Source organism: Haliotis cracherodii, unplaced genomic scaffold (genome assembly GCF_022045235.1).
Source record: "Haliotis cracherodii isolate W230 unplaced genomic scaffold, xgHalCrac1.p SCAF_12, whole genome shotgun sequence".
NCBI classification, from domain to species: domain Eukaryota; kingdom Metazoa; phylum Mollusca; class Gastropoda; order Lepetellida; family Haliotidae; genus Haliotis; species Haliotis cracherodii.
Window position 1 is genome coordinate 41,484,947 of NW_027266267.1, and position 254,014 is coordinate 41,738,960.

The 254,014-nt window shown below is 42.3% G+C and overlaps 6 protein-coding genes across 21 annotated transcripts; 3 read left to right on the plus strand and 3 right to left on the minus strand.

The window, feature by feature from the left end:
• Positions 1–21,658: 21,658 nt before the first annotated feature.
• LOC139458422 (coatomer subunit delta-like) lies at positions 21,659–36,703 on the minus strand. Its single transcript, XM_071239847.1, has 12 exons — positions 36,592–36,703; positions 35,840–35,879; positions 33,357–33,580; positions 32,114–32,293; positions 30,436–30,632; positions 29,482–29,573; positions 28,519–28,591; positions 26,871–27,036; positions 26,165–26,312; positions 25,505–25,613; positions 24,447–24,651; positions 21,659–23,815 (listed from the first exon to the last, which is right to left on the minus strand). The coding sequence occupies exons 1-12, from the start codon at positions 36,592–36,594 to the stop codon at positions 23,726–23,728; spliced, it is 1,527 nt and encodes a 508-aa protein (XP_071095948.1). The 5' UTR covers positions 36,595–36,703; the 3' UTR covers positions 21,659–23,725.
• A 399-nt stretch (positions 36,704–37,102) lies between these two features.
• Positions 37,103–215,637, plus strand: LOC139458423 (rho GTPase-activating protein 32-like). Of its 16 annotated transcripts, none has more exons than XM_071239848.1 (24): positions 37,103–37,227; positions 41,475–41,525; positions 57,895–57,959; positions 128,747–129,059; positions 132,140–132,783; positions 158,527–158,620; positions 179,184–179,272; positions 181,331–181,418; positions 181,933–182,160; positions 190,545–190,637; positions 190,905–191,027; positions 191,364–191,441; positions 191,998–192,097; positions 196,717–196,875; positions 197,722–197,824; positions 198,259–198,403; positions 199,059–199,135; positions 199,284–199,391; positions 200,589–200,731; positions 201,640–201,829; positions 202,331–202,479; positions 204,079–204,273; positions 205,619–205,765; positions 207,437–215,637. In XM_071239848.1, the coding sequence occupies exons 5-24, from the start codon at positions 132,668–132,670 to the stop codon at positions 212,299–212,301; spliced, it is 7,290 nt and encodes a 2,429-aa protein (XP_071095949.1). In that variant the 5' UTR covers positions 37,103–37,227; positions 41,475–41,525; positions 57,895–57,959; positions 128,747–129,059; positions 132,140–132,667; the 3' UTR covers positions 212,302–215,637. The 16 variants fall into 16 exon arrangements, with proteins under 16 accessions (XP_071095949.1, XP_071095957.1, XP_071095959.1 ...); XM_071239856.1 differs by having other exon boundaries at positions 205,622–205,765; XM_071239858.1 differs by having other exon boundaries at positions 196,777–196,875.
• LOC139457387 (protein PBMUCL2-like) lies at positions 40,292–45,544 on the minus strand. Its single transcript, XM_071238791.1, has 3 exons — positions 45,351–45,544; positions 44,916–45,198; positions 40,292–40,459 (listed from the first exon to the last, which is right to left on the minus strand). The coding sequence occupies exons 1-3, from the start codon at positions 45,542–45,544 to the stop codon at positions 40,292–40,294; spliced, it is 645 nt and encodes a 214-aa protein (XP_071094892.1).
• Positions 55,564–56,493, plus strand: LOC139457389 (putative per-hexamer repeat protein 5). The gene has a single exon (XM_071238792.1). The coding sequence runs from the start codon at positions 55,564–55,566 to the stop codon at positions 56,491–56,493; it is 930 nt and encodes a 309-aa protein (XP_071094893.1).
• Positions 215,638–222,184: 6,547 nt separating the features above from the next.
• Positions 222,185–237,620, minus strand: LOC139457899 (nonsense-mediated mRNA decay factor SMG9-like). The gene is made up of 13 exons (XM_071239242.1): positions 237,458–237,620; positions 235,960–236,043; positions 234,846–235,077; positions 233,841–233,935; positions 231,858–231,970; positions 230,649–230,760; positions 229,776–229,871; positions 227,397–227,482; positions 226,859–226,956; positions 226,321–226,428; positions 225,503–225,616; positions 225,201–225,333; positions 222,185–223,136 (listed from the first exon to the last, which is right to left on the minus strand). The coding sequence occupies exons 1-13, from the start codon at positions 237,524–237,526 to the stop codon at positions 223,058–223,060; spliced, it is 1,419 nt and encodes a 472-aa protein (XP_071095343.1). The 5' UTR covers positions 237,527–237,620; the 3' UTR covers positions 222,185–223,057.
• An 8,069-nt stretch (positions 237,621–245,689) lies between these two features.
• LOC139457900 (out at first protein-like) lies at positions 245,690–253,387 on the plus strand. Its single transcript, XM_071239243.1, has 4 exons — positions 245,690–245,953; positions 250,819–250,953; positions 251,963–252,140; positions 252,923–253,387. Exons 1-4 carry the CDS (start codon positions 245,750–245,752, stop codon positions 253,198–253,200), a joined length of 795 nt encoding a protein of 264 aa, XP_071095344.1. The 5' UTR covers positions 245,690–245,749; the 3' UTR covers positions 253,201–253,387.
• The last annotated feature ends 627 nt before the right edge of the window (positions 253,388–254,014 follow it).

Here is a 254,014-nt window from a genome sequence, read left to right on the forward strand (position 1 = left end):
TACAGTTAAATAACGCAGTTACTGTAGAACCATGCATTACAGGTATATAACGCAGTTACTGTAGAACCATGCACTACAGTTAAATAACGCAGTTACTGTAGAACCATGCATTACAGGTATATAACGCAGTTACTGTAGAACCATGCATTACAGGTAAATAACGCAGTTACTGTAGAACCATGCATTACAGGTAAATAACGCAGCTACTGTAGAACCATGCATTACAGGTAAATAACGCAGTTACTGTAGAACCATGCATTACAGGTAAATAACGCAGTTACTGTAGAACCATGCATTACAGGTATATAACGCAGTTACTGTAGAACCATGCATTACAGGTATATAACGCAGTTACTGTAGAACCATGCATTACATGTATATAACGCAGTTACTGTAGAACCATGCATTACAGGTATATAACGCAGCTACTGTAGAACCATGCATTACAGGTAAATAACGCAGTTACTGTAGAACCATGCATTACAGGTATATAACGCAGTTACTGTAGAACCATGCATTACATGTATATAACGCAGTTACTGTAGAACCATGTAGTTTACTGTAGGTCCTTGTTACTACCATCTTTGAAATGTGTCCCCAGAGTTTAGACGTCACATACCCATTGTTGTGTATCACATTGTTGTGTATCACATTGTTGTGTATCACATTGTTGTGTATCACAAATTTAAATGTGCTGGCATATAACTTGTAATATCGACATCCCATCTGTGTATGTCCTCTTTTAAAAGATTAATATAAGTCACATATGTGACCTGTTCAATGGTCTTGCACGTGATGAGACCGAGGGTAAGTCCCGTACATTCCGTTGATGTCATTTTAGGTATCTGACTGTCAATATCAAATGTTGAGGTTTTGAGTCATGATAATGAAATCAACGTGGTTTATACCCGACTGCGTATCAAAAGAAATTTTATGAAACTGGGAATCAACAAAAACCTGAGTATTTTCCTGGTTGCTGTCATCTTTTTGTTTCCGTGACAGTCAATTTCCTAAGGAAACATGATATCATGTCGTGACTTAAACATGAATAAATAAATAGATAAATAAATAAATGAAATAAACCCAAGCAGAACATATGGCGGTGATGCGAGGTATTTAATTTGATGAAGGGGCAAGAAATCGCTCTGAAATGTCATGACAAAGAATAAAAAAAAATGTTATTCATAAAAAGTGTCATTTCAAAAGTGTATTCATGTTCTTCCAACTTCTAAATGCCTACCAAAGACTGGTATATTCAGGTTGACACACATGACTGTCCCTGATCAATTTTACCAGCTTCCGGTTCGGATTCTGTCATTTCCACTTCCGTAAACAATACGTGGCTGATGCCATTTCAAGTTTAGCAATGACTTCAAATATGAGTGAGTGAGTGAGTGAGTGAGTATGGTTTTATGGCGCATTTAGCAATAGTTAAGCAATATCACGGCGGGGGACACCAGAAATGGGCTTCACACATTGTAACCATGTTGGGAATCGAACACGGATCTTCCGCGTGACGAGCGAACGCTTTAACTATTAGCCTACCCCATCGTCCCCAAATATCCTTGAAATATAAGTATTAATTTCATAGGGATATCTACAAAATACATAATATGATTGGTCAAATATGTCCATGATTGTACAAGAATGTGCGGAATTAATAGGACTTTTGTTAGGGCATCCCTGTACCGGGAATCTATCCGTCATGATGTACATGTATCTCACTACAGGCTGATGTATTGTTTCTGTAACTTAATTACGCCTGAACAAATATGTGAACAACTCGATTTCTGATGATACCCTTGACCCTACCCTAGTCATGTATAGAAATGATGCAGTTTGTAAAGCTTTCTTATACCAATGGAACCTGAAATAAAAGATCCCTGAAATTGATACACCGATACATTTCCATACTATAGCTATGTAAACGATGTCAACTATTCATGACTTCAAATAGGATAATGTCACATAGCTTTCTTGTTCTATGTCTGAGATAATACATCCTTGTATGCATTGTCAAGCTTCAAGTTCTCACTGAACTCACACCCTCCCGAAACGATGTGAGGTGAAATGGAGTTTTAACGTCACGTCCAAGAGTATTGCATTTATATAGCGACGTGCATACACGTGTGTGTGTGTGTGTGTGTGCGTGTGCGTGTGCGTGCGTGCGTGCGTGCGTGCGTGCGTGCGTGTCTGGACTAATGACAATGGTATTGTGGTACCCCACTGAGATACCATGCCGCAGTTTAACTTGAAGACCGCTCATACACAGTTTACCGACTCTGAGTCGACCAGTCCTTGTTTTAGGCCCTTAATGCCGAGCGCCAGGCAGAGTACCAAGAAGTACCATCTTTTAACGTTTTTTTGTATGACATCCGGTAAAAGAACAAACCAGACTGACACAGAACTCAAGACAATGTCGACGCATAACCAAGTGAATAAGGATATACTTATACTCACTTAACAATAATAACTAGACAGAATGCTTATTCACACACACGATAGCTGGACAGAAATAAGAAATCCTCATATCGGTGGTATTTCTAAAAAAAGACTATTCACCAATTTGCATTTTTGTACACAAGAAAGTCATTTCCCTCGATTTTATGTACAAATGCAAACATATTGTCCACGTAACGATGTCTCATAGATACCCTACCTCTACCTCAAGTACAATGTAGTTATGACAAACACATTGTCTACGTAACGATGTCGCATGGATACCCTACCGCTACCTCAAGTACAATGTAGTTATGACAAACACATTGTCTACGTAACGATGTCTCATAGATGCCCTACCGCTACCTCAAGTACAATGTAGTTATGACAAACACATTGTCTACGTAACGATGTCTCCTGGATACCCTACCTCTACCTCAAGTACAATGTAATTATGACAACATATTGTCTACGTAACGATGTCTCCTGGATACCCTACCGCTACCTCAAGTACAATGTAGTTATGACAAACATATTGTCCACGTAACGATGTCGCATGGATACCCTACCGCTACCTCAAGTACAATGTAGTTATGACAAACATATTGTCTACGTAACGATGTCTCATAGATACCCTACCTCTACCTCAAGTACAATGTAGTTATGACAAACATATTGTCTACGTAACGATGTCTCCTGGATACCCTACCGCTACCTCAAGTACAATGTAATTATGACAAACAAATTATTATATATGCATTATTTATAATCTTGTCATAATGTTTTCGCGAGTGGGTGCGCCTTCGAAATTTCAAAATAGTCTTAAAAGCCAAAGTGGTCATAAAACGGAATTTGTTAGATCATCCTCCATGTGAGACAGGTAAAAACCTCCGAGTGCTTTAATAATTAAATTGTGTTGAAATAGAAGCCAGGCAGCATTCAGTGAGTTAGGTTGGGAGCTTTGAGCAATATCTCAGTTATATCACAACGTGTTCTAACTATACTCAACAACAAAAGTTCCTGTGACACTAATATTTCAGTGTATTTTTCAAACAAGTAAAGTTTGGTTTTCAATATTGTAGTACATGTATGTAATCAAGTCACAAAAACGCAACTGCTACGGAAAAGCATACATTCCATGCAAAAGTTGACCTTTGTGCAAGCACCATGCATTTCACTACCCAGTAATTGGTATAAAAACATGTGCGTTAACGGGATTCCATATGCATTGTTTAGCATCGTGCTGACAACAACCACTCAGAAAAAACTAAATTACGCAATTATTCAACATTACGAAATGCCACGCCTGTCCGAAAATGAGCGTCTGCGAGCCATTGGTATGCTTGAAGACAGGATCGAGTCAACGTGATGTTGCAAGACAATTTAACGTCCACAGAAACACCATTTGGTGTTTATGGCAACGTTGGCAACAGACGAATGCAGTCACAGACCATCCTCGGAGTGGGGGGCACGCGTCACCAATAATCGACAGGACAACACACCTACGAAATCGATTCCAGTCAGCAACTGTGACTGCAAGAAGCATCCCTGGCCTTCGACGAATATCTTCACAAACCGTTGGTCGCCGCCTCAGATGTGCCGGGATTGTCGCCAGAAAACCCGCCAGACGTCCCATTTTGACAGGAAACCACCGTCAAGCACGTCTACAGTGGTGCAGACAGCGTCTACGCTGGACGGCCATGCAGTGGGGACAAGTTCTATTCACTGACGAGTCTCGTTTTCACCTCAGCCACAGCGATGGACGGATTCGAGTGTACCGACGTCGAGGTGAGCGTTACGTCAATCATTGTAATATGGAAGAAGATCGGTTCGGGGGCGGCAGCGTTATGGTATGGGGTGGGACTACAGCAAGACAGAGGACCCGTTTGATAGTGGTAGAGGGAAATCTCAATGGACAGCGCTACCGCGACGAGATCATCGGCCATGTTGTTCTACCGTTTTTGCGTCGTCATGGCCCAGGCATTACCTTTCAACATGACAACGCCCGGCCTCATATTGCTCGACTTATTCAGGATTCTCTTCAACAAAACAACGTGAATGTCATCCCCTGGCCGGCTCGCTCCCCTGATCTCTCCCGAAACGAGCACATGTGGGATGAGATAGATCGGCGCCTTCGACGTCAACCACGTGTTTCACAGACACTCCAGGAACTTCGAAACATGCTCCAGCAGATAGGGACAGATATCCCACAGGACTTTGTGCGACGCCTGGTCCTTTCCATGAGACGAAGATGTGTTGCTTGCATCGCAACCAGAGGTGGACACACACGCTATTGATTTGTAAATTGATATTTTGGCATGTTCATGTTGTTGTTTTTTAATGAAATCACGCATTTTCTGAAGTCAGTATGGCAAATTAAACCATTTTAACACTTACAGGAGTCTTTTATCTCTTGCAAACCGATATTGTTTCAGATTTGGTAAAAAAACATAACTTTGCATTAAATCTTATTCAATGTCACAGGAACTTTTGTTGTTCAGTATATATTGCTATGGAAGGAAAGGCCGAAATGATGCATGTCTTTGGAGGAACCCACGTTCATTCATTCATTTATTCATTCATTCATTTGTTTTTGTTTGTTTATTTAACAAAATGACAACATTCTTAATCCAACATCAGCATTGAAAAAGTTGTCTTTACATTTGTAGATATATTACTACATTGTGAGATAATTTAAAGGCCCTGGCCAAAGGTAAAACGACACATTTTTAAATTCTATTTCTCTGCGTCAAGCTCAAACAAAGCATACGACTATGTTGTCGCCAAAAAGCTGATTTAAGGCTAATGGAATGAATCATTTAGAGTAATCCATTGCCATCCATTACTCTTGAGCTTGTGGGGAAGGAAAGTGATACAGCAGTCATGGTATAGCATACACCACAGTCTTTTGCTAAAACCTCTCAGTCTGCGAGTTAGCAGGACTTGGGTATTTGCATTGTGTTGCAGCCCGGACATAGCCTGGACCACAGTCATTTGTTAAAACCTTCAAGTGTGCAGGAATGATGTCTGTGTGGGTGCTTGTGTTTCTGCTAACACCGGCCCCCACGGTGGGGGATTGTCCCTGGCGATTCAAGTCTCTGTACTCGGCTCATGGCAATTTAAACGCTTTTCACAAATCTGTTAGTGTCCGCAGTCTAATGCACTGTGTTCATCTGTGTCTGTCCATCAGTCGCTGTGATGATGTGCATTTTTCGAGGTTCAAATGTGTTATGTTCACCAATCAGCCGGTGGAATCACTCAAACGATGTTTTGGGGTTTTCATTACGAGGAAGATTGTTTGGCCACAGGTAGGTACAGCCGTCACACGGTGGTGAGTAGACCATTGTACGATTCCAACTATATCTTCACTTCACTTTAGACCGCCTCCGTGGTCTAGTGGTAGAGCATCCGCCCGGAGAACGGAAGGCCCGGGGTTCGATCCCCGGCCGCGTCATACCAAAAGACGTTTAAAGATGTACTTGTTGTTACCCTGTCTGGCGCTCGGCATTAAGGGGCTAAAACAGGGACTGGTCGGCTCGGAGTCAGTATGCTGTGTCTGAGTCGGATATCCATGTTAAACTGCGGCATGGTATCTCAGTGTGCTAGCACTATAAATCGGCATCAGTCCGGACTACTACAAGCAGCCACACACACACGTGCATGCACGTCGCTATATAAGTGCAATAATCTTGGACGCCATTCACCTCACCTCAGTTCACTTTATTGTGATATCAAAGTTGTAGTATTTGTGTTCTTACAGCATTGGCATAAAACAAATACTGGGAGTTGCTAGAATGTTGTAACCTGGTGAAACAACTTGATCAGCGGAGTTGCTGGAATGTTGTAACCTGGTGAAACAACTTGATCAGCGGGAGTTGCTGGAATGTTGTAACCTGGTGAAACAACTTGATCAGCGGGAGTTGCTGGAATGTTGCTAGAATGGGGATGTGTGTGTCATGAAATATAAATGTAAATATCAAGTATTAGAACAAAGGTTAGTGTTTGAGGACAGACATCCTATGCAAGAACGTTTATGTCTGCATAAATTAACGCCAAACACATCTGATAGTGTGCAGTCGCTCCACACACGCGCGTAAAGCGTCATTACCGAGTTTGACACTTGGCAGTACCCAATACATTAAAAGTTTCACAGTCTGTCATTCTAAGACTGACCTGTGAAGTTCCGGGGTAGAATAGGTCTTCAGCAACCCATGATTGCCGTAAAAGGCGACTAGGCTTGTCGCAGGAGGCGACTAACGGGATCGGGTGGTCAGGCTCGCTGACTTGGTTGATGCACGTCATCGTATCCCAATCGCGTGGATCAGTGCTCAAGATGTCAATCATTGGATTGTCTGGTCCAAACTCAATTATTTACAGACCACCGTCATATAGCTTGAATATTGCCGAGTGCGGCGTTAAACAACAAACAAACAAACAAACATTATCACACTATAAAAGAGGTATCAACAAACCTTAAATGTCGACAACCGGACCTCGTTCAGGGAGTCCCAGGTAAATGACAAGAGTTGAGGATCGACTGATCAGAAACAAGGCTCAACAATACCGAGCTTAAATGGTGAACCAAATTGCTGTAAAATGTCACCTGGCTATTGGAGTGCGAGTTACGGTTCAGACGACTGGAAATAGTCTACATGCATCTCATCGCCATGCCCGACAGCCACGTGTTGTCCCGCCTTTACAAATACATATTTCCAACAGGTGTGTACACAACGTGGAAACTTGGGTAATCATCCCAGTTCACGTGTCATGTTTTCAGATGAGTCCCCATTCACTTTGCACTTAATAAGCGTGGTCATACCTGGCGACGTCGAGATGAACGTCAAGCCAATGCAACCTGAGACTCATGACAGATCTGGCGTTGGATAGGTAATGATGTGGGGTAACATCACTATGACACTCCAAATTGGGCAAGTGAGAGTACAGCGCTATCAGGATAATATACTAACACCCTTTGTTGTCCCGTTTGCGAGGCGTGTGGGTCGACGTTTTGTCTTTCAGGACGACAACGTCGATGCTCACTGTGCACTTTCCCAATTTGTTCATTATGGTCATACTAGAAGCTATAACTAGAAGAAACTAATATATCCAACAACTTTCAGTTGTATCCGGTATCCTCTACTTTTTTGTAAGAGTATATATAATATCACCAACATGTGACAGCTTGCACTGGTTTACATAATCAATCAGTCTGGATTTTTTCCAGCAATTTCTCTTGCAAAGGAGCACAAAGACACGTCATCTCACCACCGGCAGATTTGGAACAAAGAGAAGTATGATAAATCCAAGAAAATCACTGAAGAAGCAGGTGCTTGTAGCTGGCAGTGCTGATAAAGCAACTAAAACCTTTCTGGAAACATATCGCAGTGGTCACGCAATCCAACCAGCCATGGCCCCCGGAGAAACCATCAACAAAGACACCAGTCTGATACCAACATCAAACCAGGCGGGTAATACGCCAACCTTGAAACACATTGGTGGCTATATAAATGACAACGATGTACAGGACAGGGGATACACACAAGATATAATAAAACCAACAACCGGTGATGGTCAGTTCGTGCATAGCCAACAAGAAAGGTTTTTTGAAACAAAACAGGCAAAAGGTCCAATGCCCAAGGGGGATCGAGCCAACGAAATTCCTTCTTCTGGACACCATGGCAACGTTAATGAAAAGTCAACCCTGAAGGAAAAAGAACCATTAGGAAACTTGGGTTCAAATAGTTATGGAAGCCACGATGAGGAAATGAAAACAAAAGCCATGGAAATTACACAAAACAAGAAACAGATAAATGGACAACTGCCAATGTTTGCCACCCATCATAACAAGATTGGCAAAATACCCACAAATTCCTTGAAAACAACACAGTCGGCATCACGGCGGACTGTCAGCAATGCTTTAACTGTGCATAATGGACACCACATTAATGGCAGGACACTACCGAGTGTGAAGAACAGAGATCACCTCGATTCTCAAATGGAAGAAGTATCTGACGAGGAAGTCGGGCACCGAGGGCGTCCAAATATCAGAAGTGACACAGTTAATGTAACTGATCAAATGTCTATGCCACGCCACCATATTAGTACAGGAGTAGAGGCCAATGACACCCCCAATTCTATTTCTCCATCTCCCACCATCAACAAGGTAGAGAAAACGAATCGAATGCCTTCTTCAAATACAAATCCCAGCATGGGAAGGGAAATGGGTAAGACTCCTATTTCAAGTTCTCGCCTCAGAGGCAAAAGAGGAAAGGGGGATAATCACGGGACCTCTTCAAATGTCAGTCCCCATAATCCCTTGGGAGCAGACATCAGCCAGACACTCACATCAAGCACTCTTCCCGCAGGCGATTCAGAACATACATTAGGTCTAGGGTCTTCTTCAAATACAAATCCTAATTTTAGAAAAGGGCCTGAAGTGGATAAGACAACCTATACAAATTCTCCTCTCAGAGGGAAGACAGGAAAAGAAAATGATCAGATCTCTTCCAATCTGAATCGCAATAATCACATGGGAACAGGGGCCAGTCAGAAACCCACTTCAAGTTCTCTTCTCAAAGACCAAGCAGGGGAGGATGTTGGTCAACAATCCTCTTCAGATCTACACCCAACACTTCACACGCGAACTAAAGCCAGTCAGAAACCCACTTCAAGTTCTCTTCTCAAAGACCTAACACTAGACGTTGATGTAACTCCAAGTCAGGATAAGTCTGCTGTGAACAGGAAATCGAAGCAGGGAAAGGCAGCGATACCTGCTATCTCTAATAATGCATACGCAACTACCAGAAGAACCAATCAGATTTCGACAACAAAGCCCTTCCTTGACAGAGCAACTCTTCAACAGACGACAACAATGACCGCCAGTACTGCGCCAACATCTACAGAAGTGGCATGTCCCCTGTGGCCAGACAACAAGTTACGCCCACCGACAACACGACGCATGACAAAAGGTTAACTAGTGACAAGTTTTGAAATTTTGAATTAATTAATTGTTAATTATTGGCCAAAGCATAAACTTTTCAGTTAATCAAGACAGTTTGGTCACTCTAAACCTTGACATCAAAGGTATATATACACCTTGAAATTGCTTAAGCACCCACTGTTCTTTCGACCATGTATGGTGTGTTAATGTTTCTATTTGTCATATTGTCTCATCACTACATTATCTCCTCTTCCAGACCTATGTGAACAACAGGATGGCTTCACCTTTCTAACAAACACAAGCATGTGCATCAAGTATATAGAACAGAAGTATACATGGCTTCAGGCACGCCGTCGATGCTGGGAGGAAACTGGGGACTTGGTTTTGATAGATACAGAAGAAAAGAAGGCAGAATGCCATGACTTCTTATTAAAACGCGGTGTGTAAAATCACCTTATGAATTTTGCGCCTTTTAATGAGGAAGGGTAACAGTGAGGGACTTCCACAGGTGGAGTGAAACAGTGGGTGATCCGTAAGGAAACTGACGATATATTGTACGTGTTTCCCGGTAGATGGGTGAGGTGGAGGGTGTGGCGAAGGAAAAGGAGGTGTGTGTGGGTGTGTGGGCGTGGTGATCTGGAAGGAAGACGTTATGATATATTGTATGTGTTACCAGGGGGGGGGGGGGGGGGGGTAGTGAACAGGAAGGAATGTGATGTTATATAGCATGTTTTGAATGGTAGCTGCGGGGGGGTAGTGAACAGGAAGGAATGTGATGTTATATAGCATGTTTTGAATGGTAGCTGCGGGGGGGGGTAGTGAACAGGAAGGAATGTGATGTTATATAGCATGTTTTGTATGGTAGCTGCGGGGGTTAGTGAACAGGAAGGAATGGGATGTTATATAGCATGTTTTGTATGGTAGCTGCGGGGGGTAGTGAACAGGAAGGAATGTGATGTTATATAGTATGTTTTGTATGGTAGCTGCGGGGCGTAGTGAACAGGAAGGAATGTGATGTTATATAGTATGTTTTGTATGGTAGCTGCGGGGCGTAGTGAACAGGAAGGAATGTGATGTTATATAGTATGTTTTGTATGGTAGCTGCGGGGCGTAGTGAACAGGAAGGAATGTGATGTTATATAGCATGTTTTGAATGGTAGCTGCGGGGGGTTGTGAACAGGAAGGAATGTGATGTTATATAGTATGTTTTGTATGGTAGCTGCGGGGGGTAGTGGACAGGAAGGAATGTGATGTTATATAGTATCTTATGTATGGTAGCTGCGGGGGGTAGTGAACAGGAAGGAATGTGATGTTATATAGCATGTTTTGTATGGTAGCTGCGGGGGTAGTGAACAGGAAGGAATGTGATGTTATATAGCATGTTTGTATGGTAGCTGCGGGGGGTAGTGGACAGGAAGGAATGTGATGTTATATAGCATGTTTTGAATGGTAGCTGCGGGGCGTAGTGAACAGGAAGGAATGTGATGTTATATAGTATGTTTTGTATGGTAGCTGCGGGGCGTAGTGAACAGGAAGGAATGTGATGTTATATAGTATGTTTTGTATGGTAGCTGCGGGGCGTAGTGAACAGGAAGGAATGTGATGTTATATAGCATGTTTTGAATGGTAGCTGCGGGGGGTTGTGAACAGGAAGGAATGTGATGTTATATAGTATGTTTTGTATGGTAGCTGCGGGGGGTAGTGGACAGGAAGGAATGTGATGTTATATAGTATCTTATGTATGGTAGCTGCGGGGGGTAGTGAACAGGAAGGAATGTGATGTTATATAGCATGTTTTGTATGGTAGCTGCGGGGGTAGTGAACAGGAAGGAATGTGATGTTATATAGCATGTTTGTATGGTAGCTGCGGGGGGTAGTGGACAGGAAGGAATGTGATGTTATATAGCATGTTTTGAATGGTAGCTGCGGGGGGTAGTGAACAGGAAGGAATGTGATGTTATATAGCATGTTTTGTATGGTAGCTGCGGGGGTAGTGAACAGGAAGGAATGTGACGTTATATAGCATGTTTTGTATGGTAGCTGCGGGGGTAGTGAACAGGAAGGAATGTGATGTTATATAGTATGTTTTGTATGGTAGCTGCGGGGGCAGTGAACAGGAAGGAATGTGATGTTATATAGCATGTTTTGTATGGTAGCTGCGGGGGTTAGTGGACAGGAAGGAATGTGATGTTATATAGCATGTTTTGTATGGTAGCTGCGGGGGGTAGTGAACAGGAAGGAATGTGATGTTATATAGCATGTTTTGTATGGTAGCTGCGGGGCGTAGTGAACAGGAAGGAATGTGATGTTATATAGTATGTTTTGTATGGTAGCTGCGGGGGGCAGTGAACAGGAAGGAATGTGATGTTATATAGTATGTTTTGTATGGTAGCTGCGGGGGGTAGTGAACAGGAAGGAATGTGATGTTATATAGTATGTTTTGTATGGTAGCTGCGGGGGTTAGTGAACAGGAAGGAATGTGATGTTATATAGTATGTTTTGTATGGTAGCTGCGGGGGGTAGTGAACAGGAAGGAATGTGATGTTATATAGCATGTTTTGTATGGTAGCTGCGGGGGTTAGTGAACAGGAAGGAATGGGATGTTATATAGCATGTTTTGTATGGTAGCTCCGGGGGTAGTGGGTTTGATAAAGTAGGACGCATGGAGAGGGTTGCATAGTGAACAGTTAGCAACGTGATGATATATTGTGAGTGGTACACTGTAGCTGAGGGTGGGTAGAGGGGTTGATGTGGTGGAAGAGGAGGAGGAAGATGTGATGAGATATCAGGCGTGTATCTATCATGTTTCACCTTACCTTTGCCAATGGCATGAAGTATAGACAAAGTTAGGATTGAGTATGTAGTAAAACCAGAGAAATGATAATAGCGGCAGGTGATCCACACCTCTAAGGCACGGTTGTGTCCCTTAGGTTTGACAGAATCCTATGATCTAAGGTCAAACTCCCCCATTCGACCTGATTATGAATCCTAATTTGTCCTCACCCATGCTCGTGGCTTCAACCAAAGTGAGTGAGTATGATTTTACGCCGCTTTTAGCAGTATTCCAGCAATATCGCCTTCACACATTGAACCCATGTGGGGGAATCGAACCCAGGTCTTCGACGTGACGAACGAACGCTTTACCCACTAGGCTACCCCACCGCCCGGCATTAACCAAAGAGATGCACGTCTGCATCTAACGACAGCAAGCCCCATGATGTGATTATAATAAAGTGCAAATCCTCAAATCCCAGTTTCTGTTCATTTAGGGAAGGTACCGATGTTCAACATCAAACGCTATTGGATTGGCCTGCAGGTGGCTCCGTGTGGGATCAAGTGGGTAGATGGGAGCCCATTCCCCCTGGACTGGGTCAAGAAGCATCCAACCAGAATCCTCTGCGTGTGTGCAATAGCTGAACCTTTCCGGCGTGTGATCAGGAGAAATTGTAAGACTCCTGCTGAAACTGTCATGTGCGAGATAGTGTGAGGAGACATCATGGTTTTGTTTGTTTGTTTGTTGTTTAACACCGCGCAATATTCCAGCTATATGATGCCGGTCTGTAATATGATCGAGTCTGGACCAGACAATCCAGTGATTGACATCATGATCATCGATCCACGCAATTGAGATCGATGACATGCATCAACCAAGTCAGCGAGCCTGACCACCCGATCCCGTTAGTCGCCTCTTACGACAAGCCTAGTCGCCTTTTACGGCAAGCATGGGTTGCTGAAGATCTATTCTATCCCGGATCTTCACGGGTCGACATCATGATGAAGAGTCCATGCATTTCCTCAACGTGTATGCCTGATGTCCATGCTAGTCCGTGAATCTTCTTCATTGAATAAAATATGCATATTAATGGAGATTTTTGTTATTAATGACAACACGGGGCCTGAGGTTATGTGAAATAGAGTCGCTTCTATACAATATTTCAACAATGTATAACCGATTTAGCTGAAGATGGTTACAAGGTGCATTTTCACAGGGATTGAGAAGTATTAATTAGAGTTTTGTCCAACGCTAATTGTTTCGCATCATTACTTTTTGAATGACAAAACCCATTTGTGGTGACACCCTTAAAATGGGAGATGTAACATCTCAATTAACAATGTCAGTATCGGTACGTGCAAATTTGGATGTTCACGATATTAAAGTCGAGGAGATGTCTTCATGAATATGTATTGAATGATGCATTATTTAAATTCAGCATAAATCTGTTAATTGAACTTTACATGAAGCACATTTACTCTTGTGCGTTTGTATATACATGAGGGGCGGTCGGGTAGCCTAGTGGTTAAAGCGTTCGCTCGTCACGCCGAAGACCCGGGTTCGATTCCCGACATGGGTACAATGTGTGAAGCCCATTTCTGGTGTCCCCCGCCGTGATATTGCTGGAATATTGCTAAAAGCGGCGTAAAACCATACTCAATCACTCAATCAATTCTATATACATGAAGCTTAAGTTAAACTTCTGGGACAATAAGGAAACACGTCACGAAGGAGAGGAGCACATTTGTTGCCCAAAGAGATGCCTATTTCATGCCGAAATGCCCTATGCCCAAAGTTCAGCATTTCACATCTTGTTTTCTCAGATGTCATTTGCTTTCATTTTTAACAAATTGCGAACGGAGTCCAGCTATATGACAGCGGTCTGTAAATAATCGAATCTGGACCAGACAACCCAGTATTTGACATAAGAAGCTATAAGCATCGATCTAAGTAAATCGGATATGATGACATGCATCAACCAAGACAGCGAGTCTGAACACCCAATCCCTTTAGTCGCCTCTTACGACAAGCCTAGTTGTGGCAAGCATGGGTTGCTGAATGCTTATTCTAACCCAGATCTTCAAGTGTTGAGGCTTTAATGCAAGTTATGAACCTCTAACGATGTCACTCTGTTATTAATACAGGTTCGACTTGGGTAACGGCGTAAAGGATTTGTTCCCTCGGAGTGCCAAAGTTATGGGCTTTCCGTGAAAAGAATTCACGGGTCAGCTGCCTCCCTTCTTGGTCGGATAAACTAAATTTAAAAAAAGAGAAACAACTCGGGTATTCAAATCTGTAGTGTACGAACAGGACAATTTAATGGAAATTGAAATTAATGACATATTGGCGAGGCAACGACGGTGATTCTTGTAAGGATTCTCCGCATTCTTCAGGTCTTGTTTGTCCGACATCGGATGTAGGTGGGTCAAGCAGTACTTCCAGTGTATCGGACTTGCTCGTGCTGGTGTGGGAGGTTTCAGTTTCTGCCTTCGGTCGTTTCGTCAGAGAGGTGTTTCTGTTCGTCAGACGTTCGCTTGTAGTAGCTCCGCACGGCATCTCTTCTGTGACCTGTTATAAACAAAATACCGCAATAAGAAGTTTTAAGAATCTAGACATTTCTTAATGACGTTTCATCCCGACCTCTTCGACATATGAGTAAGTGAGTTAAAATTTAACGTCGCATCGGCATCATTTCAACCATATAGCGACGACTTCGACAAATGAGGATACACACTTTTGCAAATTTACACTCAGAGGATATATTGCTCAAATCGTGCATATATAATTATAACACGTCCCATTTTACTTCTGGAAACCCGTTTTTTTCCAGAAACACTCTATGCTGCGGCATTTACAAAATTGAACATGCTGTTCTCAGGGGTACATAAAGAAATAATGTAAATGTTGTTGTTTTTTAATTTCGAAAATCAAAATTTAAACAATGTCGCTAACGGGCCTTGTCCATGTGCGAAGAGTGACCCATAGGCAATAATATTTTCCTTGGCTCAAAACTGTTTTTCTTTTGCAAATACATAAAGATGTGTCTACACGCATCATGACACATGATCCAACTCATTTTACTTTAATTCAACTAATTTGTGGCGTTATTAAAATATTTGGCCCATGGGCACTCCGAAGTTTTAAATGCCTATCAGAAGTAATTACCATACTCTTACTTGTACGTTTATCATACGAATCTATGCGAGAGTACTCCAATTCATTCGCGTTAGCATCCACAACATTAAAGTTTAGTTGGTTTCTTTCTCGTTTCCCATGTTATGTCTCGTTGTTACATGTCTATTCGTTACATTGTTTATGATGAATCACAAAGATGAGGCCACAAAGCGGAAGAACCCGGCCTGTCGCATCTTTGGTCTTGTGTATTGTAGTAAAATGTTAACGGCCAACGCTTTTTAGTGGATTTTGCGATTGATCACACTGGGCAATTAAATGACACTAGTTGTGCGATATACAGGTACACGTGCGTGTATTTTAATGACCGATTCGTCTTTCATTGCATAACGTCTGGCTGAATATCTCAGATTCTAACGAAATCTGGAAATAATTATTTTATTATGAGGTGTCTAACTGACCAATGGGAATTGTTTGAAGCCGAATGAGGAAAACTTGAGTGTATAGTGACGCGAAAGCAACTTTTAAATGCATTGCCACTTTTGGTATGAAAAACGATAATGATAATTATGATAAGTACCATATTCTCACTAGTACGTTGTATATAATTACAGTGTCGGCCTAATTTACAAGTGAGTCTACAATACCTGCTCTCGATCAATTACAATCTGCCACACCACGCGTGAATAAACAGTTTTGTAGGTGTTGCTGTAGGCAAATACCTAGCCTGTATATATTTTTTGTAAATATGTATTACATATGTTCGTTAATTGTGGATATATCAAGCACAAAGACACAAAAAGTTTATGAAAGATGAATTGGCACCTCGATGTATTCAACAAGAACGAATCTTGTATTTTCTATGGCGATCCTGATGTGTATTATCGTTTAATGGGTCATTCAATAAAAGTATGTTTGTAGGCGATATCAAAAGCGCCGCCCAATAGACAGAGTGTCGTCCGTTTCGCGTTAACTACCACCCCACCCTGTCAATAAGAGTTAGTCCAGCCAATATTAGTCCAGGCAAAATAAGGTTTCACTTGGAACAAATTGCAACATAATTTATTTCACCACAATGCATTTCTACAAGGTCCCGAAAACAACATACTAAAAGTCAAAAGCAATCCTAGTTTGGGAAATATATCTAATTTGCAAAATCCAATATGGCCAATATCCCAAGACAGAGTGCTTTAATTGTAATAATCATCTTGAAGATGAAAAACATGTTATATTCAAATGTCCACTATACGATGATCTAAGATCTACATTATTTACGGGTATAACGGCTAAAATGTCCAATTTTTTAAACCTGTCAAACAATGAGAAATTGTGGGTCCTTTTTCAACATGAGGTAAATGTCACTGCCCAAACCTGCTTTTTAATATTACAACGCAAAATACTATTGCTATATGGGTAAAACGTTTTTTATCTGTATATATCATCGAGTTCTGTGTATCGTCTCTCATAACTTTATATGAGTGGCGCTGTATTATCATTTTCATGTATAACGTCTATTCTATGCATGTTTTTTTATGATGTACAGCGGTGAGACGAAAATAACATATCTGTCTGAGTGTCTGACTATGTAATCGGTACACAAATAACGTTGATGCGGTGTTGATGCGGTGTTGATGCGGTGTTAGTGTGTAAGGAGTTTGAATGACGTTCGCCGCTGTCCACAAAAATCCTCAAAATATTGTAATAATAAGCAAGGCCAATTCCGTGCAAATAACCTAGTGACGCACGTAACAACGGCTTTCAATCAGTCTGCTACAGCTACGATACCATCATCCCTGTCACAACTGGCGTTCAACTGGCTTTTTCAAAATATTATTTTACAAACTTAGTTAACAGAGTGTATGTCGTATATAGTCCTTTTATTTGATAAAAAAAACACCAGTAAGTCAACAGGAAAATCAACTGGATGTTACATTCCTTATATCAGTTAGCGGCCATGTATGTGAATATATGCACTTGAAATAAGATTTAAAGACTAATAAAATTAATTTTAAGACCGCCTAGACAATAAAACCGAATAAAATATGTCTTGGTATCATCTCTTGTGTATTAGATGATGGTAATGATCTGAAATTTTATAAGGTTAGATTAGGAAGGCGAAACATTAAAGTGTTTTATAATCCTTGGGAACATGAGCATTGAGATGAAGCAACATAAACATGCATAAAATGGTATAGGGAAAATGATGAATGCAAATTGAAATAGATTTGAATAAAACATTACTGAACAACTTGCCTGTGCACAAGCGGTGCCAAAACATGCCGAACAGTTTGTAGTGTGTTGTAGACTGACGAACTGAAGTACAGCGGAATATCTGCGAAACTAATTGATCCTTTCAGGGGACTTTTTCACTATTCATATTCTAAATTCATTCATAATACCACACCATTACAGTAGTCAATTCAATTCGGTCTATTTCGTAAGTGTAGGCCATCGGCCCATAGTTACATTTGTATTACAATGGACGTGATGTACATTACAGTAGTCCTTGACATTTTAAAATGACTTCAAATGTACAATCGATTGAACGAGAAAGAATATCATATTACCTATGGATTATCCAATCATTGTCTCATTTATCAGCCGCTACGTTTGTGTCGTTTGCATTGAACAAAGAAAGACTTGACTGTCCTTTTGCAGATTTAGCCTCAAAATGTGCTCATTCGAGTTAGGAACGAAAATAATTATCATGAATACAAATTATACAGTTAAAAGTTATACATGTTTGTTTGTTTTGTTTGTTGTTTAACGCCGCACTCAGCAATATCCAGCTATATGACGGCGGTCTGTAAAATAATCGAGTCTGGACAAGACAATCCAGTGATTGACATCATGATCATCAATCTAAACAATTGGGATCGATGACATGTATCAACCAAGTCAGCGAGCCTGACCACCCGATTCCGTTAGTCGCCTTTTACGACACGTATAGTCGCCTTCTGCGGCAAGTATGGGTTGCTGAAAACCTATTCTACCCCGGAATCTTCACGGGTCAGTTATACATGTACAAGTACACTGTAAATGTATTCACTTTAAAGTCGAGTTGAATGATCAAGGTCAAATGGAACAAAATGAAGAACGAGTGTATAAGTGTATAAGGTAATATACATGTAGGTTTGTTATATAGGATTATAAAACGAATTTCTCTTATATTCCTTTCATTTGGATGTCAAAAATTAAATTATGCTTGTGAAGTAGAGCTGACTTGATGGGAGATGTGACCTTAGCCAGCTGAGACTGTACCTGTGAACACGGTTTAACCTTACGGTACCCGTACCTTCACCCTGGGTGTTGTTATAAGGGATAACAGCTCACTGCATTTCTGGTTATAGTCTGTCTGACAGGTGAACTCTTCACCGAGTGAACACTGCTCACTTAGTGTCTGAAATGCCCAAAGATGTAGACTCCAGAAAACAATGACCCAAGAATTAATCCACGTGCGTTTGCCTTTCCCCTCGTTCACCCCCTAATCCTTGATGTCATAGTTCTGAAATTCAGTGACAATGTTGCTGAACAGTAGAAAGAATCTGATAGACGTTTTCTGTTTGACATCCTGGGTTCCAGGACTACTTCCACCGGGAAGAGTGACACTCTAAGCTGAAAACGTTTGGTAGAAAAAAATAACAATCACATCGTAAGACCTTTCTGGAAATTCAGGTCGATGGCAGGCTGCCAACAAAGAAAATATCACAACCCGACAAAAAGTATGCCCAGTTAAACAATAAACTTTCGACCGGCAAAAAAGTGATTGACATCACGAGCATCGATCCACGCAATTGGGATCGATGACATGCATCAACCATGTCAGAGAGCCTGACCACCCGATCCCGTTAGTCGACTCCTACGACAAGCATAGTCGCCTTTTACGGCAAACATGGGTTGCTGAAGACCTATTCTACCCCGCATCCTCACGGGTCTGCCAAAATTGACTCGGATGGCTATTTCTGTCATTATCGAAGTGACTGTGCCATCTGTTGATGTGAATATGGGAAGCAGACCAAAATTCCATGTGAAACCTAGAACCTGTTTCGTCTTGATGGAAAAGTGAACGAGTAAAACTGGTTTTAGAAGAAGAATGGGGGGAAATAGCAGAGCGCCTTGGCAGGTGTCAAGCAACTACTCGTTAAGGGTTGTTGGGGGAAGCAGAAGAGATCTGGAATGAGTGAGTATAGTTTTACCCCGCTTTTAGCAATATTCCAGCAATATGACGGCGGGGGACACCAGAAATAGGCTTTACATGTTGCACCCATGTTGGGAATCGAACTCGGGTCTTCGGCGTGACGATCGAACGCTTTAACCACTATGCTACCCGACTGCTCCATTAGAGATTTGAATCCAGAAGGTGATTGCGCTCAGTTCAACAAAAGACAGGGGGCTGTCAAGACGCCGTGTCAACGGTATGCCTTAACATGCCTGCGAATGCTCCAAATCACCAGTGGACGTCTTCTCCGTCCCCTAGAAAAACAGGGGGTTCGTAACAGTCCTCTTGTGGCGCCCTGGGTAACTGATCCCCTTCAAGTTATCATATCCAACCCTGTCTGTCCCGAAGTGAAGAAACAGATGAAACATGCTAGTGACCATGGTGTGAACGTGTCGACAGTGAACAAGGTGTTGCATTCCCTCTTTCGTGAAGCTGTATTTGTTAGTTTGTTCGCTTATTGTTTAAACCCGCACACAGCAATATTCCAGCTATATGACGGTGGTCTGTTAGGTTTCTGGCTTTCCCAAAGGACGCAACTCTGCACAGCGAATCGCAGTGGCTTAGACGACCGGCCCACCGTGTCCCATGCACAATTGGAATGACATGACCTGGGGATCTATCAGACCCTCTGCTCTATCCACTATTGGTATAAGAGACTTGAGGATCTCCACTCTCAAAGCAGAACCTCTACCCACTATTGGCACGACCTGACCTGGGGTTCAAGCCACCGACCTTCTGCTGTCAAGGCAGACACTATCCACTATTGGCATGACCTGACCTGGGGTTCTAGCCACCGACCCTCTGCTGTCAGGGCAGACACTATCCACTATTGGCACGACCTGACCTGGGGTCAAGCCACCGACCCTCTGCTGTCAGGGCAGACACTATCCACTATTGGCACGACCTGACCTGGGGTTCAAGCCACATACCCTCTGCTGTCAAGGCAGACACTATCCACTATTGGCATGACCTGACCTGGGGTTCTAGCCACCGACCCTCTGCTGTCAGGGCAGACACTATCCACTATTGGCACGACCTGACCTGGGGTTCAAGCCACCGACCCTCTGCTGTCAAGGCAGACACTATCCACTATTGGCACGACCTGATATGGGGTTCTAGCCACTGACCCTCTGCTGTCAAGGCAGACACTATCCACTACACCACAAAGGTGGAGACTTGTAGTTTATTGTACCATCAGTTTGCGGTAAACTATAGGAAACGTTTAAAAGAATATTTACACTTAATGCAGCAAAATGTATTAAATGTCAACAGCTGTTTGTAATGCCTTGTTTTATGTTGGACAAGTCATCTTAAACTTGATTTAAAATTTTTGTACAATGGAATATTTACAAAAAAATTGTAACAAACCACATTGCTGTTTGAAGTACCGTATTCGACGTAATAAGCGCCCAGGGCGCTCTCAAAATACGAAATAGGGGGCTCTTATTAGAATATTATTTTGGTGAAAAAAAACAGAGTTGAAAGATAAATTTCGTTGATTATGCTGTCAGCCTGAAATGTTTATGTACGACAGATATATTTTTCAAAATTAAATGCCAATAATTAAGGGTGCATATAGCACACAAGTGCGTATTATACGCAAATAAATAAGTCTTGTGTACATAAATCGGAAGGGGTGCTAATTGGGATTGTTCACTAGCCAATATTTAGCAAATGTCGCCGTGGGCGCTTATTAGAGCGGGGCGCTTATTACGTCGAATACGGTATGTGAACATGTAACTTAAGTCATCTCGTGTATTCTAGTGCTTGCTTTGAAGTTATGACATGTGCTGTCCACATTCCTCACACCCCCAGGTGAACCATGAAGATCCGGGGTAGAATAGGTCTTCAGCAACCCATACTTGCCATAAAAGGCAACTATGCTTGTCGTTAGAGGCGACTAATGGGATCAGGTGGTCAGACTCGCTGACTTGGTCGATGCATGTCATCGTTCCTAATTGCGTGGATTGATGCTCATGATGTCAATCACTGGATTGTCTGGTCCCGACTCGATTATTTACAGACCGCCATCATATAGCTGGAGTATTGCCGAGTGCTGTGTTAAACAACAAACAAACAAAACATGCCCCAGGTACTGTATTGCTGGCAGTAACTCCCAAGGAATCTGCTGACTCGACAAACACTATCCAAGAACTAAGCATATAGAGCAGTTTATTCGAGTCCACTCACAGTGCATACAATTACATAAGAAACAGATTTCTCTCTTATGTACAATATTTCAACAACAGCGCACGGAGTGACAGACTTCCAGGAGTATTTACAAAAAGACTGACATATACAAGACAAATTGATACTTTTTATTTCCCTACAATCATCGTTAACCATAAATAAGCACTTTGGCGATTAAATGCATTCCCATGTTAACTATCAATTCAATTAACAGATAAAACAGATTATCCAACTTGTAGACTTATTCTGACAAAAAGTCTTGCACATATTGTATACCTTAAAAGAAAAATGGAATCAAACCCGGGTCTTCAGCGTGACGAGCTAACGCTTTAACCACTAGGCTACCCTTTCTCACAATGTAAACTCATGTTGAACACTTCTGACACCATACTTACTCCTAGACACGAATTTCTGGCCGAGTCCTAGCCAAGTCCAAGTTGACATCCCTGTTTACAACAGAGCAGTGTTCTTGTGTAACGGACACTACAAAAATGGGCTGTAACTGTACCTACATGTAGACTCAACCCAGTTCTATACGTTGGGTCAATGCAGGGACAATTTGGCCCACTTTGTCTCTCCCAGGAAAACATTAGTAGTGTTCGAAGTTAAGGGGAGTTGCTGGGTTTGCTGTTATAGTAACTGAATCTTGGATCCCCAACCATCTTCAATATTTAACATTAGCATTATGAAAAGGACGCCACAATATTCAGTCTTTGTTTCGAACAATGTTAGTACAGACACTTAATGACATGTGGGATACAACTAGCTCAGATGCTGGGTAATTTCTTGTTTCTCCCCCTCATCAATGACAGTTAAATGGTCCTGCTTACCAGGCAAACATGGCTTCACAAATAGGCCTACCATCATACAAGCATTACTATTACACATGCTTCTTGATGAAAGTCACTTAATTATAATGCATTTTAAACATCAAATCATGTAGGTTGCTTTAGTTTTATGAATCATTAAAATAAGTGACAGATGTGGCATGGTTATTCCTACTTCAGATCCAAGCATGGACACATCTAAATACCCAGACTTTTACCAGCTGTACATGTTTCCGTCAACAGGCAGCCAAAGAGAGAGTCTATGCTGGATGCTGTTTCTGAATATATGCTTGTCTGTCTTTGACTTAACCTCCATCAGATCCACAAACTGCCCATTGTGGTCAGCTGATGCAGTTCCCGATTGCTGTCTTACGTCTATTAATGTGAGTGCATGTTAAGTTAGACTGTTTCTTCACTAGTTTCCTGGGATGACGATCATCTTCAGCTGTTTCCCCAGTAAACTCTCATGACAGATATTCAACATGCATGATGACATTTTTTTCTCATGTTAACATTTACACAAATATGTGTGAAGAGTGGACAGATATGAGATACTTTATGTTCTATGTACAAAGAGGCTGAAAATATGGCCCACGTTCCCCACACAGAGTATATATACAAGAACATTCATCGCTTTCTCTCTCCCACAAATGATAGAAGAAAACTTGGCTGCTGACCACCTGACACCATGGAAACAAGACCTCCTTCACTTTATCCACATCCCGTACCTCTCCAAGAATATTCTTCTGTTCTCTTCTCATGGGATGTGACGCCAGCTTAACACCATGTTACATGGATGTTTCACGGAGATACACCCTGATGTTACGTGGATGTTATACAAGTTATTTTAGCAGAGTAATACGGATGTAACAACCATTCGACCTGATGATAGATGGAGTAGCATACTGATAATACATCCAATGTTTGCTTGGGATGGTATACTAGCCGTATTCCACCGCAACATTACATCGGGCACTTGTTTAACATCCAGGTGACAGACAGGGTGGTATAGCTTAAATATGATGTTGTGGCATCTGATGCTGGATGGGTGTTACATTGGCTGTAACATCCTGCTGCTACCTCGGTGTCGTTATTCCTGGCACGGCTTCCAAGCTATTATATTTTTCTCACAAGTCCACAGCCTTAATATGTCTTCATAACAGAGTTTAAGTTAACAAATGTCATATTCTATTGGTACGTTCCTATTACACTATCTCATACTTGTCCACGTAGAAGAGAACCTCGTCGGAGAACTTGACTGGTTGATCATCCTCCACAAACCTCACATCCTTGATCTGAAGTAAAAGAAAAACATTATCAGTGAGTCAGTCTGTCAGTCACCAAGATAGTTGGGTTTAATGCTAGAGTGAGTGAGTGAGTGAGTGAGTGAGTGAGAGTGAGTTGGGTTTAACGCCGCTTTTAACAGTATTCCAGTTATATCACAGCGTGTCAGCTTAATGTGGGTGGAAAACCCGAAGTGATGCAGGTCTCAGACGTTTACTACTTCGGTGAAACCCACGAGCACAGGTATGGTATGACAAACCTAGAAACATCAGGACGAACCGGGATTCAAACCCACAATCATAGGTTTCTGGCCTGCCCATGGGACACAACTCTGCATAGCTAAATGCGGCACCTTGGACGCTAAAGGAAAGTCACAGTATGCAAATATTTATCACTTTAGTGGAACCTTGAGCATTTGTATAATGCTGACCTCAATACTAAGAGAATTGGGATGTTGGGTGTAGCTTCTTTCTACAAGTATGTCCACTTATTAAAAGATAAGTATACAAAATATACTGGTATCTCCGATACATAGGCAATTTGTTTATCCTGTTAAATGTGGAGCAAACCTGTTGTTCATGATGGAACTATTTTGTTCCGACTAAACTTTCAATGAGAAGTGGAAATGGGAAAGTTCCTCACCTGAATATCACAATAAGATTTCTTGGAGACAAAGGAAACATTGACAGGGAAAAAGTCGTCTGGATGGCCCGCTATGGAGAACTCGAGGCTGCCGGACTTGTTGGAGGCGTCGATGACGGGCATGGTCCACTTCAGCATGTGGGCGCGGGAATCATACTGGTAGTCGCCGTCACAGTCGCCCACCACAGGGGAACCCACACCAGATCTGCAACAATACACCGTCACTTGTAACTGGGGCATTTTATCTGATTGTCTCTGTTTTGAGAGGTGAAGGTCAGGGACAAGCCATCTTGAAACTGGAATATATTTTTACTCCCATTGTTTGTTTTAGTTCATGTTTTCACTGTAAATGTGTTTGCAAGTCCGAAAAACAATACAAGCAAATACTAGCCTGGAAAGATAATGGTTTCAAGCAGAATTATTCATTAACTGCAGTTTGGGCAGGAAACAAATGCTACTTATTGAGACTTAGTCCAAATCTGTAAGTATGAAAAGGCAATCGTTGAGCATGTGGTCATTACACATGTATAGTTTTATGCAAATATATTCATCAGTTTGTGAGTGATTGAGACTAAGTCCTAATACTTTCCATGGAAATGTAACAAAAGTTGGAAAAATTCAAAATATCTATAGGCACGAGTAAACCTGATGAGCAATGCATATCCCAATTTTCGTTGAAATATGTTGAACGTTTTTTAAGTTCTGGCCTGGAAATGAAATAAAGTCTCGCTTGAGACTAAGTAGAAATTGTTTCCATAGAAACCTAAAGATAAATGTTTGAAATATTTCAAAAGAGCAGAAGGCACTAGTTAAGTTGATTGACCAATGCCTATGTGAAGATTCATGGAAAAATATTGAACTCTTTTCAAGTTATGGCCTGGAAAAGAACCCTACCCTCGCTTGAGACCAAGAATCACGCACAGTCACTACATGTCCTGCATTACTCATGATAAACACATGGTCAAAATGTCAAAGTCAGTTTTCACGACGAGCATGTGTGTATGTGCAATACTTGTTGAACATTCCAAAAGGAGAGGCTATCAATCACAGCTACTCACGGACAAGGTATAGATATAAGAACATCTTCAAGTTCAAGTTCTGTTCTCTCCAACTCAAACTCTATATTCACATCACAGCCACTGCCCGTCTCTGATGGCCAGCAGTTGACTGAAACACAAACACAGCCTGTCAGCAAACACATAAGTTGACGGTACACATGCTTTGCAAATCCTGTAATTGACATAAATCTGCATGGCACTTCGCCAACCGGATGTTGACTTCATTAAACGATTTTGATTTGAGTCATTAGTCTGGCCAAAATGTTACTCGATAATTGCAGCCTAGTTCAGCAAGGTGGAAACTGGACTTTTATAGTCAGTTAACTCCCTTGCCTCGGGAAGATGTATCAATCATAATATGACAGTGCCGTTTTTGTTAAACACCACACTATTTCAGCTATATGACGGCGGTTTGTTAATAATCAAATCTGGACCAGACAATCCAGTGATTGACATCATGAACATCAATCCACGCAATTGGGAAATGATGACATGCATCAACCAGTCAGCGAGCCTGCGCACCCGATCCCATTAGTCACCTTTTTTTAAAAGCCTAGTCACCTTTTATGACAAGCATATGTTGCTGAGGACCTATTCTTTGGCATGACAAGCCAACGCTTTAACCACAAGGCAACCCACAACCCCACTGGTGTCACTCACTTGACAAGGGCATGAGAGACTCGTCCTGGGTCTGCAGCCGCCACTTCAGCACCCCGATGTCTGTGTTGAGTGGGAACGGTTTGTCCGGGTTCTTCAGCCCAATATTGGAGGATGCCAGAAACATCTTCTTGTCTATGTTCGGGTGGGTCTGTGAACAAATAATACAGGTTAAAAAAATGAGCAAGTTTGCCTTTGAAAAGGATTTCAGTTGTATCTGTGCATGTCGATGTCTGAGAAAGATCAAAGGGAGGCAATCTGAGTTTTCTATTTCAATGAAGTCATGATCATGAGTCACGGGTAATTATCAGCAGAAATCTTGGATTTTGACATGCAATTATCAGAGGTTAGGGACAAAACTCTGTACTTTCAGTGCAATGGCGCGGCTGTGTCGCCTGACAATTAAATGACAGATGCACAGATTCTGTTGCTCAGACAGGTACGTTTCATAAAGGGAAATACTTGTAACCAAAGCCTATACACAAGTGATACTTGTACACTATTTGAAAACATGTTGCAATATAATGTCCTACTACGTAGCTTTCTGCAAATGTTGTCACTAGTTGTACACTCCTCTCTCTCTCTAAATGTCTAAATGTCTTCCCATAACTGTCTTGTCCATCTAATCACCTTTCAGGCTGCTTTAAACTACACGCAAGGACTGCGCAGAAACTGTCTTCAGTGTCCCTTGGCTTACAACAATACACACCTGCATCTGAACACCTTTGTCGTCATTGTTTGCCAAAAAGATTTTGACACGCCCATTCTTTTCATCAGTAATCTTGAGTTTGATCATGCCTAGAACTTCCATGTTCTGCAAGCCTCCATCGCGACCGGCAGTCACAGAGATCTTCTCCTCAACCACTATGTGGACACTGAAACGGAGATGGTTGGTTGGTTGGATGGTTTGTTGTTTAACGCCCATGATGTCAATCACTGGATTGTCTGGTCCCAACTCGATTATTTACAGACCGCCGTCATATAGCTGGAATATTGCTGAGTGCGGCATAAAACAATAAACAAATACAAACTCATGATGAGTGAGTGAGTGAGTTTGATTTTATGCCGCTTTTGGCAATATTCCAGCTATATCACGGCGGGGGACACCAGAAATGGGCTTCACACATTGTACCCATGTCAGGAATCGAACCCGGGTCTTCGGCGTGATGAACGAACGCTTTAACCACTAGGCTATCCGACCTCCCCAAACTCATCATGAAGCATAGAATGGTTGATAATTTGGTGAAAGAAGATCCACACTTTCAGGGTAATATGATATGATGTCCTTACTAACAGCTATCAGAATTAACCATGTAAGCCAATGGTTCCTTGTCGTAACTATTAATTCTTAATGTTTGGGACATAGGGACCCTAGATACAAATACCAAAGGAGCAAACTTCAAAGACCCCAGGACCTTAAATGATCAGACATTATAACATCCCATTCTTATAATAGCCGGGATCATCTGATACTGGATGCATATTCTCCATTGGAATCCATCAATACGAATGTTTTCGCCACAAATAACTATATTTGTTGCCCATGGGACAATAAAACTACTGACCTGTGGATCGACTTCAACCCTTAAAATGACATAATTAGAGTGTCAAAGTTCAGGTGTCTGAGATTCTGTATAGGAAACACCAAATGACAAGTGCTTCTTAATAATCATCACCTCTTTTCATCTCCCTCTCTTTCTTACGAGTAGGCCCATTGGAGGGCAAAACCCGCCTTATAAAGAGGATTCATTGGAGGGCAAAACCTGCCTTATAAAGAACCCATTGGAGGGCAAAACCTGCCTTATAAAGAACCCATTGGAGGGCAAACCCTGCCTTATAAAGAACCCATTGGAGGGCAAAACCTGCCTTATAAAGAGGACTCAATGGAGGACAAAACCCGCCTTATAAAGAGGACTCATTGGAGGACAAAACCCGCCTTATTAAGAGGACTCATTGGAGGACCAAACCCGCCTTATAAAGAGGACTCATTGGAGGGCAAAACCCACCTTATAAAGAGGACTCATTGGAGGGCAAAACCAGTCTTACAAATAGGTATTGTACCCATGTGGGAGATCATTTTTACTAAATAAACAATGTCTGTTAGAAAGGGCACTAGTCCTATACTCCTTACCAAACTTTCCAATAGTTAAGGTATCCGAAGGACAAGAAGACATTTGCCCTTTTCAAGGATTTGCTGTATGTTATAATCATAAGGACTGGTTTCTATTGCTGAAAGTACTAGGTATCCTATTGGAAAGATGATCTCAGGAACTCCTCTCAACTCAAAATTATACCCTAGATCAACAACTATAACAATAACTATATTGATCTTATCGGCTACAAGATATCCTCATTACCTCTCTTGATTGGCTGCTGGCGTGGACATCTTGGCAACAGTTGTGGACATTGACTTGTTGGAATCAACCACCTCTGCAAAATGAAACAACAATTCTTGACTAAGTGATTGAATATCGTTTTGTGCATCCTTAGCAGGGACACCAGAAATGGCCTTCACATATTGTACTGATGTGAAGAATTGAACCTGGGCCTTCAGAAAACAAGGAATAATATTTTAGACAATCAGATTAAACATCCTTATACATGTACTCCATGCTTGTCTTAAGAGACGACTAACAGGATCGGGGGTGGTCAGACTGGCTGACGTGGTTGATGCATGCTCATGATGTCAAGCACTGGATTGTCTGGTCTAGAGGCGATTATTAACAGACCACAGTCATATAGCTGGAATATTGCTGAGTGCTGTGTTAACCAACAAAAAAACAGTAAAGCAACTTCTATAGTGATTTCAGATATAGGGGAGAAACCCATGACCACAGACTATCTGCTGACAAAACAAAGGATCATAATCAAGAAGACATCTGAATCCCCATTAATAAGCTACTCAGTAGAGTGCATCTTATTTCAGTCTGGTTGTGTGACTTTGTTTGTTTGCTGTTTAATGCAGCATTCAGCAATATTCCAGCCATATGACATCAGTCTGGAAATAATCAAATCTGGATGCGACAATATAGTGATTGACATCACGAACATTGATATGTACGCATATTGTGACATGCATCAACTCAGTTAGTGGGTCTGACCACCTAATCCTGGTAATAGCCTATGCGAAAAACATGGGTTGCTGAAGACCTTTGCTAACTTGGATATTCACAGGACGCCTTGTATGAGAAAAATATAGGTACTTAGAGCTCTTTCCGATACCCATAGATGTTAACACATGAAAAGATGACAAATAAAAAACTCAGATTTGCATAAAAACTAAACTAGATATCAACTGAGGTTGACAAAGCAGGGCTTACTTTCTCCCTCTGACTCGAGCTGCCCCACAAATGTGTCCACATCCTTCTTCTTGGTGCTCAGCTTGAGAGCCTTGCTTGGACCGGATGGTTTGCTGGAGGATAGAACAGGGACAAGTTATTACCACTACATGACAAAAATCAATGGCATATCACCAATAGGAACTGACATAGCTTTCTAATTAAGCTCTACTACCCTACAGAGACAAAATTGAAAAATTGAGATAGTTTAGAAATCATCCTACCTATGGATATGGAAATCAGTGTAAAAAACACCTTGTCTCGGGCAAATAACAGCCCCTTCATGTGTGTCTAATGATGCTTGTCCAGAAATATTTCATTCTTAGGACTTACATCTTGAAATCTATGTGACTTGTAGCTTCGAGTCAAATTTAAATTCATCCAATTCTCATCAAGTTTTAGACCATAAACATTGTTTAAACAGACTTGACAACATCATAACAATTAAAATGTTAATTTGTTGTTTAATGCCACACTCAGCAATATTTCAGCTATGTGACGGCGGTCTGTAAATAATCCCATCTGGACCAGACAATCCAATAATTGACATCATGAGCATCGATCCACGCAATTGGGATACGATTACACACATCAACCAAGTCAGCGAGTCTGACCACCTGATCCCATTTGTCGTCTCTTACAACAAGCATAGTTGCCCTTTTATGGCAAGCATGGGTTGCTGAAGACCAATTCTTCCACAGATCTTTATGGGTCAGTTAAAACTAGTGAATGGTCAATCAACATGTCGAATCACAATTTATTCTAAGAAAACACCCATTTTAGTTTATTTAACTATAAACTTCAAACAACCCTGGCATTGTCTTTCCACGCCCTATCAATCACCACCTATTATGAGGGAGTTGACCAGATTATCTCCCCTTTAACATAATTACTGTTTCTGATTTGCTGGACAAAGACACTGAGTTACAGACTGACCTTGGCTGGGAGTATGACGATTTGACAGGTTCTACAGGCGTCGGATCAAATACTGTGTTGTCTGATCTGTACGAACTGCTGCCGAATCCTCCGGAGCTACCGAAGCCTGAACGAGAGCCCTTGGCCATGTCTCGCTGCCTCTGTTGTATCTCCTTGGCCTTCTTCCTCATCTGGTCCCTAGCTTCACGCTCTTGGGTCTGAAACATAAGTTGGTCAGATCTTAGGAATAACCCACCTTCGGACAAAAGTTCAATTTGTCAAAAATTTAAGGAGATAGTGAGTGAGTGAGTGTGGTTTAACGCCGCTTTTAGCAATATTCCAGCAGTATCACAGCGGGGGACACCAGAAACGGGCTTCACATAATTGTACCCATGTTGGGAATCAAACTAGGCTACCCGACAGCTGCGAGATAGTTAGTGAGTGTTATGTTATTCCTGCAATATTTTAGCCTTCCCTAACCAATTGAGTCTGGACTATGCATACAGATGATCAATAGAATAAGCAACAATCTGAGTCAGTGGGGCACCGAGACACTATCACCATACCACATTTTAACCACCATACTTCTCATTTTAATCAACTAACGGGATCGTGTGGCCAGGCTTGCTGACTTGGTTGATGCATATCATCGATCCCAATTGCGTGGATTGATGCTCATGATATCAATCACTGGATTGTCTGGTCCTGACTCGATTATTTACAGACCGGAGTCATATGGCTGGAATATTGCTGAGTGTGGTGTTAAACAACAAACCAACCAACCATTTTAGTCAGTTCAATGTGTCTAACCTTAAATCCAATTCCCTTAATTCAATATTTGCAAAAAAAAACTGTCATCTGCTTTACAAGTATCAAACAAATTAACAACAATAGGCATTGTAATGTGTATGATTTTACGTTGAATTTAGCAATATTCCAGCAATATCACGTCAGGGGACACCAGAAATTGAACCCAGGCCTTCGACGTAACGAACAAAAGCTTTACACATTGACATCATCATAATCATGAGCATCGATCTCCACAACTGGGATACGATGACATGCCTCCAAGTTAGCGCGCCCGACCACCCGAGCCTGTTAGTCACCTCTCAGACAAGCATGGTCACCTCTTTTGGCAAGCATGGATTGCTGAAGACCTATTCTAACCCGGATCTTCAAAGGTATATTGCTCTGTTGTTTGTTTGTTTCTTTTTTAACGCTGCACTCAGCAACATTTCAGCTATATGACAGTGGTCTGTAAGAATACAAGTCTGGACCAGGCAATCCAGTGATTGACATCATGAGCATCGATCAACGCAATTGGGATCGATGACATGTATCAACCAAGTCAGCAAGCCTGACCACCCGATCCCTTTAGTCGCCTCTTACGACAAGCATAGTCGCCTTTTACGGCAAGCATGGATTGCTGACGACCTATTCTAACCCGGATCTTCAGAGGTATATTGCTCTGTAGCTACTCCAGGGTTAGAAACTAACAGTTATTGTCCAATACTCCTTATAATGATAACATATAGCAAAACCCTTAAAATGGGCTAATTTCTACTAGTCCTTAGGATACCTTTACTATTGGGCAGTTTGGTAAGGACTACAGGACTAGTGCCAATTTCTAACGCTGTACTCTAGTTCTTGGGAGGATTCAGTCCTCGTCAAGTGAAGGTGATCAGGGGAGACAACTCACCTGTCTGACAGCCTGGAACACCTTCTCCTCATGGGAGTCCATCTCTGTGAATGTGCGTATTTGAGCAAGGTTGACATTCTCTCTGTAGCCCAGGGCAACAATCTCGTCAAAGGCAAAAATAAGTGAGAATGACTGGTCCACTATTTCTGACTCCTCCATGTTGCGACAGTACTCTGGTATCTAAAGGAAAAGAACGTAACTTTAACAGTGGGTGACACAGGACATGGAACTGGGGACATTTGGATCGGAGCAACTGATATTTTACATGAAGTGAGTGAGTGTGTTTGGCTTTACATCACTTGAAACATCAATTCAGTCAGATCATAGCATTTCAGTTGTTGTCATGGCATGTCAGCTTCATGTTGGAGGAAAGCCTGAAGTGATGCAGGTCTTAGTGGTTTACCACTCTGGTAAACAGTGAACACAAAGGTGCTGACAAACATAGAAACATAATCAGGTCAAATCTGTGATTTGAAAACTTGAAAATAAATTTATTTTTTAAAAATCATCACTGTTTATAATAGGGGTGTCACAATACAGGTACCTCATGATACAATATGTATCTCAATACAGCAATATCGACCTTTTAAGCGTAAATTTAGAAGAAAACGTTTTAATTACATATCACATTCTCAAATATGTGTTCTAATCACTATCAATAAATGCAGTAGATTATTTTGTAAAATAATAATACTTAGAAAAGGTTGATTCTGTTTATTCAAACAAGTGTCAGACACTAACAAGTTTTCGTGGGTGTCAAATTGAGAAAATATGATGACATTTTAACTTGAAAAGAAAAATCAATCGACACGCGAACAAATGGATACCACTTTCAATAAAATTTTGTATCGATATAAATTTACATGTATCTCGTATCGTGAGTGAGTGAGTTGTGTTTAACGCCGCTTTTAACAGTATTCCAGTTATATCACGGCGTGTCAGCTTAATGTGGGAGGAAAGCCCGAAGTGATGCAGGTCTCAGACGTTTACCACTTCGGTGAAACCCACGAGCATGGGTATGGTGCTGACAAACCTAGAAACATAATCGTGGCGAACCGGGATTCGAACCCACAATCATAGGTTTCTGGCGTGCCCAAGGGACGCAGCTCTGCACAGCGAATTGTGGTGCCTTAGACGACTGGGCCACCCGTGCCCCCTCGTATCGTGAGAATTATCTAAGGATGCATTGTTACCATCGGTGAATCGTGACATCCCTAGTTTATAATGACACTTATGATCCTACCACTTTAGCAAAGAGACGAAGAGTCTCCAGGTCCTCCAGGATGTTGCTGGCCTTGGTGGTGATGAGCAGCATGTACAGCTTCTCTAGTGGCTGGTACACGTATCTCACGCTCTCCGTCTCCACAAATGTGTGCTGCTTGCCGGTGTTCATCAACTTGGGGAAAGCAGCCAGTAAACCCTCAATCCTTGATCGAGTCATCTCCACAAACTGTCGGGATATTATGGCTGTTGGGGGGAAAAGAGCAAATGGAATGAGGTCAATACCTCAAAAGAAACAGAAAATGACAACGCTACAGATATTATTCTGGTGAAACGTAACTGCAGCCCTAATCATGCTAATGCACATATTGGTTTGTCTGGATATTTAACTTGACAGATCACAAGAGTGATCGATGGGGTTCAAACATTCCTTCACACTCTTCACTGTGGTCAATCTATTATGTGGTATGGACATATCAATGCACTGCGGTATTTTAATTTAAAACAAGACAAAAAATGAGCAGGACTTACTGATACCCCCAGCTTTGACTCCAACATATTTTTAAGTTCAAAACATGAAGAAGCATTTCTCAGAAAATCTGCTTATCGTAATCAAACTTTGAACTGCACCTCTCCAATTGGTGTAGAAACTGTACCCCCAATTGGAAAAGAATCCATGAAGCAAGTTTTAAAGTTGCACAAAAGAAAAAGAGAAAGAAAAATATTAAAAGTATAAAAATTTCAAGAATGAAAGAATTTTTTCCAGAAATTACACATCATAATTAAACTTTACACTGCTCCTCCTCTATCAGTATTGAAACTTCCCTAAAAGTATCTGTCACATTGTTTTCTAGTTATAGGTCGACAATTGTGTAAGTATAAAGATTCTAAGGGAAAACAGCTGTATTTTTACGGAAAATCCAAATATTGAAATCAAAGACTATATAAAAGGTATGAAAAGTGTTCACAAAGTTTGAATAGAATCTATGAAGTAGTTTTCAAGTAATAGGTCCTTGGAAGGACGGATGGACAGAATTTCTTAGGATGACTATCTAAATCAAGTTTTAGAAACTCCCTAAATTCAAAAAGCCTCAAAGATCCACAAGTATAGGTTCCCAAATGCGCTCAAAAAGAATCTTCCTATGCCCCATTGATGTAAACCCCAGTCGTGCAGGCCCCGTCTTCCCGAGGCAAGGGAGTTAACCGACTGTAAAAGTCAAGTTTCCACCCTTGCTGAACGAGGCTGGAATTTCTGGGCTTGATCGTAGTGTCACAAGTGGCTCTTACGAATAATGTCCCTTCTATGTCCCTCATATTGAACAATCAGATTCCACTTCTCATACCACTTGCATTTGCTTCAAGCAAAATGGTGGCACCAAGTGAAAACGATCTGATCATGCTGATAGATAATCAAGATCTCTATTGTAATAAAACGGGTCTTACTTTGTGAAGTGCATCAAACCATGTGAGCCAAAATATATCTCCATAGTTCCAGGGTGGTTCAAGAAGGGTGGAAACCGGACTTTTATAATCAATTAACTTCCTTGCCTTGGGAATGGGAAGATGTGCCACTCTGAGCAGTGCTGCATCACTTGGGTGAGTGGGTGAGTTGGGTTTAAAAACCTTGAAACATAATCGGGGCGAACCATGATTCAAACCCACAATAATAGGTTTCTGGCGTGCCCAAGGGATGCAACTCTGCACATCGAATTGCGGCGCCTTAGACGACTGGGCCTCCCAATGCCCCCTGCATCACTTGAACATCATGAGACATCACCAAAGATTTCGGAGAAAGCAGTCTCTTATTCTTTACTGTTTGTATTTTCACTGCCACACTGAATAATGTTAGTTTTTTACTGAAACAAATCCAATCTCCGAGCAGAGCCAAAACATTATGTAGTATCAAGGTGCCAGTAATTATGTTACCATAATCATGACAATGATCCGTATTACGCCATAACTTAAAATTTTAAAATAAAACCATTCTGTCTATGCAGTATTTGAGTGGAATCAACACCAATAAGGCTACAATCTGTTGAAAAATGGTAAGTAAAAAGGGACAAAAATATTCGCATTTTCTTAATAGTCATTCTCAATTCAAGTACATCTCACTGTATTTCGGTGAGTGAGTGAGTATAGTTTTACGCTGCTTTTAGGAATATTCCAGCAATATTATGGCGGGTAACACCAGAAATTGGCTTCACATATTGTACCCATGTAGGGAATCAAACCCAGGTCATCGGCAGGACAAGCGAACGCTTTAACCACTAGGCTACCCACCACCCCTCATTGCCTTTTAAATAAATGTGTGTAGTAAGGGCTACTAGTGGTTGATGCATATAATCATTGTATCCCATTCCCAATTGCATAGGTCGTTGCCCATGATTTCAATCACTGGATTGTCTGATCCAGACTTGATTATTTACAACCTGCCATCATGTAGCCCGAATACTGCTGAATTACAAACCAAATCAAACCAAATAAATGTGACATGGAAATACATACCTTTCCCTGCCTTATTGCACACAGCGGCAGCCAACAGAACCTGAAAAAAGCGATGAAACATATATCCATGGTCATGTGGTGAAGTGTTTACCTAGCTTAGGTTCAAATGTGTGAGTTGGGTTTAACGCCGCTTTGAACAGTATTCCATATTTATCCTGATGTCAGCTTAATGTGGGAGGAAAGCCCAAAGTGATGCTGGGCTCATAAGTTTACCACTTCGATCAAATTCCTGATCACCAGCACAGCTTAGGTTCAAACTAGCAATGGTAGTTTGATCCTCAGAGCAGTGCTAATTGAAATCCGAAACATTGTACCCAATTAAGTCCAGTTGTCAGTTTTGATTGTTATCTAATGATACATATATTCTATAACAAAATTACCACAGTTAACATGGTAAACTCAAAAACTCTTCAATCATCTCCATCATGAATCTTAGAAGCAAATCGAAAATGTCAATATGTCAGTTGGATACATGTCTTCCTGTTTTGATGGCAAAGAATATGAAGAAACAGAGAGTCTGTTGTAGTGTATCAAATAAATGATCAAATAAATGAACTCAATTAAACAATTTTCCTACTTAGCATATATTATTTACTAGCATGTGGCAATCGTCCTGCTATTTTGATGACATGTCAAGAACAATTGCAAGATAACTGGTAAATAATAATTCTAATTGTCATCAGAAAACAACCCATAATGTGTGACATATACCCATGTCATTAGACACAAAAGCTTCCTGAACGCATACTTACCATGGTTGTGATGCACAAAATATATACTCCTCTATGTAAAGTTGTCTTAACAATCTACCATGTACACGAAGTTGTGGTCTATGTTCCACAGGGGCACTTCCAAGATGGTGGTGGCCACGTCGTTAGAGATGTATTATTACGCTACCCATAAACAACCACTGCATATATTTCGTAATTCATGAAAAATTAATAAATGCAAGAGTTAATATATTACATTAATTTACCAAGCCTTGTATCAATAAAAGATAAATCTAATTTGGACATTCTGTGGAACTATTTTTGTTTGCGTTACGATAGCCACGTCACATAGCCGGAAGTACACGGCGGTGCTATTATTACATGTCAGAATAATGCCTGAGCGAAATAACAGAATGTGAAAGTGACAATATATATTATGTATATTTTGAATTAACAGAAATATAAAATTACTACAATACAAGTCATTCTGAAACTTTTTATTTTAGACCAATCAAATACTATTGTATCTTTTGTGCACATCTGTGAATGGCGGTCTCTGTTGATCTGCTACAAAGAAATCGTCAGGAGTAAAGACGTTATCGTAGATTGCTCTGATCAGCTTAGAAGTCACTTTAATTCCCCAATAATCAACATATCGTCAGTTTGGGAAATAGTTCGGTAAGATGAACGATTTATATCCTCTTTATGAATTACGCATATGATTTTAATAAATTTGACACTGACAGGTGTTTGTCTGACAGTGTTGAATCGGTTAAAGGAGTGTTCAATGAGTGTTGACATTAGACACCATCGCCCCGACTGCCTTTCTAACAAAAGATTAAACAATGCCAATGAGATCATTGTGAAAGAAGTATAATAATTGTACAAAGGTGAATTTTTTAATCAATTATTTGTTAGTGAACAGCTGATTTGAACCGTCAACGTTACGATACGAGAAGTTCAGCAAGATAATTATGTGTACGACTTCATTGGGACTGCTTGATTGTATTCTAAGATTTTTTTATTTCCCTTCGAATGTTAATTTGACAATCAATAGATCACCAAAGGGCCACACTGCTGTTTTGAACTGGTATGCAGCGTTTGAAATTGGTACTAGTCCCGTAGCCCTTGCCAAACTGCCCAATAGTTAAGGTATCTTAAGGACTAGTAGAAACTTTCCCTATGTTATCATAATAAGGACTAGTGGACTAAAACTGGTAGTTTCTGTCACTGGTATGTTACTCATATATGACAGAGCAACCTTGAAGCACTAGTGCTTAGCTGGCAGGGTTGTTGTGAAATTGAACCCTAGCACAGTATGGGCTACAAGAGGTGACTCCTGCAGCGACATGGCGCTCTGGTCACACCCACTTGTGTGTGGTTATGGTACATTGAATGTGAAAGGTTGATTACATTAGATATTAAAATGTTTGGTCCAAAAGAAACAAATAAAATTGCAGTTTCAACCCTTCAAAAAGAAAAGGTTTTATTTTTTGAGCTTGTATTCATTCATCATATGTATATCGTTGTAATACTTCCAAATAAGACACATAGTTGCATAATCATCAATCTGATTTAAAGTAAGTATGTGCAAAACAGGATATTAATGCCATGAATATCATTCAGGAATTCTGTTTTTAATGGAAATGGTTATATAGATAGGAATCGGTAAGACATGTAAGGGTTTATAAAATCAATCCGTGAATCCTTAGTGTTATTCACTGTATTAATGTGATCCTTGGGGAATTAGCATAACACAGATAGTGATCACATGAGAATTAATTGATGCCCTAATTAAAGCTTCGCTCGCTAATGAGGATGGTGAAAGTTCTCTTGTGTGGGGGAATAGGATCAGTGAGTGAATATCTTGTGTTTAATTTGATATCTGCAAATATATTCATATTACTGAAGGTCATTTTGATGAAATGTTAATGCCATGTGATAGGAATAAGGCATACACTTACATTATTTTAATCACAATTTTGTAATCCTGTGATGGGACCAACAATTAGTGTTCAGTTGTTTAGTTTTCTGATGATAGAAAACGATCTTCTACAGTTTGAGCCTCCTGTCATGAGCATCAGCTGGTATCAAGCCTGTACATGTTTCAGTTTCTGCATCTTTCAGCTTTGCTTTTTGGCCCAGAACATAAGACAGAAAGTCAGCCTGGCCCAATTATCAGATATTGCCAAACATTTCATAGAAAGGCACTTACACCTGCTGATGACACAACACCATTGTCTCTTTCAGTTATATGTTGCATTGTCATGAATGTCAGTTAGGGGGTTGGGGGATGGCTGGTGGTGGGAATGTCAGTTAGGGGGTAGGGGATGGCTGGTGGTAGGAATGTCAGTGGGTTGGGGGATGGCTGGTGGTGGGAGGGTCAGTTAGGGGGTTGGGGATGGCTGGTGGTTGGAATGTCAGTTAGGGGGTTGGGGGATGGCTGGTGGTGGGAATGTCAGTTAGAGGGTTGGGGGATGGCTGGTGGTGGGAATGTCAGTTAGGGGGTTGGGGGATGGCTGGTGGTGGGAATGTCAGTTAGGGGATGGCTTGTGGTGGGAATGTCATTTAGGGGATGGCTTGTGGTGGGAATGTCATTAAGTGGATGGCTGGTGGTTGGAATGTCAGTTAGAGGGTTGGGGGATGGCTGGCTGGTGGTGGGAATGTCAGTAAGGGGGTTGGGGGATGGCTGGCTGGTGGTGGGAATGTCAGTTAGAGGGTTGGGGGATGGCTTGTGGTGGGAATGTCATTTAGGGGATGGCTGGTGGTGGGAATGTCAGTTAGAGGGTTGAGGGATGGCTGGTGGTGGGAATGTCAGTTAGGGGGTTGGGGGATGGCTGGTGGTGGGAATGTCAGTTAGGGGGTTGGGGGATGGCTGGTGGTGAGAATGTCAGTTAGGGGGTAGGGGATGGCTGGTGGTAGGAATGTCAGTAGGTTGGGGGATGGCTGGTGGTGGGAGGGTCAGTTAGGGGGTTGGGGATGGCTGGTGGTTGGAATGTCAGTTAGGGGGTTGGGGGATGGCTGGTGGTTGGAATGTCAGTTAGAAGGTTGGGGGATGGCTGGTGGTTGGAATGTCAGTTAGGGGGTTGGGGATGGCTGGTGGTTGGAATGTCAGTTAGGAGGTTGGGGGATGGCTGGTGGTGGGAATGTCAGTTAGGGGGTTGGGGGATGGCTGGTGGTGGAAATGTCAGTTAGGGGGTTGAGGGATGGCTGGTGGTTGGAATGTCAGTTAGGGGGTTGGGGATGGCTGGTGGTTGGAATGTCAGTTAGGGGGTTGGGGATGGCTGGTGGTTGGAATGTCAGTTAGGGGGTTGGGGGATGGCTGGTGGTGGGAATGTCAGTTAGGGGGTTGGGGGATGGCTGGTGGTGGGAATGTCAGTTAGGGGGTTGGGGATGGCTGGTGGTTGGAATGTCAGTTAGGGGGTAGGGGATGGCTGGTGGTAGGAATGTCAGTGGGTTGGGGGATGGCTGGTGGTTGGAATGTCAGTTAGGGGGTTGGGGATGGCTGTGGTTGGAATGTCAGTTAGGGGGTTGGGAGATGGCTGGTGGTGGGAATGTCAGTTAGGAGGTTGGGGGATGGCTGGTGGTGGGAATGTCAGTTAGGGGGTTGGGGGATGGCTGGTGTTTGGAATGTCAGTTAGGGGGTTGAGGGATGGCTGGTGGTGGGAATGTCAGTTAGGGGGTTGGGGATGGCTGGTGGTGGGAATGTCAGGGTGTTGAGGGATGGCTGGTGGTTGGAATGTCAGTTAGGGGGTTGGAGATGGCTGGTGGTGGGAATGTCGGGGGGTTGAGGGATGGCTGGTGGTTGGAATGTCAGTATGTCAGTTAGGGGGTTGGAGATGGCTGGTGGTGGGAATGTCAGGGGGTTGGGGATGGCTGGTGGTGGGAATGTCAGGGGGTTGAGGGATGGCTGGTGGTGGGAATGTCAATTAGGGGGTTGGCAGATCTTAGATTCAATCTATGGCAGCAAACCCAAATGACCACCATAATTGTATTTATTTTCATGACTATGTAGGATTTTTATCCACTGAAAGCACCCGACATCCACAGAGTACATTACTGTAATGTAGGTCACAAGGGTTGAAGTCAGGGATTATCTAGTATTTCTAACCCAGTGCCCTTGTCTGGCAAATTGGTAAAAGACCGTTATTTTGTTTAAAATAGGGATTTCTTATTTTCTTAACATGAGTAAATTCAAATGTTTCAAGATTTCTTTCTGTGAAAATACTATACAAAGACTTAAGCCTTGTCCTCTGGTTGGGGACCTGGGGTAGCCTCATGGCTAAAGTGTTGGCTTATCATGCCAGAGGCTTGGGATGGCCTTCCAACATACACGGCGGTACAATGTGTGACCACCACCTTGGTACTGATGGAATATTGCTAAACTCCAACTCCCTCCCTCAACTGGGTTATCAGTGAAGTACATGTCACAACTACCGTTATGATCTGGGGTAGAATAGGTCTTCAGCAACCCTGCTTGCCCTAAAAGGCGACTCTGCTTGTCATAAGAAGTGACTAACAGGATCAGGTGGTCGGGCTTGCAGACTTGGTTGATGCTTGTCATTGTATCCCATTTGTGCAGAGCAATGCTCATGATATCAATCACTGGATTGTCTGGTCCAGACTCAGTTATTTACAGACTGCCGTTATGTGGCTGGAATATTGCTGAGTGCAGCATTAAACAACAAACAAGCTAGCACAACTTCAAAGCCACAGCATTCTTATAACATGAATTGGGAAGTTTATAATTTCAACTTGTTCATTTGTACTGACATTTGCTGAAGACTTGCTCCTGATTGTAGGCCTCTGAGCAGGTGTAATCCTTGTGTAAGTCATTGCAAGGAACATACTTTCATTTATTTGTACTGTATAAATCATTATGTTTCATGCACCAAGTTAAGTATGCTGTTTTCTTGTCTTCACAGATGTTGACTACTGCTGGAGAGATGCCCATGTAAGGTGGCTGCTCTGTCCAGGTAGGCCTCACATGTCACCATGGGTTATCTCCCTTGTATTGGTTGCTTTAAGTTCATTCCATGGCAGTATGGCTGCTGTGGTCTATTTGTAATAGTTCTGTGAAAAGTCTTAGGGACATGGGTAATTGTATTAAAAAATTCATGCATTTCTGATTTTGTCTACAATTGTCTGTGACAATTCGTTTTTGGTATTTTACACATTCCCAATCTGTTCAGTTTTGTTTTTAAAAAAACCCCTGAATTCATCAAATGTGTTAGAAAATGTCACAATAATGACAGAGAGGCCCTGAGTAGTCAACTGTGCTTATTCCATGGGGGTCCAGCAGTGTTTATAAAGTCAGTAGGGGAGGTAACTGCATATGAGGCAAAATAATAGTGAAAAACGTAAAAGTGGAACTAGTGAGCGAATAATGCAATCGAATAAGTACTTCTTTTTCTTTCTAAATGTGTGTGTGTTCATATAACATTCAGAATCACTTTTTTTCTACTTAATAATAGTAACAGTATTCTGAAATGTTTGTGAGACTTACAGGAAATTGAAATATGGCCTTATGGGTAACTGAATAGAAAGTACATGCATAACATGTTACATTTGGTCTAGTACTTCTTACAATTCTTGATATTTTGTGAGTTGACAGACATGCATGACATTTGTCAGAAAGCTTACTGCAATAATGAGAGGGAGACAGTGAGGCTGCCAATCCCCTTTTGGTATGTGGGATTTGGGGGAACATATAGATGGTATTCGGGACTCAGCAGCGTGGTACTCAGACTGATCGTTCAAAAAATGCAATGGTGTATATTTAACACATTCCTTTATTTATTTTCTATATTTTTTTTCAGTAATTTAAGTTCAAATCACACTTGTGACCTTGGAATGTGTGCAATAGGTTTTTGTCTGTAAGTGTAAGCCAGAATATATGTAGGTCACCCATTTAAGTTGTTTATTTATTACCTTAATTTTCCATTAACAATTTCTGTAAGTATATAATGCTGATATGTATATGGCATTGTCCTTTTAATGTACTGTATATGAGAGCAAGGAGTTTATTTGTAAATTTCAAGATATTTCATTTGAATATCTTAATTAAATATTTTGGGGAAATTGTTTTATTGTAAATATACATTGACTGACAAATTTGTTTCCGCCGTGTTGATGCATTGCATCAAAAGTTTTCTTGTTTCCACCTGTGCCAGAACACATGTGGACCCTCTGCCAACAGAGTTATCTCCCTTGGTTCTTGAGTGGGTGCTTCAGGGGTGTTCATCCCAGAGCCTGGCATTGCTGGAACTATTTCCGTTACGATGCAAGAACGTTTACCAACATGTGACAGTTGGGTACATGGTTTCAAACAGGGGTCCGGAAACCGTCATATGCGCCGGACATGTCCGATTGGGAATCTCAAATGTCCGGTCTAAAATATTGCTTACCGGACATTTAAATTTTTCTGTCCGGACATTTTAAAAAGTATTGTCCGGACATTCTTAAATTTTGACCGGACATGATCAACCGTTAGGACTGAGCAATTTCTGTCTGCAGTTGTAACACAATGAAGATTATCTACACTGACAAGCTTTGTTTGTTTTGATTGCTGTAAATACATCGTACCTAGAATGATAGTCCAATCGGTCAATCACTGTAATAGGCAATAAACTGAGTTGACACTGATTAATCGAGGATTTATTACTGAGAACATCTTGTTAATTTGAGTAAAACGTATTTACAACTGTACATAAATACCTTGCATCATCGATGTACCTCATTATCCTCACAATGCTACGATACGTAACCTCAGTCAAGAAGCGAAAGCGTGACGACAGCCAGTCGACCGATGCAGATCAGTCGAGCGGATCTGCCAAACCCTCAAAGTCTGAATGATCATTTTGTAAGTCGTGGCTAACGACTTTCACTTGGTTGACATACAACGAGGATTTGCAGATTTTATTGTTTTCAGTAGCTAGTCGTATATTGAATCTTGATTGACCGCCATTTTGCTTTCTGTGACGATCGATAACAAATTTTTTTATGGTCAATAATTAAGTACAGATGAAAAAGTATTCAAATAACTACTGCTATCAACGATAGTTTAGGATTTATGATTATATTATCTGTCTTGTTTTAAATAATCTTTAGTTTAAAAAAAACACTTTTCCTGTGAGGTCACGTGATAACCAAATATGGGATAATAGTCTCGATCCAAATGTTACAACGCGTACACTCTAGCAGACTCATGAATATTAATTAGACCGTTCACAACGTTGACAGATCGTTATTATAACAGAAACAAACGAATGTTTTCCATATATATCTAAAATGATATTATTTGTTATTAATTGTCCGGTGAATTAAACAATTTAAATTGAAACAATTCATAATTCATCATATTATGAATACGTAACAACTTGTAATTTGTGTGTAAAAAGTCGTACTAAAACACGCTGTTTGAAGGGGGCGTGGCATAAATGTAAATGTCCGATTGGGATTTTAAATTTTCCGGACCCCTGGTTTCAAATACAAATTAGTTTCAGATGATATGTAACACAGGGGTAGATTTATCAACCAAATTTGTATGTAGCGAGTAGTGCTTGCTCCTTTTGAAAGTTACTGGCCCTTCTCCAAACTAACTGCCCTACAACTAAATGTTGCGGAGTCCGAACCTGAGGTCCCATAACCACCTCATTTTCACCAGCCAGACAGGCCTTCTGCTTTACGTTTCAGGAGGCCCTTGATAATTTTAACTGGCCATGTGCCAGTTAAATTGGATTAGCAGGACACTGAAATTATTATTTTTCCTGCATTCTAAGATTATGTCTGGGTTCCATTTGCCTCATTTGATAGCAATTTATGAGGAAATAAAGAAGTTGTTGTACACAACATTACAAAATGGCGGTCGGTTGTCATTCTACCAAGATGATCCAATTAAAACAATTAAACATACATGGAGAAGGGGAGAAATTTTGACTAGCCAGACAGGCCTCCTACTTTATGTTTCAGGCCCTTGATAATTTTAACTGGTCACAGGCCAATGGGCAAGCAGTTAAATCTACCCCTGTAATGTGCACTTTTGACAAAAAACATCCTTCAACCTGTGATTCTCCGAAAGTGAAATCTATCTTAACTAGACTCTGACTATTCCAGATCTCTGTCAATACCGGACCAAAGATACTGTTGAAATTTGTTGAGTTCATTTATCATCAACTAAAAACTGTCTAATCCGTACTTTCTTCACTCCGGATTCTAAACTGGAATTATGGGAAAAATAGAACAATAAAAGGACCAGTCTATTATGTAATTGAGGCGCCAGATAAACTTTTCACACTTAAGTGTGATTACAACATTAGTCGTGTGATTATCACACTTCCATGTGTGGACAGCCAGTCATATCTCACACTTCCATTTGTGGACAGCAAGTCATATCTCACGCTTCCATTTGTGGACGGCCAATCATATGTCACACTTCCATTTGTGGACAGCCAGTCATATCTCACGCTTCCATTTGTGGACGGCCAGTCATATCTCACGCTTCCATTTGTGGACAGCCAATCATATCTCACGCTTCCATTTGTTGCCGGCCAGTCATATCTCACACTTCCATTTGTTGCCAGCCAGTCATATCTCACACTTCCATTTGTTGCCAGCCAGTCATATCTCACACTTCCATTTGTGGAGTACCTGAGTCATATCTCACATTTCCATTTGTGGAGTACCTGAGTCATATCTCACACTTCCATTTGTGGTGTACCAGTCATATCTCACACTTCCATTTGTGGAATACCTGAGTCATATCTCACACTTCCATTTGTGGAGTACCAGTCATATCTCACATTTCCATTTGTGGAGTACCTGAGTCATATCTCACACTTCCATTTGTGGTGTACCAGTCATATCTCACACTTCCATTTGTGGTGTACCAGTCATATCTCACACTTCCATTGGTGGAGTACCAGTCATATCTCACACTTCCATTGGTGGAGTACCAGTCATATCTCTTATTTTTCATTTGTGGTGTACCAGTCATATCTCACACTTCCATTTGTGGTGTACCAGTCATATCTCACACTTCCATTTGTGGTGTACCAGTCATATCTCACTCACACTCACTCACACATCCTTTAAATTTTTTGTAAAATTCTTCGAAAGAACCATTCCTCTTCTGCCGTTTTCATATGTGGAATCAAGCAAACTAGACTTGCCTAGGCTTTTAGTAAAAAATAAATACAAAAAAATGTCAATTCCACAGTCATTACCAAGTGCAGGACTAGGCTTGTTGGTGTGGGGTTGATAACGTTTGTCCTTGGATGTAGCGACAGAGTGGTACCTCACAGCCAGTGCAGGGTGTGATCTTTGTGGGTGGTCCAAGGCACCAGAATTTGCTGTGCAGAGTTACCTACCTTGGCTCCAAGAATTTCCCCAGATTATGAAACTTGTTGTGCAGGATGAAAATATTACAACCTTTGTATGTCCCGGGATAAATATCCCACTGTGACACAACTGAATAGCATTCAAAGGGATGTTGGTCTTCAACTCACCCATCCTTGCAGTAAGGAGGACCAATATTTTAGCACTACCTGAAATCAATTTCCCCGCGATGAATCAATGCAGATGGTGCAGGTCTACATAGGGATCAGTCCAGTAATCAGATATCCTTTTGCTCAGATATGAAACAACATAGAGTTCAAACTTTCTTTTGGGTTCTATATCAGACAATATTTCAATAGCAACCTTTGAAACATAATTGGACTGATCTTTTCTGGAAAATTATTTGTGTCTTTCAGATTTAATCAATACTAATTAAGTTGCGGATTTGGACATAAACACCACTTGGTAAAATAATCACAGTCGGCTGGTGGGCTGGCGAAGCAGGAGCCTTATCTTTGAAACCCGTAAACCAGCTGATGTGAGTAGTTTAAGCTGCACACTTCAACAGACACTTGTATACAGGAACCGAGACTAACCAAGTTAAACCACAAACACAAATACATGCTGTTTATTTGAACAACAGGGTTTTTTGTTGTTTTCAAAGACAGGGTTAGGGAGAGACCTGACATCGAACTTGGCTGAGTGCCATACAGGAGGTATAATTACATGCACTTGTTAATCAGTGTCTATCGGGTAGCTGATTTTGCTGCTGAGTAAAATAGATTTAAAATATGTACCTGAATTTCCACTGTTTGATGTGGAGACCATGACACAAATGGGATGAACTGGGAAGGATGGAGGTACTATCGTGTGTGTGAGATGCTGATTAACGGCATGGGATCTTGGGCTGATTATTTCTTTGAAGCCGATGGCAGTTGGCTTCCTGAGATGTGTTTGCGATCCTCTGTGAAGATAACTCATCATCATCATCATCTGACTGATGATGCAACAGAGGGAGGGATGCGCTGCTGTTTTGAATCAAGAATCAAGCAGCTAATTTGAGGCGAAAGATCTATACTGGAAAAAAATTGTTTGTTACATACTTTTATAAAGCTTTTAATTAAAAAGTACATCATTGGATATCCCAAGTTCATACGGATTAAAAACTGTTTAAGGGTTAAATGTAGACTGTCATACAGACCCTGAAACAAATATATCCAATACAGCCCATGCAAGTCTATAATGTTTGGCAAGTCTAGATTTCTGCAGTATCATTCAGAAAATGAAGAAAGTCTCTGGGCTCCTTTTTATTATATTTTTTAACTATAATTTAAGAACTGTTATTTCTGTAAAATATGTTCATTTCAGCATGTTCAGAGACTAGTTGGTAGTCAAGGGTTTGATGGTGGGCAAGCTTTAATTGTGTGTGAGCGTCAAGGGTTGAAATCCTCCAAGGCATTGATTCTGTAGCGTTTAGTTTTTCTTACTGCATTTCTTTTTATATACTGAAAACAATTGCTTCTAAACTTTAAACCAAACAGGCGCAGTGGGGTAGTCTGGTGGTTAAGGTGTTCGCTTGTCACGCCGAAACCCCGGATTCGATTCCCCACATGGGTACAGTAAGTGATGCCCATTTCTGGTGTCCCCCATCTGTGATAGTGATTGAACAGTGATAAAAGTTGCATCAAACCGGACTCACTCACTCACTCATTTAAACCAAACTTGAATGGCATGTGATTTCCCAAAACATCAGTGATTTCAACAATTGGAGGTACGTGGATTTGCACCATGTCTAAAATGTTAGCCCTACATATTTGCCATTAATAAATAGCTGCATATGTTCATTTCCTGGATTGTCTCATCAGTATTCACTCACTCACTCCGAATGGCAGTAGGAACTGATAGTACAGTGGATTGCTCGCCAATCCAGATCCTTCCCTCAGAGTTATCTCCCTTGGACCTCAACCCCAATGCAACCAGATACCTTTCCATTGATTGTAATGAATAATTGATGACAGGAATATTTGAGCAATGGACACTTATTGCTAACTGGAGGACTCTGAGGGGTTTACCATCATTGTTTACCAGTGACACGATGTTTTCACCCATCTCAGAAAACATTATCAGCTGATCACCGCGATCACGTAACACCTGAAATACCAGTCAACTAATCCAAACTGAAGTATGCAATTTAATCCTATTATTTTAATATATGGTAATAAAAAAATTGATCATTGTTTATCTGGACTAATGTTTGCAGTATATTTTATTAATTATATTCAAAATTTCATTCAATAATTATAATAATGTTTACAATAATTTCGGCAAAATCGTATGTGAAGTGATTGGTAGATTGCACAACTCACCGTTATTTACAGCAACCACGGTCAGATTACCGCTGTTGACGCCTTGAAATAAACTTTAGTTGCAAGAGAATGGATACACATATCATAAATGCCTACCATAACTCGCTAAAAGTCATATTTGAGGCAGTTTGACTATTAAATGTCAACATAACGTTTTCGCAATCGAAATACATGTAGCGCAGGAAGTCCCTATGGTGACTGGTCAAAATCGTTCCATACGTCAAAAAATATCCTCCATACCATCTGCACCAAAGTGCTACGCTTATGGTCTTTTAATTTAAAGTATGTATGGGGGAAGCTGCAACTAAAATAACACGATATTGGAATATATTATTCCTGATAAAATAATAATTTCAGATACAATTTCTTCCAACCATTGGATCAAAAATCTTTTTTACTGGATCAACGGTAGATTTAGAGGATATGTGTGCACAGCTGATTGCAATTTCTGGCTTAGTTTACGAGAAATACACACGGTAATCTTAATCTCTGCATATAAAACAATGCCTTAGAGAGGAGGAAATACATCTTAAATGGTAAATTTCATACTTTTTTTCACCAAAATTGTTATACCTGTTTATTCACCTGAATTCGCTGAAGGGATACGATGAGTTTTGTTTTGAAAGCGCATATTAATACTCGATAATTTATTTTTACACTATGAATCATAAATAACTTCTATTCTAATCTTTTTTTAAACTCTGAAATGTGCAGCGTAGATCGTGTTAGGTAGGCAGAGCATGTATACTGTTTTGTTGGTCATCTACCACCTACGACTCGACCTTCGTTAAACCGCTGATCATCTATAACGTTCATCAATTATATGGACCCTGGAGGTAGCGTTGTAGCGAGGGATCCCTGTATGTGTCCTTTATGGTGACATGATAAGGAGCCTAGCATGAATATTCATAAACACATATTTAAGTAAAAAAAACAATGATATTAAATTAAAGATTTATTAACCCGTAACAGAAGCTGTCGGTTTTTGCCTCACAGTCATGTCAGGTCAAACATTTGGAGTAATAAAATAAATTGGACTAATGTTTTATCTTTGTGAGGGAAGTAATCCCAAACCTGAAATTAAAAATAGTAATTTGAAACTCCCAGCTCCCAAAACTGAGAAGACGTTATTCAAATTGCATTATGAAAAATTTCCAGCGTTAGAAATTGGCACTAGTCCTATCATCCCAGACAAACTGCCCTAAAGTTGAGGTATCATAAGAACTAGTAGAAATTTGCTCTAAATAAGGATTTTGCTTCATGTTATCATCATAAGGACTGGTGGACTAAAACAGTGAGTTTCTATTGGTGTTATGAGGTAAGACAATATTGTGTAGTGCTCCAAAGTATGGGGGGTCTCGTGGAGTTGTTAAGGTTGGCTGCTGTAGTATTGGAATCTAAGGACCCCTAATTAGTTTACTTGTGACAATAGGCCCCTTAACTTTCATGCTTAGTTTGGGGCAGTGTTACAGAAGCATGGCCTGACATTCACAGGGCCACGCTGTCACATGGTATTCTGTCAAACTCTGTCACATGGTAGTCTGTCTAACTCTGTCATATGGTATTCTGTCAAACTCTGTCACATGGTAGTCTGTCAAATGAAGTAGCAGGGTGAAAGTCTTTGTTGTCTGTCTCCTGACATGAGAACCGAGGCAGAAGTGGGGTAGCCGAGTGGGTAGAGTGTTCACTCATCACACCGAAGGCCCATGTTTGATTCTTCCATGAGTCACAATGTGTAAAGCCAATTTCGGGTTTACACCACCACACCCCACCCCACACCACCCCACCCCACCCCACATCCACATCCACCCCACACCGCCCCCACCCCACCCCACATCCACATCCACCCCACACTGCCCCCTCCCCTACATGGTGTTGGTGCTGTAATATTGCTCAATTGCTCAAAGCAGTGTAAATGGTTTGTTTGTTTGTTTGTTGATTAAACACTGCACTCAGCAATATTAAAACCCTTGAATGAATTTTTAAGATTTATCTTTATCAGGAAAGAACAAATGTCTTGTTCCTCATTCAAACAAACCTTCTATGTGAAATAGCACTTGCAAAGAAAATTGTTCTTGTGTGTAGTGTTATGCAAATATTGACTGAGTGGAGTGAATATGATGAGATGTATAGGATGTCTTACATAATGGGGTGCTTGTTTGGACACTGAGATGTGCACAGCCCCACTGGGTGCAGGGGAGGTTCAAGGATATGTATACAAGTCTACAACAAGCCCACATTGTGGCAACAGTTTGACATTTACTGGTTCCTCATGGAATCAACAGGTTCTGGCAGGGGAATGCATTCTGTGTATTTCTGGACACATGCAAATACTTGCATCACGGCTAGTCCAGATTGGGGGCCACTGACATCGGCAGCAGGTGCACCCCTATCACAATGCAGTCTCACTATAACACATCCTATTATAACATGGTAACAATACAGCCTCATCATTACGCATCCCTTTATAACATAGTAACAAGAGGTATGTTGAATATGGGTATCACTATATATACACCAGTATCTGATGAACATGAGAAAACAGTGTAATGCTTATAATTACGTGCGACTTTCTCAGTACTGATGTGATGTAGGAAGATATGTATTGTGGCCTGGTGTTACGTGATTTCCCGTATTTCTAGAGCATACTTCTGGTATCCCACGGATGTTTGAAGAGGGGAAGGAAGTTGAAGTAGGTTTTGTGCTGTAGAGTAGAGATGGAATTAGACCAGCTCAGGTGCTGCTGTGTATGTTACCTACATTTACTGAGAAGGTAAAAACTGTCAAACTGCTCTCAAAAAAGTGAATGTGTTCAGTGTTGTAGATAGAAGCTTCCTTCCAATTAGAGAAACACCAGGCAAGAAATGTAGATTTCAGACTTTTGGGGTTTATTTGAACAATGTCAGTATTACTATTACATGTTGATAACTGCTTGTGGTCTGTTGCTGATGACTTCTTGGGTTCTTTTGGTGATGACTGCTTGGGTTCTTTTGGTGATGACTGCTTGGGTTCTTTTGGTGATGACTGCTTGGGTTCTTTTGGTGATGACTGCTTGGGTTCTTTTGCTGATGACTGCTTGGGTTCTTTTGCTGATGACAACTAGGGGTTCTGTTGCTGATGGCAACTAGGGGTTCTGTTGCTGATGACTGCTAGGGTTCTGTTGCTGATGACTGCTTGTGGTCTGTTGCTGATGACAACTAGGGGTTCTGCTGCTGATGACAACTAGGGGTTCTGTTGCTGATGACAACTAGGGGTTCTGTTGCTGATGACAACTAGGGGTTCTGTTGCTGATGACAACTAGGGGTTCTGTTTGCTGATGACAACTAGGGGTTCTGTTGCTGATGACTACTTGTGTTCTGTTACTGATGACTACTAGTGTTCTATAACTATAAGTGTTCAAGTAAATCAGTCCAAGGTGTGAGGCTTATATAGGTAGCTAGAGACACTGAAAGCTGTGTGATAAGAATGAGTGAGTTGGGTTTAGCACCGCTTTGAACAGTATTCCAGTTATATCATGGCTTAATGTATCAGCCTCATGTAGAAGGAAAGCCCGAAGTGGTACAGGTCTCTGATGTTTATCACTTCAGTCAAACCCTAACAATTCTAGAAACATCATTGGGGCAAACAGGGATTCGAACCCACTATGATAGGTTTCTGGCCTGCCCAGGTGACGCAACTCTGCATAGCGAATTGCAGCGCCGTTGGTTGCCTGTGTCCATGTCAAAATGACTTAGCAATGAAGAGAAGCAATGCAACATGAAAGTGTGATTTTAGAAATATTTCTTTCATATTCTTCAAATTAAGTATCCCTATTTAATCTAATTAATCATTGTTTGACACCAGCTGTGTTGACCATGAGACAAGTTATTCTTCGCCGGTTTTAAACAGTAGAACTGTACAGGTGTGTTCTGGTGGAAAGAGGTTAAACAGTAGGGCTGTACAGATGTGTTATGGTGGGATACAGGAAAGGGAGGGGAGTCCTTGTTTCCACCTGCAGTCAAGGGAGCAGTCCTCACTTGCAGCTATGTAGTGATGTGTATTTACATACACAGGAAGGAGTGAACTTTCTTAAGTTTCAAATATACACATTTTGGGAAATGTTTATGCTAACCGAATGACACAAATAAACAGTTATTTTTGTGAGTTTTGTGTGTATTTTACGTGAACGTTTTGAAAAGGTTATCATAAACACTATCATTAACTGAGAGTATCGTGTGATTGAAATTTGGCAAGGCTCATTTCAGGGTTTATATACAAAACAAGCTTCTGTTTGAAAATCTGGTGTTATTTGGATTTCTATTTTGAATTAGAATATCTTTATTTTTTCACTTGGGAGATTGTTTTATCGAAAAATAATCAGGAATGGAATATTGTATGAAATATAGTGTGCAGTGTTTGCCTTATAAGGAGAGGAGCAGCAGAGCTGGTATTGATGTGCTGGCTCCCACATGTGGTGTTATAACGAGGAGGAGCAGTTGTAAGTTGTGGATCTATTTATACCAGGAGTGGTGCTGGCTGCACTTCCAGGCAGAGAAAACAAGCCATTTCCTATCTGCCATCAGATACTCTCTCCTCTCCATACTACAGTAGTAGTATCTTCTTCATTATCTCCTGCCATAGCCGTCTGCTCTTGGTGCGTCTGCTTCAAACACCAGAATGTAAGAAAATATTTTCTCAAGCATCTGAGGTGGAAGGATTTGATTGAGGAATGATCTCCAAAGAGCATACCACACTCTCTCTGTCAAGAAATTGGTCAAGGTCTGTCAATGTTCATGGAAATTGGATAATTACAACAACAGTGTTTGTGATGATCAATGGTGGTTGTTTGGCTGTAGGCAGCAGCCACTGAGGCAGTTTAAGGCTGCCCATGTACAGGCAGGACTGGTCAGCTGCTGGTCAAGGGGGATTAGATCCTTGTGTGAGATTAGGTCTGGATTATGGCTGCCAATGTACAGCCAGGACTGGTTAACTGCTGGTTGAGATTATGTCTGGATTATGAAGTGAAACCTGCTGTGGGTAATGTATCAACTGAGGCATGTGGTGGCAGGGGGTGGCTTCTTGAATCCACTCCACCTCTGACACAAGAAATATCTGTCAGGATCTTAGATAGTTCAGATTATAAGCAGATTAATTATTTTGCACCCGTTGGGAATCTTGGTTACTTTAGGTGCCTGACTCGGCAATCTGCCCTCTCAGGGAACAGTCATAGAATAGTGGTCATTGTCATTTATGATCATTGGTCAAGGCTCTTGGTCCTATTCAGTAATCTGTGAACAAAAGATGGTCTGTGCCTGCTTTGTGTGTTAGATCTGTGTGGGTAATGAAGGGTGGATTAATGATGATTGCTGGGGTGGTGTCTTGGACCCTCGCTGTTGGTCCAGGTACAAGCACATCAAACACAGACAGGAAGTTAGAGTGCGCTGTCAGCTGAATGTAAACACAACCACTTGCTCCATCTACTTCACGCCACAGCCTCTGACATTGTCCTAATGTGCCACTGTAGATGGGTCATCAAGCCTTGCCCCATCTTGGCTATTTGACTCATCTGCCGTCAATGAGGAAATCAGTCAGGGAAATACTCAAATAGTACATATATTTGTAATTTGGTTGGGAGGTTTTGAGAATCATTTAGCTCAAAGAATACTGTTTAGTCAGTGTCTTCCCTGTATTTGGGGGCAGTGTGGTAGCCTTGTGGTTAAAGCATTCGCTTGTCTGATTTCCCCTGCTAAGAAATTGCTGGAATATTGCTAAAAGAGGCGTAAAACCATACTCGTTGACTCACTCCCTGTATTTGATTTTAGTCTGGTTGAAACTGTGCAATGAACTTATAATTCTTGAGCAGCAGTAGAAACTAACCTCTTTAGTCCCTTAGTCCCTATAATGCTAACATATAGCAAAACCCTTAAAAAGGGCAAATTGTCTTCTAGACCTTATGATACCTAACCATTGGGCAGTTTGGCCAGGACTACAGGATTAAAGTACTCACGGAAATGAAAAAACAGGGCATAACCAGGTGTAAGTAGATCAAGGTGAATGTCCATGACCTATGACACCTTGACCACAGGTGAGACCAGGTGCATAATGCCTATAGTCTGTTTCTGCTATGTCAATTTGGACTTAGTTTTATTTTTGAATGTTGAAAGTGACGACAAATTACCTCCTGTAAAGTACATTTTGTATTGTTCACTGAGATCAAACTAGCAAATCCAGACTAGTACTTTTCGAGTTGTTTTGTTATTTCGTATTAACAGCGACGTAACACTTTGTGTCGATTTTTAAATTGAGAAAAACAGTGTTTTTCCAATTCCGTGAGTACTCTAGTGCCAATTTCTATCACTGTGGAGCAGTGGGTAGTGAATCCACTACATAAACCAGCTGTTTGTTTTCCAGCGTTCATGACCGCTTTGTGCCACTTGCCTTGTCCTGCTGGGCATGTGTTACTTGATTGATTGTGTTGTGCTATCATTCACTTGGGTGTTGGAAATTAAACATAAACGTCAAGGGATCCTTGTCATTGCCCTAATGTTAACAGCTAAATTTAATTTAGGGGGTCCCAAGATTCAAATAATATGGGAACATCAACGACCCCATTTATTTCCAACACAGCTTGTTTGTTAGGCGCTGACTCTGTTATTTTCATCCCCTGTAATATTGTTGACACTGCCATAAACAACATACTTTCACTTTGTTTCAATAGAGGTTCTTTACAAGATGCCACTTGGTGGCAGGTGACTGTCACCTCTGCTGGGTATATACACAAGGGTCCGATGACCCACATGGGTACAGACAAGGGTCCGATGACCCACATGGGTACAGACAAGGGTCAGATGACCCACATGGGTACAGACAAGGGTCAGATGACCCACATGGGTACAGACAAGGGTCCGATGACCCACATGGGTACAGACAAGGGTCTGATGACTCACGGGTACAGACAAGGGTCCGATGACCCACATGGGTACAGACAAGGGTCCGATGACCCACAAGGGTACAGACAAGGGTCAGATGACCCACATGGGTACAGACAAGAGTCCGATGACCCACATGGGTACAGACAAGGGTCCGATGACCAACATGGGTACAGACAAGGGTCCGATGACCCACAAGGGTACAGACAAGGGTCAGATGACCCACATGGGTACAGACAAGAGTCCGATGACCCACATGGGTACAGACAAGGGTCCAATGACCCACAAGGGTACAGACAAGGGTCAGATGACCCACAAGGGTACAGACAAGGGTCAGATGACCCACATGGGTACAGACAAGGGTCTGATGACTCACGGGTACAGACAAGATTCAAATGACCCCCATGGGTACAGACAAGGGTCCGATGACCCACATGGGCACAGACAGTGGTCAGATGACCCACAAGGGTACAGACAAGGGTCAGATGACCCACATGGGTACAGACAAGGGTCAGATGACCCACAAGGGTACAGACAAGTGGCCGATGACCCACATGGGTACAGACAAGGGTCCGATGACCCACAAGGGTACAGACAAGGGTCAGATGACCCACATGGGTACAGACAAGAGTCCGATGACCCACATGGGTACAGACAAGGGTCCGATGACCAACAAGGGTACAGACAAGGGTTCGATGACCCACATGGGTACAGACAAGGGTCCGATGACCCACATGGGTACAGACAAGGGTCCGATTACCAACATGGGTACAGACAAGGGTCCGATGACCCACAAGGGTACAGACAAGGGTCAGATGACCCACATGGGTACAGACAAGAGTCCGATGACCCACAAGGGTACAGACAAGGGTCAGATGACCCACAAGGGTACAGACAAGGGTCAGATGACCCACATGGGTACAGACAAAGGTCTGATGACCCACATGGGTACAGACAAGGGTCAGATGACCCACATGGGTACAGACAAGATTCAAATGACCCACATGGGTACAGACAAGGGTCAGATGACCCACAAGGGTGCAGACAAGGGTCCGATGACCCACATGGGTACAGACAAGGGTCCAATGACCCACATGGGTACAGACAAGGGTCAGATGACCCACATGGGTACAGACAAGGGTCATATGACCCACATGGGTACAGACAAGGGTCAGATGACCCACAAGGGTACAGACAAGGGTCAGATGACCTATATGGGTACAGACAAGGGTCTGATGACTCACATGGGTACAGACAAGGGTCGGATGATCCACATAGGTACGGACAAGGATCAGATGACCCACATAGATACAATACAATCAAGGGTCAGATGACCTACATGGGTACACACAAGGGTCAGATGACCAACATAGGTAAATACAATCAAGGGTCAGATGATCCCCATGGGCCTATTTTGGGCTGCTATGTCAGGATCAAAGGTGTATAACTTATTTAGTCGCATGTGAAAGGATCGGAAATATTTGTTCTATTAAAACCATTGGTGTCCTCATGTTGTACTTGAGTCTTGGGACCACCTAAATCTTCAACCTTTAACATTTCCATTATCAGTCACTGTTGAGTCATACAGAAACCTATCTGATGTACCCTGTAGCACTCTTACTAGGGGGCATCAGACAGCTTCAATCAATATCATGCTCAGGTCAGCGGAGACTGCTGATGTCAGACTGTCATGAACCACTCTCTCCTGAGCTGTGTGACCTAAGTTATTCTATTTCTGAGCCCAGGTGGTGAGGGAAGGAGTTCAGTGTTAGCCACTTGTTGCAATATTCCAGCCATATAACATGAGTGTTGCATGTGCTCAGAGGCTGATGTCATCCCCAAGTCTGCAGCCAATGTTAGTCAAACTTTCACAACTTGAAAAACAAATTTCCAAATTCATGTTATGCGCCCCTCATGGTTTATTCGCCCTGATTATGTGTCTAGGTTTGTCAGCACCATACCCGTGCTCGTGTAAACATCTGAGACCTGCATCACTTTGGGCTTTCCTCACACATTAAGCTGACACACCATGATATAACTGAAATACTGTTAAAAGCAACGTTAAACCCAACTCACTCACTCACTCACTCACCATTCTCCCTGCAATGTTTTATTGTACGTAAACAACGACCATGATTCAATAATTTCTTATATGAGATGTCAACATTATGTACAGCCTGTTTCAGGATGATGATAAAATGTACAAGCTTTAAAAATATTTACCTGTATTCAAATAATAATGACTCCCTCAAAAGAATCTAACCTCGGCAATGTCAGACAAGTCCATTTTATGCACAGGTGGATATTTCCCGCAAATTCTCACAATCCTCATGTTGATTACCTGTACCTTTTCTCCAAATACCGATTGTCATATCTGTCCCACTTTTGATGCAATTGATCGGCCATCGCGTTTATCTGCATTGCCCAGCTACATCTATGGGGAACAAGTCACTAGACTCTCAAAAGTAACATTGTCGTATATACAACGTTATCAAGTTACACATGTCCAAATCTCCAGAAATGATGTCATCATAAAACTATGGTTTATCGTGAAATAAACCACGTTTCGTTCGTCATTGTTCTCTATGAACTTATGTATAGTAATAACTAATGTTGTTGCTTTGTAGAGGTGACTTTGTATTTCACTGAACAATTTGAGAAAAATAAACATATTGATGTAAAGCCTTTTTCAGTCTCGTATTCAATGATCTGATACATTTTTTTTTTCTCTTTAGAGAAAACCGGGTAAACTGACCAACCCGTGTGCAGGATTACGTGGGGTGCTGATGTTCTGTTCCCGGTAAGTTCTGTCACCTTTCAATGTTTCGTCCTTGCCCTCAGTGTACCGTATCACCATACCCGGCTTCCAGTAACACAAGCTCCGTACCATGTTACAAATGATACCTGATCTAATCATTTGATGGTAATATATCAAAATGGGTCTCAATTTGTCAAAAAACATATTTGCATCACTAATTCAGTGATTGGTAATTTGGTGAATCGTATCGCTCTCCCTGTATGGTGATACGTATTGTATCCCATATGGTTGCACCTCCAGACACAATGCTGCTGTATTTGACCTATTGGTGCACAGGCCTCACCATGCTGTCTCCTGTACACACTGCAGGACACAGTCATCACATGTACAACATAATACCATAAATCCGGGAATAAATGCCTGTCTGGAGTAAACGCCTGTTTGGATGTAAATTATTAAACCAATGGAAACTAAGTGAGAGGCAAAGCTGATTTTGCGTCTTTATGGTAATATTGAGAACTTTTCAGACAAAGAACTTGAATAAACACCTACTACACTCTATTCTGATGGGTCTGTAGGACAACCATTTAGTTGATGATTTATGGTAATTGTAGACAGTTTATGTTTTGAAGACTTACTTTCAAGATCCTTTGATGCAGTAAATGTTCTAAATTTCAACTTCCATATTCTGCCTATCGAACAAAATGACAGTTTTGCAAAAATGAAGACCATTTCTTGTCCGACCAAGTAGGTCAAGGCTAAATCATGAGATGTCTCGGGTTGCCAATTCACAAGTAGAGTCTCAGTGAGCTCTTATAAAGGACCAAATTTCAGAGTCAAATACCAACCTGCGCCCCGATGTACCTTCAATCAATAGTGGTCATGTCAGTTCCATGTGTCCTGTGGGAAATGGTGATACGAATAGGGCAGGCCTGAATATTCAACAGAGCTCCAGATAAGCTTTTGGTGTTGTGGGTATTTTACCCATGCATTGGGTATCAGTAATTCTATCTGGGTATTCAAATTTCTGTTACCCACTAGTTTTTACACCTGTGTGTATTTAAGTTAAATATTTAAAAACACTATTCATCTAGTCCCTCCAAACTGGTGTCGTGTGGATTCGAGAGCTTTATAGGACTCAAAAATACCACGATACTTCCACAAAAAAGTGTAATGGCAAATCATCATGATGTAACTGTCATTGTGGAGTTTGGCAAGTTTGACGGAATGCCAGTTTATAAATTTATAAAATAAGCTGCTGATTTGCTAATCGAATACGCAGGGTTACTACACAATATTTTGATGATACACACAAGTTTTAGTTTTGTAGGGTATCTGTAATGTTTGTTGCGTATTTGATACGCTTGGATTGTATTTTACTGCGTATTTCTGCATTTCTGATGCGTATTTAAAGCAGATACGCAGCTTATCTGGAGCTCTGTTCAATGTTCAGATATGCTTGTAGTGGATAACCAGGAAAACTGTCAGCCCTGGCTGTCTGCACTGGTGTAGCATCACACCCAGTGGAAGAATGGTGCTCCCTATAGGCTTTGCTCTCCAAAGAATCTGTGCACTGGTAGTTCAGCATTGTGTTATTTACCCAATATGATGTGTGGCATTATAGGCTATACTTTATGTTGGTGAGAGGGCATGGTTAGCCTCGTCATCTGAGGCAGAGTTACGTGGCAGAATCAGAGTTTTTTTATCCATGATTTCTCTTGTTTTTTATTCTTGGTCACATCAAGCTGACACACTGGGATATAATTGAAATACTGTTCAAATCAGCATTATATCCAACACACTCTGTCAGTGAAGAAATCAGGGATGTGAAAAAATCTTGAAATCAGTGAATATTGTATCGTGACACAAATAGTATGGTATATCTGCCGTATCACACCTCGACAGTTTAAAGAGTTGCAGCATGGCTGATAGTGCTAAAAATACCACTATCTGTCCATGTGACTTGATGTACTTATGTTTCCATCATCTCTGCTTCTGTATCTGCTTTCAGCATGTTACTCTTACTGTTCAGTATTTAGACCTAGATTTCTTTGTTTTGATTCGTCTTTTTTATCAAAGGAACATGTTTGTGCTTATCTGATCACATTTGGCTTGGTACTACTTTTGATTCTCAAGATGCTGGATTTGACAAAGATGTCAAAAGTTCTGTTCCAGGTTTATGATTATTCATACTTTGATGTGATATTATGTGTTGTCCTTGTATAATGTTGAGCATCATCTCCCCCTGGTTGTCAAAAAGGGGAGATAACTGGAGATAAAGTCAATGAGTGTTACCATGACGAAGAACGCTTTCTCAGATGAAGAGCATGGTGCTGACCGCATCGCCTCATGCCCCGATGTGATGCTTCTAATAAAGTAACTTAGTTTTGTTACTCCCTGTAACACAAAGCCCTGCTTGCTTTATCTAAGTGGGTCGTTTATGTGGCGGATGTAGGCAAGTTACAGCCAGATTTGTCCTGCATTATACCCTCTTCCTGTATGCACAGATTCATCTAGAGACGCAGATGAACGCTCAAGAACACCCCTAATTGTTTGAGTCATGGTTGTTGTGGGATATTTGGGGGAAGAAAGAAAGAACTTCCATCAGAAAAATTGAGTACAAATTCATGATTTGGGGAGTGAGTTGTGATGGTAATTGGCATATAAGTGGCTCTGGCATTTAAGCCTGCCTCTTGAAGTGAAGGCTAAATGTGTATAATTGTTCCCACAAATAGATACTTGTCGGTTAAGTTTTTACATTCTCTAAACACATGAAATTTAGGGTGAGTGTTCCTTGTTGGCCCGACTGTAGCCTTGCTTCAAGACTGTACTGAAAGTCCATGAATGTGTAGTAATTCTATTCTCCTGATAGGCAAGTCTAGATATGTGGACTCCAGTCTCTTATAGAGACAACTTGTTCTTATTATTTACATAATCTAGAACTTACGATTTAATTATGATTATTGCTTTAGAGACTTGTGCAAGTCTAGCACGACTGGGGCTGATTGTGTTGTGCGAGAGGTCATTCCTTATCTGTGACAGACCTTGTCCTGGTTAAAAAAATACATACCACGATTTGCTCTCAACAAACTGACAGTTGCATTTCTTTCCTATTGAGTTTCATAAACTCTCAAGAATAAGAATAATTAATAACAATATTAAACTAAGCTTTATTGCTGTGTAATGCTAACTGCAACTGTTTGCAAAATGTCTGATTGTTATGCAGTGGTAAGCCACTTGTGAACCCAACTGTCTACCAACTTACTCAATCAACTTAGGCAGACATTTTGAGTTTGAAGTAAAGATAGTCGTATTGGTGATGAATATATTAAGCCTTTCGTTTCTTTCAATTCATTGACACTGTAGGTATTAAGAGCGTGCAAGACTAAATATTTATGTAGTTTGTGCTGCAGGAAAATATTTCACGTGCCTACTTGACTTTAAAGATAAAATAGACCGACCCCTTTTCTACTAAAAACTTTGTATGTCTGGATCATCCCAGATCTTCCAACAGCCAGAACAGCATCCTTGTCCTGAGCTTATAAATGTAAACAGGTCAAGAGTTAGAGGGCCCTGGACTCAAACACTAATGGAGCCAACCTCAAGGACCCCATTGAACAACTGCAGATTATTACATGATCCTTCCCTTTATATTTAAATGTAGGACGGTCGGGTAGCCTAGTGGTTAAAGCATTCATTCGTCACGCCGAAGACCCGGGTTCAAATCCCGACATGGGTACAATGTGTGAAGCCCATTTCTGGTGTCCCCCGCCATGATATTGCTGGAATATTGCTAAAAGCGGCGTAAAACCATACTCACTCACTCACTCTTTCTTGTCCATGGTTTATGATCAGTGATTTTGCTAGAGACAAATGGTGTTAAGACATTCTATGATTTTATCAACTTTTGACCTGGCTTTCTGTATCATCACTAAGTTTGAGCAAAATCTCTTAGGCCTATAAGGTAAAGTAAACCAATCCGAAATCCTGAGTACATTGTACCCAGTTGAAAGTTGGGTAGGATCAGGAGCCTTGTGTCTGCTGTTTATTTATGTTGAGCTTATGGTGGTTAATAATCAGTGAGACAAATAGCATTAAGACATTCTAAGATTTTATCAACTTTTGACATGACATTCTTCTATATCATCACCAAGTTTGAACAAAACCTCTCAGACATTTTGGACGAACCAATCCCAAACCCTGCGTACATTGAGTTGGGTAGGATCTTGTGTCTACCTTTAGTAATCATGTGCAAGATTTTATTTATGTTAATCATTTGCTTCTCAATGGGTTTGCGATCGATACGAAGAATTGTGCGTTATTTTCCTCCCTGTTGGTGAATGGAGGTGAGATGTGTAGCTTCTGTCCCGGTGATGGAGGAGGGGGGACAGGTAGTAATCACCGGGCAACTCATTCCAGCCCTATTAAATCCACAACCATGGAACATGGGACGAATCCAGGCAGTTCCTGCCACCATCAGCTGATTTACAGAGTCATGGAACGATATGTACATGTTAGTCCCCCATGTAGACTTGCACAAGTCTTTAAGACAATAATTATTAGTTTAAATCATAAGTTCTAGATTATGTAAATAATAAGAATAAGTTGTCCCAATAAGAGACTGGGTCCACATATCTAGACTTGCCTATTTGGAGAATAGAATTACTACACATCCATGGACTTATCTGTCAGTGAAACCTTGGAGCAAGGCTATTCTGGAAATCTAGATCGGGGAGAGGCTGAAGTTGTGTTTCCCAGGTATTGATGTCTTGTGTTGGATCAGGTACCATTCAATTAGAGTCAAAACGGTGATCATTAGGGTGTTTAGCTTTCAGTGATTTAAAGAGGGTGTATCATCCAGCTGTGCCGTGCTGTGTCCTGGAGGATGAACAGCTTGTGTTGATGGTGTTGCTGAGAAAATGAGGAATAATTCAGTTTTTAAGTGCTTTCCTACCTCCATGAATGAAGAGGGACTGCAAAGGGTGCAGACCAATATCAGTACAGGTCTAGATGTTGTAATAAATTATTTGTATCAGACATCGTCTCACTGTACTAAGTGTTATCATGGTATGCAGGATTGATATATGCAGCCTAACATTTGAGTTGTACAGACGAATAAATGGAGTTTGAATGACTTGTATGGGACTTGCTAGGACTGCCAAATGACTCTGTTTCAAGGAGGATATCATGTCTGAAATTGTCCAGTTTCTCCTGAACTGTCATGGTCACTGTCAAAGTGTCAAAAACAATTTGAAAGTTCTTAAATCTCAGAATTGCAGAATAGCAGGATTTGCCTTTGCAGGAGATTAATAATTTTGATGAAAAAAAGTGAGTGTATTATTTTTGAGGGAGGAAATGGTTATATCTTTAAGATTGTTTCTATTTTAGCCTAGGAATTGTGGTTATTTCACCACAGAATGTTGCTAATTTTACTGCAGAATTTGTCTGGGAGAGTTCGAGATTCTCAAGATTTGAATACCCTTTGTCGAAATACACCTCAAGGACCAACATAGAACCATGTGTATCATCTGATAGCTGACAGTTATGCCTTGAGTGTGTCTCTGTGTACACTATTCATGTGCACCTCTGAATGAGTGTTGTCAGACTAACATATGGTCTATGAAATCTTTTATAACACAGTACATTTCACTCCTCTTAAATATAGTTTTTCCTGATGCTGATCCAGAGCTACCTGGTCTTGCTCTCTTATGATCTAGATTGGTTTTGGTTTCATAACACACATATATTCCATTCCTGGTGCAGGACTACAGCGTTATGAACCCTAGCTTTTCTTGTATTCACTTACTGTGTGATAACTCCTCTATATTGATTGTAACTGTGGCAGTGAGTGTGATGATAAACCTGTATCTACCTCTGAAACTCAGCCCCCATATTTGGTGAGCCTGAAGGCTGAGACCCCTTGTTGCAGAATGCTGTGATAAGCAGAAAGACGATCTTAAATGATAGAGTACTTTTTACAAAGCACTGTATATTTCGGTGTGTGTGTTGTGTGTGTGTGTGTGTGTGTGTTGTGTTTTTGTGTGTGTGTGTGTGTGTGTGTGTGTGTGTGTGTGTGTGTGTGTGTGTGTGTGTGTGTGTGTGTGTGTGTGTGTGTGTGTGTGTGTGTCTGTGTGTGTGTGTGTGTGTGTGTGTGTGTGTGTGTGCATGGAGTGAGTGCACTCTTCAGCTCTGTGAGATAGAGAAGGAAACATTTGGACAGTCGCCAGCGCTGGCAGCATGTTTTCTTGCTTTTGTATATCAGGTTTAGTCTGAAATGGGGTTTGTTGTGATGGGTCTTCAGTGACTACGAAACTGTTTGGCAAACCACTTCAATAAATCAGGACCAGTTTTTACGAGTGTTTTGGTAGGTTATAAACCAATCTGAAAGTAGTTTGGGATGTATTAGTGAGTTTTGAGTAAACACAAATCTCTGTGTGCCTGGCGAACTGCATCCACTGGTGATAAAATAGTCTTTACAAGGAATTGGTTCTGAAGCATTATCATTTTTATGTTATGACCAATAATTGGTAGCTTGGCGATACCAGATGTGTCAGGCGCCAAAGTCATCTGCTAATGGTGTCATATATGCTTTCTATGGAATTGGTTGTAACCCACATCATATATGACCAACTATGACATAAGGTTTATGGGTGAAAAATGACATTTTGACTTCTTATTCTTTTTTAAAACTACAGTATCTTAGGACCACAGAAATACAATTGATAAGCTTCAATTCATATTTATTACAGAGATACATGGCATCAAACATTTGGACACATTTTCTGCAAAGTTTTCTTCTGGTGGGTGACATAAAATGAATAAACACTTGCTAGCTAGTGTATCTACAACTTTCATCTGAATTCCAGCCAATCACAAACCTAGGACAGGTCCGTCATATACTGATAGGAGGAAAGAAGGGAACAGATTGTGATTGAAGTGAAGTTTAATATTGGTGCCCAAAAGAAACAAGAGATTGAGTGGCACATGCACCAGATAGTTATATTGCTTGTCTTGCACTCAGTGATTTACTTTTTCCATGTGAAGTATTTTGCTGACTCGTCAATATTTTTAGGTTCCCTTATTTTCCATCACCAGTTTACATGGAATATGGAGGTTAACCACTACATGAAAAGCACACTGCTGCAGAGCTGAATGAGTTGCATGTTGTGGTATAGCCAGATGTCTGAGGCTGGGACACATTAACCATTATATTGTGGAGAGTGCTTAATTAGAACCAATCAGCCCAAACTTTCTGATTGCTGTAGTGTGTTCAATGCTTTGGAAAGGTCATTGGTAAGTTGGTTTCACTTTCAAGGAATAAGGGAAGCTTTGAAAGAAAATGTACCACTGAGGGTTGGTACAACCCTCACAACACCTACTCTCAGACTGTGTTGGTACCAAGAACCTGTTTGTTGTAGTTTGTTTGTTGTTTAACGCCGCACTCAGCAATATTCCAGCTATATGACGGCGGTCTGTAAATAATTGAGTCTGGACTAGACAATCCAGTGATTGATATCATGAGCATCGATCCATGCAATTGAGATCAATGACATGCATCAACCCGTTAGTCACCTTTTACGATAAGCATGGGTTGCCGAAGACCTATTCTACCCCGGATCTTCACGGGTGGCACCACTGAGGGACTGCTGGACTTACATAAATAATATAAATAACAGCGCTAGAAATCGGTACTAGTACTGTAGTCTTTGCCAAACATCTCTGTGAGATAAGCAATCCCAAACCCAAAATTAAAAAGACTAATTTCGAAACTCCCAGCTTCCAAAACTCGGAAGGTGTATTACAAATTGCATTTTGAAAAAGTTATCCAGCATAAGAAATTGGCGCTAGTCCTAAAGTCCTTGAGAAACTGCCCAATAGTTAAGGTATCATAAGGACAAGTAGAAATTTTGCTATTCTTTAGGGCTCTGCTATATGTTGTCATTGTAAGGACTAGTAGACTAAAACTGTTTCTCTGGTTTAAGAATACACCAATACGCACTGTGTACCCTGAAAGGAATCTAAGACTGAAAGACTGAAGGAGGATTGAGTTGAACATAGAGAATCAGTCATCAAGTCTTTTATTCAGAGATCAAAAAGGTCCCCCATAATTTCATAAAACTTTTCCTATTTTTCTCACAATGTCATTGTTAGCTGAACTTTTGTCCTCTGCAAGCTGACACTGTTATGCCTGTTAAAACAATAATCACCTTCAGACAGTCCATGTATTTTACTTGAAGTCTGAGAATTTGATAGTGGTGTCTGTGTGGTGGTGGTGGTTGACTCAGATGGGGGCCACCTGGGGACAGACTGTTCATGTCTTCTTGTTTGTTTGTCCAGTTCCTGTGTCGGCTGTCTGAACTGACCCCCCCATTTCCCTGGATTCAGTGGATCTTAACCTTGCATTGTTTCCGTGACTAATGACGGGGTGGTTTGGCCCTGTAGGTACTGTGCTTCCTGATGATTGGTTTGATTCCTCACACATGGTCAAGCTGTGGAACCCTGCTTTGCTGGTGTTATATCCCCTCAGCTGTGTCTCACTGTGGAGGGAGGATGTCAGTCACTCAGAGGCAGGACATGGGGGTAAACACCCTTGAGGTTGTTGTCCAAGATGGACAGCTGATTGCGGTCTGTAAATAATCTAGTCCGGACCAGACAATCCAGTGACTGACATCATGGGCATCGATCTACACATTTGGCTTCAGTCATGAGGTTGTTGTCCAAGATGGATAGTTATGTGATTGCGGTCAGTAAAAAATCTGTAAATAATCGAGTCTGGACCAGACAATCCAGTGACTGACATCATGAGCATCGATCTACACATTTGGCTTCAGTCATGAGTTTGTTGTCCAAGATGGACAGCTATGTGATTGCGGTCAGTAAATAATCTGTAAAAAATCGAGTCTGGACCAGACAATCCAGTGACTGACATCATGAGCAACGATCTACACATTTGGCTTCAGTGAGTAATTTTAATGTGTCAGTGTTATCCAGTGTGACCCGTGAAGATCCGGGATAGAATAGATCTTCAGAAACCCATGCTTGCCGTAAAAGTCTGACTACACTTGTTGTAAGAGGCTATAACGGAATCAGGTGGTCAGGCTCGCTGACTTGGTTGATGCATGTCATTGTATCCCAATTGGTCATGATGCTCATGATGCCAATCACTGGATTGTCTGGTCCAGACTATTATTTACAGACCGCCATCATATAGCTGGAATATTGCTGAGAGCAGCATTTAACAACAAACAAACAAACAAACAAACAGATGTAATGTTGGTGGGAATGCACATCAGGCAGGGCCAGGCAACTGCTGATCAGCTGTTATGTGGGCAAGAAGTGTCCGTGTCAGGTTCCCCTGACAGGTACTTGCCCAGATTCCATCAATACTGAAACACACATTATTACCTCTTCACTGAGCGCTGATGAGAAAGTTTGCTTCATTCCTTGATTATCCAGTTTCCATGACAACTTGACAATTTACACTGTTGCTTTTTCAGGTCAATAACCATTTGATGAAGGAGATTATAATTCACAGCCTTCCCTGATCAAAATTCTGAATTATTGATTGTAGGGGATGATTGAAATTTAGTTCCAACAGGTTTGAAATCCAATCTAATTTCAGTCTGTTAGTGTTATGTGATACAGATAAGGTGGGTGGATGGCGGCCTGGAGATGTGGGATTGCACAAGCAACTGTCAGTTTCACCTTCTGAAGATGTGGGCTTCACAAACAACCATCAATACCGGCTTGAGAAGGCTCTCACAGCCTGTTGTAATCTGTTTTCATAGGGTTTTAGATTGGATTTTGTAATGGTTGTGATATTTAAAACAGGCTTTACAACTTGTGGGATTTGAACCTAACACCACTGTGTGATGAGATATTTCACCACTGTGCCGTTCTGTTTTCTGAAACCCTAGAAGTAACTCGGGGATGAGGGTTTATTGTAGATTTATCATTCAAACATTATGGTTTTCGTATGTTTAGGAGGGTGAGCTGCCTGGTCGTCTAAAACATAGAAATTTGCTGTGCAAAACTGCTTCGTTAGGCATGCCAGAAACCTTTGTGGGATGGTGAGTTCAAATCCCTGATTCACTCTGAAGTCTTTAATAGGCTATTAAGAAGTTGGAAGAACTTGAATACATGAAATTTCACCTGATGAAGAAGCATGAAGTTGCTGTCTATAAAAAGTGTCCTGTATGCCGATTCACACTGATAATGTGTCTTGGTTGTCGGAACTATACCTTTCTCGGGTATTTCTCAAAAGTGGGAAGACTGGAATCTCTAAGGCCATCCTCTCATTTGAAGCTGACACACCATCATGTAACTGAAATACTGATCAAAGCTGCCTAAAAGACAATCTCACCCACCATGATCAGAACCACGTTGTAAACTCCATGTGCATGAAGGGACTGAGGACACAGGATAACCAGCCTTGGAACTAGCGCTTAAATTGCGGACTACTGGAGGTAGAGGTTTCACAACCAGACCAGCATTACTCATGGAGACAGAATGTTAAGGGCATCTCTTTAAGTCCTGTAATAATGTACCATAAAGAGGACACGGAGGTCACTTGTTAAAGAGCACCAAGAAGAGGATCTAGGGTAGTGAGTTGAGGAGCCCTGGTTGCAGTGTTAGAAATTGGCGCTAGTCCTGTAGTCCTTGCAAACTGCCTAATCTTTAAGGTATCACAAGGACTGGTAGAAATTTGCTATTTAAAGTGTTTTGCTATATGTTATCATCATAATGGCTTGTGGACAAAAAATGTTAGTTTCTACTGCTGGATTGTCTGAGTGATAGAATCAAGGAAATGCCAGCTGACTGGAAGTAGACTGATGTTTCAGAAAGCCCTCTAAAAGGAGGCTTTGGTATTTGCAGATGGTGTTAGTTTGGCTGGTGTTAATCATTTCTCTGTGTATGTAACATACAGCATTCCTATTGATCCGATGGGCTGGCTCCTAGGGTTGGTACCGGTTTGTGATTAGGGACAAACTCTTCCAGTATCTCCAGCCTGATGACCAGCTTGGTGAGCCACTGATGCAAGGTTGCAGGAGCTGCTTCACTGAGAAGTATACCCTCTAAGGGCTGGCTCCTAGGGTCGGTACTGGTTTGTGATTAGGGACAAACTCTTCCAGTGTCTCCAGCCTGATGACCAGCTTGGTGAGCCACTGATGCAAGGTTGCAGAAGCTGCTTCACTAGAGAAGTATACCCTCTTAGGGCTGGCTATCGATACAGATCATAGGGATCCATAATCGCTAACTAAATATCGATCAAATATCGATAAATAGCGGAGAAGTAACTTTAAGCAAATATATATGAAGGTCCTGAAACAAATCAACATATTTCCAGGGTTAGAAACTAACAGTTTTTGTCCACTAGTCCTTATGATGATAACATATAGCAAAACACTTAAAATGGGCCAATTTCTACTAGTCCTTAGGATACCTTTACTTTTGGGCAGTTTGGTAAGGACTACAGGACTAGTGCCAATTTCTAACGCTGATTTCATGCCACTGGTGAGCAGTGACACATTTATGCAGGGATTACTTTGTGGATGTTTGAGATATAACAAAAACTGTTGCTTTCCATCTTCGACAATTGACATTCTTGACAATGACAAGTCTGTTTCGGTAAATCTAACCTTTATTTCATCATAATAGTTTATTTGAGATATTATCGATGGCAACAGTTTCATATCGATAATCGTTAATATTTCTCCCCACTGGCAATAATTCTGATTATTGATCTTTTTAGCCGGAGCTATACAATCTTACACAATGTACAAGATGTAAGACTCTGTATGGCTCTTTGGCTCTGTGGATCAGCCTGGTGACAGATATTGGTCCAAATATCAAATACCGTATTCGATGTAATAAGCGCCCACGGCGCTCTCAAAATTAGAAATAGGGGGCTGTTATTAGAATATTATTTTGGTGAAAAAGACAGAGTTGAAAGATCGATTTCGTGGGTTTATGCTGACAGCCTGAAATGTTTATATATGAGAGATACATTTTTCCAGAATTTAAATGCCCATAATCAATGGTGGATATAACACACTAGTGCGTATTATACGTGAATAGATAAGTCTTGTGAACATTGATCAATTGGAAGGGGTGCTAATTGGTATTGTTCACTAGCCGATATACTAGCAAATATCGCCGTGGACGCTTATTAGAGCAGGGCGCTTATTACGTCGAATACGGTAATATCATCTATCTTAGTTGTGATGAGTGTTCTTCAGGACTAGTTTCAGATAGTTTCAGTGAAAATAATTTCAGTGGCACAGTTAATTATGATGATGAGAAATGATCAAGTTACCAGAAACCCATGTGATATTTTTGGGTCCATGTTCATGGCAGCAGCAGCAGGTGTATATCACACAGGGTCACTAGTGCTCGTCTCAGACATCATGTCTGAAGGAAGATGCTTCTTAGGTTGTAATTTGGAAACTGTAAAGTCATGCCATATTCGACGTAATAAGCGCACTGCTCTAATAAGCGCCATCAGCGATATTTGCTAGTATATTGGCTAGTGAACAATCCGAATTAGCACCCCTTCTGATTGATCAATGTACACAAGACTTATTTATTCGTGTATAATACATGTGTTATATGCATCCTTAATTATGGGAAGTTAAATTCTGGAAAAAAATATGTCATATATAAACCAGCGTTAGAAATTGGCACTACTCCTGTAGTCCTTGCCAAACTGCCCAATAGTTAAGGTATCATAAGGACTAGTAGAAATTTGCCATTTTTAAGGGTTTTGCTATATGTTCTCATGATAAGGACTAGTGGACTAAAAATGTTAGTTTGTACCCCTGTAAACATTTCAGGCTGTCAGCATAAACCACAAAATTTACGATCTTTCAACTCTGTTGTTTTTCACCAAAATATTATTCTAATAAGAGCCCCCTGTTACTAATTTTGAGAGCGCCCTTGGCGCTTATTATGTGGAATATGGTATTTCCCGGTCTTGGGTTACATGGGAGATACAGTGTAGCAGCTATTACTGGAGTCCTGATCATCCTGACAGTGCACTGTATCTGATACACCCCGCAGGACTTGCAGGTAGCATCCTGTAGCAAGGAGTCCCTGGCCTCCTTCAGCTGGTATAAGTAAATACCTCCCTGGGGGTATAAATAATGCCAGCACTTTGATTGGCTGGGTCATCCTGACATGGGATAAGGGGGCCTTATCTGTAGAATCAGAATGAGGGAGGAATCAAAGAGCAACATTAAGACATGTGGAAGGGAATATGTCTGATGTGATCTTGATAGTAATCATTATGTCTTTATTGGGGTGTAAAGATTGATCAACTATCTGTGCACTGCAGTTGACTTTGAGCTGATGGCAATACAGGGGTGACTAGTTGAAATAGTGACAGTGGCACTGAACCACACCTTGCATCAATAATGCTGGTGTATAACAATGAAAAACATATAATTACCATTACTATTTAATACATGACCAAGTCAAGTCAAAGCACCTGACATCTATCTCAGTCAGTCATTGTTTGAAATTTAGCTTGAATGTCAAGGGTTCCTTGTTATGACCCTAATTTAAAAATCAAATATTTAGGGGTCCTTATATTCAAATTCGTGAGCAGCAAACCCATGGACCCCCTCCCTCCCTGTTTCTAACACTGTCGACCCGTGAAGATCCGGAGTAGAATAGGTCTTCAGCAACCCATGCTTGCCGTAAAAGGCGACTATGCGTGTCGTAAGAGGCGACTAATGGGATCGGGTGGTCAGGCTCGCTGACTTGGGTAATGCATGTCATCAATCACAATTGCGTGGATTGATGCTCATGATATCAACCACTCGATTGTCTGGTCCAGACTCGATTATTTACAGACTGCCATCATATAGCTGTAATATTGCTGAGTCTGCGGCATTAAACAACAAACCAACCGACCAATCTAACACTGTCTATTGTCTCTGTCTTTACACAGACTCCAACTCTCTCTGCTTCAAGGCTGCCCTGAAGGATAAGTCCATGTATGTGTAGTAATTCTATCTTAAAAGTAGGCAAGTCTAGATAAGCAGACAGGACGCCAGTCTCATATAGGGACAACTTGTTGTTATTTATATAATCTAGACATTATGATTTAAACTAATAATTATTGACTTAGAGACATCAGTCAGCAAAGGTTGTCCCCATGTTGTAGATCAATGCTCTCTGAAGAAAAAATAAAATAAAAGAATATTGTGTTTAAATATATTCATACATCAGTACCTATTGATCTTACGTGGGTCTTCTGTCAGGACATGTAGTCAGTCCCAGAATTGAAGTCTGCCCCAGGTGTAAAGCCACTGTATCAACAGTAGATCCATTTGGAGGAAGCATGGATGGGATAGGGCAAGCAACAGCAATTAACCCAGGGCTATCCCTGCTGGCTCTACCCACACAAGTGTGGCGTGTGTCCCCGGGGACCAGCCCTGGCGTGCCTGACATCACACCTATCGCCCAGCACACCACAGGTCAATAATGTATGATTAGCCTAATTAGCATCACTGTACTGATCACTGATAGACAATGCGTGGTAAATGTCAGGTCAAAGAAAAGAACACTGGGCTGGCCCTGTGGATAGATTCCTGTCCTTTAACATAGACTTACGATGAAGCTTTAGAAGAGTTGTAACTCCTATACTTTAACACAGGCTTGTGATAGACCCTGTAGTGAAGGTCTTAATTCCTATACTTTCCTATACTTATATCGACCCTGAAGAGAAGGCCTTGTGCTTCTAGACCCTAAATCTAAAATATTTTCACATTTTCAAACACAATTTGGAATTTTAACATTGTGCTGTATGGGCATATTTCTGGAATATTTGAAACTTTCACATTAAGGGCCCATGTCAGAAAACTCTCAGAGTGAACCCTGGACTTGTGATGGTTACAGCCCATAGATGACTTATTGTGGAACATGGCTTGTCCTGGGAATTGTATGGGGGATGAGTGATAGGTGTATTAGAGGAATTGTATCGACCTTGTTCCATGTGCAGCCATGTTCTGTGTAATGCAGTAGACAGTTGTTCTGGATATTGCAGTGTGTAGACGGTGGGAACGGTTTCTAATTGCTGCGAACACACCCACAAGTTTTGCTGTCATGTTTTAGATCAGTTGGAACTAGTTGATTGTCAATACACCAGACATCTTCAAATGTACGTTGTTCATGGGCACCGTGTCAAAGTCATCCATTTGCAACCCGGAGCTGTTTCTTCCTTCAAATAATTATGTTCGGTCTGTCAGTAACAAACCAATGCTTAATGGTTCACCAAATTGAGTCGCATGTTTTTTTTAGCACATTACTTTTGTATACCTGAAATACTTCTCAAGTGGTGATAAACACACTCACTCACTCACTCACTAATTCCCTACCAGGCATGGTGACTCCCTGTATCGACTGCCATGATTGATGTAATTTGTCACCAGCATGGTCCCCGGCTAATAGCATTATATCCCTGCTGTGTCAGGATATGCTGGTATAACAGGATTAACACATGACCACAGACAAGTCATAACACATGGACAGAAGGGAATACAACCATGCTACACTATAACAGGATTAACACCCTTCTGACCAAGCGTTCAGATGGGCGAGATGAGGAGCGAGTGAATGAGTAAGTGAGTGAGTTTGATTATACACTGCTTTTAGCAATATTCCAGCAATATCACGGTGGGGGACACCAGAAATCGGATTCACATGGGCTTCGGAATCAAACCCGGGTCTTCATGACGGGTGGGCAGAGGAGGATGTAGCTGAATGATTACCCTTTATGTCTATCCACTGTATGATTTGTTTCTTCTTTAACGCCACACTCAGCAATATTCCAGCTTTTTGACAGCAGTCTTTATATAATTGAGCCTGGACCAGACAATCCAGTGATTGGCATCATGAACATTGATCCCTGCAATTGGGATACGATGATATGCATCAACCAAGTCAACGAACCTGACCACCCGATCCTGTTCGTCGCTTCTTATGACAAGCATAGTTCCCTTTTATGGCAGGAATGGGTTGCTGAAGACCTATTCTACCCCGGATCTTCATGGGTCTATTCACTGAATGAGCTTGTCTGGGCCTCCAGCTCGAACATGGCCTATCATGTGACTGTTTCCTGTATTGGTCAAGGGGACCGCCACGTTGTCCAAACACATGGGCTGGGTGGGTGATACAGCCATACCACACTTTAACAGGATTACTAGCCTTGTTTTGGCTGGTGCCTAGTCACAACACTTGGATAGGGGGTGATATGGCCTTATTACACCATAACAGGATTACCACACCACTGACCAAGCATGTCCTATGGGCCAAGGGGTAATATGGCTGTACACTACTGTAATCAGTTCCACACATAAAACTAAGCCAATTACTGTATAGGACAGCCCGCCTTGCCAGATGGACATGTAATAAATTGATTATCACTGTCCCAAGGGAGTGAATATTAGCATCGCTTCATGGAATGTGGTCATTATTGACCAATAGTGTAATAGAGGAAATACTACTCACATTTAGCCCCCTTTATCCTTTTGTAAAGGAAGCTTTCTGTAATTAGCTGAATAAAAGTATGATATTGGCTCCACCTTTAGCTTATGAATAAGCTACATCCCCACCATCATCATCAAAGCTGAATTACATAAATCTATAAAAGAACCAATTGTGAATTTTGTGTTGAAAAACTGTTATAATACTGAAGGAGACTATGTATAAGTCGTTGAATGTGTGATGTTAGGGACAGGTCACAAGCAACTTTGTCAAACCTTGTATCACATGGCTAATAAGACTGTCCATGGCTACCACCAGTCAGAGACAGGTGGAAAAAGTGGACTACTTGTTTTTTCCCCAAACAGCTATGTTACACAACACATGTCCAATGGACAGTCTGGATATACTCATCTTGTCTAATGTGTAGCGAGTACACAGCCATGCCTTACTGAGTGAACTGTGGTCTGTGGTCTTTGAACTGTGGTCTGTGGTCTGTGGTCTGTGAACTGTGGTCTGTGGTCTGTGAACTGTGGTCTGTGGTCTGTGGTCAGTGAACTGTGGTCTGTGGTCTGTGGTCAGTGGTCTGTGGTCAGTGAACTGTGGTCTGTGAACTGTGGTCAGGTTATTGAACTGTTGTCTGGTCAGCGAATTGTGGTCTAGTCAGTGAACTGTTGTCTGGTCATTGAACTGTGGGGGCGGTCGGGTACCCTGGTGGTTAAAGCCTTCACTCGTCATGCCAAAGACCCGGGTTCAATTCCCAACATGGGTACAATTTGTGAATCCCATTTCTGGTGTCCCACGCCATGATATTGCATGCATATTGCTAAAAGCGGCGTAAAACCATACTCACTCACTCATAGAACTGTGGCCTAGTCAGTGAACTGTGGTCTAGTCAGTTAACTGTGGTCTGTGGTCTGGTCATTGAACTGTGGTCTAGTCAGTGAACTATGTCTAGTCATTGACATGTGGTCTGGTCATTGAATTGTGGTCTGTGGTCTGGTCATTGACATGTGGTCTGGTCAGTGAACTGTGGTCTGTGGTCTGGTCATTGAACTGTGGTCTGGTCATTGAACTGTGGTCTGGCTGGCTCAGCGTGACCTTGTACCCTGATTACTGACACCAGTGCATCCCTCAGCCATGGCTCACCTCATCCTACACTAGATATGTCTGCCTGGTGACTGAAATAGTTGATCAGAACGTCCCCCAACCCTGGGATCTATTCACACAGATGCTGTGAAAGAACTAGGTGCTTGCCAAGGGAATTCCACCTTGACTTTCTTCCAGCACTTGCACTTCACGGTGACTGCAGATATCTTCCACAGAAAAGAGCAAAAACCTGCAGTGTTGCATCATGAAGATGTGTTGTGCAGAAGCACAATAAGCAGAGGCTTATCTTAATGATGACAACTGAACCTTCCCCAGTGCCTTTTCCATAACAGGAATCAGAATGTCTACTATGTACAACTGAAGTCGGTGGGGTAAAACTGTCACGTCAAAGACTTGGTACAATGTGTGAAGTCCATTTCTGGTGTCCCCTGTCTTGATATTACTGGAATATTGCTGAAAGCGGCTTGAAACTCACTCACTCACTCACTCTGTATGATGAGGTAGGGTAAAAATGGGTATGCATTGAATCAACAAATTAAGACGTGCTTTTGTTGGCAGTGAGTGAGTGAATGTTGTTTATGCAATAGTCAGCAATATTCAAGTTGTATCGCAGTGGCCTGTAAATAACCTGTTAGGACCAGGGAAACCAGTGATTGAAAGCATGAGCAGCAGCCATGGCCATTGGGTCAGCATGACATGTAATCAGCCAAGACACTAACTTTAGTCAACTCTTACAACAAACAGTTGCGGGTTAGAATAGGTCTTCAGAAACTCATACTTGCGGTAAAAGGTAACTATGCTTGTTTTAAGAGGCTACTAATGGGATCAGGTGGTCAGGCTGGCTGACTTGGTTGATGCATGTCATCGTATCCCAATTATGAATATCGATGCTCATGATATCAATCACTGGATTGTCTAATCCAGACTCGATGATTTTTACCGACCGCTGTCATATAGCTGAAATATTGCTGAGTGCGGCGTTAAACAACAAACAAACTACAACAAGCAGATTCTTGGTACCAACACAGTCTGAGAGTGGGTGTTGTGACGGAGTCCACCACTCACTGGGAGCCACACAAGGAAGGAGTCTGTCAGCGCTGGCTCGGTGATGGATGTAGCATGTTACCAAATACTCCACCTAGTGTAAGTCTTTATGTTTAATGCTTCTTTTATGTATGTTTTCAAATAATCACCAGCTTGGGGATGTTGTGGTAGAATGGTAGGAATATAATGAGGCACTTGAGACAAGATATTGGTTAAGTACGCTGAGGTTGTTAAGTGAACCTGGAATATGTGTTGCAGAGCGTGGAGAAGAGGAATGGGTAGCTCGGTATTGTTCAGAGAGAATGCCCTCGCAAGGGTAGATTTAACAACAAATTTGTATAAGGCCAGCAGGGCTGCTCCTTCCCAGCCCTGTTTTGTATTGTTTAATGACATAGGGGGTCAGCTACCTGGGTAGGGTTGTGTGATAGGGGGTCATCTACCCAGGTAGGGTTGTGTGATAGGGGGTCAGCTACCCGGGTAGGGTTGTGTGATAGGGGGTCAGCTACCCGGGTAGGGTTGTGTGATAGGGGCTACCTGGGTAGTAAATTTGTAGCCAGCAGGGCTGCTCCTTCCCAGCCCTGTGATGTATTGTTTAATGACATAGAGGGTCAGCTACCTGGGTGTAGTTGTGTGATAGGGGGTCAGCTACCTTGGTAGGGTTGTGTGATAAGGGGTCAGCTACCAGGGTAGTAAATTTGGACGTGTCCCAGCCCTTGTGTCAACATCCACCAAAAGTAGAGTGGTTGTTTACCTATTCACTTAATGTCAGAATGTGTGAGGGAACATCTTCAGCCCTTTCAGTCCTTGTAATGTTGCTTAGTGAATGAGTGAGTGAGTGAGTATGGTTTTACACTGCTTTCAGCAATATCATGGCAGGGAACACCAGAAATGGACACATTGTACCGATGTGGGGAATTGAACCTGGGTCTTCGGCGTGAAGAGCGAACACTGTATAACCACTAGGCTACCCCACCGCCCCTGATGTTACTGAACATTGCTAAGGTTGCATACAATCATATACACTCCATTGCAAGCTGTACATGTAGGAGTAGACTAACATTTAGTCTATCTTATATTACACAATACCCTTCTTGACTCTAAAAATAAAAAAAATAATTTTCTCTGTGGAATAGAGCTAGCTAGAGCTTGCTAGACTTGCTTTTGTATGTGTTTCTAGATTTTTTTTTCATAAACTAAATATATTCCACAGTCATGGGCAAGGACTAATGAAGGAGCAAAGCAAGTCCTGAGCAGGCTCTGTAGGGTTAACCATCATCAGTTATAGCCAGCCTCACTGTGACACCATGGACCTAGTTCTAGGAACAGGAGAGTCTTTGTTCTTCAGATCAGTCATTGTGAGTGGAGAAGATAAAGTGGTGTTCCCTGGCATGCTTCCATTGATGAGATCCCGGGCTGTGATGAAACATTGTGTAGCTGCTGCAATTACCTGTTAACAGGGCTTCAAGTCAAGGTTGTCAGTCAGTTCTCCATGTTGGGCTCATGGTAGTGTCAGTTTAGCCAAGGCCTCGTGTTGGCCTCAGTCAGTTTAGCCAAGCCCTCGTGTTGGCCTCAGTCAGTTTAGCCAAGGCCTCGTGTTTGCCTCAGTCAGTTTAGCCAAGCCCTCGTGTTGGCCTCAGTCAGTTTAGCCAAGGCCTCGTGTTGGCCTCAGTCAGTTTAGCCAAGGCCTCATGTTGGTGATTCAGGCCATGCAAATCTACCAATGTGGGAGATCCCTGAGCATATGATGCTGCACCATAATGTATCATTATTAGTGTGAATCTTGGATTTTAACCCATAACCAACAGTTCTTTTTTGAAGCTTTCCATCTATGTACATCATTGCAGCCATTAAGTTTTTGGACGCCTTGTCCACATGACCAGAGGGGTTAACCATGTCGGCAAGCTGACAAGGTAAGGATGGCATCTGTGGGACGTCATCACATCCTTCTACGTACAGGAGGTTTGGTTTGGTTCCCATATCACATTTGTGGACAGTTCATTAAGCAGAGGGGGCACGGGTGGCCCTGTCGTCTAAGGCGCCGCGATTCGCTGTGCAGAGTTGCGTCCCTTGGACACGCCAGAAACCTATGATTGTGGGTTCGAATCCCGGTTCGCCCCAATCATGTTTCTAGGTTTGTCAGCACCATACTTGTGCTCGTGAGTTTCACCGAAGTGGTAAACGTCTAAGACCTGCATCACTTCGGGTCTCCTCCCACATTAAGCTGACACGCTGTGATATGGAATACTGGAATACTGTTTAAAGCGGCGTTAAACCCAACTCACTCACTCACTCATTAAGCAGATTCTTGAACATGTACCTCGTTATTTTTTCAGTATACTTTAAGTTTAGTATATGGAAAAAGATACACTACATCCTTTACTAGAAGCAAGCTTCAGAGTAATGGCTATGGTTGCAGATTGTGATAATGTAGGAGTATATAATTCCCTCCCTCTGAGGCTGGGAGCAACTTCCAATAAAGCACAGAGATGTGTATCCTCAGATAGAGGTTTTAATGTCATTCCCCCCAGTGTTATGATGTGGTCATCTCGCCATGCAATCCAAGCTCTGTGTGCGGCTCATCCAGGCAGAGATTACCTGACTCTCCAACACGGCACAGAAAGCAGAAAGCAATTTCCTTCTTCAGACCTTCGTGTTGCTTCTCATCTCCAGATGGCTGCACAAGGAGAAGTGATCACCTCAACGTACAGGTCTATTGAAGGAGCATACACATGACATATATGACAAGAAATGGCAGGAAGTTTGAAGGATAAAAGTCTCTGAATCTCTTTGGCTTTTTACATTTACTTTGATGTAACAATAAAGTTCAATGATATATGAATATGATATATATATATATATATCTGAGCCAACCAGTAGACAGAGGATGAGGTGTCTGAAATGTGTCAGTCATGCCCACTATGGAGAGGTGTCCGAGATTGGTCTGTCGTGTCCAGTGTGGCCACAGTGGAGGAAGCATCTGAGATTGGTCTCTCTCTGTCCAAGGTATACCAGGTTATCAGTCCACCTATAGTTTGTTTGTTTTATTCTTTTCAATGCCGCACATTTCCAGCTGTATGACAAAAGGCTGTAAAACCACCCTTGGCCCGGACAAACGAGATAAATATTATGAGCAACGCTCTACACCACTGGGGTATGATAACATGCAGTCAAGTCACTGAACTTGTCGTTCAGTCACCTCTTGAATTTGTTTATTTGTTTGTTGTTTTACGACACACTCCCCAATATTCCAGCTGTATGATGGCGGTTTGTAAATAATTGAATCTGGACCAGACAATCCAGTGATTGACGTAATGAGCATCGATCCACACAATTGGGATACGATGACATGCATCAACCAAGTCAGCGAGCCTGACCACCCGATCCCGTTAGTCACCTCTTACAACAAGCATGGTCGCCGTTTATGGCAAGCATGGGTTGCTGAAGACCTATACTAACCCGGATATTCACGGGTCCACCACGTCTTAAAGCAAGCATAGGATGCTGGGGACCAATTCTAATCAGGGAACCTCCCCACCAGGTAGACAAGTTGACCAGGTGTTCCTGCTGGCTACACTGTACCCAACATCAGCCATGATGTACTGCACACGATACACTTCCTCCACACTCACAGCAGGGCCAGTCAGGCACAAGTAATGCACTTCTCAGTGGCATCTGCACTGTGTGGAGTCTGTTTCAATTAGTCTTGACCATCTCCCACTTCCTCTATGTTTTGCACCCCTGCTGTTTTATGAAATGCAGGTTCCGGGGCTTGCTGCGTTGAATGGTTTATGACTGTATGAAGTTAATGGAGATGAACCCTGATGGGCGTCGCCAGGAGCCTGACTATCATGTGGTCAGGTCCTGCAACAATCCAGCCTGATGAGGAATGGACAGCTAATCTGAAACTAGCAACACCAGCCTCGATAATGTCTTTTACAGGCAATATCTCGCCCCACTTTGAATGGAAATCACAGGCTCAGTTATACAAGCAGCAGAGCGGCAGGCTCATCCCGTCCTATGTAAACTCGCTGTTCAAAGGGGCAGTGAGGAAGCCTTGTGGTTGAAGCCCTCGCTTGTCATGCCAAAGGCCCAATTTCTGCTGTCCCGCTGGTTTATTGCTAAAAGTGGCCTAAAATCCAACTCACTCACAGTTTGAAAGTAAGAGGGTTCCTATAGTATTTGAATTGAGGGACCTCCTACATTTTTGACGTTTCAATATTGCAGTTATGACAAGGACTGCTAATTTTGACACTTATTTCGAACACTGTAAACTTGAGCAGTGATGACAAACAGGTCTGTGTTCTACATTATAGGGAGTCTGGGGTCCTTGAGCAGTGATGACAAACAGGGCCGTGTTCTACATTATAGGGAGTCTGGGGTCCTTGAGCAGTGATGACAAACAGGGCCGTGTTCTACATTATTGGGAGTCTTGGGTCCTTGGACAGTGGTGACAAACAGGGCCGTGTTCTACATTATAGGGAGTCTTTGGTCCTTGCACAGTGATGACAAACAGGGCCGTGTTCTACATTATAGGGAGTCTGGGGTGCTTGAGCAGTGATGACAAACAGGGCCGTGTTCTACATTATAGGGAGTCTTGGGTCCTTGCACAGTGATGACAAACAGGGCTGTGAAATTAATCACATTCTTAAAATAAGAAATAGTTACCATGACAGTATTTCCCAACTGTACAAAAGCAACATTTTCCAAAAACTGAGATCACATTGTGGACATGCAGGATCGAAACTAAAAGTTTTAATCCACAAGTCCTTATAATGATAACCTATAGCAAAACCCTTATAAATGGCAAATTTCTACTAGTCCTCATGATACCTTTTAAACTATTGGACAGTTGGCAAGGACTGCAGGACCAGTGCCAATTTCTAATGCTGACAGGTCTTTGTTAATAGGTCTTATATTTACAAGACTTGGCTGAGGCAGAGTAGGAAACATGTAACTCCTCCAGTATGAAGACATATTCAGTACAGCTATATTGGAGAATGGAGTAATCTGTCAGCATCTAAGTATATATTTCCATTCTCTTTATTTTTGTTAAATTTATGAACAAATGGGATGTTCCCTAGTTCCATACTTCAGTTAACCCCATAAATGCCACATGTTTAGATTTCATGTTTTACCGCTCACAAAGACATTGTTAAAATTTGTATAGCTAAACATTGAGCAGGGACTGCTTTCACCAGAGCTTAGGACATTTTACAAAGTTATCACCGAATCCATGACGTTTCAGTGCTGGCAATTATCATTTAAAATCCCTTAATATTTACCAGTGGATGTAAACTCTTTTCCGTATTTGTCAGCATCCTGTTTGTTTAGTTCAATTAAGAATTGACTGCAGTATTGTTTTCCCTTCATGGAATTACAAACATAAAAACCGGCATGCATACTGTGTAAATCCACCACGGATTTACGCAAAGTGTGCACACCTTTTTTAAGTTTCTGCGTCTATAAATGCAAAAACGTGTGGAGGTAAATTCTTAAGTGAACACAGTGCTGTGCCTGATCTCCCCTGAAGAAGGTGTTCCTGTGCTGGGGCTTGAAGGGGTTAATCTGTTCAATTACAGGCGCGAGTCTTGCTTCCTCCCCATAACAAGTTGGGAGTTAATTGGCATTAGCTGAAGATGTGGATCTGTCTTAACTAATGTGGTATTTTGGCTTAAAGCAAATATTTCACTCTCTCCAAGCATGTGGAAATTGTTTTTACTGATGGATTTTGCGAAGTGCTGAAGAAACATTAGGACTGGGAGGTGCTCATTTCGAAATCTCTTCACTGCCAGTCAAAGCAGGAAAATTGTTATAAATCATTTGAAGTGTGTTTATGACCACTGTAAGGCAGAAGTTGTGTCATTTTGGAGCTTTTAGATGTTGATCAAAGCTTCCTGGAATCCCGGAAATTTAAGTAAATTAAGAACAATTACTTTCAAAATGATTCACTGATTTAAGTTATTTCATTGTAAAAAATGCCAAATGAATGGTCCATAATTAGAATGTAATTGGTGAATACCGGCTGTGTGGAATGTGTGTGGAGAGGAGCAGGAGCTGTGGGCTTTGGCTGCGGTGTTGTCACTGATAGCGGACCCAGGCAGAGCGTCGCTGATGCCAGGATCTAATCTTTTGATGTGACTCTGACAAAGTTCTCAATTAGGACCTGATTGTCACTCTGTAATTGAATACCTGGTCTCTGGTCTGCTCCCAGGACATCGGTGGCGGCACGCTGTACATGTCAGGGTAACGCATGTGTACAAGCAATTTTCATTGGCTGATCCAGTGGGGAGCCCTGAGTTTTGTTTCAGGCTGCCGTGACACATCGTGGATGGGGAAATTTGCATCAACACGTCGCCACCGAGATGGCCCCATCTCTCACTCAGCAGTTCATCATAACAGAAATGCATTGTTTTTGTATGTTGATGAGCAGTTGCTCTGAAAACATGTCCAGGACAATTCTACAGAACATGATTTATTCATGATTCATAATTTCACCTTAATTGTTAGACTTGCACAAGTCTCTAAGGCAATGATTTTTCATTTGAATCATAATTTATTGATCATATAAATAATAAGAACAAGTTGTCCCTATAAGAGACTGGCATCCTGTACTGTCCACAAATCTAGACTTGCCTATCAGGAGGACAGGATTACTACACATCCATGGACTTTTCTTTCAGTACAAAAGGATGAATTAGTCCACAGTTGTGGTGCCCGACCATGTTGTTCATGCTATCAACCAATGGTTGTGTGATATAGCTGCAATATTGCTACTGCACTGAACATTCACTAAACCAACCAACCAACCAACCAACCAACCAACCAACCAATCAATCATTAGTTGATGCTGGAACATTAGTTGGCAAGAATGCATTATGCCACCTTCCACCATTTTGGTAAGGGATGTGCACGAGCTCAATTCATTAAGTAACTGCTTCTAAGTTTTTCAAACGCCATTTGGGGGGGGGGGGGGGGGGGGGTCTTACCCCTCATACAACAACTTGAATTAAATGCTTTCATTAGTAAATGTAATGTATAGTTACCAAAGTAGATACAAAGTATGTGTTCGCTGAAATGTGGCTCCGACGGATGTCACTGATAAGTTTGTTGCACGCCATTATGGAACATCTAAATTTCGAGGTACTTTTTTAGTGTTGATGTCCAATTTTCGACGTTTATGCATTGCTTTGATGTTTAATTTCAAGGTTTAATAATATTAAACCATACAAATGCAAGTGGGGTCCTTTTTTCTGCTTATTTGAACTTTATGGCCCTATTTTTCAAATCGTGATGCTGTTGCGTGCAGCTTTATTAGTAACATCAAACAAACATGACTATTAGGTGTCTGTAATAATGTACCCATTAGGTTTCCTCATTGACATATTATTTTAGAGCTCTGACATTTTTAAAATCGATATACCAGTAGCTATAATTTGGACCAATCTGAAATGCTGCACTCTTCCCACACATAACATGGCACTGTCAGATACTGGTGGATATATGAACAATGGCACCCTTGCAAGGTCTTGTGAAGTACATAATAACAGCCACTGGCCATAGAAAGTGTTGGCGTCATTGTGGTGGACTTCCCCTCCTTTGTGTTTCTAGTGTGTAGTTAAAAATATTAAGATGGAGTAGGTTTGAAGCACTGGAGTGGAGATAGTATCTCAACCGTTCTCCAGGAATAACAGCACTTGGGGGGTCAGGGGGTACAGTACCACAGCATCATGGGAGGGGGCAATATTGTTGTCGTCTCTCATGCATTAAAATTATGCCCTGATGAGATGGAGTACATACCACTGCCATTGCACCTCATAAAAAATCCAGGTTTGCTTGGTCTTTCTTCAGCTGTGTTTATTAAAAATTTGTTTCTGAAGCAAAGCAAATTGATCTTTGTCGTAAATAAATTTAAAGACTGGTAACAAGCATCACTTTAAACACTAAAATGTCATAAAATAAGTTGCACAATTAGTGAAAAACATTTTTTTATATTTTTTCCTTAAAAACTGGTAAGTTTCTACTACATTATGATACCTTAACTATTGGGCAGTTTGGCAAGGACTACAGGACTACTGCCAATTTCTAACACTGGCTTTACAGCCCCTGCTTTAAGACAGTTGCAGCAGATTTCCCTGGCAGCTCCCTGGCTTAGGTCAGAACCACACTGTCATTACACTGTTAATTCTAACTTGTCCAGTTTAGTAAATCCCAGGATGAGCAATCAGTAGATTGCCGGATTGTTCATTTCGCACATGCCAACATTACAACCAGACCTGGCCGTAATGTAATCACTGCAGTCCTTAGGGAAGATTGGTCACACAGCTGATTGGGAGGTCCTGATTGCCAACGGTCAACTCCGTTATTACCATTCTGATTGGTCAGATTGAACATATTCATTCTGGTTGGTCAAGTCTGAATTTACATTATGATTGGTCAATTTAGTTTATGGTCTTGTTATGGTAGTAATTTCTCATTTCTGTTGATTGTAGATTTTGTGTCTTTTCAGAAGAAATATATTTGGGAAAGAAACTGGTTTTCTGATCAAGTCGGTGTCAGTCACAGCCTTTCAATCTTTTTATCTTCTGTCCGTGGCATTTATTGGGGTGATTCATGACCCGGCGTGTAATAACTCAGGCTCTGCTTTATCACCCAGTTATGCTGAACGGTCACTTTGACTGGGGCATATAATGAATGGTCAGTCGGTTTTATGACCAGCCTTACTTCTGGGAGGCCTCCCCAGACTCACATGAAACACGGCAACTTGGACAAATGTCTTTGATTTATGTTTTATTAATGATAAAATACTGCTTCTCAGTTTGCAAACTATCGTCATGAAATCTGTCAATATTTGACATCAAACTCCCACAATTTGGGAAAATAAGCTTGTACTTGGTAATTTCAGATATGTTCACATCAGGATCTGTTTCAGAGACAAAGAAACATGGCAACATAACTGGATTTTGTCCAACATTTGTCATGAAGATATAATGCAATTACGAAGCTTCCAGTGACAGTATATCAGTATCTTGTCCATGGTGGTTTGTAATGTTTGCCATGTTAACCAGACATGTCTAAAGCCCAGGGATATGGTCAGTTTGAACACAGTATCACCTATAGGTTAATTTGGGCAGGGGTGGTACAGTAGTCAGTGCTTGGCTCACAGAGTTGAGATTAACTCTGTTCTGTTCTTGGTTTGTCAGCCCGCTCGGGGGTTTCACCAAAGTAATAAATGTCATCACTTCACGCTCTCATTAAGCCGGCATGCTGTGACATATCTGGAATACTGACATGCTGTGATATATCTGGAATACTGACATGCTGTAATATAACTGGAATACTGACATGCTGTAATATAAGTGGAATACTGACATGCTGTACTATAACTGGAATACTGACATGCTGTGATATAACTGGAATACTGACATGCTGTGATATAACTGGAATACTGACATGCTGTGATATAACTGGAATACTGACATGCTGTAATATAACTGGAATACTGACATGCTGTAATATAACTGGAATACTGACATGGTGTGATATAAATGAAAATTTATAATACTGTTCAAAGTGTTTTTAAATCATACTCACTTAGCTGCCAGTTTCAGTGGACAAGATCTACCTTGAATATCATCCTTGGTCTGTGAATACCATGCCCATGCTTGTTGGTTTACCAATGTGTGAAATTACCTTTGAGCTTTGTCCTGCACCAAGACTGTGAAATATATGTATATGTTAGTCTACTTGACTCTTTCACTTATATATATCTGTTTATCTGTGATGTTCCCCAGCAGCTAATGTGCATGCACTTGACCGGAATACTGCTGAACTGTACCTGGATAACAATGTAAACATAAATATAAACACGCCATAAAAAGGACTGTGCTCAAAGATCTGGTAACTATTTCCAGTCTGGTGATATATTTCCTGCCCCATGTGAAACTTAGACAGTGTATCTGTGTATGAAGGTAGTAAGTGACCGCCAGGTTGGTATGCACACAAAGTTGGTTCAAATGACTTGCTGGGACTGGCAATTGGTCGTAGCTAAGTGCCCCTTCAACGAGAGAATATTTTTTTCATAATGGTGTGTTATTTTCAAATCAAACTTGATAGACTAAAATTGCTTTTTAGTGACAAAAACTCTTTGTTCAGCGTTTAATCTATACAATTTTTGTGAAATAAGATGCCATAGAACTTCAAAGTTCAGGTCTAGTTAGTAAGATCCCTGATGGATTAGGAACATCTTTCAGGTCCAGCTTAATATTTAATTGATAAATTCAGATGGTTTTATGGAATCAAAGAACCCCTTTGTTCCCGAACATGCCTCGAGTGAAATATTGATTTAGAGAGATCACCTGTACTTCTGTCTCTCCACCCTGACCTCGTCAGTTGCAGTGAATATTTGATACGCTTCATAATGTCCGGTCAATGTAGCATGGCAGGATAATAGACATATTTGCCCCCTTTGTCCTGTCTCCACAGGTGTTACTGCACAGCAATAATACATGAACAGTGTGGCATGAAACATTAAGTCATTCATACCAGTCACACATGAATGGTCTTCGTTTTACAAATACAATATGTCTCTAACCTACAAGGTGTTACTGCAGATATTATAAAAAATGGACAAATAATAAATTTTGTTATTTCATTCAAGGCATGCAGTAATAATTATTTTGTTTGATAGGCATTACTTAGAAGTTGACGGATGACAAGATAGACACAATTTTTTTATGGATAACAACTTCTTTAATACTGTCGCTTTTCACAGTATTAAAGAAGTTGTTATCCATAAATTTTTTTTGTGTCTATCTAGTAATAATTATGTTTTTCATTTTCATAACTTTTTCCGTCGCGCCAACACAACTGTTTGAAGAGATCAGTGATTCTATTTGGGGCAGATAGTATTGGAACATTTTATTATTTGTCAACTTTTTATGGTATGTTCATCTATATTATGATGAATTTGAAAACATCAGTAAAAGTCTAGTCCAGTAGAATTCAGAGCAGTTTAGTAAGCTCTGATAATAATAGGCCATATATTAACACTAAAATGTGTGAAAAAGGATGCTAAGAGGTTGAGTCAAGTTTGGGCGAGTAGACACAAAAGGTTTGGGCACATACTCTTCTCTTTTGAAAAGTCATCCAATTTTTCCAACAAGGTAAATTAGACCTGGCTGTGTTGTGTCCTGTAGACTGGAACGGGAAACAGCCACAGTTCCCCATGTCCTGTGTTAAAAAACTATCACTAGCCATGAATCATGCAGATCAATACACAGCTACCAACTTATTCCTTTACCCTGGCAGCCAAACAGAACCAGCCACAGTTGTATGGGTGAATGATGTTGATGTGAATGAATACTGACAAGTGATGGATACATCCCCAGGATTTCTACCACTGCTGTACGTGAAGCCAGGCTTCATTGGGGGGGGGGGAAACTGTTTCAATATGCATTGGATTTTGTCCAATCATACCCTGTGGAAACAATACAGAACCCAAATGTTTGTAGTTTTATTATGAGTCACAACTCTTTGAGGATAAAACTGACTGCTTACTTTGAACTTCTTAGTGGTGCTAAGTATGCTTGACAGACCTTTGGGGTATCTACAAATGCCAAAATCATTTCTGTACATGTAAAACGATTATATTTTGCATTGAAGGCTCATGGCCACAAACTCTCATCTTGTCGTATTCAGTATTGTCCAAGTTTCTACTACTGATGATTATGAAGAACATGTGGGGCTTATGGGAATTACATGGCCAAACTCGTGAAGATCAGGGTAGAGAAAAGGTCTTCAGCAACCCATGCTTGCCGTAAAGGGTGACTACGCTTGCTGTAAAGGGCGACTATGCTTGTCGTAAAAGGCAACTAATGGGATCGGGTGGTCAGGCAGGGAATCCCTGACATGGTTGATGCATGTCTTCGTATCCCAAGTATGTAGATCAATGCGAGTCATGATGTCAATCGCTGGATTGTGCAGCAATAACTGCAGTATTAAACATCACTCACTCACTCACTCACTCACTCACTCACTCACTCACTCACTCACTCACCCCACCCCTCAGTTTTTAGTAAGCTGGAACTCAGGGAGAAATGTCTTGAACATGACTACTGTCACAATCATAACATCTCAATCCTGAAGAAATGTCTTTGGGGCATATGGGGCGTGTCCCCGTAAACAGGTTAATGCTTCCAAATTATAACTGTCACTAAATTGGGAGTCTCACGGTGTGGCATGTATCGTTTCATGATTTAATCCAGTATTGATTATTAAAAACGTAATATGTTATTGTTATGATGATTAGCAATAACGCAGCTTGATAACAAGCAACGCTTGCATTACCTTGACACTCATCATTGAAACACAATGCTAAATATGATTGCATTGCTATCATTAGAACAAGCCGGAATTAACCAGTCATGTGAGGTAACCGAGAAGTGATATTGGTGATCGGAAGCTGCATGGAAGCGTAAGGGCGGTCGGGTAGCCTAGTGGTTAAAGCGTTCGCACGTCACGCCGAAGACCCGGGTTCGATTTCCGACACGGGTACAATGTGTGAAGCCCATTTCTGGTGTCCCCCACAGTGATATTGCTGGAATATTGCCTAAGCGGCCTAAAATCATACTCACTTACTCACTCACTCACTATCTCAGTGGGCTAGCACTATAAGATCAGCATTAGCCTGGACTAGCACAAGCTGTGGGCAATAATCTTGAATGTTTGAACTAATTTTGTTCACTTTTTAACTGCTTGATCTCTAAAAACATGTTTAACTTGTTGTGTATGATATTTATAAGTTCCCCTTTGTCAATTTTGTAAGCACCAAGGACCCTTGATACCATTACAGCGACTACAGTACGCTGTTTACAACCTACACTGAGGAATGCGTATTGAAGCTACCCGTGTTCAGCCACCTGTGTCACTGAGGAGCACACATGTGCAGGTTCCGTACAGGGTGTTGTGTCTGTACAGCGTCAAGGTCTGGTGCAGCTGCTTGTGTCGAGACTGTGGCTGTCCTTGTTCATTGAAATCAGGACCGACATTATGCTACATGTTTGTGGGTGTGAAATAATACATGGGTGCATCGTGAGTTTTCATGCAATGACACGATACTCTAAACATACTTTTTGACTGTATCAATACAAGACGATACACTTGCTGAAATAACTTTTTTACTACTCATTTAATGCCCCTCAAGCTTTTTTGTCAGTCAAATACTGCAAAATGTGTTGTAATTAGCGTTTCAAGTTCATGACTCAAAATAACCAAAACGTACATGACTTTTTGTGTCTATAGCTAGCCTTTCCCTGCTCTGTAATATTTATAGTCATGAAGTAACTTTCCACAGGATTTGACGAACATATGCGTATCGCGATAGATATCCTTGTACAGCAAGTGGTACCTAGTATCTGAGGACGGAAGATGAAATATCCTTTGCTTCTATTTGTTTTAAATTTAGACACCAACTAACTGGGTTCACTGAGTGTTTTGTACCCCGGTGGTGTGAATCGATGCTTTTAATATCAATCACTGGGTTATCTCATCATACAGTTGGAATATTGCTGAGTGCAGTGTTATACAAGAAAAATTCTTTAAAATTTACTCAGTATGTTTTCTATTGTGATGTTTTGTAGTCTGGTTATATTTATTCACCCTTCTGTGGAATTACACTAAAATCTTTATGTAACAAATAACTGCTGTTTCAGAGACACTACTAGGCTGTCCTAGAGTCCCTATACCATAGTGTTTTTCCTTCAGTCCAGCCTTTACTGTAATGCTTGGTATAATAGCCCTAATGAAACAAGTTTAGATTTTTCACAGGTTCTGAATCTCCCATCTCACTGGGGCTCATTTACAGTTTAAACAGAGTTGTTTGTTTCTATCAAAGTTATGTATTTTCAGAGACTAAGTGTTAATCTAAGACACTGCAGACAAATAAAAATTAAGTCAGAAATATGAGGCGTAATCTAAAGAAAAGAGCTGCTGCTAATAGGACATTCCAGCTGTATCCATAGCGTTCTTTGTTACCAATGTATCAGTGTTGTAGCCGTACTCTTATTGAAATTGTTCATAATTGATCTTTTCATCCATAAAAATACAAAATGGCCCCCAAAAATGTTTACCCGATATCAAAATTGATTGAAAATTAATTAATTCATCCAAGATAATTCACTACGGCCAAAACAAATGTTCGCTAACTTGTTATAATGAGGCAGCTGCATGATCCCGAGTGTGTGGTATAATGAAGTGACCAACTGCTCATTGAGGAGAAGTGGGAAGTATAGCAGGGGAAATGAAGGCCATGTGTGTGTAGGAGAGTCTGTGGGTGAGACGGGCATAAACACTCGTAACACACTACTAGATAGTATCACCCACTACATACAGTGTTGTCTTGCTGGACAGCTCATACTGGAGAATTACTGGATATATACACACCTCCGAGGACTAGCTGGCAAGAGGTTGGTACACAATGCCTCGTTGATGGTGATGTGTGGAGAAAAATTGATACTGGGGAATAACTGGATATACATACACCTTGGTGGACTAGTTCTCTACAGGTTGGTATACAATGCCTTGTTGATGGTGATGTGTAATTGATAGAGGGCAGTATGAATGCAGTCTCAAGGAGTTGGGCAGTGTGGATGAGGAAGCTTTGTTAATACTGAATAATATCGTTTGAGAATTTAGGTGATGAAATCTGTTTGTGTCGTAGATGATTAAGAATATTGTTATAGATGATTTCAGAGATAATGATGAATGTTTTAGGGTTTTATTTTCTTCTCTTGTCCTAGTTTTGATGATTCTGTTTTAATATCACTGGTCATGGCCATAGTCACATAGATCTACAAGTTGGTGATATTAATTCATATAGTTTTATATATGTAAATTTATATAGCACCAGTTTCCAGATTGGATATATCCTCGTTTTAGATTTCTACATAAACGTGTTCCACTTCATATCTTAATCAAATACTAAATGTTCTTCACCTGAGTAGTTTAATGTGAAATAAATACTGGTTGCTGAGGTATCTGCCTGCACAAAGGGTAGTGGTGTATGTTCCGGGGAATGTCGGTAGTAGCCCGTGGTCCAGGCTTCCTGTGCTGTGTTCATCAATTACGCTTAATGAGAGGCATGCTCCATTACCCCCTACAGCTCACCGGCTGTAACAGTGGTAACTCACCGCTGCAGGAGACGAGGATCAGCCTCCGTAGCGAACATGCTTCCACTGTTGCATCCTAAGATTCAGCAAGTTAGATCTCCGAGAAACCTGTAGCTGCAAGGCAGTCATGTTTCAGGAATAAATCAGCCTCTTTGATAACTGATGTCACAATGTTGAATCATGGCTGACAATGGGAGTGAGATACGCATGATAATTCCCAAGCTTGCCTGTCTTTGTGTACAGGAGCTGAGATTGAGGAAATCAGCTCGGACTGAGAGTCTGTCTGCTATCTGGTTGGCCTTTGTGATGACAACTCTCACCCAACGCGGTAGTGACTGCGTTTAACATACAACAAACACTTCACATATTTCAGCCTCCTTTGTAGAAGATTTCTTTGTGTCTGGAGTAATTTATTCGCCTGGAGTTTACCTTGAGGGTTACATAGCTGTGTGGGCCGCATGACAAGGTGATACAAGACTTTGTCGACATGTGTGGATGTTGTGTTTATGTACCTAGGTACATGTGGATATAACAAGTTCAGCTGGAGTTTACCAACTCAGGTGTGGACAATACACCAGTGGATCGGCTTCCAACACTCACAGCTCAGTCATGTAAGTGGGCTGACAACGACTTCTACCTGATGGTGTGGGTGCCCAGTTCAGATAGGATGTCCTCGATAAGAACTAGTTATGTGTTAGCTGGCACAATTACACTTTACTACAGTGTTATCCAGTTTGGATATCTATGTCATTGTAGTTTGTCTATTTCACCACTAAATATCTGATTCTGGAAGCACTTCCATTGTTATGGTCATGTAAATTTCACTAAGGAATGAAAGCCTGTACGAATAATGGAATGGATTGACAATGATGTGAGTTATATGTTCAGGTAGTGATGATCGATTGCTTGATTGATTATTATTATGAATGGATGATTAATATGAATTGGTTTTGACAAATGATCATTGATAACATTCCAACCAATTTCCAACCCTAAAATTAGGCTGGTACTCTTAAACACCCATAATGGACGGCATTGATGTGGAAACGGGCGTATTGATGATATGAGTCATATCTCCCCACTTGTCAATATTGATACGCTGTTTGCTTTCTTCAAGTTTAACACAATCTGGCATGCTCCATTTGTTGAATTGGTTTTGCTTTTGTGCTGTGTTAATGCAATCGAACTGTCCTTAAGCCATGATGCTGGTGGTTTGTGTGTGTTAATGTCACATGTTGGGTCAGATAGTGCATGTTCGGGATGAACCTGTTAAGTACACAGGTTAATAATTCCTTAACTTCAAGCTCCAGTGACTCTGTTTCTGTGTGGCAAGTGTTAAACTGTCTAGTATCGTATAGCTGCTGGTATTTAGATTGCAGTATTACCATGTCACCATGTGGTTGACTGGACATGTGATACGCTTTTCATGCCATTTCCAGTGAATTTTGTAACCTGACAGACAAGGGGTTTATTGTGATGTGTGCGAACTCTGAGTGTGAGCTGTGATCACCAGTGGATTATTGACAGTTGGATGGCCTTGACCTTGCAGCAAGACAGATCTGAGTAAACTCGGAGTAGTCTCTAGCGGTCGTGTGGACTCTGTACATTGAGGAGGTTTGTTCTCACTAATTAGCTGTGTGTGTTCTAAGTCCTGTACGTTGTTTAATTAGGAAGCTTATGTGTTCTGGTCTGTTTGTTGTCCATCATCTACTTCCCATCAGCCTCTCAGACCACACAACAGGGGATCTGGAATAGTGGTTATAGTGTAGTTCACTTGATTTGCTGGTCCTTGCTTAGCACCCCTTGTCTTCCATCTCGGAAAAAAATAAATTTTCCCCCCAAATTCGTGAATTCATAATAATGCTTCAGACTGTTGAAAAAAAGATGCCATGCCTGCCACAAGAATTACATGGTTGCAAAGCGGTTGTTGAAGACCAATTCTAACGGGATCTTCAGGAGTAACATTGGGAATGTGTGACAATGACATAGATTAGGGTGTAACAATACATTGCTAATTTATCAGTAAGTTTGTTGTCAGACATCGAGCAGTTATAAGTGGACAAACTTAGTTCAAACGTAGATGAAACTAAAATCCTTTCATTATTTACTAGGCACATATATGTATATATATCTCTTCTACGCTGCTGTTGTTTTTAAGCAAATCTATGATGTATGCAAGAAAATAAAGACAATTTTCGGTCTTAAAAGGGGCGTTTATGAAGATTTCTTAAACAATACTTACAGTCTAGAAGTTCAGGGTCAGGGGCACTTATTGGAGTAGTGCGCTTACTATGGCGAATACGGTATGAGGATTAACGACTCATGGTTTCTTGTAGTAATAGCCCTTTCCTCACATCAACATGTCTCCAACAGTAATTGTCCCAGAAGGACCAAGGACCCAGGGTCTGTACTAACAAGGTTTCCCAGTACATCAGTTGACATCATGCTCACTCATTCAGCTGTAGGCTAATGCCTTGTTATCAACAGATGTCTCTTCACACAGATTTTGAAAAAGCTCTAAATTGAATTTTGGATTCGGTAGCAGAAGAGCCGCAGCATGAGTTGAAATCAATAGTGGATCTGTTGCTTTTTGTGTCCATTGTTGGCAGTGAGTTGAAGTGTGGAGCTCAGTGTCAGGATAGGGTGGGGGAGGAGGATTACCCCAGTCAGTGTGTGATGGTGGGTAGTGATAAGTCGGAGTGAGTCAGGCAGGAGACACTGGGTCATGTGTAGGTTGCTGTTTTCTTCCATTATTGGAAGGCTGCAAGGTTTGGTGAGTCACTCCATACTGAAGGAACATCTCTGACAGAGTTTATAGAGATTCTTGTCCTGGCCATCTTGCACAAAGCAATCTTTGCTCTAGGACTATCATCTTCCCAAGGCAGGGGGCGGTTGGGTAGCCTAGTGGTTAAAGCATTTGCTCGTCGCGCTGGACCCGAGTTCAATTCCCAGGTACAATGTGTGGAGCCCATTTCTGGTGTCCCCCGTCGTGATATTGCTGGAATATTGCTAAAAGCGGTGTAAAACCATACTCACTCACTCACTCACTCACTCATGCACTCACCCACCCACCCACCCACTCACTCACTCACTCACTCACTCACCCACCCACCCACTCACTCACTCACTCACTCACCCACCCACCAAAGGCAAGAGTGTGAACTGACTACAAATGTCCAGTTTCCGTCCTGTCACTATTGCCGCAGCCACAGTTACAACATCTCGTGGTGATGTCAGACATGACTGGAGGAAGTTATTTAGAAAATGAAATGCTTGGCTTTGATCATGTTCTCTCTGAGGAAAACACTTCACTGTTAGAAGATATGAGATAAATTATTTGCAATGTTGGAACTTCAATTAAATGAAAAAAAAGGAATGTTTTAATGTTTCCTGTAAGTGTGTTGCACTCATTAGCACGGAGGAGGGGGATGCAGTGGAGGCTGTTTGATGCGGCCTACCTGTGGGTGCTGTAGGTGAGGATATAGCAGCAGCAGCAGCAGCTGAGATAATGGCTGCATCAGTCCTGTGGAGCTCCCCAGCTCCTCCTGCATAGCACTGTGGTGAAATGGGGTTTAAAGTCGCGTCCAAGATTGTTGCACTTATATAGCAACGTGCCTGTGCGTGCGTGTGTGTGGCTGCTTGTACTAGTCCGGACTAAAGCCGATTTTATAGTGCTAGCTGAATGAGATACCATGTCTCAGTTTAACAAGAATTCCTCATTCAGACACAGTATTCTGGCTCCAAGCAGACCAGTCCTTGTTTTTGCCCCTTAATGCCAAGCACCATCTAGGGTAACAAGTTGGTTTGGTTGGTTTGTTTTTTAACGCTGCACTCAGCAATATTCCAGCTATATGACGGCCGTCTGTAAATAATCGAGTCTGGACCAGACAATCCAGTGATTAATATCATGAGCATCGATCCACGCAATTGGGATCGATGACATGCATCAACCAAGTCAGCTAGTCTGACCATCCGATCCCGTTAGTCGCCTTTTACGACAAGCAGGGGTTGCTGAAGACCTATTCTACTCCGGATCTTCAAGGGTAACAAGTAGCATCTTTAACGTCTTTTGTAATGAAGTGGCTGGGGAACGAACCCCAGGCCTTCTGGGCGGATGCTCTACCACTAGACCACGGAGGTGGGCTCCATGGGAGTGGGATAGCCTTGTGGTAAAGCTTATCCTCCCTCTCCCTCTTGTCCAATGCTAAAGTACGGATAATCGGTTTTCTCTTTGAACACTTTGAACATGTAATTCAAATTTCTGAACGACTGAAATTATCAGACTGAAATTTTTTTTGTTCACTTGAGGAATAAGGAATGAATCTAGATGTATCAAATTACACAGAGCATTTTCATCCTTTTTTTTCTGGCGTCAGAATAATGTATCAGCACACAATGTTTTTATTAATTCGGGTTCATTTGAAATCAAAAGACACGCGATTCTATTTATTATCCCAAATCATTCTTCCAACACATTTTTGGTTTGTAAACTTTAATAAGCAGTCTTTAGGGAAGGACAAAGGGCATCTATCCAGTTTCAGAGGCAGAGAGATGATTGTGATGTCATGGAAACGGATGATGTCTCAATGGTCTTCAAAAGTCTTCAAAGCACTGTGATGCAATTTCATTACAGTGATATCTCATAGAAGATGTTGCCCGTGGAAGACCGTTACATTTTTGGATAATGAATCAAAATTTTTAAACAAAGAGTTAAGAAATGATAAAATTAGAATTTTATTTGTTTGATAGTTGTGTCTTGTTTGTCACAGTAACAGTTTCAGAAAGCAATACAATATATAGCTAGGGGCTGTAATGTCCCGGCACAATATGAATCAATATCACCTTACAGTAGTGGGATACGGAGATGGAGGAGGGTTGGAGGGAGGTCAAGTCCCTGCTGAAGCCAGCTGGGGTCAGCGTCCTCAGCTTCTAGACTCAGTCAGTCTCCTTTTCCTTACAAGTCAGCAGATACAGATCCTTCTTCTAACTCGGACTACTGGTGTCTGCCAACACATCATTTCCAATCAGTGTAGTAGGGGACATCCTATTTTCTTAACTGATCACATTTGTTATTACATATGTTGTTAATTGTGGCAGGGCTGGTGGTCCAGTGGGTGATGCAGTCACTCATTGTGGACACAGTATGTTTTTTTTTTTCCCAGTTATGATCCCAGGGCAGAATAGGTCCCAAGTACTCCATGCTTGTCGTAAGAGTTTCCTAATGAGGATGGGTGTATGTCATTATGCAGGTCTACACTGCTGTAATACAAGATGCTGATGTTTTGCAGACACTGGTGTTCTATGTTTGTTATGTGAGCATACATGTACTGTATAAGGCAGGTCTACACTGCTGTGATACAAGATGCTGATGTGTTCAAAATGAAGCATGAAAGTCAAGGGGTCTTTGATTTAACCCTTATGTAAAAAGTTAAAGATATAGGGATCCCTAGATATGTAGACCCAATATCATTCCAACGATGACCCTGTGAAAGCTGTGACAGTGTCACAGGGGCTCTGCCTCTGTGTGGTCTGTCTGAGAGTTGATGCAGCTGCTGCTGGTGCACAAACTGATCTTCACCTGGCTTCTGTGTAATTGGGGTCAGTTGTAGTATTTATTTTGTTAAGGGAAGATCTTCCCAAGGACCCGTTAATATGTGAGTGTGCATGTGTAAGGAGTGGGAAGCATGGCAGTGCTTCTTTAGATGGCAGTTTCACAGTCGAAAAAGACAAATATCAGTTTCCTCTTTCACAACTTCAGCTTTGATTTGACATCAAAGGTGATATTCAGGTGATATGACATCCTTACTGTTCCTGGCACAGGGGTCATATGACATCCTTGCTGTTCCTGGCACAGGGTCATATGACATCCTTGCTGTTCCTGGCACAGGGGTGATGTGACATCCTTACTGTTCCTGGCACAGGTGTGATATGACATCCTTCCTGTTCCTGGCACAGGTGTGATATGACATCCTTGCTGTTCCTGCCACAGGGGTGATATGACATTCTTACTGTTCCTGGCACAGGGTCATATGACATCCTTGCTGTTCCTGGCACAGGGGTGATGTGACATCCTTACTGTTCCTGGCACAGGGGTCATATGACATCCTTGCTGTTCTTGGCACAGGGTCATATGACAACCTTGCTGTTCCTGGCACAGGGGTGATATGACATCCTTACTGTTCCTGGCACAGGGGTGATATGACATCCTTGCTGTTCCTGGCACAGGGGTTCTATGACATCCTTGCTGTTCCTGGCACAGGGGTGATATGACATCCTTGCTGTTCCTGGCACAGGGGTTCTATGACATCCTTACTGTTCCTGGCACAGGGGTGATATGACATCCTTGCTGTTCCTGGCACAGGGTGATATGACATCCTTGCTGTTCCTGGCACAGGGTGATATGACATCCTTACTGTTCCTGGCACACGGGTGATGTGACATCCTTGCTGTTCCTGCCACAGGGGTGATATGACATCCTTACTGTTCCTGGCACACGGGTGATGTGACATCCTTGCTGTTCCTGCCACAGGGGTGATATGACATCCTTACTGTTCCTGGCACACGGGTGATGTGACATCCTTGCTGTTCCTGCCACAGGGGTGATATGACATCCTTACTGTTCCTGGCACACGGGTGATATGACATCCTTGCTGTTCCTGCCACAGGGGTGATATGACATCCTTACTGTTCCTGGCAGAGGGTGATGTTACATCCTTACTGTTCCTGGCACAGGGTCATATGACATCCTTGCTGATCCTGCCACAGGGGTGATATGACATCCTTACTGTTCCTGGCACAGGGTGATATGCCATCCTTACTGTTCCTGGCACAGGGTCATATGACATCCTTGCTATTCCTGCCACAGGGGTGATATGACATCCTTACTGTTCCTGCCACAGGGGTGATATGACATCCTTACTGTTCCTGGCACAGCGTGATATGACATCCTTACTGTTCCTGGCACAGGGGTGATATGACATCCTTGCTGTTCCTGGCACAGGGGTCATATGACATCCTTACTGTTCCTGGCACAGGGGTGATATGACATCCTTACTGTTCCTGGCACAGGGGTGATATGACATCCTTACTGTTCCTGCCACAGGGTGATGTGACATCCTTACTGTCCCTGGCACAGGGTGATGTGACATCCTCGCTGTTCCTGGCATTGGAGTGATATGACATCCTTACTGTTCCTGGCACAGGGGTGATATGACATCCTTACTGTTCCTGGCACAGGGTGATGTGACATCCTCGCTGTTCCTGGCATTGGAGTGATATAATATAACAGCATGAATAATGTAGAAGCCCTCACTGACACCTCGGCAGCCAACAGTTCGCAAGAGTTGCTGTGTATTGATCCACAACCCTCTCAATGAAAGCAGTTGTGTAATAGGGCATCTTTGGATGCTTTTTTGATTGGCCTTTGTCAGGCATCTGTGAGGCTGAACCATCGCCTGATTCTCCACTCCACAAAGGGATAGTATTGATTCGGGGAGATTTTCAGGTAAAACTATGGATTTTGTGCAGCTTTGTTGCAGCACATATTTAATTTCTCCAATTATAACTTGATAGTTTCAGGCTGTTAATGTCTGTTTGGTTGTGTGTTCACTGTGACACCATGGAGAGTCTTAGTTTTATGTGGTTACATGGCACAGTGCAACATGCTGCAATCACAGAAAACACCAGGTGATGGAACAAAGGGGTGGATATTACAGGGTATGATTAATCACATGAGGTAAGAGGTATTTCAGATACAATTTATATTTCAGTCAAATTTCCTAATTGCAGATTCAAAAATATACATATCTAAAATTAAAGGAATTTGATTTTGTGACGATTTTAATCTTTTTTGTTTTGATTTGAAGGTTGTATTTGTATTGGTTTATTGTAGGATTTTGGAAATGATAAGTGTAAAGTTTTGTGAGATTAATGTTCACTTATAACCAATGGTTGAAGAGTTGGCTCAGCGAAGGTTGGAAAGTACAGTGTCCCACTGCCTTACTTATAACACTGGTTTTGCATGGCTACTGGGCTTAGTGGAATGTATAGTACACTTTTATTATTATCCTAGAAGAAATAGTCCTGTATTAACAAAGTCTCAACCAGTAGCAGACCCACATGAATCAGCTTCTACGTAATTCTTGCTATCCCTTCATGTCACTGTGATGACTGTTAACTGGCAATAAGTTTATTCATCATTATACACCAGGCTATAACACCCGTAACGTTTGCATCCTACTCATGCAATAAAACATGTTCCCATGCCAAGAAATGCAGAGTGTCTTTCGGCAATACGGAAGAATGCCATAGTGCAGAGATTCATGCACTGGGGGAGATTGTGCTGGGCGGGTGTACTAAATGAGATCTGCAGTGATGGGGCATGTTGTACAGAAATGTCCTTGCTATATTTGTTAACAGAATTATTACAGTGTGTCACAAGATTCTTCTGTTGGGAACTTTTTTTCATTGTGCTAACACCTGTTGGTCTTGAAAGGAAAATGTAGTGTGTTTAACAGGAATAGTAGTGTTCATATTTCAGAACTGTACAGGGATTCCAAGGGAGCTCAGGTCAGTGAAGTAACTGATGTTTGTAGTGACAGCAGACTGATGGCTGCTTGTGTCAGGGTACTGTGACTGGGTCTCTAGTGAGTTTCCAAGATTTGCCGTAGGATTGACTTGCATGCACCTTCTGCATTGGGTAGTCACAATGTGGGACCTGGCTGATTGTGTCAGGGTACCGTGACTTGGTCTCTGGTGAGTTTCCAAGATTTGCCGTAGGATTGACTTGCATGCACCTTCTGCATTGGGTAGTCACAATGTGGGACCTGGCTGATTGTGTCAGGGTACCGTGACGTGGTCTCTGGTGAGTTTCCAAGATTTGCCGTAGGATTGACTTGCATGCACCTTCTGCATTGGGTAGTCACAATGTGGGACCTGGATGATTGTGTCAGGGTACCATGACTTGGTCTCTAGTGAGTTGCCAAGATTTGCCGTAGGATTGACTTGCATGCACCTTCTGCATTGGGTAGTCACAATGTGGGACCTGGCTGATTGTGTCAGGGTACCGTGACTTGGTCTCTAGTGAGTTTCCAAGATTTGCCATCATGTCGGCATTGGGTGGTTCCAGTGTGCTACCTGAGTGGCAGGGTGCCGTGATAGTGAGGATCATTGATCAGGCCCTGAGCTCTGGTATAGAATGCCTGGTTCAGCCACAAGTATGATGATCTGGAAAGCCAACTTATTTTCTCCCCTCACTTCTCTCAACTGAGCAGTGGACTAACTGATTTATCTCAAGGATTAAAGCAGTACTCATTCATAACACTTGAATGGTCAGTGAATCATTAGGCAAATGCGGAATATTTGGTGTCAGAAGTCAAAGAATCCTTAGGCAAATATTGAATAGTTTGTGTCTGAGATAGTGAAATATAAGGAAATATTGAATAGTTGCTGTCAGAAGTCAGTGAAATATAGGGAAATATTGAATAGTTGGTGTCTGAGACAGTGAATCATTAGGCAAATATGTCATCTGTGACCTAACCATAATTAACCGGTAGCTGAATATGTGTCAAACAAATAGCATGATCGGCCATGAAAAAGTCAGTGCTTGTATTGTGAAGGTATCGCACCTGACAGGTGTCAGTCATCACAGTGTATGTTGATGTACTTTAACATAGGGTAACCTCCAGGTGGTGACAGCTGAGATGTCAGCAGGTGCCCTCCTATTGCCATAACAACACCACTGACAGTAGGAGAGCTTGATGAGGCTTTCATAGCCTTGACGGAGGCAGGACTATTACCAAATATGTCCTGTTAGGTTGCATAAAGTCTCACACCGGCCACAGCCTTTTTACTTCAATAACAACAACAGCATATTATGGTGGAAAACACCAGTGTGAAACACTAACCCTGTTGACTGAAGCTCTGCAACTACCAAGGGGAGATAACCTTGAGGAAAGTCACCTCCAAGAGTGAGAAATCTGAATCAACTAAATCAGCATTAAATATTTGTCCTTTGGGTATCTGTGAATGTGAAATAGGCCAGGTATTGTAAGAACCATCTGTAGTAAAGGCAGTAATAACATTATTGCAGAGAAATGATATTTTGTTTGTGTGAGTGTGACAAGTGGTGTATATCCTTCCCCTTCTTCTCTCACGCTGCAACATGCTACAGAGGGTGCTGGCTCCATCCCCGTGTTGATGTACAGATGTGCAGGTGTTGATATCAGCCAGGTAGATACAGTGCTGTATTCCATACCAGGTGCCTTGGCTGCAGCGCTGGGGAGTTATTGTTGTGTATCACCTGACACAGATCTTTCTGATGTCTGTTGATAGACTGATTGTATTCCATGGGTGAAGGAGAGGCTGATGTGCTGCTCCTGGGGAAGAGCTTCCACCTGATGCAGACAGACGACTTAACCTGACACATCAGGAGCACCGGATATCCCTTGCTTGTTTCAGTCTAGCAAGCATGATTGTTTGGACATTAGCAATTGCTCGAATTTCGACATGTAGCAGCGTTAGAAACTAACAATTTTAGACCACTGGTTCTAATAATGATAACATATAGCAAAACCCTTGAAAGTGGCAAATTTCTAGTCCTTATGAAACATTAAGTATTGTGTAGTTTGGCAAGGACTATAGGACTAGTGCCAATTTCTAATGCTGCAAATATTTCTCATGTGATAACGCCGTGATATGACTGGAATAATGTTAAAAGCGGCGTTAAACCCAACTCACTCACTCTCATGTGATATGCAGTACGTAACAGCTAATATAAATACCTTAAAAAGAGCATATTTCTGCTAGTCCTTATGATACCTTAACTATTGGGCAGTTTGGCAAGGACTATTAGGACTAGTGCCAATTTCTATGTAGAAATTTCTGTGTAGCCAGTGAAAAAATACAACACACCCAAAGAACTGATAATTTTATGTAAATTTTTTATGTACTTCTTCAGCATAAGAAATTGGTACTAGTCCTGTAGTCCTTGTGAAACTGCCCAATAGTTAAGGTGTCATAAGGATGAGTATAAAATTGCCAGTTTTGGGGTTTGATATATGTTATCATTATAAGAACTAGTGGACTGAAACTGTTAGTTTTAGACATTGCTTCTTTGTACATTGTCTGTTGAATGTTTTTGGTGCTTTGAAATTTTTTTCAAAATCTTATTTGTCTTTGCTGTTGTTTTGTGCTATGCTGAAAAATGTTTGCGAAATTTTATGTACCGCAGTAGCTCTCAACAGGATTAAAAAATGCAAATATTGGAGTGGAATGTTGAATGTATTTCCAGTGTTATAATCCCCCCACTCACCTGGAGTAAGTTGTTTATTGTGCTAGGGATATAGTTGCTTATCCTTGCTGCCAACATCAGCAGCGGGATCTATTGTTCCGTATCACATGGCATGAAGATGTTTCTTATCTTAACTGATTGTCTGGAGGAGCCAACTTCAGAGAGTTAACACTTCTCTTTTAAGGATGATGAAGATGTGTTGGGTACAGTTAGAGGAAACCTGAGTATCTGGGGCCAGGAATCATGACTTGTTGAAGGTGACGACTTGGTACCAATCGTGCATGCATATAGGGTTGAGGGATATTTGATGTTTAGTCAGATGAGACATTGTTCAGATCAGAACAATATTTTTGAAACTTTAGGGTTTCATGTATTGCTGAAAAATTAAACAACCCACTCACTCAGTCACTCATGCATGCACCTATGCACATAGGTTGCTGTTTTCTTCCATTATTGGAAGACTGCGAGGTTTGGTGAGTCACTCCATATTGAAGGAACATCTCTGGCGAACTTTATACAGATTCTTGTCCTGGCCATCTTGCACAAAGCAATCTTTGCTCTAGGACTATCATCTTCCCGAGTCAGGGGGTGGTCGGCAGACTAAGTGGTTAAAGCGTTCTCTCGTCACGCTGAAGACCCGAGTTTGATTCCCGGGTACAATGTGTGGAGCAGATTTCTGGTGTCCCCTGCCGTGATATTGCTGACATATTGTTAAAAGCGGTGTAAAACCATACTTTCACTCACTCACTCACTCACTCACTCACTCACTCACTCACTCACTCACTCACTCACTCTGACATTATTCTGATTAATATTTGTTTGCCTTTAAATACATATGAATGAGTCACCATTATGACAAGGCTGATGTTGAGATCTTTGAATTTTAAAGGATCTTCAGATGTGAACCAATGGCAGTCTTTTTAGTTGCAGTATGTTTGAGCTGGTGTATCCCTGGTGAGAGATCAGTTGTACATCTGTGCACCTTACGCTGTGAACACACGTTACTCGTAAACTCCCTGCATTTGTTTACCAGCAACATTGCTGTTATTCTGACTGCAAAAAAATGTCAAAATTGTTATTTAAGAACAACAGTTTGAGGTAGTTTTGAACTTTGCTTTTTTGTCGCAGCATAAAAACTGTCCTAACGATGCTCCTGTCTGTTAGGTTTTCTTGCCACGTTTCCCCTGTTGACGGAACCTGCACTTCTCAGTGCACACTGAAAACAGTAACTTGCAGCACCAGCAATGTCTCAGGCATGTTGCATTGTCACGGAAAACTCATTTGTTGGAGTCCCTTTTTCTCCTGCTTCCTGCATCCAACTGTTAAAGTTTAAGTGAGGAAGTAATTAAACATAGGAATACGGCATGGGAAAGTAGAATAAGATGTCAATCAAATGGCCTACACTGTGATGCATAGGTTTGAGAGTAATCTCCCCTTTTTCGACCAGCAAACTGACTAATTTGATTTTCAGTTACAATTGCGAAATTTCCATGTCTGTACTGAGTATTGATACCTCATATCACACAAATAGGGTGTCATTCCTCGATGGATTTAAAACAATAAAGGGATAGTTAAGGGTTCGGATCAGCAGTCAAATCACATCAGTATAAATTCTTGAAACTTGAAACGTGTTGTGTCAATTGTATGGCAAACTGATGTCCATCCATCCACAGAGTTCAGGGTCAGAAACTAATTATTGTTTACACTAGTCAGCAGAAATGATCTGCTACAGAGAACCATCTACCAAATAGAAGAAGTGGCAATCCTCAAGGAACTTTTAATAGTCCTTCCTGATCTTCATGTCGCCATGCTTGCTGTAAAAGCAGACTATGCTGATCGTAAGAGGCGGCTAATGGGATCGGGTGGTCAGGCTTGCTGAAGCTTGAAGCATGTCATCGATCCCAACTGCGTAGATCGATGCTGATGTTGTCAATCACTGGATTGTCTGGTCGAGACTCGATTATTTACAGACCGCCGTCATACAGCTGGAATATTGCGAGTGCGGTGTTAAATAAATCCTGAACTTCACTGTCTTGATCTAGCAGACTTATGTTAATTGCGAACCTGCGGATAATGTTTGAGGTCAGTTGTGCTTTCATCAGTATCTCTAATATCCTTTAAGTTATTGTTTGAGGTCAGGTGTACAGCAAATATTCTTATGAACTGTTCCACTGACTGAGCATTATAGTTACACCTGCCTCTGTGTGTGTGTGTGTGTGTGTGTCTGTGTGTGTGTGTGTGTGTGTGTGTGTGTGTGTGTGTGTGTGTGTGTGTGTGTGTGTGTGTGTGTGTGTGTGTGTCTGTGTGTGTGTGTCTGTGTGTGTGTGTGTGTGTGTGTGTGTGTGTCTGTCTGTCTGTCTGTCTGTCTGTGTGTGTGTCTGTGTGTGTGTGTCTGTCTGTGTGTGTGTGTGTGTCTGTGTCTGTGTCACCTGCTAACATGGCCTCCAGCACTGGACATGAGACATACTCTTTCACCTGTACAGGGCTATCATCTTTGTGGAATGTCAGGGCATACAGACTGTATTGTGCTGGGAAATTAGGTGATTTTCTGCATACCTCTCTGTGAATGGAAGATGATATGTTTGGGAAACATTGTAGACGACTGACTGTCCTGACTGAAATGTCCTGGTAATCGTAGGTCTAGCAGCGTGGGCATGGATGTAATTGCTGTTTCACAGGGGTGGGTAGCCTGTGGCTTAGGTCAACTATAGTATAACCTCTGTATACTCTGCTCAGTGATCATATGTCCCGACATGGTGATCAATTTCACGGGGGACTATATCAATAGACTGTACCTTGTAAGTGGAACTGGGAAGGTGAAAGGGGACAGTTTCTTCTAATTGGCTTTGATAGGGGAACAATGTGGCTAATGTTCCAAAACTTTCTTTGAAGTCTTGCCTCCTTTCACTGTCAGCTCAGATCTGCAAATCATTGCTTGGAATCCAAGACCTGAGTATTGTCCTAAATCTTTCAGCATCATTGTGTTGGTGCTCAAGGGGGGTTATGGTTATGCATTATGGTGTATTTCTGCAATGACAAAATGAACTACTTTTACTTTGGTAAATCGGGGCGGTCGGCTAGCCTAGTGGTTAAAGCGTTCGCTCGTCACGCCGAAGACCCGGGTTCGATTCCCGACATGGGTACAATGTGTGAAGCCCATTTCTGGTGTCCCCCGCCATGATATTGCTGGAATATTGCTAAAAAGTGGCGTAAAACCATACTCACTCACTCACTCACTTTGGTAAATCACTGAATATAGAGATTCAAATTCAGAATAAGAGTTGGCCAGCTGTGAATTGTAACTATGGATATCAAGGAAGGCAGGGGCATGCAACAACTTCCACTGAGACAAATGACAGACTATTGACATTGGAAGTTCAGTGTTATTGGCATTAACAACACTGCAAGGGTATAAATGTCATATTGCCCTGCCACTCACTATATTTACCTATGCATCCAGTCTGATGTTGGGACACAATATTATATCGCCTTACAATATGCTTGTACAGCAATTACAGTGCTAGTCAAAATGTCGGCTAAAGTTCACAGTTGAAAACCAGCATAATGTGTGAATTAGCCTTGTTTAAGACCCCCATCTGTGCTAATCCTGGTTAAGGGAGTATTGTTTGACAAAGGGTAAACAGTGATTATACAGGCTATGAACTTCAAGAATGTCATGTCCGTGTTGGTAACACAGACGACAGTGACAGTCAGCATGCTTACCACTGCTCTGTTTGCTCATATACAGACAACATATGCCACAACAGGTCTTGTTGTGGTGTTGTATGATAAACATTGAGCATCATCACACTTAACACTGCTTCCTTTGCTCAGATGAGCAACCAATGTCAGGCCATGTTTTGATGTGGTATTGGTGATTATGGACTTTCCAAATGTTGAGTATTTCTACATAAAGAAAGGTGCGGTCGGGTAGCCTAGTGGTTACAATGTTTGCTCGTCACACCAAAGACCCGGGTTTGATTCCCGACATGGGTACAATGTGTGAAGCCCCTTTTTGGTGTCCCCCGCCGTGATATTGCTGGAATATTGCTAAAAGCCACATGAAACCATTCTCACTCACTCACTCACTCACTCACTCACTCACTCACTCACTCACTCACTCCCTTTACCATGCTGTTGTTTATGCCTAGTTTTCTGATAGCAATTATGATGTTGACACTCATACAAGTTCCACAGTTCAGATTGGTCCAAGACACTGTAATTTGTGACCTGGTTAGCACTGAGAAATTACTTTAATGTTAAAAGAAGCCAAATCTGAAATCATGAATACTACGTTTGAGGGATGTAAGGTAATGCTAGCCTGCTGTACTGGCCCAAGTTAGTTTTTCTGATGTCAAAGGTATTTGGGGGCCAAGTATGACTTTAAGCTGTTGAGAGGGTGTCGTTACATGCTATCAATGTTCAGGCCCAATCCAAGTTCCAAACTATAGAATACTGAAGGATATTTCCTTAAATTTGAAGTTAGTTGAACTTAGAGGGTCACTCTTGATCGGTTTAGACTTGTGAAGATCCGGGGTAGAATAGGTCTTTAGCAACCCATTCGTGACGTAAAAGGCAACTATGCTTGTTGTAAGAGGCGAGTCCTGAGTCCCGTGAAGATTCTGAGTTACAATTTGCCTTCATCAACCCATGCTTGTCATAAGATCGGGTGGTTAGGCTTGCAGACTTTGGTTGTTGCATGTCATCGTATTCCAATTGCGTGGATCAATGCACATGTCAATCACTGGATTGTCTGGTCCAGACTAGATTATTTACAGATCATCGTCATATAGCTGGAATATTGCTGAGTGCGGTGTTAAACAATGAACAAACAACCTTGATCGGTTTACCATCAAAATGTACCGTGGGTTACAAGTTTTATCATTTTCTCAGAGCAATAATCACCTCCTCCTTTAAACGAGTTTATAAACGAACCCAGGAGTTGAACCAGACAGAAGGTGTTTTTTTGTCAAGGTATCAATTTAGCTGACTAATTGTGGAATTAGTTGCCCCTGCCAGGCATGGTTCCAAGTACATGATACGGCCCTGTAATCACTGGTGGGGAATACGCTGTATAACATATGCTTTCCTCCAGGGTTGCCAGAGATAAAAGGATGAGGTCTGACACACTCCATTATTTCTGGCTTGTGTTGGAGGTCACTCTGAGCAACCTATGGTAATAACAGAAGTATAGCACGCCAAGATGCTGGAATGTGATTGGGTGAAGCCCCTGATGCCAGTTCTGTGTGTATGGTTAGATACATGGATTGTTAAACTGGTGCCTATTATCTTGTTTTCTGTATTTTGGAGGATGATATGTACACAGAGTAGGAGACATTCCAGCCTGAAGAGACCTCTCTTAAATTTTGTGTGGTATGTTAGCTGGTAATAAAGAGAAGTGTCCACATTTTTGTGTCAGCACAGTGGTAATTCATGTATATTGTGGCTGAACCTTCCGGTTGTTTGTTGTTTAACGCCCCACTCAGCAATATTCCAGCTATATGACAGCGGTCTGTAAATAATCGAGTCTGGACCAGACAAGCCTGTCAACAACATCATGAGCATCGATCTACCCCAATAGGATACGATGAAATGCATCAACCAAGTCAGTGAGCCTGACCACCTGATCCCGTTATTCCCCTCTTACTACAAGCATAAACTGCTGGAGACCTGTTGTAACATGTGCTTTTGGTATGACGCACCCTGCTGATAGTCCGAAATGTTTGTTGACATTTTGATCTCATGACAGATACCGCATAAGTTTGAGTGACTCTCTTTTTGTGTTCAACGTAATCGGATACGTAACATTTACTTTTGAGGCTTAAGCAGTATTGACAGATTATTTCCTATCTGTTCAGTGAGTGGTGTATCCTGTCAAGGGATCCTTTTATAACAGAGATTCTAACTGTACTTGCCATCACCCCTGAGTCAGTTTTTCTAAAATCACAGTTATCCTCAGGGCTAGAAGTTCAACTTTTAAGTTAGTTTGTTTGTTCTTCATCGCTGCATTCAGCAATATTTCAACTATATGATGGTGGTCTGTAAATAATCGAATCTGGACCAGACAATCCAGTGATTGATATTATGAGGATTGATTTACACAATTGGGATACGATGACATGCATCAACCAAATCAGCAAGCATGACCACCCGATCCTGTTGGTCGTCTCTTATGACAAGCATGGGCTGCTGAAGGCAAATTCTAACCCAGGTATCTTCATGGTACTCAGGTTTCAAGAGGGTGTTCTCTTATAGTATCACTGTTAATTTAATCTGCTTAATTTGCTTGCAGGATATCTCATTAAGGAGCCAGGATTATAATACCTCAAGGGTTCTAGAATGACAGAAATTTGTTTAGCATTAGGAAGAACTAAGATCTACACCACACACTCACTAACCCCACACTCCACACTCCTACCACCACCCACTCTCCCACCCACCACTCACCATATAGCACCCACTCACCTCACTCACCAGCAGTGTGGAGTATTTTTTTTTCCAATTCAATCAGATATATTCAGACGTATATATTATATTGTTGTCCTAATGAAGATTATTGAAACGGTTTTTAAAAACTTACACGTCAATTTCATGAAGTTAACTCTTTTATGGAAGAGGTAAACGTGCAGTTCTGGATTTTTCACATACCTTCACCGAAAGCGAGTTGGAGGGCAATTTCTATTTACAGTGTAGTTGACAGTAGTGACCCTGTGTGTGATTTATGGCTGTGTAACTGGACATGCCAGGTGGGCAGTAAACACTACAGGTCAACAGGGAAACACGGAACAGGTGCCCCAAGCTTATCCAGGCCCAGTCAAGGGCAGATAACTCATCCCTTCCTGTTGTCTCTCAGGAAGATGAGTACCGTATTTTCTTGAGTATAGTGCGCACTTTTTTTCGAAAAAACACAGCTGTGTAGAAGGGGGTGCGCATTATACACGAATTATGAGTTTGGATGGTTTTTTTCCCCCATGGAAAGACATTACCGTGAGCACGAAACAGCGGAAATACCATGTCAACAAATCCATACTGAAGTACGCAAAATAATTATTTAATTACACTGTCTGTCTATAAAAAGTGTTCTTTGTATTTCTGGACTTATGTTTGTAACTTACTTTATTAATTTTATTCAAAATTCCTTATAATATTGTTTTTATTAATTTCGGCGAAATCGTGTGTGAAGCGATCGGAAGATCGCACAACTCACCGTTATTAACAGCAACCACGGTCAGAATACCGCTATTGACGCCTTGAAACGAACTTTAGTTGACAGAGAATGGATACATATATCATAAATGACATACTTTGACTCGTTAAAAGTCATATTTGTTTTTGTTTGACGATTCTATGTCAACATGAAATTCTCGCGCTCACGTGATCCCGTGCGCGTGAGCCTTGACGGTGACTGGTCAGACATGTTCCATGTAAAAAATAATACCCGGGAATAGCGATCAGCTGCTTCGCTTAGGGTTATTATTATTTTAAATATGTTTAGTAAAGGCTGCATTTAATTAAGAAAATAATGGAATATATTATTCCTGATAAATAAAATAGTTTCAGATACAATTGTTGCCGATCCTTGCATTAAAAATTAAATAAAGTTATATCACTGGGTGTGTCTTGACCAAATCACCGGTCGATTCCAAGAAAACGTGTGTACAGCTGATTGCTGTTTCCGGCTTAGTTTACGAGAAAATACACAAGGTAATCTTAATCCCTAGATATAAAACAATGCCTAGCAGAACAATCAATACTATTTAAACGGTAAATAAACATGTCTGGTGATTTTTTATCTCAAATTTCGAATTTGTACTGACGAAGTTTCTCAGCACCCGTTCGTTTGCCGGACTTCGCTGAAAGGGTACGGTGTAAATTTTTTCTGCGCATAATATTCAAATTTCTTTTTTTCCAAAATATTGAACCCGCTAGAGGGGGGTGCGCATTATACATGGGTGCGCACTATACTCAAGAAAATACGGTACTTGACTGTGCAGTGTACCAACCCTTACAAACATTGGTCAGTCAATAACCTGTGTACTTGACTGTGCAGTGTACCAACCCTTACAAACATTGGTCAGTCAATAACCTGTGCACTTGACTGTGCGGTGCACCAACCCTTACAAACATTGGTCAGTCAATAACCTGTGTACTTGACTGTGCATTGTACCATCCCTTACAAACATTGGTCAGTAGATAACCTGTGTACTTGACTGTGCATTGTACCAACCCTTACAAACATTGGTCAGTCAATAACCTGTGTACTTGGCTGTGCGGTGTACCAACCCTTACAAACATTGGTCAGTCAATAACCTGTGTACTTGACTGTGCAGTGTACCAACCCTTACAAACATTGGTCAGTCAATAACCTGTGTACTTGACTGTGCGGTGTACCAACCCTTACAAACATTGGTCAGTCAATAACCTGTGTACTTGACTGCATTGTACCAACCCTTACAAACATTGGTCAGTCGATAACCTGTTTACTTGACTGTGCGGTGTACCAACCCTTACAAACATTGGTCAGTCGATAACCTGTGTACTTGACTGTGCGGTGTACCAACCCTTACAAACATTGGTCAGTCAATAACCTGTGTACTTGACTGTGCAGTGTACCAAAACTTACAAACATTGGTCAGTCGATAACCTGTGTACTTGACTGTGCAGTGTACCAACCCTTACAAACATTGGTCAGTCGATAACCTGTGTACTTGACTGTGCGGTGTACCAACCCTTACAAACATTGGTCAGTCAATAACCTGTGTACTTGACTGTGCAGTGTACCAACCCTTACAAACATTGGTCAGTCGATAACCTGTGTACTTGACTGTGCGGTGTACCAACCCTTACAAACATTGGTCAGTCAATAACCTGTGTACTTGACTGTGCGGTGTACCAACCCTTACAAACATTGGTCAGTCAATAACCTGTGCACTTAGTGATTACTTCTGGAGTGAGAAGCAAGTTATTGTTTTTGAAGTATTTTGAGATTAATAATAATTTTTCTATACAGAAACAGAACATAATTTTTAACTTAAGTTTAAAAAGTAGATAATGCTTTGATGGTTGACATTCTAAGTTTTGAAATTAGAAACTTCATTTCTGAGTTCAATCATGTTGTTTCTCAGATCATTTCAATGTCTTCGCAGTTTGCAACTCTCATGTTTGCAAATCAGCGGTATCGTAGAAACTAACAGCTTTTGACTACCGGTCCTTATAATGAGAACATGTAGCAAAACTCTTGAAAGTGGCAAATTTCTAGTCCTTATGAAACATTAACTATTGGGTAGTTTGGCAAGGACTATAGGACTAGTGCCAATTTCTAATGCTGCAAATATTTCTCATGTGATATGCAGTACGTAACAGCTAATATAAATATCTTCCTTCCATTGTCATCAGTTCAGATCCGTGTGCACTGAACAATACCTTGCTTATCATACGGAGTACCTCTTGTCTAGTGTGAGAGTCAGATCAAAGTGAAAGTGGCCTGGATATTGTGTGCGGAATCCGGCATTATCTGACAGCACAGTGAGAGGCATGTCAGGGGCTTTCAGGCTGTCGGTGTAAGACAGAGGAACCTCCTGACCTTCACTGAGGGCTTGAATAGCACAGGCTACAGGTGCGGTACAGAGTGGGATGTTAAGGGGTAGGGTGGTGATAAGTCCCTCATACAGACCCTGAAACAAATGTATCCAATATAGCCCGTGCAAGTCTACAATGTTTGGCAAGTCTAGATTACTGCAGTATCTGAAAATGAAGAAAGTCTCTGGGCTCCTTTTTATTTTATTTTAGAACTATAATTTAGCTGTTTTTTCTGTAAAATATGTTCATTTCAGGGATTAGATGTTAGTCTAGGTGTTGACTTGCACAAGTCGCTAAGGCAGTAATTATTAGTTTAGATCATAAGTTCTAGATTATGTAAGTATTAAAAACAAGTTGTCCCTATAAGAGACTGGAGTCCTTCCTGTCAACATATCTAGCCTATTTGGGGGATAGAATTACTACACATCCATGGACTTTTCTTTCAGTACAGCCTTAGGGCAATTCTGGGTCTAGGCCTAAAGCATGTTAGGTATATGAGTGTGGTGACTCTTGGTGTGTGATATGGGGTGGGATGTAATAGTGTGAGATGTTTGTGTGTTTTCCCATCAGACGACAGGGAGACTGTCAGCAGGTATATAATGTCAGTGTGTTAGATATTGGTGTGTGATATGGGGTGGGATTGTTACAGTGTGGGGATTGCTACAGTGTGAGGTGTTGAGTGAAGACTGTGACTCAGTCACCAGGTTTGTTGGCTAATTGAGCACTGTCAGCAAGGGGTAGTGGTACTGCATGTGTTCCCCAGTATGGAACCATCCTGTAGTGTGTCCTGATTGCCTCCTTGTACACCCACACCAGCTACTGGTCACTGGATAATCACCCCCTCCTCACCTCACCCTTACCCCCTCCTCACTTCACCCTTACCCCCTCCTCACCTAACCCTTACCCCCTCCTCACCTAACCCTTACCCCCTCCTCACCTCACCCTTACCCCCTCCTCACCTAACCCTTACCCCCTCCTCACCTAACCCTTACCCCCTCCTTACCTAACCCTTACCCCCTCCTTACCTAACCCTTACCCCCTCCTCACCTAACCCTTACCCCCTCCTCACCTAACCCTTACCCCCTCCTTACCTAACCCTTACCCCCTCCTCACCTAACCCTTACCCCCTCCTTACCTAACCCTTACCCCCTCCTTACCTAACCCTTACCCCCTCCTTACCTAACCCTTACCCCCTCCTTACCTAACCCTTACCCCCTCCTCACCTAACCCTTACCCCCTCCTTACCTAACCCTTACCCCCTCCTTACCTAACCCTTACCCCCTCCTTACCTAACCCTTACCCTCTTGTCACCTCGCTGTAACCCCCTTGTCACCTCTCCGTCTCCCCCTCATCACCTCGCTGTCACCCGTCTTAGTTCCCTTGTTCCACACACAGCTGGCCGTTACTGACTCATCACCTCACCATCTCCCCCTCGTCACCTCGCTGTAACCCCCTTGTCACCTTACCATCTCCCCCTCGTCACCTCGCTGTAACCCCCTTGTCACCTCACCATCTCCCCCTCGTCACCTCGCTGTCACCCGTCTTAGTTCCCTTGTTCCACACACAGCTGGCCGTTACTGACTCATCACCTCACCATCTCCCCCTCGTCACCTCGCTGTAACCCCCTTGTCACCTCACCATCTCCCCCTCATCACCTCGCTGTAACCCCCTTGTCACCTCACCATCTCCCCCTCGTCACCTCGCTGTCACCCGTCTTAGTTCCCTTGTTCCACACACAGCTGGCCGTTACTGACTCATCACCTCACCATCTCCCCCTCGTCACCTCGCTGTAACCCCCTTGTCACCTTACCATCTCCCCCTCGTCACCTCGCTGTAACCCCCTTGTCACCTCACCATCTCCCCCTCGTCACCTCGCTGTCACCCGTCTTAGTTCCCTTGTTCCACATACAGCTGGCCGTTACTGACTCATCACCTCACGTCACCCCCTCGGCACCTCGCTGTCACCCCCTCATCACCTCATGTCTCTCCCTCGTCACCTCACGTCTCCCCCTCGTCACCTCACCGTCACCCCCTCGTCACCTCGCTGTCACCCCCTCGTCACCTCACCGTCACCCCTGTTAACTCCGTGGGCCCCTCACAGAGCTGGCATGTTATGGCTGTAATTAGCAGCTCCACGACACAATGGTGTGAGACATGTGACCCCTGGTGACAGTATCATATTTCCATACATGTGGGGCATTAATAGACCAACATGCCCGGTTTCCGGCCACCACTGTACAAGCATACAATTAACAAGTGCTGCTACACTCACACAGCACTCAATGTGCTCAGTGACTTAGGCTCTATAGCCAAGGAAGGATTTTTGACACATTTGGTGGCATAGCCTTGCTTCTTTATAATGATGCTAATATTGTCCTCTGAGATTAAAGATTCTGTGACATTAAAGTACTACATTATGATGAGGGACCAGTATGCAGGTATCTTCCCTGTACCTTGTGGGGATTAATTCTGGCTGATCAGTTGATTCACACCTCAGCTTTAGAAATTGGCACTAGTCTGTAGTCCTTGCCAAACTGCCCAATAGTTAAGGTATCATAAGGACTAGTAGAAACTTGCCCTTTTAAAGGGTTTTGCTACATGTTATCATCATAAGGACAAGTGGACTAAAAATGTTAGTTTCTACCGCTGCACCTGGAAGTCTTTTCCTGGACAAGTCTCTTACTTACTCAAGTAATAGTCCTTCCCTTCAATAATACTATGAAATGAGGGGCGGTCGAGTAGCCCAGTGGTTTAAGCGTTTGCTCGTGAAGCCGAAGACCCGGGTTCTATTCCCGACATGGGTACAACTTGTGAAGCCCATTTCTGGTGTCCCCCGCCGTGATATTGCTGGAATATTGCTAAAAGCAGCGTTAAACCATACTCACTCACTCACTCACTCACTCACTCACTCACTCACTCACTCACTATATGAAGTGGTAAGCAATATCATATAGATCTGTCATGATGTTGTGAGTCATGGTTCCTTCAATAGGACTGCCAGCAGTATTGGAAGGTAACACTGTAGTCCTCTGAACCATGGTGTTGTCCTGCTGCAGAGTCCGGAGGTGTGGTAGCAGCATGGCATAGGAGTGACTGAGCCCTTTCTTTGGCATGATGTGATGACCTTCACCTTGAAGCAGGAGGAGGTGCCCACAGCATCACTCATGTTTTGGCTTGTAAGGAAAGGAATTAGAAATAATGGGTATTCAGAATTATGGAGCCCTAGGAACACTGATCGTGGATATATTGCTTTTTGTAAGTGTAAGTGACAAATAGGGCCTTGATGCAAATGAAAACAATTACTTGAGATTCTACAAGGAGTTATGATAAAACTGAATACATAACATAAGTAGTCCAAAAATTATCTACCAGACAGTCGGGCTGGTTGAGGGAAATTTTGTGCAGCCCGACAGAAAAGTTACCAGCCACAGGCAGGCGGGCAGGCAGTTATTTCAGACACTGCCTGGTAATGAGTTCAAATTTCAGTAATTGCAACACCTGCCCGACTGTCTTGTTTTAATTATTTTAAACACTGAAGATGAACCCTGGTTGCCGAAGGTCACTTCGTTTCCAAATATAAATGTCGTCCCAGCATGCAGTTTCCTCGTGCTGAGACCGTGGACACACGGTGACCAGACCACCTTCAGAACCTGTTACCCTGATCACATGCTTGCTGGGATATGCATGGTCATCAAACCATAGGTCAGGCTGCTGATGTGAGTTTGAATCCAAGATTCACTCTTCATCATCACTGGTGCGTTTATACCATACCTGTGATCATTGATTTCACCAAACTTCTCTATCACTCAGGACTTTCCTACCACATGAAGCTGCCATGCCAGTGTTAGTCCACTTGTTCTTATAATGATAACATATAGCAACATCCTTATAAAAGGCCAATTTCTACTAGTCCTTATGATACCTCAACTGTTGTGCAGTTTGGCAAGGACTACAGGACTAGTGCCAATTTCTAACACTGTATGCTGTGATATGACTGGAACACAGGTCAAAGCTGCATTAAACCCAACTCACTCACCAACTCACTCACCAAATCACTCACCAAATCACTCACCTACTCACTCACCAAATCACTCACCGACTTCCTTACCCAATTAAATATTGTTTCAAACTGGTCCATATTTTAAGAAGATAATAATCAAAAAAGATAATTATAAATGGAAAAAAAATCAAATTGTTGCCTAAAACAAATAAAAGTTTAAGAACTGGAAAAATATCATCTAAAATGATATCTTGGAAATGTCTAAATTTGTCAAAAAAGCGTTTGTCATGTCAATGTACATTCAGTACAGATGAGACAAAATCTTGTCCATTTGATATGATTGTGTCCATGGAGCTATGTATCAGTGAGCCAATCAGTCAGGTTGTCAATCAGGGTCCCAGGTGGATCTGACTGACGGACTCCACAGCCCGGGGTGGTCCCCCTCAGAACAATAGCATTACCCTCACTCCACAACACTCCTCTCTTCATCCCCCCCCATCACAGCCCAGAATTACACAGGAATGTTCTGTGTTAGTTTTTCATCTTCGTTTGTTTACAAATGAACTCTTGAGATTAGAACGTTAAACTGGTGGGTTGTTGTCGCTGGACCGGTATTTCTGCTGCGAGCCACTGTCAGGGCGCACGTTCGTTGTTTACTCCCTGGTCGCTGACGGAGACGATGTACAGGGTTGTCACTGCATGTCCTGTTAAGATGCAGTGATGTGTTCATCACATACCAGGCCAGGAAATTGTGTCACTACATTGTTGTGGCAGTGTTGCTCGCAGTAGTCAAATTGTCGCTGTCGATGTTGTAGTGTTGCTGAGGATGTTGGAGCAACTATGTTGATGTTGACGTGTCTGGATTATTATACAGGATATTACCAGGCAAGACTTGTCAGGTCGGTGTTTTAGTGTCATCTGTCGTAGCAAGTCAATTGTCTGGTCATAATGTTTTCAGATATGGTAATCTGATACTGTCAGCTGTGTGGGATTTTTCCATCTATTGTATTACTGTATTTTGTACATGCTGACAAACATCTGGCTTAGGAACATGTGTTGCTGCAGGAATTGCAAATACCTAGGACTGCTATGCATTGTCTAAATATACCCACACGTCTTGTATACTGCAAATCTCAAGGCCATGTTGTTTTATACGCTGCGGAATTTGAAGCATTTGCTTAGCTAGGTGTATAATTAAAGGTGTGTATAAGGTAGGGGTAGTATAAGCACCATATCAAACAGCTGTCAGTGTCACGCTTGATTGAACTGTGTCATGTGTCCCGAAGAGCGAGGAGCTTCGTGGGTTGTATGCTGGGACATTGATGTATGAGAACTCACTGCGTCCTTTTGTCTTACAATAATCTACTAGCACTGAAGCTACATACATTCCTGTGTTGGAAAGTTGTCTTTGCACTTGTAGCTGTTCCAAGCAGCCATTCAGGGGACTTGCTGTGTGAGTTGTTAACCAGTCGGTGTAATAACCCAGTTATACCACTGATCAAAGTAAATACCTTCTCCTGGGGATTATCTGCTGTTAACACATAGGTGAGTGACGTCCTTAATTGACCATCCATCAAGATGTAATGTATGTGTGTGTCAGCATTCAAAGTGGCCTGAGTTGGACTATCCTGGGGATATCTACGCCAGCAGGATTAAGGAAGGGAACCGCTTCAGGTCCAGATCTATTTGGGGGTAAACACGATATTTTTGTCACTGACTGTCAGTTTTTCTGTGTTTTTAAGACATATGAACTATATGTTGTGGTGACATGAGTTTTGAGATCGTGACTCTCAGAAATCAGGATTTCATAGAGGTTCTGTCTGAAGGCACATGACTTAACAACTATTTCATATTAAGATATGCTATTCAACATGAAGTTGTAAGCATGTCTATATATGTGTCTGTTATGGTAAACATCCTGGGTCGTCTCTATAAGAGATCTGCACTCAGTTGGGTATTTCGGGAAAGCTTCAGGGTGATGTCAGCACTTACTGCTCTGATGACCTCTGAATATTGCTCAATGCCTTCACAGCCAAGGTAATAAGATGTATATCGCCATGGGACATAATATTTCAGAAATGGAGAGTCATTTGTTTGGGGTTTGCTTTATCGGGGATCAATGATTGTCTGGCAGTGTGAAGCAATGTAAGTTAGGTACCGGTAATTGTCAGTGGAGCATATATCTACATGCAGGTATATAGTCAACATTGGATAGTCTCTCTCTATACATTGTCAAATGGGCTGTACATGCAGGTACATAGTCAACATTGAATAGTGTCTCTCTATACATTGTCAAATGGGCTGTACATGCAGGTACATAGTCAACACTGGATAGTCTCTCTCTATACATTGTCAAATGGGCTGTACATGCAGGTACATAGTCAACACTGGATAGTCTCTCTCTATACATTGTCAAATGGGCTGTACATGCAGGTACATAGTCAACACTGGATGGTCTCTCTCTATACATTGTCAAATGGGCTGTACATGCAGGTACATAGTCAACACTGGATAGTGTCTCTCTATACATTGTCAAATGGGCTGTACATGCAGGTACATAGTCAACACTGGATAGTCTCTCTCTATACATTGTCAAATGGGCTGTACATGCAGGTACATAATCAACAGTTTACAGTTCCTAGAGATAACAAATGTACAAACTAACAGGGACAACTTGATTTTAATCTGATCATGTTATTATGAATCTCTATGTGTGCTGATGGGATTTTGGAATTGCCTGATGAGGGGTAATCCTTGTGTTGACAAAGCCTGGTGTTTGTGGAGGTGCAGATGCCACTCCGTCATCAGTGTGCTCTCACATTGTCCAGGGATATTTGCTGGATCTGTTGATCTTCCACAACAGTAAACTCACTGTGCAAACTCACTTGATTATGAATGCATAGAATGAGGTGAAGGTAATGGTGTTATGATTTATTTCTGTCATTTCGGAGGTCCTCAGCCTGACATCAGTCTGGGCTTGTAGCATTACAGGCCTACAGCTTCTGTAGTGGTCCATCCTTACAAGTATGTCGGTGTGGATGTACTCTAATGTGTTTCAGAACTAGGTAAGTAGGGGCTAAAACAACTTCAATTTAATTCTGATTAGTTTTGTGAACATTTGTTATGGTCAGAAATATGTCTGTTCCATCATGTCTACAATAAGTTTAGTTTGGTAATGAATAGTGAGTGAGTGAGTTTAACGCTGCTGTTAACAGTATTCCAGTTATACTGCGGCGTGCCCGCTCAATGTGGGAGGAAAGCTCCAAGTGATGCAGGTCGCAGACGTTTACCACTTCAGTAAAAACTCACGAGCATGGGTATGGTGCTGACAAACCTAGAAACATAATCAGTGCAAACCAGGATTCCAACCCACAATCATAGGTTTCTGGTGTGCCCAAAGGATGCAACTCTAGCAGCACAGATCTAGTTATGGTATAAAGTTGCAGGATTATAGAAGGATCTTAGACAAGTTCACTGGTCTGAACTTGAAGACTGTCCTAGAGTGATGTAGAGCTAGCAGCACAGATCTAGTTATGGTATTAAGTTGCAGGATTATAGAAGGATCTTAGGCGAGTTCACCAGTCTGAACTTGAAGACTGTCCTAGAGTGATGTAGAGCTAGCAGCACAGATCTAGTTATGGTATTAAGTTGCAGGATTATAGAAGGATCTTAGACAAGTTCACTGGTCTGAACTTGAAGACTGTCCTAGAGTGATGTAGAGCTAGCAGCACAGATCTAGTTATGGTATTAAGTTGCAGGATTATAGAAGGATCTTAGGCGAGTTCACTGGTCTGAACTTGAAGACTGTCCTAGAGTGATGTAGAGCTAGCAGCACAGATCTAGTTATGGTATAAAGTTGCAGGATTATAGAAGGATCTTAGACAAGTTCACTGGTCTGAACTTGAAGACTGTCCTAGAGTGATGTAGAGCTAGCAACACGGATCTAGTTATGGTATTAAGTTGCAGGATTATAGAAGGATCTTAGACAAGTTCACTGGTCTGAACTTGAAGACTGTCCTAGAGTGATGTAGAGCTAGCAACACGGATCTAGTTATGGTATTAAGTTGCAGGATTATAGAAGGATCTTAGGCGAGTTCACTGGTCTGAACTTGAAGACTGTCCTAGAGTGATGTAGAGCTAGCAGCACAGATCTAGTTATGGTATAAAGTTGCAGGATTATAGAAGGATCTTAGACAAGTTCACTGGTCTGAACTTGAAGACTGTCCTAGAGTGATGTAGAGCTAGCAGCACAGATCTAGTTATGGTATAAAGTTGCAGGATTATAGAAGGATCTTAGGCGAGTTCACTGGTCTGAACTTGAAGACTGTCCTAGAGTGATGTAGAGCTAGCAGCACAGATCTAGTTATGGTATAAAGTTGCAGGATTATAGAAGGATCTTAGACAAGTTCACTGGTCTGAACTTGAAGACTGTCCTAGAGTGATGTAGAGCTAGCAGCACAGATCTAGTTATGGTATAAAGTTGCAGGATTATAGAAGGATCTTAGGCGAGTTCACTGGTCTGAACTTGAAGACTGTCCTAGAGTGATGTAGAGCTAGCAGCACAGATCTAGTTATGGTATTAAGTTGCAGGATTATAGAAGGATCTTAGACAAGTTCACTGGTCTGAACTTGAAGACTGTCCTAGAGTGATGTAGAGCTAGCAGCACAGATCTAGTTATGGTATAAAGTTGCAGGATTATAGAAGGATCTTAGACAAGTTCACCAGTCTGAACTTGAAGACTGTCCTAGAGTGATGTAGAGCTAGCAGCACAGATCTAGTTATGGTATAAAGTTGCAGGATTATAGAAGGATCTTAGACGAGTTCACCAGTCTGAACTTGAAGACTGTCCTAGAGTGATGTAGAGCTAGCAGCACAGATCTAGTTATGGTATAAAGTTGCAGGATTATAGAAGGATCTTAGACAAGTTCACTGGTCTGAACTTGAAGACTGTCCTAGAGTGATGTAGAGCTAGCAGCACAGATCTAGTTATGGTATAAAGTTGCAGGATTATTGAAGGATCTTAGCAGAGTTCACTGGTCTGAACTTGATGTTTATCTGTTTAATATAACTGCACATTCAGAATCAGATACCATGATTAAGGGGAACTGAAGGAGCAGAATGACAGTTTATGTGGAGGGTCATGGAAGGTGTCCTGTGACTGTTAAGTGAGGCCATGTAGGGCCAGATAATTGAAAGAAGGGAATTTATGTCCTGAACGTGGTGGGCAGCTTTATCCAGGAAATGATGGATGTGCGTGAGTCATTGTGTCTGGGAATCTCACCGTATTGATCAGAAATCACAACATAATTCTTGGCTTCAATTTCAGGGGCCATTACAGAGAGTGAGATATTGTCAGTTCTAGTTATAGATCGTGAAATATGTCGTGGCGGTGGTTAAATGTTTGCTTTTAACACCAGAGCCTCGGGTTTGATTCCCTACATGGCTGTAATGTGTGATCCCATTCTTGGTGTTTTCTGCTCTTCCATTGCAACAGGGGGCACGGTTGCCCCAGTCGTCTAAGGCGCCGCGATTCGCTGTGCAGAGTTGCGTCCCTTGGGCACGCCAGAAACCTATGATTGTGGGTTCGAATCCTGGTTTGCCCCGATTATGTTTCTAGGTTTGTCAGCACCATACCCGTGCTCGTGGGTTTCACCGAAGTGGTAAACGTCTGAGACCTGCATCATTTCGGGCTTTCCTCCCACATAAAGCTGACACGCTGCGATATAACTGGAATACTGTTAAAAGCGGCGTTAAACCCAACTCACTCACTCCATTGCAACCTGAATAATACTACACAGAGTATCCTCACCTGCTTGTCACACTGAATCCTACACTATCAGGCTTCTTCTGCCTTACCAAAAATGGTTTAAATCCCTGACTAGTCTGATACAGACCAAGAAGCAAGAATGTCAAAAAACACAACAATATGTTGGAAAGTCTTCTTCAACTTCAGGAAGAGATTCCCTGGGGCCCTTCACGTTATGTATTAAAAGACCATTTGTCAAAAATGTCGACTTCAAACTCAGGTTAATTCAGTTATTTGTTTGATTCTTGGCATAGGGACAATGGTTGTTGTTTATGTTTTGGTATGTTATAAGATATGTAAGAACTACATTCAAGGGGTGGAGAGGTCTGCTTAGCCTTGCTCCAAGGCTGTACTGAAAGAAAAGTCCATGGATGTGCAGTAATTCTATCCTCCTAATAGGCAAGTCTAGATATGTGGACATTAAGGACTCCAGTCTCTTATAGAGACAACTTGTTCTTATTATTTACATAATCTAGAACTTATGATTTAAACTAATAATTATTGCCTTAGAGACATGTGAAAGTCTGTTCAGAAGGAACTTTATTCTTTGGGCTTGCGTCTACTTGCACTGGAGGTGTTTGTTAGATCAGTGAATGTGGTTTGGGAAACTGATTTCCGAAGCAGCTCATTCCCAAGAAATTAGCACACACTACTGGAGTCAGTCCAGCTCAGCACATAATGGACTAATTGGTGTGGAGTCTTTAACAGCCCTGGTCTCCCTGCTCTCATTATGGAGTCATGGGAATACAGGCTGGAGAAGTGTGGTATACGGTGCTATATTGTCTGTGCATCAAGGGTGACTATTGAGCCGGCTGTTTAGCTATTGTGATTGTTTAAAATACTATTGCATCACTATTGTAATTATGGCTGGCTATAAGAATCAATGATCAGAATTATCGTCGATGGGAAGAAATATTCATGATTATTGTAATGAAAATTGTGTCATTGATAACATCTTACATAAACAACTAGACGAAATAAAATTTTAACTTACCAAAACAGACATTTTACTATCACTCATGTCAACTGCCAAAGAAGGAAAGCAAATGTTTTTGTTAATGTCCACAGAAACTTGTTTTATGATGTGATTATCGTCTTAGTATCTGGACCAGCATAAACTGATCTTAATAGTAATAAGACACCAGAAGAAATTTTACTCGATTCGGGCATAAAACTAATAGCTGAAGTTGCAGCTGTGTAGAGTTGCTTCCCCATAGGGTGCCAGAGACCAAGCTATGGTGTTGTGTTTGAGTTCTAGATTTGCCAGGTTTCTAGGTGGGTCAGCACCATATTAATGCCCATAGGTTCCACAATGTGGTAAGCATCTAAGATCTGCTGCAATTCAAGCATTGTTCCCACGTAAAGCTGACAGACTGTTATGTAATTGACTTACTATTCAAAGCTCCAAATTCACTCACTCACTTAAGAATTTATCAAAATTATAAGTATCATCAACTACAGCAAGTATCATCTCAAATTCTTGTCATTGTAATCAGATATAGAAACAATCTGTTGGTTCCACCTGACACTGAAATGTCTTCTGCTGTTGTATTCATCAGCTGAGTGAGGGCGTCTGCTTGTGACAACTGAAGCCTCCACTGCTTGTGGGTAGCCCGGGAGGTGGTGGGCGCTGACTGATGACTTTTACTAGTTTAATTTAAGAGGCATGGTGTCATTTGAAGTAAATCATATAAACTGTAATACGAGTTCATGCTACTGAATGCAAGACTTTGAACTGACTTGCACTCAGATACACCTTTTACTTGTGAAGGAAAGAACGAGGAACATTTGAACAGCTGGTTGGCGAAAAGTTCATGTTTCAAATGAATAAAATATATAATGCCTGCCTGGAAACATTGATGTCATCGTAAAATATGATTTGGTTTTGACAATTTGTTGTCAAATAATTGTGTTATTCATGTGGGGTCTTTATGTTCCCAGATTAATATCACTTCAAGAAAGTCATAAAAATCTTTCTCTCGGGATGCACATTCATGTGTTCATGTAGGAGAGTGATTATGTTTGCAGATTCGGTATGAAGGATTCGTAACATGTGTCTTTTCATGGCTCTCACAAGGTTGTTACGACCATTATCATCACAGGGGGATGTTAATGAGATGAGATATGGAAATTAATCTATTGATAATGTCTCTTTTGGATCTCGTATCAAACAGTGGTTGATAATGGACATTTGGCTCAAGTTAACAGCAATCTAAATGAATCTCGATTTCTCGTTCACTATTAGCCAAGAGGTTTGCAGCTACTGTGGCCACAGTCTACGGAACAGGGAGACTTCATTATGTCTATTTGTAACATTGATTGAAACTGCTGCAGCTCAAGACAAAATACAACAATGACTGGTCCCCAGGGAGAACTGATCAATATTGTTCGTGGTCACCTTGAGGGGGATCTCAGCTGATGTGGGGCATTTAATTAACAACAGGGAGCAATCATGATACCTGCAGTGATTGGGTAGCTTGGCTAAAACTGAACCTTCATTGGTTCAGATCAGTCTGTTCAATAAATTGGTGACGAACATGAATCTGGATCCTGCCATTCCAAATAGAGCAAATTTTGAGGGTGTTTTAAATCAATAGTTGGCAGTTTATTTGCAGTTTTCACGAGAGAGATTTGTAAAGTATTGATACTGCTGACTGTGAGGGTGTTGAGTGTGATTGTTTAGGGAATTCCACACACCATCGGAGGGAAATATAAAGATTTATAACACAGACTTGTTGATTCTTGAACACTTTAACATGATTATGAAAATATAAAACTGTGCAACTATGTGATGTTTGTAACAGATCTGGCATCAAGTCATAGTTCTTTCAATGCTGACGTGTTCTCAATACCGTATTCGACGTAATAAGTACCCAGGGCGCTCTCAAAATAAGAAATAGTGAGCTCTTTTTAGAAAATTATTTTGGTGAAAGAATAGTTGAAAGATAAATTTCGTGGTTTATGCTGATAGCCTGAAATGTTTATATGCGAGAGATATATTTTTCCAGGATTTAATTGCCCATAATTAAGGTGCATATAACACACGAGTCCGTATTATACGCAAATAAAAAAGTCTTGTGTACATTGATCAATTGGCACCTGTCCTGTAGTCCCTGCCAAACTGCCCAATAGTTTAAGGTATCATGAGGACTCATGGAAATTTGCCATTTTTAAGGGTTTTGCTATGTTATTACTAGGACTAGTGGACTAAAACTGTTTGTTTCTACCGTTGCTATAATCACTTTTTTCAATGTTCCTTCATTGATAAATAACTCAGAGAAGCAGAAAGGTTCATGTACAGTGGTGGAAATTGGGCCTAGTCCTGTAGTCCTTGCCAAACTGCCCAATTATTAAGGTCTCATTAGGACTTGTAGAAATTTGCCATTTCTAAGAGTTTTGACTATATGTTATCAGGAACAGGACTCGGGGACTAAAACTGTTAAATTCTACTGCTGATGTGGGGGCACGGATGGCCAAGTCGTCTAAGGTGCCGCGATTCACTGTGCATAGTTGCATCCCTTGGGTTCAAAATGATTGTGCTGGCTCTGTGGCTATACATCCATGTATTGTGCTGGCTCTGCATCCATACATTGTGGGTTCAAAATCCCGGTTCGCCCCGATTAGGTTTGTCAGCACCATATCCGTGGTCGTGGGTTTCACCGAAGTGGTAAACGTCTGAGACCTGCATCACTTGGGGCTTTCCTCCCAAATTGAGCTGGCACGCCGTGATATAACTGGAATACTGTTAAAAGCGGCGTTAAACCCAACTCACTCACCCACTCACTACCGCTTATGTACAAGGCAATGTCAGTTTGGGATAACGAAAATGAAGTCACTAAATCGACCATTCATGAACAAATGATTGATCAAGGATACTGCATACAAACTTTCATGTCCCCCAACAAGACATAAATCTGAAACCAAATATTATTTTCCACAATCTGAATGAGAAAACAAGATGGCAACCAATGCCGTCTGCTTCAGTGTTGAAGCTGATCGAGTCTGCGTGTCTCTGTATGATGAGTCCAGGTTTTTCAATCACTTAGCCAGTTTATGTACATCCCATGTTAACAGGATCCCCTAATAAAGATAACAAGACTATTAGCTGTCACTTACCTCCCAGAGCGAGAGGCTGGGATAAGGAACTCTCCCGCTTGGGAGATGGGGAGATACATGGTGTGAAGCGCCAAACTGCTTCTTAACGTGTAGTCATATTTGATTTTTTTTTCTGAATGAATGATTTTACGGTGCAAAGTAACATCTGATAACTGGTCATTGCCTGTTGCATTTTGTGAAAGCAGAGCAAAATATGATTAATAGATTCTGGTAGAATGTTTCGTCCCAAGTTTATTGGTTGGAAAGTGTTTGTGGGTAGATAGCACTAATTGTCTTCAGAAACATGTATTTGCATGCCACTGAAAATAGTTGCAAAATTTCAGTTTGTGTAATGAAGTATGCCTTGAAATTAAAACACACATTACCCTGTAGGATAATTTGATTTGCTGATGAAGATGATTGTAATGATGATTCAATGATGAGTGGATGGTTATCATTTGGTGCTTTGATAGTTTGATTTCCACAGTAGATCCCATCATGGCAGTAGGTTACTCATGTGTCACTGAAGAGCTGCAGAAGTCAGTGCGTTATTGTTGATATCTCCCAGACTGTACAAAGCAATATCTCACATGCCAGACAATGGGTCAGGTGTATTAGACAGTCCCAGAGGTAGGACAAGTGGTTGTGATCAGTGAGGTGTGTGAGGGATTCACTGAGCTGTGACCACATCAAACCTTGCTCCTAACACCTCCTGTCCTCTGGGGACTAGAGGTAAACAAGCCAAGCACTGGACCAGGCAGCTGGGAGATTACTGTGATGTTTACTTTATCATCACACTGCAGATTGATTGCAGTGAGCTGTAGGTTCCGATGTTGTTCTGTGATTATGTGCATTACATCCATGTATTGTGCTGGCTCTGTGGCTATACATCCATGTCCTGTGCTGGCTCTGCGGCTATACATCCATGTATTGTGCTGGCTCTGCAGCTATACATCCATGCATTGTGCTGGCTCTGCAGCTATACATCCATGTACTGTGCTGGCTCTGCAGCTATACATCCATGTATTGTGCTGGCTCTGCAGCTATACATCCATGTATTGTGCTGGCTCTGCAGCTATACATCCTTGTATTGTGCTGGCTCTGTGGCTACACATCCATGTATTGTGCTGGCTCTGCAGCTATACATCCATGCATTGTGCTGGCTCTGCAGCTATACATCCAATTATTGTGCTGGCTCTGCAGCTATACATCCATGTATTGTGCTGGCTCTGCGGCTATACATCCATGTATTGTGCTGGCTCTGTGGCTATACATCCATGTATTGTGCTGGCTCTGCGGCTATACATCCATGTATTGTGCTGGCTCTGCGGCTATACATCCATGTATTGTGCTGGCTCTGCGGCTATACATCCATGTATTGTGCTGGCTCTGTGGCTATACATCCAAATACTCTGCTGGCTCTGCAGCTATACATCCATGTATTGTGCTGGCTCTGCAGCTATACATCCATGTATTGTGCTGGCTCTGCAGCTATACATCCATGTATTGTGCTGGCTCTGCAGCTATACATCCATGAATTGTGCTGGCTCTGCAGCTATACATCCATGTATTGTGCTGGCTCTGCAGCTATACATCCATGTACTGTGCTGGCTCTGCAGCTATACATCCATGTACTGTGCTGGCTCTGCAGCAATACATCCATGCATTGTGCTGGCTCTGCAGCTATACATCCATGTACTGTGCTGGCTCTGCAGCTATACATCCATGTACTGTGCTGGCTCTGCAGCAATACATCCATGCATTGTGCTGGCTCTGCAGCAATACATCCATGTACTGTGCTGGCTCTGTGGCTATACATCCATGCATCTTCAAGTCTTTTTTATCCATGACTCTTGATCATATCTGATTTTCTGTGCTGAGTGTTCTGTGGTTCATTTGTGTTCATGGTCGATTGATTGCAACACCGTGGTGTATGCGGATGGTATTTGTGAAGGGTGCTTGATTCGAAGTGTTAGTTGAAGTTGGCATGTTCGTTAATGCAGGCAGGAAGCTGATAATATTGTAATTCCAATGTCTTTCAAATTCTGCTTGAAAGATCAATAATAATTTCCAAAGCCAAATTAAACTTTCTTGTGTTTGGTTTTATTGGGATAAGAATGGAAAAAACCTTTTATTATGTCCTTGAATATGTTTTTTTGCACACTCACGTTATTTCTTGATTTGTTATTTTTAATTGTTTTGTTTTGCACTTTTGTCATCTTTGTTGTCACATCATCATAATTCATCTCTTTCAGAACTTAGTTCCCAGTGTGTAAAACATGTAACCAGAACTGGAAGACACAAGCAGACGTCAGTGACCGCCATGTTGGAAATTCAGGATTAGTACCAAATTTGAGCTCTTGAAGAGGATTTATTTCACTGAGAAAGTTTTATCATGGGCAGACAGTGTTATTCGATAAAGGATAATGTGCCATTGGAATATTGTACCAGAAATATGCTTTGAAGCGAAGGTCTGTGGTCCGACCTGCAGGGCTGACAAGAAATGCTGGAAGTACAAAACACTGGAGCACCACTGGCTGCCATTGATGCCCCCCACTATAACAGACGGTAAATATTCACCAACCATCTTGTTATCTAACACCCAGTTGGAAAAGGAGGAGGTTATTTACTAATATTGTTGCACTCTCTGATGAGACCGGTTAATTGGTCAATCACAAGGTGATATAAGTTATGCATTCACCAATCACCTTTGTACTCACTGTATCATTTTTGGAATCAAGTGATTTATGATTATAACCTGAGTGTATGGTAAATACTGAAGTTGAATTGCACTGATAATCCATCTAACCTTCCAGCTACCATTGAAGTCAATTGTCAGCATACAATTACTAAATTACCTGTATGACATTCATGTTTATTCAAGAGAGAATGATTCATGCAGTGCTCAAAATAAGGATGAAATTCAAGGGTAAACATCATAGCCTAATGTTAAAAGTGATTTAGGGCCCCTTCAATAACTACTTCAGTCAAGTTCCTCCAGAACCTGAGGACCTTCCAAGTTTCTGACACTCCAATCCTGCCCTTTCTTTCTGTAAGATAAATACAGACCATCTGACAATGAATAACACAAGCAGGGAGACCCCAGACCCTCCCATTCATCAGTGTGTGATGGGACATGGGTTCTCCTCCTGGTCCGGTCCTGACTGTTTCCTGACAGAGGTCAGTGTGGTTAGGGAGCCTCCATCCGGGAGCCAGATGTTCAGCTGAGCTGGTAATGTTTGTCCTGACATCAGGAGCTGTCTGCCTGGTGTCATGACACCTGCCATGCCACACCGACACATGGACTGGACTGGAGCTGGAGGTATCGCTGTCATTACTGTATGGCATGTAAAGTAACATGGATAAATCAACACACAATTACATTACTTCTTATAAAGAGAACATTCTAAATATTCAAGAATTAATGCGTCATTATTGGATGTCTTCTGATAAAGTAATGTTCTAATTATTCTTGGCATCTGAAGTGTTTTATTCCGATAGTTAAATTCCATAATGATCTTGAAGGAATATTGTAAATTTCATATGACTTATAAAATTTAAGAATGTAATAAAATGTAAAGACATGAACAGTAATTTCCTTAAGATGAAATAGTATTAGTTTCCTTTGGGAAATATGTTCTATTTGGTAACTTTTCAAAATTGTCTCATTTGTGAATGGCATGCTTTAGATGAGAATTCAGAACAACCAATCGATTTCTCTTTGAGCTATAGTGCTTAATTTGAGGTAGTCTAACTATAGATTAGATACCTCTTATTCTAATTTGGACCAAAGTGTTAATTATTACTTCCCAGGACAAGGTTGTTCATGTGTCTTTGCAATGGATAGACAACTGTGAATGCTATCCCATCAATCAAACCTTTGTCTTCTAGAAGCATGGCATGAAGATTGGAAATGTTTCCATCTTTGTGTCCCAAACTTAATTTCGAAGGAAAAAAGGTAAAATAGAGGTCTTTTATTGAGATGCTTTGAAACAGAATGAGCTTCAAGCAGGCCTTTTACGTAACAGAAACCATATTAAATCTGTGTTTATAGCTGACTGGAGTCCCCAGCCAGACATTGCGTACAGTAGTTAAATGTGGGTATTGACAGTAGTGGTGTAATGAGGGAAGTACTGGACAGGCAGTAGTTTGACGTCATCCTTAAAGTGTGCTTCTCTGGTGTACCAGGCGTATCAGGAATGAATAGGTAGGACAGTTATTTCTGCAAATCAATTGTTATATATAAAAAGCATTATAGATATGGCAATAATAAAAGTACAATAAACTATGGTTATAACATACTCAAAGGGACCACTAATTTTAGTCCATTATAACCGTAGTTCGTCATAAGCAGATATACAGCAAATATACTGCGAATGGCAGGGAAAAAAACAACAACAGTTCGTTATATCTGTCAGTTTGTTATAAGCATGATCAATATAAACATACTTTACTGTACCAGACATCCGACCTCACATTATTTTATTGGTTTAACGCCGCTTTTAGCAGTATTCAAGCAATATCACGGCGGGGGATACCAGAAATGGGCTTCACACATTGTACCCATGTCGGGAATCGAACCCGGGTCTTCGGCGTGACGAGCGAACGCTTTAACCACTAGGCTTACCGACCGCCCCTAAACTTTGGATGCAAATCTAATAATTAATGTATTGTGTCATAAAATAATCTATATTGAGTCTAATAAACAACAGAGTCTGGATGCAATGATGCTGGTTATGAAGATGCCCTTCACATGTTTGAACTTTGATAAATATATAGGACCTGGTGCAACCTGGTTTTGTCTGGTGCAACCAGGTGTTCATGCCAACTTGCACTTGGTGCAAGTTAAATCAAGGCCTATTATAGTAGTAGCCCCTGAAGTACTTTCTGGGACGGTGGGGTAGCCTAGTGGTTAAAGCGTTTGTTCGACACGCCGAAGACCCGGGTTCGATTCCTCACATGGGTACAATGTGTGAAGTCCATTTCTGGTGTCCCCTGCCGTGATATTGCTGGAATATTGCTAAAAGTGGTGTAAAACGATACTCACTCACTGACTGAAGTTCTTTTTGAAATATGTTTTCTGCATGTAACAAATTGTACAGTCTGCTTATTTATATAAACAGTATGGTCTGTCACTTCAGCCATACGCAGTCAAGTAAAATGCTGTTAGGTCTGGTAAGCTCAGCTGTTTAAAATCATGCATATATTATCACTAAAATCTCCTGAAAATGATGCGGATAGTTCAGTGAGTTGACTCAAACAGTTTGGCACAGATTGCCTTACAAATCATTCCCAATCAGTTGAACGACTAAGACAGATACTGTGTAGAAAACATTCCCTGAAGAATCAGCTGCAAGGGTAGGTTTGCATGCACAATTCTCTTGTTTAAAACGAACAACACTTCCACAGTAATTCTTACTGATACACATTACTGTAAAACTCCATTTCAGAAACACTTTTAGGTTACACTGAGTCACATGTGCCGTGAAGTCGCAATTGCCCCCAAGTCAACAACGTTCAACTACGTTCTGTCATAATGCGTTATCGTAAATCACAGTTGAAAGATTGCTTTATTTCAAAATTGCCCCCAAATAGTTGATTGTGGGGCTGGTTGATATCCTGATGTAAATGTGTGTCCACCATTGCAGTGTCTAAAAGAGAGGAATAGAGGATCGTGGGATAGATCAATATGGCCGAGGTGGAGTCCCTAGCGGAGGCAGCTCCTCGTACGCCTCAGCTAACATGCGTATCAATCTGATACCACCCAACAACTTGTACAAAAAGTTTCAATTGATTGAATTCACTTTCGCTAAAACCTGATTTTGACCGTATGGCAAAGAAGGATTGTTATTCGTGTTGGAGGAGGAAGAATATCGTGTTTTTGACTCCTAAATAACCGAGCTTTCTACAAGAAAGTCGGCGAAGATGACGCAGAATAACTGATTTGCCGAACCTCATCATTATATTGGATACCTTGTGTACAGAGATGAGGAAGTGAGACTAACGAGGAGAGATGTGTTATTGAAAGAACTAGTTTTTGTGGAACGGCAGTGCGCAGGATTTGAATGGCTTAGTGAAGGTATCAACAGTTGTCCAAGACAGGAGGATTTGTTGCGAGTTGGATCAGGGTCGTATCCCGTGGATTACTTTCAAGGAGAAGGTACAGACCAACGCCCATGTTGATGGAATCCGCTTCCAGTATGTTCGACGTCCAGAACATCTATGGTACACCACAAATACCACGCAAGCGACCATGTCTTCGACCAAGACGAATGACCTTAATAGACCTCAGGTACTCGTACATGTATCCCTCCCAGAATTCCTCACTTCCTGCCAGTGTGTTGCATGCTCACCAACTTCCTGCATTGTGGATTGATCTGTCGTAACCTGGCCTTGTGCATAGCTGTATTCTCACACCCTGACTTCAGCTGAACGGCGCATGTTCATGCTCAACTGATGGTATTTCAGCCAAAGAGCTGAAGTTCCTGTTCAGCTGATATTGGTATGTCAGGCAAAGAGCTGAAGTTCCTGTTCAGCTGATATTGGTATTTCAGCCAAAGAGCTGAAGTTCCTGTTCAGCTGATATTGGTATTTCAGCCAAAGAGCTGAAGTTCCTGTCGAGCTGATATTGGTATTTCAGCCAAAGAGCTGAAGTTCCTGTTCAGCTGATATTGGTATTTCAGGCAAAGAGCTGAAGTTCCTGTTCAGCTGATATTGGTATTTCAGCCAAAGAGCTGAAGTTCCTGTTCAGCTGATATTGGTATTTCAGCTGGAGTGCTGAAGTTCCTGTTCAGCTGAAGTTAGTCTTTCAGCCTATTTTACCCTGGTTGTTGTCATCTGTAGTAAATGTAGCTTATCAATGTTGTCATTATTTCATCTTCATCACCGCCATCAGTGTTCGAAACTCAGGTTAAATGGCTTTGGAGTGTTTCCAGACAATCTGACTATTTCAACACTGCATTAGTGTCCATAGTCCATTCATATCCATTGCATCAGTTATAGATGTCCTAGACTTGAGATTTTTCCTTATAATTTGCTTGCAGTCTTTGTTGTGTATCATGCATGGTGTATATAAAATTTAGCATGTTGTGGAATAAATGTTTTGCACAATTTTTGGTTATATGTTTATTTTTTCGACATTCTCTACACCGCTTACTTTGCAGGCACAAGTGTTGTAAAAGGAAGGTAACAGGGGATAACAGGGGATAATATGGGATAACATGCTGGTTTTCTGTGATATCTGAACGCTCGCAGAGCTACAGGAACACAGATAGTCTGTCATACAGACCCGGTGAAACAAATATACCCAATACAGCCCATGCAAGTCTATATATAATAGTGGGCAGGTCTTGGCTTCATTTTGTTATATTTTATTAATGAACGTTGACTTCTGTTTTTTCCTGTAAAATATGTTTATTTCAGAGACTAGATGTAAGTCTACAACACCGAGTCAGAGCCAGCTGCTGGCTGCTCAAACTGCCTGCCTTTTACTGTGTGTGCATGTCAGCTCATGGGGTGGGAGGAGTTATCCCCCTTGGTCTGCGAGACACATGGGCACGAATCAGTTGCTTGTATTACCTTGGTGTATCATAAGTGGCCGATGAGAAAATGTATGACCAATATTGATATGAGAAAATGTATGACCAATATTGATATGAGAAAATGTATGACCAATATTGATAAGAGAAAATGTATGACCAATATTGATATGAGAAAATGTATGACCAATATTGATATGAGAAAATGTATGACCAATATTGATAAGAGAAAATGTGTGACTAATATTGATATGAGAAAAGTGTAAGCAAGTGTTTCTCAAAATATCTAGTAGTATAAACGATGGGGTATGGCCTCACCCCACCTTGACCAAACCCAGGCCCTGAATGCTTCTTTGAGGTCTTAAGTTTTACCAATTATGTGATGTCGATCATAGGGATTGTCATGTATATGAACATGAGAAATTGGCACTAGCCCTGTAGTCCTTGCCAATCTGACCAATAGTTAAGGTATCATAAGGACTTGTAGAAATTGCCCTTTTTGAGGGTTTTCCTATATCTTATCATTATGAGGACTAGTGGACTAAAAATGTTAGTTTCGACTGCTGTATATACAGCAGTTTGACACATTTTGCTAAGCAGTTTGTAGCAACTGCTTAGCAAAATGATCAATAAGTCCAAAATTTGTCTTCTTTTTGGTACACAGCATTAGAAATTGGCACTAGTCCTGTAGTCCTTGCCAAACTGCCCAATGGTTAAGGTATCATAAGGACTCGCAGAAATTTGCCATTTTTAAGGGCTGTAAGTTTTAGTTATGAGGACTAGTGGTCTAAAAATGTTAGTTTAATGTTAATGACTTTGATCCTAACTTTAATTCTGTTGTTTGCACAGATTAGTTCTCAGCTGGGTCTGAGTCCTTGTAATGATCCTAACTGAAACATTAGGGGATCATAAGATTGAGGTACAGTAACGACTACTGCAAATCCTTGAAAGTTCCAGGACAGAGTTGAAATATGTCATGAGATGTACTTACAGTATTGATGTGTTACAATGATGCTCCTACACTATTGGAATATTGAAGGGGCGGGCGGGTAGCCCAGTGGTTAAAGCGTTCACTCGTCACGCCTAAGACCCGGGTTCGATTCCCGAAGCCCATTTCTGGTGTCCCCCGCCGTGATATTGCTGGAATATTGCTAAAATCGGCATAAAATCAAACTCACTCACTCACTCACTCAAACACCACTGTGTCTACTGACTGATGAATAGAGGGATGTCCTTGTATGTTGCAATATAAATAATGTTTTAATGTTGATGCTGTGTCGATACAAGTTTATGAATATCGTTACAAAAAGTACTAACTCACTGCCACAGAAACGTTTACATTGATAAGATAACCATGATTAGAATGGACAATGAGAAGGCAAAAAATTCAAACTGGAATATTGAAGGATTCACATGATGTCCCTGGCTGTACAGAAACTGAGGGGAAGGACGGATCCAGGATAGAACAGGTCTTCACCAAGCTTTGCTGGTCATAAGAGACAACCATGCTTGTCGTAAGAGGCGACTAACGGGATCGGGTAGTCAGGTCTGCTGACTTGGTTGATCCATGTCATCGTATCCCAGCTGCGTAGATCGATGCTCATGTCAAAATGGATTGTCTGGTCCAGACTTGATTATTTTACAGACCGCCGTCATATAGCTGGAATATTCCTGAGTGCGGCCTTAAACAACAAACAAACCCAAACAAATGATAAATGTAAATGTTTCTGAGACAGTAAAATGTTATTATAGTGTTAATATTCAGAAACATGTATTCTTACAGCATCGACATTAAACATTTACCAATACATCGATATCATGATAAAGCCTGACATCCCCAGTCCTACACCCTGACTGCACTCTATTTAATTACAGGCCTCGGAACCAGTAGACAAATTGGTTAAGTCTAGCTAGCCCCCCCCCCCCCCAAAAGAGCAGTTGAGTTTTTTAACAGATAAACTAAATGTGTAATAAATATTTTGCTGACTTAATGTTAGATCCAAGTGTTGGGTCACGTCTCAGTGGGAACACTTGGGATCACTTGGGAACACCAGATAGGAGCTATGTTCAGACAATGAAGTAGGTATGGAAACAGGAAAATGTGATGTAAAAACTGGCGGAGCAGTTAAACTACACAGTGTTTTTCTTAACCCATGGCGCTGTTATCCTATGGACAATAACAGTGTTGACATTAGCATGAGAGTAGGTGAGTAAGATGTGGAGGGTGGAATTCTCCATGTTACCTGGAAGGGATGCACAAGCTGTGATAGACTTTCCAGGCAGCAGGAATATGGCTGTCAGCGCACGACTCTAAGCAAACTCCCTCTCTCAGACTTGCACAAGTCTCTAAGTCAATAATTATTGCTTCAGGGTTTTACACGATGCACAAATTAGCGTCCAGTAAACACAAGTGTTGAGACTGGACACAGAAAAATAATATACTGTGTCCCGGGGGATGTATAATAATATTAATTGTACCAAAAGGTACATCGCACCAAGAACAGTTATGGGGGTCTCATATCTTTGATATTTCCCAAGCTCTAAAGTTATTCGGGGGCACAGGTAGTCCAATCGTCTAAGGCACCGCCATTCGCTGTGCAGAGTTGCATCCCTTTGGCACGGTTCGCCCCGATTACGTTTCTAGGTTTGTCAGCACCATACCCGTGCTCGTGGGTTTCACCGAAGTGGTAAACGTCTGAGACCTGCATCACTTCGGGCTTTCCTCCCACATTTAGCTGACACGCCGTGATATGACTGGAATACTGTTAAAAGCGGCGTTAAACCCAACTCACTCACTCACTCTTGCTTTATAAGGATAGAACAACTGTACATCCGTACAGCTGAAAGCTATGGCTCTCTGTGCTGTGCAGGCTATGCATGTTAGAATATACAGAAAATATCTTGAAGACATGAAAGTTTTTATAGATAACAAATTCTTTTTGGTTTGTGATGACATTTCAGGTGATAACTGGAGTGAGTTAATATACACACATGCTGATATGTATAATCAAGGTAGGATTAATGTACAGGATTTGTGTGACTTACTGGTCCTATATTGGGTCTTAGGACATTTTCTTGTCTAAATTTGTTCATGCCCTCACCCCCCAAAATACATGTAACATTTTCTCATTACCCCCCTCCCTATAATAAATGACCATTAATTAAATAATGTTAAAATTAAGAAAAATGTGTCCTTTTTCAGTTTTTTTTATGGCAACCGAGCTACACCCCCCTCCCCATCTAATACATGACCAGTCCCTAATGCAAGTATAGTTCTGCCATGTTTCCTGATCTGACATTCAATGCTTGCAGCAGACAATGAAGACAGCTGATCTGTGTTGGTGTAAATGTCACGCTGCGCTGCTGGCTGATGCTGACTGATGCATATCATGCTGCTGCACTCACTGTGTCATCGGCATACTATTGGGCAGATTCTGTGTAGCAGGAATGTGCTGCATGTTTAGGCAGGGGGATCAACACAAGAGATGCAAAGCTGATTCTCGAGACATGCACTCTTTCCTCCTGTCTGTCCCTGATAGACTCCAGATATACTGGTATAGCCCTTCTCTACTCGCCACCCAGTGCCTCCACCCCCACCCCCTAAACCTCACCCTCAAATAGAGCACCAGATAAACCCCTGATATACCAGTATACTCCCTTTCTCTCGCCGCCCAACACCTTCACCCCCTAAAACCTCACTCCCCTCACCCCTCAAACCTCACTCGTAACCCCTCCTCCCCTTACCCCCACCCCTCACCCCTTACCCCCAACTAAAGCACCACCCAATTCTCTCCCTGATAAACTCCTGATACACCAGTATACCCTCTTCCTGTCGCCTTCACCTCCTCCCCCCTAACACCACATCCCCTTAAATCTCCCCCCATCTTGTGCCCAACCAATCGTCCTGATATGCTGGTATATACTCAGTATTACTCACCCTTATAAACCCTCACCATCACCCTATGTCATCCACCCTGACTCTCACCCTCAACCCTGATCCCCCACACTGTATACACCTAACTGCCCCCACCCTCACCATCACCCTATGTCATCCACCCTGACTCTCACCCTCAACCCTGATCCCCCACACTGTATACACCTAACTGCCCCCACCCTCACCATCACCCTATGTCATCCACCCTGACTCTCACCCTGACTCTCACCCTCAACCCTGATCCCCCACACTGTATACACCTAACTGCCCCCACCCTCACCATCACCCTATGTCATCCACCCTGACTCTCACCCTCAACCCTGATCCCCCACACTGTATACACCTAACTGCCCCCACCCTCACCATCACCCTATGTCATCCACCCTGACTCTCACCCTCAACCCTGATCCCCCACACTGTATACACCTAACTGCCCCCACCCTCACCATCACCCTCACCCTCACCATCACCCTATGTCATCCACCCTGACTCTCACCCTCAACCCTAATCCCCCACACTGTATACACCTAACTGCCCCCACCCCCACCATCACCCTATGTCATCCCCCCTAACTCTTACCCTCAACCCTGATCCCCCACACTGTATACACCTAACTGTCCCCACCTTCACCATCACCCTATGTCATCCACCCTGACTCTCACCCTCAACCCTAATCCCCCACACTGTATACACCTAACTGTCCCCACCTTCACCATCACCCTATGTCATCCACCCTGACTCTCACCCTCAACCCTAATCCCCCACACTGTATACACCTAACTGTCCCCACCTTCACCATCACCCTATGTCATCCACCCTGACTCTCACCCTCAACCCTGAACCCCCTCACTGTATACACCTAACTGCCCCCACCCTCACCATCACCCAATGTCATCCACCCTGACTCTCACCCTCAACCCTGAACCCCCTCACTGTATACACCTAACTGTCCCAACCCACACCATCACCCTATGTCATCCACCCTGACTCTCACCCTCAACCCTGAACCCCCTCACTGTATACACCTAACTGCCCCCACCCTCACTATCACCCAATGTCATCCACCCTGACTCTCACCCTCAACCCTAATCCCCCACACTGTATACACCTAACTGCCCCCACCCTCACCATCACCCTCACCCTCACCATCACCCTCACCATCACCCTATGTCATCCACCCTGACTCTCACCCTCAACCCTAATCCCCCACACTGTATACACCTAATTGCCCCCACCCTCACCATCACCCTATGTCATCCACCCTGACTCTCACCCTCAACCCTAATCCCCCACACTGTATACACCTAACTGTCCCCACCTTCACCATCACCCTATGTCATCCACCCTGACTCTCAACCTCAACCCTGATCCCCCACACTGTATTCACCTAACTGCCCCACCCCCACCATCACCCTATGTCATCCACCCTGACTCTCACCCTCAACCCTAATCCCCCAATTGTACCCTTCCTACCCTGACATCCTCATCTACTGGTGTAATAAACCACTGGAGCATGGACAATCTGTTCAAATTTAGGATGGACTCTGGCCAATTCTGGTAAAAAAATATTATTGTTTGTTTTTCATCAAGGACATAAAAAGAACATCGCGAAAATCAATTCAGGGCTTGCCCAGTAGGATGAATCTGGGGAGACAAGAGCACTTAACCATCACATCGTCAAGATAATTGATATAATGACATAATCCATAAATTCATCTTAATTCTATGGCTGAATTTCAATAGATGAGTTTGTCTGCATGTGAAGTTTGCTGTGAAAACCATTGATTTTTCATCAATGATGAGTCCTGATGCATTCCGAAACGTGTTAGAGATGGAGATGCTGAAATTAAAACATGTCGGTCATTAGGCACGGCTTGTCACTTCTTCTGTGACAACTGATTCAATATTCTATCAGGCTTGTCACAGAGGCTCCGTTAACAAGGGAGGAGAATTATGAAAACATAACAGGATTGTGGACGGGAGGCTGAGAGTGGGAAGGAACCTTCACTGAGTCAGGCGTGCGTGAGGTGAGTCACGCGTGGAGCTTGGTGCCAGGGTAACTCCACCATTCTTAGCCTTGCTCCAAGGCTGTACTGAAAGATAAGTCCATGGATGTGTTGTAATCCTGTCCTCCTAATAGGCAAGTCTAGATATATGGATGAAGGACTCCAGTCTCGTATAGGGACAACTTGTTCTTATTAATTACATCATCTAGAAGTTATGATTTAAACTATTAATTATTGCCCTAGAGACTTGTACAAGTCTAAACCATTCTCAGCTTTGCTCCAAGGCTGGACTGAAAGAAAAGTCCATGGATGTGTAGTTATTCTATACTGATAAGCATGTCTAGATACGTGGACGAAGGACTCCAGTCTCTTAAAGGGACAACTTGTTCTTATTATTTACATCATCTAGAAGTTATGATTTAAACTAATAATTCTTGCCTGAGAGACTTGTGCAAGTCTACACCAATCTCAGCGTGAACCCTCCAGTGTTGTAGTGTAGTAGATGCATGCCCAGGGTGCTTCTAGGAACACACAGTGTGGTAACACTTTCAGCTGTTGTGGTTGTGCAAGTGATCACTCTGGAACTCTTAGGGTCACATTACCATCTGTCTATTTTGGAGGTTTCTTTTAAATTTGCATTGAGACATTTTTAGTCTTCATTTTTTTGTAATGAAATATTTTTTGTACTGCCTAGGTAAATTACTACTTTAGATGCTTCATAAGTTAATAATATTCTAAAATATTTTACCATAATGTTGAAGAGAGTTTAATTATTTCTTGCCAGTTTAGTTTATTTGGAATGTGTAATCAAAACTTTCCTCTAATCAAGTATATCCCCTGAGTTAGAACAAGTCCTCAACCACCTATGCTGGTCAGTAGAGGCTACTGACTGGATCAGACTTGGTGACTTGGTTGATTGTGTGTCGTTGTAACCTGGGGCGGTCGGGTAGCCCAGTGGTTAAAGCGTTTGTTCATCACGCCGAACACCCGGGTTCGATTCCCGACAAGGGTAAATTGTGTGAAGACAATTTCTGGTGTCCCCCGCCGTGATATTGCTGGAATATTACTAAAAGCAGCGTAAAACCTCTCACTCACTCACGGATCGTTGCTCACAATATCAGTCACTGTTTGTCTGCCCCAGATTTATTATTTAGAATTCATCAAAATACAGCTGGAAAGTTTAGGGTTGAGCAACAAAACTTCACACAGTGATCTAGGGTTAGCCTTGCTGCAAGGCTGTATTGAATGGGTAATGTCCATGGGTATATAGTTATTCTATCCTTATAATAGGCAAGTCTAGATATGTGGACAGGATTCCAGCCTCTTACAGGGACAATTGTTCTGATTACTTATATAATCTAGAAATTATGATTTAAACTATTATTTTTTGTCTCAGAGACTTGTGCCAGTGTAAGCTAGGGTTGATGAAGACTGACACGTGGGGAGGCAGGCATGCAGTCAGCTGTTGACTGGACAGATAGACCCTGATACCATCCTCTAGCAGAGTAGAAGTACCAGCACCTAGCACAGTAGACCCATTCATCACACTTAATCAGTGGAGCTGCTGCTCCGATAGGGGAGAACTGTCATGAATAAACTACGCCATATCGGGCCTTATTGCCTCTTGTTAATCACCTTGACTTGAATCCGTCCTGAATAATCCTGCATTAAATACTGAGTGTTGTGTATGTATGGCTGTCTGGGGTGAGTGAGTGAGTGAGTGAGTGTGGTTTTACGCTGCTTTTAGCAATATTCCATATATCACGGCAGGGTACACCAGAAATGGGCTTCACACATTGTACCTATGTGGGGAATCGAACCCAGGTCTTTGGTTTGACGAGTGAATGCTTTAACCACTAGGCTACCCCACTGCCCCTCTGCTGTCTGGAAGTCAGAATTCAATTCCTTATGATTTTTATCTCAAATGAATGATATTGATGTTTTTTTAGGTTACAGTTTCATAAGGATTCATTCATGGAAATTTTCAGTTTTGAAAGTATATGAGATCCGGATCATTCAATCTTCTTTCACTGATAAGCTCCATACCTGTGCTGGTGGCTTTCACCAAAGTGATCAACGTGTGAGACCTGCATCACTTCGGGCTTTCCTGCCACATCAAGCTGACACGCAGTGATAAAACTGGAATACTATTCAAATCGGTGTTAAACCCAACTGACTCTTTCACTAATACATCTGGTAGGAACAGCCAGGAGGTTACGAAAATGCATCTGCAAGAATATGGAAAAGGATGTAACCAGTTATGGGGGTTCGGGACAGATTGGCAGTGCCAGCAACTTAGGTTCATGTCAAACACCACTGAGGCGGTCGGGTAGCCTAGTGATTAAAGTGTTCGCTTGTCATGCCGAAGACCCGGGTTCGAGTCCCGACATGGGTACAATGTGTGAAGCCCATTTCTGGTGTCCCACGCCGTTATATTGCTGGAATATTGCTAAAAGCAGCGTAAAACCATACTCACTCACTCACTCAAACACCACTGTGTCTACTGACTCCAACTGTGTGATGAATAGAGGGATGTCCTTGTATGTTGCAATATAAATAATTTTTTAATGTTGATGCTGTGTCGATACAAGTTTATGAATATCGTTACAAAAAGTACTAATTCACTGCCACAGAAACGTTTACATTGATAAGATAACCATGATTAGAATGGACAATGAGAAGGCAGAAAATTCAATTTTAAACATTTGGTTGATCAGCCTGGATCATATTAAGCATTAAATTGATTAACTGCAGGTCCACTTATCTCTACACATACAGAATTATTATCAGTGTATCGATACATCATGATACTTTGAGGGGTTATATTCATGTAAGGCGCAGCGATTCGATGTGCAGAGTTGCGTCCCTCGGGCACGCCAGAAACCTATGATTGTGGGTTGGAATCCCAGTTCGCCCCAATTACGTTTTTAGGTTTGTCAGCACCATACCCGTGCTCGTGGGATTCACCTAAGTGGTAAACATCTCAGACCTGCATCACTTCGGGCTTTCCTCTTACATTAAGCTGACATGCCACAATATAACAGGGATACTGTTAAAAGCGGCGTTAAACCCAACTCACTCACTCCAATCTGTGACAAATGTATATAAATCAGTTAATGATTACTCTAGTTACACAGTGTCTTGGTTTAACACAGCACACAGCATCTAGATCATCTAGACATAAGCTGTCTTCAAGCATAGTTCCTGTACAAGTCACTGTTACTGATATGACTAACAAATTAGATATTAGTTGTATCGTTGCTGTGTCTGCAGTCCACACAACCTGCTGAGGATCACATGTACAGCATGTGTTATAATTGGTCATAACTCCCCACAGAGTATGAGGCAACTGGAGGGAGTGGATAAGAGGAGGCAATAAAGTGGCTGCCGTCTTGTTAGCCTGTGTGATATATAGAGATTATCATTCAAGCTTGTGTCTCAAACTGATTTAACAAAACAAGTGTCAGAATTCTTGTGTTCCCCGAGCGAAAGCAAGGGCAATACATGAATTCTTTCACAAGTTTCGTAAATTCAGTATGTCGACACATGTGAATTTAATCATTTCTTTATTACCCATTATTTCTTAATCCTTTTGAACTCCCCTAAGAGAAATGCACTCATGATGACTGGCTTCAGCAATAATGTTGTGTCTAGCGTGACGTCATTGCGACCTTAAGTCACAAAAATATTCAAAAGACATCAGGATGACATAAACAATACACTGGTCCGTGAGAAGTGATATTTGCACCAGTGCACATACAATTTTTATGAACTTGGGTATTTCTAACCCTACGGGTAATAAAGCAGTTTTACACGCTGCAATCTCATAGCTTATCATGCATCAGACTTAGCAGTCTTGCATGTTTGATGTCATTGATTTACCCCTGATCGCTGAACTGGAACAAAAATGGAGGCATATTTATATGGTCACTGGGCATCCAGTGCATTGAGCATTACAGGAGTGTTTCTGTCATAAATTCTGTATTCAGTAGATGAGTTTGTTTATTTGTTTATTAATGCCTCACTCAGCAATATTCCAGCTATATGATGGTGGTCTGTAAATAATCAAGTCTGGACCAGACAATCCTGTGATTGACATTATGAGCATCGATCCACACAATTTGGATGCGATGTCTGTATCCTGTACCTGATTGTATCTTGTGATGACTCTGAATGTCCAATTAAGAAGTTGACATTTAGTTAGATATTACTGATGAAGGTTCTTGATTAATGTTCCATCGCTGTATCAAGTCTATCAGCGGTCTGACCAGACCTGTTTTAAGTCCATCAGCTGTCAGTCCTGTATCAAGTCTATCGGCTATAATGTCTGACCCGACCTGTATCAAGTCTATCAGCAGTCTGACCAGACCTGTATTAAGTCCATCAGGTATCAGTCCTGTATCAAGTCTAGCGGCTATAATGACTGCCCAGACCTGCATTAAGTCTATCTGTGGTGGCTGACCAGATGTGTTTTGTCTAAAGCTGCTGTGTACAAGATGTTGGACAGGTTTCCTTGTGTAGGACTGCCCTTGCCAGATATCCATGCACTGTGTTGGTGTGCCACTCAGCAGGTACAGTACCTGCCCTCCTAGCACTTCCTACAGGAAATGAACAGGGCACGGGGCACCTGCAGTGGGTGGTTACAGCAAGGAGGTGTGTGTTTGCGGAGCTGTCTCCCTCCCACCAGTAGTAACTCACAGCCTTGTCACTGATGAACATTTCCTAAATAGTGATGATGGCTGGAAGTGCCTTGACAATCACCAGAGGCAGTGGCCAAAGGGTCTTGCCTTATATGGAGATCACATGATGCAGGTTTTCTGGCATCCCGACAGAACCAGGCATTGAATCATTGGAATCATACATTGAATCATGAGAAACATTCATTGAATCTTGAATCATGCATGGCACTGGAATCATGATTAAATTTCGCAAAACACAATGAATCATAAGATTTGTTTGTTCTTTAATCCCGCACTCAGCAATATTTCAGCTATATGACGCTGGTCTGTATATAATCAAGTCTGGACCAGACGATCCAGTGATTGACATTATGAGCATGATCCACGCAATTGGGATCAATGACATGCACCAACCAAGTCAGGGAGCTTGACCACCCGATCCCGTTAGTCGCCTGTTATGACAAGCATAGTCCTTTACGGCAAGCATGGGTTGCTGAAGACCTGTTCTACCCTGGATCTTCACGGGGGGGGGGGGGGGGCCCCTCATGCATGTAGTGTGTGTGTAGGTCCTCAGATAGATAGGGTCAGGAAATAACCTGCAGTTGAGTGAGAGGTGTTTATAATAAACATCCTGCTGCTGGATCTCCCTATGGGAAGTGAAGGGATGCCCAAGTCCAAACATTGGGCAAATCTTACATCCCTGACATAATTTGGGTCAAGGACATAGAAAACTTGTCCTACATGCGTGCGTGTGTGTGTGTGTGTGTGTGTGTGTGTGTGTGTGTGTGTGTGTGTGTGTGTGTGTGTGTGTGTGTGTGTGTGTGTGTTGGGGGGGGGGGGGGGCATGTGCGGGGGGCGTAAGGGGAGGTGACAGTATTCCAGGCACTAGAACAGAACAAAGAAGATATGTTAAGCGACTTAGCGACTACATCCATTACATTTATCAGCCTGTGTTGAATTATTGTGGTGTTTACTCAATCACGAACCGTTTAAGAATCGGTTCAATCAGTCATCAATGTGAAATCAATTCAGATCCAAATGATCACAGGGCATTGATCAAAGAGATTATCATTGCACGGTACACAAATGAGACACTTTACCAATGAATGAGAAATACCACTCTGTACCACAACCAATGGAAGAACCTGGCCATACCTGACAAGTACTGCTACATTCTTAGGGGAGATGGGTCCTGCTAATGGGCCCTTCAGACCATTGGCAGAGCCACCATTAACCCTATAAACATGGTGGGAAACTGTAGACTTGCAGAGTCTCTAAGGCAGTAATAAGTAGTTTTTATATAATAATGTCTAGATTATGTAAATAATAAGAACAAGTCTCTATATAAGACTGGCATCCTTACTGTCTGCTTATCTTGACTTATAGATTCCTAGATAGAATTACTATACACCCATGGACTTATTCTTCAGATAGAATTACTATACACCCATGGACTTATTCTTCAGATAGAATTACTATACACCCATGGACTTATTCTTCAGATAGAATTACTATACACCCATGGACTTATTCTTCAGATAGAATTACTATACGCCCATGGACTTATTCTTCAGACAGAATTACTATACACCCATGGACTTATTCTTCAGATAGAATTACTATACACCCATGGACTTATTCTTCAGTACAGCCTTGAAGCAAGGCTAGGGAAACTGCTGCTCTGCTTGGCATGATCACCTCATCCAGGGTGTCACTGCACACATGGTGGATGCAAGCAGCCTCTCCCCCAGACCCCTCAGCATATATTTAATAAAACAATCACCGCCATTCCATTCTCACCCCCTTCTGGCTTCGGCAGCCTACACTCATCCTCTATGCAGCATGGCAGCAGTAGTAACGGCCCATCACCTGGTACACTTCTACAGTCTAGCATGGTAATGGATGGGTTCTGTCATCAGGATCGACCTGTCTTGGGATATGTGTGTCTCACACAGCATTGTCCAGTCTGGCTACTGATGGATCAGTTCTGTCAGTAATTGTAGCAGACCTTTTCAGGATATGTGTGTCTCACAGTGCATGGCACACAGTCCAGCCAAGTCAAGGAAGGTGTCTGGAGTAACTCTCTGCCCCACTTATGTCTAACTCTAATTTGTATGTTCAAAACCTTGAATTCTTTTGGAAGGGGGAGTGATGCCTAGGAGAGGTAGGTCTCGCCCCCAGATCCCCCTGCTCATTCGTTTTTACTGCCCCACAAGACCTCGTTCTCATCTTGAACCCATCCTTACACCATCTGGTCTGCATTATGTGAATTCATATTTAATGGAGCTCCAGATTTCTGGCTGAGCCTGTCTCCTCACCCTGCTCCTGATGCTGCCATCTTTACTTACCCTGTCTGCCGTCCCTGTATATGTCTCTGAAGCATCTGATGAGTGTCCAGGCTGGCTGGACTGTCTGCCATCCTGGTATATGTCTCTGAAGCCTCTACCCTGCCTAATGGCATCTACCCTGCCTAATGGCATCTACCCCTGCCTAATGGCATCTACCCCTGCCTACCGGCGTCTGCCCTGCCTAATGGCGTCTACCCCTGCAGTCTACTGAGTTTGGCTTTTGCCTGGCTCACTGAGGACCAGGACTGGCAAGTCTGGCCACCAGACCTGATGAATGGTCCCCTTGATGGCCTGCTTGTGTATATCAGAGTATACATACATACAATCTGGAGGCATCCATCTACTTTGTTCCTCTACATTCCTGGTTGGCCATGTGTCAGAGACTGAGAGGGTGGGCTGGCACTGACTTGTGTGATAGAAGGAAAGAGATATGTTGTGCAAGTGTCCCATGCAGAAACAGTGACAATATTCTATAAACATGTGTCTGGTGGGAAGAAATATGTCTGAGGCTAAAATAAATAATAGTCTTGGTTCTCAGCCACTGGCCACATCATCATAAAGTTCATTGCAGGTTTCATTTTTGTTTCCATTTTCCATTTTTTGTGTGCATTGTGTTTAAGTATGTATTAGGATTTTTATATTTTTTTGAAAATGGAAATAAAACAAAACAAGCAGCAGATTTTATGATGATGCGGGTGGTGCCTGAGAACAAAGACTATTTTTTTTAGCCTACTATAGTTAGAATTAGATGGTGGGAATTCAGAGATTAATAATTCTTGACAATTACTACTACTACTACTACTCCAAAACATATATGTGTAATTGATCTACAATCTATTTCTACCACTTCCATTCTGTCAGTTAAACCAACAGTTTTAACATCTGTTAATTCAATTAATATTGGACAAGAGATTTTCAAATGTAATATTTGCCATGTTTTGATTGGCTGTATGCATGGCAATAAGGATGCATTACCACCATGTGTCCCCAAGGGCATTATGTGACAGTCGTAAACTAACCTTTTTTCAACCTGCCTCAATCTGCCCTGTAGCTTTGTCTACAGTGAAAGTTGAGATGTTGAACATTGGCATCAGCGTTACATAACAAGAAGCTTTCCCCATATCTCACACGTGGTATAAGGCATTCTGTGACACTTGGACAACAATAAACAAATTTCAATTCTTCCCTCTGCCCCAGAGCTTGCTTTACAGCTTTGTCTTGTTAGATGAGATGTGGGAATCAGCCAGTGTTACATAACGGGATGCTATCCATATCCCCCACACATGGTATAACAGCCTTGCTCCAAGGCTGTACTGAAAGATAAGTCCATGGATGTGTGGTAATTCTATCCTAATAGGCAAGTCTAGATATGTGGACAGTAGATTCTAAGGACTTCTGCCTCCTATAGGGACATCTTGTTATTATTTGCGGAATCTAGAAATTATAATTCAAACTTATAATTATTGCCTTAGAGACTTGTGCAAGTCTAATGGTATAACAGCAGTGATGTCAGCAGACTGGGAAACTGAAAGATAAGTCCATGGATGTGTAGTAATTCTATCCGAATAGGCAAGTCTAGATATGTGGACAGTAGATTCTAAGGACTTCAGTCTCTTATAGGGACATCTTGTTCTTATAATTATTGCCTTAGAGACTTGTGCAAGTCTAATGGTATAACAGCAGTGATGTCAGCAGACTGGGAAACTCCACCAGATGGGAGCAGGCATTCCCTCAAAACAGGCTCTCATTGCCAGCTTAATTTTCTTTAGCAGTAGCGAGGAGTGCCTCCTGTAACTGTACATTAAAGCAAGCGGGTTATCCTCCAGTCAGGATGTATTGACAGACAGAGGAGGAAGGGACGTGCAGGAGGTGGAGATATACTTTCATATTCACTGTGGCATACTGCTATAAAACACTCAGGTCACGATTGTTTCCTTGATGAGTGGATTGGGAGTTCTGTCCTAGCTTTTGAGCAACAGATCGTGGAGTATTCTGATTTTCGAGTTTTGGGAATGGTGTGATGTTCTTCCTGAATACCCTCTGGAACATTTTGTGGATTAACACTATAACAATTTGTGTTTTTTGAATTGCCGGGTCTATGAAAGTGATTTACTGCCAACCTAATTGTTTCCTTGATGAAGACAATTGAATTTTGCATGTAACTTGAATCGTTTAAAGACACATTTCCATTACAGATGCTTTAATATTGCCGGATTATTTTGTTTTTATTGGTTTTGAAGAACAAGCAGACACTCCTGACTGTTAGTGCAGGAGTGTCTTGCTATTGTCCCCCAGGGAGGGATCTGTGACTGGCTCAGGGAGGTGTGTAATTCACATGGCTGCTGCTGCTGTAGGAAGCAGTGGAATACTGTAACGCTGCCAGGCTATATTGAACACGCTGTGGTATAACGAGGAACTCTCCCCGATGCTGGAAACTCCCCTCTTCTACAAGTGAAGGAATTTATCATCTGTAATTTCCGGAAGATTTATTTCCAATTACTTCATTAGCCATTGCCGATTACATCAGGGTCATGGGGTCAGGTTGGAGAGGCAGAGCATGTGTTGTGGCCTAGTTAGTAGACACACAGAGGAGGGAGAGAGGAGGATACGTACACCCTGCTCCAAGCTGCTTCTTTGTTTTCTCCTCCCCGAGAACCCATAATGACTGACGGTGGATGTAAACTTGTGGACATACGTTGGAGCGGACTGGCATCAGTATGAAGAGGTAGGATGGGAGTGTTAAGGGATTGTATTGATGGCTGTGTAGTTTCAGTGATATTCACCATGTGTAGAGCCGAGTATTGCCATGCTGTAATAGTGCAATACGAGTCATAGTCACCGGGATGAGCCGAGGTGCTGCAGCATGCATTGTAATGCTGTAATCGTGGTAATACGTTCCCAAGTCAGCTTGATCCATTTACTTCATTATTTATTGATTGTTATGGGCTTGTGTGATTGTGTTTCATGCTACTTTCACACTGTGGGATTGTCAGGATGTGCGGTACAGTCATTGTCAGCAGTGTCTTGCTGGGTGACATTGTGACATATAGCGGACCCAGGCTCACTCTCAGACCTTTTGTTGAGCTGGGAGCACATGTTCAGCATCACTGATACCATCATAGTGTATAGTAGGCTTGAGGGAGATGATGACATGGAGGGATGGGGTACACACTGGATCAATAGCTGACCAAACACCTCCCCAGGTGCCATAACATGGAGTAGGAGTTAATTATTCACCAGCTGGGCTATACATAGCCGTATTAACCGGAACATCAAACACTGTCTATTGGGTTACAGTTGTTGAACAATAATGTAATCTCAGACGGTGAATGTTTCTTGTAGATCCAGAACTAGTGATGATAAGGGTGTGTGAATAATCCTGATTCTTTTGACTAGATTGCTTTTTGAATGTAACATGAAACATTCAAGATGATAAAATTTGCTTTCTAGTCGGTCCAGATTTGTTGAGCACTGATTGTGAGGTGTGAGTGAGGATGGTTATACGTTGCTTTTAGCAATATTCCAGCAATATCATGGCGTTGGACACCAGAAATGGTCTTCACACCAGAAATGGGCTTCACACCCAGTACCAATGTGGGGAATCGAACCCGGGTCTTCGGCATGACGAGCAAACACTTTCACCACTGGGCTACCCCACCGGTCCGATCGTGTGGAGTTGTGTGACAGATTAGAATAGAATATCTTTGCCATTTACATCTCTCATAAACCTATGTGTGGTTATTGCCTGCCTGTGTTCCACAATACTTAAAATTTATTGAAAGAATTTTAAAAGTACATTGGAAATTAGGAATTCCGAAGCATACATTATATATATACAGTTATTCTGTTATTTATGTGAGCTATCTTCGTTTACCACTTCAGTGGTGCTGACAAACCTAGAAACATTATCAGGGAGAACCAGGATTTGAACCCACAATCATAGGTTTTTGGCATGCCCAAGGGACGCAACTCTGCACAGTGATGTGCATGAAGAGGTAGTTTGAGAACCCGTTGAGGAAATACAAGGAGATCTATAAGCTGCATGAAATATGCAATGAATTGATAGTCAGTGTTAGTGATACTGCTTGTGATGCACTCAGTTAAATTCCAGCTAAGTGACAGTGGCCTGTATTTCTGGACAAGACAATCCAGTGATTGATATAATGAGATACATGCTGTGCCATCAGGGCACGCCGACATGTAGTTAACCAAGACTTGACCTGCAGGGGTGTTTTGTAACCTGGAATCCCCCACAAGGTGGATAGTGAGTGATTGAATGGTGTCTATGCTTGAGGTTATTTGTCAGAAGTCTGGTGATTAAAGCGTTCGCTCTTCACGCTGAAGACCCAGATTTGTTTCCCGACATGGGTACAATGTGTGAAGCCCATTTCCGGTGTCCTGCAACCGTAATATTGCTGGAATATTCCTAAAAGCGGCATAAAACCATACTCACTCACTCACTCTAGATATGTTAATTTCAGAGACCACATGTTAGTCTTGTAATGTGTGGAGAGTGTTCTATGTTGGAGTTATTACGCAGGATCAGCCACCCCGGAAGTAGAGTGTGTGCTTGTTGACTTAACCAAGGATACGCTCACTCTAACAGGAAGTGAAGGTCAAGTGTCGGGCGGTAGATGCCTGCTTGGGTAACAATGAATAACAGTGCTCATCAGTACTCTTCCCTTTCTATTTCCTTCAGAAAATAAATAACAAACCAAATCTTCAGGAAATGAATTATATGTTATATGTTTTTGGAGATTGTTAACTGGTGGCCCCATTTGTGATATGATTTTCATTGTCTTCCTCTGTCATTCAGGGAGAGGCGGTCGGGTAGCCTAGTGGTTAAAACGTTTGCTCGTCACGCCGAAGACCCGGGTTCGATTCCCGACATGGGTACAATGTGTGAAGCCCATTTCTGGTGTCCCCCGCCGTGATATTGCTGGAATATTGCTAAAAGCGGCGTAAAAACATACGCAATGCAGGCTTTTGACCCCTGGACAAATCAATTGACATTCTACTTCTACCAGTACAGGTCTGTCCTGGCCTGTTACTGCTTTGTCGTCCATTTCTTGTCCCATAAATGTGCAAATCAACATTCAGGATTTAGCAGAGCTCTCAACTATATAAGCTGCTCCTAATACTGCATACTTAACTTAGTCTGCCACCACCAAAAACTGTATGTTAAATATAAGAGTCCCAGCACGTGACATATTTTTGCTATGATCTAATTCTATAGATTGCAGAGCCAAAATATTCACAGCTTCTTCAGGATATCACTATAGTTTTGAAACAATTAAATCTGCATTTTGAATTAAACTGTATTTTGTTCTGTGAGTCCATGAACAATAGGGTTCCTTTGGATGTGATAACAAGAAGCTAGGGTCCCCTGACATCCCTGCATTTGTTGGAGGGTACAGATATTTGACATTTTGGTTCCTGAGAATGTCATTGCATGAGTTCATGAAGCAGCTGCCCAAGACACAGCAGACCTTGTGTGTGAGACATCAGGACATTGTGGATGCATGGAGAACGGTTAGGTTGTGGAATTAACTGTTTCCATGTGTGATGAAACAGTAGCACATTTGATGATATTATTCTCAAGGGTTCTACTTCAAAAGGGTTATGTAGCAGGTTGGGTATAATAGCGTTATACCATAGCTAGATGGTGAGATATGAAGAAACTATTACTTGAGCCAGCCTCTCAAGGGTTAACATCACAGACTGGATTGCCTTTCATGAGGGTTGCATAACTGATGCTGGAAACATGTGAGAGAAGGCTGGTTGAGTAGAGGAAGAAGGAGGGTGGGGGGTGAGATTGGGGATGGGGTATTTATGGGGGGGTTGGATCTGGTTGCACAGATATTGAGGATGGGGTGAGAAGATTTAAGGTGGGGTATTCCAGGGGACTGGTTGTGTAGGAGGAAGAGTTTATAGAGTTGTGTGGGGAGTGACCAGAAGATGAAGGTGTGTGGGGTGGGGTGGGGTGGGGAGATGGACCAGCAGGTGAGGGTGTTTAGAGTGGGGTGGGTTTGGTAGAGGGACCAGGAGATGAGGTAGTGTGGGGGAGGGAGGGGAGAGGGACCAGGAGATGAGGGTGTGTGGGGGAGGGAGGGGAGAGGGACCAGAAGTTGAGGGTGTGTTGGAGAGGGAGGGGAGAGGGACCAGGAGATGAGGGTGTGTGGGGGAGGGTGGGGAGAGAGACCAGGAGATGAGGGTGTGTTGGGGAGGGAGGGGAGAGGGACCAGGAGATGAGGGTGTGTTGGGGAGGGAGGGGAGAGGGACCAGGAGATGAGGTAGTGTGGGGGAGGGAGGGGAGAGGGACCAGGAGATGAGGGTGTTTTGGGGAGGGAGGGGAGAGGGACCAGAAGATGAGGGTGTGTTGGGGAGGGAGGGGAGAGGGACCAGGAGATGAGGGTGTGTGGGGGAGGGTGGGGAGAGAGACCAGGAGATGAGGGTGTGTAGGGTGGGGAGAGGGACCAGGAGATGGTGTGTGGGGTGGAATGAGAGAGTTCTTGGGTTTGGGTTGGCTGACATAATTTACAACATGTAGTGTGTTTACCAGGAGGGTAGGAATTTGAGGGAGATGGGGGAGTAGAACCAGAGGGTGGATACTTCGAGGGGAAGCACCTGTGGCTTGTTTTGTAGGAGAAGGACTAATCAAGGCATGTTTTGTAGGAGAAGGACTAATTAAGGCTTGTTTTGTAGGAAAAGGACTAATCAAGGCTTGTTTTGTAGGAAAAGGACTAATCAAGGCTTGTTTTGTAGGAAAAGGACTAATCAAGGCTTGTTTTGTAGGAAAAGGACTAATCAAGGCTTGTTTTGTAGGAAAAGGACTAATCAAGGCTTGTTTTGTAGGAAAAGGACTAATCAAGGCTTGTTTTGTAGGAAAAGGACTAATCAAGGCTTGTTTTGTAGGAAAAAGACTAATCAAGGCTTGTTTTGTAGGAAAAGGACTAATCAAGGCTTGTTTTGTAGGGGGTGAAGTTGTTGATGGATGAGAAATGAAAAAGTGTGGATCTAGGACCATGTTCCTCAGACCATATATACAAGTCAAGGTGATGTGAAGGATTCTAAGGATTGGCAGGGTAAATGCTTGCTGGTTATGTAAAGTCATCAGTGATGCGCTGGTTAATGCATCAGGTATGTGTAGAACCGTTTGCTCTACTTAGGCAGGATAAGGCACATGGTGAAGTCGGTAGGACAATACAGCACGCTGCAACCGAGATGGTGCATAACCTGGATTAGTTGCCCGCTGTATTAGAAGTATCTAAGACCATCACCTCAATGAGTTCTCCAGGCCCTGATTAGATGGTACTCTACACAGGGTCACGAACCAAGTCTTCTATTTACCTGAATCAGAATCTGATTATTTAATAGTTGCATGTTTCTGTGTCTCTGTATATACTGGATGTTGACCAGTAGGTTATGTCTTAGATTGGTTGGTTGGTTGATTTGTTGTTTAACGCCACAGTCAGCAATATTCCAGCTATATGACGGCGGTCTGTAAATAATCGAGTCAGGACCAGACAAACCAGTGATTAATATCATGAGCATCGATCCACGCAACTGGGATCGATGACACGTATCAACCAAGTCAGCTAGGCTGACCACCCGATCCCTTAGTCACCTTTTACAATAAGCATAGTCGCCTTTTACTGCAAGTATGGGTTGCTGAAGACCTATTCTACCCCGGAATCTTCACGGGTCTTATGTCTTAGAAGATGTCTTAGAAGATAGTCAAGGGCTTGGGTCTACCATCTGGTAGAAATAGGATCAACTGTCTGGCTCCTACAGTAGAAACCGAACTCATTTGGCCATAGTGTTGTAAGTGGATCACAAAAAACACCAGGGATGAAATACTGTCAATTAACTTTCTACTTAAACGTCAGTCCTACTGATGAAGTATTGTGACTGGCCACTGTACTTTCTTTGGGGAGATCTTCAGCAAGAGAAACTGACAATTTTAGCCCCCTAGTCCTTATAATGATAACATTTAGCAAATTCCTTAAAGAAGGGAAAATTTCTACCAGTCCTCATGATACGTGAACTGGTGGGCAGTTTGGCAAGGACTACAAACTAGTGCCAATTTCTAACCTGATCTTTGTTACCTTGCTACTTCTAATCAGCTTAAGGGGTGATGGGGTAGCCTAGTGGTTAAAGCGTTCGCTCGTCACACCAAAGACCTGGGTTCGAGTCCCGACATGGGTACAATGTGTGAAGCCCATTTCTGGTGTCCCCTGCGGTGATATTGCTGGAATATTGCTCAAAGCTGCGTAAAACCATACTCACTCACTCATCAACCTAAAAAATTGTGACAGTCGGTCAAGACTTGACAATCAGCGATCACCCAGTCAGAGAGCCTTGGTCCTGCATCCACACAGAGATTTTACTGACAGACAGACACACGGACGCTTCAGTCAGTCCGTCATTCAAACCTGGAGTGATGCTGCCTTCAGTTTGGAGATGCACCATATATTATTCACAAAATGTCAAACGGAAAAGACAAGCTGTGGACTGGCTGAATAGTTTCCATGCATTCAAGTTTTGTAAAAATATTTTGAAATGTAATATGTAAAAGGAAATGAGTACATTTATGGAATTTGAGGGTGAGAGTTTCCCAGTCCGACAACATGTTCAACACTATTTATGAGCATTAGTTGAACTGAGGTTTCAACGGGCTTTTTATGGTAATTTTCCCGAGGATGTCATGTCTGGTGTGTTTATGTAGATGCTGTGTATACAGCCAGATGAATTTAGGTCTGCTTGGCTGGTGTTCATGCACCTTGAACTGGTGTAACTGGGCCTTGTATGGAGTTGTGATGCACATACAGGCGTAACGAGGCCTTGTGCAGTGTTGCTATGCATGTAGAGACGTAACAAAACCTTGTCTACCAGTTGCTATGCACGTACAGGCGTTACCCGAGAGGTCATTTTATATCGTCAGCATGTGACAAAATTATTTGCAGTTGGAAAAAAGTGAATTATAAGACAAGTTGGCGTTTTCAGATGGTGTAAGATATTTGTGATGTAGATTAGAATGTGCTGTGACCTGCGTGTGAACTTGATGTCATTTACTCAGTGTCAAGTCGGAGAGGATGTTGGATGGGGCTGTCATGTGACATGTCAAAGGTCAAACTACCAGATACAATATTGTAACAGCATATGAATACTGTATAAATTACTATAACTATGCTCATGATGTCAATCACTGAATTGTCTGGTCCAGACTCAATTATTTACAGACTGCCTTCATATAGCTGGCATATTGCTGAGTGCAGCGTTAAACAACAAACAAACAAGCTCTAGGCAACATTCAGACAAACAGACAGAATTATCACCGAGGAACATGCGTTCAGGCTTCAGATATTTATAAACCACGATAGACTGATGAAGGAATTAACAAGAATATCAGCATTTCAGTGTCCCTGAGTATTGCGTGTATTCTTCAGGAGAGAACTACATACAACTAGCACCCTGTCACATGCTTTAACTAAAAACAGGTTTCAGATATTTATAAACCCAGATTGATATAGGGGAGGCTTAGATGAGTATATGAGTGTTCCTAGCCGGTATATCAATGCCCTGCATGCCTATACAAGCTGAGATAGCACTTGCGCATATCAGTGTAGTGTACCTTCCTGGAGGTGTTGATTGCTGGGTGTTGAGAAGGATATGGCTGTCATGTATATTTTGAAACTGATGGAAGTTTCATGAGAGGAAAACAGTCAGTGTCCTTGAGGTTTAACTGGCTGATGACACAAGGGCACAAGATGTGAAGGCTGCGCATGTTCCCGGACTGCAAGAGTGTAACTCAAGTACAGGGTTAGCCCTGTGGTCTAAGGTGCTAGCATTAGTGCCTCATCTCAGGTTTTTGTCTAAGTGAGTGAGTGAGTTGGTTTAACGCTGCTTTTAACAGTATTCCAGTTATATCACGGCGTGTCAGCTTAATGTGGGAGGAAAGCCCGAAGTGATGCAGGTCTCAGACGTTTAGCACTTCGGTGAAACCAACGAGCATGGGTATGGTGCTGACAAACCTAGAAACATAATCGGGGCGAACCAGGATTCGAACCCACAATCATAGGTTTCAGGCTAACGGGATCAGGCGGTCTGGCTAACGGGATCAGGCGGTCAGGCTCGCCGACTTGGTTCATGCATGTCATCGTATCCCAGGAGATAGATCCATGCTCATGATGTCAATCACTGGATTGTCTAGTCTAGATTTGTTTATTTACAGAGCTGGAATATTAGGCCTCCTAAGATATGTTATATATTAGGCAAGTCAAGATATGTGGACAGTAAGAACTCCAGTTTCTTATAAGGACAACTTATTCTTATTCATTTACATAATCTAGAAATGATGATTTAAGCTAATGATTATTTCCTTCAACACTTGTGCAAGTCTAGGTACATAAATACATGGTATGTTCATTAACTGCTATGTTTCTGCCCAACCTGTGGAAAAACATTTGAGCAAACACCCCTCCCTCAACCGTGAGCCTGTGAAAGTCCTTCCTCTTCAATCAACATTTAACATCACTGATCTGCTAGTGTCTGCTATTGTCGTGAGTTTCCGTGGAATCGATGCCTGCCTGGTCTGACTGATGGAATGAGGTCTTCAACACAGATCACCATCTTCTGCCAGACGTTTCATTCAGATTGCAGCACATTGGGGAGTTAATCTCCAAATCAAATTGAATTTGGCACTTTTTTGCTTTGTCTTTCAGTTTATTGTAGGAAGTGTTTCCTTTGTGGCCTGGGGCGGTCGGGTAGCCTAGTGGTTAAAGCGTTCGCTCGTCACGCCGAAGACCCGGGTTCGATTCCCGACATGGGTACAATGTGTGAAGCCCATTTCTGGTGTCCCCCGCCGTGATATTGCTGGAATATTGCTAAAAGTGGCGTAAAACCATACTCACTCACTCACTCACTCCTTTGTGGCCTTCTTTTATGCCTGCATGCCCGGTGTTGTACATCTCCTGTATGTGACTGAACAAAGAAATTACTTAACTCTTTTGAATTCATGTTGACTCGTGTATCATTCAGTAGTAACAAATAAGCATCAACTGTTGTGGCTTGGCAACCCGTTAAGATCTGGGTTAGAATAGGTCTTCAGCATCCCATGCTTGTCGTAAAAGGCGACTGTGCTTGTTGAAAGAGGATCGGGTGGTCAGGCACCCTGACATGTTGATACATGTCATCGTATCCCAATTGCCTGGATCGATGCTCATGATGTCAAGCACTGGATTGTCTGGTCCAGACTCGAGTATTTACAGACCGCTGTCATATAGCTAGAATATTGCTGAGTGAGGCGTTAAACAACAAACACGCACAGCTTGGCTGCACTGCTCTGAACATGTTTCAGCACACAGTAATTTCAAACTGCAAAATTTTGTCACAATTGATCTATATATTGATCTATGCCTGTGTCTGTGACATTTGACTGATATTCGACCTATATTTGATTGTCCTGATCCTTTGGTGTTACTGGTGTATGGCGTGATGGTCATTTTATCCTTGACTCTTTGTTTAACAGAAATGTGCCACTAACAGAAGAAGATGCTCCGCAGCGCAAGTCAAGTGCCGGTACCATCCGCTCCGAGGGCGGGGCCAGCCAGTACTATGCCAAGGTGAGTGTCACACACAGTCACTCGTCCACTAGTCCGCTAGTCTCAGACCTGCATCACTTCAGGCTTTCCTTCCTCGCACATTAAGCTGACACACCAGTACTATGCCAAGGTGAGTGTCACACACAGGCACTCGTCCACTAGTCCACTAGTCTCAGACCTGCATCACTTCAGGCTTTCCTTCCTCGCACATTAAGCTGACACACCAGTACTATGCCAAGGTGAGTGTCACACACAGGCACTCGTCCACTAGTCCACTAGTCTCAGACCTGCATCACTTCAGGCTTTCCTTCCTCGCACATTAAGCTTACTATGCCAAGGTGAGTGTCACACACAGTCACTAGTCCACTAGTCCACTAGTCTCAGACCTGCATCACTTCAGGCTTTCCTCGCACATTAAGCTTACTATGCCAAGGTGAGTGTCACACGCAGTCACTCGTCCACTAGTCCACTAGTCTCAGACCTGCATCACTTCAGGCTTTCCTTCCTCGCACATTAAGCTTACTATGCCAAGGTGAGTGTCACACACAGTCACTAGTCCACTAGTCCACTAGTCTCAGACCTGCATCACTTCAGGCTTTCCTCGCACATTAAGCTTACTATGCCAAGGTGAGTGTCACACGCAGTCACTCGTCCACTAGTCCACTAGTCTCAGACCTGCATCACTTCAGGCTTTCCTCGCACATTAAACTTACTATGCCAAGGTGAGTGTCACATGCAGTCACTCGTCCACTAGTCCACTAGTGTCAGACCTGCATCACTTCAGGCTTTCCTCGCACATTAAGCTGACACACCAGTACTATGCCAAGGTGAGTGTCACACACAGTCACTCGTCCACTAGTCCACTAGTCTCAGACGTGCATCACTTCAGGCTTTCCTCGCACATTAAGCTTACTATGCCAAGGTGAGTGTCACACACAGTTGCTCGTCACGCCGAAGACCTGGGTTCGATTCCCGACATGGGTACAATGTGTGAAGCCCATTTCTGGTGTCCCCCGCCGTGATATTGCTGGAATATTGCTAAAAGCGGCGTAAAACCAAACTCACTCACTCACTCACTCACTCAGTACACTATTTAGGGGCATTCATACAGCTTGTATATCAGTACAGCACAACACTGCTGTAGACTAGATGGGAGGGATGTGATTACAGTGGGAGTATCAGGGGGTGGGGTGGCCATGATGGCCTCACACCTCCAGAGTTAATAATGAAACTATCATTTGTTTGTTTGTTTGTTTGTTTGTTGTTTAACTCGTCAATCAGCAATATTCCAGCTATATGATGGCGATCTGTAAATAATCGAGTCTGCACCAGACAATCCAGTGATTGATATCATGAGCATCAATCCACGCAACTGGGACCGATGACATGCATCAACCAAGTCAGCGAGCCTGACCACCCGATCCTGTTAGTTGCCTCTTACGACAAGCATAGTCGCCTTTTACAGCAAGCATGGGTTGCTGAAGACCTATTCTACCCCGGAGCCTGTCACACTAACACACAATAAACACACAATAAACACACAATAAACACACGATAAAGCGGCTTGTGATGTTCCTGGATACCATCTCTCGGTGGAGAAAACCGCCATCAAACCAAGGCTGACCAATCCTTGCTGTAGCAGAATGGATGGACAGTGTAGTGACTGGTCTTGTCGCTGTACGATAAGATAAGATCATTTATTGTACATTAGACCCACTACATGACCAATAGAAAAACTGGGGCTATTTAGGGGAAACTTGAAATAACATATAATGAGAAAGGTTGTTGTATGCAGTAGTTTTCAGTTCTGGATAAGTCATGGTGGCTTGTTGATGCCAGGCAGGTTTGTGGTTGACATCAGAAACAATGATACCAGTCAATGAGTGGTTCTCCTCGTAATGGGACCTGCCTCAGGAATCCTAGCCTTGCTCAAGGCTGTACTGAATGATAAGTCCAAGCGTGTATAGTAATTTTATCTTTCTAATTGGCAAGTCCAGATAAGCAGACAGTAAGGACGCATGTCTCTTGTAGGGACAACTTGTTCTTATTTTATATATAGTCTGGAAATGATTTAAAGTAATAATAATTGCCTTACAGACTTAGACAAGTCTGCACTATTTTTCGCCTTGCTCCTTGGCTATACTGAAAGAAAAGTCCATGGATGTGTAGTAACTCTAGTATAGAGAGGGAGTGAGGAACTGTGGGCAATATTTCAACATGCTTGAGATAACAGGAACTGACAATCCTATCATATGTTGAAACTCCTCAAAGAGCTGTGCATGGTCTGCCTTTCCAGTCGTAGAAACAGTTTTAGCCCACTAGTCCTGATAATGATAACATGTAGCAAAACACTTAAAAATGGCAAATTTCTACTAGTCCTTATGATAATTTAACTATTGGGCATTTTAGCAAGGACTACAGGACTAGTGCCAATTTCTAACGCTGCTTTCTATTCGATGTGTGTGGGGTTTTGTTTTTGCACCAATACATTTTTTTGCCGTGTCATACATTTAAGACGTTAAAAGATGGTACTTGTTGTTACCCTGTCTGGCGCTTGGCATTAAGGGGCTAAAACAAGGACTGTTTGGCTTAGACACACTCACACACACACACACACACACACACACACACACACACACACACACACACACACACACACACACACACACACACACACACACACACGTCGCTATATAAGTGCAATAATCTTGGACGCGACGTTAAACCCCCTTTCACCTCACCTCACCTCTCTAGAAATATGGTTATGGTTTCAGATGATTGGTCTTTGCTGATTTTTGTAATGTTACAGAAGAATCTTAAATTACACATTCTGGTTGTTTGTCCTCCATTGACAGCCCAAGGAACATTGTCTTTTAAGGTTTGTAACTTGAACCAGTTTCCAGTCGTGGATATATTTGCTTGTTGAACGACCATGTCAGGATGAAATTGGATTGGGGCTAATTATATGGCAATATTGTTCCAGCAATCTGGTTTCTCCTTGTATCAGTGTTAATGTCTGTGGATGCGGCCACACCTGAATTAATGGCTATGCTGGTGGAGTTAGACAGTTGTTAACACTAACATTTACTGTGCCAACCGCTAGGCTGACTGTTTGGGTGGTCTGTCAGAACTGGACACATATCCTGAACATACAATGTACATCTACCCTTGCCTTTCTGCAATATTTATCTACCCTTGCCTCTCTGCAATATTTATCTACCCTTGCCTCTCTGCAATATTTATCTACCCTTGCCTCGCTGCAATATTTATCTACCCTTGCCTCTCTGCAATATTTATCTACCCTTGCCTCTCTGCAATATTTATCTACCCTTTGCTCTCTGCAATATTTATCTACCCTTGCCTCTCTGCAATATTTATCTACCCTTGCTCCACTACAATTTTCATCTACCCTTGCTCAGTAGTCCAAGATGTTTTACTGTGCAGAGTTATGTACCTTGTCACTGTCAGGATCTGATGATCAAGTGTCCTGACCTTGGATTTGCCGAACATATGATCCTGGCACTTTGAGCTCCTATGCTATGTCTCATCCTACCCCAGGAGGGCGACACAGTTTAGTTTTGCTGTTGAGGTTTTTGTCAGGCCATTGTCAGGCCATTGTCAGGCCACAGTTTGCTGTCCAGGTTCAAACCACAGGTTCACCCAGTTTAGATCTCTGTTACCTGTAGTCTCACTTTCTTCCGGTACCCAACTTACATGTCATGAAACAACTGAAATAGTGTTCAAAGCAACCACATGGATCATCCAGCCATAGAATCAAGAAGCATGTTTTATCCAGTGTCAGCATCCACAACGAACTGCACTAGATGTTTGTTCCATTGTGAGTAAATGTGGGTTAATGAGGCTGCTGTGTGTGACTCCCACATCCCTCCATGCCCCTCTGTGAGTCACTCTCTCTGATGGCTCCATCTTGTACCATGCTGAGTGATGTTGTCAGTGAAACATGGAGTACAGTCTGTCTGTCATCTCTCGCTGTCGGACCCGTGAAGATCTGGGGTAGAATAGGTCTTCAGAAACCCATGCTTGCCGTAAAAGGTGACTTGTGAGAGGTGACTAACGGGATCGGGTGGTCAGGCTCGCTGACTTGGTTGAAACATGTCATCGTATCCCAATTGCGTACATCGATGCTCATGATATCAATCACTGGATTGTCTGGTCCAGACTCGACTATATACAGACCGCTGGAATATTGGTGAGTGCAGCGTTAAACAACCAACCAACCGACCAACCAGCAATGGTGTAGGTACTTGTTCAAGCTTGCTGTCAAGGACAACTGTGTATGTGGTAGAGATTTGATGTTACATTTTGGGCAGTCGGAGACAACAAGACGACAGTACAGAGTACATCCCTGGAGTGAAGTAATGTGGTCAGTTTCTCCACAAGGGTTGCCATATACCTTGCTGTGACTTAGGCTTCACAAACACACTGGACCAACACTTCAGTAACTTTGAGGTGAGAGGTGAGGTGAAATGGGGTTTAACGTTGCGTCCAAGATGATTACACTTATATAGTGACGTGCATGCACATGTGTGTGTGTGTGTGTGTGTGTGGCTGCTTGTATTAGTCCGGGCTGATGCCGATTTATAGTGCTAGCACACTGAGATACCATGCCGCAGTTTAACATAAATACCCCACTCAGACACGTATACTGACTCCGAGCCGACTAGTCCTTGTTTTAGCCCCTTAATGCCGAGCGCCAGACCGGACCTTCCGCTCTCCGGGCAGACGCTCTACCATTAGACCATGGAGGCGGTCCAGTAACTTTGAAATCAATTTGACAAGCCTGTGAAAATATTTGAGGTCAGGCAAGTGATTTTGTTTCTTCTTTTGGTGAATGTGTGAAAAATCTGTTGACAGTTATCGAGACACATTTTCTGCCTGACTAGTGATGTTTCTGTGGCAATGGTCCTGTTGTCAAACCCTGGACATGTACAAGACTTGTTCAAGAGGTCTCTTGTTCGTATTGTCTGAGTAGGACAGTGGGAGATGGCGCCTGTGAGTACTTGACTGGATGGCAGCCAGGAAGACCCATGCAACTCTCACATCTAAATGCAGCCTCACATCTGACTCAGTTGATGCATGTCATAGTATCCCCAATGAGTAGATCGATGCTCATGATGTCATCACTAACTTGTCTTGTTCAGACAATTTACTGAATTTATTTACAGAATGCCGTCATATAGTTGGAATATATATTGCTGAGTGCGGCGTTAAACAACAAACAAAAGCATTTCATTTTGGTAGATTTTACTCCTTGTATGTTGGTTGGAATAGTCACAGACTGTACATGTACATACAGTCCTGCACCATGACTGTGGAATTTATATTTTTTAGGTATTTGTTTTTTTACTTAAAGCCTAGGCAAGTCTAGACCAAAATAACCAAGTCTAGTTTGCTTGATATAAAAGCAGCAGAAGAGGAAAGGTTCTTTCGAAGAATTTTTTAAATTATTTTAAAGACATGTTTTCATTGACTAAGTGTTAATCTCATGTATGTAGTGTACAGGCAGTTATAGTCTACTTGAGGGTCAGCTTCATGGCCAGAAACTCTGCTCAGTTGATGTTTTGATGAAACCCTTACACTCAGTTCCGTGCTTCAGGCCTGAGCCCTGTTACATGAACGTCTGTCAAGTCAGTTGTAGACAACCACAGTTAATCCACTGGCCACATGTGGCTGGTGTACTTGACACTGGCTACATGACACAATGCATTATGTGTGGGTATAACCCTATAATACATGCTTCATCACACACTGGGCATGCCTGCCTCACAGGGAGATATAGACTATACTATAACTCTCGTATACAACAGCCGGGGTTATGGTCACAAGGCTACATTATTTCTTCACTGGAGAGCAGTTTCCCTGTTAGCCCACTAATTGTGACCATGTGGAGTGATGCATGTTGCCGACTCCCACTGTGGGGCAGGTACAGGAAGGGTTGTAGGGACAGCAAGCTACTGAGTCTTTAAACTGTGTCTTCACACAACTCATGCATGTTGATGACTCCCACTGTGGGGCAGGGACAGGAAGGGTTGTAGGGACAGCAAGCTACTGAGTCTTTATACTGTGTCTTCACACAACTCATGCATGTTGATGACTCCCACTGTGGGGCAGGTACAGGAAGGGTTGTAGGGACAGCAAGCTACTGAGTCTTTATACTGTGTCTTCACACAACTCATGCATGTTGACGACTCCCACTGTGGGGCAGGGACAGGAAGGGTTGTAGGGACAGCAAGCTACTGAGTCTTTATACTGTGTCTTCACACAACTCATGCATGTTGACGACTCCCACTGTGGGGCAGGTACAGGAAGGGTTGTAGGGACAGCAAGCTACTGAGTCTTTATACTGTGTCTTCACACAACTCATGCATGTTGATGACTCCCACTGTGGGGCAGGGACAGGAAGGGTTGTAGGGACAGCAAGCTACTGAGTCTTTATACTGTGTCTTCACACAACTCATGCATGTTGATGACTCCCACTGTGGGGCAGGGACAGGAAGGGTTGTAGGGACAGCAAGCTACTGAGTCTTTATACTGTGTCTTCACACAACTCATGCATGTTGACGACTCCCACTGTGGGGCAGGTACAGGAAGGGTTGTAGGGACAGCAAGCTACTGAGTCTTTATACTGTGTCTTCACACAACTCATGCATGTTGATGACTCCCACTGTGGGGCAGGGACAGGAAGGGTTGTAGGGACAGCAAGCTACTGAGTCTTTATACTGTGTCTTCACACAACTCATGCATGTTGACGACTCCCACTGTGGGGCAGGTACAGGAAGGGTTGTAGGGACAGCAAGCTACTGAGTCTTTATACTGTGTCTTCACACAACTCATGCATGTTGACGACTCCCACTGTGGGGCAGGTACAGGAAGGGTTGTAGGGACAGCAAGCTACTGAGTCTTTATACTGTGTCTTCACACAACTCATGCATGGAGTAAGCGTTTGATTGGCATTCTCGAAGTTGGTGAGTATATAAGCAGACAGCAACTTTATGGATAACTGTAAGAATCTACATCAAAATGTCGCTATATGCATTAAACCAGAAGTTGCTATCCATAAAGTTGTACGTTTCAGTGTTACAAACGTGCACTAGTCCTGTAGTCCTTGACAAACTGCCCAATAGTTAAGGTGTCATATGGACTAGTAGAAATTTACTATTTTAAGGGCTTTGCAGCGTTAGAAATTGGTACTAGTCCTATAGTCCTTGCCAAACTGCCCAATAGTTAAGGTATCATAAGGACTAGTAGAAATTTGCCATTTTGAAGGGTTCTGCTATATGTTATCATCATAAGGACTGGTGGACTAAGACAGTTAGTTTCTATCACTGCTTTGCTATATGTTATCATCATAAGGACTAGTGGACTAAAACAGTTAGTTTCTATCACTGCTTTGCTATATGTTATGATCATAAGGACTGGTGGACTAAAACAGTTAGTTTCTATCACTATCAAGTACAAGTGGTTTGTCACCTGCGTGACAGTGTTCCTGTGTTGGAAGCTACCTACATAAATGCTGTGGCACTATGGTGTATGGGGGCATGTGTTCACACACTTTTGACAAAATGTATTTTGCGTAAACACATTCCATCTAGATAGCTGCTTATGGTCATATAGCTCCTTCTCCCATCATACTGGAGTGTCGGTATTTAAGCCTTTAGTACAGCACTGTAGATGTGGGAACTTGAAAGTTCTACATTACTGGAAATGTTTATGTAGATCTAGAGTGGGCAGTGTTAATTCCATCTGGGACAAGGTGGGGCCTTTCCGTCACCAAAACATTGGTGTCGTTATTAAAAACTGGAATAATAGACGTAAGTGTAGGAGGTTGTGTTATAGGTGCATGTTGTGTTTACGGCATTGGATATACTTGCTTGGGAAATCATGCGCACGTAGGTCATATTTCTTGCGTCATTACTGAAATAGATGCGGCAATACCACGTTGTAGAATGAACACAGATGACGTATGTGAAAGTGATGGAGAGACTATGGCCCTCCCTCTGTTTCCTCGTCATCCTGAAGACTCGCTCCATGTAGCCAAGTCTGAGGCTTCTTGAGTCTCATGTCCGACACTAACTCTGGACGTAGGAGAGCTAAGCGGTCCAAGCCTCCATGGGTGCAGTAGTTGGATGTTGATAGAGTTAATGGCTATAACGCTTGACCACTGGCCAGTCACATGACATATGGGGGTCATTACGAGGTATATCTCACTGGACATGCTAACCATGGACGGAGGGAACGTGGCTTGATGTGATGCTGAAACAGGTACTGTGCGTACATATATAAGTCATCGGTGCAATATCTCCAGCATATTGGATCACATGTCTAGAGTGTATAAATAGAGACATGATCTTACATCTTCTGTAGTTTAACATAGACCTGCAAGCCTTTGCACTGAATGACCCTTTGGTAGAACAGAAGCAGGGAGCAGGGAGCCATGATCGTGGTAGCAGTGTATTCATGTGGGGTAGTGTGTCTCATAGTCTCTGGACCATATTATTTCCCCTTCTGCCCAGCCCTTACTGTAATGCTATAGTTCTAAATAAAACAAGTCCCAAGGTTCTGAATTTCCTGTCTCACTGGGGATCCTTTTCAGACTTAACGTTAGTCTATGATATTGAGTATTACAGGAAACTGCTGAACATCTCTAACGTCTCTCACTCACTCACTCACTCACTCACTCACTCACTCACCAAACCCACTCACTCACCAAACCCACTCACTCACTCACTCACTCACTCACTCACTCACTGACCCATTCACACACTCACTCACTCATCCACTCACTCACTCACCAAACCCACTCTCACACCCACCCACTCACTCACTCACTCTCACCCACTCACTCACTCACTCACTCACTCACTCACTCACCAAACCCACTCTCACACCCACCCACTCACTCACCCACTCACTCACTCACTCATCCACTCATCCACTCACTCACTCACTCACTCACTCACTCGCTGGTCCTGTCGGAATTATTTCTAGGTGACGTGATTTGACTGAAATATTACTGATTGTGGTGTTTACAACATTCAGTCTCCCCTGTGGTAAAGTACATGAGGTAGATGTTTATCATGAGTATGATGTAGTACTTCCCTTGAGGCCAGAGTGTTCTCTCATTGTGTTGATGGTGTCAAGCATCAGATTACCTTTGTCTATGATGGAACAGTTTATTCTGATGTATAGGTTGTGGGCCATTGGTGATGTACAGTGTGCGTGGTTCATCTTGCGTGTGTCAGCGAGTTGTCGGCAGGTCCACAAGGAGAGCCTGCAGTGTTCGGGGATAGGTGAATTTCTATACCATACTGTGTCTCAGGGATGCCATCTTCCCGAGGCAAGTGAGTTAACTGACTTTAAAAGTCCAGTTTCCACCCTTGCTGAACTAGGCTGGTATTAGGATATTGCTGGAATATTGCTAAAAGCGGCGTAAAACCATATTCACTCACTCACTGTAATAGCTGTGGTAAACATGTGTCTCCAGTCAGTACCTTTCAGAGTGCACCTTACTGTGATCAGTACTCAAGGTACCACTATGTAATCACAGCTTAAATGTTCCAGGGTGGCCCAGTGGATTAGGGTCACACTCGGGTTTGGATCTGTTTTGAATCTGGTTGTACACAATAAAAATGTACTCCACTGTGTGCCAGGTGTAGGATGGGGGCCCAGGATGATATCCTGGCTTACAAGAACTTCAGTGTAGCAGTAGCAGTCAGTGTCTTCATTAGAATAAGTCCCCAGCAACCTGGGCTGGTCATTAGAAGCGAAAAATTGGATCAGGTCATCACTGACTTTCATTGGTTGACTTCGTGTCCTCATACCCCGACCGCAGTGATTCTTGTCTCACAATATTGATTAACCCGTGAAGATTCCGGGGTAGAATAGGTCTTCAGCAACCCATACTTGCCGTAAAAGGTGACTAACGGGATCGGGTGGTCAGGCTCGCTGACTTGGTTGATACATGTCATCGATCCCAATTGCGTGGACCGATGCTCATGATGTCAATCACTGGATTGTCTGGTCCAGACTCGATTATTTTACAGACCACCGTCATATAGATGGAATATTACTAAGTGCGGCGTTAAACAACAAACAAACAAACAAACAAAACACAATATTGATCACTGGATTGTCTGATCCAGGCTCATTATCACAGGCTGCCACTGTAAATCTTGAAATTAACGCGAGCTAGTGATGCTACCAGGTGTTCGCGAAGACGTAAGCTTGTTCTGCCCTGCTGGTGGCACCCATCACAAACACATGCAAATGCAAGTCAAGTGTTCACCTCAAAAAACACCGAAACATTTGCTACAAGTCAAAATATGCAATTTGCATCCGACATCATTTTTGTAACTGATGCTTCAAATTTGGAAAGGTCTTCCACATTTCTACCATAATTTTTTTTGAAAGCTTTACTGCGGCCTTGAATGCTGTAACCTTGATCAAGCAACTTTTGAGGAAGAGTCGTATGATGTTCTTTGAAATCTTCGTAGAAAGATCATGCTCAGTCGTACCTCAAAAGACCCCAAAGGCTGAAGTTTTGCTGGACATACAGGCTATTATCATGTATCATGTGTGGGGACTAGGGGAACATCTAGATCATCATGAATTCATTGATTTAATTGTTACACGTCGATTTCCAAATGGAAATTTCTGTAAATCTTGAAATTAACGAGTGCGTGAATTAAATGCGAAAAATGTGAGTGGTCTTTGCTCGTATTAATTAACATTGCATTTATGTCTCCAAATGACTATCCAACAATAAGACCGCCCCACTGCACTCTTTGGATAGCCGAAATACCAACTTGAATATAAACACAAACACGGTTTATTGGGCAGCAGTTGTAACAAGTACTTAATAATGTCAGTCAAAGAATAGGAATTACACAATAGGCATCCGGTGAGTTATCACTGCTGTGGTCAAAAGTTCTACCCACTCGTGTGAAGCTTGAAGACACCTTCTCCTCATACCAATCAGTGAACAGTTGTTGGTTCAATTATTTTACTGCGTTTGAACTTCCTTAATGCCAGTCAACAGAGAAAACATAAACTGTGTGTTGTTTTTAGGAAAACATTGTTTTTTGTTAATACAGAAGTGCTTTACTCAGTGCTACTTAGTGGTACTATTTGTGTTTGATTGGATAAAGGTAAGGATATGTATCATTCCACTGGGGATGGGGAGGGGGGGGGGGGGGGTCACATTGATATTGGGTTGCATTTTTGGCTTGGGATCAGCAGTCGTATTAATTTGGAGATGCATTAATTTCCAGATTTACAGTAGCTTAGTGTGCTGTTAAACATAAAGCAAGCAAAACTTCCTTAACAGTCTGCCTCGGTCCAGGTGAGATACAGCAGCCATGACTGTGAGTGTGGCTGGAAGTAAGGGGGAGATGAGTTGTCCATCTGGTGGCACACATCTCCCAGATGTTGAGGGTTGGGCTGGGGGAGGGGCTGGGCTGGGGGAGGGGCTGGCCTGGGCTGGGGGAGGGGCTGGAGGACTGTGCCTGGGAGATGGTGTAGCTAGAGGTCATTATGCAGGCTGTACTGGCAGGTCTCTGAAGTCACGGTAATTCAAGAGCAGCTCCTTTCAAACGTTGGTTTAAGTCACAGGGAGATATGATTATTAAAAGACATTTCTTACCCCTAAATTTAACCAGATTTCAATGTTTGTTAAAACCTGTTTTGAGCAAGACTTCCTGTTACCTCTTCTACTTAACACATGCAAGTTTACAAAATGTATGTAGAAGTATAACAAAAAAAGGCCAAGAAAACAATTGGGAAAAGTTTCAAGAGAATTTTATTTTTATTTTGATGATTGTAGTTGTGATGATGATGGTGGTGGTTGTGATGATGATGATGATGATGATGATGATGATGATGATGATGAAGCCAGTGAGTGCTACATTGGGCACATCACTGAGGAATGTTTACGTGACGATGACGATGATAGTGTGGTGATGGTGTGGTGATTATGATGGTGATGACAACAACGACGATGATGATGACGATGATGATGACGACGATGATGATGAAGCCAGTGAGTGCTACATTGGGCACATCACTGAGGAATGTTTACGCTACAATGACGATGATAGTGTGGTGATGGTTTGGTGATTATGATTGTGATGACGACAATGACGACGACGACGATGATGATGATGAGGAAGCCAGTGAGTGCTACATTGGGCACATCACTGAGGAGTGTTTACATGAAGCTACCTGCCATCCAGCCAGGCCATCACTCAATCTATGGTAACACCAGGCTGTTCCTTTCTCCTCCCTACATCATGCTGTTTTCATCCAAGAGACCAACAGGTCAAGGTTAACTAGAAGAATCTGTGTCTTGAAACTACACAGCTTGTTACGATCAAGGGATGAACTTGTAACAAAACTGAGGGATTAACACACCCAAAGGAAAAAAAGTATTGATGGTTATGATACAAGTATAGATTTCTATTACTGTATTAGGCTGTAGGGTACATAGCCTTGTGGGTAAAGTGTTCACCAATCACACTGAAGACCAAGGTTTGTTTCTCCCATGATGGATATGCGTAGGGGTACAACCCTGTGCATCAATATTTTCTGATACAGTCAAAGAAGAATTAATATATTGTTACATAAATAATATCTACTATTTTGAGGCATTTTGATGGACTGGGTTCCTATCTAAACCATGTAAACAGCACACACTGCACGCTGTGAACATTGTTCACATATTGATGACATACAGGGTAGTCTTCTTTATCCATACCACCCATCTCGCTATCTGAAGTCTCGATAGTTGAATGAAGAAGCGCCATTTGGACAGCAAAGATATATGTTATTTTGTCCCCAATACGCTTTGCAATATCTATCACAATACATCTCGCCACACTGCAATATATTGCAATAAGATTTATGTGCCAATACAACAGTAGAAACAAACATGTTTAGTCCACTGGTCCTTATAATGATCACATATAGCCAAACCCAGAAAAGTGGCAAATTTCTACTGGTCCTTATGATACCTTAACTATTGAGCAGTTTGGCAAGGACTACAGGACTAGTGCCAGTTTCTAACACTGCACTACACCAACCCTAGATATGTGTTCTTGGCATCCCCAAAGTGATTGCTGTAAGAGCAGAGTCATACCTAGTGGTTGTTGATTGCTGAACTTTAGACATTCCATCCAGACAGCTGATTATAGTGATGTAGCGCCTTTTCCTTGCGGCATTAAACAACAAACGACCAAACTGGAATATTGATAACAGCGGGTAAAACTCACTCACTCACTGATATAAATTATGTTCTTTGCTGAGAAATAAAACTATCATAAGCATGTTTTTGTCATACCTTTTGATGATATACAATAATAACGTGATGTTTGTTTAAAGCCACACCGCAATATTCCAGCTATATGGTGGTCTGTAAATATTCGAGTCGAGACCTGACAATCCAGTGATGGACATCATAAGCATTGATCTACGCGATCGGGATACAATGACATGCATCAACCAAGTCAGCGAGCCTGATGCCGTTAGTCGCCTCTTACGACAAGCATAGTCGCCATTTACGGCAAGCATGGGTTGCTGAAGACCTATTTCTACCTGGATCTTGACGGGTCGGGTAATAACATGAGTTGTTGTGAGATAGAGACTGTTTGTAGCCCCAGTGTTTACACACAACATCAAGGACGGATCAACTCGTATGTGATGATGGCATCCCTTGTTTTCCGTCCCGACACTTGTCTATCAGTTCCTTCCTGTCACAGATACATGGAAGTCTGTGTATCTGAGAATAGGACTCCGTCTGATTGAAGTCAGCTCCTCTTAGAAACAGCCACTAGAGGTCCTCCAGTTGATCTGAGGCAGTAATAACTTCCTGTTTCACGAGTCGTGATTGGTGATCGACATCAGTCAGGCTCCGCATGAAGTCACTCACCAGACTACGCTAAGAGTAACCAAAACATTTGACTCAAACTGAAGTTGTTGTTAGGAGAAACTCACTTGACATTTGGATTAAACCAGGTCCACATTTCACATCACCAACAAATAATACAACTAGGAGCCTGTGTTAGAGAATAAGAAATAATCATCGAGCTTCGTCAATTATTTATTATGTATGTTTTCTATTTTAGTTTTAAAAATCTCTTTTATATCATAACCATAAATACCTGTTTGGGCTGACAGTCACATTGTAAAATCTTTAGATTTTCAACAGATGTCCTCTCCACTGCCCACATGTCTAATAGTTGTGAGGATAACCCTCTCCTTTCCAGGAAATGGAACAAGGCGAAGCCAATTTCCAACCATCTCTGTTTTATCATAGAAATAAGGTTATGTAATGGAGAAGTCTTTTGTTTATGTTTCTTTAATCAACAGAATATATATATAAATGTTTATTACCATCATTTAACAGTAGTTGTAGCTCCCTCAACCTTACTTCTTATAACAACAGGTTCTAAAATAACCAGCTGCAAAAAACGTGAAAGAGACAAAAAACTTGGTGGTGAATTTTTTGGCTCCAGGTCAGATGATTACATAAACATTGAAATGTCAATTGGAGGGTTTTGTGTCCAGATAGAGCGCTGCTGTTACATAGAAGGGCTGTAGTACAACAAAAGATGGGACTATCAACATACCAATCAGACAAGACTCTCCATCCATGCAAGGATTTCACAGTTTCCTTGACTCGTAGGACCCCATTTGAGATAGAACAAACAGATGAAGTCTCCCACTCTGACATGGCTGCATCTCCATGACACCCACTCCCTTGGCAGCAGGGTAACACACACTCATAGTGTTCCATGCTGGTACTGCTGACCTCACAACTGTTTCAGATTGTATAAACATGTTAAGACCCCAGGTTAAATTGGAATGAAATTGAAACAATAAGTTTTGTTGTACAGTGATTGGAAGTATCTTGTAGAGTTATATCATGGCAGAAAAAGGTGATTTTATCGGTTAAGTGTGTTTATTATTTTTTTAAAATTAAATGAAAAAGATGTCATTGTGTGTGTTATTTTCAAGAGAAATGGAACTTTAAGTGTTTGAAAATAATAGATTACAGCTTTGAGGCATTCTGTTGTTGTCACAGAGTTTAAGAATTTAATCTTTCCTGAAAAATGTGCAATATGTTTTTTATCAATGAAAAAAAAATCCCAGTGACTAGTTATCCCTGAATGTGATCATTCCGAGGAAGTTTGTTCTTATTAATTCTCCTGTCTGAAGGCTGCCACAGGTTAAGTGTTTGTTTCATGGATAAGATACAAATTGGGTGGAATTGTGAGTATTATGTGAAGGAAAAAACACCAAACCTTTTGTTTCATTTTCACAGGTATAAGATATGATTATACCATGAATTTGAAGATTACTTGTTTCAGATTGGTCATTCAGAGGTTGTCAAATCACAATAAACCCCCTCTGATTTAAACAGCTGATTTGACAGCCGCATCACCACAGAAGCTAATATTCATGGAATAGTACTTTTTTCAGTCATTTTAGGTAGGCATATTTAGTTATTATATCTACAATTATAAGTTGCAAATGCAAAGTTGTGGTTACTACAATATTCAAAGGATGTGAGGCAATATGTTTCGTGCTGCACGTTTGGTTCCAAATTCAATTTATCGCAGACAAATCTACATGTGAGTAATGAGTGAGTAATGAGTGAGTTATGAGTGAGTAATGTTTTATGCCACTTTTAGCACTATTCCAGCAAATATCACGACGGGGGACACCAGAAATGGGCTTCACACATTGTGCCCATGTCGGGAATCGAACCCGGGTCGTCGGCGTGACGAGCGAACGCTTTAACCACTAGGCTACCCGCTGCCCCTAAATCTACATGTAACCTTTGTTTTTAAATGCCCTACTTTAGAAATTTGTCTGGGTGGTCCCCATGGGGGCTGGGGGGTTGGAATAGGTTCCCTTGGCAACCTATGCTGGTCTTAAGGCAACTTAGTGAATTGGGTGGTCAGCTTGAGATTCACGGAGGGGTTGCTGACTAAACAGCAAAGAAACATCTCATTTCTGATTAAGACCCAAGATAAACATCATAAAAGTAGGTATAAGAATAATGTGTGGGGTGGACAAATAAATCCTGATGTAACCAACTTGTGATAAGAAGCTGTTAGAATTTGACTGACTGTGTGTCATTTTACCCTGATGACAGAGATCACTCTGAAGCACATGCTGGTCTTGTTGACATACAGACTGCGGTGTACATGTGCTGACTGCGGCATAAAACAATGGCTGTTGATGTGTTGCACCTGCAGGTTAGATTGTCCTGAAGCCATTGAGTGTGCCAGGCCTGGCAGGGTGTGATTCATCCCTTCAGTGTACTGGGGCCTGGGAGGGATGGAAATACTTGCCTCTGTTAGACGCATCAACACATTCAAGTCTCTCTGTTCCGCTGAATTAGCACTCACTCTTTATATAGCGGAACTATGCTGTGTAATAGCTCTGGTATGAGGAGCCCGAATAGATCACACTTCTCGGCCATTACCCCTAGGGCAGGCAGTGGATGGACTGGACTAGTCATACCAGTGGTTGTTGTGGACGTGAATAGTTGTGCTTGTCGTAAGAGGCGACTGACAGGATCGGGTGGCCAGGCTTGCTGACTTGGTTGATGCATGTCATCGGATCCCATTTGCTTGGATTGATGCTCATGATGTTAATCACTGGATTGTCTTGTCCAACTCGGTTCTTTACAGGCTGTTGTCATATAACTGGAATATTGCTGAGTGTGGCTTTAAGCAAACACTAGCTCACTGACTCACCTACTGACTCACTCACTCACTGACTCACTCACTCACTGACTCACTCACTCACTCACTCACTCACTCACTCACTCACTCACTCACTCAGGTTGTCAGGTATTTCATTGACGTGTGACATGCTTGGCTATTTCTGCAACCATGTTTCTGTCTTGGAGTAGATCCAGCAGTTGCCCTGTATGTTATGGATGGTAATGGGTTGTGACCATTCGTTTAGACAGCTGCAATATCATTACAAACCTTCCCGTACCCAGGGCATGAAATGAAGCTGTGGTCATGGCAGGATGCCCTGTGATTACTCCCATCTAGACTAACATCTAGTCTCAGAAATGAACATATCGTACAGTAAAAAACAATTATCTTAATATATATATAATGAAAAGGAGCCCAGAGACTCTCTTCATTTTCCTGGTACTGCAGTATTCTAGACTTACCGAACATTATAGACTTGCATGGGCTGTGTTGGATATATTTGTATCAGGGTCTGTATGACAGACTAACTCCGGTCCTGAGCCTGGAAGGAATTGCCAGTTGTTTTCGCCTCAGACCTGCCTCATGCTTGAGCCTGGTCCTATTGTCTACGTTCCCAAATAGTCAAAAGGAGGAATTATTGCATTCCAGGATTTTATTGAACAGTTCCAACATAGTATATCACTCCCAGTGATGCAGGTCATCAAGAACTGATTCCAGCCAGTGATTCCCTGGTTTACACAGCCTAGTGTGATATAGCTGATATTTTCCACATGATACATTCTGTATTCCTCAGGCAGACACAGATCTCAGCACTATGATGTATGTAATGGTAAGCTATACAAGTTTAATGTTTGTCCACGCCTAGGATATAATTTGTGTATCTGCCAAGGGTTATTCTCAGAAAGGTGCGTCAGCTGAGTGGAAATGGTCTATTACTTGGCGCCCAGCTCTGTCAAGCCCGTTATTGCAACAAGACATGGTAGGCCCAGAGGGATATAACATGGAGGTCTACCTTACCAGACTGGAAGGTATTCTCAAACATTCACCATTATCTGGAGGACCTTGAATATCCTCTCTTTGTCACAGCAAAAGTTAATTTTGTGATTGGTTCGTTGTTTAACGCCGCACTCAGCAATATTCCAGCTATATGACTGCGGTCTGTAAATAATCGAGTCTGGACCAGACAATCCAGTGATTAATATCATGTGCATCGATCCACGCTATTGGGATCGATGACATGCATCAACCATGTCAGCGAGCCTGACCACCCGATCCCGTTAGTCACCTTTTACGACAAGCATGGGTTGCTGAAGACCTATTCTACCCTGGAATCTTCACGGGTCTGATTTTGTGAACTGAAGTTGATTTCATACTTGTTTTCTTCATTCTCATGGTATACTGTTGTTGTTCACAATTTCTTTTTAAGATCAAAATATTTTTATATTTCAATTTTGATATGCTGTTGTCACTTTTTATGTATTCAAACATTTCACTTGTCAGTCTATAAAGGTTTTTTTTCTTTTTAATATTCTGCTTCCAACATGCAGTGACAAAAAAAGGTTTCAACATTATTTTGTCATTTTGACGGATGAGATCTGTGATAAAAGGTATAAATATCCACCCCAGAAACACTTCACACTAAGTGGTTGTCAATCTTTGAAATATGGTTTGTAAGTGTTCAGTTTCATCTCTTTGTTAGAGTATGACCTGTTTTCTTGGTTCTGGAGGAGTGCAGGATGCGTGGATCAGTTTACAGGAAAGTAGCATGCCTTGTTTCACTCACTTCCTCAAGTATCGCCTGCCTTGTGGTGGGGACGGAGCTCCGCCATGGGTGGCGTGGAACCCGGGGAACCAAACAAGGCAATATATTACTGGGTGTACTTACTCACTGAGGGGGCTCACTCTAATGGAAATGCCATCCCAGACACCAGTCTGATTCCACCATGGACAAGGTGTCGTCAGGCATACCGAGACTTGCACAAGTCTCTAAGACAAAAAAAATATTAGTTTAAATCATAATTTCTTGATTATATTAATAATGAGAACATGTTTGTCTATATGAGACTGGTGTTCTTAGTCCTTTGTCCACATATCTAGACTTGCCTGTTACAAGGATAGAATTACTGTTCACCCATGGACTTATTCAGTAAGCCTTGGAACAAGGCTAAGGCATCCCAGTCCATGACAGTTTTGTGGATCGTTATGTAAAGTAAATTCTCTCTGAAACACAGGTATGGCACTGGCAGACCGAAGGATCATTGTAAAGTCGAATTTGCGGATTTGAACCCTCAATAAGCAGATCCTTATGAAACAGTGTGTGCATTTTCCAGGGATGGGGTATCCCAGATTTTACATCAATAGCTGCTGGTCTTACCGAAGACCCTAGTTTTTATATTTCCCACATTCATCATGGTGGCATGAAGCTTAACACTATGAAAACCTCACTCACTGACTCACTGACTCACTGACTCACTCACACTCACTGACTCACTGACTCACTCTCACTCACTCACTCCCTCACTCACTCACTCATGAAACATGTATGAAGGATCAGTTACAACTGCCCGTATTGCCCCATGCTGACACAGAACCCAGAGAAATATGTCCAGATTGGATCTGGAGACGTCAAAAGTCGTGTGTCAGCTCATGAAGAAGCAGAACTAATTGTTTTCTCACTGCCACCGTGTACAGTTGTCCTGACAGCAGTCGTGCAGTGACACACTGAGATACTATCAGCCCTACAACTGTCACTCTGTTGTAAGGGCTGCTGCAGTATCTGTGCGAGGTGATACCCAGATAGAGTGGGGCTTGACACAATCTCACTGCAGTAATTGCTTCTTACTTACAGCTGGTCGAACAACACAGACGTTATTCACGGAATGTTTCAGCCATGTTTCAGGCAAGACAGTTCACAACTACTCATTGAAGGAACCCTAAATACCATCTTGTTAATTTTACCAGTATTTTAGAAATGTGTTACTCTGGGATGGGTTCCTGATGAAGTCAGTGACCTTTAACTATGGCTCTGTCAGTAGTCTTTAGCGTAACAGACCCGTGAAGATCCAGGCTAGAATTGGTCTTCAGTAACCCATGCTTGCTGTTATAGGCGACTATACTTGTCGTAAAAGGCGACTAACACGATTGGCATGTCATGGATCCCAATTGCGTTAGGGGGAAATACATCTTGTCAAAACACTCAAAATCTTCACCAAAATATTTGTGAAATTCCCTCTCCCCTTTGCGTAAATTATTTAAATCAAACACATTGTTATTCCCCATAAAGTCGTTATCAGACATCTGATCGCTATCCGAATCGTAGCCATTACGCTAGTATACCGATTCAAGCAAGAAAATATACCTGTCGCGAAAACACGTATCCCATCCTTGATTTTCATGCAAAAAAGACAGGGAATGGAAATGGAATGAAGTGTCATTGCGCGTAGATCTTGTTTCTATTTTTAGAACGAGATTACAAACGAGAAAGGAAGTAGAATGAGCGATTTTGTAAACACGTTCATGCCACCCGATTTAGAGGTCAGCCGTGTGAGGGACTTGGACAGTAGCTGCCCGATTTTTTCGAGCAGCAGTGAACTGGACTATCGTTTATGCTGCCCGATAAAACGGGCAGTCGGGGCCAAACAGTTAAGACATTCGCTCGTTTCAATTTCCCACATGGGTACAATGTGTGCTGCCCATTTCTGGTGTCCCCAAAACACGGCAAAAACCATACACTCTCACTCACTCACTCACTCACTCACTCTGTATCTACCATTTGTACTATTACTGATGTTATGTTTTCATTATGTCTGTATGTAAGTGTCTCTGTGTTTCAGGGCGGAGGCATATTGCCGGTGTATGATAGCTCCTCCAGCCTGGAGTCCCGATGTAGCAGCAGCAGCATGAAGATACGACACCACTCCAGGTGGGTAGATGGTAGACGGACTGTCAGTAGATGGTAGACACTACCTGAGTCAGTAGATGGTAGACACTACCCGAGTCAGTAGGTGGTAGACGGACTGAGTCAGTAGATGTGTAGACACACCACACCAGGTCAGTAGACGTGTAGACACACCACTCTAGGTCAGTAGACGTGTAGACACACCACTCCAGGTCAGTAGATGTGTAGACACACCACTCCAGGTCAGTAGATGTGTAGACACACCACTCCAGGTCAGTAGACGTGTAGACACACCACTCCAGGTCAGTAGATGTGTAGACACACCACTCCAGGTCAGTAAACATGTAGACACACCACTCCAGGTCAGTAGACATGTAGACACACCACTCCAGGTCAGTAGACATGTAGACACACCACTCCAGGTCAGTAGATGTGTAGACACACCACTCCAGGTCAGTAGACATGTAGACACACCACTCCAGGTCAGTAGACATGTAGACACACCACTCCAGGTCAGTAGATGTGTAGACACACCACTCCAGGTCAGTAGACGTGTAGACACACCACTTTAGGTCAGTAGACATGTAGACACACCACTCCAGGTCAGTAGACATGTAGACACACCACTCCAGGTCAGTAGATGTGTAGACACACCACTCCAGGTCAGTAGATGAGGACAAAGATATGACAGTCATACTGGTGTTGCAGCTGCAGTGTTGTGTCATGGAATGAAGATGCTGAACATCAACAACATGGAGTGGCCAGCTAATGGGCTTGCTGTGTGCATGTCACACACGCTGATACGTACAAATCCTGATGGAATAACATTCCAACACTTACAAAAGCTGCATGTGTTAAGTAACAGCTCAACTTACATAACAAACACGATCTGCGGCATTACGTAATGGCAGCAGCTACCCCTGTTTACATCTGCGTCCGTCCACCTGAAGTCTGTTGAGTAAATCACAAACCAGGAACTGATAATAAGCTGGGTCCACGAGGCATCTGGTGTGTTTAAAAGTATCGTTCCTCTGTGTGTGTGTGTGTGTGTGTGTGTGTGTGTGTGTGTGTGTGTGTGTGTGTGTGTGTGTGTGTGTGTGTGTGTGTGTGTGTGTGTGTGTGTGTGTGTGTGTGTGTGTGTGATGTGTAGACAGGTGAATGTCCTCAAGCCTGGCTGTACCAGATGGGCACAACCGTTGTATCTTCAGCTGTGTCAACACAGCTAATGGGAAGGTAGCTGTGATTTTGTTTTCAGAAAGTGATTCCACTTTATCTTGATTCTTGTGAGTTTGCTGAGTACACGATACAGCAGTAGAAACTAACAGTTTTAGTCTCTAATCCTTAAAAGGATGGTGTGTTAAAAAACCCCTTAAAAACGGCAAATTTCTATTAGTTCTTAGCATATCTTAACTATTGGGCAGTTAGTCTTAGAGTGCTGAAGTTAGACCTTATATGATGTCTTTATTAGACCATAATGTAGGTATTAGACCATAGTGTAGGTATTAGATCATAGTGTAGGTATAAGACCATAGTGTAGGTATTAGACCATAGTGTAGGTATTAGACCATGGTGTAGGAATTAGCACTCAGTGTTTATTTTAGACCAGTGTGCCAATTTTAGACCATAGTGTCAATACCAGACCACAGTGTTGATAGTCTTTTATTAGGCCAAAGGGCCAGTATTAGACTATAGTGCCAATTTTAGATAATTATTAGACCATAGTGCAGATATTAGACCATTGTGCAAGATACTGCCAGTATTATTCCATAGTACCAGTATTATACCATACAGCCAGTTTTAGACCATAGTGCCAATTTTAGACCATAACGCAGATATTCGCCCATAGTTCAAATATCAGACCATAATGTCAATTTTAGACCATAGCAGAGATACTAGACCATAGTGCCAGTATTAGCCTCCGTGCCAGTTGTATTTGACTGCCAGTATTATTCCATAGTGCCAGTATTAGCCTCCATGCCAGTAATAGCCTCCGTGCCAGTAATAGCCTCCGTGCCAGTATTAGCCTCCGTGCCAGTTGTATTTGACTGATGTATCATGCTCACCCTTGTCTTCTGTCCACAGTGGAGTGTTCGACGGCTCTACACGCTTTCCGAAGCTGGAGGAATGTGCTCACTTCCACTATGAATCGGTTGAACTGGGACCTCTCGAGGTAGGTGTGGCGGCTACCGAAGTAACCAGGGTGATTCCTGGCAAGGTGTCGTCTCCTGTACCCATGCTTGTAGGAACCCATTGATTCAATAATGGAGGTTGGATCTCTGATTTTAAAGTGAACCTATAGTTATAAGGATATTCCGATGATCGATTATAGTTGATACTTAATTGGTAACTCTTTAACTATGCGACCTGTGGGGTAGAACAGGTCTTCAGCAACCCATGCTTGCCCTAAAAGGTGACTATGCTTGTCGTAAGAGGCGACTAACGGGATAAGGCAGTCTGTCTCGCTGACTTGGTTGATGCAGGTCATCAATCCCAATTGCGTGGATTGATGCTCATGATATCAATCACTGGATTGTCTGGTCCAGACTCGATATACTACAGACCGCCGTCACTTAGCTGGAATATTGCTGAGTGCGGCGTTAAACAACAAACCAACCAACAACCAACTCGAACGATTCAACCGTCGTGTATAGATGGTGCTGTAGTTCCCTGGTTATCTCCCCTAGGTCCAGCTGTGCGAGGAAGATCGGGAGAACTACCACCACAATGAGGAAGAGAATGGAGAATACTCGTACCTCCTCCGCGTCAAGTCCAGTGACAAAACGTGGAACGTACGGCGGACGTATGGCAATTTTCGTATGCTGGACCGACAGCTCCACAAGTGTATCTTCGACCGCAAGTTCAGTCATTTGTCGGAACTACAGAAAGAGGTGGACTCCGGCAAGAATAACAAGGTGGGTTCAACATCAGAAATGAAGCAGGACAGTCATGAAATACTGTCAATCTTGAAATTAACGCAAGTGTGTATTAAATGTGAAAAATGCGAAAGGCCTTTGCGCACATTATTAAACATCGCATTTATATAGAAATAAGACATTTTGGATAGCAGGATTACCAACTTAGACATACGCTGAAAACAAACAACTATGTATTCAACGCCACTGTTTATTGAGCAGCACTTGTAACAAGTATATAAACATTGTCATTCAAACACTAATTAAGTCCTGTGAATTGTCACTGCTTGGGTCAAGACAAGTGTTCTACTCACTTATGTCATCACTGATCACACCTGAAAGTCCAGACAGACGCCACCCATGCAACACAATGTTTTGTTCTTTGCAACTGCGTCAAAGGCCCACACGAGCCAGTGCACATGTATTGTTTTAGCGGAAGTACTCTAGTCAGCGCTAATAAGCAGTGCTATTTAGTGTGTGATCAGATTAATGTAAGATTGGAATCAGGCGAGGACTCTCCTGTAAACCTCACAGAGGACATTTTCTTTAGATAGAAATCTACTGACGCTTGAGAAAAGGGGGGATGTCGCATTCATATTGAGTCGCATTTTTGGCTAGGGGCCAGTGGTCTCATTCTTTTGGAGACGCATTAATTTCACGATTTACAGTAACTGATTATTTGATTTTTTGATATTTTGAAGACAATGGAGCCATCTTACTGTGTCACTTGAAACTCTATTTGAATTCAAGGCTTAGCCTTACTATGTCTCTTAAAGGGGAAGTGTACACGCAAAAATCACTTTCTTTCTTTTTCTAAACAAAACTCAATTTTAGAATTAGTTAGTATCTGTGTTTGAAAATATACACTCATTTTTTTTCACAGTGAAAGTAGGAAGCTCACAACAGTACGAAAGTGATATGCCGTTATGAGGCCTTCGTTTTACGAGCAAAATAGGCCTGAGTTATCCCCCTTAGATTATGACGTAATTGGTGCCAATTCAACTGGGTCCCTGTCTATTCTCAACGCAAAAGATATCAAGGACCAGTTTGCAGTAAAACAACATGGTCTACGACACACTCCGGCGCAGTGGTGACTCAGCATAACACAATTCTGGCTGGCATCTGAGATGCTAGAATCACAAAACTGTACCTACACCACGTGAAGCGGCTCTAACAAAGCATGATGACGTCATAATGTTTATCAATTGGCACCAATGACGTCATATTGTAAGGGGCATAAGCCATGGTGTTTTTGTTATGGAAATAGAACACTTGGTAAATGTGAAAAATATAAATCGTTTTAGTGCAAAAAATATGTTAATTAAATATGATGTTTTCATATTTTTGTCTATGACACTTCTATGTTAACACTTTTAATGTGGAAAAAGTACAAGAAAAAATGGTTCATTTCCGTGTGAACTTGCCCTTTAAGGAGTAAAAGTTGGTAATTTCATAAGAGTCCGTAATGGAAGTTCAACCCTTTGCTTTGGACAAGGACAGGGCTCTTATGAAGACAAATTAGAATATGAGCTCTTGCCCTTGGTCAAGTGCCTTAATCTTTGAACACAATAATTCTTACAAATCCTCTACCTCTATTACATCATTGCCATAAATCCTGTAGTTTGGCTGCAGTCATACCAAACTAACACTTTCAGATTAAAAAAAAAGAAGAATTTTTAACTGGGGTCCTCTTTACTGCCCACTATACAATAATAGTTGTCCTGAAATCTTTGAACACAATATTTGTATCAATCAGTTGTCATGTAAACATGCAAGGATGCCTTTAATTGGGAATGTTTTAAGAAGAAGTTGGAGCTAAGGTACCATGTTTCTCGTTGCCAACAATCTGATGTAAATAGTTTAACTTTTTGGCACCAAACATAGTCTTTATAGACATCAGGGAGTAGTTTGGCAAATGTTTACTGTTCTGGACTAGATCAGCATTAATCTCACATGAAGTTGAGCAGCTGGATTTAATTTGGTGATGTTCTTAGAGTAAGCAATTAGATGCTGAAGTAGTTAAACTTAAACAGACTCATCTGAAGATGGGGCTATGGGAACTGGTTTGACAGAGCCATCAAAGTGCTGACACAATACTAACTCACATAATGGTAGGTGTAGTGCTAAGATCACTTTGTGAAACAGGCCCCGGGTGCCGTTGTACAAAACAACCTTAGCGCTACAACTGTCGCAAGTCTATGTTAAGGTATGGTGGTTACGATTACTTTAGCGCTAAGATTGCTTTGTAAAATGGCTCCCTGTTTTATTGAGACTAAAATTAAAGTAGTCTTGGTTCCCATGCACCGCCCACATCGTCATAAAGTCTGCCGCCTGTTTCGTTTTTATTTCCATTTTCAAAAAAAAAATTGACAATACTTAAAAACAATGCGATTCAATATAGCACACAGTTACTTCCCTATACATGCACACTGCTTCACTGCGATCTTGTGTTGTGGTCATGGCAGCAATAGGAGTTTGTATGCTTGTTTATGTAGGGAGGCCCTTTCCCAGGTTGATGTACTGCGATCTCGTGTTGTGGTCACGGCAGCAATAGGAGTTTGTATGCTTGTTTATGTAGGGAGGCCCTTTCCCAGGTTGATGTACTGCGATCTCGTGTTATGGTCATGGTGGCTATAGGAGTTTGCATGCTTGTTTATGTAGGGAGGCCCTTTCCCAGGTTGATGTACTGCGATCTTGTGTTGTGGTCATGGCGGCAATAGGAGTTTGTAAGCTTGTTTATGTAGGGAGGCCCTTTCCCAGGTTGATGTACTGCGATCTCGTGTTATGGTCATTGGGGCAATAGGAGTTTGTATGCTTGTTTATGTAGGGAGGCCCTTTCCCAGGTTGATGTACTGCGATCTCGTGTTATGGTCATTGGGGCAATAGGAGTTTGTATGCTTGTTTATGTAGGGAGGCCCTTTCCTAGGTTGATGGTACAGAACTGCATATTTTGTTACATACTAGTTTGAACAGCCCAAAAAATAAAACAGAAATTTTCAAAAGACATTGCCTGAGAACCAATTCTTTTACTTTTTTAAGCCTAATGTTTAGTGGCCATGTTTGAGTCCAGGTCTAGACTCTGTAACATGAACCATGTGTGAAGTGGAGATAATGTTCATGTAGGGACACCAGTGAGTAATTTCACTAGGTCCTAAATACATGTACTTGAGTTGGCAGACCAGTAAAGTGTTTACGGGGCCTTGGTCCAACATGTCTAAGTGAGACAACAGTTCAGTCTAAGCACTAGTTTCTTGTCGTCACTTTCAGAGTGGGAATGTTACAAGCATCTGTTTGAGTAACTGGTCAAATGCATATATGTTTCAAGTGTGTTCCTCAGGATAGTTTCTGATGATTTCTATGTTGATGACTTGTAAAGTTAAGTACGTTGTTCATTCCATAACTAACAGCTTTATCTTAGTCCACTCATCCTGACTATCAGAACATATGGCAAAACCCATGAAAATGACAAGTGTCTGCTAGTCCTTATGATACCTTAACTGTTGGACTGGAACTATAGGACTAGTGCCAATTTCTAACACTGTTCTTCAAAGACTTGTATAGTGAAGCATTTTGTTCCTTCCACACAAAAACGTCACATTTTGTTTGTTCTGAATGTGATTGACAACAGTCATTTTCTGACATTATTTCATCTTAATATTAATCCAACTTACAAACTGTGATGTCACCACTTTGTGTGCACATGATTATATGATGTCATCATTTCATGTGAACATATGATGGTGAAGTCATGAGGCATGTGAATCACCTTGGGGATAATTGAATAAAATGAGCGGTGATGAGAGAAGCACATGTTATTGTGTGGCTCCCCCTGGTGTTGATCAAGACCTGTGTACGACATGTGATGTGGCTGTGATTGGCTGAGTCACTGCCTGGCTGGAACAGCTCTGACCAACTCACTGCCTCAAATGCCAACAGCTAGGAAGTGATAGTTGTGGAAAATGTTCACAGATTTCAAAACATTGATGCAGTTTTCATCCCTTGAAAGGAAATGAGGAATCCTTGAAACTTTCATCAACCTGAACTTAGCAACATATTGCGTCACATGTTACTGTGATATGGATCTTGTGGAGTATTAACTGCCCAGGCGGTGGATAGGATGGGTCTTCATGTGTTTTCCTGACGGACAAGTTTGGTGAAAATATTGTTATAACTTCTGTCAGCGTCAGAGGAATATCTCAACATCCCAGAGACAGCGTTGGACACACAGAAAGTGTTATCAAGAATCTTGGACCCTTTCTGTTGATTTGTGACATTGATCATGTTTAGGTGGAATATTGGAACATTGAATTCTCTAGTGTTTTCCTTATGATAAAGTTCTGTCAGCATCAGAGGAACATCAAGAAATACAGGAGACAGCAGTAGAGAAGAAGAAATGTGGACAATATTCACATGATTTGTCACATGGATCAAGTTTCTATGGAATAGTAAATTCTGGGGAGTTGAGGGGATACGTTGATGAAGTAGTTTGCTTTTCGGTGAAAAGTTGTGACAATAAATCATAAGCAAACTGTGACGAAATCCAGAAATGGAGGAAGAGTTGGAAGTGTTGTAGAAGTTGCCTGTGCAGTGGGGCGTTGTGACAGTGTTACCGTATTCGACGTAATAAGCACCCAGCTCTAATAAGCGCCCACAGCGACATTTGCTAACATATTGGCTAGTGAACAATCCCAATTAGCACCTTTTCCAATGTACACAAGACTTGTGTATTTGTGTATAATACACACTCGTGTGTTATATGCACCCCATATTATGGGCAATTAAATTCTGAAAAAAATATATCTGTCGTGTCTAATACGCACAGGCTTTTCTTTTGTATCATTTCAGTCTGTCAGCATAAACCACAAAATTTACGATCTTTTAACTTTGTCTTTTTTTCAGCAAAATTTTATTCTTATAAGAGCCCCCTATTTCTAATATTGAGAGCGCACTGGGCGCTTATTACGTTGAATACAGTATGCACTTTGGGATAAATAAGATGAGAAGATAAAGGTGACTCTCGGCCTGAAGCCTGAGGCGAAGGAAGACAAGCTTCCATCAGTGATTGCTCCCTGTACTTCACACAACTCCCACACAAGACAAGTCAACATGTGATGTGGATATTGATTGTGGAGTCTGTCGAGATTTCTTCGTGACAAACTTCAGTGACACAGAATCTTACTTCAGAAGTAAAGTTTCCCTGGTAGGAGCAGAAGTTGCAATATTCAGGACCGGATAAAAGATGCTGTCAGGCAGACTTGAACAGCTCTGTCATGGATGTGGCACTATAGGACTGTCATGTTGTTCAGGGATTGTGCCATGACAGGTGCTTGTCGGAACCTGACAGGTGCTTGTCTGAACGTGACAGGTGCTTGTCGGAACGTTACAGTGCTTGTCGGAACTGTTGTTGTCATAGTGTATGTTGATGAAATGTGTAATCTGAGCCATGTGGATCAATATTTATATGATAATACCACAAAAATGAAGATCTCTTTTATCCTTGTTCTGAGACTGTGGACTGAGGACTGATTCTTTGGCCATGGAAACAATGTGTCGTGTCAATGTCAGAAAAGTCGTCAAAGCAGGTGATGGAGACTTGACAACACTAGGTAATGAGATGTAGTCACATCTTTGGGAGAAAAAGTCTTTCTATGTAACCATGACAAGGAAACGTGATCGATCTTCCAGTGAAGTCAAACATGACTTAATTTGTATTTCTTGATGGACCAATTATTCTAGTATTGGCTCCTTCCAAGCCACAAGGACTAAACACTGCAAGATCTGTACGAGACACAACACTTGGAGGGGCTTTTTTACTAATACAAGGGGCAATTACTGTTTTCCCGACAGCAAGAGCAATTACTGCACACAGACTGCCCATATGGGGACAAAGGTCAGCAGATACAGGAAGTGGCAGACACAAGCTGTACAAACTGGCCCTCACAAGTTGGCAGTCTTAAGCCATGTCATACAACATTCAGTGAGTTAGTCATGGCAACTTGCTGGCATCCTTAACAACATAACCTACTCGAAATTTGAAAAACAAACTTAAATTTTTTGTGACCTGGATAAAGGCATTTGCGGGATGACTTTATGCTGTGTACAGACAGTATGTTCATGAAGACATACAGTAACTTTGGAGTCATTTAAAAACAAACTTACTCTCTGGATAAAGTCATGTACAGGATGACTTTATGCTGTGTACAGACAGTATGTTCATGAAGACATACAGTAACCTTGGAGTCATTTAAAAACAAACTTACTCTCTGGATAAAGTCATGTACAGGATGACTTTATGCTGTGTACAGACAGTATGTTCATGAAGACATACAGTAACCTTGGAGTCATTTCAAAACAAACTTACTCTCTGGATAGAGTCATGTACAGGATGACTTTATGCTGTGTACAGACAGTATGTTCATGAAGACATACAGTAACCTTGGAGTCATTTAAAAACAAACTTACTCTCTGGATAAAGTCATGTACAGGATGACTTTATGCTGTGTACAGACAGTATGTTCATGAAGACATACAGTAACCTTGGAGTCATTTAAAAACAAATTTATTCTCTGGATAAAGTCATGTACAGGATGACTTTATGCTGTGTACAGACAGTATGTTCATGAAGACATACAGTAACCTTGGAGTCATTTAAAAACAAATTTATTCTCTGGATAAAGTCATGTACAGGATGACTTTATGCTGTGTACAGACAGTATGTTCATGAAGACATACAGTAACCTTGGAGTCATTTAAAAACAAATTTATTCTCTGGATAAAGTCATGTGTACCAGTAGGGGAAGATGTTATACAGTGTATGCTTACAGGCGTGAATAACGGGAATAGTACCTTGTTACTTGACCTCTCCAATAAGTTCAACATGTACTCCCAGTCAACAACACACTGACTGACTTGCTTGTGAGTGTGCTACGGGGATTATTGTAGCAATGATCTAACTATGCTCTTGGTGTTTGTCTATGACTAATAGAGATCCAAGCTATTATTCATTGCCAGGATTTGTTCCATGGATTAACTATAGGCAAAGGGAGACAACTCTGTTCTGTCATGGAGTCCAGTGCATCTACTGAACCAGTGATTCATTCCTAATCACGACCATTGTGTCATGATTTCAACAACTGGACACACACGAGTCATGACGTACTAGCCCACACACTGATGTTCACTGTTTCTGACCTTGACACCCCTGTCTGAAGGATCACCATCGTGTCCCTGGAACACTCTGAACACACAGCTCTTTGCCACATCCTGTCTGAAGGTTACCCATGTTTTCAAGGGAACTTGCTCCACTCTGGATTAATGCCTACAGCCTACATGTTGCCATTGACGTTTCATGGCAAGAACGAAAGGAGATTATTCTTCATATCTTCCATTCTACAGGAATATGAGTTGTTCTAAGGCATGTGCTTTGTCAGGAATATATAGATAAATTTTGTCTTGGTAAATGAAGCGTTTCTCTTAGCATTTATGTTTCATCTGCGTTGTTCCACGACGTGACAGAAATGGTGTTATAAGTGGTGTGTGTAGTTATCACCAGGCATCCCAGGGAACAGTTTAGGGATGAGTTGTTTAACTTTAAGAGACATGCAAGTTGCTCCATATATGTTTTAAACATGGTGGATGAGAGAATGAAACTGGGCTCTCAATGGGGTTGTCTAAACACTCAGTTTGGAGATCTGAACACTGATTTGGGAGATCTGAACTTTCAATTAGGTCATCTGATCTCCTAATTTGGTGGTCGGAACTATCAGGTTGTAGGCCTGAACTATCACTTGGAGACCTGAACTCTTCATTGGGTGGTCTGAACTCTGCTTTGGGAGATCTGAACTTTCAATTTAGAGACCTGAAATCTCAACAGAGTGGTCTGAAGTCACAATTGGATGCTCTGCACTTTCAATTGGATGCTCTGCACTTTCAATTGGAAGGTCTGACTCTCAATTGGAAGATCTGAACTCTCAATTGGAAGGTCTGAACTCTCAATTGGAAGATCTGAACTCTCAATTGGAAGGTCTGAACTCTCAATTGGAAGATCTGAACTCTCAATTGAAAGATTGGAAGATCTGAACTCTCAACTGGAAGGTCTGAACTCTCAATTGGAAGATCTGAACTCTCAATTGGAAGATCTGAACTCTCAATTGGAAGGTCTGAACTCTCAATTGGAAGATATGAACTCTCAATTGGAAGATCTGAACTCTCAAGTGGAAGATCTGAACTCTCAATTGGAAGGTCTGAACTCTCAATTGGGTGGTATAACCTTGTAATTGGAAGGTCTGATCATGTGAGAGAGATGATGTTAGCCCCATCAGATAATGGCTGTGTTGGTGTCAAGTTCTTCCTGTTATTGACCGTTGTTGTTGTGGTTGTTGCAGGAGTTGGAGAGGGCGTTGAGGAGGTACCTGAAGCACTTCTCCGAGATTGCTGGAAGTATGATCAACTGTGGGTCGGTGCTCAACTGGTTGGAGGTAGGTTGTGGGGCAACTCTATAGATATTTGGGTAGCCTTGTGGTTTAAATATTCCCTCTCCACCAAGGACCTGGATTCAGATCTGAACATGGGTACATTTCTGAAGCCATTTCTGGTGTTCCTCGATAATGATGAATGCTGCTGAAAATTGTGTAAAACATTTCTCACTCTTTCATTTACTAATAAAATAATAATGAATTTGATATTCTGAATACTAGAATTTGTGACTTGTATTTTTTATAACCCTCTTCATGTCCATGTTGCAGATTGACAATCGGGGTAACCGGCTGCTGGCTGTGGACGACTCGGGCATCAACACACCAGCCATTGCCGCTGCGCACGTCGTCAAGCGCTACAATGCTCAAGCTGTAGATGAAATATCTCTCGATGTAAGTCACTTCTGGATTTCCTCCCACATCGATCTGACACGCTGTGGTATAACTGAAATACTGTTCAAAGCGATGTTAAAACCCATGCACTCACACCCTTTGCCACAGACTGTTCAAGGAGGAGAGTCAGCCAATGAGAAGCCACTATGATTGTCACTGAACTGACTGTTACGTATTATGTACTGCACTCGAAGTGATCAACAGTATTTCATCACACACAACTTTTCATCCTTTTTGTCAAACCACGTCACTGTTTGCAGAATTTGCAAATCAATTTTCTGGTGCAATGCTTGTCTTGCAAGAGCTATTCTAGTTTTGATATGATCCCTGTTGCAGGTGGGTGACATTGTGTCTGTGATTGACATGCCTCCAGCGGATGATACCATTTGGTGGCGAGGGAAGAGAGGGTTTGAGGTAAGGAGGGACCATCTCAAACTTTTGAAGTCTCATGATCAGCAGATGAGAGTTACTTCCCTTTGGGTTGAGTTTGCCACAGGGAGGAAAATGGCCGACTTTGCCTAAGCAATACTTTTATTTATTTCTGTTACATTAATTAATGTTATACCTTAAAGTCAGTTTTTACTGCTATCACAATATTTTGCAATAGTGAACTAATATCGCAATACTACTGCAATAGTGTGGGCTACTAGAGCAATTACTATCGCAATAGTGAAAATAGCCCCAATAGTGACCCCTATTGATATCACAGCTTACGTGGTAACTGAACCTGCCTTGTCGGCAAATGATAAAAAAACCCAACTATATCAAAGTTCTGATAAATATTGATCCAACATAATATTTAATATTGTTATTCTAAATTTGGGATTGAAGAAAGAAAAACTATTCATTCGCAGTGAATAGCCCAGGACACTTCTGGACTTCGAATCCCATTTAATCAGCCAATCAGATTGAAACATGCTCAAACTCATTTTACACTTTCGACTACAGATGTTGATGTTTGTATTCCCAGGTTGGTTTCTTCCCGAGTGAGTGTGTGGAGGTGATCGGGGACAAGGTGCCGCCGTCCATGGCGTCGCGCATACCCCCACCCCCGGCATCCAAGAAGCCCTGTAAGTTGACCCCCGCATCATCCATCGGTGGTGCAGGGGAACAGTGGGGGATGGCAGCTTCTGTTACATACAGTTGTACTAGTGTCGGGGACTGATTTGGATTCCAGCATATATATCTCATATTTCCTACAGTTTCAAGAAATTACAAGTCAACATCAAAGTATCAGATTTTATCTTAATCTGATTTTATTAAAAGTAATGGAAATGCTTGCAAATTAATAATCAGTGTGGTAATAGGATTTGTATAAATAATTTTTGAATAATTGCTGCCAAATTTCCACCATAATCTATTATTGTTACAACATAAACATTTTATGATGGAGCTGGCCTAGGTTTGTGATTGGCTGGAATTCAGATCAACTTTGTAGACATACCAGCTAGCAAGCTTTTATTCTTTATATATGACCCACCAGGAGAAAAGGGACCTTATGGGTGCTGGGATACAATACTGCTGTGACCTCATAAAGAAAGACGTTTGACGTCAACTTACTTCCGCAAAGAAAATTCATGTGTGCGGACTGTACAAAAATATCTTATTTTTCACGGGTTAGTTCGTAATCAATAAATACATTATTTCGAAACATTTCAGCATACATGTCTACTGCCTATTAATCAGACATTATCTCTAAAAAGGGACCTTGCAGAAAATGAGTCCGAATGTTTGATGCCGTGTGTCTCTGTAATAAATATGAATTGAAACTTATGAATTGTAATTTTGTGGTCCCAAGACACTGTACTTTTAATAGATACCGTATTCGACGCAATAAGCGCCCCGCTCTATTAAGCGCCCACGGCGATATTTGCTAATATATTGAGTGGTGAACAATCCCAATTGGTGTATAATACGCACTCGTGTGTTATATGCACTCTTAATCATGGGCAATTAAATTCTGGAAAAATATATCTGTCGTACATAAACATTTCAGGCTGTCAGCATAAACCACGAAATTTATCTCAAATCTTTTTTTTTTCACCAAAATAAAATTCTAATAAGAGCCCCCTATTTCCAATTTTGAGAGCGCCCTGGGCGCTTATTACGTCGAATACGGTATTAAGAATTCAAAATGTGAGTTTTCACCCATAAGGTCCCTTTCTCTCATGGTTTGTCACGTATAATATTTAGTTGTTTTATCAAAATAGCATGTTTACCTTTGTGTATTTCTATTGTTTGAGATGGAACGTATGATAAGGAATGGATATAAACCCTGATCTGCACCATGAATGTGAGACTGACTGACTACGGGAGTTCCTGCATGAGTTCATTAACAGCATGGTCTTGTACAGGGGACAGGTTACTGCAGGGAGTCGTTAGATGAACGGGAGTTCATTATCAGCATGGTCATGTACAGGGACAGGTTACTGCAGGGAGTCGTTAGATGAACGGGAGTTCATTATCAGCATGGTCATGTACAGGGACAGGTTACTGCAGGGATCATCAGACAAACGGGAGTTCATTATCAGCATGGTCATGTACAGGGACAGGTTACTGCAGGGAGTCATCAGACAAACGGGAGTTCATTATCAGCATGGTCATGTACAGGGAGAGGTTACTGCAGGGAGTTGTTAGATGAACGGGAGTTCATTATCAGCATGGTCATGTAGGGGACAGGTTACTGCAGGGAGTTGTTAGATGAACGGGAGTTCATTATCAGCATGGTCATGTACAGGGGACAGGTAACTGCAGGGAGTCATCAGACAAACGGGAGTTCATTAACAGCATGGTCATGTACAGGGAGAGGTTACTGCAGGGATTTGTTAGATGAACGGGAGTTCATTATCAGCATGGTCATGTAGGGGACAGGTTACTGCAGGGAGTTGTTAGATGAACGGGAGTTCATTATCAGCATGGTCATGTACAGGGGACAGGTTACTGCAGGGAGTCATCAGACAAACGGGAGTTCATTATCAGCATGGTCATGTACAGGGACAGGTTACTGCAGGGAGTCATCAGACATACGGGAGTTCATTATCAGCATGGTCATGTACAGGGACAGGTTACTGCAGGGAGTCATCAGACATACGGGAGTTCATTATCAGCATGGTCATGTACAGGGACAGGTTACTGCAGGGAGTCATCAGACAAAAGGGAGTTCATTATCAGCATGGTCATGTAGGGGACAGGTTACTGCAGGGAGTCGTTAGATGAACGGGCGTTCATTAACAGCATGGTCATGTACAGGGGACAGGTTACTGCAGGGAGTCGTTAGATGAACGGGAGTTCATTATCAGCATGGTCATGTACAGGGAGAGGTTACTGCAGGGAGTCATCAGACAAACGGGAGTTCATTATCAGCATGGTCATGTAGGGGACAGGTTACTGCAGGGAGTCGTTAGATGAACAGGCGTTCATTAACAGCATGGTCATGTACTGGGGACAGGTTACTGCAGAGAGTCGTTAGATGAACAGGCGTTCATTAACAGCATGGTCATGTACTGGGGACAGGTTACTGCAGGGAGTCATCAGACAAACGGGAGTTCATTATCAGCATGGTCATGTAGGGGACAGGTTACTGCAGGGAGTCATCAGACAAACGGGAGTTCATTATCAGCATGGTCATGTAGGGGACAGGTTACTGCAGGGAGTCATCAGACAAACGGGAGTTCATTATCAGCATGGTCATGTAGGGGACAGGTTACTGCAGGGAGTAGTTGGACAAACGGGCGTTCATTATCAGCATGGTCATGTACAGGGGACAGGTTACTGCAGGGAGTCGTTAGATGAACGGGAGTTCATTAACAGCATGGTCATGTACTGGGGACAGGTTACTGCAGGGAGTCGTTAGATGACCTGGAGTTCATTATCAGCATGGTCATGTACAGGGACAGGTTACTGCAGGGAGTCATCAGACAAACGGGAGTTCATTATCAGCATGGTCATGTACAGGGACAGGTAAATGCGGGGATCATCAGACAAACGGGAGTTCATTATCAGCATGGTCATGTACAGGGACAGGTTACTGCAGGGAGTCATCAGACAAACGAGAGTTCATTATCAGCATGGTCATGTACAGGGGACAGGTTACTGCCGGGAGTCGTTAGATGAACGGGCGGTACTGACACGGGTGTTGACTGTTACAGAGGGGCACCTGTCCATGGACCAGAAACTTTGACTTGTACTTGTGAAATATGACATAAAAAAACATTGAAACCAAGCAATATACAAAGTATGGAATGACATGCTCATGAATTGACAAGTGACATGGAATAATATCGACAATAGAAGCTAACAGTTTTAGTTCACTCGTACTTATGATGATCATGCATATATAGAAAAACTCATAAAAATGGCAAAATTCTACTGGTTCTCATGATACCTTAACTATTGGGCAGTTTGGCAAGGACCAAATACACTGTAATTTGATTGTACAAAGACATTTGACATGGAATAACATGTTTTCCGATAATGGCTTTGAACACCCCAGATCTATCGTGTGTATTCATATCTATCTGTGTTTGTCACAGATATCTATCCTGTGCAGCCTTAGAAATTGGCACTAGTCCTGTAGTCCTTGCTAAACTGCCCAATGGTAAAGGTATAAGGACTAGAAGAAATTTGCCCTTTTTAAGGGTTTTGCTATATGTTTTCATTATAAGGACTAGTGGACGAAAACTGTTAGTTTCTACCACTGGTATGTTACATGTGTGGGAATGTGGCTGTTATATATACATGAAGCAGTGATAAGTAACTAACAACAGTGTTTACATCATACAGTTATGTAGGCGGGCATGACAAGATGGAGGTTATTGAATCCTTTATTAACAGACTTGCATGAATCTTGGATTTGGTTTGGTTTGACTTGGTGCATTAGATGATTTGTTTCATTAACTGTCACGGTACAGGCAGCCCACATGCATCTGATCATCTGCCTCCTGACTGGCAGTGACATCAGTGTGAAGGGGGTCCTTTGCCCTTGAGTGAGTGAGTGAGTTGGGTTTAACGCCGCTTTTAACAGTATTCCAGTTATATCGCGGCGTGTCAGCTTAATGTGGGAGGAAAGCCCGAAGTGATGCAGGTCTCAGAGGTTTACCACTTAGGTGAAACCCAAGAGCACGGGTATGATGCTGACAAACCTAGAAACATAATCGTGGCGAAACCGGGATTTGAACCTGCAATCATAGGTTCCTGGCGTGCCCAAGGCCTTAGACGACTGGGCCCCCCCTGCCCCTCCTTTGCCCTTGAAGATCTCATCCTCTTGTTAGCCAGTGTATTCAATCTCCATTCTATTTTTGATAAATACCCAGGATGCGTTCGCCACAATAGCTTTGTTTCTGAAGTGTCAATTATTTAAAGGCTTCCGTGATAAAGCTGGAATATTGCTGACGGCAGCGTAAAACAACATTCACTCACTCAACGTATTCAATGGCAGTATTTAAGGCCCTCAGCTTTCAATGACACTGAAAATCAGGACACTGAAAATTGGGGATTACTATTAGCTTCCTACTCTAGGAATGTATTGAGAAATGTGGAATGGTGACTTGGGTGGCAACAGACATGTACTCACCCCCTACCTCCCCCCTCCCTCCCCTGTACTGACCCCTGTAACTCACCCTGTACCCACACTAACCTGTGTGTGTTTGCTTGATGCATGAACCTAGCATTATGCATGTTGTCTTTGCAGTGATGAAAAAGCATGGCAAGTTGATGTCCTTCTTACGGACGTTCTTCTCCACCCGTCCAGCTCGCAACCAGCTCAAGCAGTCAGGTATCGTCAAGGAGAGAGTCTTCGGCTGCGATCTCGGGGAACACCTCCTCAACTCTGGCAACGATGGGGAGTTGAGTAAGTATCTCTAAGTTCTCCTCACCTCATCGTTCTCCCCACCTCTATGTTCTCCCCAGATCAAAGTTCTCCCCACCTCTACATTCTCCCCACCTCTACGTTCTCCCCACCTTAATGTTCTCTATATTCTCCCCACCTCTATATTCTCCCCACCTCTATATTCTCCCCACCTTAATGTTCTCAATATTCTCCCCACCTCTATGTTCTCCCCACCTCTACGTTCTCTATATTCTCCCCACCTCTACATTCTCCCCACCTCTACGTTCTCCCCACCTTAATGTTCTCTATTTTCTCCCCACCTCTATACTCTCCCCACCTTAATATTCTCTATATTCTCCCCACCTCTACGTTCTCCCCACCTTAATGTTCTCTATATTCTCCCCACCTCTACATTCTCCCCACCTCTACGTCCTCCCCACCTTAATGTTCTCTACATTCTCCCCATCTCTACATTCTCCCCAGATCAACGTTCTCCCCATCTCAATGTTCTCCCCACCTCTACGTTCTCCCCACCTCATTGGTATGGTGTGGCATCATTTCTTGCTAGCAATTTACTGCTTCCTTTCTGAAACATTAGGAGAAAAATATTCATGCAAATAATTTTACTCTATGTATGTTTTTTTAATCTCTAGAGGATGGCTGGGTAGCCGAGTGGTTAAAGCTCATAACGCCAATGGTCCAGGTTCAATTCCCCACGTGGGTACAAAGCCCCCAACCTTGATATTGCTGGAATGTATTATTGAATATAAAAGCTCCATAAATTGAATGTAAAAGTGGTGTAAAGCCATACTCCCATACCGTAATCTCCAGATTCTCAAAATGTACATTGTGTTGTATCTGTTATAGTCCCGCTGGTGCTGAAGAGCTGTACGGAGGTGATCGAGAAGCATGGCATCGTTGACGGCATCTACCGCCTCTCCGGCATCACCTCCAATATCCAGAAGCTCCGGTATGTGCAGATTGTATATGGCAAAGTGTGTTACATCAATATCTGATCCTGTGTATCCCTGGGGTGGTAGGGTACCCGAGTGGTTAAAGCGTTGCCACATGAAGACCTGGGTTTCACTCTCACTCACTCACTCACTCACTCACTCACTCACTCACTCACTCATACAATCACTCACTCACGCATACACTCACTCACGCATACACTCATTCACGCATACACTCACTCACTCACTCACTCACTCATTCTGACCATTTTTGTGACAGATGTCAAGTATGAAGTTTTGATTGCAGGACACTTTTGTCAGAAACATTGTAGATGCATGAAGAACCGTATGTTGTGCAGCTGTAATGCTATGACCTGAGATAACATTTCCCACCCATGTTTTATCGCTGATCACATGTCTAGCACTGAGTTCTGTACGTCTCCTGTCACAGGTTGGCGTTTGACGAGGACCGTGTGCCGGATCTGACGGCCGACTGCTACCTGCAGGACATTCACAGCATCAGCTCACTTCTCAAGATGTACTTCCGTGAACTCCCTAACCCCCTGCTCACATACCAGCTGTATGATAAGTTTGCTGTAAGTATGACCCAGTAGTAGTAAGCCCCACCCCCTTCAAGCTGGACACGTGAAGATCCGGGGTAGAACAGGTCCTCAGCAACCCATGCTTGCCGTAAAAGGTGACTGTGCTTGTTGTAAGAGGCGACTAACGGCATCAGGTGGTGAGGCTTGCTGGCTTGGTTGATGCAATCGGGTGGTCAGACTCGCATGACATCGTCATCTCAGTTGTGTGGATCGATGCTAATGATGTCAATCACTGGATTGTCTGGTCCAGACTTGATTATTTACAGACCGCACTCATAAAGCTGTAATATTGCTGAGTGCGGTGTTAAACGACAAACAAACACACTACCAGCTGGATCTATGTGTGGTGTAAATACTCCTAAGTGTGCCTCCTCCTAAATCTGCCTCCTCCTAAGTGTGCCTCCTCCTAAGCCTGCCTCCTAAGTCTGCCTCCTCCTAAGTCTGCCATCTCCTTAGCCTGCCTCCTCCTAAGTCTGCCACCTCCTAAGTCTCCCTGCTCCTAAGAGTGCCTCCTCCTAAGTCTGCCTCCTCCTGAGTCTGCCACCTCCTAAGTCTGCCTCCTCCTAAGCCTGTCTCCTCCTAAGTCTGCCACCTCCTAAGCCTGTCTCCTCCTGAGTCTGCCACCTCCTAAGAGTGCCTTGTGTTTCAGGATGCTGTGCGGGACGAGGACAACAAGCTCCTCAAGATTCACGACGTGGTGCAGCAGCTGCCTCCCCCTCACTACAGGTGGGTCTCATAGTCAACATCATTCACAGGATAGACACATTGTATATAGCTGTATATTCACTGGTGTATAATCTTCCTATATAACGTTGATATTGCTGACTACAGACTGCTGTGATATGACTGTTTATACTGGTGTATACTGTTACAGAACCACGGAGTACCTGATGCGGCATCTGGCCCGGGTGGCAGGCTTCGGCCCCGACACTGGCATGCATTCCAAGAACCTGGCCATTGTCTGGGCACCCAACCTTCTCAGGTATGTCATCAGCCTGTCAAGTTTAGTGTAGTGTCACAGATGACATGTCGGTGTTCGCCTTCTGTGTGTTAGCATGTGTCATGGCTCAATGGATTTTTGCAGGATACTTGTTACCAGGGGTTAAGCCTTTCATACAAAATCACTTTGATCAGGGTCAAGTATATATTCATCTTCCCGAGGCAAGGGAGTTAACTGACTATAAAAGAACTAGGCTGAAATTATAGAGTTACATTTTGGCAGGACTTACAAGTCTATGCATAGTCAAATCGCTTAACAAAACTTGATGTAACTTCGTAACTGCTTTGCAGTTTTAGGTCAGTTCCAGGATTTGATTTTCCAAATATTTTCATGTTTATGATCATGATGCTCACGTGATTCGATGCACTTTTGATTATCAATCATATTACCATTTTGTTTGAAGCAAATGCTAGTGATATGAGAGGTGGAATCTGATTGGACAATAGGAGCGACATAGAAGGGACATAACTCGTAAATGCCTCGTGGCGCTATGATTGATCCAAGAAATTCTAGCAAACCGAGAAATTCCAGTCTAGTTTGCAAAGGTGGAAACTGGTCTTTTATAGTCAGTTATCTCCCTTGACTCAGGAAGATGGAATATATCATTTTCAGTTACCCATAATTAGTACTTCACATGGGGGTGCACGGGTGGCCCAGTCGTCTAAGGCGCCGTGATTCGCTGTGCAGAGTTGCGTCCATTGGGCACGCCAGAAACCTGTGATTGTGGGTTCAAATCCCGGTTCACCCCGATTATGTTTCTAGGTTTGTCAGCTTATGGGTTTCACCAAAGTGGTAAACATCTGAGACTTGCATCACTTTAGGCTTTCCTCCCACATTAAGCTGACATGCTGTGATATAACTGGAATACTGATAAAAGCGGCATTAAACCCAACTCACTCACTCACTTCACAAGGGAATATCTACGACCCAGTCATTTATGTACTTTCTACATGACGAATGATGTAGACTTGATTATCTCTAGGCTGCCTTATGACTATAGTGTTACTGATTATCTCTAGGCTGCCTTATGGCTGTAGTGTTACTGATTATCTCTAGGCTGCCTTGTGACATAGTGTTACTGATTATCTCTAGGCTGCCTTGTGACGTAGTGTTACTGACTGCAGTGTAAAGCATGAAGCAAGACAAATATTTCCCTTACATTGATGTTGATGTGTGCAGGTCGAAGGAGCTTGAGATGGGGGGCGGGGCAGCAGCCCTGCAAGGGGTGGGGATACAGGCCGTGGTGACCGAGTGTCTCATCTGCTACTGTGATATCATCTTCAGTGATAAAATGCCTTCATACTCATCGCCAGAGCTACAGAGTAAGTACCCAGTCTAGCGTGTTGAAGTGAGATACCTGTGTCAGTAGAGGGTGCTCCGTGAAGATTCCGGGGAAGAATAGGTCTTTAGCAACCCATACTTTCCGTAAGAGGCGACTATGCTTGTCGTAAAAGGCGACTATGCTTGTCGTAAAAGGCGACTATGCTTGTCGTAAAAGGCGACTAACCGGATCGGGGGGTCAGGCTCACTGACTTGGTTGATACAAGTCATCGATCCCAATTGCGTGGATCAATGCTCATGATATCAATCACTGGATTGTCTGGTCCAGACTCGATTATTTCCAGACCGCCGTCATATTGCTGGAATATTGCTGAGTGCGGCGTTAAACAACAAACCAACCAACCAGTAGAGGGTGATGGATTTCACTGACTGAAATGTCTTGTACAACCACGAAACCATATTTTGTGATCCACATTGCGTCTGATATAGGACTCACAGTACAGCAACTGTGTCTCCAGAAGGTCAGTTGTGATGTCGCTAGTATATTACACTATGACATCATGATGTCCATATCCACCAGCCTGCTGACTTGTATCTGTTTTTACAAGATGGAGACTGGCCAATCAGATAGCTCAATCTTTGGTCAAGTAATGTTTATGTCGTCATTCACTCAAACGAGTACAACCAATAATTGTAATGTCTAGACCGGCGCTGAAAATTTGCAAAACATCTTTAAGACTAGCTTACATTAAACACCAGGTTTGTATTATATGTGAAAGTTTTGGTCTTTTTGGTTTGGCTTGGGCAAAAATGAAGTCCTTATAACTGTGAATCTGAACCCTTACTTACCCCTTGTTCAAGTGGGTAGCATCTTACACTGCACATATTGTTAACATATGGGAGTATAGTTTCAGTTGTTTAGTTTGCAAGTTGTTTTGTGTCTCTGTAGAATCTCACAAGAAGCCGCGGCCCAAGTCCCTGGCGATCTCCACCCCCACCCGTCTGCTGACCCTGGAGGAGGCGAGGGAGAGGGCCTTCCTCGGGGGACTCAACCCCAACCAGCGCTACATCGACGTGGGGGGCGGCCCTGACAGTCTGCCTTCAAAATACCACACGGTCATCGATCTTCCTGGATACAGGTAATACTGCATGATTTGTCTGTCCACCCTTTAGAATTGCACGCCCTCAGTATATCAGGGCACCCGATCACAGTCTCTCTGTGGATAAGTTCTCTTATACCACTCGGTCATCGAGCTCCCTGGATACAGGTAATACTGCATGATTTGTCTGTCCACCCTTTAGAATTGCAGTCCCTCAGTATATCAGGGCGCACGATCACAGTCTCTCAGTGGATAAGTTCTCTTATACCACTTGGTCATCGAGCTCCCTGGATACAGGTAATACTGCATGATTTGTCTGTCCACCCTTTAGAATTGCAGTCCCTCAATATATCAGGGCACACGATCAGTCTCTCAGTGGATCAGTTCTCTTGGACTTACTTACGGACTGTGACAGGCATCGGCTGTAAACAGGACAGAACTATGCATGGAAGAAATAAGTCAGGGGTATTAGATCACTTGATTTTTCACGTACTTTCTGTGACTTTCCTAGGAGTATAATGTCTCCCATTGCCTGTACAGGAAGAAGGCCAACACAGTGAAGGAGACATCGTCCAAGGGCAACAAGAAGTCGCCGGTGAGCGGGTGGAAATCCTTCTTCTCCAAGCCCCGGGCGGGCAGCATCAAGAAGGCCCGCAAGTCTAGCATCCAGGGCAGCCACAAGGAGCTGGGTACGAACACAAGGCTTCTGCTGCAAAACCTTTTCAGTGTAGTCTGAACCAGTCACTTGACATTATTTTCAGTAGACCTTACTGTTTGAACATCTTTTAGCAAAGCTTACCTGTTTACTAGACCGAAAGAAATTTTACTTGACTCAGACTTCAAACTAGCATATCCCCCCCTGTTAATGATTCAGTAAATACTTTTTTGGTTCAAAATGTTTTGCTCTCAGTTACTCTCGACTCATTCATGACTCACACGCTCTCCTTCTTAATTCGAAATACTGTTCAAAGATCCTTGTTAATCTGTCTACCACTGGGTTGTCTGGGCCAGACTTAATTATTTACAGACCATTTTCATGAAGCTGGAGTGCGGTGTTAATCAACAAACAATCATAATCTCTGATCAGTGTCCCAACTCTCATGACCTCTACTCAGTGTCCCAATTCTCACGACCTCTACTCAGTGTCCCAATTCTCACAACCTCTACTCAGTGTCCCAACTCTCACGACCTCTACTCAGGGTCCGAACTCTCATGACCTCTACTCAGTGTCCCAACTCTCACGACCTCTACTCAGTGTCCCAACTCTCACGACCTCTACTCAGTGTCCCAATTCTCACGACCTCTACTCAGTGTCCCAACTCTCACAACCTCTACTCAGTGTCCCAATTCTCACGACCTCTACTCAGTGTCCCAATTCTCACGACCTCTACTCAGTGTCCCAATTCTCACGACCTCTACTCTGTGCCCCAACTCTCACGACCTCTACTCAGTGTCCCAACTCTCACGACCTCTACTCAGTGTCCCAACTCTCACGACCTCTACTCTGTGTCCCAATTCTCACGACCTCTACTCAATGCCCCAACTCTCATGACCTCTACTCATTCTCAGTGGTTCTCTGTTCCTGTTCATCCTCATGCTTCTTCACTCCGACACTGATTACTGTAGCTGCTCAATTAGCTGGGCAGAGTTAGGTCCCATAGCTGTGCCAGGATCTGCTGAATCCTAGATTGCCTTAATTTTTACTGTTTGTCAGCACCATACTCAGGTTCGTACAGCTATTGAACCTCTTTCCCGGTCTCCCTATTTCCCGGTCTCCTAAGACTCCGTCTCATACAGTCAACAGAGGTGTCACAATTTACAATTTTAAGTTGTGTCCCTTAGACATGACAGAAACTTGTTGGTTAATATCCCAGTTCGCCCTGAATATGTTTCTAGGTTTGTCACCATACCCTTGGTCGTGGGTTTCACCAAGTCTAAGGCCCGCATGGCTATGGGCTTACCTCCCACATTGAGCGGAGATGTTGTGATATAACTATTCAAATCAGTGTTAAACCAAACTCACTCACTCCACATATATTTACTGGAGGAATTGTCAATCAGGAGATTCAGAGTAGAAGTAGCACCAAAGATGGTCATTAAACTCTTACATATATATACTGCACATGTGCCACAGTATTTCAATACAAACAAACTTTTCATCCTTTTTGTCAAACCATGTCACTGTCGGCAGATTTGCAAATCAATCTTACAGTGCAATGCTTGTCTTGACTGAGCTAAGCCAGTTCCACCCCGACTGCCACCTCCTCACACTCCATGTTGTGTTGCAGACACAGTGAGTCTGGGTGGCGTGGGGTCGCGCCAGGCCAAGGCGCTGACGGAGGAGGACGTCCACAACTGGAAGAAGAGACTCCGGACGGCCAAGAGTGCCGAGTCTCTCCTCTCGCTGGCCAGTTCTAGTCGGAGTTCAAGCAGCAGGTGCTCCAAGGTCAACGACAACCTCATGGTCGTCAACGTCTACGGAGGTACGGGGCACTACTGTTTCACTCTCTGGTACATCAATGATGTTTCATACACAAGCAGGCAGCATGCACATGTCCGATCTCCCCTGCGACCAAATGGATCGGGTGGTCAGACTTGGTGATTTGGTTTACTGCATGTCTTCGTACCCCTCACAATACTATCACTGGATTGTCTGGTCCAGATTTAATTATTTACAGGTCATTCTCATATAGCTGGAGTATTTGCTGACTGCTGCATACTCAACTAAAAAAAACACACACACACACACACAAACATCTTCATTACATCAAGTCTGCTAGCCCTAGCTTGGCTCTTGGCATCATTGGTAGATTAGATTAGATTAGATTAGATTAGATTAGATTAGATTAGATTAGATTAGATTAGATTAGATTAGATTAGATTAGATTAGATTAGATTAGATTAGATTAGATTAGATTAGATTAGATTAGATTAGATTAGGGGCTGTGGGGTAGCCTAGTGGTTAAAGTGTTCGCTTGTCACGCCAAAGACCTGGGTTCGATTCTCCACATGGGCAAAATGTGTGAAGCCCTATTCTTGTGTCCCCTGCCGTGATATTGCTGGAATGTTGCTAGAAGTGGCGTAAAACCATACTCACTCACTCACTCAAATGATGATGCAAGTACCAGAAATGTCCATGTTCAATTACTCAGAAATATGTGTATTATTCTTTTTCAACTTATTATGTTTAAATCGTGAACTAGGGTTTAACCAAACTGTGAATGAAATTTGTTTTGATGAAATCAATTTGCTAAAGGCATTACATTACTTGCATGAATGTTGATCTATTGCAAAGCTGTCAGAACATTGGAAATTGTTTGTTATTAGCGATAGTACATGGTGTACTATGTAGTTACGTCTGTATGTGTAATAACTGTGTTCTCCTAACAAGATAACAAATGTCTGCATGTTCCTTCTGTGATAATCAGGGATAGAAATTACACTAGCCCATTGGGGCTGTCGGGTAGCCTAGTGGTTAAAGCGTTTGCTCGTCACGCCGAAGACCCGGGTTCGAATCGCGACATGGGTACAATGTGTGAAGCCCATTTCTGGTTTCCCCTGCCGTGATATTTCTGGAATATTGCTTAAAGCGGCGTAAAACCATACTCACTCACTAGCCCGCTAGTACAATTCTCCTGGCTAGTACAAATTTCCAAATTTCCCCATTGATTTAACATTGCAAGGGCAATTAATCTTTACCCGGGCAAGTAAAACGCTTGAGTTTAGTTCTAATCCTGATCTGTAGTAACACAGCTGTGCAGTGGTGTTTGTGTTTGTGTTTGCATGCAGAACTTTAATTATTTGATATTAATGCGTTTTTCCCCCTAGAAGAGAAGCACCCACACACAAGTCACCACAAGCGATCCCTGTCGTCCGACGCCACCGCCATCCTCCATCACCATTCCTATGACAACCCTTTCACCAACAGCGGGCGTGAGGTCCCCATCGACGTGGATCTGTCAGTGACTCCTCACGGTGGGTGCAGCTACTGCAGGTGTACAGGGACGCAGGTTAACCTGGAACACTTACTCACCCAAATACTCTCGGAAATACCTCAAACTGTACAAAGGCCACATATCTTTTATTTTTCGTTTCATGGACCCCATCTGAAAAGCACCTGGAAAAGAAATAAATTCAACATGGAAATATTTCTTTGTATTATGTCTCCCTCTTGTAATATAGACCCTCTTATACAATATAATATGTTACATGTAAATTCCATGTTTATATCACTATCAGTGATTCAAGAAGCCAGCTGCAGTTTTCACTCCACAGCAGAATGACTTTCGTATACCGGTAAATAAATAAATGATTAACTGTTTATTATTGTACCCCCGACAAAATGTCGGGGGTATATAGTTATACCAAGGTTCCCTCCGTCACACCGTCCGAAAACTTTGGTCGCGAGATTTCTTTTAAACTATTCAGTGGATTCATCTCAAACTTAGTACATATAATCTGTGTCATATGGAGGGGTGCAGTCAAAAGAAAAAATATTGTTTTTATTAATTTTTCATTTTTTTATGAATTTTTCCAACCCTAACCCTATCCTAGCTTTTTAATTTGTAATTACTGACACACTAGGCGGGTCGGGGGTATTAGTGAGCCACGCTCACTTTTGCACATGTTTATATTTTTGGTTTGATTGACCTTGTGTGGAAAAGCTGAAACATTAAATGTAAAAAGTGTGTCCAAACCCTCGACCCTGCCTTAACAGTAGACAAACTGACTTGGGTTGTGGACTATCTGTATATGTGATGATCATTTAATAAAACACACCTGGTCTTTCTATATCAAATATATGATCACAAGGCTTGATCACAAACTACGGTTATAACAAACTCAAAGGGACTACTAATTTTAGTTCGTTATAACCGTAGTTCGTTATAAGCATAAGTACAGCATAACTACAGTGAATAGGTGGGACCAAAGAGTAAGTTCGTTATATCCGTCAGTTCGTTATAACCGTTGTTTACTGTATTGATATATTTGATATCAAAAGAAACTCGGAAGTTCTGGTTATCATATATAATCTTTTTTCCTACTTTTTCATTTTTTAAAAAGTGAAAACCAGGGTCCTCAATTTTATAAGTACAGCTAACCAGATTCAGAGTGAGAGAGATTTGTGATGTTGTCAGTCACCATGATGTCTGTGATACAATTCATTGTGGAGGTGGAGGACATTACGCTTCCCAGAACATGAGCCTGCATTATTATAGACCACGTCTCTCAATGTGATCTTAGCACTAAGGTGATCGTAACTCCCATATTTTAACACAGACCTATGATATTCTTAGTGCCAAGACCTCTAAGTGGAATGGGACTCAAGCCATGTTACAGTTTAAGCAAGCACACTGGAGTAGTAGACTGGCAGGGTTTGAGAGGGACACTAGGAAATTGAGACTTGTTTAAAATATGAAACAACTTTAATGAGCTATGGACAAGCTTTTAGTTCATGTTGTCTACCCATGCCGGCCATGTTTTATATTTCTTGATAACCTATTGCTTATGGAGATATATTTTATCATAGAAATAAGATTGTGTTGATTGCACATGAACACAGTTTTGAATAGGACCAATGAATAAACTGTAAAAGAATTCAAACACTTTCCTTCTTTACACTCAATTCATTTGCTTTTCTTTCAGAACAAGGAATTGAGCCTCGACAGGCCGGTCGAAGGTCAAGGTCAGAGAAGCGTGGGGAGCCTGAGAGAAAACAGTCGTTTGTTCGTGGAGATTCTACCAGGAAGGCCTTACATCGAAGGACACCATCAGCTCCTAACACCCCCCGCAACGATCGGAGCTCTAGTGAATCTCGCAAAGTGTCATCTCGGCACAAAACGTCCTCTCAGCCATCGTTAGAGAGCCCCCACCTAGAGCTGGGCCGGGATATGGACTCCTCTCCCGACAGCTATGATGAAGATGAGCAGACGGACAAGTGGCTGGGCAGTCTGGTGGGCGACTCGCCTCAGATTCAAAGAAATGTGATTCGCCAGAATGGTGACGGTAAACCTCCGAGGTCTAGTGAGGAGATCAGTCCACAGAAACGCTGCGCTAAGATGCCTCCGATTGGGAGAAAGAAACAGAAGGCGAATGTTGAGAAAAATATCAGCCTTGGTTCCAGCGAGGAGGACATCTTGACTGTGCAGCTGCCTGCAAGTCCTGGTGCTAGAAGGAAAGGGCAGAATGATTCCGAGAAAAATGGTGACAAAAATAAAAATGAGCCAATCATTACTCAGTATTTCTACTCGCGGCATCATGATTACGCCGAGATTCTGTCGGATGAGGACTCGCAGCAAAATGGGAGTCCAAAAGTTCGCGAGACAATGATCATGGGGTCTCCTTCTAGTATGAGTGAGTTGATTGATCAACTGGACAATAAGTTGACCTCGACTGGTATGCAGTACGGCATATACGAGACAATACCTTCTCCCCCTGAGAAGACTATCAAGAAAGATGAGGGAAGTGGTGGGAAGGTTCTGGAGGAGAAGCATGCTCCTCCGATGGAAGTGAAGACTGAACACCTTCCCAGCCGCCCAGTCGAATTTCGGGAAATTGGTCCCCATGAATACAAGGAAATAAAGACACCTGAGTCCAATAAAAGTTTGAACTCTGAAATCAAAACATTGGAGAACAATTTACAGCAAATGCATCAGAGTCAGCCCCAGCACCAAATGTCCAAGTGTTTAAGTGTGCCGTCAGACATTGCTAAATCATTAGAGAATGTGAATGTGGGCAGTCAGTCAGACCTTCTGTCGTCTGTGACAATCAGTGAACTGTCTCAGTCTGTGGACAGCTTCAACCTGAGCCTCTGTGATGACAGCCCAATGGGAGAGGCTCGGCGGCGGCGGAGCGCTTCTCTAGACAGCCTGACGGACTCCCCGTTAAGCCGCACTCTGAAGGAGATTAACATGCAGATTGACAATGCCTTCAAGAGGAATGTTGACCGTGCACTGGAAATGGAGGAGGAGGGGTATGGGCGGCACGAAAGCCCTGTCGACGATCTCCCCCCTCTCCATATATCAGAGGATGTGCTCACACCTACAAACCCTCAAGAGACAGACTTCCCCAGTGAGATCCCTGACTATGCTCGAATAAACAAATCAAAAACAACTAGGCATGCAGCAGAAAAACAGGAGAGTGGTAGTTTTCCCAAAATGAGGTTCTCACCTGTTGATCAAATTGAGATTGTTTCTGGGAATGTGAAAGTAGCTCCCCCATCAGCTCAAGAACCACAGCAAGACCGGACTGTCCGTGACAGTGTAGTGAATGGGCAGACCAGTGCTGTGAGTTTCAGTGAAAGAAACAACAACAGCAAACAGACTTCCATTGTTAAACCAACTGACTTAAAAATCGTAGCTGCTCCAAGGGTTCTGAAGGCTCCAATGAAGTCTTCCGGTGAGTGTGGTTCTGGGTCGGGGGCTCATGTTGCGGATATCTGTGCTCAGGAAAATTCCTCCTCCTCCTCGACCTCCTCTTCTGACTCGGATTCATCAACAGAGACGGAGTCGGAAGGCAACAGTGAGTGCAGTATTGAGTATGTGTGTCACAACAACAACTCTCAGCCTCCAAAATTTGCCACAGGCTTCCCACAAAGTTACTCCGAAAGCCACATATCTGCCTCGGTGAAAAGTTCTTTGAGAAACAGCAATGCTAGTCTGCCTGGCTACAGCTCTCCTGGCGGCCGGGACTCCGACATGGTGGACCAGGAGTCCGTCACATGGAGGGACAGTCCGATATTCTCCGACAGCGGCAGTCAGGGAACGCCCACTGGAACACTGACATCTCAAACACCAGGAGCCAACATCTCCAGCCCTCAAAGCATGGGAAGATCCAGTCCTAGAATCCCATACACAGCAAGCAGCAGTTCAGTGGAGAGTAGTCCTCGGCTCAGTCCGCGATCCTCTCCCAATGTGGTGCAGAACCTGGACTACAGGGGGAGTCAAGACGGCCGGTTCGGGGGAGACAGACTGGTCCTGCCGGGAGACTTCTACTGCACTGGAGGTCAGCCTGGAGGTCCTCCCCTGTCCCCGACCTCCAGGCACCGAGACCCCCAGTATCCTGGCGTCAACTACCACGGGGGCATCCCCCCCAGCCACTTCCACATGTCTCCGTCACTCCCTGAAGTCCATGTCGTCCATGACACTCTCACTGTGGAGAAACCTACCATCAAACGATCGACCACTGAGTCGAAACTTGCTGACAAAACGTCACAACAGGTTTCAGAGGAATACTCTTCTAAAACATTTCCCAGGAAGGATCCAGAAAAACGATTCCATCAAAGAATGGCATATAGACATGATCATGACAGGAGTAGCGAGATGATGGATGTGGATCACATGTGCAATATGTCTGACGGTGTGCGGTCGGACCGGACATCACCCTGTTCTGTTGCTTACAGTATTGACTCCAGTGGTGTGCGTCAGCACCCCCAGTGTGGGGATGTCGGCACAGGGGGAAGTGTGACCCCCGACACCTCAGTGACCTTCACCCTCAACCCTCAGTCATCCTCGTACCACTCTGAGGTGATGGAGGTGGAGACGTCACTGACGCTGTCATCCGAATCAAACAGTCACAATTATGTTCACAGTAGTTACAAAAAGTCTGAAAGTAGGGGAACTGAAGTTGTAAGAGTACACAGTTTTGGTGAGGTCCGGTCAGAAGTGTTTGAAAATGTGTTGAATTCTGGGAAGGAAGTGATGATGGGAAAAGAACCTGTGTCTCACCAGAGTCAGATTCCTGTCAAACGGGAAAGGAAGTCAGTGCCCGTTCCAAAGAAGCGTCAACAAAAACATGCCCCACCCCCTGAGTGTGATGACATGCCCCCTCTGTGTGGGGGGTCCTTGATGGCCCCACCCATTGTGAAAATCCGCTCCCCCTCCCCACAACAAATACCAGACCTTGCTCCTCCAAGCCAAGAGGTCATGGAGGTCAAAAGACCCACTGTGAAAAGAAGTGAGAGACAGGAAACTCCCCCTCTCACCTTCGGCCAAGATAATATTTCTAGGACAGTAATTGTGAAAGAAATTACATCTGAAAAGGGTGATGCTAAGTTAGTGATAGAAAGACGTCCAAACCTTAAAAAGAGTATACAGACTGTTCGTGCCAAAAAAGTTCCACATCCGCCTCGACAGCTTGCAGAGGCTATGGATGATATGTCTGACTCTGTGACCCCTGACCTCTCCAGCACAGGTCCTTCTGATGCTGACCCTTCAGGAATCTCAAGTCAGGAGGATGATGTGTTCTCAGACATTGACTCGTATCGCCAGCGGCAACCACTACATCCTCGGTTCACCCCCGACCCGGACGTGTTGATGATAGAAGAGGGCAACATGGTTCAGTTCTCTCAGCCCCTCCACGTGAAGACATCCAAGCCTGTGATGGCAACCAGACATTTCGAGGACATGATCGGAAGCAGGTCGTCCCTGGATGAATCGGTCCTCCAGCTTGCAGCTGAACGCCATGACACTTTCGGACCTGAAGATCTCGATTCTGAAGAATCTGGAACCTATCACACAGGATCGTTGCGAGTGAAACGAAGTCAGAAGATGCAGTCGTTGATGGATCTGTTTGAGAAGGGGTCCGACCAGAATCTGGCTGATAGTTCGAGTCCCAACGAAGACTGTCAGCCTTCCCCCCAGTTGTCCATGTCCCTGCCATCCAGCGCTTTGAGAAGCTTGGACGGAGACATGGACACCGATGACGAGGCCTCAGCCCCCTCGCCTCGTCTCGTACACACCAGTCTCAGTCGGAGGTCACGATCTCGCGAGAGGATGAGGCGTAGTGGAATGGGCTCCGACAAAGAGAACAGGATCACATCAAGGAGCCCTACACCCAACCGGCAGAAGGTTTCGCATGACCGGGCTGTGGAAGAGCGTCACCCTCCTTCATCCCCTGCTGAGGTCGGGCGTGAGTACAGAGCAAGGCGGAAAGAGAAATACAACAACTTCAGTAAACCCCCCCGCTACAGAAGCGGGTCACATGGCCGCACACAGAGTGAATCATCAACGTCAGAGTCAGAAGGGTCGCACTACATGGACGGTTCCTTCCACAGCCGGTCGAGTGACTACAATGCCAGTTCCGGTAGCGACACAGTGCTGCGGGACAAGAACAGGTCCCAGGATTGGTCAGACCCGAGGTCACATGGCATCAGGCATAAAAGTGATGAAAGTCCTCAAGAGAAGTCCGGATCAGGATTACAGAGACGGGGTAGCATCAAGGAACTCATGGATTATTTCGAGAGACAGAAAAATCAGGAAGAACAAGGTCAAGTTCAAAAAGATGAAAGGTCACCTCCTGTGAAACCAAGGTCAACACGAGGTCGTGTGCGAAGTGTGTCCCCGTGTCAAGGGGCTGTGTCACGCCCTGCAGTAGATGCCCCCACCCCTCCCAGTTACAGATTCAGTCTTGAGCTCCCTAGTTCCGCAGCAATCACCATCAATGAGGGGGGAGGGGTCAAAAACCAACCTCTCAGACTCGGGCCCAAACCTTTCTACGGGGTCAAGAAATAATCTCTTCAAGACCAAATTACTCATTACTGCAGGGATGGAACTTAACCTTAGGTCCAAAGCCAGAATAAGGATGATACTGGACCATTCATTCTCAGGCTTCTGAGAAATGATGGCAGGAGTCCTATTTATAAAACAGGAGTATTATTAACTCAAAAGAAACAATGTACAGTCAGACAGGGTTCAGTGATAAAAGGTGAAATTAATCCTTTCCTCCGAAATTTTATATATGGATTTCCCTGACTTCATCTCACATGTGCCCGTTTCCCAAAGCAGGTGTAGACCATGTTTCAGTAACACTTTGGAAGGGAAGTCCACCGTCAGTGTTTCCCATCATTACGGCACATTTACACACAATCAGTAATTCTTAGATACATCTACCAGGAGACACTCACCATTAGACGCTCTCCAGGTGACACTATCCTGGAGACACTCCCCAGGTGACACTATCCTGGAAACTCTCACCAGGAGACACTCTCCAGGTGGCACTATCCTGGAGACTCTCACCAGGAGACACTCACCAGGAGACACTCACCATTAGACACTCTCCAGGTGACACTATCCTGGAGACACTCACCAGGTGACACTCTCCAGGTGACACTCACCAGGAGACACTCACCATTAGACACTCTCCAGGTGACACTATCCTGGAGACACTCACCATTAGACACTCTCCAGGTGACACTCTCCTGGAGACACTCACCAGGAGACACTCTCCAGGTGACACTATCCTGGAGACACTCACCAGGTGACACTATCCTGGAGACACTCACCAGGAGACACTCTCCAGGTGACACTATCCTGGAGACACTCACCAGGAGACACTCACCTGGTGACACTCACCAGGAGACACTCACCATGAGACACTCACCAGGAGACACTCACCTGGTGACACTCACCAGGAGACACTCACCAGGTGACACTATCCTGGAGACACTCACCAGGAGACACTCTCCAGGCTACTGGCTACTGGATCTAACATTAGGTTCCATCCCTGCTCATACCATCTCAACTGTACTGGAACAACACCATGAAATGTGTGTTTGTCTGAATGGATGAGCCGACAGATACTCATTGTGTGATACGCGTGTGATGTCTGTGAGTGGAGGTGATGTACAACTGCTGTATGTTGAGATGCAAGCTGCAATGCTGAGAGATTCTCCACCACAGCCAACAAGTGCTAATGTTCAGTTCGCTCTCGTTATCATTTTATCAATGTCTTGCCTTTTATTTATATTTTTTAATTGAAATCAAATCAAAATCATTAATGGAGTGAAACATGTTTTTGTACACGATTATCAAAGCATTTAATATATTAGAAACTAGCGTGGCATTAGAGTCTGTACATACTTGTTTTAGGTTTTCATGTCTCATTGTGTATAGTTCATTCACATACCATGGCTGGTCGGATCTGCTCAGACGACGCACGGTGTATATTAACAAATTCGAATGTGTCTTCACAGAAAATCTCCTCTCTTGTTGAAATCCTTCCCTTTGATTTTCTGTATATACGACTTGAGGATAGTGTCTGAGAAACAATTCAAAACCTATGTTACGAGTAAAATATGATTATCGTCCACGTCACAGCAGTGATGAAAATCAAATATGAGAAAATGTGTGAGGATTTGATTTTGTTTGTTTAAGTCTTGAATAAGGCATTCTAATATTGTCAACATATTGGTGTGTGTTACCTCAGGGATGTCTTCAACAGATGCTGACAGGAGTTACCTCCCCTTGTTTGTTAGGCGTCTGCTTCGACGGATATGATAATCCACCACAACCAGTATAGACAATGTTTGTGTCCAGATCCACTCAGTCAATATTGATTTCCGTTACTGTTTCTGTTACCGCTATAGGGCTGGCTACAAGTTTCAAAAACAGTATTTTCAAAGTTTCGCTGTTCGTACATCTCTGTCCATCCAGACTATTTTTATCATTTTAGTTGAGGATCTACCTTGTGATGTTTTTATTACTTAAGACCTGTACAGTTATTTCTCCGTCAGATGGAGGATTGTTTTCTCAGCCGAACATACGAGTCACATTCTGCACAAGGTGTTGCATGGTCGATGAAATACCAATTTTGCATATATATCAGCAATTTTTTTATTCATTCTTGCCGATTCTGTAATACTGGTCTCAGAAGGAGCATAATACACAAAAGATCAACCATCTTAACAGAAACAGCCAACAAGAGGCAGGTTCAGTCTGGTCAGGTTCTGACTGGTTGGAACCGGTTTTGACTGATCGCAGCCAGAATGAAGTGCAATGAGAAGATTGCAAATCATTTGTTGAAAACTTGTTTATTTGCATACAAAGTGTATATATTTGCAGAATATATATAAATAATCTTAGTTAGCTGTACTGTATGTAACACTGTCCGTTGGTTTAAGCATTGAAAGTGCAATATTTAAGTATTCATGTGCCTTCTGCCTGGTCAGCCGGGGGGGGGGCAGCTGTGTGTGCAGGAGATCCGTCGATCATATCACAGAAAGGCAGTCGGAACTCTGTAGATAGTGATGTCATAGCCTTAAATTTTGACTAGCCAATCTCAACTAGCTGGAATGGTGCCACAATTGACATCTTGTACTATGAGTGTGTTTGTCCGACTAGCCAGTTTGAAGGTCCTATTATTTTTTACTGACTTATTGTTTTAGGACTGGTCTCAAATGAATTGGGGACAAGTTGACTTTTTTTTAATCTGTGTAACTCTTTCCAACATCAGAGGTTTTAATATTTGGTCAAAACACAAACATTATATATTTATGTCTAAAACATTATCGTCAAACAATATCTTCAATCTAGCTTCTCAAATTTGAGTATCTACATATCTTGTATGTCTTGATTAAACTCATGATTTATGGTATATTGTGCCCAATATTCTGTGTTGATAAGTATATTCCTGAAAACAACAAGACATTATGTCTGACCCAAGAAAAGGGCGGGGGTGGGGTAGCCTAGTGGTTAAAGCGTTCGCTCGTCACCCCGAAGACCCGGATTCGATTCCCCACATGGGTACAATGCGTGAAGCCCATTTCTGGTGTTCCCAGCCGTGATATTGCTGGAATATTGCTAAAAGCGGCATAAAGCCATACTCACTCACTCACCCCAAGAACAGGATCCATGATTACCTCCCTTGGGACAAGGTCAGACATAGTCCACAATTAACTCAATACAATACAAGGAGCATTGGGGGGGGGCACGGGGGGCCCAGTCGTATAAGGCACCACGATTCGCTGTGCAGAGTTGCGTCCCTTGGGCACGCCAGAAACCTATGATTGTGGGTTCGAATCCTGGTTCGCCCCAGTGATGTTTCTAGGTTTGTCAGCACCACACCCGTGCTCGTGGTAAACGAAGTGGTAAACGTCTGAGACCTGCATCGCTTCGGGCTTTCCTCCCACATTAAGCTGACACGCCGCGATATAACTGGAATACTGTTAAAGGCAGCGTTAAACCCAACTCACTCACTCACAAGGAGCATTGTGCCAAGTCACAGACAGAGTGGAATGGCATTGCTCATGACAGTAGTTCAGTCTCTTTGGCTGTGATATGACATCATCTCCTGCACAAACTGTGGTCAGCTCCACCTGACTTATGATGGCATCGTCGTCATCCCGCTTCAGTACCGATGTACACGGTCGCCTCCTCTTAGCTGAATCTGTTCCTGTAGTGTGTTGAATCTGGTCAGTTTTGGGGGGCACGGGTGTAACCTCCATCTTCTTGGAAACAAATCCAACCTAAACTGGACGTTTGAAACCGAAAAAATAATCTTGTCCAAAGGTAGTCCTGAATTTCAACTTCCAAACAATACACGTAAATATTTCAAGTTTGAACCCTTTATTTCATCAAATGGCATTTTTTTTCAGATTGTCTGTTCCTGCAGCTAAAAAGAAGCATGTGTTAATTTGTTACTGTTTCAGGGTAAAATTGTTCCCTTGATTTTGGAGAAGGTGGCATGTGGCTTACTTCAACAATGCTAGTCTTTAATATGAAATTAAACAGCTTGGTTGTATGAAGTGACGAAGTTTGATGGAGTGACAGAGTCCCAGTTACCAACAGAGTAATCCTTGTCTGTTTCTACCCATGATGTAAAGATGAAGGTCACATGCGTGTAGGGTGACAGATAACGTAGACATTGTACAGAGATCTGCTCCACTTGTATCCTGTATTTACTGTGGGGACATATTGGCCATACTAGCTTCACTTCGTACTGACATCGTCATCACTGTAGGACGCTGTTCATTCCGTTAACTATTCCAGCCAAGGGTCAGAGTGAACATTCCGGATAGATTATGTCTTGAACAGTTTTATCTTTATTGAGGAATGTCGCTTCATATCTTTGAACCCATTATCAAATATATTATCAAATGTCATGTAGTCACCAAATGTATACGTAGAATATCGGCAGTGTATTTCCTTGAGAGTCGTGATTGGTTGGACTACCAGAGTGAGACAGGGTTAGCATCATCTTTGGGAAGTAGAAAATAGAAACAGTATTGCTCTGGGAGAATTTCATGATCTCAAAAAGGAGGGTTAGAATTTTTTTTATCAGGATAGTTTTTAAATGACCTTGTTTTGAAGGGGAGATAACTATGTTACAAATTGTGTCAGAATTGTTTGACATGTAATAGATAACAAAGTCGTATCATGCAAAATATGAAAAAAGATATACATGACTATTTTTTTAAAATTATGATGTATATTTCTTAACATACTCCAAGAGCATAGATTTGATAAGCAAGGTTTCAGGTTCACATGAGTCGTGAGCCAGATCATAGTAACAGAATTTATATAATCTTTGTACAGAACTGGACAATGTCACTCCATCAAACCAACCAATAATCTAGCTATAAATTGGTCATGTGTCAGTTTCTGACCAATCAGCTGTTGTATTGATAACACAGTATAATTTCCATATTGTAAGTTGAATATTGTGCTTATGAGTGGTTAATTGGCCATTACTACTGTCAACTAACACTACTGTAGAAAATAGATGTTTATTTATTTTGTTTATTGTATTAGTTGTCCAGTTTCAACAACTGTCGGTGTCGATGTTCTGGAGAAGTGGTTCAGGGTCTTCTTCACTTATGCACACTCACACACATAAACACACTCACACACATAAACACACTCGCACACAAACACACTCGCACACAAACACACTCACACACATAAACACACTCGCACACAAACACACTCACACACATAAACACACTCACACACATAAACACACATGGCAGCTTAGCTTCACTGAAAATCCGATGTGAGTAACTGTGGATACAAATTGACATTAACTTTAGTCAGTTCTTGTTATGTTTAGGGTATTCTAAGAGCTGTTCTATTTAGACGAGTAAAAGTTTTAGGTTAATTTCAACTGCTGCTAAAAATAACTAGCCTTGTCATTGGAATCTTTAAGTTTGACTTAGTGTAGGGATACATTTCATGAACAGGTTAAATATGTTGTCCCTAAGTTAAAGAATTCTGCTACCAGTGATAGTCCCGCTTATTGAAACGACCTTTCCTGATCACATATATCTATTGAAGATTAGTTGGGATTTCAGTACCGGTATTTCAAAGGTGAGAATATTTGGCAAAATGAAACCAATTTGCCTTAAGGGCATTTATATATTTTCTTTAATTAAAGAAACAAACATTAAAAGATTTCTGAAGTAGTACAATTCCTATCTACCAGCATTCAGTAGAAAACTAAATATGTTGATATTTTCTCATTGTGACAAATTATTTGATTTTTTTATTAAATCAGATGCATTTAGCAGAAACAGCTGCAGTATTTGAGCAAGAATATAAACATGAACCTGTGTATTGAAACCAGATATTGTTGAGAAGGGTATAGCCTGGGGTATAAATACTTTCCTCGTCACACCGAAGGCCTGGGTTCAATTCCCCACTTGCTAGTTCATGGAACCCCCAGGGGCGGTCGGGTAGCTTAGTGGTGAAAGCGTCCACTTGTCACGCCGAAAACCCGGGTTCGATTCCCAACATGGGTACAATGTGTGAAGCCCATTTCTGGTGTCCCCCGCCGTGATATTGCTGGAATATTGCTAAAAGCAGGGTAAAACCATACTCACTCATGTAACCCCTCTTCTAGGGAGTGATATGGCTTGATTATTGCTATATCAGTTCGGAGCTATACTCATTTAGGTTAGGAACAGATAATTCAGGTATTGTTGGCTGAATGTGGAGCTGACTTCACTGAAGAGTCCTGACCCAGTTGTCCTCAACAGTCCGCTCCGACAGTATCCTTCTTCATCCATTGTTATTATTGACCACTGCTTCAGAATAAACTCATGTGGTTCGCTGTATTTATGTTACCATGGAAACTAGTGATGTCATCGTATGTTAGCCAATGATATTGAAGCGAGTGTGCTGTGTGTCACATGACCTTAGACCGATAGCGTTGTACGGAGCTGAGGTACCTCATAATAAATTGATCATTGATACACAGTGTTTCCAGTTGTTTGTACCTGTACAAGGCTGCTTGGTTAATGAATGAGTGAGTGAGTTGGGTTTAACGCCGCTTTTAACATTATTACAGTTATATCACGGCATGTCAGCTTAATGTGGGAGGAAAGCCCGAAGTGATGCAGGTCGCAGACGTTTACCACTTCGGTGAAACCCACGAGCACGGGTATGGTGCTGACAAACCTAGAAACATAATAGGGGCGAACCGGGATTCAAACCCACAATCATAAGTTTCTGGTGTGCCCAAGGGACGCAAATCTGCACAGCGAATCGTGGTGCCTTAGAAGACTGGGCCACCCATGCCCCCGCTTGTTTAATGAAGGTGCATCATCGAAGCCCAGTGTTTTTTTGTAAATTGTAGAACATCAACAACCAACTAGTTCCCGACACCACCAGTGTAAAAGTCAGATCAACATGTTGATAGCGAGGACTGCCACAGGTCAAACATCTTAGAAATGTACACATGAGCATTAATTAATAAAGCACAACCTGATTGAAAATCCAATTCCGAAAATAAATGACAAACCCTGATGTGAACCCAATTGAACACTTTTGGGATTTCATTGGCTGCCAAGTGGATTCGAGACCCTCCCGTTCAAAACCTGAATGAACTGACCCAGGCACTGCACCAGGAATAACAGAGGATCCCAATGCACCTAGAGGAGACACCTTGTGAATGTCATCTGTGTGAGAGGTGGACACTCCAGATACTGATAGCAAGGTTGAAAAAAAAGTGATTTGTGTGAGCTGGGTGCTGATACTTTTCACCGTTCTTGAAATGAACATTTTTAGACTTCTTCGCATAACTCATAGACACCTATTGCAATGGTCAGTTTCACTCATTGTGTGATGATAGTGCGAAACATACTGTTTGTCACCTACTGCTCTTTTCCAACCATTTTTTTGACAGCACATATCCAAAAAAGTGCCACTTCATACACACCAAACTAGGTGGTGGGGTGAAATGGTGATTACGTCGCGTCCAAGATGATTGCACTTATATAGCGACTGCATGTACGTGTGTGTGTTTGTGTGGCTGCTTGTACTAGTCCGGACTGATGCCGATTTATAGTGCTAGCTCACTGAGATACCATGCCGCAGTTTAACATGGATACCCCACTCAGACACAGTATACTGACTCCGAGCCGACCAGTCCTTGTAAATTTTAGCCCCTTAATGCCGAGCGCCAGACAGGGTAACAACAACACACCAAAACTGATGACGGCACAATGAGTTTCTATCGCATGTGCAATGAGTGAGTGAATGTTGTTTACCCCTGCAGTCAGCCAAATTCCAGCTATACCACGGCAACTTGTAAACATCCGACCGTGCACATCAGCCTCCATCCACACCATCAATGCATTGAATAACATTCTGCATTTAAATAACACAAATATCACCATTCATAAACTGATTAGCTATTGGTGTTGATGTAGGTAAATATGTCATTGCTAATTACACAGAATGTCGCCATGGATAAAAACTAAACATGAACCTCTGTCGGTTCAAATTCAAATACACATTTTTCGTTAAATTGTTCAATCATCAAAAAATATGTGTTTGATTTGCATTCTAGAAGTTGGTGAGTAAATTAGAATACATACTATTTCATGGCTAACTTCTGGTTTATTGCATATTGCCGAGTGCGGCGTTAAACAACAAACCAACCAAGCAAAGCATATGGCAACATTTTGATGTAGATCTTACACCTTTATCATTCTAGCCTGATAACAGTGTAAGAATCTATATCAAAACGTACCATAGCTATGCAATAAACCAGAAGTTGTTATCAATAAAGTTGTACGTCTTCTTATCAAATAATATGACAGAAAAACCCCCGAAGTGTTCAGTAGAATTTATTGTTCTAGTTAAATCACAGGGACAGTCACCATAGCAACACACATCAACATGACAAACTTAATATCAGATAACAAGACTGCTCAGTGAAGCTATTTCTTCAGAGTGACAACATAAACCACGAGTACATGTTGATAATAGCTGATGCTAATCCCTCATCGGGGCTGGTGTCTGACATTGCACACCCTGTGTTAGGTGCATTCAAACATTGCCACTTGATTCATCAAACACTTTCCCTGACCTCCCTCGTTCATATCAGTCAATTTGAAATCAATGTAGACCACCCCTTTTCATTTATAACAGTCTTATGATTTGGTTAAGTGCATCATTTAAACAACTACATATATGTCACTGGCAGTACAGGAAGTCAACAGTTGTAGCATAGTCGGGCCCTGCAGTCTCCTACATCTGTATGTCATCACAGGGAGTCAACAGTTGTAGCATAGTCGGGCGCTGCAGTCTCCTACATCTGTATGTCATCATAGGTAGTCAACAGTTGTAGCATAGTCGGGCACTGCAGTCTCCTACATCTGTATGTCCTCACAGGTAGTCAACAGTTGTAGCATAGTCGGGCACTGCAGTCTCCTACATCTGTATGTCATCATAGGTAGTCAACAGTTGTAGCATAGTCGGGCGCTGCAGTCTCCTACATCTGTATGTCACCACAGGAAGTCAACAGTTGTAGCATAGTCGGGCACTGCAGTCTCCTACATCTGTATGTCCTCACAGGAAGTCAACAGTTGTAGCATAGTCGGGCACTGCAGTCTCCTACATCTGTATGTCATCACAGGAAGTCAACAGTTGTAGCATAGTCGGGCGCTGCAGTCTCCTACATCTGTATGTCATCACAGGAAGTCAACAGTTGTAGCATAGTCGTGCGCTGCAGTCTCCTACATCTGTATGTCATCACAGGAAGTCAACAGTTGTAGCATAGTCGGGCCCTGCAGTCTCCTACATCTGTATGTCATCACAGGAAGTCAACTTCTGTAGCATAGTCAGGCGCTGCAGTCTCCTACATCTGTATGTCATCACAGGAAGTCAACAGTTGTAGCATGGTCGGGCGCTGCAGTCTCCTACATCTGTATGTCATCACAGGAAGTCAACAGTTGTAGCATAGTCGGGCCCTACAGTCTCCTACATCTGTATGTCATCACAGGAAGTCAACAGTTGTAGCATAGTCGGGCGCTGCAGTCTCCTACATCTGTATGTCATCACAGGAAGTCAACAGTTGTAGTATAGTCGGGCCCTGCAGTCTCCTACATCTGTATGTCATCACAGGAAGTCAACTTCTGTAGCATAGTCGGGCGCTGCAGTCTCCTACATCTGTATGTCATCACAGGAAGTCAACAGTTGTAGCATAGTCGGGCGCTGCAGTCTCCTACATCTGTATGTCATCACAGGAAGTCAACTTCTGTAGCATAGTCAGGCGCTGCAGTCTCCTACATCTGTATGTCATCACAGGAAGTCAACAGTTGTAGCATAGTCAGGCCGTGCAGTCTCCTACATCTGTATGTCATCACAGGAAGTCAACAGCTGTAGCATAGTCGGGCCGTGCAGTCTCCTACATCTGTATGTCATCACAGGAAGTCAACAGTTGTAGCATAGTCGGGCCCTGCAGTCTCCTACATCTGTATGTCACTGTCATTATTGTAAGTTAAGTCAGTTGCCAAGTGTATCCCTTTTGGGTTCACCTTTGACAACAGCATATTTCAAGCACTGATTACTCAAATAATACCTACAAAATATTGTTATCTGTTGCTTAGCCTTATTTCCAATCAAACTCTATATATCCTCAGATTCAAACACAGCTAGCTAAGTGAAGCTATCAGTTCTCTTTAACATGTTAGGGTTCTCCTTACGTCCTGGGGCTAACTACCCTCCTCCACTAAACCAGAGTCAACCGCCCAGTGTACTGCCATATTGTTTACCATCACCTGTCAGACATACGTCTGCTGTCTCAGAGCAGATGGACAACTGTCTGCAATCTGGCAAGTTTAAGACACGAGCCTGTTGTTGTCAGTTTTCAGATGCACAAGTTTGTCTGGCAAGTGTCAAACATACATCTGCTGTCTGGAGCCTCAGGGTAGATGTCTACTGTCTTGCAAATTTCAGATGCATGTCTGCTGTCTATAGTTTCAGACATATGTCTGCTGTTTGGCATGTTTCAAACATACATATGCTGTCTGGAGCTTCAGGGTAGACGTCTGCTGTCTGGCAAGTTTCAGATGCATGTCTGCTGTCTGGCGTTTCAGACATATGTCTGCTGTCTGGCAAGTTTAAACATGCATCTGCTGTCTGGAACTTCAGGGTAGACGTCTGCTAGCTGGCAAGTTTCAGATGCACATCTGCTGTCTGGAGCTTCAGGTTGAACTGACGGACGTCCACTGTCTGGCAAGCTTCTGCCCCGTCTGCCGCGGGAGTCTCAGGGCAGGAGTCTGTTGTACTCAGACAGCAGCTGGGACTTCCTCACACTGTCCCACATCCGGGCAGCATAGTGAAACCTGGAGACACAGGGACACAGATGGTGGTCAGAAATCACAAACAACAATAAATGCACTAGGACCTCTTTGATTTTTTTCCATGCAGAAACATCAAGTATTCTGTTGTCAGTGATGCGAACATTGTCGACACCACAGACCTGGGTCAGGCAAACCAAAAGCTGACAATTAATTTAATTGCACATTGTCATGTAAAACATTAAAGTTGATGTTGTTATATACTTTCATCGAGTTATATACTGAGTGAGTTCGGGATTGAGGTTGGTTGGTTGGTTGGTTGTTTAACGCTGCAATATTCCAGCTATATGACAGCGATCTGTAAATAGTCGGGTCTGGACCAGACAATCCAGTGATTAATATCACGAGCATCGATCCATGCAATTGGGATTGATGACATGCATCAACCGAGTCAGCGAGCCTGACCGCCTGATCCCGTTAGTCGCCTTTTACGACAAGCATAGTCACCTTTTACGGCAAGCATGGGTTGCTGAAGACCTATTCTACCCCGGAATCTTCACGGGTCTCGGGGTTGAGGTAGTGTTGTGTCACTCACAGAGCTACAATATATCGCTGCCACATCAAGCCTTTTAGTAATACTCTTCACCATGAGCAGGATCAGGGTACAATGCTCAGCCAGATCAACCAGTGATCACCCAATCCTTATGGCTCTCATACAACAAGCTAAGGGCGATGGGGACCTAATCTGCCCTACAGATTGTGTCAATGGAGAACAATGCCTTGTGGACCGCAACAATGGAGAGCCAATGCCCTACAGATTGTGTCCATGGATATCAATGCCGTACAGATTGTATCCATGGATACCAATGCCCTACTGATTGTGTCCATGGATATCAATATCCTACAGATTGTGTCCATGGATATCAATGCCCTACAGATTGTGTCAACGGAGAACAATGCCCTACTGATGGTGTTTATGGATATCAATGCCTTACAGATTGTGTCAATGGATATCAATCCCCAACAGATTTTGTCCATGGATACCAATGCCCTACAGATTGTGTCCATGGATACCAATGCCCTACAGATTGTGTCCATGGATATCAATGCCCTATAGATTTTGTCCATGGATACCAATGCCCTACAGATTGTGTCCATGGATACCAATGCCCTACAGATTTTGTCCATGGATACCAAAGCCCTACAGATTGTGTCCATGGATACCAATGCCCTACAGATTGTGTCCATGGATATCAATGCCCTACAGATTGTGTCCATACATACCAATGCCCTGCATTATGTGTCCATGGATATCAATGCCCTATAGATTGCATAGATGGATACCAATGCCCTATGAAGTGTGCCCATGGATACCAATCCACTACATATTGTTTCCATGGATACCCAATTCCCTTTGACATGTGCCCATTGAGAACAATGTTCTACAGACTGTGCCTGTAGAGAACGATGCCCTACAGACTGTGCCCGTAGAGAACGATGCCCTACAGACTCTGCCTGTAGAGAACCATGCCCTACAGACTGTGCCTGTAGAGAACCATGCCCTACAGACTGTGCCCGTAGAGAACCATGCCCTACAGACTGTGCCCGTAGAGAACCATGCCCTACAGACTGTGCCCGTAGAGAACGATGCCCTACAGACTGTGGCCGTAGAGAACGATGCCCTACAGACTGTGCCCGTAGAGAACGATGCCCTACAGACTGTGCCCGTAGAGAACGATGCCCTACAGACTGTGCCCGTAGAGAACCATGCCCTACAGACTGTGCCTGTAGAGAACCATGCCCTACAGACTGTGCCTGTAGAGAACCATGCCCTACAGACTGTGCCTGTAGAGAACCATGCCCTACAGACAGTGCCTGTAGAGAACCATGCCCTACAGACTGTGCCTGTAGAGAACCATGCCCTACAGACTGTGCCTGTAGAGAACCATGCCCTACAGACTGTGCCTGTAGAGAACGATGCCCTACAGACTGTGCCTGTAGAGAACAATGCCCTACAGATTGTGCCTTTAGAGAAGCATGCCCAAGAGTTTATGAAGTTAGAGAACCATACCCAAGATATCGGGGTAGTAACAACAATTCCCTGCTCACCAGTTTTTCTCGGACAGCGTAGTGTGCGTGAGGAGGTGGCGTGGCAAGGAGTATATCTGGTTCCGCAGAGATCGCACCAGGGCGATGAACGTTGGGAAGCCTCGGTATTCTGGCAGCAGGGTGAGAATTGGCTCTGAAAAAGTAAAGTAAACTGTTACAGTTACCATACTCCACTGGTTCCAACTTGTAGTACTAAGGAAGAGTTACGATACTCACCGTGCTCAAGCTTGTAGTACTAAGGAAGAGTTACGACACTCACCTGGCTCCAGCTTGTAGTACTAAGTAAGAGTTACGACACTCACCTGGCTCCAGCTTGTAGTACTCCATCTGGGGAATGCAGAAGACGTTCATGTCTGACTTGACTGTCTTGGAGGTGAGTCCGGGGATGACGTTGTCACGCACCATGTTGACAGTGCCTGCACAGATTACACACGTCACACAAACAGGAACAAATGTGGAAAGACTTTGAGCTAAAAAGCTCTGCAGCTTACCTGCTGTGTTTTACAATACTTGCAGCATTATAAAGGTCATAATGTAAGAACTTGGGAACATAAATAACTGTAGTTTCAAGCCAACAAAAAAAGCATAAACACTTTCTAATGATACGTTAATTTATTCATACCTAGGTCAAAAAATGACAATATGTTATTCCATAAACAAACCCAGGATGAAGGAGTCAATATAGTGACTGATGGTATGGCATAGGGCTGGGACGAGTCCAAATCTACTACCCTGGTACCCCCCTCCCCCACCCTCCCCGGGTACCTGCTGTAGTTCTCAAGAGATAGGTACAAAATGTCCAATTGGGAATAGTTTGACCGTAGCCCTGGACAAAATGTATTTAGATACACATATAAAACGATCTGGTCATGAGGTTTATCTTTATTCAAACATATAAAAGTCAGAAGGAATGGGTGCATAGTCAGAAAGAAATGCAAACATTAGTAACTTGTAGTGCAAACATAAAGTTCTAGATCATTTTTTTGATTTAAACAATACATCACATGACTAACCATGAGTCTGGGTAGTCCTGTGGGAACCCAGGTCCTTTTCAGTACCCACCCAACCTGAGAACCCAAGTTACACGGCCCAGCCCTGGTATGGGATGTATATATCCTACCTGTACACTTGAGCTTGGTCATGTCGAATGTGTTGCCCAGTGTGTGCGTCATCATCGTGTAAGTCTCCAGGCCGTAGTCGTCGCGGTTAGCGCGGTTCTGTACAAACACTGCAACAGGAAGTGAAACAGTGGTTGCAAGAGAAGGAGCATGACTCAGGACTAAGGGACGTGCTAGCACAGTGAAATTGTGAAATCCTTAAACTGTGCTACAAGCTGCCTACTTGAGCAAGGGTTGACAAATGAGTGAAAATGGTGTTAAGCTAATCATTACTCAATTATAGTGAGGGAGTGAGTTGGGTTTAACGCCGATTTTAACAGTATTCAAGTTATATCGCGGCGGGTCAGCTTAATGTGGGAGGAAAGCCCAAAGTGATTCAGGTCTCAGACATTTACCACTTCAGTGAAACCCATGGAATGGTGCTGACAAACCTAGAAACATAATCGGGGCGAACCGGGATTCGAACCAACAATCATAGGTTTCTGGCGTGCCAAAGGGACGCAACTCTGCACAGCACTTAAACGTGAAGTGATGACTCACCAACATGGGGGAAGTAGTCAGGAGCATCTTCAGGGTGTGAGGAACCCTCGTGTCCAGACGGAGTAGCTGGCTTCAGCATCTCAGCATTCTTCAGGAACCTACATTGAAGCAGAGATACAGGTCAGACAGGACAAAACTCTGACACATCCAAACAATGGCACACAGCACACACTGGCACACGGCCACACTTTACACTGACACACCAACACACTAACACAGAAACTGACACTGACACACCAACACACCAACACACTAACACACTGAAACAGAAACTGACACCAACACACTAATGCACAGACACACATATGCTAACACAGCCACACCTCTCGCTGACTGACCCGAGGAAGCTGACGACACAGTTGCTAACACAGCCATACAGCCACACCTCTCATTGACTGACCTGAGGATACTGACTCACAGATGCAAACACAGCCACACCTCTCACTCACTGACCTGAGGAAGCTGGCACACAGATGCCAACACAGCTACATAGATACACAGCCACACAGCCACACAGCCACACCTGACACTGACTGACCTGAGGAAGCTGACGTCAGTGAACCAGTCCTGCACCACCAGGATCACATTACACACGGTCATCAGGAAGGCTGCCATCTGCAGGGACTGCAACAAGAGGAGACAATCTTAAACCACTTTGTCTTTGACCTGGCACGAAACTGTAATGTTAACAAAACACCACTTGTCAATCACAGAATTCTTTTCCTACCATTGAGTTTCGACCTGTAAAATCCACACTGAAGACTAATGTAGTCCTCTGACATGGCCACACTGAACAACTTCAGTGGAATGAACAATACCGTATTTGACATAATAAGCGCCCTGCTCTAATAAGCGCCAACGGTGACATTTGCTGATATATTGGCTGGTGAACAATCCCAATTAGCACCCTTCCAATTGATCAATGTACACAAGACTTATTTATTCGCGATTAATACGCACTCGTGTGCTATATGCACCCTTAATTATGGGCAATAAAATTCTGCAAAAATATATCTGTCGCACATAAACATTTCCGTCTGTCAGCATAACCATGAAATATATCTTTCAATTCTGTTTTTTTTCACCAAAATAATATTCTAATAAGAGTTCCCTATTTCTAATTTTGAGAGCGCCCTGGGCGCTTATTACGTCAAATACGGTATTTATAATCAATTCGTTTATAATTGGGAATATTTGTGTTTTATTCAATATGCTATTCTATACCTTGAATGTATTGTATGATGTGACAAACATATAAAATAAAATTACACTTGTCTAGATCAGGGCTATGTTTGCTCAGAATAGGCCCTTCAACATGGGCAAGAACTATCAAGGCAATTGATAAATATGCTCCAGTTGGTCCTGCATGAATTGGCCAGAGACACACAGTTCATGATTCGAGTCGCCACAGAGCAGGGTGCCTGTGCAAAATGATCAGTTCTTGAAAGTTTGGTGAAATACAGTTATCACAACCAAATTGTTTTAACATTTTAAGTACTAAAGATCTTTGAATGTTGGTCATGGTTTAGACAGGTTTGAGCGCTCAAACTTCAGTTGTCTAAATGTTGGGTAGTTTAAGTCTGTGATCCATACCTGCATCTCTATACAGTTCTCCACGGAGGTGTACTCTGTGAGATCCTTACCTGCATCTCTATACAGTTCTCCACGGAGGTGTACTCTGTGAGATCCTTACCTGCATCTCTATACAGTTCTCCACGGAGGTGTACTATGTGAGATCCTTACCTGCATCTCTATACAGTTCTCCACGGACGTGTACTCTGTGAGATCCTTACCTGCATCTCTATACAGTTCTCCACGGAGGTGTACTCAGTGAGATCCTTACCTGCATCTCTATACAGTTCTCTACGCAGGTGTACTCTGTGAAATCCTTACCTGCATCTCTATACAGTTCTCCACAGAGATGTACTCTGTGAGATCCTTACCTGTATCTCTATACAGTTCTCCACGGAGGTGTACTCTGTGAGATCCTTACCTGCATCTCTATACAGTTCTCCACGGAGGTGTACTCTGTGAGATCCTTACCTGCATCTCTATACAGTTCTCCACGGACGTGTACTCTGTGAGATCCTTACATGCATCTCTATACAGTTCTCCACGGAGGTGTACTCTGTGAGATCCTCACCTGCATCTCTATACAGTTCTCCACGGAGGTGTACTCTGTGACATCCTTACCTGCATCTCTATACAGTTCTCCACGGAGGTGTACTCTGTGAGGTCCTTACCTGCATCTCTATACAGTTCTCCACGGAGGTGTACTCTGTGAGATCCTTACCTGCATCTCTATACAGTTCTCCACGGAGGTGTACTCTGTGAGATCCTTACCTGCATCTCTATACAGTTCTCCACGGAGGTGTACTCTGTGAGATCCATACCTGTATCTCTATACAGTTCTCCACGGAGGTGTACTCTGTGACATCCTTACCTGTATCTCTATACAGTTCTCCACGGAGGTGTACTCTGTGAGATCCATACCTGTATCTCTATACAGTTCTCCACGGAGGTGTACTCTGTGACATCCTTACCTGCATCTCTATACAGTTCTCCACGGAGGTGTACTCTGTAAGATCCTTACCTGTATCTCTATACAGTTCTCCACGGAGGTGTACTCTGTGACATCCTTACCTGCATCTCTATACAGTTCTCCACGGAGGTGTACTCTGTGAGATCCTTACCTGCATCTCTATACAGTTCTCCACGGAGGTCTCTATACAGTTCTCCACGGAGGTGTACTCTGTGAGATCCTTACCTGTATCTCTATACAGTTCTCCACGGAGGTGTACTCTGTGAGATCCTTACCTGCATCTCTATACAGTTCTCCACGGAGGTGTACTCTGTGAGCTCCTTACCTGCATCTCTATACAGTTCTCCACGGAGGTGTACTCTGTGACATCCTTACCTGCATCTCTATACAGTTCTCCACGGAGGTGTACTCTGTTGGGTACTTCTTGTCCTGGTGTATCATCTGGTCAAGGATGGAGGCACTGAGTACTGGCTGGTGATGAAACAGGGATAAAAAGTTTTTGAGAGGCATTTTGAAGTGATACACATATGGACGAGAATTTACGGATGTCAACTTCTTTAATATGAGGAACACAATGTTTTGGAGTATACCTGAAGGAGTAAGTATATACTCTGAAATGTTGTGTTCCGCATAATAAAGAAGTTGACATCCATAAATTCTCTTCCTACGCCACTACCATGATTTCTACTTTCACCAATCTGCAAAAACAATCTGCCTCAGTCGCCATCTACCTAATGATTAAAGTTATACTTCACAAGGAAATGACACCAGTCCTGACTGACTTTTACTAGTGTGGGACTTGCAGACCTGCAGACTTGTCTGTTATGACAGGCACATGGTGCTGGCAAAGTGCCCTCATATCCCCATGAAGACACAGACTAAGAGGAATAACCTGTACGATGTCCTTTCATGTTGGATGGAACACATGTTACATTCTATGTCCACGAATAATCTGATCCTATTTAACCCTGGGAGGGCATGAGCTGTAAAAGTGTTCAGAATTATCCATGGAATCCCTGTCATAACCCTAATGGTGAAGCTTAAGATTCAAATAATATATCAGTCTGTGCCAAATACTTCTGAGTTGAGCAGCCCGAACTTAGCATTGTTTTCAGTAGCTTGCAGTGTTGTAGTATGGGCTATTATTGGCTACACCTACTCCATCTAACAGCATTGCGGGTTTGGACTAAATTGCAGTTTGATACAGCAGCCAAGGACCCCTTCATATTGACCACTGTAGAAGTGTACCTGTGTGTCCAGGAAGATGACCCGCTCGGGAGTGACGTACATGTCAATGCCATTTGTCTGATGTGCCCCGTTCTCCTTCACTTCCTTCGTCTGTGGCTGGAACACGTAGCTCCTGCAAGTCAAGCACACAGCACGGAGATACTACTTTGCTGGAATCGCAATGTGGATGATGACGATTATATATTTATGGTATTTGTTCAGATGACATATTAACTTGGCATCTAAATCTGATGGAAACAAATCACTACTGTGATATTTATGAAGTGTCACAAGTGTCATTTCTTGGTTGATGTTTAACACAACACTCGGCAATATTCCAGCTATATCACAGGGGCATGTAGGTGATCAGAACCAGGCAAACCTGTGACGCCACCAGAGTAGGAAACGCGGACACCCCTATTATAACTCTAATGTGACAAGGACACCCCTAATGTAACTCTAATGTGACAAGGACACCCCTAATGTAACAAAGACACCCCTAATGTAACTCTAATGTGACAAGTACACCCCTAATATAACTCTAACGTGACACGGACACCCCTCATATAACTCTAATGTAACACGGACACCCCTAATATAACTCTAATGTGACAAGGACACCCCTCATATAACAATAATGTAACACGGACACCCCTAATATAACTCTAATGTGACAAGGACACCCCTCATATAACTCTAATGTGACAAGGACACCCCTAATATAACAATAATGTAACACGGACACCCCTAATATAACTCTAATGTGACAAGGACACCCCTCATATAACTCTAATGTGACAAGGACACCCCTCATATAACTCTAATGTGACAAGGACACCCCTCATATAACTCTAATGTGACAAGGACACCCCTCATATAATTCGAATGTGACAAGGACACCCTTCATATAACTCGAATGTGACAAGAACACCCCTCATATAACTCTAATGTGACAAGGACACCCGTAATATAACTCTAACGTGACACGGACACCCCTCATATAACTATAATGTGACAAGGACACCCCTAATATAACTCTAATATGACAAGCACACCCCTCATATAACTATAATGTGACAAGGACACCCCTAATATAACTCTAATGTGACAAGGACAGCCCTCATGTTACTCTAATGTGACAAGGACACCCCTCATGTTACTCTAATATGACAAGCACACCCCTAATACAAGGACACTCGTATTATAACTCTCATCACAACACTAGGTTACCTGTACGAATCTTGAGGGGAGGTACCCGCCAGGAGGGACAGGATGGTGGATTTGCCGCTGCCCTGTGGCCCGAGAACTCCTACCACGAGGAAGTCAGTCTGATCCAGCAGCATCTGCCACAACAAACAGACACAGGATGCAGGTGCACACTCTACACTGCCAAGTACTGACAACACCACACACAGAGAGGATGCACACTCTACACTGCCAAGTACTGACAACACCACAAACAGAGAGGATGCACACTCTACACTGCCAAATACTGACAACACCACACACAGAGAGGATGCACACTCTACACTGCCAAGTACTGACAACACCACAAACAGAGAGGATGCACACTCTACACTGCCAAGTACTGACAACACCACAAACAGAGAGGATGCACACTCTACACTGTCAAGTACTGACAACACCACAAACAGAGAGGATGCACACTCTACACTGTCAAGTACTGACAACACCACAAACAGAGAGGATGTACACTCTACACTGCCAAGTACTGACAACACCACAAACAGAGAGGGTGCACACTCTACACTGTCAAGTACTGCCAACACCACAAACAGAGAGGATGTACACTCTACACTGCCAAGTACTGACAACACCACAAACAGAGAGGATGCACACTCTACACTGTCAAGTACTGACAACACCACAAACAGAGAGGATGTACACTCTACACTGCCAAGTACTGACAACACCACAAACAGAGAGGGTGCACACTCTACACTGTCAAGTACTGCCAACACCACAAACAGAGAGGATGTACACTCTACACTGCCAAGTACTGACAACACCACAAACAGAGAGGGTGCACACTCTACACTGTCAAGTACTGCCAACACCACAAACAGAGAGGATGCACACTCTACACTGCCAAGTACTGACAACACCACAAACAGAGGATGCACACTCTACACTGCCAAGTACTGACAACACCACAAACAGAGAGGATGTACACTCTACACTGCCAAGTACTGACAACACCACAAACAGAGAGGATGCACACTCTACACTGTCAAGTACTGCCAACACCACAAACAGAGAGGATGTACACTCTACACTGCCAAGTACTGACAACACCACAAACAGAGAGGGTGCACACTCTACACTGTCAAGTACTGCCAACACCACAAACAGAGAGGATGCACACTCTACACTGCCAAGTACTGACAACACCACAAACAGAGGATGCACACTCTACACTGCCAAGTACTGACAACACCACAAACAGAGAGGATGTACACTCTACACTGCCAAGTACTGACAACACCACAAACAGAGAGGATGCACACTCTACACTGTCAAGTACTGACAACACCACAAACAGAGAGGATGCACACTCTACACTGCCAAGTACTGACAACACCACAAACAGAGAGGATGCAGGAACACATTCTAAACACACTGCCAAGAACCAAGAAACATTACGGGGGCTTCAGCGGCCAGCATGTTTAAGGCGCACCCTAGGCATGTCAGGAATGTGTGTTTAAATCCAGGAATTGCTGATCACTCGGGTTGCAACGAATACACTATGAGGCGCATATGATTCGTATTACGAATATAGGGTAACGAATACGAATATTAATTCAGGAAAACAATAACAAGTCAGCAGCTGATGTTTTATTTGTTATATTCAGTGAAGCAATAACAACAGAAATTATCCAGGTACTAGTATCTGCTCAAATGTGACAATGACCAGTGACCAGTGACCACAGTTGTCAAATTAAATAGTATAAGAGTGTGTGTTTTTTAAATCTATGCATATATTATGTTCTAATGGGTATTTTTATGTAAATGCACATGCTTGCATATTCATAAATATTTGATTCTCGTAGCCATGAATAATGATTTCAATTCATAAATGGATACGGTTCGATTCACCGAATACACAAGTGAATCGTAACAGCCCTACTGATCACAATCTTGTATTTGTGAGTACAATCCCGGTGCTCCTGTGCCTATGTCCTCTATATGTACCTCTATTCCTGCATCGCACCAGCGGAACGAGTCGTCCACCACCTTCACACAGTGCTTCATCTCAGGGGGCGGGGCCAGGCGGTTCTGGGAGCTGTCTGTAACACAAACAGTGCTAGATATTAACACTTGTCTGCTAGACAATGGCTGACAGCTACAGGTGCAATCTTACACAAATCTAGATTGTACCTTCTGGGTGAGGTGAAAATGGTTTTAACATCACATTCAATTAAGTGTACATGCGTGCGTGGGTGTGTGCAAGTGTGAGTGTGTGGTTGAGAGTGCGTGTGTGCATGCGTGCGTCTGGCTGCTTGTACTAGTCTGAACTAATGTTGGCCTTATAAATACAGTGATCCCTCGACTTAACGCTCCTTGATGTACCGCTACTTCGGATGCACCGCGGGGTAAACCTTGGCTCCCAAAAATGCATGGAATTTCACCTTAAAAGCGTGTTAAAGCAAATAAAGTGACAAATAAACTGATGAGATTTAATTCCCAGTTGAAGTACATGTGTGTGTATTTGTAAAATAATTACGTTCATTGTATCCGGCTGCATGTGATCGAAACCATTCTGCCTTTTGTTCCGGTTGTGAAAAAACATATCGTACACAGATCTGGCATGCCAAGGTTTAACATGGAAACAGTATACACAGACTTCTCCAAGCCGATCAGTCCTTGTTTTGTCCCCTTCATGCAGAGCGCGAGGCAGGGTAACAACAAGTGCATGTTTTAACATGCAGTGTAGTAGTGAAGTGTGTCATTTAAATCAGCCACAACGCTGCGGCACATGTTGCTCACGATATCAACCAAGAAATGCACTCAGCACTCATTGTAAGTGTGGTGAAATGCAGTCAGTTTTAAACTATCTGGACAGATATCTAGACTCGCTTTGGATGCTTCGATCATTGCTTGATTCTAAACCTACAGAATGAGTGTAATATTCTCTATGTATCTACAGAGCTGTGATGTATTGACAGAGTTGTGGAAGCTGTTTCAACGAGAACTCACTTTCAAAAGCTAAATGTCCCACAGAGGAATGCCGCTGAATTTGGTATGCTGCAGGCCCCACAGTTGTCTCCCCTTGGTTTGTTGTGGTAGCCTGGTTGGTGGTAGTGGTGGTAGGTGCTGGTCTGTTTTCATCTCGAGACCGAAGCACAACGATGGGTTTCTCCTGGGGCTTGTTGACTATCCCCCCCTGGGAGAGATTGGCTGCCTGCATGACTGTACCCCCTCCTGTAGCCTGGAGTAGACAAGTAGTTCAAATAGTGCTCTTGCTTTAACATACTGAAACAATAGTGTGTGTGTGTGTGTGGGGGGGGGGGGCACAGGTGACACAGGTGACCCAGTTGTTTAAGGCTCCAGGATTCGCTGTGCAGAGCTGCGTCCCTTAGGCACGCCAGAAACCTATGATCAGAAACCTATGATTGTGGGTTTGAATCCCGGTTCGCCCTGATTATGTTTCTAGGTTTGTCAGCACCATACCCGAGCTCGTGGGTTTCAACGAAGTGGTAAATGTCTGACACCTGCATCACTTCGAGTTTTCCTCCCAAATTAAGCTGACACTCCGTGATATAACTGGAATACTGATAAAAGCGGCATTAAACCCAACTCACTTACTTATTTGTCATGCTGCACTTCAGATTCAGATTCAGATCAATGACTCCTTGAACAAGTCAGTGGTGATGAATTCAACATTTTCTAATGAATTAGTTGGATTTAATACTGCCGCTTTTAGTAATATTCCAGCAATATTATGGTGGGGAACACCCAAAATGCGCTTTACAAATGGTGCCTATGTAAGGAATCGAAACCCTTGACTTCGGCATAATGGGCAAACACTTTAACCACTAGGCTACCCCACCTCCCTCTAATATATCAACATTTGGAATGTATGGCTCAGATTTGATTACGTTGAGGCTGCTGTTATCAAGAGAGAATAGTACTGACAGAGGCATAAAAAACACCCATACACTACGTTTGAATTCTTGTCCTGGTTTGGAAATTGTGATAAAAATTGACAAGCAAATTGAAAGGACACTTGACAGTTGAAATTAATATTTATGTTTTCTGATAAAAACTTAGAGTCTCAGAGTACTGAGATGAAGATTGTTTGTCAGTGTACCTGTTCTGTAGCTGGTTTCACCAGTCCGAGGATGATGGGAGGTTTACTGGGAGTCGGTGACTGGTCCGGTTCACGCTCTCTCTCCTGGAAGGCAGCATAATGACATTGAACATATGATTAGGAACCAGGCTATCAATTATCATTACATATTTTATGAGGGGATTACAAGAATCGATAAATATGAAGTAAATGAGTCATTAAGTTCAAGGCTTGATGTGTAAGAAACAAAACAGCAAAATGTCTACTAATGTACCCTTTCTTGGATGTCCGATGTGAATTCTTGTGGTTTAGATTGCAGGAAATATGAGGGGTTAAACTTATCTTTAAAATTTTGGGGTTTAGAATCAAGAGGGGTATGAGGGGGTAAAGCTATGGTTAAACCTTGGACAAATGGACTCCAATTGCCCTGCATGGGGTTCCAGACACATCTTTCAATGAGCCAAGACAGCCCCCTGTACATTTCTTTCTGACTTTGCGCATATTCCTTCTGACTTTCGATGTTTGAATAAAGATAAAACTTCAGTCAACTTCAGTGTATGCATGACCAGATCATTTTATACGTGTATCTAAATACAGATTGTCCAGGGCTACAGTCAAACTATTCCCAATTGGACATTTTGTACCTATCTCTTGAGGCCTACAGCGGGTACCCAGGTAGGGTCGGATAATAGGTGGGTGGGTACTCGGGTAGTAAATTTGGACTCGATTCCCAGTACCTACAGAGTAGTCCTTTGGGTACATGGGTCCTACTCAGTACCCAACAGACCCTAGTAGTACCCAAGTTACCTGTCGCAGCCTGAGTTGTTAGCAACACACAGTCAACCAAATCCTCGAATCTCACAACCTGATTCATTAAGACTTAAATACTGACATTGTACATCATTCATAATGTTTATTTCAACAACTTGTATCTTCATGTAGGGATTCTGAGTGAAACATGTATAACAGAATTTCTTGCGATTTCTGGCATGGGATACTGATGTTGTAACATGTCTGTGAAGATTTTGTCCAAGAAGACCAAGTAAACATATTCTCTGTATTAGTGAAGACATTTTCAATGTATATATTTGTGGTTTTATAACATACATTTGAGCAGCATCGATCACATATATGGGTTTGACATCTATTTTACAATATTACAAATGTGGACAATTTGTAGAGTTTGCGGTTGATGATTTCTGCAGTGTGTTTTACAAGTACAAAGATACCAGATACAGAATACAGAAAAGTAAAGACTTTTTTTAATGAGGGTGTGACAAGGACCTTGGAAAAATACTTCCAAACTGTTCAAATGGCGTGGACTTGATACAAAATAATACGATTCCGTTTCTACAACTCATTCTTTGCAATTTAAAACATCGGCTGTAAACGATATTAAATTGTAACCGCTAACATAAGGATGACATGATACAATATTAAATTGCTAATAACGCGCAAGACAAGCAGCTGTGCGTATGCCATTAGTGATCGAAAATAGGACAAGCGGTAAATATCATACTTTTCTTCCGGGTCTCTCTCGTCTTCTGCGGCGTCTTCCTCCTCTGTCTCGATCTAAAGGGTCCGACATCGAAGTCAGTTGACAGAGATTAATATTAACCCTCGGGAGCTCAGATATTGACGTGCTCCAATTTTCTTTTTCACACTTTCGTCTGCAACACCAAAAGTACAGTTAATCAAAAAGTATGACCAAACATTAAAACGAAACGGTTAATTCTCGTGAAGCCGTATCTGGAAAAAATGTGCACTTTGTGACAAAAGAATAGAACATTGCACAGTTGTAGGTAATAGCATACCAAATATTTTCAGATGTGATGCCACCCAAAAACACCCAATATGGCCGCCACGGAGGAATGAAATTCCAGCATATCTCGTTTGAGCATGACCCACAACCTAAATATATAATGAAGTAGGTACATTTTGGAATGTTTTTACCTAACACTACATCTTTAAAGTAAAGAACTCTATTTTAGTAGACTATTTATTCTGATTTAGGTTATTTAAAGTGTGAAAAAATGAACAAAATATTCACTTCTTTCTTTTTCGGCATATCTTTAAGACACATTATTAAAGCAAATTAACAACACAATATGGTACACTCATTTGTTAAATAACAGAATATTTGTAGAATAAAATTTGAATCTCTTGAAATATGCTTGTACATGGCTAATGTTTTGGTGGCTAGTGACAATTAAGTTTGGTTTGGTTTGGTTTGGTTTGTTGTTTTACGCCGCACTCAGCAATATTCCAGCTATATGACGGCGGTCTGTAAATAATCGAGTCTGGACCAGACAATCCAGTGATTTACATCATGAACATCAATCCACGCAACTGGGATCGATGACATGCATCAACCAAGTCAGCGAGCCTGACCACCCGATCCCGTTAGTCGCCTTTCACGACAAGCACAGTCGCCTTTTACGTCAAGCATGGGTTGCTGAAGACCTATTCTACCCTGGAATCTTCACGGGTCGACAATTAAGTGAGATCACAGATGCAGATCATGTACAACATCAGACCCTATGTTTCACAGAACCTGTTTGCTATAAGAGATTATCATTTTTTTTTATTCCCACATTCAAATGAGTGAGTCAGTAAGGTTTTACACCGTTTTTAGCAATATTCCAGCAATATCACGGCGGGGGACACCAGAAATGGGCTTCACGCATTGTACCCATGTCGGGATCGAACCGAACGAGCGTGACGAGCGAACGCTTTAACCACCAGACTACCCGACCGCCCCCATCCAAATGAAATTTCTAGTTCAGCCAAGAACTTAAACAGTTCTGTCTAGTTATCGACAATTCTCAGAAATGCCCCCATGTGTGAAGATTTTTGCTGTTTGGTTGAATGCAGTGTGTGACTCCTTTTCCTCGTTTGCTTCTTGCTGTTGATTTGAGATTTACGATGAGCACTCATCCTAAAACTACGGTGGCCCATAAGGGACATGGCGTCTGTTTTTCCATATTTTAATATTTCACTTACTTTTATCGTTACCTTTTGCAAATTAACACGTTTTGTCTTACAAATATGTGATAAATCATGTGTAAAGAAGATATTGAATCGCTGAAAAGTGAAACGAAAATGTCAAAAACTAAAATGAAAATGTCAAAAAACAAAAACGAAAATGTCAAAAACTAAAATGAAAATACAGAAAACTATTACCACCGCGGTGAAAACTATTTACACCGCTGTTTTTTGACATTTTCATTTCAGTTTTTGACATTTTCGCTTCACATTTCAGCGACTCAATAGCTACTTGAAAGTACATTTTCCATGTTTTCAGTTGTTTTTATACATGATTTATCACATATTTGTATGACAAATCGTGTTTATTTGCAAAAGGTTACGATAACAGTACGTGAAATATCAAAATATGGATAAACAGACTCCATGTCCCTTATGGGCCACCGTATAAAACAGACCTTTCCACTCCAAGTGAGAGAGGATGGCAAATATCAGTTGCACATGGCTATGGGCCTTGGTGGACTACACTACCACAACCCTCTATGTCATGCCATGGTGAGGGGAGGTGAAATGAGGTTTAACGTCGCGTCCAAGATTGTTGCACATGTCCAAGGGCGTAAGTTTCTGCCCTCGGATGGTAGCTCAGGGTGATGACGGATGACAAAACTCAGGGGTGAAGTTTAAGACGACAGCAGCCATGTTTATTGTTGATGGTTTGGAAACGGTACACGTTATTATAAATAGTTTGCACTATTTTAAATAAAAGTATTGAAATGGTTTGCACTATAACACACATATATAGCGGCGTGCATGCACGCGCGCGTGTGTGTGTATGTGTGACTGCTTGTACTAAAGTACTGTCGGAAATGTAAGAAAAATGTTTTTCTGGCTTCATTTAATAAACACGAGTCATAGGGCTATGAAAATAGCATATATTAAAGTAACGCAACTTGACCTATCCTAGCCTCTCCTAACTGACACTGTGATTACCCTTAAAAAGTACTTTTACAGGTAAAATTATGACAAACTTAGAAAATATTCATGTGTTGTCATGCATGTATGAAACGGCCTATAGCCTGAGGTAAGTACCTAACACCTGTCCTGCGGTGATGACCTCACACCCTCCCGTGCATTCTCACAGGTGCAAATGTCACCCGAGTTGGGGGTGGTCTCAAACTATTGCTGTTATTGTACTTAATTGACATATGCGTTGATAGGGTAGCAATTTAGAATATATACTGCATTCTATTTGCTTGGATACATGATGGAATATTTAAAAGCTAAGAAACGGAATGAGTATTGGAAGGCTGCGGTTTTGGAATCAAGAAGTATTTGTTTTTTCTATAGATGATTTCTTGAGTGAATCTGTACTATCACCCAAAGGTATGACAACTGGTTCAACAAGGCTGATAGCTAGCAAAGACTGCGTTGATCCTCCCTTTAACATGTGTGAGTTTGAATGTTGTTTTGTGTCTTGCAACGAACCCTGTACAGTTAGTCAAGATAGGCTCAACAGGGTTGAGCTCACAATGTCTGACTGGCGTACGAAAGACAACGTGACCGTGTTGTGCCGCCAGCACATATCTCTTGAAACTTGTATATTATTGGTCTCTTATTCAGCCGAATTTTCTCCATGAACTTTCGTTTCATATGGTCTGAAGTCGGCAAAGTCATATATTCCTGTATGGTTGCCTTCAGACAACTCATGGTTGGGGCGACAGTATCTGATTCCCGGACGTTGTATTAACTGGCGTCATCCATGACAATGACATTGAGGTTGTTTAAAATGGGCAATAGCTGATGTTCCAACCAGTCTATGAACAGATCTCTCCCCCTATAATTTCCTTTCACCACGAAAACAGGCACACATCCATCAATACGCCCCAGATCACGGGTTGCAGCGTGCAAAACAATGACACGATTACCTTTACCTGATGATACCATGGGTGCTTTTTGTCCATCTGCCGATAGCCATACGTAGTCAGTGGAATGATCCATCAAGGTAAAATATCTGGACGCCCTGACTGTGATAGTTATGAATGGTGCGGAGATAATGTGACCTCATAGACACGATGGAATATTTCCCCCTACAACACCTCGGTCATGGTTTTTTGTTGTTGTTCATAAAGCTTGTACACTATACACCTAGTTACACTGTCTCAAACATCCTCTTACGGCTCGGTTTTGATTTTGAGACACACACACACACACACACACACACACACACACACACATTTAGTTTTATCTATCATACGGTAGACTTGATGGAATGAATCGAAAACCCCATAGCTTGGGCAGTTCGGTAATTCATCCTATCTAAACTAATAAATGGTTTCCCTCTAAAGTGTAAAGAATTGTATACATTTCCCAGTACAGACTCCATGCCGTGTACCATAGCTATGGCTTTGCAAGTGTAATCGAACATGCACCATGGGAACAGTGTTGATAAAAAAAACGTAGCGTCATTTGTTATTTTAGAAGATGCACATCTAGAATTTTCTCCATTAGATGTTTTCGGAAGACTACATTATTATCATTATAAAGGAGTCACGTTTTAGACTGACATCATCGGACTTAGAATAAATCCGAACTTACTGTTTTCGTTAGATATTTTCTCCTGTAAAATTGTCGATAGGACTCCTTGAGACCGAAATACTTCCAACCACAGGTAAGTCGATCGGTAGTTATTCGATATTTCAATAGCAACAGTCTGAGAAGAAATCCATCCCAATTTAACGGGCAAAAATCATTTTTCTAGCATTTCCGACAGTACTTTAGTCCGGACTGATACCGATTTATAGTGCTAGCCCACTGACATACCATGCCACAGTTTAATATGAGTACTCCACTCAGACACAGTATACTGACTCCGAGCCGACCAGTTTTTGTTTTAGTTCCTTAATGCCGAGCGCCAGTCGGGGTATCATCAAGTACCATCTTTTAACGACTCGTCCGGGGATCGAACCCCGGACCTTCCGCTCTCCGGGCGGACGTTCTACCACTAGACCACGGAGGCGGTCAAGTCATGCCAAGAGCCTCTGAGATGTAGTTGTAAGTATAAGAGGGGGCGGCATATTTAAATGGCATACCGCTTTGCAAATGTGGTGGCAACTGTGATCACATTTAATCGTTCCTAACCAACCAAAACCAAAGGCCATTTTCATATATAATCGAGTCTGGACCAGACAATCCAGTGATTGACATCATGAGCATTGATCCACACAGTTGGGATACGATGACATACATCAACCAGGTCAGCGAGCCTGACCACCCGTTCCCGTTAGTCGCCTCTTACGACAAGCATAATCACCTTTTACGACAAGCATAGTCGCCTCTTACGGCAGCACGTGTGTGCACGCTATGAGGAAACCAACTAAACGTGATTAAATTACTTACAGGTGGGATGATGAGGAAACTATTGCTGAGTTCAGGTTTGGTGGTCGCAGATCTATAGTTTTGAGGAGATGACTTTGTCGACGAGTTTTGTTGGGTCAGTATTGAGACGGGTGAAGACTTGACGGAGGTACTGGATCTCAGGGTTTTGGTCAGCAGAAAAAAATGGTTGATGGGTCGTTTGGTGAGAGTGGAGATTTTGCCGGTCTCAGGCTCGGGGGGTGCGGGTTGTGTTAGGGAAAATAAACAGCTCATATCTTTGTGTATATAAAAAGCTCAGCCACAATCTGCTTGAAAAAAAATAACTCAGACTCAATAAAAGGTCTCGACCAAAATATGGCCATCCTCATCAATACCGAATATTTCGTGGGCAAAGCCAGAGAGACAGTTTACCTGTAACCATTATTTATTAAAAATCATTTGAAATATTCCATTTTAAGAGGCCATGACAGTTGTTGACTATGATGGGAAATGACCATTAACCATCATATACCCTTACTTGGAAACAACTGACAAGCAAAAGAAATTTTACCAATTAACATTGTTTGTTCCTAAAAACAGAACAGGAAGATCCTTATATGGTCAAAAGACATGCATTAACAACATCATTCCACGTAACGCCATGAGAATCAAGTTGGCCATAAATGTACCCTATTGCAGTTTGAGATGAAGCGGTAGTGAGGATGAAGGGTTCGTTTTAGTGGGGATATGCAAGGATGGGGCCTGTTATAAGGGCTTGCTTTAGCTTTTCAAATTCCTGTTGGCAATTGTTGGACCATTCGAAAGACGCGTCTTTTTCAGAAGGTTGTATAGAGGGGAGGCGATGCCAGAAAGGTTTGCTGCATATTTGTGATAATACCAGATCAAATCTAAGAATTTTCAAATCACACGCCATGGACATTTTTTAGAGGGTGGGATCTGTGTGACTGAATCTATTTTTGAAGTATATCGACATGAATGCCATCTTTGCTGATGATATGCCCTAAGTAGTTAACTTGTTTTGTCGCAAATTTACATTTGTCTTGGTTTTAAAGTAACTAAGAATGCGGATGCACGTTGAATTTGTTTCGAGGAGGTCGCGTGCGTATATAATGAAAGTCTGAATATTCAAATAATTAGACACGCGTTTTATTCTTATATTATTAAGAGATTTAAGATTTTTTATTAAACATTCGTGGACCCATAAACAGAAAATGTGGTCAGTGAGTATGGCCAGTAGCGCGGTCAGTAAAGTAGCGACTACGAGCTCAAAAAGCAAGACTTAGTGCCTACACTTTGAAATCGTTACAAATATAAAATAAAATGAATGATTTAAAAAGAAGTACTTTAGCGTTCTTTTTTCAGTCTGTTTGTTATAGTTACATGATATGTTTTTAATTTACAGGCTGACCCGCCTACCAGTGTCGAAATTATCTGGACCGCCTCCGTGGTTTAGTGGTAGAGCGTCCGCCCGGAGAGCGGAAGGTCCGGGGTTCGATCCCCTGCTGCGTCATACCAAAAGACGTTAAAAGATGGTACTTGTTGTTACCCTGTCTGGCGCTCGGCATTAAGGGGCTAAAACAAGGACTGGTCGGCTCGGAGTCAGTATACTGTGTCTGAGTGGGGTATCCATGTTAAACTGCGGCATGGTACCTCAGTGAGCTAGCACTATAAATCGGCATCAGTCCGGACTAGTACAAGCAGCCACACAAACACATACACGTACATGCATTTCGCTATATAAGTGTAATAATCTTGGACGCGACGTTAAACCCAATTTCACCTCACCTCACCTTAAAATTATCTTTGATTGGTTGGTTTGATGTTGTTTGCTTGTTATATTGCCTTTATACTCTGCGCAAACACCTTGTGTTATCACTGATTTTCAGTGGTCAATTCGTTTAATTGTCAAAGCTATTTTGCCCTTTACGCCAAATGGAATCTGTTTCAGTGGATAATCTAGAGTGGTTATTCTCTTGCCTTGACAATTTATATGTCTCGAGGATATTTGGGTTTCATCACAATAATCAAACTGTTTTATACTTAAAATGTGGTATGTGAGTGAGTTAAAATTAAACGTCGCATCGGCATTATTCCAGCCATGTACAGCAGGTGGTAAGGATATTTCGTGATATCTCTGTGTTAGATATGTTGAAAAAATGAGTAATGCTATATGATTGCTTACATTTTATTTTCCCCTAGCTGAGCACATGGCGTCGCCAACAACAACCCACACGTATGAGCTGTGCAACCACGAGGTTGTTAAACTGAGTTGTTGAACAGTTATGAAATATAATAAAAAGGAGCCCAGAGTCTTTTTTCGTTTTCAGAATACTGCAGTAATCTAGACTTGCTAAATATGATAGACTTACAAGGGCTGTATTGGATATGTTTGTTTCAGGGTCTGCATGCCAAACTAATGCAGGACGTGTAGTTCACATTTCTTTTGTTATCTCTTCTCTCTTTGGACACCCCCAGTCTTTTCATTTTGCCACAAAATTGTTTATGAAAATAGTATGTCATAGCAATGATGTAATTTGGATTTGTCTTAGCCTCTGTTTACTCTACATAACCTAACGGATGGGTTCAGTCAAGCAAATGCCGTTTTCCATATATCTTGAAACACGTGCGAACATACGTCCCTCTTTTTTTATTATGTGCATAATTTATTTCCATTGCACTATGTTTCTCACTGAGGGTTACCATGTTAACGGAAGAAAATCGACTTTGACATGTCTAAATAAATTAAGAAATCTAGCTAGAAACACAAATCAGTTTATTGCTTGCATTTCAAGAAAAACGGTGCCTATATGCTATACTACATATCCACATAACTGAGTGTTCGTTAATATAAATGTACATTCCTCAGTAAAATGTCTGAAACATATAATTGAGTATTGAAGTAGTGGGGAAATTGCTGGGCAAAGTACTGGTAAAAATGCTCCAATTCTTAGCCAATACGTCCAAGAGTATAAGTGGGATCAAATTTAGTATCGCAACGGCAATATTTCAGCCATATAGCAAATTATTAAACTGTTCAAAGCATGTATCAATATAAAAGGTTCCATGTATACTCGGTCCAATCCCAAAAGGGGGCGTTGAAATCAGTTTTGGCCGTTGTCGTCAAAAGTGACTCAAAAAGTGAAATAAATGGTCTCGCGGTCGCTTTTCGTTTCCGTAATTCCCACTTTTTACAATGTACATATAGTCTCTGGTACAAAATGGAATTGTGTCTTCTTTGGTTTAAATACAATACATTGGTAATATCGTATATACTTTGAAACATAAAATTATTTATCTCACGAAAACTTTTATTAATATTCGTCAGATCACCATAAATCAAACGATATAGCATAACACTTCTTTCTTTTGATGAGGTTATCAAAAATGGTGGCCATATGAAGGGAACGGAATGAATTAAAGTTTGACATTTCACAAGTTTTGTTTTCGAAGAATGGATAAGTTTCTAGTAATTTCGTCGTCTGTGTTGTTGTTGTGCGCGAGCCTAGTCAGATGTCAGCTTGTTGTGAACGTCAAGAACAAAGGTGGCGACGTGCTGGTCGAGTCTATACAGGCCAACACGACGGAAGACACGGTGACCCTCGAGTATCAGAATACTGACGGGACCTTGATCACCCAGTTTATCGACTTTAAATCGGTAACTTAGTTTTCTTGTCGCTATACATAGACTGACCATCCATTGTAATTAGTGACCCGCATTGGCCAAACCGGCATACTGCGGTAACAGTTTCGTTGAACTGGAGGGGTCGTTGTTGGCACCGGTTCTACAGAAATGTACCCCAGCCAAAATCAGAACACAGAAACATACCCTGTAACCCTAGGGCCCAGGCTACACCCCCCCCCCCCCCCCCTTCAACGGTACCTCAGCAAAACGTACCTGATTTCTCAGGCGAAACGGCACCTCAATTGAGGAGAACGGCAGCTCTATTTTCTGCCCCCAGAAAGGAGATCTAAACCTATATAAATTACTATTTATTTGGTACTTACTAAAATATGTATTAATTATATAGTATACTTGTAGCCCAGTTTGTTGACATTTTCGCCAGAATCAGTTTCAGCTTGACACTGAGTTAATCTGACATGGGGTCAACTGCAGTATTTGGGTCCCCACTTCGGGGGTTTCCGTAAGGCAACCGCTGCCTTCGGCAGTTTCAGTACGGAAGCTGCCGAAGGCAGCTTCGCTTATATATGAGCGCGCACGCGCAAGCGTGCCGAAATCCGTTAGGAGGCATTTTTTAGCAAAAAGGACCCCAAAAATGAGTTGGACGTGAAAAGTATGGTCTAAAACTCCGCCCCTGTGGGGGTCGAGAGTTTTACGATAGAAAGTGAAGCCGAATTATTGTACTGTCAACTTCTTGTTGTTTGTGGGCGGGACATAAATGACGTAAGACGTCACGTGTCTGATCATGTGACTTTCCTTATATGGACTCGTTACTACGAAAGCAACTTCGCTCATAACTTGTAAATTCATAAAGTGTGGCTTGTACAAATAAAACAGAGTCGACTTGGCGTACAGTGAAGACATCTTTGCATAGGTATTGGGCGAATGCGGGAATGTTGAACAATTATTTTGTTCAAAACATTATCAGAAAAGAAATATTTCAGTTGTTCAATTGATCAGTTTCTAAGTTCACCGGCCGTGTTTACATTTATTAAACTTACGAAGCAAAATGATCGTTTAAGAAAAAGATGAAAAAGAAGCAGAAAAAGAAATTGAATTAGGTCCAGATGGATCCACAGACTTAGGTCCTAGAATCTCTATGACAGTCAAAACGAATTCAACGTTTCAAATGATTTGTTTGAATGAGAAAGTATCTATCGATGATCATTTTCCTATGAAAATTCACATGCTTTCATGAATGAAGTTTTACCATATTGCGATTTATTTGAAAAAGGGGGATCCTTCCCCTTTACCCCCCGTATTTTTCTTTAAAAATGTTATAAAGGTGAGGTTGTACCTGCCTTGAACCCTGCTGTGTTGTCCGCCCAACAATATATTGTTCAAGTAACAGAATGAACTTACCGTCGTGCGATTTATTTGAAAAAAGGGGGGTGTAACCCCCCTTTAACTCCCATTTTTACTTTAATATTTCGACAAGGGGGGACAAACCCCCCTTGTACCCCCCGTGTGTTATCTGTGTAAGAAAATACTGAACTGCAGACAGCGTTCGGTAGAAAAATGGCGGCCAACAAATCCTCTCGCTTCGACCGTAAATAACGAACTGCGCATGCGTGGAACGTTTTTCATTCGACAACTTCCGTAAACACGTAAAAACGTTCCTTCCGAAGTGGGGACCCAAATACTGCGGTCTACCCCTGACATGTCTGAGTAAAGGTAATCAAAGCATGTGATGTTTTCACAAGTTTAGTTGCTCCTTCCAACATGTCCAATCAATTGGAATAGAGGCTAATTTCTATTGTAAACATGTTTTAAGGCGATTAACATTTCACAATTATGTGTGTTCGCAAGTGACCATGTGAGTTTAATTTCATTTATTTTACTTCAAAGCATGTAAATTTTTTACAATAAATTCAGTTGCGCCTCCCAATCAGAGTCGGTTAGTAAATTGGAGTAGAGGCTAGTTTCTAATGTAAACTTGTTTTAACATTTCACAGTTATTTGTGTTTCTAATTGACCATGTGAGTTATATTTCATGTATTTCAGTACCAAGGTACCAAAAAGTAATAAGGTGCTGTTTTCGCCAGACAAAAGTATCCGTTTTCACTTTTAGCAAGGTGCCGTTATCGCTTTCAGCGAAGTGATGTTTTTGCCAATTGGTGACGTTTTTGCTCAGTGACGTTTTGCTGAGAAGCCGTTTTAGATATAACCTGTACACTGAACGGGCAGATGAGTCCATATTCCTTAACCCGAAAACTGAAACCAGTTCATGTTGTAGTTCTGTTGACGATGAATGCATGCTGGATAATCGAGTGCACCATAGAATATTAAGAGTAATGTATGTATGTCAGTGTGTATGTTCGTTTTTTATATTGCACACTGGAATGCATCTCATACAACAGTTCTGATCAATTTATGGAAAGAAAATAGAGAGAGAACTATATTTAATACGTACTGACATGTTGAATTTTACCGCAACCAAGCAAAGAATCGGTTTAGGACATTGCGAAATGCAGTCTGCGGCAGAATGGACTTGTCCTAGAGGGCATTTCTGAATTCTGATTTTGGCTAGGGTACATTTCTGTAGTACCCTTGCCGATAATGACCCCTTCAGCTGCAGTCTACCGTGAGCAGCTTATTTGGCAAGAATGCAGTACACCAGACACGTTCCTCCAATTTGGTAAGGGATGTGCACAAGCTCATTGCGTGTAACGGTTTCTTAGTTTTTCAGATGCCATTTTTGTCACCTTGCTAAAACAACGGGGTTTGGGGGTCTTACCCGCCACTGAACGGCTTGAATTAAAGTAGATAAAAAAAAGAATCCACGAGTTTGCTGAAATGTGGCTCCGACGGATGTCACTGATTGTTGTCGCACGCCATGATGGAACTTCTATTTTCCAATATTTTCCAGTACATTTTTTCTGTTTATGCATTGCTTTGATGTTCATTTTCAAGGTTTATCATATGTAACCATACAAATGCAAGCGAGGTAATTTTTTCTGCTTATTTTAAGCTTTATCTCCCTATTTCTCAAATCGTGATGCTGTCGCTTGCAGTTTTATTTGTAGCATCCAAACATGGCAGATAGGTGTACAGTATAATATATGTTTTCCACTTATTGCATAGCACTAGTTGGCTCAGGCTGCCTACTGTAGTTCTCACATACCGCTTTGATCCTTAGTTGTGATACGGTTACCCTTATCTGTATCCTTAACCTTGGGATTCCCTTCCGATCAAGCAACCTTTTGTGATCATTAGGGTAAGGCAGTGTTAGAAATAAACTCAAAAGCTTTACTAGCCCCGGTGGCGATAAGATACCCTTGTCTTGTTAAAACAATGGGAAAGTTGGGAAATCCGTACTAGCCTGCAGGAATTTCTACTAGACACAGGCTAGTGGGCTAGCGTTAAGTTTTAACCCTGTTAGGTACCCCTTTCTGATCGAACACCCCTTCATGATCCTAAGTGTCAGCTATCTCTTTTAACATATTAATCCAATGTCAGAGCTCCAAATAAGCTTTTGGTGTTGTGGGTATTTTACCCATGCATTTTATAATCATTGGGTATCAGTAATTCTATTCTAGTTTTTACACATGTGGGTATTTAAGTTAAATATTTAAAAACACTGTTCATCTAGTCCCTGTAAACTGGTGTCGTGTGGGTTCGAGAGCTTTATAGGACTAAAAAATACCACGATACTTCCGCAAGAAAGTGTGATGGCAAATGATCATGCTGTAACTGTCATCGTGGAGTTTGACAAGGTTGACGGAATGTCCGTTTATAATTTCAAAATAAGTTGCTGATTTGCTAATCGAATACGCAGGGTTACGTCACAATATTTTGATGATATGCACAAGTTTTATTTTTGTAGCGTATCTGTAATGTTCGTAGCGTATTTGATACGCTTGGATTTTATTTTACTGTGTATTTCTGCATTTTTTATGCGTATTTTATGCAGATACGCAGCTTATCTGGAGCTCTGAATGTAATTTGAGGAAACTACTTAAATATTTATCAATTTTCGAGTTTCCCGGAGAACATGGCTACTGCACATATAGCTAGCCAATTGAGTGCTGATGACTTGGTATAAGAGCATTAATCATTTGTGATAGTACCTGTGGTCCTGTGATAGGCTGTTGCCTAATTAGATTAACTCATTAGCCCTGCTTAGCTTCAAGCTGGCAGCGAGTTCGATCCTCCATGCAGCGCTAATTGAAATCCGAAAAACTGTGCGGTGAAGTGCATTATTCCCATCACATTATTGACTACAACATTAACATGGAATTTTTCACTCAATATTTTGTTGTATAATTCCATGGCAGACTTTAATCGTGTCTTCATCATTTGGTCTTCGTAGCAGTAGCATACTCCATACTGTATTCAACATAATAGCTGTGAGGGAATGACCAGAGTTTCTGAATTGAGGTGGTAAAGAAATCGAGCTAATTTATTTTAGAAAACTGATATCTGATTGCCTGAAGAACCCACCCATCCTTTATTTTTATTCATACAATGATTGCAGCATAATCCATACTGTATTCAACGTAATAAACGCCTAGGGCGCTCTCAAAATTAGAAATAGGGGGCTCTTATTCGAATAATATTTTGGTGAAAAAAATAGAGTTGAAAGATTGTAAGTTTCGTGGTTTATGCTGACAGCCTGAAATGTATATATACGACAGATATTTTTTTCAAGAATTTAATTGCCCATAATTAAGGGTGCATATAACACACGAGTTTGTATTTTACACGAATAAATAAGTCTTGTGTAAATTGATCAATCGGATTGTTCACTAGCCAATATATTAGCAAATATCGCCATGGGAGCTTATTAGAGCGGGGCGCTTGTTATGTCGAATAAAGTATGTTATTTCTGATGTTTTCAGGAAGTTCAAATCTTCCGGGCGTATGTTGCTGGAGAAGAAGAACGAGGTCAGAATCAGCTTCAAGTCTTGTGTTTCATCAGCAGGTTCAGCAAGAATGACTTCATCTCATCCGATGCCATGTCAAAACTCAGACAGGTAGTTAAGTCAGATACTCTACTTGGGCTGTGGGGGCAATAGGGTTGTTTCGCAGTGGAATGAAAAATGAAAAATAAAGTTTTGTAATCACCTTTTATTATCCCACAATTAGTATTTACATACGAAGCAGTTAAAGGCAAAACACTACACGAATATTGTAGTATTTCCTTTTCTAAAGCAGTCCTAATGTGACTTAAGGTTAAACTGTATGTAACCAACGATGTCAGTCTAACCATGTCTTCTAACATCTAGCCACCACGATGGTTGGTGCTAGACTCCTTTAAAACTTAATTAACATGCTTTTATATCCAATATTCATGAAAATCACGTGCATTTCAGTGTTCTCCGCAAAGGTGAATGCGTTTTAGAGTTCATTTTCCGAAAACATATTACAGTCACTGAACATTCCTCCTGAACGTTCCTCCGATACACTGAATTCACGTGCACCGTAAACGTCATTCCACAAAGTAAATGACATGGTTGTATTTTTACCACACAACCGACTATCCACAAACAGTTCTTCAGTCCAAGGGTATTGGGCATGTTGGGTGGCCTTCACTTGTCACACACAAGACACAGATTCCATACAATCCTCCACATGGGTACAATGTGTGTTATTGCCAAGTAATGATTATTGAAAAAGGTTTAGATCAGGATTTCATCAGTTTGTTCACTACTTCTCAACCTGAAAACGTATGTCATTCGTGTGTGTGTTTTATAATCGCCTTACGTCAAATTTCTAAGCACCAAATATTTGGCCTAAGTCTGCATCCAATGTCCTTAAAAATTTCCAAATTGGAAATGAAGTTTTCTCAATTCATTTTAATACAGTCAAGATATAGGAGGAGGCATTTTGTATTGAATGCAATATTGAAATACCACAGTTTGGAAAATAACATTGCACAAAATAATCATTCTCTCCCAGTTTGCCTGCCAAGGGAACTTAGTGTGGATTTAGTCCCATGTTAACACATGCTAAAAAGCGACCTCAATGGTTACTCATTTTCAGAAAAATCCAACTGCCATCCGGAGCCCGGAGGAGGAAAAGGGCCCTGACCTAATGGTGTATGACCTGCAGGTCGACCTGAGCAAAAGTCACATGATCAGTCCGCACGTGTTCAACATGTGCCAGGAGGCGAGAGAAACAACATTCTTCAAGGAGGGAGATCTCACCACCATATCTAGATGTAGGTATATTGTTTATGTTCTGCTAGGTTTTGTCTCACCGCAAACATACTTTTGTTATCTCCCCATGGTAATATTTGTGTATCAGTTGGTCCCTTCAACCCCTGTTGTCTCCCCATGGTAATTCTGAGTATCAATTGGTCCCTTCAACCCCTGTTGTCTCCCCATGGTAATTCTGAGTATCAATTGGTCCCTTCAACCCCTGTTGTCTCCCCATGGTAATTCTGAGTATCAATTTGTCCCTTCAACCCCTGTTGTCTCCCCATGGTAATTCTGAGTATCAATTGGTCCCTTCAACCCCTGTTGTCTCCCCATGGTAATTCTGGGTATCAATTGGTCCCTTCAACCCCTGTTGTCTCCCCATGGTAATTCCGGTTAAGAATTGGTCACAAGTTACCGCTACTTTTTGCACAAGGCGGCCAAATGGATCGGGTGGGCAGGCTCAGTGACCTGCTTGATTGCATGTTGTCCTTCCCTGACTGCAGGGGATGTTGTTCATGACACTGATCACTGGTTTGTCTTGTCGTTGGTTATTTACAGGCCGCAGTCGTATAGTTATAATATTGCTGAGTGCGGTGTAAAACAACAAACAAACAAACTGAAATGGATTTTTGATGTTTCAGCAGGGGCAGGTAACTCTAAACAAACTTTTGTGGTATGGCAACACCTGTTATGGTTTTAAGTCTACTGTCCCGTAATATTCATGCTGTGTACAACGAGAGAGCAAGTTTGCTGACAAATCTGTTTGGACAAATAGCTAATTGTGATTATTACATTTTTTCAGCTTTGAGTAAAGACTATAATACATTAATGTCGGCTATGAAGAAGACATACCCCTCCAAGTATGCACGATGTCACGACACTAACGACCTGAGCAAGCCGTGTCTGTGTCACTACCAGATGTGTGTGGGGTGGTACCCCTGTGGACTGAAATACTGTCGGGGCAAGGACTCCGCCGGCAAGGTGGTCAGCTACCGCTGTGGCATCAAGACGTGTCGTAGGTGTCTTGTCTTCGAACATGTTGCCAGGCAACGCCTTTGGTGCCTGTGGGATGACTCGTGAACTTGAATCCTGACTAGCGACAATTCTAAGGATCTTCATTAACAAGGTTCAATACAGCTGAGATGTGAAAGGAAGTGCTATTATTTGACAATAGGGAAATATTAGGCAGTGAAACTGAAAGTGGCCAATGCGGGCTAAAAACAGGGGTGGCTAATTGTGTAGATGGAAATTAATCTTCAAATGCAGGAATTTCATATATTTCATTATTTGACAATAGGGAAATATTAGGCAGTGAAACTGAAAGTGGCCAATGCGGGCTCAAAACAGGGGTGGCTAATTGTGTAGATGGAAATTAATCTTCAAATGCAGGAATTTCATATATACTATTCAAAAGAAGTTAGAGAACACATAATCTTTCATTTTACTATAGTTAATCTTTCATGTCATGACTATATTACTGTAGTAATATGAAAAAATTGGATGTTCCTTAACTTGTTTTGAGTACTATATGTTTATTTTAAACTTTTTAAGTTTAAAGCTGTAACGGATGTCATGTTGTTGACTTTATCTGCTTGTGAAGGCATACACTGTATCAAACTTTAATATCATAAGCTTAATATGTAGAAAACAGCCAGAACTGTTGAAAGGTCACAAGTCTGAGATAGGCTTTTTTTATGTGTTAACACTACAAACAGAACAGACTGACAAGTCAAGAAACAATGGATCTGCTGAGAAGAGGAGCATGTTTATCAAATATGTATTTTAAACTTATCCTGTATCACAATATGCATCTTTCATTGCATAATGTAAGATAGGATAAGTATTATATATAAACAATCTATTGTAAAATTTGATTTAAAAAAAAAAAAATATC

Excerpts from the sequence above, each read along its gene's own strand:
- LOC139457899 (XM_071239242.1), bottom strand. The coding sequence starts at position 237,526 with ATGTCGGACCCTTTAGATCGAGACAGAGGAGGAAGACGCCGCAGAAGA. Across the intron at positions 236,044-237,457 it reads GAGAGAGACCCGGAAGAAAA|GAGAGAGAGCGTGAACCGGA; the intron begins GTATGATATTTA and ends GCTGCCTTCCAG. Across the intron at positions 227,483-229,775 it reads AGAACTGTATAGAGATGCAG|TCCCTGCAGATGGCAGCCTT; the intron begins GTAAGGATGTCA and ends CTCTTGTTGCAG.
- LOC139457389 (XM_071238792.1), top strand. The coding sequence starts at position 55,564 with ATGGGTACAGACAAGGGTCCGATGACCCACATGGGCACAGACAGTGGT.
- LOC139457387 (XM_071238791.1), bottom strand. The coding sequence starts at position 45,544 with ATGACTGGTACACCACAAATGAAAAATAAGAGATATGACTGGTACTCC. Across the intron at positions 45,199-45,350 it reads GGTACTCCACAAATGGAAAT|GTACTCCACAAATGGAAGTG; the intron begins GTGAGATATGAC and ends GATATGACTCAG. Across the intron at positions 40,460-44,915 it reads TGCTGTCCACAAATGGAAGT|CCATCCCTCAACCCCCTGAC; the intron begins GTGAGATATGAC and ends TCCCACCACCAG.
- LOC139458423 (XM_071239848.1), top strand. The coding sequence starts at position 132,668 with ATGTTGATGGAATCCGCTTCCAGTATGTTCGACGTCCAGAACATCTAT. Across the intron at positions 191,442-191,997 it reads GAGGGAAGAGAGGGTTTGAG|GTTGGTTTCTTCCCGAGTGA; the intron begins GTAAGGAGGGAC and ends TTGTATTCCCAG. Across the intron at positions 204,274-205,618 it reads GGTCGTCAACGTCTACGGAG|AAGAGAAGCACCCACACACA; the intron begins GTACGGGGCACT and ends TTTTCCCCCTAG.
- LOC139458422 (XM_071239847.1), bottom strand. Across the intron at positions 28,592-29,481 it reads GCTCGAGTCAGAGGGAGAAA|AGGTGGTTGATTCCAACAAG; the intron begins GTAAGCCCTGCT and ends TTCATTTTGCAG. Across the intron at positions 25,614-26,164 it reads GTCTCTCATGCCCTTGTCAA|TCAACTGCTGGCCATCAGAG; the intron begins GTGAGTGACACC and ends TTTGTGTTTCAG.
- LOC139457900 (XM_071239243.1), top strand. The coding sequence starts at position 245,750 with ATGGATAAGTTTCTAGTAATTTCGTCGTCTGTGTTGTTGTTGTGCGCG. Across the intron at positions 245,954-250,818 it reads AGTTTATCGACTTTAAATCG|GAAGTTCAAATCTTCCGGGC; the intron begins GTAACTTAGTTT and ends TGATGTTTTCAG. Across the intron at positions 250,954-251,962 it reads CCATGTCAAAACTCAGACAG|AAAAATCCAACTGCCATCCG; the intron begins GTAGTTAAGTCA and ends ACTCATTTTCAG.